Here is a 288,358-nt window from a genome sequence, read left to right on the forward strand (position 1 = left end):
CGTGCTCTCTATAATTAATGCTTCTCTGGTCTCTGGTCAGGTCCCTGCTTACTTAAAGAACGCTGAAATCCACCCGCTTCTTAAAAAACCGAGTATCGACCCCTCTCTCCATAGCAGTTTCAGACCCATCTCTAAACTTCCGTTCATCTCCAAGATCTTGGAAAAGGTTGTGGCTAAACAACTCACAGCTGCTCTTGATGAACATAACATCTATGATAGCTTCCAGTCAGGTTTTCGTAGAGCTCATTCTACTGAAACAGCTCTTCTTAGGGTCTCTAATGACCTTCTGACTCACAGTGATGCAGGGGACTGTTCTGTTCTGGTCCTGCTGGACCTGACTGCAGCTTTTGACACTGTTGACCATCACCTGCTACTGGAGAGGCTGAGAGACTGGGTCGGCCTATCAGGATCTGCTCTGGAGTGGTTCTCCTCTTATCTCTCTGAGCGCCCCTTTTCTGTGGCCGTCTCCAAGTTTAGGTCCTCCACCACCTCCCTTACCCATGGTGTCCCACAGGGTTCTGTGCTGGGGCCTCTGCTCTTCCTCCTCTATCTGCTTTTTCTTCAGCACATCCTGAGCTCCTTCAAAGGAATCTCCTACCATCTTTATGCAGATGACATCCAACTGTACATCTCCTTTAAGCCCCATGAGATGTCTAAGCTGCAGCTGTTACACACCTGCTTAGACTCTATGAAAGCCTGGATGGCTGGGAGCTTTCTTCAGCTGAATGAAGATAAGACTGAGATCCTCATATGTGCCCCAGACAAGCTGGTTCCCAAAGTCAGAGACTCTCTTGGTCAGCTTGCTTCTCACACCAAACCTTCTGTCAGGAATCTTAGCGTGACATTTGACCCAGCTCTCACCCTGGATTCTCATGTCAGTTCTCTTGTTCGCTCTTCCTTCTTCAATCTCAGGAACATTGCTAAGCTGAGTCCCATTCAGTCTCGCTCTGAACTTGAAACAGTTATCCACACCTTCATCTCCTCACGCTTAGACTACTGTAACTCTCTTTTCACGTGTCTGAGCAGAACCTCCCTGAACCGTCTACAGGTGGTTCAGAATGCCTGTGCTCAGCTTCTGACCAAGTCCTCCAAACACACCCACATCACCTCGCTTCTCCTCCAGCTTCACTGGCTGCCAGTAAACTTCAGGGTTCATTTGAAGATCCTGGTTCTGGTCTATAGAGCCTTACATGGACAAGCACCATCTTACATTGGTGATCTTCTTAGTCCCTACACCCCCAGCAGGTCCCTGAGGTCCAGTGATCGAAGCCTACTGGTTGTGCAGCACCAGGCTAAAGACCAAAGGTGACAGATCATCTGTTGCTGTGGCCCCCAGACTCTGGAACTCTCTCCCCCTGAGCCTGAGATCAGTGGACTCAGTGGTCTCCTTTAAAAAGCAGCTGAAAACTCACCTGTTCAAGCTGGCTTTTGTATGACCTTCTTCACCACTCTCTCTTTATTCTGCTCTCCCCACCTATTCCACCTTCCTCAGGATCCACTGATTTCCCTCTTCCCTATTCACTCTCTCTTTCTTTACATTTTTTCTTTTAAATCCCAGTTGCCTATTTTTGCTCATTTTGAATATATTTTGAAACATTTTCTAAATGCTTTTTTATATTTTAACTTTTTTTTTGTTTTGTTTTTGTGAAGCGCCTCGTGATTTTCATCTTGAGAGGCGCTATAGAAATGATACTTTCTTCTTCTTCTTCTTCTTCTTCTTCAAAGGGAAACAAAAATCGGTAAGGGAAATCTTTTATCTTTTAAACACACAAAACTCGAGAACTTGAAAAAACGGCACTTGGAAACTCAGAGTGTGGAATACCAAAGTTGAGCAATCATCCGGCGGAGAGTAGCAGAAACAATCCTCCTTAAATATCAGTGGCAGGTTGATTTGGGAACGTGGTACAGCTGCCCGCTCCTCAGCACCGCCCACCTAGAAACAAAGTTGTAGGTGCATTAGAGAAAACCACTCACCTCAGTCCGTGACATTTAAATTGTTTTCTGAAAGATACCGGGAGCCAATGTAGCTCTGATAGAATGGGATGTCATGTTCTCTGGGAGACTCTGGGGCGAACACACCCGGACACAGGAGAAAGTTTAACAGTTTTATTAAAAGTTCAGCAGGCTCTCGGTGTGGTTGAAGAACTCTGGAGGAGTTCGCAGAGGCGGCTCTGAAGGGGAAACAGAAGGTGAGTCGAGGAGCAAGGAGGCTGTGTTCTGATAATAGAATGAAGGGGAAGAGCTTACTGGTCTGCGTGGCGAGGAGCGTTTTGAGGGGAGGTGAGGTCCAGTGTGGGAGTGTGGCAGGCTGTGGTTGAGATCTCCTTAGAGCACTGGAGGCTCGAGGGTGGACAGGCAGGTGGAGAAGAGGAGGATCCAACAGGACATAGATGACGGAGCTGGAGCACTGCAGCCAGGGTGAAGCAGACATCGCGGTTCAGGGAAGACTCTGGGAGATCCTTAGGTCTGGGAACTCAGAAGGTTGGGACAGCTGTGAGACAAAACATCACTGGTGAGAAGAACACTGGGAAGCACAAGGAAGTACAGAGCTGACCTGATTACTAAGCTGTTTGGCTTAATCACCCGGCATCTGATTTCTTCCTCCGACCTGCTTTTAAGCGATCCACCTTAATAGCCTCTGATTGATGGCACCTGGTGCAGCCTGCCTGTCACACCTGAGGAGAAGAGGAGAGGATACACACACACACAACCTCACATGGGAGTAATGTGGTTCTGCCTCGATGTGTCTGAGAGGAGACGGGCTGCAAAGTTTTGAACCAATCGAAGACGAGCTATGGTGAACTTTGGCAGGCCGACCTATAGGGCATTACATTAGTCAGTACATTCAACCCCCCCCCACCCACCCACACACACACACACACACACACACGCACGATCACACAAACACACACAAATTTTTCCTGCTTTTTTCCCAGAGTCCCACAATCCATGTGACAGGCTGAGCTTCCTGTCACTGTAGGCCCATTGATCATGCACCCTGGCTACTTGGCCACGGGGATATACCTTTGGCTGACTGGATAGCGATCGTGACTCGCACCCGGGAGTCTGGGGATCAAATCTCCCCCGGGCACTCGTTCTTCCACCTTGCCACTCATATCAGTTGTAATAAACCAAAACAGAGATCTAGAAAAGTTCCAATGAATGACAGTTAACAAGCTGACCATCACAGCGACAGCAGTAATTGTCCCCTTCTGGAAGTAAAACTGTGGGCCAATTTTTTTAACGGGAGTCAGACACAAAAAAAGAGAATGTGGCTATCTGACAACAAACATGAACATCAACGCAGCACATTACTATCACCCAGCAGTCACACTGAGCCTGGTCCTGGTGTGACTCACTCAAACTGTAGCCAATGATGAGGCGGCGTCGGGGAGCGGTTGTTTTGTAAGAGGTCGGACTGTGGCGCGATCACGTTCTTTTTATAAAGGATTACGCGATGGTGGTGGTATGGGGGTGGCCTCTGTGCTGCCACAGACTTCCGTTTAACTTGGACATAACTTGCTATTTACTGCAATCGAAGCCGATCTCATTAATAAACAACTCATAAAGGTGGCTGTGACTCACACTCCCCATGAACTGTCTGGTGATCTGAGCTCCAGCTCTAACGGAGAAAAGCTCCTGGAGCTCTGCATTGCTCCAGCTGCTTCTGTTCAAAAAGCAAAACTTACTGCCTGTGTTTACATTCATTTTTGATATTATAGCCAACCGGCACTCAGCAGTAGCTCCCCACGTGATCGTGACACCACCCTCTGTTGTGCCAAGGCTCATCATGCATTCACAAGTCCGACATTGCAGCCATTTTACAACCAAGCATGGCGGCACAAAAGCCACAAAATTCCTGCATCGCGATGCTGACACAGCATGTTCATAAGACACACCATGGTGGCAGGATTACGCTTATTCGATGGCATTGTGTGTCTTCTAAAGAGGGCTTGTGAGAGAAAATAGAAGACGAACCCATGGTTGTTTATCGCTGGAGGCAGTACAGGCAAGGATTGTTGCCCAGACCCAAGGTCAGAGAGACCATGGCACACTTTTGCACGTGGGCCTAATGGTATGGACCTACTGCCAATAGCTGCCAACACAATCTTGGTATGGAAGTTTGGTACATTTCTTACTTTCAGCACCCCCTTCAAAGTGCACCCCTTGGGAAACACCCATTTATTCTGTTGTTTGGATTTCTTGCTCAACAGCTTCTTTGGATTTGTTATGTTTGTTTATGTCCGCTGATCTAATGAGCGATAAAATTTAGGTCCTCGTTTTCCAATATTTCACCCAGTTGACAACAGCACCTTGGATCAGTTCGACCATCAGAACCGGCATCCAGACATGAAGATAATGAACTCCTGGTGAGGATTTGTCAGCAACTTTATCAGCAGAGGGAAATTGTTACAAAGACACACATAAAAGAGGTCATGACTTCACTTGTTTGTCGTTGCTCTTCTGAGAAAGGGTCTCATCTGCGCTCAAACTGCTGGTGAGTAAGGATCAGGAGCAGCGTGGGCCAATCGCGTCGTGCAGGGCCAGCTGTAAATGAGCGTGGTTCACAGCCGAGGTAACGTAAACACTTAAATGTGGGGAAGCTGCTGCTGACTAACTTGTCATTAACACACATGTGGGCAGTTTACGCTCCTAGTGCTGTTTTAAAATACAAATTGCACTTTTTGCATGGCTCGTATGAAACAGTGAAGAAGGGGTTGTTTTGTGGTTTCCACAGTGGAGGCAATCTTCAGTCCAGGAGTGTGAATCACTCACTTAATTAGAGAACCACATGTAAACAGTTAGCCCTGAGGATAACAGGGTTTTGTGTGAGTGTGTGTGTGTGTGTGTGTGTGTGTGTGTGTGTGTGTGTGTGTGTGTGTGTGTGCGTGCGTGCGTGCGTGCGTGCGTGCGTGCGTGCGTGCGTGTGTGTGTGTGTGTGTGTGTGTGTGTGTGTGTGTGTGTGTGTGTGTGTGTGTGTGTGTGTGTGTGTGTGTGACCATTCACATTCCCAAACCATCCAAAGAAGAGGTAGAACAGAGAAAGTTAAAAGAAACTGAAAAGGGTGGGGGAGAACCGAGGAAACACACTCACAACATGACTACTACTATAAAAGTTAGGTTTTTTTCATACCGTCTACCCGTACAGACTGAAAACATGACATAAAATGTTATGGTTGGCAGAATTCTGTTTTTATGGTACCAAGAGTCAAACGTGAAGCAGCACAGATTGAAACCAGAATAAATAAATAATTAAATAACTTTTATTCCAATTAATAAAACTCAGCATCATCAAATTCCTCAAGAGGAACAACAAGCTCAACACTTCACAGTAAATTGTGTCGGAGGCCAAGAGAAACTGGCTTAAAAAGGTCTGTCACTAATAACCGAGTGTGTGTGTGTGTGTGTGCGTGCGTGCGTGCGTGCGTGTGTGTGTGTGTGTGTGTGTGTGTGTGTGTGTGTGTGTGTGTGTGTGTGTGTGTGTGTGTGTGTGTGTGTGTGTGTGTGTGTGTGTGTGGTTAGAAGTGCTGTTCTAAGATAACCCTAAAGAAACAAACATCCCAATCAGCAACAAAGGTTGACTTTAGCTGGTCCAAAACCAAATCAGGCTTCTGAAGAGAACTTGGCTGTAAGTAGAAACATATTTACTCTCCCTCTCTCTCTCTCTCTCTCTCTCTCTCTCTCTCTCTCTCTCTCTCTCTCTCTCTCTCTCTCTCTCTCTCTCTCTCTCTCTCTCTCTCTCTCTCCCTCTCTCTCTCTCTCTCTCTCTCCGTCTCAGCCAGGACCGGGATTATCGGAACGATTTGTGTCTCTAAATGCAAAGAACTTCACGAAAGGACATCCAAATTATACAACTTGCCTCCACCAAATAGCTGATTCTCTCTTTTTTAGGATAAAGTTTAGAGCTGACTGAAAGATTGCCCTTAGTGGCATTTCTTTTCAATGTGGCTCTAACAAATTCTCAGGAAATCATTATTATCATTATTATATTTATTATTATGAATAGGGGGATCGTCCCATGTGCCAAGACATGTGGCTTCGACCACACAGCCTTTCCCGTGTTATCTCTGAGTGCACTCGGTTCTGTTTCTGCAGCCTCTTCCTAACATTAACACGTTCATTTTACTGAAACCCAGCGGATGGGTTGAAGCACAGTTCGATTTCATTATTTTGCTTTACTATTGTTTTGTGTTGTGGATAAATTACGTCTTGACTTCCAGGGTAAACCGATTTTTTTCCTCTCAACCCCAACAGGAAACGCGTGTCACACTTGTTAAAACTGAAGCGTGTCCCTTTTTGGTGGGTTGCATCTGCTTCTCCGATTTCCACATTTTCCCTGACCAGGAAAAGTAAATCAGACTACAAACTGGTCAAGTACGGATGTGGTCAAAAGCACTTTTACCTTTGGATCTCTGTAACAGGATTGATGGATGATTTTAAATTCATTGTAGGAGTGAGTGGGTGTTACCTCACTGGCCTTACTCAGGGTGTACTGCCTCTCAGCCAATGACAGAGCGGCTCCCGCCAACCACAACCGCCAACAGAACTCTGACACCACTTGCATGACGCTCCACAGGTCCGTTTCTGGTCTATCTTGGCAACAAAGTGGGACAAGTTGGGGTTTGCTTTTGGCACATCAGTACATTGGGTTGTGGGTTGGGTCCTCTGTGTACTAGGGTAGCTCAGTAATCAGTTTACAAGTCAAAACGTTGTAGCTGCACAGCTAAAACAGTACACGATCAAGAGGGTTTTGTCTTTTTATCTCCAAACTCACTGAGTCTTCATCTAAGGTTAAATACAATAAGATATCAGATGATGCATCTAGATTTGACCCAATGCATTCTACTCTATCAGTCCCTTGGAAGGGTTTGTTTTGGTCTTGGTCATTCTTTTACATTCCTTGAAACATTAAAACAGCATACAGTCTGAGTGAAGTTATGGGAAAATGTTTAAATGTTCTATAAATGATTAAAAGTGTCTTCAATAACTTTAATGTTTGATTTAATGCGATTTGGCTCGTATTTATTGCAAAAACTGACTTTAAAGAAAGTTTTGAAAAGCCAGTTTTTTAGACATTTGATTTTATTTTATTTTTCTAAAAAAAATGTATTTAACATTCCCCAATGTGATCCAAATATTCTTGCTTTGAGTAAAAAATCTAATATAAGCTAAGCAAAAGTTACTTGGCTAGAAATTGTATTAATAATCTAATCTTAGTTTTAAGATTTCTATCCAAGAAACATTTGCTTTCCCCGCTGGCAGAATATTTTCCTCCAAATAAGAAAATATGGATGATATTCAAGAATATTTACCTTATTTTAAGTATTTATATTTTCTAGAGAAAAATCTATTTTCTATTTATTTTTCTTAGAAATAATTTTTTGCAGTGAGGGTAAGGACACGCGGAGGAATGTGGTTGTCTGCTATGTGTTGTTTACATTTTGACAAGTCACTGATAAGATTTGCAACACAAGTGTGTGTGTGTGTGTGTGTGTGTGTGTGTGTGTGTGTGTGTGTGTGTGTGTGTGTGTGTGTGTGTGTGTGTGTGTGTGTGTGTGTGTTTCTCTCTCCTATACACCAAAGAGCAGGTTTCTTCTCAGACTTTCTGCAGTGATGCTGTGTTTTATGCTGGACTCCATCCTGCCTCTGCATGGCAACTGCCTGCTAAAACAAACCAATAGATCAGGATTGTCGTCAGCTCCCTGCGGTGGTTTGGGGATGTCTAAGAAGTTGATGCTCTGTGTGTTTTTGGCCATGTTCAGATGCATTTTTGCATCTACAGAAGTTTGTACCAACTCCCTCCTACCAGGAGCAAAAGGTAGGCCAGAACACAGCTCTAATTACTTCTGCTTTATAAGAGCATTTGGTCCTACGTCTGAGTTTTAAGTGTATGTGAGTAAAACGTTCTGAGGAGATACCCTGGTATGTTTTATGGTCCACAGAGCTGATGAGAAAGCCACAAAGCATTAAAAATCCTGTATTTTACAAGCTAGCTGTCTGTCCTCTCAGCGGCTGTGGAAGGGAAATCTGTGTGTGTGTGTGTGTGTGTGTGTGTGTGTGTGTGTGTGTGTGTGTGTGTGTGTGTGTGTGTGTGTGTGTGTTCTTTTTACAACATCCAGTAGTTTGCTTCCCTGCTGGTTCAGACAGACAGACCTAATAAAATAGAAAGTTGAGCTTCACTTCATTTTCTCTTCTCTTCAGCTTCTTTAGCACCAACTAGGAAGGAAAATGGAGGTTATTTCAAGTAAAAGTCAGCAAGATGTTTCTGGAGGAGCTGGACAGTTTCAAACCGTCTAAAGGCCGTCAGCCAGCTGGCGCTGTTCTTTCTCTGCAGCAGAGAGAAAAAGGAAACTCGAAAAGTAAAGTAATGAATAAGAAATAAGGTGGTTGTTGATTTCAAATCTACTTTTAGGACATTTCACCAGAAAGTCCCGTTGTGTTGGTGTGTATTTAGACAGCTGCCACTAGACTGAACTGATTATTTGCACAAGACTCATCCAGATAGCGCCGACCGCAGAGCGAATATTTTGATGGGCGACAGGCGTGCATTTTTCTCTGTTCCATACAAACCAAAAATGTCTTATTTACTTTAAACCTTTTTCAACAAACATTGTTTTATTGCTTTTACTGGTGCTCTGACTGCACTTTTTTTTTCTTTAGTTTTGGTTAAAGAAAAACGAAAAACCTGAAAAGAGCTGCCTCAGATTGGTCTTTTCTGAGTAATGTTTTCTGAGTGTTCAGTTACTGGCAGACTAACTTTGACTTGACAGATCTACATCTGATGTGACGCTTTAACTACACAAATGAGGCATGTTAGTGATTTCTTGGTCTCCGTAGAGAAATGAGCACATGTTTGCAGGCAGCACTGTGGATTTGGTGCACTTAGCTTTTTAAAAAACCTGATCAGACAACAAATGTTCAGTCTGCTACAACCGTTCATGTCAGCGTGTGACTGATGTGATTTTATAAAGCAACAGAAACAAAAAAAGCCTCTTAGAAAAGATCTCCAACCAGGACCATCGCTAACCTGCCGGTTGTGGTTTTCACTTTAAGAGAAGGCTGTGTTGTCAGAACGCTGATAGCGCAGCTCTTATAAAAGCTTGTTGGTTTGGAAGAAAAATGTGAAAATGGAACGCAGAAGTCCGACCAAGTCCAAGAAAAACTTCCATACAGTCTCTGCTGTGCATTCAAACCCAAACCGGACCTGAACTGGAACATATACACAGACATAACTCATGCAGCGACCACACTGACCCACAGTTAAGTAACTATGGTGGGATCAGAGGCTGCCAGGTTGTGTGATGAACACAAAAACTAGATCAAATATTTGTAATAATCCTAACCTGGACAGAAGTAAAGGAGTGATTTTCATTTTCTTTTAAACTTAGGAGACCAAGGTGAGACCGGAGAGATGGGCGAGCAGGGGAAACAAGGGAAGGATGGACCACCAGGACTTCCAGGTAATAAAAATATATACGTTTTTGTTTTCAGGACTTGTTTTTGCTGCTGTGAATAATAGAGGTTTAAAAAATAAACCAGTTTAATTTAACACACACACTTTTAAAGGAATCGTTTTTCCCAGCTGTGGCACGACACCTTCTCCAAAAATAGCTCTTGGAAACTCTCCTCCCTTAGAACAGACTTCATTTTGGATAAATGCAAATGTGACCGTGTAAGGAAGTAAACCCTTTTTTCTCTGTCCATTAGCGTGTTTCCAACATCCAGCAAAGACTTCTGACAGATGCGAGACAAAATCTTAAATAAAAACCAGGAACTCCACAGAAGCCGCGCTCAGACAGAAAACTAAAGTCCGTCTCCGTCCACAACCAACGCGAACAAACAATAATGTTACCTTCTCTGCTGTGAGCTTCACACTTTGACCTTTTGGTCGTTTTGCATTGATACGCGGTGGGTTCTGCTGTGACAGACAGACAAAACAAACGGACGACGATAGGTTTGTTCGCTGGTGCTGAGGAGAGCAGGGGCATCCCGCTTCACTGCGCCGTTTCCATATAATCTAGATGGACGATCTGAACAGGAAGCGTGCTGAGGTCACACCAGAAATGCCCTCTTTTCTGACACGAATGTTTCATTCAGTTGCTTCACACTGAGCACCATTCTCTCGTTGAGTCTGAAACAAACACTGGGACCGTCATCGTTATCCAAACAGAGCAGGCATGAACGGTAGATGTAAACCTCCTTCCGCTCTTCAAGTCTGACAAAGCCGGTCATTATGAGGTTGGTTTTTTCCTGTCTGTGTTCTGACTGAGAGGCAGGCATGGACGCAGATCCCTACAATGACTTCGTTACCGTCGTGTGTCGGCAGCACCACGTATGACGCACGTGTTCCCAGCCCTAATTCCCACAGCGTTACAGGAAGCAGTTGTTTGGTATTTGAAATCTTAACGGGGGGGGTGTATATTTTTTTCACCAAACGTATTAACTCATTCACTGCCAGCCGTTTCCTGGTTAGGGCTGACTGCCAGCGTTTTTGAGTGTTTCACTGTTTTTTGAAGAGTCACAGAACATTGTGCTCTGTGATCATGTAAACGCCAAAACTACCAAAAGAAAGAGTAGACTCCCTTCTTACGTCAGAAATAATCAGCATGTTTCTGGCGTTATCCGTTCTTTCACAATCTGTTGTGGAATTGTGAGCTGCAGAAGCTTTTCTGGTCTGGCCTCGCTTTTTTCGCAGCAGCGACCCAAAACTATCTCCTAATTCGTGGAGTTTCTGCTTCCTGATCACGTGACGTGTGAAATATGTGGATGAAGATCAGCTTTAGAGATGTGATGTTTATTCTCACGGTGCAAGGGTTCATTCCGACGCTTGCCCCGTGAAGCTACGGAATTGACGACTTTAGTCTTCAAAAGTTATTTTTTGCTCTTTTGGTCAAGAAAATAATTCCTAATTCCCTCATGATCAAATTAAAGTTTCTTTCAGTATTGCTTCTTTTTATTACATGCATTATGGTTGTTTGAATGTGTTTGAGGCAAAAGAATTCAGTGCAAAATGGGATTTTATCCTCCAGCAGCTGGAGAATCCAGTCGTTAGACCAGCTGGAGAAGGTGGCCACTATAAAGTGGAAAAGCAGTGATATGAAGGACTGTTATCTGGACCCTTAGACAGACCGTTTAACTGGCGGCGAGTGAAAGTACAGGCAAAACAACATTAATCAGCTGTTACACACACACACAGAGAGAGACCAATAAAATGTGTGTGTGTGTGTGCCTGTGCGCGCGTGCATGTGTGTGTGTGCCTGTGCGTGTGCGTGCGTGCGTGTGGGGGGGGGAAAGAAAATCCCTCTAATAGTGATCGGCCCCTTCAGCGTGTCACTTCAGATTTGAAACTCCATCATTTTCCAGCCGAATAGTTTCCTGAGGAAATACTAGTTCAAGAGCTGGTGGGAGACCTCCTTTTGCTCTGTTGTTTACACACACACACACACACACACACACACACACACACACACACACACACACACAGTACAAGATTCTCCCTCGAACGTTTTCTTTGTAACATCCAAAACCATCTGACTTTATTAAACGCCAAACTAAGCAACAGAGGTCATCAATCAGATTGCTGAGGAGCTAATCGTTTTCTACTTGTGTGATGACAAGAATCAGAAATATGAGCATATAATATCGGACAAATATGTGTTTTTATTAAAACATGTCCAACAGTCTCCTTTCTTTGCTCTTTAGCCTTTAAGTTCCACACCTGGAAGAAAACTAAGCACAAAAATAGCTTTTTTACAATTTTGACAAATAGTGAGAATACATTTTAATTTTAAATACATTTTTTATTTTATTCCATTGTGTTTCGGGTTCATTGATCCTTTTTGCTTGTTGATTTTACTCCTCAAATGAACTAAAATGCTCTAAGCAATGGTTGACCGGAACATCACAGGAAGTAGGTCGGTCCGTCATCTCACAGCTGGTTGTAGAGGGTTTGATGCATGCTCTCAGCACAGATTTCGTGTGACTTGTTGTGTAAATTAAAACCCTCCCTATGCTTAGACTGCAGAGATAAGTGATGATGAGATTGAAGGCGTACATCAGGTAGACATGGAAAGTAGATGGTTAGGATGTAATTACCAACTATTAAGCGCACGGCAGCATCACTGAGGGTTTTTTTCAAATTTTCCTCCATCCAACCATGTTCTAATAGATCATGAAGAGCAGAGTCGAGTCATTATTTAGGAACGGAGATGGCAATAATGTTTCTAATGTTCCTTAAATGGATATTCCACCCAAAAATGAATGTCTGACATATTTCCCAGAGTTAGACAAGTGGGAAAAACTATTTTTAAACAATCCAGTCAATCTCCTGATCTGGCTGTACTCATTTAGCTTTAGCTTAGCGTAAAACACAGTAAGTGAATGGATCCAACTAGCATTGTGGTTAAAAACGTCCCAGTAGTGATCCCGGTTCTACATGGTGACCTAAATTATCCGACTGACTGCAAGTGAAAATAATTAGTAACATAAAGGAACTAATTTAGACTTGGGACTACTTTATGACAAAGCACAGCTGTAAGCCTCCCGCTTAGTTTTTACTCGCAATGCTAGTTGGATCCATTCATTTCCTGTGATTGATGCTAAGCTAAAGCTAAAGAGAACAGTCGGATCAAGAGAATGAAAGGGCTGGTTAAAAAGTGTTATCTAACTCTGGGAAATAAACGTCAACGGACAAAATTTCAATTTTGGGTGGAATATCCCTTTAAATATTCTGAACTGTCCTTCCTCAGGTGAGGCTGGAGAAGCAGGACTCAAAGGAGAACTTGGTCTCACAGGAAAGATGGGACCCATTGGAGAGAGAGGTGAATGAAAAAACTACATTTTTATTCCAATTAGAGGTTCGTGTCTCTAATTCTGGTTTAACGTCCACCCTTCTGTCCCTCCCCTTATTGACTTAATTATCATTCAAAATGAGCATTTACAGTCATCAGTCCTGGAACACTTCTGCGAGGAGATAATGAGTCAACATGATATCCATTCTTGCTTTCGAATGTTCTAAAAACTGCCAGATACACATTAAAGCGGTGAACAGCTTTCTCCACATCTCCTAAGGAGCTTCGCAGTTACAGGAGACTCGGAATATTGATTAAATAAATCAGACAGGTACATTTAATGAGTCCAAAGACTAAAACATGAGCAGAAAATTTGTTCAAAATTAATTTGAGAACAGCAGCATTCAATTAGCGGACAAAGCCTGTTTTTAGGAGAAAATTTCACCACAAATCAGACAAAATAAAGCATAACACCAAACCAAACCATGATGTCATGCAGTAGATTCACAGGGGGAATCTTTATTTTAGCTTTTATGAGCAGGCATGTTCCCTTGGCTCTCTGGACACTCACTGTTCTCAGTGTTCATTATGTTTAATATGCTTGCGGGAAAGTGGCAGTGCATCAGCCATCTCAGAAAAGGAGTGAGGTCACAGAGGTGGATTTACCTCCTGGAAACCTGGAGCTCATAAAACACCTGGGGGCAAACCAGAAAAACAAAAACAAGTTTATTCAGGGCAAACAAAAACACAGCATGTGAGCTAACTCGACATGTTCGAATGCTTTTACTCAGAATATCAGAAAAAATAAAACAATCTCACCAAAAACAAATTTAAAAGGTTGTGGGGTTCGTGACCCCCCAAGGGGCACCCCACAGGAGTGTCTGTGCTGAGGTTGTGAGGTTCACAAGATTATTTTTGCCCAACTGACATTTATAAAATGACACACCCACTAGTATAATCAAAACTCTATAAGAGTTGTAACTTGGTATGTGGGTAGGAGCTGGGGCTCCGGGCTTGTCTCAGACACAGGCACGGGGCTGATCTGAAGCGCTGATCTAACAGGTGGGTCTGGCTCTTACTCCTCTGGGTCCTCTGGGTGTGTGCCTCTCAGCATTTCCCCAAAACCTGCAACTGATAATCGGCTGAATTTCAAGCTCAAATAAAAGGTAAAAATGTTTTGTTGCATGCTGGATTATGGAAAAAGCAACACCTTTACTATGTGTTACCCTGCTAGGGTCAGTTTGAAACCATCACAAATAACTGGACAGAATTAAATCTGCATGGTTCTGCAGACACGTTAAGTTATTGCAAGTGTGACACCGCCATCTGTTGGAAAACATTTGTAACTTCCTCTAAAACTGTCATAAGGAGCTGTTACAGTGATGGTTTGGCTCTTTTGAAGCGTGTTCCCACAACCTCAGCTCAAAAATAAACTGCAAAGCGGTTCATGCAAATGATATTTAATAAACATTTCCATCATCTTAAATTGTTCTCCATATGATTTTTTTTATTCTGCATTTGATTTGTTGCATATCTGCTGCTGAACCTGGCTTTAGCACATCTGGATGGAACTTTGATGTAGCTCTGTCATCATAACATCTGAAATCTATTGCAATGTAAAGGTTATAAAAAAACATTTCCCACTACAACATCAGAGATTTCAGTGGTTTTAAAACAAGTTTCATCGATCCATTTTCAGCTGCTTATTCAGGGTTGGGTCGTGGCAGCGGCAGCATAAGCAGGGACGACCCGACTTCCCTTTCTTTCCCTGGCCAGCTGAGTCCCTCCAGCGTGTTCTGGGTCTTCCTTAAGGTCTTCTCCCGGTTGGCGGTCGAACGCCTTCTACAAATCCACAAAACACGTGTAGATTGGTCAGGCAAACTCCCACCCTTCAGGATCCCCCTAAGGGTGTAGAGCTGGTTCAGTGTTCCACGGCCAGGACGAAAACCACATTGTTCCCCTTGAATTCGAGGTTCTACAATCTGACGAACCCTCCTCTCCAGAACCCCTGAGTAGACCTTACCAGGGAGGCTCAGGAGTGTGATCCCTCTGTATTTGGAACACACCCTGTGCTCCCCCTTTTCAAATAGGGGGCCCCCAGTCTGTCAATCCGGTGGAACTGCCCCCAATGTCCACGCAGTATTGCAGAGCCGCATCAGCCAACACAACCCTAAAACCCCTAGAACCGTAACGATCTCTGGGAGGATCTCGTCCACCCCGGAGCCTTTCCACCAAGGAGCTTTTTGACACCCTTAGTGACCTCAGAACCAGAGATTGGAGAGCCCAACCCAAACTCCTTGGACTTTGCTTCCTCGCTGGAGTTGTAACTGTCCCTGTTGTGACTAGTTTTCACCTCATCTGTTTAAGCATCACTAATCTCTATGTATTTAAACGGAGGTTGTTCAGAGCTCTCTATTGGGCCATTCCCATCTGTACCGGGTCGGCCCGTGCCGGGTAGCGTAGGTTGTTTAAGCCCCATTCCCACCTGTACCGGGTCGGCCCGGGCCGGGTAGCATAGGTTGTTTACATATCTGGGTGGCCTGGAATTTTCCCGGGCCAACCAAGGCTCATTCTCGGCCCTCTTCCTGAGGGGTACTGCTTCAGGCCGACCAGGGCCAACACGCCCACTGCTGACAGCAAATTCACACCTTCCATTAGAGCAAGCCTCTGATTGGTGGGTAGAATCAGCCCATTCACACCTTCCATTAGAGCAAGCCTCTGATTGGTGGGTAGAGTCAGCCCACATGGGCTTAAGGCAAGGATGTGTGGAATCAACCGGGCCAGGCTGGGGCTGACTGGGGCTACCCGGCCCGGGCCGACCCGGTACAGATGGGAATGGCCCATACCAGACAAGATCATTTTGCAAGCTTTCCACACAGACCTACTATAAATATCTCTAATTTTATAAAAGGCTGTGAGTAATTTAGTGTAATTTTGGTTGTAGGTGACAAAGGACAAAGGGGTCTTACAGGACCAGTCGGTCTCAAAGGGAAAGCTGGTAAGAAAATAATTAGATTTAATGCTTTTGTAAATCACTTCCTGTTATTATCCAGTAAGTTCTTCTCTAATGAATGCACTTTTATTTTGTTAGTTTTGTTAGTTACACTTCCAAACAAACAAGCGGGGCTTTAAATAATAGATGCTAGAACTGATTTTTTTCAGTGGTTTATTACAATAAATACATAAAGCAGAAGCCATTTTATTTTTGTTGGATCTTTTTAGATTTGTTTATAATAGTAAAATTATAATCAGGTTTCTTGGTGGCCTAGTGGTAGAGTGTCCGCCCTGAGACTGGGAAGATCAGGGGTTCGATTCCTGCTCGGGTCAGACCAAAGACTTTGAAAAAATGGGACCCAGTGCCTCCCTGCTTGACACTCAGCATTAAAGGGTTGGATTGGGGGGTTAAACCACCAAATGGTTCCCGAGCGCGGCTGTGTCTGCAGCTCACCGCTCCCCCAGGGGATGGGTCAAATGCGGAGAACAAATTTCACACACACACCTGTGTGTGTGTGACAACTAATGGGACTTTAACTTTAAAATGTCCTGACTAATTATTCTTTCCAATAGATGTACAAACTTTTACTCTAGTTGTGACAGTGCAGAAGGCCTGTTTTCTCTTTAAATGAGCTTGGTGTTTAATTCATCAGGTGCGACATGTGACTGTGGGAGGTACAGAAAGGTGGTTGGACAGCTGGACGTCAACGTAGAGAAGCTCAGGAAAACTGTCAGGTTCGTGAAGAACGGTGAGTCACGTGTAACTTCATAAGTCATGTTTTAATGCAAATAAAATGACTTAAATGTAATCCCATGAATTATATTCTCAATTTTAATGATACTTTTGGCTTTAACTTGAGTTTCTTTCTAATAGCAGCTGGAAAGTATTGGGTAATATTTTCACCAGAGGTGTCAAAAGTATTCACATTCATTACTCACGCAGAAGTAGACTAGTTTTAAAAGACCTGTGCTTGTGCTTGTGTTGACAAACAAACTCAAGCTTTTTACTTGAGTAAAAGTAAAAAGTACTGATTTCAAAACTAACTAAAGTGTAAAAGTAATGTAAGAAATGAAGTTTTGGACAAGAGATTAAACTGCACCAAAGCACCACCACACCTCCCCAAAAACATTTTACCAAAGGCTATATGAATGACTATATTCTTATATAAACATGCTGAAAATTTCAACATACAGCACACCTTTTTCCACCCAATGAAAATGAATGTATTTTAGTGCAATGCAAAAACCCAAACTTTCTACTTAAAGGGGTACTTTGTAACTTTTTCATATTTTTAAATTATGTTCTTAAGCCAGTATGTGCTAAAAATGACCCTTTATAAGGTTAATGAAATATCACTCAGACCCCCACCAACCTCTGTGGCCAGAATTCCGTGTTTGCAACTTCAGAGTTTCCAGTTCAGTCTTTTAAACTTAGAAAAAATTGAGCTTATTGCTGGTGCAGTCTACTTCCAGCCCATTTCCTGCAGCTGATTTGTTTAATTTAGTGAAGAACCGCTCCTGTAGACACTAATGAAGGCTGGGGAAACATTGCTTTCGGTTCTACTAAACAGACAGTAGGCGGTGCTAAAAGCAAGCCAAACTTCCTAGTCTCCCAGATGTAATTCATTACTGGACATATTTGCTTGCTCATGTTGGACATAGACCTGAGCATTGTTGCTCTAATCTGTTGTCATCCATTTGCTGTGCAGTTGTCTTGGGCTTGAGGGAGACGGAGGAAAGGTTCTACCTCCTTGTGAAAGAATCCAGGAAGTACCGAGATGCATCGCTGAACTGCAGGCTCAGAGGAGGCACCCTGGCCATGCCGAAAACCAGCAGCCTTAACAGCCTCCTGCTGGACTACATCAGCCAGGCAGGACTGACGGGGGTTTATGTGGGGGTGCAGGTGCAAAGCAAAGACTTAGTAAGTGTTAAAAGGCTGAAGTATACCTACAGCATGCATTGCTCTTTTGTGATCAGTGAGCTGAGTCACAGAGAAAGAAGGTGACTAAAGTGGTTCATCTTTCTTAAAGATTTTTCTGGTCTTGGCTTCTCATCTTCAGAATGGAACCAGCAGTTATGTGTATGCAGACTCCAGCCCTCTGCAGGAGTTTGCTGCTTGGAGCCAAGAGGAGAAGCTGCATCCCAGATTATTTCCAACCACAAACTCCAGCTGTGTGGAGCTGCTCAGCACTGGGACGTGGGGTCATGTGGAGTGTGAAACCGCCTTATTTTTCATCTGTGAATTCCCAAAGAGCAGGAGAAGAGGAGGAGGGGGAGGAGGAAGGGGGTCGCTTGTTTCACTATCATAAACTGAATCAAAACCAAACATGGAAATAAACGTCATGTAACCAGACCAATGGGGCGTTTGCGTCCATTTACAGATTTATTCTGGGTGGGTGACGGGTTTGGATGATGTCATGTTACTTTATTCTGTAGTGACAGAAACACTGACACTGTCGTGTATTTCCTCTGATGTGATCAATTATTAAACATTTTCAAATGCTTGCTTTTAGATTTTTGGAGAGTCTTTTCTGGGACAATTTTCTGAATCTCAAAGCAACCCTCTGGTCCAGGAAATGTAGGTGTTATGAGCCTGGTCTCCAAGGCTTTTCTATTTATAGTAATTCAAGTGCCGAGGACAATTGAGAGTCGGGTTTTACTTGCCCCACAGCCTCAGGGAAATTATTTTTTCCTCCGCCTTGACTGTCAAGGCTTTGAACATCCTAAACCTCCAATGATGATTCTTTGTAACAGTTCAAATCAAACTGAGTCTCCTCTTTAAGATCTGTGTACCATTTTGCCTGAATTACATTAGGTGTCAATATTAATAATAATAATAGTCTGAATCCATCCATTGTCTTCTGCTTATTCAGGGTTGGGTTGCGAGGGCAGTAGCCTAAGTAGGGAGGCCCAGACTTCCCTCTCCTCAGCTACTTGGGCCAGCTCCTCCGGGGGAACCCTAAGGCATTCCCTGGCCAGCTGAGAAACATAGTCCCTCCAGTCCATCTGTCCTGGGGGTCTTCGTTTGGCTCTCCTCCCAATTTGACTTGCCCAGATAACTTCACCAGGGAGGCATCCTAACCAGATGCCCGAGCTACCTCAACTGGCTCCTCTCGATGTGGAGGAGCAACGGGTCTACTCCGAGCCCCTCCCGGATGGGGAACGAGCTCAGCAATGTGGATCTGTCTCTGGCACCAGTTATACAGCATGTATCAAGGGCCTACCCCCTACTCCTGGAGTGCACGGTCAAACGCTTTCTCCAGATCCACTAAACACATGTAGATTGGTGGTTGGACAAACCCCCACGCACCCTCCAGGACTGTACAGAGATGGTCCAGTGTTCCATGGCCAAAAGAAAGAGCGTAAAAGACACAGAGAAATTGTGGGGGAGATTCACAAAGAGGACTGCAGCTGGAGTTAGTGCTTCAAGAACCATCACACACAGACGTTTGCAAGGCATGGGTCAAGCCACTCTTGAACAAGAGACAGCGTCAGAAGCTTCTAGCCTTAAGACAAAAAGGACTGGGCTGCTGCTGCTATGGTCCAAAGTTGTGTTCTCTGATGAAAGTAAGTTCGTCAACGCAGCCGTCTATCAGGAAGTTAGGTGAAGTGAGGCTGGAGAAAAATGTCTCGAGCCTGTGGACCATCAGCCTCGATTCCCTTCAGGGTTGTGTTCTCTCCCCTCTGCTCTTCTCCCTGTACACCAACAGCTGCACCTCCAACCACGAGCCTGAAGCATATCAAGTTTGCAGATGACACCACCGTCATTGGACTCATCTCTGACGGGGATGAGTCTGCCTACAGAATGGAGGTTGAAAAGGCTGGTGTCCTGGTGCAGCCACAACAACCTGGTGCTAAATGCACACGAGACGGAGGAGGTTGTTGTGGACTTTGGGAAGCACACATCACCACCACCATCACCCAGGACCTCAAATGAGAGTCCACCATCACCTCCATCATAAAAACTCCCAGCAAAGGATGAACTTCGTGAGCCTGCTGAGGAAATTGAACCTATCAGTGCAGTTGATGAGGCAGTTCTACACCGCAGTCATCGAGTCCATCCTCACCTCTTCGATCACAGTGTGGTATGCTGGAGCCACCATCAGGGACATGAAAAGACTGTAGCGTGTTGTACGCTCTGCTGAGAAGGCCATTGGCTGCAAACTCCCCTCCACACAGGACCTGTACACCTCCAGGACATTGAGGCGTGCAGGTCGGATCACAGCAGACCCGTCTCACCCTGGACACAGTCTCTTCCGCTCGCTCCCACCTGGCAGGAGGCTCCGATCTATTCGGACTGGAACCTCTTGCCTCAAGAACAGTTTCTTCCCCTCTGTGGTCAACAGTCATAGACCTGCCCACTCCAGCTGCTTGTTCCAGTCACATGACCCTGTGTTTTGTTTGCACCTGAACTGACCCGCTCTGACTAGTACCTATACTGACTTGTACAAAGTAGCTGCTTCTCTAATTATTGATTCCCTATAGTACAGGGTAATTTATTATTATCATTTCATTGTGTTTATTTCCTAATTCTAATTTTGCTAATCATTTATTTTTTTCTTGCACCAAGTACCGCAGCAATTTCCTAATGTTGTGATTCTCACACGTATGGCAATAAAACCTTTCTGATGTAAAGTGATGAAGGAGCTATTCCTCGAAGGTTATTTACCTTCTCTCCACAGATGCCTCTGACACAGTGCTCGAGTGCATGAGACTGCCTCAAGGTCATGCATTTGCTTCTAAAACTGTTTACTTTCATGTGTGTTGAAATTAGTTTTTACAGTTATTGCACATTAAACATGTTATTAAACAAATGTCCCGGTTTGCGGGACAACCAAGGATTTCTGATTCTGATTGTCTTGTTCACAGAAATGTAATGTACAGCTTACCTCTGCACCCAGCTGCTGCTGTTCCCTGCATGGCAACGTTAGCTCTGCTCCCTAGCATGGCTAGCTTCACCGTGTTGTTGTCCATGTGTGCCCGGGATGACTCGTGTTTCTTCCCCTTCTCAGAAAAATGTTTCATGTCTGTAACTCCTGACTCATCCATGCCTTATCTGTCCCAGCCGTTTTGAATAACAAACACGGAAAGCAAAATAACGCATTAGCGTGATTGCATCCAGCTAGCCAAGCCTTCTTGGTGTACCAATTTCGAGAGAAGCCTAGTGTGTACAGTTTACCTCTCTCCTTCTCCTGCTGGCTTATATGTCGGGCTGATCTGGTCCAAGCTCTTTGACATTAAGTTTTTCCACCATAGTTCTCCTCTCGAACGGATAGTGGAGAAGAGACCGAAATGAATTCAGTGGCTGCTGAGATCCGGTATCCATGCTGGTTGTAGTCACCGGCGGTGTCCATGTTACATCTGCGTCACGACCAAAAACGACTCTGCCGAGTTCTACCGAACACCAACGAATCCTTTGGCGGTAGCTCCATCGCCCATCATGCTAGTGAAACGTTCTGAAACAACGTTGACGCTGATTGGATACATTCCCATTCCTACCCTTTGATATTCTTGTCAGCAATTGGACAGCTGGTCTCGTCCTGTTTGGGCGATTGAAAAAAAGCACACACAGCCTCCACCGCTCGGCAGAGATCGGCAGAGACCAATATATATATATATATATATATATATATATATATATATATATATATATGATTTATTTTTGTTACAAAACACACAATTAACTTAGAATATGTGATTATTGTTAATTTTATTTATTTATTTTTTTAATAAAAATTAAAAACACGGAAAAACTGGGAGGGCGGCGCCCTATCGCCCTCTACTGGCCAGCCGCCACTGACAAAATCCCTACAATTAAAAGTTCCAATCTTCTGATTAAAAAACCCAGCGGTCCGTAAGATTGATTCCATACTCGATATGGAATCTTAACGTCTCACGGTCCTTAATTAGATGTAAATTAACTTCTTTACACTGATTCTGATTCTGATCTGATTCTGACGTTTTAGAGCACTTCATGCTTCCTGCTGCTGACCAGCTTTATGGAGATGCAGATTTCATTTTCCAAAAGGACTTGACACTTGCACACAGTGCCAAAGCTACCAGTACCTGGTTTAAGGACCTGAGTTTCCCTGTTCTTGACTGGCCAGCAAACTCGTCTGACCTTTAACCCCATGGAAAATCTATGGAATCTATGGGGTATTGTGAAGAGGAAGATGCAATACATCAGACCCAACAATTCAGAAGAGCTGAAGGCCTATCAGAGCAACATGGCAAACCTGAGCAGTGCCACAGACCGATCGACTCCATGCCGCGCTGCATTGCTGCAGATATTCAGGCTAACAGAGCCCCAACATTGAGGGTTGTACATGCTCATACTTTTCATGTTCATACTTTTCATGTTCATACTTTTCAGTTGGCCAACATTTCTATAATTCCTCTTTTACCCATTTGTCATAACTGATGTTATAATATTCTGAGATCCTGAATATTGGATTTTCATTTGTTGTCAGGTATACCGCCAATCATCAAAATTAAAGAAATAAACATTTGAAATATGTCATGGAACTACTGAAATAAATCAACTTTATCATAATCTTCTAATTTTTTGACCAGCACCTGTAAGTGAGTCGGGGAGCAGGGAGGGTGTGGTGCTGTGAGGGATTGATAGTTGGGAGTGAAGTGATGGCTCCCCCAAAGGGGTGCCTAGGGGGAAATTGCTGGCTGCCCCAGGAAAAACCAGTGTTAAAAAGTCCTATTAATGGTCACTCAAACCATAAATTGACCTTGTTTATTCAAAACATAATTGTAAAACAAAATAACAATAATACAATTAACGAGCAATCAGAATTTTAAAAATACATGTTTCTGCTGCTCACCATTTAAAAAGGTTTTCATTTTCAAAGTTTTTGTGAACAGGTGATTTAAACAAAAATAAATACATTTTAAAATAAATTTGGAAATAACACTTTAAATAACTGAAATGTAGGTCTCTGAAATGTTAGTGTTTGTAAAATTTGAGTTCATTATTTTGGATACGTACTGTTTTTTTTTTTTTCAAATAAAAACAAATAAAGTAGCAATGCAATACATTGCCACAGGCTAGACTCTCCTAGAGTTACCACAATGACCAATTTGGTGTGCCACCTCAAAAATGTCTTTGGCCCCGCATCTGACCACTCCTATCAAAATTTTCTGGAGGCGTCCCTGGAGTGAGCCTTGCCTGCCAGAATCCTCCTCTGTTTAATTCTGCACAGAGAAAGAGTCTGGGAACTCTCCTATTCAAATAACCCCACCCCCTGAGAATTCTAACCGAGCAAATCAGCGCTGAGTAGCGTACGTCACAAACCACAACGCCGAGTTTGTCATAAACATGGCGACTGAAGCGGAATTCGCTGCAGCTCTTTCCTCTATTCTAAATGACTTGGACATGTCTTTAAAACAACAAGTAGAAGCGCTAAAAGCCTTTCTTCTAAAGAAAGATGTTTGCGCTGTCGCAAGACGCCATTTTTGACTACAGCGTCACGCGGTACACTCGACATTTCCGTCTTTTTTCTGATTGATTATTTTTGAGCTGCCTTGTCCCACCCCTCAAGTGCCTTCCCACCTGTGAGTTACCAGACCCTTTCTCTGTGCAGAATTCAAATGAGGAAGAGTCTGGCAGGCCAGGCTAGGGGTGAAGGTGTGTTGTGAATTTAGGGTGTATGGGGAGAGGTGGTTGGGGGATGGTGGTGGTGCCTGTTTCAGACTTGGGTTGAAGTCAAACCTGTTCTGATCCCGTCATTGGTCCCACTGCCACTCCCTCCACTGTGTTCACTGATGTTTCTGAGGCCTGTGAGTAAATGGTTAATAATTTATTACTGTGCTGGTTTTGAACTATAAATTCTGTAGCTAGTCAGTGTCCACATTTTTTCATGCTCCTTTTTTTTCTCTTTTGAAAATAAGTGAATGAACTCAACCCTTCCTCCTTCCTTCCTCTTGTTAATTTTTCCAAAGTCCCGCCTTAAGCACACAATATAAAAATGGGCATTTGCCGAGTTAGCTAGATAAAAGAAAATCCCAAGTTTGGACAAGCAGTACAGCGGAACCATTTATCAATAACATGGAGTGGAAATAAATAAAGGTTAAGAAACAGAAAATCTGCACAAATAAAATAAAATTTCTGAAAAACTCTGTGTTGCTCAGTAACATTTTCTCTGCTTCTCTTCCCATTCAGATTTATTTCATATCCGAGCAAATTTCAGGATCTTGAAAAAAAATTCATATTTAAATCAACAATTTAGATTATTAGATTGATTTTTTTAAAGAATGTCTGCTGTGTTCTCTTGACCAGACAGTCACTGGTGTTTTAAGTGCATGTTAGATCCCCTCAGAGATGTTTCCTCAGGAACTTGAGAGTTGACATTCTCTTTACGTTTTCTCCGTTTACTCATAGAAGCTGATATTTTCCTTTTTTTTCTCCTGAAATGCACAACGATTTCTTTAATCTTCTGAAGTCTTCAAATGGTTTCCCACACACCAGTCTGCTAAAAAGTGGACCTCATTCCTGTTTGCAGTCCTATCCACAGCGCTAATTGGTTCAATCACTGAAGTGTAATCTGTACATTTAACATTAGTCGTTAGGGTTAGGATTAGGTAAACAATTTTATGTTTACAGGGAATACAGAAACGGGCTCAGGACACAGCCCTGTGGGGCTCCCATAAGAGACAGAGGTGTGGGCCTGTTTTCACAACCTGTGGTCAGTTAAGTCAGAAATTTCTGTGTCTAGCTGCAGATGTTAAGGTGACCACAACCAACCATAGCGTCTTATGGAACACTCTAGGTGGCAAAACAATGAAAATAATGTAATCTATAAAAAGCATCCTCACATAATCAAGGGCGCCCCCAAGGAGTGGCCAGGGGTGGACATGGCCACCCTTAGAAAATTGCTGGCGCCGCCAGGAAAAGCCAGTGTTAACAAATTATATTAATGTTCAGTCAAACCATATATTGATCTTGTATATTCAAGACATAATTGTAAAACAAAATAAAAATTATACAATTAACGAGTAAAGAAATAATCAGAATAAAAAAGTCACGTTTCTGCTACTCACTATTTAAAAAAAGTTTTTATCTCCATAGTTTTTTTTTGTGAACACAGCAACAGTTGAATAAACAAAAAAAAATTTTTAAATAAAATTTGGGATAAATGTTTTGGATACGTACGTTACTTTAATAAAAATGAACAAAGGTGCAATTCAGTACATTGCCACAGGCTAAATTCTCCCAGAGTTACCACAAGGACCAATTTGGTGTGCTACCCCAAAAATTTCTTTGGCCCCATCTGGCCACCCCTATTGAATTTTCTGGAGGCGCCCCTGCACATAATCCTGAGTTATCCAGATGGACCAGCACACTGTGAAGGGCCGTGGACATGATGTCACCTGTTGATCTATTTGATCACTTGTGGGGATCCAGAGTATGGGGGAACACATGTTTACCAGCCTCTCCAGGAACTTTATCACAATGGGTATCTATGCACTGGGCCAGCAGTAATTTACTGCTGTCTGTTTGGGTACATTTCTTATTAAATAGATGCCTTCTTTTTTAGTTGCTTGACTTTTTTCTCACATCATGGCTGAAATTTGGTTTGCTTCATAATATGTGATGATTTAACATGTGTGGCAATGTGGAGAAACGAGGGCCCAGGCTGAATTTGATCCCCGGACTCCCGGGTGAGAGTCACGCACGCTAACCAGTCAGCCAAAGGGACATCTCTTGCCTCACATGGAACACCTCATGTTGATTGTGTACAAAGCAGCTCGTCAGCATTGTTTCATATTGTTGAAATTGGTCTGTCACACGTTTCGAAGAAGACTAAAAGCCTAGGAGACAAGTGTTTTTTCCTTTTCTGCCTCTTTCCACAGTCTTTTCAGCTACTTTCATGCTATACCTGCCCCGTCTAAACGTTTATGTATTAAAAACTAGAGAGACACTTCGAGGAGAGACTGTTTGCCCCACTAGCAGGAACACTGCCCTCTTAGAGGTTATATCAACATTGACTCACATAACCAAAATCCAAGCTAATCATTAACATTGACTACCGTCTACTGAAACGGCTGCTCTCGACCCTCGTTACAGTTTTCAGCTACCGGTAAATTAAAATGATTAGTAAAATTTAAATAGATTGTAAACCAATGAATGCAGCAAATCTCTTCTCCTATCTTCCCAATGAGCTAATATTTACCTGTTAATACATCATTACTTTAGTGCTCCTGCACACTGAGATGCACACATATTTGTTGTTCATTCTACTCTCTAATCTGATTTTGTGTCTCGTTGTGTGGCGTCTCTTGGTAGCTGCGAGGGTTCACACAGAGGAGGCCAAGTTTTCTGATAAAGGCTCAGTGTGAAGGACAGCTGCGACATTCACGTGGTGTCGGACAAAAGAACACCAAGCGAAGGCCGCAGCAAGCAAAACAACTTGTGAAAATCCTAAATACGTGATTTTGAATATTTTATTGTTTTGATAACTCTTTTGTGTTATGTGTGGCATTTAAATACAAACGATCCTACTTCAAAAACCTACTTGTTAACTCGACTCTGTTGCGTTTATGCACGTAATGCAGAGGTTTCCGAGACGTCCTTGAACACAGCGGCGCTTGCCAGGGAGTGGCCGCTGCACCTGTCCGACCTGTTCGGGGGACACATGACTCCGGAGGAATTTCTCTCCCCTTCTTGCTCCTGTCTTTTGTTTAGCGGCTTGTTTCTGAGGGAGGCGAGCGGGTGAGAGCCAGAGGCGGGGGGGAGACAGGCAGAAGGAAGAGAGAGATGTCGGAACCAGCCGCTAATCCCGCCGCCACCTCCTTCCCAGCGCCCACCATATCTTTACCTTTGGGACTGGAGGTGCTGAGGACCTACTCAGGAGCACTCGTCTGCTTAGAAATAGTAAGTGTCCTTTTACATGAGGTTATTTGTTCTCACATAGCCTTCTGATTACAATTCACTTACTATCCTAATTAACGCATATTACCTTTTTTGTAGACGAACACGTGTTTCTGCTTTGATGCATTAATTGCGTTGATCGGTGCTGCCGTGATTGCTCTTTGTTTCAACCTTTAGACGTGTCTGCAGGGATCAGCACGTGTTTTGTATTAATAATGGTCACAGTCCGCAAAACACATGAAATGATTACCTATTTTTTTATATTAATGAGGACATCTCATACATGTTGTTTTTGCCCCTCAAGGTGACCTCTGTCTCCACACAACCTCTAATCTTCTGATAATTTTGTTATCAGATGAGAGCCTTTACAGGCCCTCGGGTGGAAACTTTGGCACTAAAGGCAGATCTGATCTGTTATCAACAAGGCCTACAAGGTTTTAAAGCCAGTTGTTGGGCACTGTGTCATTAGGGACAGCACACAGCCTCAAATTGGGTTTATTGATCACACTGTGGTTTGACTTTATGTGATGTGATTTGTGCAGAAGCAGATCTCTAATATTTCAAAATATAATTTATGTGATCTGTTTGTTTTTATTGAAGAAAATGTGTTCTGTAATTCATATTCAAAGGCATTAACAGAAATACGTTTTTATTTTCACAACAGCCAAAAGTGACTCAAACAAAATAACTAAGAAATCCAACTGCTTTTTTACCACTGCCACCCACAGGTGTTTCCCCCGAGCCCAGGGGTCTGTAACCTTTGTGACTGAAACAAAATACACATTCAAAATCTAATTAATGCAGCCACTAAATTCGTACCCTTAAGCCTGATTCATGCTTCTCCATCAGCTCCAAAAGGGAGAGACACGCACGGATGGAGACACTTTGCTCTCATACTTCTCCGTCTCCTGGGGAGTGTTGCGAAGCAATTCCCCACCAGGACAACAGAGGGCGTAGCGCTGTTCTGTGGTATCCTGTCATGTATCGGTCCAAGATAGTGTGTTTATATTGTGTATTTTTGTATATAAGAGACTTTTTTTAACACGGACAAATTGGTCTCTCATCCTCCTCCACCTCTTCATGCGCTCGCCACCTCTAAACCCACATTCCCTGTCATTTCCATCCACAAATAAAACGCCTGCTGTGCATCTTTTCACTCCTCCATTCACGGGGAATAAAACATTCATATTTTAGAGGTTTTTCGAGAGGTATCCTTCAAGCTTCTCCGTGTCTGCCGCTAGTTATTCTCGGCTCTCTATGTTTTTGAGGGCGCAATGGCGGCGGTGTAGACGACAGCGGTGCCCTGACTAATCACAAGCTTGCGTTCTCCATCTTGACGGACGGATGTTTAGAAAAGAGAGCTCGACTCCATACGTCCTTGCGGGGCTCTCCAGCAGGCCTGCAAGGACGGATAATGGCGTTGTGTGTCTCCGCACTGACGCAGACGCAGAAGCATGAATCAGGCTTTAGAATGAAGAAAACAGACATCTTCATATATGGCTGCTTATACTGAGCCAGGATTCCTGTTAAAAGGGAGTTTTCCTCTCCACTGTCGCTACATGCTTGCTTATTGTAAGGATTGCTGGAAAGACTGACACTAGTCAGTGACTCTATGCAATTTGCTGGGTTCTTTATTACTTTTTACTGAATGGCTTAATGAACTGATCTGTACTGGATTGTTTACTTTGTGAAGTGCCTTGACACGACTCTTATCATGGTTTGGCGCCTTATAAATTAAACTTCTGCTGCAGGCAGGTCCCTTAATTAAACATATGAAATATGAGGACATTTGTGTTTAGATGAACTTTGTTTGGTGTCATTTATTGGACTGGATGATTGAAGAAACAAGAAGTCATATTGGTAATGAGTCCATAGGGTCTAATCTGCAGCACCAATAGAGAATCACCTTTTGGCGGAGTCAGTGTTATGGGCTCGACACACGGGAGGCGACATCGCCTCTCCATTCATTTTCAATGAGACATGCGCGACAAAGCGATAATCGCGGGTCTCCCTTCTACCAAGCGAAAGGCGAAAAACGTGCGTGGGACGTGTCGTGCACAGGCGACCCAGCGACGCGATCCCAGAAAGTTGAAAATTTTCAACTTTTCATCGCTGTCACTCGGACGAGGACCAATCAACAGAGGTTTCATTCACTGACCAATGAGCAGACAGGATGCTCCACACATCTCCGAGCAAACATGGAGAAGTTGATTATTATTATGTTTTATATAGTAAAATCAGAAGTAAGATTTCACATAACTCTAGCAGCACCTTGTGAAACATCATATCTACCACTTTATTAACTCTGAACCGCTTAAATAACCTTAATTCCCTCCAACCGGACACAGCCAAGCAAAACAACGGAAGTTTCGATGTCGCCATGTAACAGAACGTGTAGACGGCTTTGCCGCTGGCCGCTGCCACGGATCGTCTCCCGTGTGTCAGGTAATAAAAGCGACAGCGACAAATTTCGCTGATTGTGGTCGTTTGCCGCCTCCCGTGTGTCGAGCCCATTATGGTGTGTGTGGGGGGTATCTTCCTCACTGAAAAAACAAGTCTCGTCACCACTAGAGGCAATATCAATGAAAAAAGAATTCAGGACTAGATTTCCTTACTAATGTATCTCTGTTTACGGGGAAATTAACAACCAATTCAAGGTGCGTTGCCTAAGAGTATCGCACAGCAAAGTATCAACCAGGGTTAGGATTTTCTAATTTTGCCAAATACATTGGGATAGAAAAATACAAAACAGATGACTCAAGTGGTCTGTCATTAAGACAAAAAGCACCAATCCAGTTCAGTCAGGAAGCCAAACTACTTCTGTTATTAACACCAAACATTGTATGGAGACTCGAGTGAAAACAAATGTTTGGAAAAGCTGCTAAAACTACCCTTCCCTGTTGGGACTATAAACATTACTCAGGCTCACGTTATTTTCAGAGTTCCAAGAATTCGCTTCAGAGCCGCATGTGGTTCCAGATCTGCAGGATGGGGACCTCTGTCCTACCATGCTGCATCTCTTCTTCTGTTTTGTTTATATTTGCACACTTTTAATCTTAAGTTCTGCTGATGGCCTCCCCCAGCTGAACTCTTTATCTTTTCCACCATAACAAGCCATTACCTCTATCAACTATCATATTACCTTCAAATTTGCATTTCAAATAAACTTGCCTTATCTTTCAGCTCTCATTTTCAGAAGTTGCAACACTCACATAACCTCTGCAAATACTGTAATTCATCTGGATGCTTTTGTCAGCATGTAATTGTACCTCACATTTAAAGGTCTCGTTCACTGAGAAACCGGATAATATATGTTGTTTTTGAAATATGATCAGTCAATTTGAGGCAGGCTTATTGTAAAAATAGTCTTCTACCCTGTCCCTTGCATTAGCCAGCCAAAGGAAGTAGATGGGGAAATGATCGGGTTCTATGTGACAAAAATAAGCATAAAACATTTTAAATAAAGCATGCACTCGTCCACCTTGGCTTGTGACTGTGAAGGCTGTGTTGAGTTTGCATCCAGGAAAGAGCAGAACGTGTCTCAGCCAGTTTTAAAGAGGTCCTTCACTCATATGTTTAATACACTTGCAGGGGTCTCTAGTAAGTTTTACTCTGGAGAAAGAAAGTTCCGGTGCACCAGTTTCAGCACGTAGAATTTAGCTGAAGCAGAAAGTGGCTTCAGACGACAGGAATCTTATTTCCTGATATTTGGACATCTCTCCTCTGATTGGATAAAATCACCATGACTACATAGTCTGCATTGCACAAGTTCTGCTGTGTGATAGAGTTGCTAATGCTAATGGTTAGCTTCTACTAGTTGAGACGTTCTCTGCTGATTCTTGGACACGTCATTTGGAATCCTAGGATGTCCAAGGAAGGTCCCTACTTTCTTGCCTCTGATTGGATGATAGGGCTCTCCTACGATTGGCAGTTTCATGTAAGAGGAACCTGTTTTCACCCGCTGCAGGTTTTTTTGTTTACAGCCAGATCTTGAGGACTTTTCTGAAGAAAATGTGAAGAAATTTGTTTTCAAGCTGATTATGATTTAGACATATTTTTCACCAGTTTTCATTATTCTAGAAAAAAGTCATACCCAGGTAAGGCACATACAGGTCCTTCTAAAAAAAATTAGCATATTGTGACAAAGTTCATTATTGTCTGTAATGTACTGATAAACATTAGACTTTCATATATATTAGATTCGTTACACACAACTGAAGTAGTTCAAGCCTTTTATTGTTTCTAATATTGATGTTAATCTGGCATACAGCTCATGAAAACCCAAAATTCCTATCTAAAAAAATTTGCATATTTCATCCGACCAATAAAATAAGTGTTTTTAATACAAAAAAATGTCGACCTTCAAATAATTATGTTCAGTTATGCACTCAATACTTGGTCGGGAATTCTTTTGCAGAAATGACTGCTTCAATGCGGCGTGGCATGGAGGCAATCAGCCTGTGGCACTGCTGAGGTGTTATGGAGGCCCAGGATGCTTCGATAGCGGCTTTAAGCTCATTCAGAGTGTTGGGTCTTGCGTCTCTCAACTTTCTCTTCACAATATCCCACAGATTCTCTACGGGGTTCAGGTCAGGAGAGTTGGCAGGCCAGTTGAGCACAGTAATACCATGGTCAGTAAACCATTCAGCAGTGGTTTTGGCACTGTGAGCAGGTGCCAGGTCGTACTGAAAAATGAAATCTTCATCTCCATAAAGCTTTTCAGCAGATGGAAGCATCTCCTGATAGCTAGCTGCACTGACCCTGCCCTTGATAAAACACAGTGGACCAACACCAGCAGCTGACATGGCACCCCAGACCATCACTGACTGTGGGTACTTGACACTGGACTTCAGGCATTTTGGCATTTCCCTCTGCCCAGTCTTCCTCCAGACTCTGGCACCTTGATTTCTGAATGACATGCAAAATTTGCTTTCATCCGAAAAAAGTACTTTGGACCACTGAGCAACAGTCCAGTGCTGCTTCTCTGTAGCCCAGGTCAGGCGCTTCTGACGCTGTTTCTGGATCAGAAGTGGCTTGACCTGGGGAGTGCGGCACCTGTAGCCCATTTCCTGCACACGCCTGTACACGGTGGATCTGGATGTTTCTACTCCAGACTCAGTCCACTGCTTCCGCAGGTCCCCCAAGGTCTGGAATCGGTCCTTCTCCACAATCTTCCTCAGGGTCCGGTCACCTCTTCTCATTGTGCAGCGTTTTCTGCCACACTTTTTCCTTCCCACAGACTTCCCACTGAGGTGCCTTGATACAGCACTCTGGGAACAGCCTATTCGTTCAGAAATGTCTTTCTGTGTCTTTCCCTCTTGCTTGAGGGTGTCAATGATGGCCTTCTGGACAGCAGTCAGGTCGGCAGTCTTACCCATGATTGCTGTTTTGAGTAATGAACCAGACAGGGAGTTTTTAAAAGCCTCAGGAATCTTTTGCAGGTGTTTAAAGTTAATTAGTTGATTCAGATGATTAGGTTAAAAGCTCATTTAGAGAACCTTTTCATGATATGCTAATTTTTTGAGATAGGAATTTTGGGTTTTCATGAGCTGTATGCCAAAATCATCAATATTAGAAACAAAAGGCTTGAACTACTTCAGTTGTGTGTAATTAATCTAATATATATGAAAGTCTGATGTTTATCAGTACATTACAGAAAATAATGAACTTTATCACAATATGCTAATTTTTTGAGAAGGACCTATATATTTATCCTATGTATTCTAATGCTTGAGAGCCAAGAAATATAAAGTAAGTCCAACAATTTGATAAATGCAACAAGATTAGAAATTCACATTTTACGTTTTTCAGTTTTTTATGAAACATAAAACATAAAATTTTTCGCAAAACAGGACATAATGGTTATTATGATAAATGACCCGTACTTGTATAGTGCCTCTCAGAGTAAGGACTCCAAAGCGCTTTACAGCGCTAGCCAATCAGAGGCAAGAAAGGCGGGATCTTCCTTGGATATCCTGGAATTCCAAATGACGCTTCCTGTACCCTAAACCAACAACAGCCTTCCCTGTCGTGGGTTAAGATGGGTGAGTCCATGAATGTTAAGCGACAGTGTGACGTAGATCTGTCAGGCTTTTCAAATCCTAGAGTTTCACCATCTATTTTCTATCAGAAGCTAATGCAGGAGATAGGTGTAGGAGACTATTTTCTTGTTCAGCCTGCACGAAAAACTCAGTGACCGATCATTTTCAGAAATATTGAGTAAAAAATGTTTTCTCAGCAAAGGACCTCTTTAAACTCAAATGGGTTAACTTTTAAAGAACTCTACAGGTATCAATAATTCTGATTTCAGCTGGGAAGTCTGCAGCTGTCTTAGTCTGAAATAACATCGGTAATGAGTAAACACAGAGGTTTCACAATGGACTCAATAGTCAAATTTGGGTTGTTTACAGGAGAAGAAAAGGGCAAAATGTATTATCCCAATTTTGAGATTAATGTGTAAATGTCAAAGGTAATGTCAAAATGTTGAAATAAAGCTGAAATGGCAAAAATATCCACACATCAAGGGGATTTCAAACGGGTATAGGGACATGTACAGTGAGTGTAACTCCGAAATGACCACACTGGCTCGGCTTCCTGACGACAGGCGCTTCTCTTGTTTATTAAACGCCTGTCGTCAGGAAGCCGAGCCAGTGTGGTCATTTCGGAGTTACAGTGAAAACTCGTGGCCGCGTGCCACTTCGGAGGTCCAAATTCAGTACAATCAGTCTTCCTGTTTCTGAGTAATTGGCAGCGCAGGTGCTGCAGATGGCTCAGACAAAGCGGTTTCCCTGTTTCTCGAGTAATTGGCTGCGCAGGTGCTGCGGATGGCTCAGACAAAGCGGTTCTCGTGCTTCCTCATACACATACAAGTCACATCTCACATCTCACATCACTTCTCGCGGTAACTCGGTGAGGAAGATACCACTTGTTCCAAAATAAAAGACACAGATTTACGATACAAACAAATATTATATATTCTAACTTCTGGAACCAAATTTGAGTAATTTTATGACACTTACACTCCCACCAAATCACCCCTTACTTTCTTAAGGTGATTTTCTAAGTAGTGTCATTGTTAGAGTCTGTTTTAGTATACTCGTCAGTCTCAAGTAAGGTCACGACTTTGTGAATAGGTCTTTCTAGATAGATTATCCTTGTCAGTGGTTTTCCTTTGTCAAAAGTAGTTTCACTAGTCTTTAGTTTCACCTTTCGAACCTTGTCATCTGGGCTCTTCAGAGCTTCTACTACTAGGGCAAGCTTCCATTTACATCTTGGAGCGTTGTCATCCTGTAGTATCACAATGTCATTCATTTGTAGGTTTCGTGTAACTGTATGCCACTTCTGCCGCTGTTGAAGATTTAATAGATATTCTTTCCTCCATCTCTGCCAAAATTCATTTGCCAGATATTGTACTCTTCTCCATCTTTTCTTCAAGTACAAATCCTCTCTGCAAAATGTTCCTGGAGGGGGGAGAATAACTGAAGACTTCATTGTTAATATGTGATTGGGAGTTAACGGCTCCGGACCTGAGGGATCATTGAGATGTTCCACACTTAAGGGTCGGCTGTTAATGATGGCCATTGTTTCATAAAAGAGTGTTCTTAGACTAGTTGTATCAAGCCTGCTGGAGGACTTGTCCAACATTGCTGTTAGTATGCTCCGTACTGTGCGGATTTGACGCTCCCAGATGCCTCCCATGTGACTGGCTGATGGGACATTCATCACAAATTCGCATCTAATGGCTCTGTGGGGTTCTTGGTCCATATGTTTCATGAGTTTCAGAAACTCATTTTTGGCGCCAACAAAATTTGTGCCTTGGTCACATCTTATTTGGCGGACAGGACCTCTTATGGCTATTAGAACCCGAAGAGCATTCATAAAAGCATCAGTTGATAGATCCTCGAGTGTTTCGATGTGCACAGCTCGTGAACATAAGCATGTGAACAATAATCCATATCTTTTGACTTCCTTCCTTCCTTCCTTTACTATGAACGGACCGAAACAATCAACACCGCAGTACGTAAAAGGAGGAGCTGTTTGTGTTCTTACTTCTGGCAAATCTGCCATCTGTTGAACGTTTGTTGCCTTTCGGTATCTTCTACACTTAACACAACGGTAAATGTGTGAAGAGACTAAACTTCCAGATCCTAAGATCCAGATCCCATTTGCACGCAGTTCATTGATAGTCATGCCTCTTCCTTGATGATGTACACGTTCATGATAGTGTTTGACGAGTAGAGCTGACAAATGGGACTCCTTTGGAAGAATTGCAGGGTGTTTTACATCAGGATGCAAGGACGTTTGGGATAATCTACCCCCTACCCTGAGAACTTCTGATTTATCAAGAAAAGCGTTCAACTGCTTTAGTTTACTTTGCTTGTGCAACGAATTTCCATGTTGAGATTTGATTTTCTTTATTTCCTCAGAAAAAACATCGTTTTGCACTAGCTTGATCATGAATAGCTCAGTGTCTTTTCTCTCTTCAAGATCAGTCTCTTTGTTTGTCTTTTGTTGAATACCTCTGTACTCTTTGATGAATCGTTTTAGTCTGGCTATAGCTCTTACAGCTTTCATCCAACTGGAGAACTTCTTTAGACGCTCTAGCCGTGGGTTTGCTTCCTTTGAACACACTGAATGTGTATGACCTCTTCGGAGTTCTGGATCTGTTTCCTCAACTTCTCCCACCATTTCCTCTTTGACTGGAAGATCTTGTCTCCAAAGGAAATCGGGGCCCTTTAACCAGCTTAATTCTTTCAGCTGAGCAGCACTCAAACCTCGTGAGGCTTGATCAGCAGGATTTTCTTCTGAGCTTACATGGCGCCATTTTTCAGAACTTGTACTTTGTCTTATTCGCTGGATTCGATTAGCAACGAATGTATGAAATCTTTTAGCGTCATTGCTTATATAAGCCAATACGACTTGCGAATCTGTCCAGTAATATTCCTGTAGAGTTTCAATTTCCAGTTCTCGCTTGATTACATCCGCGTTGCGAACTGAAGTCACAGCCGATGCCAATTCAAGCCTGGGGATGGTCATTTGTTTAATGGGCGTGACTCTTGCCTTACCCATAACAAATGAGCAACTGATCTGTCCATCTTTGCTTTGTTTTATACCTTTGGTCACCTTTGACATGAACAAAAGGTCTTCCTGAGAGACTGGATTGTCGTCCGTTGCATGCTCGGAGAAATCAGATTCCAAAGCCCTTATTACTTTAGCTGGACTAACTTCCTTTACTTGAGTTTTGCATACTTGTTGCTGGAGGTTCACTGTGGGTTGTGGCGCAGGAGTTACTTCACAAACAATGATCCTGTGACTTGTGCCAATGACATCACTGTCATTTTCAATCTGAGACGAGCAGCCAACTATGCTCCAGCCGAGATCAGTTAACTGTGCGTATGGTTGGTTGTCCTTGCCCGCAATAACCTTTCGTGGTAGGAGGGCTTGTTGACAATTGTATCCAATAAGTAGACCAACTTTACATTCAAGCAAAGGAGGTAGTTTATCTACTAGGCTTTCTAGATGAGCCCACTTTAAGGCGGTTTTAGATGTTGGGATATGTGATCTGTTCACAGGAATAAACTCCCTTGTATAAACTGGTGGTAAGGTGATTCTCTTTTCATGTGTATACCCCCTCACTTGAAGGTTTACCAGCTTCTCAAATGGTATAACTGTTGATTTTGCAGACATGGTGGATAGTTGCAGATTGGTTTTACTTTTATCTGTGTCAAGATCTTGAGCTATTTCATCTAAAATAAAGGATGTATCACTCTGAGAATTGAGCAGTGCATACACCAACACTTCCCTGTCAGGGTCGTTTCTAGATGAAACCCAGACAGGTAGTATAGAGGATGTTAACGTATTTGAGGTGGCTTGAGTTGCTCTGTTAGAGATTGCCGTGGCTGGTTCATCTCCTTCTTTGGCGTTTTCTTCGTGTTTGTCTTGAGGGTTATCATCAGTTGCAGGTATTACTCTTTTACATTCAACAAACTTGTCGTCGTGAAGACACGTTGGATGCCTCCTTTGACATTTTTCACATGTGCTTCTTTTATCACACCTTTTCGAAAGATGTCCACCTTTCAAACATCCAAAACACAGCCTTTCCGCTTGTACAAATTTGACGCGTTCTTGGACAGTTTTTTCTCTGAACTTGAAACATTTATCAAGTGAGTGACCCCTTTTCTTACAGAAAAAGCAAATTACAGCATTCACGTGACCTGAGGGGGTTGAATGATTCGAATTTACTGTTAATTTTTTTGCTTGAATGACTTGGTTACGTAACTGTTTTGGTTTACTTGTTTCCAAATCCTTCAGGGCTTGCATTGAAGCTATGGGATCGCATGCTAAGTCAGCTTCAGTGGATACAAAATCCACAAATGAGTAAAATGGTGGATACTGTCCACTAATATTTTTTCTCATTTCCATGGCTGCACGATTCCATCTTGTCGTCAACCAGTCTGGAAGTTTCAGCAAGAGTTTCTGAATTTCCATACAGTCATTGAGAACATGTAAGGACTGTATCTGTGACATTGCAGCTTCACAACTTTTAAGGAAATCTGCAAAATCTCTAAGCTCATTTCCATCCTTTGAGCTTATTTTAGGCCAACTGTGAAGCTTGTCTCTAAAACATTTTCCCATGATGAACAGGTCTCCAAAGCGCTTTTCCAACACTTCCCAAGCTGCATCGTATGCTGCATCTGTGCCCACTAGGAGAAATCCTTCAACTGCTCTCTTTGCGGGTCCACCAAGGTACTTCCTGAGATAGTAGAGTCTTTCATTCTTTGGAATGTTTTTCCTGTCAATCAAGGTTTCAAATGACAACTGCCAGTCTTTGAATTTTAGAGGATCACCAGTAAATAGTGTAGGTTCTGGAGTTGGCAGACGGTTAGCGCTTATTGCTTCAGCTAGAACGCCAACTAGATCCAGATTAGACTGTGGCTGATTTGCAGCAGCAGAAACTTGTATGGCTTGAGGGATAAATGGTGGACTTGATGCTTTGAGTGGTTGGCTAATGGTCACCTGAGGTGGTACACCAGGATTTCGTTGAGATTGGTTTATGACTGTAGGAACGTTTGGAACAAATGCAGGGCTTGTGGCATCTTGGAGATGAGCTGCAGTTTGAACTTGAGGGGGGACGTTTAATGGGATGCATATAGCTTGGGTTACACTCTCTGCTTTAATGCTCTGTGATGAGCTCTGACTTCCAGAAACACTCTCAGCTTCATCATAAACCTTTACTCGAGCCTTTGCAGCATTTAACCTTTTAACTTCATCCAAACGTTTAATCTTTCTACGCTGCTCTTCTATTTCTTGCAGCCTTTCAAAGTGCTCACGTTCCAATTTCTGTAGCTTGGCTGCTTCCCTCTCCTGTTCTTCCATTACAGCTAATATCTCCTGAGATGCAGCTGCCTCTGCTTCAGCTTCCATTCTTTTGATAGGTTGTGAGCCTGAGTGATCTGAACCACGTTTAGACCGATGGGATTTTGACCCTGATTTAGTCCTTTCAGACCCTAAGCATGACCCAAAGTCTGGCCATGGCTCTTCATCACCTTCTGTGAATTCCTCCCGTAGCTGCTTTTCAGCTCTTTCCAAAATGAATGCAGAAAGTGATGTGCATGCATCTACTTTGCGTCGTACATCTGCATCTGGAGTTGTTATGTGCCTTATTTGTTCATAAATGGTTTGAACATCTTTGCAGGTAGCACTTATGTTGTTAATCAGCTCCTGTAATTCACTCTCTGGAGCTTCTTTCCTTAATAACACTTTGCTCAATCTCGCTTCATATCTCCACTTTTCAAAAACAACTGCGTATTTGTGTTTGAGACCTTTAAGCTTCTCCTCTTGAAGCTCTTTACCCTTTTCAGTGAGTGTTCTTACTCTTTCACCCCTGCGAACAGTCTGCCTTTCTGCAGCTTGCTGAGTACCATCTTCTCCTTCAGTAAATGCTCCAGCTTCATCTTCATGATCTTTGTCGGCCATCTTGTGAGTCGAGTCAAATGTCAGTCAATTCTGTATCTGAATTTCAAAATACTCTTTAACAATATAACCTTTAAGTAACAATGACCTTCACTCAACACAGATGCACTCCTACTTAAACCATGTAAGCGTAATTCCGTTTGACCTTAAACAGATTGCACAAGGCACTTTAACAACAATGTTTTCCTTTTGAGATATTGTAGAAATTACAAAACCATTGACAAATGTGCTATAGAAGCTTAATGTGGTTCTTTAAACTTGACTTAATTACCACCCTTCTTTCACTTTTAGCACTGTCCTTTGTTAATTTCCACCATACAACAATTAAGTAACATTATTGCTATGGTCGGCAGCGGTGAGCTTAGGTAATGGCGCCCTCTTGTGGCAAGCCGCGGTACCGTCATTTACTGCCGTTCCCGTCGTCTTCTTCTGCCGTTGGCTTCTCACCGGCTCAAGCTGGATGAGTTTTCACTGTAACTCCGAAATGACCACACTGGCTCGGCTTCCTGACGACAGGCGTTTAATAAACAAGAGAAGCGCCTGTCGTCAGGAAAATTTGAGTAATTTTATGACACTTACAGTGAGAATATGTTTTCGGACTAAATTGGTAATAAAAACTCAACCAGCACAGACCCAACTGGGTAGTTTTCCAGTTTTGAGAATAAAGAAATGAACTCTCCAGTGATTTATAGATGATGGCGGCATTCTTCCAAATCTAGTAGTGTTGCAAACCAAATAATTTGGTGAGGAGTTTAAAACCTTTAAAAAGAAAAATCAGGCAGAGCAGACACATGTGGCATTAATCAGGGTCCATTATTTATTATTAATTCAGATTTGCAGAGGATGTTTATCTTCTGGATCAAAAACCTATTTTGGATAGTAAACATTATGGCCGTGTTCACTGTTTTTCCCAGTTATTTGGATGTCTCGTATGGATCCTGGTGGCGTCCTCCAATGTGCCCGTGCCACTGCTGCAGGGCTGGGTGATGTTTGTGTCCGTCACCACCTTCCTCCTCTCTTCTTTCTACCTCACCCTCCTCATCACGGGTTTGGCTGACCGCATTAACACGGACTGGAACTTCTTGGTAAGTTTTAGACAAACGTCTCAGCTCATCAGTATTTTGTAAACCCTCCTGTTCACTGGCTAAAGTTTATTATACTGTTTTCACATTTCCAGTGACAGACAGAGAAAGCTCTGTATCCTTGTGATGTTGATGGAGGAAATGTTTTTTTTTAAACTGTAATAAAAAGATTCTACACTAAATTTTTTATTCTACCAGAAATGGTTTGTTAAAGCAGCCCCTTAAAGGGGATGTATTATGCAAAACCTACTTTTTGCATCTCCACACTCCAAACTATTAATTATTTTTATTATGTATTCTTATTGTTGACCGTGCTTATCTGCTTTGTTGTGTGTTTTTATTACTGTGTTTTTGTTTTTATGTTGTGTTTTACTTTTTATCTGTACAAAGGCCTGGGACAGTAATCAATAAAACAATTAATTGTACTATAGATGAAAATAGGGCTGCTCAATTAATCAAATTTTAATCCCAATTACAATCTGAGTTTTGAACAATTATAAAAAAAAACAAGCTGATTATTTGCTCCTCCCTCTTGCGCTGCCCCAAGTTGAAAATGAAGCGCTCTTCTCACAGTGTTGCCAACTTAGTGACTTTGTCGCTATTTTTAACAGCTTTTCAGACCCCCTTCTTGACTTTTTAAATCTTAAAAGTACCTAGCAAACACCTCAGAAACATCTCTGGCAACCCTTAACTACTTTCTGGATAACTGTCGTTGACATTTCCTGCAGGTTAGCTAAACACTCCGCCTGCGCTCCGGATCGTCCTTCAGGACATTAGGAAAGGGAATGATGTAGTGATGTGTCGGTCACTAAATAAACGGCTCTCAGAGCCGGCTCCCTGTTGGATTAACCAGAGTGAGTGACACACACCATACCTGCGGGCTCCTGAGCCACTAAAAACGGCTAAATGTGCGCGTGTGGTGCACTAAACACATGTGCAGCTTGCCCCTGATTGCTGTGAGACCGGGTTGGAGGGTGGGGGGTGCAGCTGTAGCGTCATGAATGTCCTGTTTTTGACCTAAAGGTCATGATCTGCTGTGTCTGCTCGAGCAGAGACATAAAGTCTCTGACAGGCTCATCTACATGAGATTGTGGCCAAGGTCTTTCATGCACTCTGCTCATCTGAACTGCTTCAACTCTCTTACAGCGAAGACGAAGAACTATTTTGATAAATACATAATCAACAACTTTGTTAATTACCAATAATAATGTTCAATATTCAATCAATCTGTGAAATGACAATGTTATTACTTGATATTATAATCTTGTGATCAGTAGTATTTTACAAGTTATTATAATCCTGGACATTTGCATTAGACACTGATTACTCGTAATGCTAAAGTCACACGACACATTTCCCTTTGTCTGACCCAATCATAACCTTCGTTTCGGGCTAGGCGTGGTTATCCGTGGTGTTTGTATAAACCCTCTTTTGCACGTCAAATTCTGATTCGTCAGTAAACCAAAATATGACAATTATAAAAACTATCCCACGCCACCTTTTCTTTAGTTCAAAGCGTTCTAGAGAAGTCTCGGACAGGCCATCCAGACTTCCTCTTCAGCCATAAAGAACCTCGACAAGCTGGATAAAATCTGTTGCAAGTTACATCTGACCGCAACGGTTCCTTCAGAATAAAAGCTGAACCTCACGACCCCTTCAGGGTCTCGGAGAAGCCAGTGATAACCTGTCGTGGCCTGGAAGCATTCCAAGACTAGTTTGGTCGGCACCACTGCTTTTCTACCGGCTTCTGTACTAAAGAGGGTTCACGAGGACCTCGGCATTCTGGATCTGACAGGGGCTTCCCCCGGGGTACGTAGACCGACAGATGGCGTTTCATGTGTGTTTATAAATCTCCTACTAAAGTCTAGAGCGAAACATTCACTCCCACTCAGAACTAACTGCTTCTCCGGATCCGCTGGTTCTGAATAACATTCCACACACACACACACACACACACACACACACACACACACACACACACACACACACACACACACACACACACACACACACACACACACACACACACACACACACACACACACACACACCATCATTCATCTCATGTCTCACTCCACCTTAGTTCCATCAGTACACAGTGTTTAAGTTAGTCTTGTTTAATCTGTGTAGAAATAAATTTCTTAACTATTTTAAACCTGACTCTCTCTCTTTCCTTGGAGTTGATACGAAGTGTTGCTTAATCCCTGCAAAAAAAGTTCCAATCTTCTGGTTAAAATAGTCAAAGGTCCATCAGATTGATATTTCATATTTCTATGGAACCTCATATTTTATGGTTCATAAGTAAGATGTAAACGACCCGATCTTTACACAGCTGTGGTTGGGACAATTATTACATTAACTGATGGACCTGTAAATAAATAGTTTATAAATAAGGTAGAAATAGATAGAAATAAGTTCCTCACGCTGATGAATAATAACTAATCTCTCTGAGGACACGGTGCTAGTGCACTCTCCTACAGCACCTTGACATAACTAAATACATATTACGCAAAATTTTGTAATCATCAATTTATTTGCATTTATTTGTTATAAATGCCACTGTATAATTCTTGCTGCCAGTATGTTGGTATTTGGGTCTGTACTGGTAAGACTCAAAGACCAAGTCGCTCCATATCAACATTTTTTGCTGATAAACTATATAAATGAGTGTCTGATTGTGCTGTAGACAAATGTATTCAATAATTTGATATTTTAGTGCATGTAGAAGTCAAGTCCATTACTCGAACTTCTGAGGCTGCTAGACCGGGACCTGGTTGATGCCCTGTGTTGATCCGATGTTGACTAATTAAACTACTATTTGCTTAAAAAAACAACCTTAAGTGTGGAATTGTTTTGATAATGCTTCTTGTTTAATGTTGATTGCATTCCAGGTGAAACAATGATAGGAGTAATTTGCTTACTTTCCCATTCAAACTTCCTCACGCCACAGCGGTCAATAACCTGTTTGCCCTTCCGGAATAGTGCCTGACGCCAACAATGACATCACTACCTTTATTCCGACCAGTAATAATGACACGCCCACATATCAATTAAAACATCAAGACCAAAGAAAAGGAAACAACATATTTGGCTCCTACAGTGCATCTTAGTTAAAATTTTAATATTCTGCCTAAAACTGTCGGTGATGCACCGTCGTCAGGCAAAACTCAGCCCTGCATTTGAATTTAAATCTGCCATCGCTACTGGCTAAGAGGTACACAATGATGTTGGATGGTACATTATGATGTCACAATGCCATGAGTGTGTGTATTTGTTTGCAGCTTCACCCCCTTGGTCTGCTAGGCAATGGCATTTGTTGCATTTTCAAACAGGAAGTAGGAGTCGAGTAAGAATCTGGTCATGGATGACTTGCTCTTTAAATGAGCTAAACCAAGGTCTATAGCCCTTGGGTCATAAACTATAAGTATATTGGTCTTTTTATACTAGGAATCAGGAGTTATTTTTGTGATCATCTTGTTTCTTATTTATTTTTGTCCTGATTTTGCCCTGAGCAATTTTATGACCGAATAAAAACAAATAAAATCAACATTAATAGAAAAATCGTCTTAAATAATCGAGATCTCAATTTCAGTCACAATAATCGTGATTATTATTTTTGTCATTATCGAGCAGCCCTAGATGAAAATGAACTCAATACTTTTTCCAGCCTCAATACGTCAAGGTTAAGAAATGTACAACTCTATTATTCTTACTTATTATCATTATTGAAGTGCAAATGCGCTTGTTGACACTGGATAGATTCCGGAGGTCTTTCCTCCCCACTGCTGTCAGACTCTACAACAAATCTGTTGGATGAAGTGTACTCTGTATTTCTAAGCTGTAGATAGTATGGTTATTTTTTACCCCATTCTTAAGGTATAAATTATCAATTGTATTGAGTTTATTTCATCTCATTACGATCGAACTTATTGTATTTTAGTGTTTTCTCCCTCTGCTGCATAACTTTTACTTTTACTTTTACTTTGGCTGTAAACGAAACAAATTTCCCACTTGTGGGACTAATAAAGGTTATCTTATCTTCTAGGCCACTGTATTTATTGTTTTGAAGAGACAGTCTATTGTATTGATTTGATTCAATATTTTCCAACAGCATGAAAGTCATTTTTTATTTATTCAAAATTAAATAAAGTTAAGTTAGTTTTAAAGTTTAAAGTTAAATAAAGGTTTAATTGTTGCATTTTAAAGGGTGTACTTGCATTATGACATATTGACGTTACATAAGTGGTTATTTTGGTCTCAATAATGTCGACAATAATATTGTTTATCGTCAATAATTTGTTGGACAATATATCATCCAGCTAGATTTTATTATCGTCCCAGGCCTATCTGTACGGCACTTTGATTGGCTACCATGCCTTTTTTAAATGTTCTTTATAAATAAAGGTAGTATGGTATGGTAACTTAAATCTCAATGTTTCCTGTCAGGGTTTAGTTTTAGAAAGTATGTGCCTAAAACAAACTGTTTCAAAAAGCCTCCATTTGTGATGTCACGAATGGGAAAAGTAGAATATAACCACCTCTCATGTGCAAGAGAGACCTGCTGCTGGAGAAGTGGCTCTACTACAAGCCCGTCCCGGATATCCGAGAAGCTCTGAGCTTCTCAGCTTATTGACCCTTTGCACGTGACGTCACACCAATCATGTGACCGCCCCTTCGCCATGATGGACGGCAAAAAGACCGTTTACACCCGTAGAAACTCCAGTGAAGCTAGTCTAAACAAGCCAGTTTGTAGCCTTTTATGTCTTTTATTTAGTTGATTTGACAGTAAAATGGTTTTAGCTTGCTGCGTGGTCGGCTGCACTAAGAGACAAGGACGTAAACTCAACTCGTTTTTTCTTTTTAATAACTTTGATGGAGACTGAGGATGGGCATGAACTGCAGCGATCAATCAAACGGACTAGCAGGCCTCAGATTTGCAGCAAACATGTTTTTAGCGGGTAAGATTAACGTTCATTTATTTCATGAGGAAGACAGGGACAAGGATAAATGATGTGTTTATACTAGTTATTGATAATCCTGATGGGTGGGTATTTCACCATGGAGGCTGCGCTCCGTCCACTGTAGTGTAAAGCGAGACAATTATTAGCAATATTAAAGCTCCGATGTATGATTACGTGTGTTAAAATTACGTTAGTTATTTATTTATATGAGCGGCGGTGTTCAGAGATCTTCTCATTCCGGTGTGAGAGCAGCAGCTGGACCCGGTAACACCACCAGCAACAGAAGCTGGTAGGGATCCGGACTTTTTAAAAATCAGCTTTGGTGTAAAGTGAAAAGCAGTTTACAACATAAAGCTATAAATCCAGAGGAGTGAATTTAGGCAAAGTCAGCAACATGTTTACATCGGTGAACAGCTGCAGAGAGACGTTAGCTAACGTTGGTAAGCTAGTTAACATACCGCTCTCTATGAACCCCGGCTAGATGCGGTACTTCTTCTGATAACTGAACAGGGCATGAACTAGTTGAAGGAATGCTGGAGGAGTTTTGTTTTTGTTTTGATCTCAAAAACAATTTCAGGCTCTACTTTTCCCCTTTGTTTAGTAATCGTGTTGCTCACTATTTACATGCTTTTGCCATCCACCATGGTGGACCCACGTGATAAGGGGATGTCGGTGCAAAGGGTCAATAGTAGCCTTAGTGGGGGTTGGGTGGGCGTGGCCAACTCTAGCTTGTTTCTTAAAATGACAGAGCCGTGAAACAGCTCATTCTAGAAGGTACTAAAACTGTCCACAATAAAACTGCTCAAATGGCTTCATGTGAGAGGGATTTAGTGCATGAATTTTTTCCATCGACCATAGAACTATTGTAACTTAAAAAAATGAATTCTTAAGTATTCTTTTATGCCTGGGCCACACTGCGTTTTTTCGGCCGTCCTAGACAAATCACCCGTCGTGGGAAAAATATAGCTGACTTACTCTTTGGCTGAGTAGGCAGATATGAGATAACCATAGAAGGTCCGGTCATACAGCCATAAGGAAAGGATGACTGAATGGGTAACGGCGTTGGTGGAGTTCCAGGTTGGGGTATGCTAGAAGCTGGAGTTCTAGGTGGAGGAGCTGTGACTGGAGGATGGTGGTGAGGTGGGATCCATGACACTTTGACATTTGTCTTTGGAACTTTGTCTGACGTTAGGTTTTCACAAATTTATAGTTGGAATTTTGGGAAGTAGTTCCATTATTCCAAAGTTTTAGAGGAGTTTTCTGGTTTGAGACGCTGATGTAATTGTGGTTGGTTTTCTGTTCCAAGTGTCAGATAAAGGGATGGCGTTAATCTGAAAAGAGAGCTATAACAGAGGTAGCCTATAAAGCACTGTGTCATTTCCTTGCAGATTACATTAGATGTACTTTGTAAAACTGCTTGATTTATATTGGGGTAGTAAAATGACGCGGTCCTGTCTTATCTCCATGTAGTGGGCTCAGTCTCTCAGACAGAGCCGGCTTCTCCTCAGGATCTGCGCCCTAGAGTAGCCGGGCCTGAGGGCTTGTTTGTTTTCAGGCAAACAATGAGTGACAAGGATGATGAGCTCACACAGAAATCCCACAAAGGGCTGCTTGTAGCCCAACCAGGCTTACAGTCAGCTACACAAAGTCTTATTAACCTTCCTGGTTCTCAGACACACCCCGTCTTTAGCTTTAATATCCTGCTCTGTGTCTGTTTGTTTGTTTTTAATTATAATATTCAGTCACATAAACATTTCCACTCTCCTGTCTTTATGTGGACTCGTAATCTGTTGTCCTTTGTTTGGCAGATGTTAGAGCTGGTTGTGGCCATATTTATTTATTTATAACATAACTCTCCCTTTTTTTTTACTCCTCAGGATGTGTTTTACCATTTCATAGCTTTGCTGTTCTACTTCGCGGCTTTTGTGTTGGAAGCAGCGACTACAGCAGCGAATGGAGGTGCTCACATCAAGCCGCTAAACACCATCAATGAATCTGTCCTTTGTATAACTTACCCTCGGGGCAACATCTTCACCATGCTGACTTACAGGCAATACAGCATCAATGTGGTAGCCACGGTGAGTCCAGCATGCCTCCTCCTCAGATTACACGTTTGTAGATTTTTGTTGGAAATTGGTTAAATGAGCCCACATGTGTCAGGATTAGTGCTTTGCTCAAAAACCCAAATCCTGTACATGTCTTCTGCCCTCTGGTGGACGACGTCCATCTTTTTTATAATAAATATTAGCAAATTATAAAATATAAGATATTAGCATGTAACTTTTATCAATATTGGTCTATTTTAATATAAAAATACAAATTAAATAAATTAATACACATAAAATATATAGAAAATAAATAAAAGTTAATAAAACATTTAAAAATTTTCTGTAGAAACTAATTAAGCTGTTATTCTATTAGCCTCTGAGTTGTTACATTTTTAATTGTTAAAGGTTGCATATTAAATAATGTAATAAAAAGGCAAGGTAGCTTTATTTATATAGCACATTTCATTCAAAGAGGGCAATTAAGTGTGCTTTCCATTAGCAAGAACATTAAAATCAACATGACAGAAAAGACTATTTAAAAATGTAAAAGAATAAAGTGTAAGGGTTAGCATTTTCAGTGCAGAATGTGCAGCATAAGGACATTCATTCAAAGGCTGAGGAATTCATGAAGGTTTTCAATTTTGATTTAAACGTTTCTAGAGTTGGGGCACATCAGAGGTCATGAGGAAGCTGATTCCATCTGTGTGCAGCATGGTAGCTAAAAGCACCCTGTTTGGTTCTGACCCGGGGTTCTGCAAGCTGACTGTTTCCTAAGGATCTCAGAGCCGGGCTGGGCGTATGTACCTAAAGGAGATCTGACGTGTTCTGGCCCCATTCCATTGAGTGATTTATAAACTAGTAGAAGTACTTTGAAATCGATTCTGTAGTTTACTGGTAACCATTGCAGAGATTTAAGAACAGGAGTGATGTGCCCGGTTCTCTTGTTAAGACTCCAGCAGCAACATTCTGAATAAGCTGCAGTTGCTTAAAAACATTTTTGAGAAGAACATTCAAAAGACCATTGCAATAGTCCCAACCTACTGGAGATGAACGCGTGAATGAGTTTCTCCAGATCTTGTGTGAACATGAGCCTCCTGAGCTGTGCTATTTGATGAAGATGATAAAATGCTGATCTAGTTATAGCCTTAATGTGACCAGTGAAGCTCAGGTCTGAAACAGTTATGACACCAAGATTTCTAACCTGAGTCTTTGTCTTTATTCCTCTGGAGCCAAGTTGGGCAGTAACCTCCATACTTTGTTTAACTGGAGGAATTTTGACTGCATTCAGTCATTAACTTGCCTCAAACACTGACCGAGGGAGCCTAGGGGACCACAGTCACTAGGTGATAGAGCTAGGTAGAGCTGGGTGTCATCTGCATAATTATGATATGTAATGTTATTATGGTTCATAACCTGACCCAGGAGGAGCATGTAGAGATTGAAAAGTAGTGGCCCAAGAATTGAGCCTTGGGGGACCCCACATGTCATGATCAGCTTTGATTTATGATCGCCAATAGAAACAACATAACCCCTGTCTTCAAGATACGATTGGAACCAACTATGGACTGTGCCTGAAAGTCCCACCCAGGTTATGAACCTATCAAGAAGGATGTTTTGATCCACAGTATCAAAAGCTGCAGTGAGATCAAGCATCATCAGGACAGATGTTTTGCCTGAATTTGCATTTGGGGACACCTGAGCACTACTGTTTGCTTGTTTAAAACGCTCCAAGATTCATGGCATTTTCGTCACACAGCTTTTTGACACTGACGAACGTTAGCAACGTTGAGGATTTACACGACAGTGAGAGAGCACCAGAAGAGAAGGAGGAAGAAAACAGCCAGAAAGGCGCAACTTTCTGCAGTTTTACTTTTATTTATCATTTTTGGACTCACCTCTGGACTCACAGAACTTAAACTCCTCAAGGTTCAACAGGAAATAAGCAGTAGAAATCTTCTAGTTTTGCTGTGGTTTGTTTGAGCACCAGCCATCAGGCCTGGTTACCATGCCCGATCCAGCCCTCGGCACCAGCTACTAGGCATGGCTCAGCCTCTGGCTTCTATACCAGCTATCAGGCCTGGAAAATAGGCTGCTGCATCGACTGCTGGGGCCATTTTCAGCAAAATTTACGGACATATACATATTCATCAGCCATCAGGCCCAGTTGCTACGTCTGATCCAGCCTTCTGCATTTGACACCAGGCTTGGCCCAGCCTCTGGCTTCTACACCAGCTATTCAGGTCCAGGAAACAGGCTTCCTGCATCGGCTGCTGGGGCTACTTTCAGCAAAGTTTGTGTTGCTATTTGAAGCTACTCAAACTTCATCAAGTTTTTTTTCTGTTACTGAAGGATGTTTGACTAATTTACAGGTTGGTTGGGGATTTTCCTGCCATCTTAGGTTTGTGTAGCTTACAGACATATACCTAGTTATTGCATTCATCAAGAGTTGTAGAAAATGGCTTTTTTCATAGTTTAATTTCTCCTTTTGGTTGTGGGGGACTTTGGGAAATTTAGTTTTTTTAGAACAACTACATTTAGTAGTGAGCTCAGTCTGCAAGACTTGGTTCCCAGCTCCACCTGTATTACTTATGCTGCACATCCTGTACAAGTACCAATTCATTTGACATGACATGAACCTGTCGTCTGACTTACCTGTAGTTTCACTCAAACTTCGAAATTTTCTTGCTTTGTCTGATTTTCTCTCAAGCTATGGATCATTGTGCTCAGTCTTAACATTCTTAAAAACAAAGTAAGCATGCAATGTCACTAAACAGAGACTTTTGGTTATTTGATTGTTGCTCATATCTGGTAATGTGGAACCAAACCCAGGTCCTGAGCTTCAGTGTATTCAAACTCCATCTGAATTTAGATCCTCACCCGGACTGAAGGTTATTCATCTTAATGTGCGTAGTCTGTTCTCTAAGATAGATACAGTGGGGCAAAAAAGTATTTAGTCAGCCACCGATTGTGCAAGTTCTCCCACTTAAAATGATGACAGAGGTCAGTAATTTTCATCATAGGTACACTTCAACTGTGAGAGACAGAATGTGAAAAAATTCCATGAATTCACATGGCTGGATTTTTAAAGAATTTATTTGTAAATCAGGGTGGAAAATAAGTATTTGGTCAATAACAAAAATTCAACTCAATACTTTGTAACATAACCTTTGTTGGCAATAACAGAAGTCAAACGATTACTATAGTTCTTTACCAGGTTTGCACACAATGTAGCTGGTATTTTGGCCCATTCCTCCATGCAGATCTTCTCAAGAGCAATGATGCTTTGGGGCTGTCGCCGAGCAACACGGACTTTCAACTCCCTCCACAGATTTTCTATGGGGTTGAGGTCTGGAGACTGGCTAGGCCACTCCAGGACTTTCAAATGCTTCTTAGGGAGCCACTCCTTTGTTGCCCAGGCGGTGTGTTTGGGATCATTGTCGTGTTGGAAGACCCAGCCACGTTTCATCTTCAAAGCTCTCACTGATGGAAGGAGGTTTTGGCTCGGAATCTCACGATATATGGCCCCATTCATTCTTTCCTCAACACGGATCAGTCGTCCTGTCCCCTTAGCAGAAAAACAGCCCCAAAGCATGATGTTCCCACCCCCATGCTTCACAGTAGGTATGGTGTTCTTGGGATGCAACTCAGTATTCTTCTTCCTCCAAACACAACGAGTTGAGTTTATACCAAAAAGTTCTACTTTGGTTTCATCTGACCACATGACATTCTCCCAATCCTCTGCTGTATCATCCATGTGCTCTCTGGCAAACTTCAGACGGGCCTGGACATGCACTGGCTTCAGCAGCGGAACACGTCTGGCACTGCAGAATTTGATTCCCTGCCGTTGTAGTGTGTTACTGATGGTGACCTTTGTTACTGTGGTCCCAGCTCTCTGCAGGTCATTCACCAGGTCCCCCCGTGTGGTTCTGGGATTCTTGCTCACCGTTCTCATGGTCATTTTGACCCCACGGGATGAGATCTTGCGTGGAGCCCCAGATCGAGGGAGATTATCAGTGGTCTTGTATGTCTTCCATTTTCTGATAATTGATCCCACAGTTGATTTTTATCTCACCAAGCTGCTTGCCTATTGTAGATTCACTCTTCCCAGTCTGGTGCAGGTCTACAATTCTTTTCCTGGTGTCCTTCGAAAGCTCTTTGGTCTTGACCATAGTGGAGTTTGGAGTCTGACTGTTTGAGGCTGTGGACAGGTGTCTTTTATACAGATAATGAGTTCAAGCAGGTGCCATTAATACAGGTAAGGAGTGGAGGACAGAAAAGCTTCTTAAAGAAGATGTTACAGGTCTGTGAGAGCCAGAGATTTTCCTAGTTTGAAGTGACCAAATACTTATTTTCCACCCTGATTTACAAATAAATTCTTTAAAAATCCTGCCATGTGAATTCATGGATTTTTTTTCACATTCTGTCTCTCACAGTTGAAGCGTACCTATGATGTAAATTCCTGACCTCTGTCATCATTTTAAGTGGGAGAACTTGCACAATCGGTGGCTGACTAAATACTTTTTTGCCCCACTGTATGGTTCGGGTTTGGACAAAGTCAACAGATGCAGATATTATTATGATATCTGAAACTTGGTTGTCCAATTCTGTGCCTGATGATCATATTAACATGTCTGGTTATAACATCTATCGTACCGATAGGCTTAAGAAGGGGGGTGGTGTTGCCACCAATGTTAAGTCAAAGTTTGATGCCACAATAGTTCTATCGGAATCAATTTGTAAACAAATGGAAATTCTGGCTCTGGATGTAAATATCTCAAAAAGTATTTGTGTAACAGTGGTTTGTTGCTATAGACCTCCCTCTGCCTCAAAGGAAGCACTGCATACTTTAAAGGATTTCCTGTCCAGACTGAACTATAGTGAGCTTGTGTTAGCAGGTGACTTAAACTGGGATTGGCTCAAATCTGTTTCAGACGAGTTTAAGTTGTTCTGCAACTCTGTTAATCTAACCCAGATGATTAATTTGCCCATTCTGCTGAGTCATAAAAGCCTTGAAAAGTCCACCTTAATCGATCTGGTTCTGACAAATGCTCCTTATAAATTTTCATCTAAGGGTGTCTTTTGCAATGACCTAAGTGATCATTGTGTTGTTGCTGTTATTAGGAACACTAAGGTGCCCAAGACAAAACATCGTGTTCTTTTTAGAAGGATTCTCAAGCATTTTAATGAACAACCATTTTATCTTGACTTGTCAAACTTTGACTGGAAGAAAATAGCCTTGTTTCCAGATGTTGAATTAGCGTGGTCATATTTTAAGGATGGTTTTATGCAAATTGTGAATAAGCATGCTCCATTAAGAAGGTTCAGGATAAAAGGCCATGAAAATCCCTGGTTCTAACCAGAGCTGGCAGATAATATTCATGAGCGAAACCTAGCTTGGGCTAAAGCTAGGAAATCAGGGTCTTCCACTAATTGGCTCCTTTTCAGACAACCAAGAAACAAATGCACTTCCTATATAAAGAAAGCTAAATCAGAATTTTACTTTTCTGTCGCCACTGAGAACTTAAACATTCCACAAAGGTTTTGGAAAATTATTAAGTCTCTTTCAGTGAGTGAAAGTTCTAGTGTCCTACCCACCTTCATAAACAAGGATTATGTTCATGTCCATGATAAAATGGAGATTGTGAATTGTTTTAATAAGCATTTCATATCTTCTGGCTCATTGTTTGATTCCCTGAATCCAGCCTCTGTGGATTCTTGTGCTGACCTTCCATTGCACATTGACCATCAATTTAACATTGCCCCTTTTTCCGTGTGGGAGGTGCATAAAGCTCCTAAAGCATTGGATCACAGAAAAACTTCAGGTCCTGACTTAATTGATCCATATTTCGTGGCAGAGCCCCTCACAAGTCTTTTTAACCTCACATTAGATACAAATGAAATTCCCTCATTGTGGAAATCAGCTTTTGTTACCCCTTTGTTAAAAGGAGGAGATCCAACAGAATTATCTAAATATATAGGCCAATATCAAACTTATCTGTATTGGCCAAAGTTCTTGAGGCTCTGGTGAGCGAACAGTTAAATGAGTGTTTAAACACTAATGCTATTTTATCTGAATATCAATCAGATTTTAGGAAAACACACAGTACCATCACGGCTGCACTAAAAGTGGTAAATGACATTGTTGTTGCTCTGGACAAAAAGCAGCATTGTGCATCCCTTTTTATAGATTTGTCAAAAGCATTTGACACTGTTGACCATGGTATTCTAAAACTTGGACTCCTCCAGTCAGGACTATCTAAAAAAGCAGTGGGATGGTTCTCAAATTATCTTAAAAACAGGTCTCAGTGTATTAAATCAGATGGACTTTGTTCAGATTTTGCCATAGTCCACAAGGGGGTGCCACAGGGCTCTGTGTTGGGCCCTCTTTTATTTATCATTTACATTAATTACTTTAAACTCTAAAGAAAAATTTAAACAGGACATAGCAGAGAAACGACAGACTCTAAATGATGAGAAGAAACGTTTAAAAGCTGAAAACATTCATCTGGAGAACCAGAAATCAGAGTTTGAGCAGAAAAAGATAGATACAGATACAGCATGAGATTATAGATAGACAATTTCTGCTCAGAGAGGAATTAAACATTCAACTTTGCATAGAGAATCTGCAGGAAGAGACAAGGGAGTTTACTAAAGCAGTAGAAGAAGCTAAAAGTGATTTCAATGAAAGTCTAAAGGATTTAAATGAGAGTTTAAAATGTCTGATCATTCTGATCATTGCGAGTCTGTGTGTGTATGTGTTTGTGGGGGGTGCAGTGTGTGTGTGCATGTGGCAAGGACAGGGAGCGCCAAGGGTTAATCAAGCCTGGGACACCAAATTGGGTAGAGTCAGCCCTGGTGTTACCTGACATCTGATGATAGGCCCTGTCAGCGTAGGTAAGTGGCCTTGGGGATCGACCCAGCGGCATGATGACTGAACTTTCTGGAACTGCGCAGCTCTGGGTGGCTGCATGTTGGAGTAGCTTTGTTGACGATATGTAAGTTTTGTCTTTTCTTGGACATTTTTTCTTGTTTCTCAAGAAAAACTGTATTTTTTGGACATTTTACTTTTATGTTTCTGGTGCTGTGAAGCTTGGAGGATTTTTACTGCAATTTTTTTGCTTTTTTCACTTTTTGAGCATTTGTTATGATGCGTAACCATGGCAACAGGCTGGTTTACAATCGGGAGCAGCAGATTAACATTGGAAAGGCTGAAATAATACCTCAACTGAAGCCACCAGAGGTGGAAAGTAACGAATTACATTTACTCACGTTACTGTAATTGAGTAGCTTTTTTTGTTTATTTATACTTTTTAAGTCGTTTTTAAAATATGTACTTTTCCTTGAGTACGTTTTTAGAAAAGAATTGTAATTCGATACATTTTAAATCATATCCGTTACTGAGTAAAAATAAATTGTAGGCTTAATAAATTAAAAATATTACATGTAGCAGCATCGGAACAGAAAGAGACACATGCATGAGGGTACACTTATAATAATGAGGACTAACAGCCATTTTTACCGCAGTTTTGCTCAAAAACATCAGTCCATGTGATCCACTCGCGGTTTACCTCTTTCCCTCAGCTGTGCGAGCTCTGTGAAGCTGACCCCCATCAGCTTCAAAAGTGCAGGCAAATAGGCTGCTCGGTTATAACTAGAGGGGTGAGGAGGACTAATGCAAACAAATGGGAATTACAAGAGAGTGACTAGGAGGAAAACATGAGGAAAGCCTAGAGGGAGCTGGGGAACACAAGAAGACTCATGAGGAGAACCTGAGGGAGAACAGGAGGGAGCTGGGGACCAAGGGGACACAGAACATGACGCATATTAAATCATATCCGTTACCCACATATTTATCATTTAAATTAATTGGTCTAAATGTGACAGATGCAAACCTGCACTTTTATGCCGATGATGCAGTTATTTACAGCTGTGGAAACACTCTTACTCAAGCTGTAGATTCAGTACAGAAAGCTTTTGTTGCTGTCCAACATTCATTACTTCAGCTTAAACTTGTTCTCACCGCAAACAAAACCAAGCTCATGTTGTTTACAAACTCGAGAAGACAGGCTCAAGTGGTTCCTTCAGTGACCACTCTTGATGGTGAAGAAATATTGTTGGTTTACTCTAGTGTCAAAAAAATCGATACCTAGATATAAATCGATGCTAAAAGTAGTATCTAAATTAGATATTCCATCCCTGTGGTATCGATATTATGGACTATTATACACAGCCTTCTTCAAGTACACCGACACGCACGACAGCCAGATGCTGTAAAGCAGCCTCCGCCTCCCAGACAAACAGAAGAAGACGCTGCATGGCTACATTACAATTTCCCACGCGAGTTGTCTCCGATCCAAGTTTTGTCTGCCAAATAAATAAACAAAAACGTATACAGCGAATTTGGGAGGCGCTTCACAGCCCAACTTAATTTGCATACCAAGTCCAACATGTAGTTGTATATTCACGCTTATGTGCTTATGTGCTTTGTTTTCTCCCTTTATTGACCAACAGAGTTGTTCAAAAGTACAGAACAAAACATATGGCATTACATTTTATGACAAAAATGCACCTTAAAGGCCCCGTGTGTGAAATTCACAGAAATCATAGTAAAAAGATCCGACTCTTTAGCACCACGCAGTTTAGAGTCGGTATTGCAGCTATTGGAGCCCCCGAGGATCAAAAAGGGTTTTTGTAATCATTATTTAAAACTTTATTAACAAATATAACAAATACAATACAAAATCGTGTTGCTGTAAACGGCAGCATGTCATCATCTAATTCCAGCTTTCAAGTCAGCGAACAGGTTAGTTGTTTTCATCTAACTTATTTTATTAATTTAATCTAAATAGGTTTTGAATAAGAAAAACTTTTTAATGTCAGTTATGTTTGCTAATAGCAAACGGCAGCTAGTTAGTGATGACTTCTGACTACAAAAATGACAATATTTTGTTCATTTTATTTGAGAAATGTTATATTTCTATTTGCCATTTTGGAAATATACAAGGTAGTGTAGTCTGTAATTGTTTTCTCTCCGTAAACAGAGTCAGATATCATCCGATGGTTCATCAGTGAAGACAGACAGAGGACGAGGGAGAGGAAGAGGGCGAGGAAGAGGGAGAGGAAGAGGACAGACGTGTGCCAGCGCACAGAGAGGCAGAGGTGTTAGACATGCGACAGAAGCAGGGCAAGCATCCCAAGATGAAGGAGCCGAATTTGCTCAAACCAGCCGCAACGTTCCACGCACAAGAGGAAGAGGCAGAGCTGCAATAAAGTCTAGAAGATCGGCGCTTTCAAGCGCTTTCAAACTATCCCGTTTCTCAAGTTTGCTTGTAGAATATGTGTGATCCTCCATCGCTAGAAGTACGGTGTGGCTAGTTTCTTCTTCTTCTTAGTTACTTTGTCAGACTGCATGCTTACAAGGCGCACTTCTGCCCCCTGCTGTTTCTTTGAGGTTACATCATTTAAAAACGCAAACATCAAATGCGAAGCTTAATATGTTGTATGTCCCTAAAAGGTCACTGTATTTTAAGATGGCGCATGCCATATGGAGCACCGGTCTGCTTCTTTTGTCTAAAATATTAAAATATAAAGCTAATAATAATGCTTAGAATAAATGCTTGTTTGAATTATCATTAAAAAAAAAACAAATTTTAGAATGTGATACAAGAAATTTGATAACTTATAAGATGAAATATCACACATTGGGCCTTTAAACAGAGTTTAAGCAGCAAAACATCACTCTGTAAATAGTGTATATATAGTGAGACAATTCATGATTTAAAGTGTTAACTTTCGCCAGTTTTTGTATGCACGTTTTAAAAAATGCTGATACTTGAAAGGTTTAAGCACTTTATACACGTAATTCTCAACATTTAATTTTTGCAATATAAATTGAGGAATGTTATTTTTTTAATAAACTTGTTCAATAAATTGGTGTTTTTAAATGGTATCGAAATAGATTATCGAGTTTTTTTTCCCCAGTATCGAATCGAGTTTGAAATTTTAGTATCGTGACAACCCTAGTTCACTCGTATAAATATCTGGGTTTCTTGATTAATGACTCACTCACCTTCAAACCTCATGTGGAGAATCAGGTGAAGAAGCAGAAGTCAAGACTGCGTTTTTACATCGTTATCTGCATTTTGCTGTTTTGGTGGTGGGCTAAATCTGTTTGTAATTCACAGATTACAAACAAAATCAATCACATTTCTCAAATGGAAGTGCTTGGAAGCTGGTTTCAGATGTAGCGATTGTGTGAAAATTCTGCATGTTCAGAGTTTTGTGGATGAGAGACGGAGGCTGTGCAGCTGTAAAGCCTCCAGACATTTTTCAAGCTCTCTTGTGAATGCCATTTGTTATTTGTCCCCAACTGTTGCAGCCCAGTGAGAAGCCGGCTTTAGCAAACACAGTTTGTCCTTAACGTGCTGTAATAGCTGAATAAAAACGTGCTGGATGGTGCAGGTACAAAACTGCATTTGTTTTATTTCTCCATACCAAAAAGATTTGTTCTCATTTGTTAATTTGCTTTCTTCTTTTTTCCAGATATTTGCATTTTTTGTGACACTTTGCTACGGCTGCAGTTTGGCGATGGGTTTCAAGAGATGGAGGAAGTAACCGGCAGCATAGACATGAACTGATATCCCCGGCTTCATGACGTCTGCCCTAAAGCGTCAGCCTCACCACGTGATGATGCTGTGGCGGTCACAGAGCAGTCACCACTTCAAACACAGAAAACAACACACTATGTACTTTTTAATTATTATTTTTACCCACAAAAATCTGTGGTGCTGAGAAGATCAGCTCCAGAAAGGATCAGCCTGCTGTTGGCAAGAGTTCTTAAGGGACAACTAACTGAGCTTTATCCTGGAGATTTTGGAGACTTTAAAAAGTTGTTTTGCAAAATGAAAACAAGTTTTCTGTCATATGTAATAATAATCCCATTTGTTGATTCATAAATTCATCAAAATAAGCCTTTAATTATTACTGAATAAAGTGTGTGCTGCAGATGGATTTGATAGCCATGTTTGTTTTATAAGGCCGTCTGACGAGCTGAGGAGTGACATCACACCATCTCACTGTTTATACTGTTGAAGGTTCTGGTTTTATTAAGAATTAACCATTTTTTACAGTATTATAACTGTTTTACACATTTATTCACTATTCCTAATATTCACATTTCTACTGAAACCTGTAGTCTAGTAATCTGGTAATTTTGATGAGTTACACTAACCGTTTATTTAATCTGATCAATTAAAAAGCAAAATGGTTCTAAAATCTTTTTCCACTGACCGTATCGTTTAGTTGTTTTATTAGTGTTTGTTGTTTATATTTAACTGTTGATTCATTATTTAACAGCTTTATTGATTATTTTGGTTAATCAATTTGACTGTTGCTGGCATTATTGGATCATAATGATTATTAACAGTCGCTACTTTTTCTGTAAACCTCAAATGATTTTGAAATAAAAAAATATTGCTAATATAAAATTGTGTGTGATCATTAACGCTGTCCTCACTGTGAGCTGTGTTTTAATCTGTAATCAAGAGATGCGAAGGACTTTTCATTGAGGCGTTAACCCTCTCGGGCTCAAAATAAGCTTTGATAAAAGGATGAACAACTAAGTCCTTCAGTGGTACTTCTGAGTTAAAAAATGCTCATGAAATACGTATGTGGAGTAACCACGTAGGTTTTAACATTGCAAATCTGGAACGCCTGCCTCCAGACGGTTATAAGAAACAATATCTGGACAATTGAAGGTAATAATTTTCCTTAATACCAAATTATGATTCGAAGTGAACACAAGTCCTTCTGGCAGGACAAAACCACCCAGACTCCAGGTCCAGGGAATAATAACGACCTGAAAACTCACTATATCATGTTAATTAGACTGTAAATCTTGTTAACTTTCATAAATGCATGAGCAGCGAGTTTTCTCCCATCATGCTGTCTGTTTCCTAACCCAACAGCAGAGCTCTTTTACGTCAGGACACAACAACCTTTGCAATCATAGCCACAAAGTTCACTTCAAGTTGTAATAAAGGAAACCCATTTAGTGCTCTATTAAAGATAACAATTATTGTTTATCAGGCTATGAAATAAAAACGTATTGGTATTTTTATTAGGCCAAAGGAAACGTTCATTCCATCTTTGATCAAATTTGCAAACACATTTTGAGTTTAATTTGAGGAAAATAATATATCATAAAGGTAAAATGAAAAATCCTGGTGTATCATTTAGGCACAGCTGCATATTATTTCCCCTCTGCACAGCTCGATGATGGTTAAATAAACTGTGTGTGTGTGTGTGTGTGTGTGTGTGTGTGTGTGTGTGTGTGTCTTTGGCATCATTCAGGGTAAATGGTTAAAACTGGCCTCTGTTGTGGCAATGAAAACTTTGGTCAGACAGTAGCCTAAACCCTAACCCTTTAGAAGTGGAAAACCTTTCAGTTTGTTGTTCCCTGAATGAAGGCATTTGTCCCTTTGGAAAGGCAAGCAGTATGCAGGCAGCTGTGGGCCTTTTGTTGTTGTTTATATAGGCAAAGAAAACTGAAATCTTCAAATATCTAATACATTTTCCCAACAAAGGCAAAAAAATAAGATGGGAGAAAACTTTATACTGTAATTTTTATTTTGTCCACTAGGTGTCAGCCTTTATTCGTAATAGAATGAAAGTTTTGTCGTTCATATTCAGCTTGTTTTGCAATATTTACTCGGCACGTTCCTACTTTCTTCCAGACCAGTCATAGTAATGGTTTTAGCTGAAACCGTTTTAATGCTATTTATCTGTTTCTGCTTTTGCAGCCATTCGCTGAAATAAAACGGATATAAAAAGGACAGTAACTTAATAAGTTTATGTGTTCATAACAAGACAATCTCACTTGTAAATCCCCAAAATAAAAAGCGACTTTCACAATAAAACATAACCTCGCATCAACATGACAGGTATCAGTTCTACATTTATTATTAATTGCATAAAGTACTTTCAGGTTAATCCTATGTACAATTGTACTGTTTTAGTGTGGGACAACTCATTTAATAGCACTAAAATGAGCCTAGCTCAGCTCTTATTTTGACAGAAACCCGTAACCGGAAATATATTTTCTTTTATGATTTTGGCAAATTTGACGCTTCCTTTGCGTCTTTCCCCTTTCCCCCTTTTCCATCAGTAGTACTAGGCAGCAACGGTGTAACGTAGTGTCTGTGGTAACGTACCTGTCAGCGGACGGAGTATCGTTCCCAAAACAAACAGCTTGGATACGTTTTCGTTCTCTGTCAGACTGCTACAGACCACAGTCTAGTTAGTCATGGATGTGAGCGGGACGACGCGGAGGGAAGAGGGGGATTTAAATTTCTCTTTTCGTCTCAGCAGCTTTTGATTTCAAACGCCGCACCAGAGCAGGACCGGACTGCGATAAAAGTTATTTCTCTATTTCCGGCCTTTACACATCATTGGGGCTCCGTTTGCGCGTCTGCGTTGATACTCTTCTGGAAGTTTTGGCTCTTCCGAACAGCGGGAAAACGGCTCGCCGTGTCGGGACTGACTTCAGGAGTGGGTCCTGAAAAATGGAGGCTGTTATCGAGAAGGAATGCAGCGCGCTCGGAGGACTCTTCCAGACAGTTATCGGAGACATGAAAGTAAGTTTAAGTGTGTTCACTCAGAGGGAAACAAGCCACTCAACCTGGCTCGTTAACAGCAGCGTAGCTAACGAGAGACCACCTACACGGGTTAACCAAGCCAACTCAAACACCCATCAATTGTTATTCAGACATAGAACAGAGGACGTTTTCATTTTAGACTGCACTGCTTTTTCCAACGTTTAAACCCATCATTTGATCCAGTTTAAAGCAGCAGCAGCCGTAAAAGTCCAGCTAGGGCAATAATTCAAAACTGGGACATCTTATTTTCAAGGTATTCTTGGATAATTAGCAGATTAACCCCACAGCTGTCGTCCTTGCCTAAAGGAATGTCGCTGTCAGGGCAGAAAATTACCCACAGGGCATGAAGACTTTGACATGTGGAGGTCAAATGTCCAGCCATCGGGTCTACTGGAGTCTAAAAGTTTGTTATGAATACTGCTGAGGCATTCAGCACCTCTCAGCGTGTCTGTCTTCACTCCACTGGATGTTGCCCCAGGTATCTCAAGATGGTCTGTAAAAATATGCAAACAATTAAAATATTTGTGTTCTTCTATGAGATATTCAAATTTCTAATGATGGAGGGAGTCTTTATGGCTCAGCTGATTGGTGTGTGTGTGTGTGCACCCTGGTTGCAAATTTTCTGGAGGACAAAAGTTGTACAGTAAACATTTGTAGTTATGCATTTATTTGAATTTAACAAAATGACACCAGGTCAAAATTACACATATATACCAAATTAATCATCACTTCTATAGCTTACACTTGTTGCTGCTGGAGTGGACATTCGTGGAAAAGCCATTCAAGCAAGGCACGTTTTGGGAAAAACAACAAAAATATAATTCAAAGGTGTAGTCACCTTTCTTCAAGCTCTTTTCCAAGAGTCACAGAATTTGATGGTTGCAGAAAATGGTACAACACTGGATGCAACAGATATTGTCTAACAGTCCTACCTTTTTGACCCTTTCTTTTGGCACCTTCTCTGCCATAATTACTGTAATAAATGCATGTAAGTAACCGTGTAATAATTTGGTGTGCCAGCATATATATTTTAGTGCTTTAGGGTGAAAAATAAGGCGGTTTTTAGCTTTCTTGGTTTATTCTTGTTTTAAATCACAGCAGCTCAGAGCCACCACCAGTCTGGGAAAACTACAAACAGGTCAAAGTCACAGAAACTCACCCCAAACCTCTCACTCACTCTCTCTGCCATGCCAGCCCCTGACACACACACACACACACACACACACACACACACACTGCCAAAGCAACTGGCCGACAGCTCTACCCGTTGAAACAGGAGAGGCTGTGTTCACAGACAACAGGTCCGTCACCTAAACGTTTCCCAAAAAGAACAGAACCAGATTCTGACCAGAACATGCAAAACAACTCCTTAAATTTTCTGTCCGCTCCCGCGTGGCTCTGACCTCACCTCCTGTTCAGCTCCTCCAAGTCGAGATCATGCGATTTGTGAGCACAGAGGGGTATGTGCAGAGGTTTAAAGCAGTAGGTAAAGGTTTCTGTGGAAAGGAAAAAGCATTTGTCCATTGACTGAATAAATGTTTATAAGCCATCTTGTGAGGTCAAGGTCAGTTGACCTGAACTGTGTTTAGGTCAGATCTCTACTAAGGCAGATCAAGAAAGAATGATGAGTGAGACTAAGATGACCCATGGTGATGTAATGCCTAGAGAATTTTGGGCTGTGTGGGATGAGTTCAGTTGGTTGTTTGGTGCCATGTTTGACATGAAAACATGAGATTCCTTAGGCTCCTAGTAGTAGTGCCACACTAGTGGCAAAATCTACTCATTCTTTGGTCACCATCTTTTTCATACAGTGTCTCTTAGCCAACTCTTTATGCATTATACCACTTGTTCTGTGTACGGAGCTCTGAGTTCAGGAATTTGGATAAATCTGAGGCCCATCTGGAACCGGGCTCATTAGACCGTAGTATTAGTGCTCTCTTTGTGTTGGAAACTTTCCAAAGGAGGCCCATGACCCATTTTACAACCTAACACATAGAGGACAGGATGGTAATCTTCATTTGTCAATTAAATTTGGGAGTTACAGAAAATATGAGTTTAATTGCAGCAAATGAAAGCCATTTGGATAAAACCTGGTATGATTACACATTCCCTGTGTTTTGTAAACTAAGGTTTGATGTCAAGTGGGTTAAAACATATATGTATGGGTGACTGCTTAAAAATTGGTTCAGCAGTTCATCACTGATGCTAAAGATAAGTTACGTGCATATTTGTAAAAATTGTGATATTTGTCTGGATAATGGGATGGCATCAGTCATTGTTTGCCTTCTTTTCCCACAGAGCAGCTACCCTATTTGGGAGGATTTTATCACCAAGGCAGGAAAGCTGCAGTCACAGCTTCGGTGAGTACTTCATATCCCCTCTGCCTATTTCATAAATCATTTTCCTGATATTTGCAGCTTTCTTTAACTGACAAAGTCAAATGTTTACATCTCAAATTTTCTGCTTTGTTAATATTTCCCATCAGATGTCTGCAGTGGTGTCCTTCCTTAAAGGAGGTTGACCAGGCCATTTAATGAGCAGCCATTTTAATGTTTATCTTAAAGCCTTATCTGTCATCACTACTATTTAGATTTAATTAGACAGCCTTCCTACACTCTAGTTCCCTCTGATTTCATATGTCTTTAGTGTACTGTAAATCTCCTGCCAAAATAATTCCAAACATTCTTGGAACAATAGATGCCAATCCCAGCCACCTCTCCTAGTTAGTTTTTACCCGTTTTCATAAGACTCGGCACGCTGGCAAATCAGCATAATACTGTTGTCACAGTGTGTCTTATGAAAGCGGCATGGCGATGCTGGAATTGTGTGGCTTTAGTTGCTCCAAGCTTGGTAGTAATGTTATCGCAACACCAGACTTGTGAATGAGGATTACGCCTTGGCGCAACAGAGGGTTATGTCACGATCCCATGTAGAAGGTCCGCCAAGCCCCAGCTAGCAACTACACTGAAAATAAAAGTAAACATGAGCAATGAGTTTTGCTTTTGTGAACAGAATGCTCTGAGATGGCAAACTGGAGCGATGCAGAGCTCCGGGAGCTTCTCTCCGTTAGAGCTGAAACTCAGATCACCAGACAGTTCACGGGAACTGTGAAGGACAGACACCCAGTGTTTCTCCCACATAGCGCCACGGCTACGAAATCACCCCCCCAACCCACTCCCTCTCACGGAAAAGCAAAGTGTTCCGCAAGATATTACCCCTTCCCCGCTTTCACAGTAACAAGACGATTCGTGAATGTAAACACCTCACCCCCGTACGGCAGCGAAACGGTCCTGAGCGCCCCCGCTCTCACGGCCGATGCATAGGCACAGAAACAATCCGCAATTGTAACAGCCCAACCCCGCGCGCCACGGCTGGAAATATTCCTAGAGGAAACACTGGACAACTTTAGGAGTGGCTTGTCAAAAAACCGTAAGGGGTGCAGCTTCAATCGCAATGGGGAGCCTGAGTCTCCTCCCTTTCCTGTCGACTCATGGGTCCCTGGAAGAACGAAAAAATGAATGCATGTCAACGGGACAAAAAATGCTATTTTCTAATCCGCTTAGCCTTACGCCCTGGATCACACATATGTTGTACTGCAATTTAAAGGAAAAATAATGATGGGTGTTTTGAAAACACCAGTCACGTACTTTGAGATTTTTTAGCTTGTAAAAGTTTGTATTTAGCATGACTACACACCAGAAATCGTCAGGTCGCATATGTGACGTCACCAGATAATCTCCTCTCACCAAAGTAGCTGCTACTTACCAAATGGGCAGATTTTATGGTGGTTCTTTCCTTCTGTGGGAAGTTTGCTGAACTTACAGGGAGTTTCCTTCAGTTTTCTCCGTGTCTGGTTCGATGATGTCACTTTCGTGAAGCACATTTGTAGTCCTGGACTTATTTTTACACAAAACCTAAAATAGCGTTTCCCCCGTTCGAAAAGAAGCACGTTCTTGGTATCTTTATTCATCTTTAAAATTCACCGACATCATGTGTGAAATCCATGTCACAAAACAAAAAGTTAGAAAATAGCATTTTTAGCCCCATTGACTTGCCAGGGTTTTTCCTGCATTCAAATTTGCGTGGCAGCCGCCTCCAGCTAGTTTTGTGCCGCCCCAGCCTGATTTCACTCTGCCCCCAGCTATACAGATGTTTTTTAACTGCAGTTGCAGCGTTGCGCCACTACAGGAGGGCTGTATCAGCAGCGGTGCACCAAAGTGCGCTAAAACCGCTGCAGACAAAGAAGATCAAAAATTGCTTTTCTCGCTAGTTTGCACATATCTGCGGTTGGTGCTATTGACGTCCGGGCTCTTCCATATCAGAGCAGGGCTGTACAGCGCGACAAAAATAACTGTCTTAGTGTCTGTCAACTGGTGCAACATCTTTGAATTACTATTTTCCCCATAACTTTATTGAACAAAGGTAAGTTACGTGTAAGAAAAATGCTTTTTACTGGCGCAGTGTGGTCATCTGGATGCAGTGGAGGAAAATAAAGGAACCAGTAAAAGCAGAACCGGTCCAAAGTTTGGGATCAAAAGTGCAGCTACACGCTGATTGGCTAATGCTAAAGCTAACGGGTAGCAGTCTCACGATCAAGTGGCGCACAGAAACATATGAATAAGGATGAAACTAAGAAAGACTAAATTCTACAAGTGGATGAAAAGTCCCCACCGTCCTGTTTATTCTGCATCCTGCAGCGCTACGGATCAGAACCGCTGCAGATACGAGTCACAGTACTGCTGGCGTAGGAAGTACGACAAGCCGTTGTAGTATATAATTCACAAACTCTTCTATCTTTGAACATAATTTAAACTGGATTATTGCCAACCCGTACATAGGGATGGGTACCTTTGACATTTGAATCGATCCGGTACTAATTCCCAGTACCTACGAATCGATACCGGTACTTAACGGTACCAATTTTCGATACTTTTGAGTGTTTATTATTTTAATTATCTTTTATAATATATATTTTTCTCAATATATAACAATATTTGATAAATATCACGATAAATAACATTCAACTGTTTGTACTAACATCGTCCTTGTAGTTTTATAAGCTGATAATTAAACTGAAGCAAACATCTTTATTGTGAACTCAATTTACTGCGTATCTTCATTCCTTTTGCCGTCTTTTTTCATTTGATTTTTCCTACTGGGAAGTTAGAATTTCCGAAGAGAAAGCGAACGCACCATTAGCTGATAACAATGGTGGCAATGGAAGCTAACATATCAAGCTAACGTTATCTTTAACAGTTTATTTAACTGCTGGAGCAGATTAAAACGATGATGCCTCACACTTAGATCGTTGTCGCTGGTTTCATCTTCACCCAATCACCCGTCACATTTAGTAAAGTGAAGCCAAACTTTAGAGCGCGTTCATGTTCTAGTCGGAAAGCCAGAGTTCCGAGGAGAAAGCGAACGCACCATTAGCGAAACGGAAGCTAACTTATCAAGCTAACGTTATGTTAAACATTTTATTTACCTACCGGAGCAGATTAAGATGAGGATGTCTCACTTAGATCGGTGTCGCTGGTTTCATCATCACCCAGTTACCCATCACATTTAGTGAAGTGGACCCAAGCTTTAGCGTGCATTCTTTCTACCATGCTGCTCTGTTTACAACTGGCTCGCAGCGACCGACGACATAACGCTCTTGCGCATGTGCAGCTGTCTTGGCAAGTTCTCGTTATGAAGGACGGGTACCGAAACGAGGCACCGTTTGAAACGACGTGAATCGGTGCTCAGTCGGTACTATGGAATTCGGTCGGTACCTTAAAAAGTACCGAATTCGGTACCCATCCCTACCCGTATATAATAGACATGCCACCATTACACTGTTAGCAGCAGAAATTAAATATTATTACCATTTCCAGTACAAATGCATGTTAATGAAAAGCATTATATTTTACTGGATATATTTATGTGTTATTTTGACTAAGATGAGTGTTATTAATACAAACCTAAAATGTTACTGATATATAGGTCAAATATTATAAATATCAGATGGGAAAAAGGGAACTAAACACCAATCTAATGCATATTATTGAGCCTTTTATAATATTTGCCTTTAAAAAGGTGAGGCAGTTGAATGCACAGAGTATGCATGTGCTGGCACATGGTCAGGATGGTACCACCTCTACCTCAATTTGAGCCAGGAAAAACCCTGCTTGCATACATTTTTTCATTCTTCCGGCGACCCATGGTCCGGAAGTGGATGGGCGTGACTTAGGCTTCCTATAAAAAGCTAATTGTGTCCAAACTAAAAAAGGAAATCCGTGACAGCCCAGAGACCGCCCCACAGCTACTTTATACCAGCATCGCGTACTCTTTAGTGAAAAGCACATGATCGCACAACATTACCGCTACAGTCACTTATGAACGACAAAGGTTCACTGATGTCGCCCCAATTTTGCAGCTAATTGGCAGCATTATTTTATGAAAGCGGCTTCTAAGTGGCCTTGTTTCAAATAACAAACCGCTCATGACAGCTGAAATAAAAGCTCTTTGTGCCCCAAATACAGACGTCCCGTGGTCTAAATTATTCTTTGATGGACAATGCATAGCATTTCCTCAGCCATCTAAGTGTCCACGTGTCTTCACGTAGACCATTACTGATACTGACATCTGTAAAAAAAAGTGCGGTGACGTTAGGTTCCCTACCAGGGGCTGCCCTGTCCCCTTGGTCCATTTGCCCTGTATTAACTCTTATTATAGCTGATGTGTGATTTGAGTGTCTCCGTCATTCAGAGGTTAAATATGTGACCCCGCCTTGATAAACCTCCAGGGAGCATTTGTTACCTTGTTACTAATGGCTGATGGTTTGACTGTAAAATGTTTCAGTCTGAGTATCATTCAAGTGTTAAAGGAACAAATTATTGTACAAATATGAGTGATGGGTACAATCTGCTTATCATTCTCAATAGTTTAGTGGCTGTTTGAATCATTTACTGGTTTAAGCAGTGTGGCCACCATAACATACGCAAGACATTCTGGAAATTTCCCTACATGTACACAAACGTCAGCACAATTTGTTTTTGACTTTATGTGGAAATCAACTTGACATCATCAGATTATTACAGGTTAGATTATCTGCTACTTCTTATTTATTTGAGGTGATACTAAGTGAAAATGTAGATGGGTATAGTCACTAGGGCGCCCTTTTTGGGGGGGTTTATAAGCAAAGCACTATGACTTTAATTATTATATAAGAGTGCTTCTCCACAGAGTAGTGTTCCTTACATTTTCATGTTCTACCAGAACATCGATTACAGCTGCTAGAAAAGATCTCTTTGACCTTCATTTTGATCTTCATTTATGTCACGTTCTGGTATATTTACTTTTTTCATTCAGATTAAGCATGGTTTCCGCCCCACTACAAGTTGCTTTGGTTGTGACATATGGCTGCCTGTAAACATGGCCTTGCTTATAAGGGGGTGTTATCTGGGGCTGTTCATTGTGATGCAGATGTTGGACTTTTTCTGTCTGCTTTAAAGCCCATCTCCAGTCATTACAGATGCAAATATGACCCTTTACCCTCCACGGTAACCCAACCTCCCCCAAGACATCTGTCATCTGTTTGAAAACTGGACTATTTAAAGACACACACACATGTGTGTGTGCGCGCGTGTGTGTGTGTGTGTGTGTGTGTGTGTGTGTGTGTGTGTGTGTACTCCAACCAAAAGCAGTCTACTCTGTAATTTAGCCCCCCATCTTCCCTCTCACAAAGCAAACAGGATATCAACCAATCACAGCGTTCTGAAAGTTCTGTGTTCATTAGATTTTTGTTTCAGAACATTCACACATGTTTGTGAATTGTATACTGATATAACTGATTTCTAGTCATCTTCTCTAAACTTGTTGATATTTTGCTCGTTAGTTAGTGCAACTAGGTCTACAGACATTTTCTTTCTGGTTGAAAGTTTTTTGTTTAAATTTTACACTTAAAATAATTTAAAACTGTTGTAGCAAAATTGGAAAACAAATTAGCTTAAAGTTGTGGGAAACTTGTTTAATCAATAGTGGTCTCAGGTAGGAAGGAATGCCTTGCAAGCAGTACTCGGGGCAAAAAAAGCCCAGAATTGTTTGGATCAGCATGGACAAGTCTGCTGTCACCGCGGCAGCAGACAGCAGGATTTGGATTCTAATTTCCTGATTTTTGGACATCTCTTCTCAGATTGGATAACAGCAACGTGACTCTACCACTAACTTGCAACGTGGATGTCTTATCTCCACAAATAAAACAAGCCTAGAAGAGTTTTTCTGTGTGGTGGTGTTGCTAATGCTAACAGTTAGTTTTTACTAGTCAGGACGTTGTTTGCTGATTCCTGGACGTTAGCAACAGCTTTCTCCATCACAAGTCAAGATGGGCGAGTCCATGAATGTATATGGATAAAAAAAATTTCAAAAAGTTTTATCAATTTCCCACACCTTTAAAAAGTTGTTTCATCTCTCTTAACAATGTTCTAACATAGAATAGAGCTCCGGGAGTTGACGTCACGTTTCCCGGCATGCAACAGTTCAAATCGAAACGGCGCCATTTGGCATGCAGAAGCCGGCAGCTGGACTATTTGTTATTGTCAGAAAACTCAATCAAACGGGAAGTATGGTAGATTCCTGTTGTGCCCCAGGATGCAGAACAGACGCGGACGACATAAGGAATGAGTCATCTACAGGATTCCCCAAGATCCGGAGCGCCGCAAACGTTGGATCATTGTAATAAAACGCGCTAGTGACCGGGCGAAAATGAAGCTGTGGGATCCCGAGAGTAAAGGTTTTCGCTTATGCAGCGACCACTTCATATCAGGTACTTAAACCAACGTTTCCTCAACTGTGTATGGTATTTATTTTAAATGCTTTCATTATGATTCTTAGTGGGCTTCCTAAACTTATTTTGGCGTGGCTTTTTCTGTCTTATTACTCACAGCAGCAAGTAAACATCACGTAAAACGTTGCCTCGTGAGTTCTGCGTGCTGCCGTTTCCGTGTTTTATGATGACAGCAATTAACCGGCTAAGCTGTATTTTATTTTTAAGCAATGGTTGATCATTTGTCAGATCACACATAAAAGCACTTTGGATTGCTATTATCTGTCTCACCGAGACTATTTACGTGTAAATCTGTTATTTGTCCGTCCATCCATCCATTTTCATCCGCGTATCTGGAATCGGGTTGCGGGGGCAGTAGCGTGACTTCCCTCTCCCCAGCCGCCGGAGCCAGCTCCTCCGGGTAAATCCCAAGGGGTTCCCCGGTCAGGTCCGGTGTTGTGCCGGTAAGAAGCCCGCTCCGACAGCTTCTGGCGTTTTTAAAAAGTATCCCAGGGGCACGGTAAGGGTCGGAGATGTTTAGTCTATTTAATTTCTGACTATATAAAACGATTTCTTCGGTTTTAAAGTGTGAAGTAAACTCCGACGAAGTAAAATCCAAGCGGATCCCGTTCATGTTCATGGTTACATCCGTGTTTGTTTACCTTTTTTGCATGCCAAAATGGCGTCCACTAACTGAGAGTCACATGGGGTCCGGAGCTCTATAGCTATAAATATATAGGGAACAAACCCCCGAAGATAACCAATAAAGCGGTTCTCTCACATTTGTCTAAAAACCTCCTCCAATAGCACATTTTGGACCGAAAGCAACTATTGGACCATCTAGTTGTCAGCCTCAGTGCACGTATTTATAACAGAACACCACTGTATGACGTACATTCTTGTAAGTCTTTAGGTTGTATGTAGGGATGCTCCGATCAGGTTTTAATCAGCCGATCACCGATACTGATCAGCCAAGAGGCCCATCAGCCGATTACAGATACCAATTACATAGATTGGCTGTAAATTGTTCATTTAGCTATGGTGAGTTCTAATGCATGTATTACATAATAATTCAGAAAAAACATGGTTTTACTTCACTTCAAATTATGTAATATCAGTAACAATTAGAAGAAATTGAAAACATTAAGGCTCTCTTTAGGCTACAAATAGTGAAAAAAAATCAATATCTCACATCACCGCCTAAATGAAATTAAGTAACCAAGGATACATTCAGATTCAAATGGAGCATGTATTCATATTAACTATAACTTACAAAATCAAAAATACCTGAGGCCATGAATTATCAAACTCTGTTTATTGTTATACCAAAAATGAAAGCGCTTACCATTCTTATAATGTATCAAATAAACATGACTCTGTTTCTCAAGGTACCGGTAAAAAAATAGCACATTTGTCACTTTCTTATAAAGTATAAAATAAATATGACTGTTTCACAAGGTAAATAAAATAGCCCATTTGTCACTCGAACAACATACATATGGTCCTAAAGACCCTGAAACGGAAAACTGGCACAACTTAAAGTGCAGCTGCTTTAAACAGGGAAACGTGTTAAACAGCATTTGTGTACTCTAAATATTAATGACTTGTTTGACTTGTTGAGAAGCATCATGGGAAGATTCTTTTTAATAAAAAGGAGCATCTCTGCTTTTTCAGTCATGAGCCTATTCCTGTGTTCACCTACAATGTTGGATGCAGCACTGAATAATCGCTCACTCTACACTTGTGCAGGGTGCAGACAGGTAGGCTTGAGCTACTTTAGAAAGGTCTGGAAATCTCTCCTTATTAGTTTTCCAGAATGCCAAAGGTGATGCACTCCGAGGGATGGGTGGCTCTGAGATAGGCAATCATCTCTGATGGTGCTGGTCGTGGGGTTTCTTTTGCCAGGATTTCACCAAACATGGAAGAAAAGGATCCTGGTCGTGGCACTTTCTCTGCTGGTGGTCCTGTGTTGCTGGCTTCGGCTTCTTGGTTTGGGTCCCTCTGAGAGGCCTTTGTGATCAGACGAAGAAGCTGTCTGTGTGTCTCGATCTTGACTGCGTCTTCAGGGTAGAATTTGTCTTTGTACCTAGAATAGGGGTGGGGGATGGGGAGACATCACATTCAGTTCTTATTAAACTTGTAGTTTCTGGCAACTTGAAAACAAAATAATTAACTATGGATAAGTAAATGCTTACATTTCTGCATTATTTATTTTATAATTTTCTCACCTTGGATCTATGATGTGGCCAAACTGTAGAGAGGCTCCTTTTCGATGTCAGCAAATCTTTTGGAGACAGCTTCCAGCAAAGTGGCCTTAGTTGTCTTCACACCATGATCTGCTGCAGCATCTTTGGCAAGTAGGCGCTTTAAAACCAGCATAGAGGGTATGACATCAGCAGCAGATGCAGTTGATGAGCATATTTCTTTAGTCAGCTCTTCAAAGGGTTCCAGGAGTAGTGTTGTGTTTTCAGTCAGGTCCCACTGGGAAGATGTAAAGGTAGCAGGTAGCTCAAAGTCAGCAGCATAAACGCCCAAAGCTCGTTTTTGCTCCAAGAGGCTGCGGAGCGTATAATAGGTGCTGTTCCACCTCGTGCTGACATCTTGTTGCAGTCTTTTGGTGGGCTGTCCCAGTTGTTTTTGTTCACTCTGAAGTCTTGCATATGCTAAAGGAGAGTGCCTGAAGTGTCCCACAATGCGTCTCCCTTTGGCAACAATGTCACTTATGCTGGGCTGTGACAGCACAGCATCATGGATGGCCAACTGCAGGGTGTGTGCCATACACCCCAAACTTGGTAACCCAGCATCTGCCATAGCTTTCGTCATGTTTCTGGCATTGTCTCTTAGTATCACATGTACCCTATCTTTTGGAATATGCCATGTGTGAAACATTTGTTCAAATGCAGCTGCTAAAGCTAGGGCAGTATGGGAACCGGAAAACTCCTGGGCATGCAGAACAGCTCTTTGAAGTTGAAAGCCTGCATCTATCCAGTGAGCTGTTAAACTCAGCGTTGACACAGGACTGACATCTGAGATCCAAATATCACTTGTGAAACACAGAGGATGAGACGCTTTCTTTAAGGAGTCCCTCGATGAAAGAATACACTGTCTGGTGGAGCTCTGGAAGGGCTACGTTGGCAAAAATATTTACGTCCCGGTAGCATGTAGCGGGGTTCCAAGTGAGTTAGTAGTCTGCGGAATCGGGCGTCTTCCACAACTGAAAAAGGCTGGTCGTCTAGTCCAATAAACTCGATGTTCCAGGTAATTTGCTTAGCCTTTTGACTGTCACGCTCATATGAGCGAGTGTTTCCAAGCGTCAGCTGCGTTAGCTGCCGTCTGACTGTGGCTGCATTAGCATTAGCTGGCTTCTTTTCATTGTCTGCGGTGAGCCTCAAAAACTCACCATGCTCCGCCAAGTGTTTAGTCTTTAAACGTCGGATCAAATTAGTTGTGTTGAATTTTTTTTACGTGCTTCCTCCGCGGGGTATGTTTTCGTTGCAAGTGTTGCAACGCAAACTTAATATCACTCTCGCACACCGTAAAGAAGTTCCACTCAGCGGACATGTTTTTCTTTGTGGGTCTGCCGCCACACGCATACGCACTAAGCGGGGGGAAGTGGAAGGGTGAACTACAGCGCCTCTACCGGCGGGGAAGAGTAAGTGCTTCAAAGTCAGCACTATGAACTACAAAAATAAAGTCAGTGCCAGATCGGGAATGAAAGGCAGTGATCGACGATCACAGATCACACACTTTTGCACGAAAATCGGCCAATAATTATCGGTGGCCGATCAGTCGGAGCACCCCTAGTTGTATGTGTGAGCATGTGACTGTGTTTGTGTGTGAATGCATATGTCAGGTAGGGTCTTCAAATCCTGGGACATCTTGTGGTGTTACAACATTTTCGCCTACCCTCCTCCTGCCACTTTTTCTGCCGGTGGGTGGTGCCTCGGTCTGCCTGCATATCCGCAACTCCCGTGTTGGGGGCGGAAAGTTTTTGGGATCTGTCAGGTCGTTACCGGTTGCTGCCTGGTGGTGTCTGGATCCTTGGGCTCTGTCGGGTCCCCGGCGGGGTTGGTCGCCCTTGGGTCCTGGGCCGCTGTGTTCCGAGCTCGTCCAGCTTGGGGGTGGGCGGCTATGGGCGTGCCTGGGGGCTTGCCATTGTTATCTGCCAGGGCTCTGGCGGCGGCTGGTTTCGGCCCCCGGGGTAATCCTCTGCGGCCCTCGGGAGGGGGATTGGGGCTTCTCTGGCAACTGTCTCCCTGGGCTTCCTGGTCTCCAGGGAGACCCTTGGATCTCTAGGACTTGGAAATTCTCCATCTTCTGTACGTCAGATCTGTGGCCCCTCCCACTCACTATTGGACACTCCTATAGAGAAACTTTACAAATACAAGCGTGCACACATTCTGGTGCTCACATGGTGCTCTCACAAGTATGGATTTGGGCATTTTCAACACATCACCTGTGTGGTGGCTGTTGATCGTACCAAATGCACTATGAATTACTACCGCGTGTTTCTCCGCAAACATTTTTCTTTTATATATCCTCATGTTGTTGGCACAGTGATATTTTGGTCTTGTATTTTTGTGTGTCTCCATTTTCTCTCTCTCTCTCTCTCTCTCTTTCTACAGGTCTAGAAGCAGATTCTTGTTCATCATTTATTGTTTATTTTTGTGAGCCCATTAGATGTTTGAATCTAATTTAAACACTAAAAGGGGCACAAAAGGATGTGGAAAGTTGACTGATTTAACATTATATTGATGGTTGAGTCAGTCTAAAAGTACTGTAGTAAAACTAATTTCTAAGTTCCTATTTTGCAATGATTTGAATAGATTTTGTTCCTGAAAGAAGCTCTGTTATCCCAAAGTTTCTGCTGAACTAAGAATAGAGAGAGCAGCAGGACTCAATGCATGGTTGTATTAGAGTGCTCTTCTGTACCATGGCATTCTGTGGGGAGTTCAGACGGCCTGGCTATGGATATGTTAAAGTCATTTGTCTTGCATTTGTAGCGGGTGTGTGCTCACTTTAAGGCTCGTGGTAGCAGTTGGGTCATTTTTGGAGGACTACACCAAGCTGAACCTTTATAGTAAAATAAAAGACTTCATCTCATAGGTCTTATAAATTATAGGACTTTTAGCTAAATGCTGGTTCTCTTAACTAATCCTTGTTTTTCCTCTTTTTTCTTTTTTTTGTATTTATTAACAACAAAACTTTCCCAATGTCCCTGTTGTTCCAGCTAAAGCCTGATTAAAGTCAGATAAAAAGCTAAAAGACTAAATATGGTGACCGAGATAATCCATTTGGTATCAACACTTTCCCTAAATTAAAGCTGTAGATTAAGCAACTAATCGCTGACTAGAATCATCGTGTTCTGCCCCCAGTGACACTAAAAGCAGGCTTCAAACCACTTGTCACGCAAACCCACTTTGCATCAAGGATTTAAATGGGAGGGAATGTGATTTAACTGCAACTACTTATAAAAATGATCCACAGCCCAATGAGTGCATGTAATACATTAGTGGAGGCCAATATGAGTTAGAGGTTGTTATGGCGCTGGGCTTGAAATAGAAAGGCATCTGTGTGTGCCTGTGTGTATGTGTCTTTTTCCATTTGCAGGACACACCCATGGATCTGCCGGTCAGCTCTGCAACAACACAGCACTTGTTAACCAATACTACTGCATTGAGTATCTGAATGATGAAGAAAAAGATTCTTCTGAACAAAGAATACCAAGGAGTATGCCTGACCTTTTGCTCTGGGGCATTTTAACTATTGGACCTATTTTAACTTTCTTTACGGGTGTAAAAGGTGGCTTTGTAAGACCCTGAAACAACACTGATGCTATTGAAAAGCTGAGAAAGGTTTTAACAGGAGCTCCTTTCCCAAAAACTGTTCTGTTTAGATGCGAATTACTGCCAAATTCGTTGACTTTTACAATATTCATGTACTAAGGAAATATTGTAACTTTAGTTCTTCCAGTGTTGTGAAACCACAACACTTAAGTTTGTTCTGCAGTTTTAACCTAATATTTGGCCTTGTTGATGGAAACCCCAAAGTTGTGTTGTAAAATATTTTCAGTTTAAAACTCAGAGAAGTTTTATTCCACGAGTCGTCCCACTCGTAGTCTGAACAAATAAGCTTTTGTGGGTGAAAACGCTTCGGAGAAATTCTTGGCTAATCTCTTTCTCTGTAGCATGACTGACAAGTAGCATAGTCATCTTGTAGAGGAGATCAGATATTACACACACACACACACACACACACACACACACACACACACACACACACACACACACACACACACACACACAACCTCTAGATTCCTTTCATCTTCATTACCTGTGATCTAATCTTGTGACGTTTCTGAACTTGGCCAGTTACCTGTTGACTAACAGAATAATAACTTCCATACTAGTAAAGGTTTCAGTAATAATAATAATAATAATAATAATAATAATAATAATAATAATAATAATAATAATAATAAATCTAGATGATGAAAAAGCAGGTTTGTTGAACACCCACTTTAGGCCCCATTTTGTCATTTCAAGACTCAACAGGTTTACTCCCACTGATCCTTCCATTGACCTGGAAGTAAAGCCAACTCAACGTAATTACTTTCACATTCCTCACTCAGCAGGTCAGGTTCAGGATGGAACATAATCAGTTCAAGCTGAATATTAGCGCTGAATTCAGTGTATGATTACGCTTTTAAAATGAGTTGTTTATAAATGAGAGGTAAGAAGATATCGATACATTGAAATATTGTGATATTTCTTGTTATGTTTAAAAGCTTTGTATTGATTTTTTTAAATTGAGTATGTGCATGCAAACATTTATTGTATTTCTTTTGTGTGGTGCAATTCAAACCCTGACTTCTAGGTGGCAGCAGTTTTAATCACTTTATTCAGAGTTTTCCAATTCAATTCAGTCTTAAATCATAAATATCAATTGACTTAATCACAATATATCGTATCCTCATGTATCTTGGTGTGTATCACCAGATTATTGTCAATACACACCCATATTTCGAAAGGAAGTAAAAAAAAATAGCATGACAAGTTTTTTCTGATCACATTGTTTTTGGCTTCATTGTGCCACTATTATAGCTACATGATGTTCTTGTATATCTGCAAGCAATTTTATTCTCTTTATGAATAAACTTGTTCCTTGTTTGTCTCAGGGCAACAGCGGTGGCTGTGACTGCGTTCCTGGACGCGTTCCAGAAAGTGGCTGACCTGGCCACCAACTCTAAAGGTGAGATTAGTAACTTAGTAATAGTGCTGCAGGAGTTAAATAGTGGAGAGGGTGTCTTTGCACCAATACTGTAGCATTCCTTTATTCATGTCACTGAGAGGAGTTCTGCGGGTTGCTGGCTAATCTTTTATGGGTAATAAATCCATCCAAATGGTTGTTTGAGGGTCTTTTGTTAGCTTTGTCTTTGACCTCTCCCCTCTTTTCTCTGCTTTCCTTTGCTCGCCCCCACCATTGCCTCCACCTCTGCTACATCTGGCCTCACTACTAGTTTGCTTTAATCTTGTATGTATTAGAGTAAAGAATAGAAAGAGTGAGAGATCTCATCTCTCCCCAGCTTGGACACTTCTAGCCATGCACTGTCCTATTAATAGTAACCGAAACAGACGCACACATTCATCACCTCCCTCGCAGGAGTGAGAATGAGAAGGGAGAGAATGGAGCTAAAGGGAGGTGGTGAGTTCAGGGAGTCATCGTTCTCCCTCTTTCTCTCTGGGAGTATATCAGTTTTCTGTGAGAGTGTCACATTCAGTTTGCTGAAGAGCTCTGTGTTGCTTTTCTTCTCCTCTTTTTTCACTTTCTCTCCCTGTTCTCTCAGCGTTTTGTAATTTAGGTTAACCTGATCACATAACACTATTTAGTGCTGTGTTGCTCAGAATAGCAAGTACAGACAACGGTTTCCATTATAAAACACTTATTTAGGGTTGCAGTGACTCTTTTTACTAATTCTAATACTATATTTAAGTTTTTGTACAGATACAAAGATTTAGAGTTGTGTTTTAGTTTATGTTCTCCTTTCAGTTACATCAAACACATTAACTCCATGGAAACACTGTTGCAGCAAAACGAGTTGTTGGGCTTTTTTTCTCAGGATTGTTTTATAACAGTTTTTCAGTTTCTGACCTGTACAATAATAATTGCAAAGACTCCACTATCCCTGGATGGACTATATAGACATTACAAAGCAGCAAAAGAAACTGAAACATGACATTCAACCAGTAACTAGCTTCCTATGACCACAGTGTTTTATTTTTGTAACAATTATAGTAGAAATACAACTCTAGGAATTGACATGTAGTTGTATTCGGCTTCTGGAGATCTTTTCAAGACCCCCGACCTAGTGACCACCAGTGGGGCCCTGACTCTGGAAACAGCCGCTTTAACAGTTCAGACTTTGTTGGTTAAGTCCGTCCTGGAGATGCCATTGTTTTTTTTTGGGGGGGGGGGGGGGGGGGGTGTAAATTTCATTACTCTGGTAGACTTTCAAGACTTTTCACCACTCTGTGTGTGTCAGAAAACTGGAAATACTGATAAATTTCCAAACAAAAGGATAAACAGAGTTTGTCAAGTTTTTTTCATCTTCTTGTTAGACTGTATTAGATTTATGACACATACAAAAATACATTATTATGGAATTATTTATTTGAGAGATTTGTATTGACAATGCTTGATTTCCCATTTATTGACTTGCCCATCATTGGTTGCATGGGCCCACCATGACTCTGTTTCCATACTAACATTTTTATTTTTTACAAATGCATTTTTCATTCCTCCCTTTTTAATCTTCTAAGTCTTGATCCAGTGTTTAGTTTTTTACTCAGCTTTATTCTTTACTGTTTACTTTACCACTTTAGCTTTTGGCTAATATATCTGTTTTCAAAATGGATTAGACATTTTTTTAAAGAAAAGTCTAAATCCCCGTTGGCCAGCCTTGTCCATCAGTAGTGAGAATTTTCTAGAAGAAACCTGAGCTTACCTTTCAGCCGCCATTCCTTTTAGGCAAGTTTACAAAACATTAGCTTAAAAACGTCTACATGGTTTTTGTGCAGATAAGTGTAGAAGCCAAAACCAGTGTGGAATAAACCCAGAACCTTAAAAATACGTTGAAAGGGAAGGAAAATTAGTTTTCTGTATTTTGTGCCTTTTACTGTTCTTTATGCATTTGAAGATTCAACGTCCCACACAGATCGTCTTCACGCTGTCAAAAACAGAGAAAATTAAAACAAATGTTATTATAATGCGTAAAATACACACACGAATGCCATCTCAACAGTTTGTTTTTATTTTTTGCTAATCCAAATCCACAACAGGGCAACATATCGTCCACCTGTTGTGCTGCTGCAGCCTCTGCAGTGTGACGGGGTTTGCTCTGATTGGTCTTATTGGTTTATTTGATTTAAACTCCTGTGAAATGGTTTAATGTATTTTTTGCCTGGCTTGTTTTTGGTGCTTTAGGTGAAGGGCACATGTCACAGTCCAGCTTGTTGTCTGTGAGACAAACTGCTGTCAACATGTACACATGTCAACATGTGTGTGGGTGTTTAAATCAATTAGAAAGCAGTTAAAACCGCTATGATTCATTACATTCAGTGTTTCCCTTACGTAGGCGTAGCCGTGGCGCCCCGCCACGGCAGAAATCCCAGCGCCACGCCTACAAGATCCCAAGTTGTATTGATTTATTTATTTTTTTACAATTTTTTTTTTTTGTGTCGTTTCCCGAAGAAGCAGCGGGAACAACTCGGTTGTTGCTTGTGATTAAAGCTGGCAGGCAGCGAGGAGGAGGAGGAGGAGGAGGCAGGGCAGGGTGGTTACAGCTAGGGATGAGCCGGATACTCATTTCAGGCGGGTATCCGGTACGGATAAAGCGCTTTTCACGAATACGAGCATGAAACGAGTAAAACTCGTAAATATCTGTAATCGTGCTGAAGGAAAATCCTCATTGGGTAACTGACTGTCCACGCTCTGTGATTGGCCAGTCACATAGAGCGCCCGCCCCTCCCTACACACAAAACTCTCTAGCCGGCCGGGAGCTCAGTCTGTCTGGCCCATCCATGCACACTCACACACAGACACACACACACACACACACACACACACACACACACACACACACACACACACACACACACACACACACACACACACACACACACTAACGGATCTCTCTGTGCTTGCTTCACTGTTGCTCACGTTTCTCCACAACTCCCTAGGTTTTCTTCAGCTCGCCTCTTTTTCGGTTGAATATTTAAAGGGACTTTACGGAGTTTTGAATTTTTATGCTCGCTATTGCCCCCTCTGGCCAAAAGCATAACAGCAGCTTCAATAGGAGGCTCGTGCACGAGGCGCGCATGCTGTACGTGCACACTCCTTAACGAAAATAACAGCTGAGACGAAGCTCTGTGAAGCTGACAGGGGTCAGCTCTCTCTCTCTCTCTCTCTCTCTCTCTCTCTCTCTCTCTCTCTCTCTCTCTCTCTCACTCACTCACTCACTCACTCACTCACTCACTCACTCACTCACTCACACACACACACACACGAACCTCAATCAACATTGTTTTGTTTAACTGTGTGTGGGAAAAATGCCAACAACGTTAGGAAAAAATCAGTTTAATCAAATAAAAATAAAATGGTTCTAGTATTTCATATTTCCTCGTTCCTACTGCATGAGTTCAGATGTATTAATCCATGCACTCAAATATTAATGTTCTGATTTTACTGAAAAACTTGTTCTGTAATAGTTCCTTTACTATTGTGATCAAAAATATTTAATCTCAATTCTGAGGCTGCTCTGTAAATAGTTTTCAAATAAACAATACACATATCAACTTCTGATCAATCCATATCAATTTCAGACTTAAAATAATGTATTGATGTAAACCAAACCCACTAATTTCCAAATAATAAATAAGAGGTGCATTCATCTGTGTATCTCCTTTGATCCGCATTAGTGATGTTTTCAGCACCAGAACAATGAAGCAAAGAAACAGATTCCTGAGTTCATGTTAGTTATTTTATTTATTAGGTGCGTCTGACCTGTTCTATTTTTCGCTGAAATGAGATCAAATCAGTGCTTCTATGGGTTGTCTCCTCTCTGCACTAGAAATATTTACTTTATTATAATATTCACTGTAATTAGGGATGCACCGATACCAGTATCGGTATTGGTAAATGTTAACCGATACCAGGAACCGATACCAATGCAGTTGCTTGAAAATGGCTTCACTGTAACTTGTCATTTCTGTTCACCTAATATTTTAGTTTTGTGATGATTTCTATTCATATATTTTACTTTTTATCTACCTCACAGTCTTTTCTTGTTGAAAGCAGAGAAGAAAATAAAATTTGTATTCCAGTGGTAGAAGTATCGGTATTGGTAATCGGTATCTGCGAGTATTCAGATCTAAGTATCGGTATCGTATCGGTTTGGAAAATGTGGTATCGTTGCACCCCTAACTGTAATGCATCTTGATGTTCTTAACAAATAAATTAAATCAAAGATATTGGTCAATAATGCCAAATATGTAAATTTGTGTTTCAGTCATTTTTATACTGGCTTAAAAATACTTCATTAAGTCTACTAAGCAGGGGTGTAGAAGGTTTTTATTAGGGCCAGCCCAGTAATGATCTTGGACCAAAATAAAGGGGGCAGAGAGTCAAATAAAGGGGGGCAACAGGAGATGTTTTTCCATACGCCAAGAAAAATTAAATGCCAACCCCCCCCTGTAAAGTGTGTCACTGAGAGTTTTAAACAAAAATTATTTTTGTGCAAATATTGGTGTATTTATCTTTAATACTAGTTATTAAAATGCAGCAGTTGCTGGATTGGTGCAGTTCAAAGTGGAGTGCATCAAATAAAACAATATTAACATAAAGGTGAGACGTGTCATAATCCCCCCCCCCCCACCCACACACACACACACACACACACACACACTCACACACAGCTGGAAAATTTCCAAGGGGAAACACTGATTACATTGCTATTTTGCATACAGACAGTTGATAAAATTGTTGATAATCTTTTATTAAATAAAGATAAACGTACAATAATCACTCAGAAACATGACATTAACAAATAAAACATGGTCATAAAAAACAAGACTAGATTTTGACAAGCCACAGTGCCTTTTAGACTTGTAGCCAGTGTCTGTTGGACCAATGAGACAAATCTGGAGGCTTTTGGCAAATGACACTAGCTCTGTTAACAGAGACCAAATAAAAAATATTCTTTCGAACAATAGTTCAAAAGGAATGTCTGATTTTAGAAAAGTACCAACAAGTCCGTCCACATCTGTAGCTATTTATCGATCAATCTATCAAAGTGTTACTGAAAATAAGACATTGCTTTTGAATTCTTGTAAGGTTAATTCAGCTAATTAAACAAGTGGAATGACATCAGATTGATTTTATTCACTTCCTCTAAAAGTTGACTTGAGTAGAAACTGTCCATGTGGTCCACTCTAAAAAAAAAAAGTTGAACGAACTTAAAAAAGTAAGGCAACCAGCTGCACAGCTTTTTTGAGTTGACTCAACAAACGTTTTTTTTTGTTGTGTGAACAAGAACTAAACTGTAAACTGAACTATCAATCTTAAGTTAAACAAATTTAAAATAGCTCTTCAGCTTTCCTTTCGTTTTTAAGTTGAAGCAACCCATGTTTTTTAGTTAAATGTACTGAAGAAAAAGTTGAGACAACATGTTTACATTTGTTGCCTTAACTTACTTATATGAGTACATTTGACATAAAGTTTTAAATTGGTCAAACTTAAGGCTTCAACTCATATATACTCATTCAAGTAAGTTGAGACAACATATGTAAACATGTTGTCTCAAATTTTTCTTCAGTACTTTTAACTAAAAACATGGGTTGCTTCAACTTAAAAACAGAAGTAGAGCTGAAGAGCAATTTTAAATTTGTTCAACTTCAGAATGACAGTTCAATTAACAATTTAGTTCTTGTTCACACAACAAAAAACCCTTTGTTGAGTCTACTCAAAAAAGCTGTGCAGCTGGTTGCCTTACTTTTCTAAGTTTACTCGACTGCCTAACCTTTTAAGTTTATTCAACTGCCCATTCTTTAAATAGAAACTTGGAAGTAACATACCACATCAAAAGCATCTTGTGTATAGGGAAACATTTATTTGTAACATTGCAACATCAAAATAAAAGTTATTCTTTTTATCAATCTTCCAATGGTAGTTAATTTCCTCTGTGGACAATGTAATAAAATAAAAAAATGGAAAATAAAATTCCATAAGAGATTACAGAAAAAATAAAACATGAAATGCACATGAAAGGCACTTCATGGAAGATATATATATATATATCCTTACCATAAACGAAAATATGCCACAACAATGACACTGAAAAATATTCATCTCATCCTGGATATTGTACTCTGAAGTACAAAGAAAAATAATTGATAACAGTGTTAAAAACTTCTGTAGAGCTCAGTATAGTGGCTACCTTGTAATATTGTTTTGGATAACTTTGGCATGTAAAAAAGTATTAGAAAAAGCTGTAAAATTCTGTACAACAGTAATCCCTGAAGAAGCCATTTTAACATTCAGAAAATCTTCACTTAAAAGCATTTAAAATACTGCTTTTGAAACATTTAACATTTGTTAAACAACTTACACACAAAAAAACATAATAAAAAAAAGACTGCTTGGCACCTGCCAGTCTTTAGAATCTGTATGGCTGGTGGAGATTAAGAAACTCGTAGAGGAGAGAACACTTATTATATACAAATAACCACCCCTGAACAAGCCATTTCAACATTCATTAAATTTTTATATGAAAACATTCTAAACAATGCTTTAGCAACGTTTAACATTGAAGAACAACTTGCCGTCTCTTACCTTCTCAGCACTCACCAGAGTAGGAGAAAACACCATCTTTATTTCAGCAAACTATTCTTTAGGGCCTGGACTCTGGCTGAGCAGTCGGTTCCCAGACTGAGGAAAACCTTTTGAATGGCCTCAAAAGTGTACCTCAAGTTCTTATGATAGTCCAGGTTAAGAGCATATATGAGGCCGAAGAGAAGTGCAAATGCAGTTGGGAAACTGCTGATGTCATCAAGGACAATCTGCTCCTCAACAATCAGGGCGATGCTTCTTGTTGTTGGAAATGAGTTAACTGTTCCAACATCATCTTCGACAACCGTGAGAATACCAAGTTCCATGCCTTGGACAGCCACATCCACTGGGTCAGTATCCTACAGAAAAACAAAGAAATAGGAAAAAAAAAGACATTAATTTCTTTTAATTTTAAAATAAAGGAACATCAACCATTATTTTTGGATAAAAATACCTAAAAATAAAAAACTAAACATTCCACAAAATAAATCAGGCAGATTTCTGTCATGAAATTCTGAATGTAGTATATAAAAGAGGCAGATTTGGAAAGATTCATAACTTTTTAGTTTGGCTTTGGGTTGGCAGCGAAGGACAAAGTCACCCTCTATTGCTGTCTAGGCAAGTTCTCGTTGTGAAGGATGGGTACCGAAACGAGGCACCGTTTCAAATGAAGTGAATCGGTGCTCGGTCGGTACTGTGGAATTCGGTCGGTGCCTTAAAAAGTACCAAATTCTGTACCCATCCCTACATCACACATAGCGACGCGCAGTTTCTCATACCGGCAGCTCTTTCCTCTGTTCTAAATGACTTGAATGTCTTTAAAACCACAAGTAGAAGCGCTGAAAGCATTTCTTCTAAAAAAAAAAAAAAGATTTAAAAGATGTTTACGCCGTTGTCAGATGCCTTTAATTTTTTTTTTTTTTTACTACAGCTAAAAAATTACAGCGTCGTGCAGGGGCGGCGTTAGGCCCGGCTACTTGGGCTGAAGCCCCGGATCTTTCATGATAAGCCCCGGATCTAAATCGCGGAAGTAACATGCAGTACCAAAGTCCAACAGAGAGGGAGCAGCTGGCAGTAGTTTGTATACAGCCTGCCTGAGCCTCCACCACTGAAGAAGAAGCCCTTCAGCAGCCGGCTTCTTCTACTCTCTCTGCCTGAAACGCATGAGTGAAGATGGACATAAGGACGTTTTTTAGACCAAAAGTACGACAGAACCCCAGCTTTGATGAGACTGGTGTTGACTCAGGTTTGTGAGTCTTATTAGAAAATATTTGTTGTGCTGCTGGTTTGCCTAAAGTTAGCTTACTATCAGGTAAAGTTGTTGGAGAAAGAAAGGGAATATTTATCATCTCACACTAAACACTAACAGGAACAATACTCTGCCCTGAATATGCTTAATGTGTAGCTTCAGATTAAAAATTATGTGGTACAAGACATATATATATATGATGTTGACTAGTGCGTGTCACGCGTGTGCGCGCACGTGCGTGTGTGTGTTAAGCCCCGGATCTTCTTCAGTCCTACATCCGCCCCTGGCGTCGTGCAGTACAGTTGGCATTTATGTCTTTTTTCTGATTGGTTATTTTTGAGCTGCCTAGTCCCGCCCCTCATGTGCCTCTCTGCCTGTGAGTTACCAAACTCTTTCTCTGTGCAGAATTAAACAGAGGATGAGTATGGCAGGCCAGGCTAATGGATTGCTGATATTTCCGCACAAATTTCGGAGACCATCTATATGCTCAGTAATGTACGCCTTCCGAAGGATGTGTGTGTAATCAACTCGGCCAGGCTGGGTATAGTGGAGAGCGATGGAGCCCATGCTAATATGCAAGCCCCAATTGGCATTAGCAAGGAGGGTGTGGGCAGCAGAGGGCAACATCGTCCTCCGCTGCCCACAGATAAATTAAGGAAGTGACACCAGTCAGAGGAAGGCTATAGTGTTAGCTAAAACTTGTCAGCAAAAACGGTAAAAGCAAATCTTTATTATGATGTGTTCAGAAAACAACCTAACAATGGGTGGTGTGTGTGCGTGTGTGCAATATAGACAAGAGCCGAACGCCTGGTTTATACTCAGCTCCACGAGGAAGAGACACGCACGCACGGACAGAGATATTTTGCCCCTAAACTTCTCCCTCTCCTAGGGAATGTTGCAAAGCTATTCCTCGCCAAGACAACAGAGGGCTTAGCACTGTTCTGTGGTATCCTGTGATGTATCCGGCCCAAAGTAGTGCAGTTACTATTGTGTTTTTTGTATTTCTGAGACTTTTTAACACAGACAAATTTGGATCTTATTCTCCTCCACCTCTATACTCACATTTCCCATTGTTTCCGTTCACAAATCAAACGTTTGCTGCACATATTTTCACTCCTCCAGTCACAGGTGTATAAAACATTCATATTTGCAGAGTTTTACCATGAGGGATTTTTCAAGCTAGATATGTTAGGCTCTCTTTTTGTTTTTGAGGGGATAATGACGGCGCTAATGATGACAGTGGTGTCCTGACCAATCACAAGCTTGCGTTCTGTCTTGTCAGACAGATGTTTAGAAAAAGAGAGCTCAACTTTGTCCTTGTGAGCTGAGAGCCCTCAAAAGGTCGGATAATGGCATTGCATGCATCTGTCCCGACGCAGACGAAAAAGTATAAATTAGGCTTAAGTCATTTACACATCATGGCTCACCAGAAGAATGAAAAAATGAATGCAAGTCAACGGGACTAAAAATGCTTTTTTCTAATTCCACTTGTTTTGTGCCATGGATTTCACATATGATGTCAGTGAATTTTAAAGACACATTTTGATGCCAAGAATAGGGCTGAAACGAATCTTCAAATGATTCCTTTCGTTAAATTCCTTGATTATTTATTTACTTATTCGAAGCTTCGTTAAATGTGCGCACTGCAGTCTGAACACATTTTACTGGTGCACTATGTGGTAATCTAGGTGCTGTGGAGGAAAACAAAGAAACCTGAAAAGATGACCCATTGCTGAAATGGTTTTCCAACTGTGTTGAAGGACTACCTCTTGAAGCTCATCAAGAGAATGCCAAGAGTTTGCCAAGCAGTAATCAGAGCAAAGGATGGCTATTTGAAAGAAAATAAATTATAAAACATGTTTTTTTAGGTTTTGCACTTTTTTGGTTAAGTACATAACTCCACATGTGTTCATTTATAGTTTTGATGCCTTCAGTGAGAATCTCCTAATGTAAATGGTCATGAACATAGAGACAAGACAGTGACTTAGGCTTTTCTTAAGGATATCTAAACAGCAATAGCACTATACCTTACCAGACACGTTTTTAGAAACCCATCAGACTGTTCCTTCAAATATAGAGGCAGACCTCGAAGAGCTGTAGACTTTCTGTATTCAAGCACATCGGTCTTCTGAAAGACAGTTACATGAGAAAATTAAATTAGTAATTAGAAAAATCTCATGTTAGAGCTGGTCTCCCACAGTATGTTTATCAGAAATAACAGTTCATACACATCTTTACCTTCTCATCAAATATATCTAGAAGGTTCTTGAGCTCCTTCTCAAGTTTTCCAGAGCGCGATCTGTACAGCTTTATGAGTTGTGCAGAGTGTTCATCCAGAAATGACAAGAAGGTCTTCATCAGCTCCACCCGGGTAACTCGAAAAAACTCAGCACATATCTTTGAGGTAATAGTGCTCATTAAAACATTATCACATAAAATATGCTAAATGTACCACAATTTTTGCACTTAAACAGAAAACATAATTAAAGGTGCATTATGTAAGAATAACATAAGACAAACATCTAGTGGTAAAATGTGGTTACTGCAGGACCTTTTTCTAAGCAAATTTTTAACTATCTCATTGTTGTTCTGAATTTCATGGCTGTTACAAATCAGCACCAGATTTTAAATAATAGACGTACATTATTATATCAGGTGTTACCACGCTTGGGTGTTTTACGGTGTAGAGCATTTACTGTAATATTTATCCAGCATTAAAGTAAGTGTTGTTTTTCCTTCTTCTTGCTGTTAGCTGGCTTTAATGAACGACTCATTAAAGGATGTAAAACGCCATAATTGAATTATTTTTGTTTTTACTCTGGACTCAGTGCGCTAATAAACTTTGACTGATTAACTGATTAATTTGACACACATTTCACTGTAATATCCAGTTGTCTGTCATTTAAAAAGTAGCTTGAAATATTTTTAGCGCATAACAGTTGCTTATTATATACTATTAGCATTGTTACCTCAACGTTAGCCTCTAGCCTGCTTCTGGGTCACTCCTTGCTTTTGTTTAAAAAAAAAAACTTTGTAGCTTTTGACTGTACCAAATTACAAATGTCTGTTCTGCAGCGTTAGCTCGCCAGAGGCACAGCAACATTACAAACTTCTACTAAATATTTACTACATCTCCCTTTTTGTTTTGAAAGAAAAGGTCTGACAACCTTCCAGCTGGCTTTAAAGGAAATCTGTTTCCACCATGATTAAGGCACTAGACTGTTTTGTGATTATTAGACAGTAGAATTCTTACATAGTGCTCCTTCAAAATATCAAATACAACACATTGGAAAATGCAAACCTGTTCTTCAAAGAACAGCGCAAGCCATCGATTCATCACATCAGAGACAAAGGGTTGTTTTCCCACTATTTCCTTCCTCCTCATGGAAAAAGTATTTTCCATTCCACTGTCTCGCTGTGTAAGATGTAGGGTTGAACTCCGACTTGTGCTGGTTGATGGAAGTAAGTCATTTAAAGATGGCGTGGAAGAAATTGAGGATGCAGATTCATCTCTTTGTTGGATTGCTCCTTGATACAGAATCTTCAGTACTGCTTTGTCTTTAGGAAGTTCTTTAATGTCTGTTAAATTGCACAGTTCATTCCCAAAATCAGGATCCTCAAACTGAATCAAAATATCACCTGCAAGTTCAAGGCGTTCTTGAAGAATGTTCTTTAAATGTTCTACTGAACACAGGCTCTCTGAAATATCCACCCTTCTGATGTTGTCTGGTGACACAATGACACGAAACAGCATGATCTGCAACGCAAAAAAAAGAAGAAAAAAAAAAAGTAAATTATAACAAAATACGTCACAAAAAAAATCATGAAGGTTTGCAAGAGGAGTACCAGTAAAGAGTTATGCTCAATAGACGACAACTGGTCATGTAACTCTGCTTTAATACAAACAATATAATATTTCGGGGGTAATGTGTGCACAAGTGAATTTCTCTGGAAGCCATTAAACAAATATAAGTCAATTAGCATTTCACCATCTCAAACAATCAATTACTACATTTTTGTTCCCTATTATTATTATTATTATTATTATTACCTTAAAGGTGGAGGAGGAACTTCTTCAGGGAGACAACAGCTTTTCCCTGAATAACATAAGACGTAAGAGGATGGATATCATTAAGATCTTCTTCCTCAAGAATTTCAATGTCAGTTGTTTCAGATACTTCATAGCATCTGGAATGTTCAATGTACCATGACATGAGTTTTCTGCACAAGAAAGACACCTTGGCTGAAGAATGAACAAGAATACTGATGATTCTGAAAAACGGTACCGTCTAGACGCGCGACGGAGCGCTTCAGTGATTCCTTTAACCATTGAGCTTCATCATCCAGGTCTCTTATGCGTCTTCGTGTGCGCAGAATTATGCTTAAGCGCCTCGTGATTTTTATCTTGAGAGGCGCTATAGAAATGATATTTTCTTGTTCTTCTTAACATGAGTCCGATTCTCTCTCCCCCCACCCCCACCCCCTGCCGCCGTCAGACATCTGGAACTTTTCCCTGCTGTGTGAACGCAGCCGAAAGGACAAGTTCAAGTACAAAAGTGGTGTGTCTGAAAACACAGTTCCGGTTAAAAACCGGATTGAATTGTCCACAAATGTTCCAGAATGTCTATCTGAAAAGGGCTCTAGACACTTTTATGTCCGTGTTCCACAAAAACGTGTGGCGCCATCCACTAGGGAAAATGAGCGCGCACAACGGTTAATCTCGACAGATGGCGACATAAAACGAAATATATGAGGATAAATACCAGTGAAGTTGGACGCTGGGGACTAAAAAAATTAAATAAAAGCATTTCCCAGTCAAAAAAATAGAGTAGACTTAGATGGTAGAATGCCAGAGCAAGCACACACTTTCACTTACACAAGAATTAGCCTTTGCTAGCTTGGCCTCGACCAGTACGAAAGTCCAATTCTGTCAATATACCAATGTGTTTAAATACTTAAGGCATTTGAGCGGCAACCAGCAAAATAACGTTTATATCATAAAGAGGCTTACCTGATCAAACAGCATACATGCGGAACATTCAGACCAACGGTGCTGTGCTTCTCGTCCAAATTCCGCTCTGGTACCGACACCGGCTCTGTCCCGCGCTAACCCGGCTTCCGGAAATGACGACTGTCTCTAAATTCTTGAATTTCTCGAACTGTCTGCCACCTATCGATCGGGCGTCCGAATCGCATTTCGTTTCTCTCTAAAACGAAACTGTTTCCGTTGTTTTTTATTGATTTATTTCAAAACCATAATGTAACAAAGTACGAATAGATTAAACAACGTTAAAACAAACAAAATATGCAATTCAGTGGAGTACATTTATGTGAACAATCATTAAGGGGGATTAATTATACAAATACACATAAAGCTATACAAAAATCAAATGTTTTGAGAGCGCTTTGTGAGAAGATAATTATTTTAGGTGCAGATTCACATCATTAAGAAAATGAGTAAAATTATACATAGTTTAACTCTAAGAAATAACACATTTATCATTAAAATACATTTATGCTTTATTTTTTAAAAGTAAGAAGTTAAAAATTGGTATGAGTGTAAGTTACAAAAACTTTCAAAAACTTTGAAGTACTTTAGTTAATGTTACTAAGATTTATTAAAAACAAATTTCTGCCAATGTTTGAAACATGACTTTTTTTTAAGATGAATTATTGTTTATTAGATTACTTTACACAGTCAGTTTAACATTAATGGCACCAGATTGGCATGTTAAACTAAAATGTTTACAAACACATAAAAACACAAATATATACAAATGCAAAGATATAAATGTAAGTATTCATTGTATTCCCATGGATAAATTACATGATTTCCAATACTTCAACAAAGTTTACCATGTGTGGGGCCCTTAGTTGCTTCTCTGGATGCACCACTCATTACCTAAAGTTGTCTCAACTGAAAAATTGAGTTTAAATGGACAACTAATTTGTGAACTTAATATTTTAATTCAGTTAAACTATTTTAGAAAAAAAATGCTCAGTTAACTTAGAAATATGTGTTATAATGACAAAACTGTAGTTGAGGTTTTTAGAGTGCATCAGCTTTTTAAATGATACAGCTGAGTAACACTAGAAAACAATACAGCTGAGATAAACAGACTATACAGGCTACAACCTGTGCAGGTAGAGCATTATTCTGTACTGCAGTCAGTCTAGTGGCCATTTACTTCCTTAGCTGTTTACCTGTCCTCATACACAAGTCTGGTTTATATCTGCACATAAACGCTTGGGGTCGAGAAAGTATTAAAGTACTTGCAGAACAAAAGACTAAATCGTTATTTTTAAGAACTCAGGTGCACGTGTTTCCAAACTGCAGACAAAACTAAGTTTTATAATGTTCTCTCTAAAACCTCAAGACTACTGGTTGTATCAGACAAAGCTCTATTGAGTCCATGAAAGAGTGAAAATGGGCATGAGAACAGATATGCTAGAAAATAATCCTCTCTTGTTTCAACAGCAGTGGATCTTTTTTCTATGTGGGTCTTTCTTTGTGTCCATTATAGATGCGTCATAGTTTCCTTCGTTGCATAATTGACTTGCGTCTGTTTCTGTGAGCCTGTTTTCTGATTTTTAGCTCGACCCTGTTCTTGTGCATGTTCATGCAACCACTTTTACTATTTGTTGGACTAAAACTACATTTTAGCAGTGTGTCAAAAAGGCTACAGAGAGCCAGTTTTACCAGTTTGAAGAGCTAATTAAGTGTTTGAGTCTGACCACCGAGTAAAAAGACATGGAGCTGAGATCTTTCTACAGGTTGTTTTTTTTACTCGTCACACTTCACATCTAGTAGCCCACCAGTTTGATTAGCATCTGAAATACTTCATATAAATTCTGACCAGTGCAAGGATTAGCAGTGTCTTGATTTTTGGCACCATCTGGCATTGAGATGTTCAAAAAGCTATTTACACTCACACACAAACGGAACTTAATTACTCACACCACCCAAAGGATAATAGTTTATTATCAGTCATAAAAGGGGCTTTTGTCATGTGTGGTTTGGCTGGTGTTAGAAAACCGTGTGTGTGTGTGTGTGTGTGTGTGTGTGTGTGTGTGTGTGTGTGTGTGTGTGTGTGTGTGTGTGTGTGTGTGGCTCTGTCAGCAGCTGGAGTGATGGTGACTCTTTAAACAAGTCTGAGTTTGTAGTGATGAAATTTACACCTGCCACAGAGCCAGCATGCAGAAGCCTGTCGGATCTGTTTGGACCTTAAAGTCCTCCAGTTGTTAATTTCAAATCTCGTTTACTTCAGTGTTGTGATGAGATTCACTCACATCGTTTGTCCTTGCACCTGAGATTAAGGTATTTTACTGTCCTGGTGCAGTTAGTGAGTATTAAAACAGCGTTTCCTCATTTCCACTCTGTTCTTCAGAAGCTGGCTGAAAATGTGTTTGTTTATAGTTTTCACCTCCTGCAGCTATAATTTTATTTCGTCCTCCTGCCTCTTAGCTGACTTGATCTGTTTTCAATTATGCTTGAGTTAGGAAGTACAGGAACAGTAAAGTTTTCACTGAACCAGTGGTGACAAAACAACCAACAACCTGTGAGTGGAGGCAGCTCTTTACTGCCTGAGAAGGTGATGAAACATAATATTGCCTCTTCCTTTGGAGAACCAGAGGGTTAGTTGTGCTCAAGCACTGGCTTGTTGCCGTAAACCTCAGATCAGCTTAAGCTATAAATCTCTCGTGCTGCTAATGCTGGGAATATTACTGTTAGCTCAGTGTTTTTCGCCATGAAATCACCATAAGGTGTTCCCTCCAGTTTGTCTTGGTTCCTTCTGAGCAGCTAGCCTCTGTTCATCACTAACGACCTCTTCCGTCTGTCCGACCTGTATATTCTGCCCAGCTACAACCTCTCCCATCAACAGCAGAGCCTCCCAAAGGAGCCCGGCTCCTCTCAGACTCTACAATGAGTTCAGAGCTCAGAATAACAGTCAGTCAAGAGAAGTGAATGTATGTCATTTGTTCACTTAAAATAGTGACTTTCAGCAGCATTTACCAGCTGTGACAGCAAGACTGGCATATATTATTATTTATTTATTTATTTGGATGTTTGTGGGTGTCATGATGGCAAAATTCACCCCAAGAACCAAATATTGTTGTGGTGACTACCACAAAGGTGGCAATGAGAGCTTTAATAATAGGGCTGCACAATGTTAGGAAAACCTGCGATAACCGTGAGTAATATTGCGATGACAATATGACTTGCATTAAACTAACGAACAAACAAACAAATAAATCAAAACAAAGAAATTCAAAAACAGGGCCTGAAATTCACTTCTAAAAACAGGGGGGAATTCCCCCTTCACATATGTCTGTACAGGGGGAATTTATATATATGGGGGGGGGGGGGGTGATTACCAAATGTGCAGTCTTATGTTGTACTAATCATACCTTACATCACGTTTATAAGCAGCTTTCATTGGACTCCTGCAGCATTCTCATCTTCGTTGCTCTTGTCCCTTTCTTTGTTTCATCTCCTCTGCCTGATTTCTTTCCTCACACAGAAGTTAAAAAAATAAATATAAACTTTCCAGGAACTACTTGTGGGATTAACAACAGGCCTTAACATTGTTGTATTCTTACCTCAGATTGATGCATTTATTAACTTTTTTTAATCTTGCTTAGTGGTCCTCATAGCTGCATCTGTGGCCTTCTTTTCTTTTGTCCGAATGTTGTCTTTTTCTTGGCCTCTAACACTGCATCTTTCTCCATTGTAATAACTTTGAAGTATAAAAATCAAATAAAAATGCTCCTTTTTGCTGCACTGGTATTAGAAATTATCTTAACAATTTTCATTGCTGAAGTTTGTTGTCCAACTCTCTGGGCTGCATCTTTGCTCTTGTTTGTGCTTCTTTATCTGTTGTCTCCATCTTCGCTTCTTACTCTGATTTCTTTCTCTGAATTCCTCTATCTCAAACTGATGAATTTTCATTAACTTAACTTTTAACACAAACAGTTTCGTTGATGTGGCATCAAACACGATTGCAACTATGTACATTAATGTATCTGTTAGCTCACAGTACTAATTAGTTTTGGAGCGGGGTTCTCCCACGCTCCGCTTGGTCCTCTGTCCTCTCTGTCTTCTGTCTCCTCTGCTTCATCTCTTTCCATTTGATGAAAGCTCTGTTGAAATCAAACTGCTCTTGCGGAGGGCCAAGCTCTGAAATCAGCATCAGATTGGTGAGGTTTGCGTTATTCAGAGAATTTCTGAATCTTGTTTTTATCCTGTTTTGTGTGCTGAATCCGCGTTCACATGACACACTGGCAATTGGGATGACTAAAGCGATCTTAATGAGCTTCTCCATTTCAGTGAACACACCCCGATGGTCACTCAAAACAGCCTCTGCAAACTGCTGGAAGGTCAATGAGGCGTACGAGTCACTGGAAACCATAGTTTGCTTCAGCAAGGCAAACTCCGAGCGTCCATCCACTGCACTTACATAGTTTGAGAAGTGTGCAAGAAGGTTGTCGAGTTTTTCAAGGCCATAATGAGAAAAGTTATCGGACTTTTTTGCCATAATGGCTTTTTTTGGCTCCAAAATCGTTAAACCATGACAGAACATCCAGTGTCTCACAGGGGAATCTTCTCTCAATCTCTGTTATTAAAGTTCCCACGTACCTGCTCTTCATGTCATCAAAGGCTGGTTTTTGGGTGTGGCAGTCAAAAATTTTGTCTCCTTTAAACTTGTTTCCATCAAGAGATCTGAAGAATTCAGTTTCTGCAGGGCCAGGGTGGACGATTATTTCCTTCAGGGCTTCTTTGGTACTTTCAACCATTGGCTGTGCTGTGGAGAAGTCCAGATCTTCTCTTTGAAAATGTTTTGAGAGAAGGACTACATGCATCAGTACGTCCTTCATCATGTGACAAAGAGCCACAAAGTTAAACTGTCTCACAGCTAGTAGCAGACCTTTAGCTTTGTCAGCATCTTGTGCATTAGAGGAAGCCATGTGCTCCAGGACATCTCTCAGGGATTTCAGTGATCTACACACTACCGACACTGCATTGTGAATTGACAGCCACCTTACTGCATGCGGCTGGGTGAACTTCAGTTGGGGTTCATCCAGCTGTTTCTGCAATTCATGCAGCTTGTTGCTTCTGACAGCAGAATTACTGAAAAAAATAAAAATTGATCTCAAATCCTGCTGAAACCGTTTCACCTGTGGCACAGAGTTGGCTGCATCACTGGCAGCAAGTGCGAGACGATGAGCCGTACAGTGGATTCCTACCAGGTCTGGGTTGTATAGCTCTCTGAGCTTTTTAATAACTCCTTGTCTGCATCCTGTCATTACAGCAGCTCCATCAGTGCAAACTGCAGCAAGTTTTTTTCCATCCAGTTTTTTTTCTGTCAATAGCTGTTTTACATCTTCAACAATAGTGTCTGCTCTTCCATCAGCAATTTCAGAATTCCTTATCAGTTTTGTTTTGACGTTGTTGTCATCTATGAACCTGACATAGATAATCAGTCGTTTGGTGTTACTAATGTCAGTAGATTCATCCAATATTAATGAAAACACGGGACTTCTTTCAACAGCTTTGTCAATATCTTCCACAAGTGTACTTGCAATAGCTTGCTGCATTTCTGACAGTCCTTTTTCATTGATGTAGCTACCATAGCTTGATGTTTCTGTAAGTTTTTTGAAAGCAGGACACTCCATTTCTTTCAGGAATTTAACCACATGGCAAAATTTAGCTTTTGCCATTTCATTTTTTGCAATAAAATATGCAGTTTTCAGGAGCCCCTTCATTTCTGCAGCAGACTGTAAATGTGCATCTTCGATAGCTTTGGTCATTACACTTTTAGCTGAATCCGCCTCACGTTTTCTTTTTATTGCTGCAGTGTGAGACACACCATCAGCGTGACGACGTAAAGTTGATGTTTTGTAGCATCGACTTGCAAAAGGCACAGCGCCGTACATCTTACAAATGGAGCAGTTCATTTCACCATTGTTATTTTCAAGCCAGGGATACAGTCTGAGCCAGTTAGCCTGAAACTTATCTTTAGGCTGCTTGCTAACGTTACGTTCAGTGGCACTACCTTTTTGAAAGTCCGGAGGATCCGTCTCATTCACAGCATCGCTGGAATCGGCGCTGCCACCCGCCCTGCCTCCAACGCCTCCTCCCTCGCTGCCTTCCGTGCTGGGGATTTCTTGTACAGTTTTTTTGGGAGCAGGTTCCCCTTCGTTGTTAGATTTCCGTTTTAACCAGCGGTCCATGTCTGCATGCAGGCGTTAAATCCGACAATCGAAGCACTGCTTTGCTGCTAGCAAGGGACTGAGCTCGTATTTTGATAAGTGGAGAGAAAAAAAAAATCCAGCGCGCCGCCAATCACCAAGATGAAGAACGGGTTCGATGTTGTGGGATTTTAATGGTTCCGATACAAACGTCCACATTCGCTGCAGGCTGTGCGGGACTTTCCCGCATTATAAAACTGGATTTGCGAGAAGCAACTATATAACGCGCAATACCCGCAATCCCGCAGTGAATTTCAGGCCCTGAAAAATATCATAAAAATGGGAAAAATTGTGATCAGTGAATCCTGGGAAAAGCAGAATCGACTGAAAGAGCAGAAAGACGCTAACTTTGGTGTTTCCTAGCCACCCAGATTAGGTTCCGTCGCCTAGGGGGCGGCCATCTAACCTATATGAACCCACCCTATTGGCCAAATGGGTGAAGCTCTCTTTTTGATTTGTCAAAAGCTTCATGCTTCCATTTGACTGGAAAAATACATTATGTGTAGCAAACATTTGAGCTGACCATTTGTTGCGTTTTCTTCTGTTCTTTGCGATATGCGTATTTGCGTTTGCAAGATTATACCAACATCAGAGATTGGTGTCCACGTGGGAAGCTACAAGTTAAAATGACAGGTACAATATATTGCACAAGTTCAGATTCTTAATTTCTGATTATCCAGTAATAACTAAGGTTATACAGATTTACCTTCTATCATTTCCAAGTCTGGATCAGCTCGAATTGCCTCTGTTTCAGAGCAGAGACGGCTCACAGCTGCTCTCAGTTATCTTAGCCTCTGACTCACCCAGGTTTATGTAACTTATTTACATTTTATCTGCGTTTGCTTTAACCCTCTGGAGGCAGGCGTTGCAGATTTGCAATGTTAAAACCTACCTACCTGGTTACTCCACATACGTATTTCATGAGCATTTTTTAACTCAGAAGCACCCCTGAAGGACTTAGCTGTTCGTCCTTTTATCTAAACCTATTTTGAGCCTGAGAGGGTTACGGTTAGTTTTAGTGTTCTGCATTTTTAGAATGAATGAATTCAAATGTTTACAAAGAAGTTTTAAAACCTAAACTCTGCTGAACACAAAATCCTTTATGGAGCAGAATTTAGTGGAATCCTAGAAGGTTTGGATTATTTCTCTAAGTGCGGTTTGTGTGCTGAACTATAGACAGAGCTCCATACATCACCACGTAACAGAAAAAACAAATCTGGGTCTTTCCTCTCTCAGTTCGTCCTCTGGAGTCCGTTACAGAGCAGCCTCAGTCTGAAGAGCCCTCTGTGAGACACCTCTGTTCTCTTTTCCAGCTTCACCCAACTCCAGCCATGGCTGCCCACATTTCCTGTCTTCAGTCCAGTCCAGGCAGGCTCTGTGCCTCTCAGCTGCCGTTCACCTCTGATCCCCTCTGAGTGTCTCACAGATCATTATGGTCACAGACTGATTTAGTTAGTGGGTCAATTGCACATCCAGGTGTACACTTGTACATAATGCTTGCATTTGTGGTTAATTATTGAACAGAAAACTCATAGAAAATACACAATATATTTATAACAATTAGCAACTGGTTATTTATACTGGATCCATGTTTTAATGGTACTTTGTTCATAGGCATCCTCCTATTGGTCATGATATGTGGGTGTTTCAAAATATGTGTGGGAGAACAAAATTAAAACTTTGGAATCTCTCAGCTGAGCGGTGGCATGCTTTAGAGAAATAGGGAGTACGTATTTTTGTGTTTGAATTCCAGCAAACCCTCTGTACACTTGTGTACGCATGGGTTTGTGGGTGTTAATTCTGATTGCGTTCTGTTTTTGTTTAAACACAAACCCGGTTAGGCAAGTAAGCTTTGGAACTGAGATGTCTGAGGCGCATGCAAAGCCAAATTCAAAACACATTTCTCTGGCAAATGAACTTCAGTCTCTGAGCTGCTGAATAGAAAGTCCTCACCAACAGAGAAACGCGTCATTGGAAAGGGGTGCCTTGTTTGTGTTTTATTATTTTTTTCTAAATGTTACACTGCAGACGTTGAAAAGTAGAAAAATAACTGAGATGAAGGAACAAATGTAACTAATCTAAGACTGGGTTCACGTCTGTAGAGGGTAAATATAGTTGCTTTTAAGCTTAATATATTACCTTTACTTATGACCAATAAGATGTGATCTTCTATATAAATATAGACTATCAACCTGCTTGGTCTTTGAATGTTTAATCAGAAGATTCTAGGATGCTTTGCTTTTTCAGGGATCAAACACACTTCGTATCAATTCAGACAGAGTCAGGTTTATAAAAGCAAGAAATTTATTTTCTAAACAAATTAAAACGAGACAAGTTAAATAGGACGACTGTGATGGATGAATCTAAATGGATGGAAGGTGAGATGTATGGTGATTGAATGGTGTGTGTTCATCAGAACCTTGCATCTAGAAGAACTGAGTTCTGGGTGAAAAGAATTTGGTCTGCATTAAGCTATGAAGTTGGTTCCTATCAAAACGGCATCAGACGCAATCATGCTGTGTTCTACGTACCCCTGAAGAGACTCCCTTTCGGATCCGAGATGTCGGGGGGTCGGCTGACCCCAAGGTACCGAAGTTCGTAGAAAAGACCGCAGTACGACCAGGTCGGTCCAGAGTCGTCTCCCGGATCACAACAGATAGATGAAATCGTTTGCGTCTAGAACAGCTGTTTCTGAATAGCTGAAGGAACCGTTTGCTGTGTCAGCTGTAGAAAGCTTTTAGCTTGTCGAAAGCTTGCCAAGAGATGCGATGGTTATAGAGTTTATTAAAAATGAATCTTTTAAATCTTGAAGTGTCCTTCGTCTTGCAGATGGAACAGCAGTCAGATAAAAGATGGTTTACAGCAGACTTTGTGTCTCCTGTGATGGATACCGTAAATCCTCTAATACAGGCCGGTATTCAATTAAAGGCCGGGTCTCCAATTTTGGCCGGTGTCGGAGTCAGCGGAGGTAAATAATGGCCGGTCTCTTATTGTGGCCGGATGGAATGTGGTAACAAGCAAGTACAAGCGTCCCAGCGGCAGGGTTATAGTCCCTAAATCAACCAGCAGGGGCAGTAGGGATTCACGCAGACATTTATTAGGCTTTTTCTTCAAGCTTTATAACGCTTCAGACACGATCCTCTATCACGCTCCTACCACACAGAGTCACGGTGTCAGTTAACCATGCTAATTCAACCCGCTCCACAGAACACACATCACCTTCCCTGTGGCTTACATAACACTCACACAACACGCAAATCAGCACATAGGAACTAGCAGAACGATAGGAAACACATATAACACAATACCCAGAATGCACCTGGCTTACAACCCCAGCCAGGTCATTACACTATCAAGTTCAAAGAGAACGTGCTGATTATGCTGCAGAACACTCTGGGGAGCAGCAGTAGGGTGTGTATGAACTACAGTAATCCCTCGTTTATTGCGGTAGATGCGTTCCAGACCTGGCCGCGATAGGTGAAAATCCGCGAAGTAGGGACTCCCAGCATGCCCCTCGCAGGGATTCCCTTCACGTCGCACCTACGTCACAAACCGCGGCTATAAACGGAAGTCGCCTTTACAGCTCAGTCATCGTTTCTTCAGATTCATGATCAGAGTTTCCAACCTACCGATCAATCCAACGAACTATCAGCTCATAGTAAGTTATCTTACTTACTTCTGGAAAGCCCGGCATTTCCGTGTCACTTCGTTGGCGCTCGAACGCTCGGGGGTTTCCTAGAGCAGCCGGCGTTTCACCGACGCTATCACTTCCGCGTCTGTGAAACCACGCTCCCTATTGAATTATCGTATGATCACATTCTCTGTGATCAGCAATGCGCTGTGCCAGACCGTAGGTACTGACACGCGATCGTTCATGTCGGTTCATTTCCTTTAATGTTTTCTGTCTTTTATTTGCGCCTGATGCGTTTCGCTGCATGCTGTGGAGCGGGGCGGTGCGCGCATCAACTTGTCCTCCGACGCACTGATCACTGATACAGCTGCCAAACAGCAAGCGCTCCGCTGTTTTAGCGGTCGGTAGATCTTTTAGAACTGCAGTTCAAAGGTAACTCATGAGGTGAATATATATGAAGCCAGGCAGCAGTTTTTCTTTAGGATTGAGAGGAGATGCAGGAAGATAATAAACAGAAGGGACAGAAAAATAGTCAAATAAAAACAAGTTAGTTTTTGTACCTGCTGTTGCAACATACAGACACCATTGAAGGTAATCAGAAGTGAGGAACAGAAAATGAAATAATTATTTTAATGTTTAGAGCAGCAGGAACTCCGAGAGGCTGCAGGCGCATCAGTGAGTTTGCGGCTGCTGCGCGGGGGGAGGGGGGAGAGGGCTGAAGCAGAAACTACCGTTGTTAAAAGAAATGTGTTTAACTTTGAAAATGTGGGCACAATTTTAATTGTCAAAAACTCCAGCAAACCATTAGTTCATTTTGCTCAAATAGAAATAGATGCCTGCCTCTAATACTGGCCCTCCTTCCAATAAAGGCCTGGAGCTTGATGAGCTTGAGTCAAATACAGGCCCGGGCCTGTATTAGAGGATTTACGGTAATCTGTGAATAGAAGTACAGCTTGACCCAGCTGGGGAAGTGTGACCTTTGGGTCACAAATGAGGCCATTCATGTCGCTACATATATAATTCACAAACGCTTCTATCTTTGAACACAATTTGAACTAGATTATTGCCAACCCATACATAATAGAAATGCCACCATTACACTGTTCGCAGCAGAAATTAAATGTTATTACCATTTCCAGTACAAATGCATGTTAATGAAATGCATTATATGTTACTGGATATATTTATGTGTTATTTTGACTAAGATGAGTGTTATTAATACAAACCTAAAATGTTACTGAAATGTAGGTCAAATATTATAAATATCAGATGGAAAAAAGGGAACTAAACACCAATCTAATGCATATTATTGAGCCTTTTATAATATTTTGCCTTTAAAAGGTGAGGCAGTTGAAGTGAGTATGCATGTGCTGGCGCATGGTCAGGATGGTATCACCTCTGCCTCAATTTGAGCCAGGAAAAACCCTGATCAGACATATTCTGACAGCCTCAGAAGTCAGTGGCATGTTGCATCATGAAAGACGATATTGAACCAAGTGACCGTGTATGCTGTAAATCCACTGATAAAGCCCACTAATAAAGCTGTAACCATGGCAACTATAAGTGATCATGATTACTAACTTTTTTACCACTTTAACAAGCATCAAAGTCTTTTAAAGACTTATGTTCATTTTCCTACTTGCCGTTATGCCTATCTTTGGTTTTTTAAATGTATTTTTTCCTCCTCCTCTTCTTTTTTTTTACCTTGACAACACACACACACACACACACACACACACACACACACACACACACACACACACACACACACACACACACACACGTGTCTCCATTCTGTGAAAACCAGCTGTGTACACAGTCAGTCTGACAGCAGCTCCAAGTCAGACTTTCATAAGTTCCTCAAGGACACAAAAGTACTTTAAAATGGTCAATAGGAAGATGCAGCAAGTACAACGTTTAAAACACTATTAGTATTCATGGTCACATAGTCATAAAAACACATTTCAGGTCATTTAGACCAGTACAAAGCAACCACACAATTGCATAAAGACACATGCATGGTGGACCGACGTCATCAGCTCATTATTGTCCCTGAGCTGCTGAACATTCTGCTGCTGCTTGGACATTAAAGGTGAACTTGGACTTCATTTGCATTTCTATTGAAGTTTATATGGGGTTTTTTTATTCAGAGAGAAATAAGAATGTTTTTGGTGATGGACCATAAATCTATTTGTGATCAAAGAAAGAACGTACTTTTGCAAAGCAGCAATAAAAGCCAACATCTCCTGAAGAAAGTCATATTTCTTTAAAAATATGAATAAAAATGGAATACTGTTAATTAACTAAATTAATTAATTTTTTATTAAAATACATGTAAAAAGACTATAATCTTTTACACATGTATAAAAGACTACAGTCCTCATGACTGTTGTTGGATGTTAAATGTTCAGTGTTTTTGATGATGGATGGATGAAGTTAAATTCACTCAGTGGGCTGATTTGGTGAGCTTTTTGGAGTCTGAATTGTTCCCATAGATACGATGTAACCTGCTGCATGAATAATGCATTTGGATGAAGTGTGTGCACTCAGGCGTGCAGATGGATGTGGGGTGACATTGGGGAGGAGAAAGTCCCCTCACTAACTCTTTGACTTTATGTGGGGCCCTCTTAAACAAGTACACACACACACACACACACACACACACACAATCACACACACACATTACCACACTAATACAGGCAGAGGTTCACACATCCTCATGGTAGATGTAATCTGGTGGTCATTATTGCAAACAAGGCTGTGTTGTGTTGCACCGACAAACAGTTCAGTCTCTCTGGAGTGCCTCTGGTTTAAATTATCACCACTGTTCAATGGATCCATAGACCTCAGTCTCTGTGGGGAAAAGGAAGGTCACAGGAATATTCACGCTGTGAGCGCAAAAGGTTAAGAAACAGAGCTAGTACATTTTCGTGCCCGTTTTTGTTAAAGTCCGTTTTTTAGAACTAGCTGTTAATGCTTTTATGTTATGTTTTAAACATAATTGCACTGTTTTTGTCTCTAATCGGTGGATAAAGTGATAACCAAAGTTTAATTACTTAGGCCACAAAGATTCTTAAGGCAGAGAAACATCCCTGATAGTTATAGACCAGAGCTGTCCAGCCCTGGAGGGGCGTTCCCGCTGGAAATCGACATGCCACAGAGCTCACAGGGGAAACACATCTATACCTTGCGCGCTGCTTACGCATCCGGTGGAAAGCCTGGGAAAATCAAACAGATTAAAGTCAGGTGTGTTGAAGTAGAGAAACCTCTAACGTGTGCTGGATCGGCGCCCTCAAGGACCAGGGTCGGACTTCTCTGTTGTAGAGTATTAACAGAGTACAGCCACTGTCTTTCTACTCTATTCTGTTCTTTAATCCATTGACAATTTTGAGCGTATATTTGATTAGAGAATCCAAGCTGCAGTTGTTTTTGTCTCTTGGTGTCTTACCTCCTGTCATCAGGACATCATTAGGAGGAGTGCCTTCATGGGAGCATTGTGAAACATGTTTTATGGTTTAGCAACACATTCTGGATTGTTGTTTGACTTTCGTCTCGTCAGACCACATTCAGCTCTAATAAGTCACTTTTGGCCGTGTTCTACTGGTGAAAGGCTAGCTAGGGGTATATGTACATTTTAAATGTACTTTTTTATTGAACCATATTTTGCACTCTCATCATCACCCAAAGGACTGGGTGAGAGGAGGAACAAAAAGCTGTTCTCTGTGAACACCAAATGAAAAATGAACCACTGGTTGCTCAAGTGCCTGATCCTTTTTAAATGCATGCGTTCACAATGTTGTAAAATACGGTGAGATTAACTTCACCTTCTTAACATGAGTTACCTGTTTGTTTTGCTTCAGCAGGATTAACGCATGTTGAAAATAATGTTTTTATTTTTGTTTGAATTGATTATCGTTGTTAGTGGATATTCAGTCTAAGGTAACTTGAGACAAAAATCTTGTTTACATTCATTTTTCTGCAAACGGTTGCTGATTTCTACTCTAAACTTGACTTACTGCCTCGTAAGACCAGCACTTCATCCAGAGATGGTGGTGGATTTGGAAACGTCTATCCTTCTCTCTGTAAATGATTAACGGTGGTTCTGGACTTTTAGCATGTCTTAACCACATGCTCACATCAGCGAGTGCTCTCAGGTCTGTGTACCATAAATAACCATGTCAGCACAAGAATAACCAACCCATTTAGTCCACCCTGCCTCTCTGTGTGCAGTATGTGTGTCAGACCCGAAAAGGAAGATTAGATAGGAAGTGGGGCACCACAGCCTAGAAAAGAGCAAAGAGAGGTCTCAGGGGTAATCTGTTTTATTCTCTCTCCTCTCCTCCATCTCTCTGGTCATCTCATGACACGCCTAAATCCCCTCACTGGTGTCTTTCACTGGTCACATTCTGAGCACATCTTTGAGCGCACATCAGAAAAATCTCATTTTACCTGTTTTATTTCATAATTTTGTGTTTTTACTGATTACATTTTAAATGTCATCATTTGTTTAATGTTTGCTCAAGCATTCCCTGTGTGTACAGTTGGGGTTTGCATGTGTTGATTTTGCTCAAATACACAGTTTCTGTTTGGTTTTATAATGGGAATTATTTACGTTTTAAGATCAGCAGGAGGGTTTTAGCCATGACGAGTAAAGTTAGCATATGTGTATCGATAAGTTTTATTGTCTGGAAAGGACAAAGATACCAACCCTGTTCTCATTGTGAACTTTCCCATGAGATATACTCTGGGGTTTATTTTGGTTGTGACTGACCGCTTATTGAACCAGCCAACTGCTTATTGGCTGGATTAACTCTGGCTCTATGAAAACATTATGGAGCTACTTTCACACATGAATGAATTGAGAAGGATTAGAAGCTTTATTCTAAATGGGTAAAAAGGAATTCACGCTAGCACAAGATCACAAGCAAAACAGTGACATGGCTTTAAAGTTTACATTACCTGTGTATTTTTTCACAATAAAGAGTTGCTGTGTGTGCAATAGAGCAGGGCCAAGTAGTTGGTGCAAACGATTGGTCCTACGCAGATTTTATGGAATGCAAAACAGGTAAAGATGTTCCCTCTGCTGTCCTTTATGAACTTTAGAAGTCTAGATCTGTCATAATTATTTTGATTGCTTCCACCACTTTAATGTCTGTTCTTTCCAGAAAAGTACATTATCAGCTCCAGTATCTGCATAACTAAACCCTCCTGAGGTACTTTAGCCACAACACAGGATCGTAAAACAGTCACATTCCACCTCATCGCCTGCTTCTCTCTCTCTTCTCGTCTTTGCGTGACGGCTGTGTGTAACTGTAGTCTGGACTCGTCACACTACAGCAGGTGTGTGTGTGTGTGTGGGGAGAAGAGCTGACTTTCTGTCAGCAGCTACTGATGAATGAAGGGATAAGGTTGGTTTTCAAGGAGGCCGGGCCACCCAGCTGAACAGATTACCATCTCACTCACACACGACCGGAGCAAACTCCTCTTCATGATAGGAATAGTACCAATGTTCAGTTTTCAGAGTTAAAATCCCCTCAAATTACATAATCTTTAAATCCTTCTCAACCGGCGACTTAATTTGTTGTCAATTTCAAAATAAGTGTCATTTAATACAGAAACAACCTGCCAGGCTGACAGAAAAGACTAATGAAGTCAATGAAAAGCCAGCCTGGATCTGCGCTGTGTGGGTGGACCAATCTGGACATGCCAACTGCACAGCTAGAATGCGGTGTTTGTGTGTGTCATGCATTTTCTTTTCTGCTAACAACTAAACTGAAAAAGCAGTATAAAAGTAGCCTGGCATCATGTCCTATATATGACTATATAGTCTGGCCATGACCCATAGAAAGAGCTCAGTCGTGGGACGGAATCTACAGTTGTCTTTCAAACTGTCTCCACGTGATATTGCACAACAAACCATGCGACATACTCACCGCTACGTTTTTCAGTCTACCGTATGTTGTCAAAGAAGATGCAAATACATCATTTTTTCCAAATAAACTTAAGTACCTCTATCTGCTTTTGACTCAATAAAAATTCTAAGTCTAAATAGTGAAAAGCTGATGCCAAAGCCAAAGGTGCCGTCGCCATCTTTGTTTTTTCACCCTGTGGCAGCAACATCCATCTTCACCAAACCGATGGAGTGCTGCGATTGGCAAGACACAAAACTGCTCAGGCCGATGGCAGACCTGCTGAGGCTACGATGTATTGTGGCAAGACCGACCGGTGTCGGTACAAGATCTGCTCGGGTGCAAGATCGGCTCGGGTCGGTCGACTGCCGATGACGTCTAAGTAGTTGATTGGCTGAACATGAACCTTACGGAATTACGTAATCACGTAACGTTATCACGTGACGTTGGTCCAGGCAAATTTTTTCTATTGGAAAGATGGACAACTTTTACAAAGAAATCCATCATTACCTCTTTGAAAATACACTTTTAGCATAGAGCTGCAAGTATATTAGGGCTGAACGATTAACTGCATGTGCAATTAAATTGCGATGTGACAAAAGGAGATTTTCTAATCGCAAAGGCTGCAATTTGGCAGCGAGTGGTTAGGGCAATGCTAATATACATGGAAAAACCCATAGGAATGCTAATGCTAATATCGCCGATTACATTATTACAAATTATGAATTAGAAACGTGCCAAATGATTACATTTGGAGTCTAATAGAAAGTAAAACTACCATCAATCAAATAAGTACAGACAGGTATTTTAGTAAAGCCAGAAAACTGTTAACTCCAGAGCTTTGGCTAGCAGCTATGAGCGTAACTGAACTACGCATGGACAAGACGTCAAAAACTCAACACAAATACTTCAATAAACGGGACACACTTCTTTCCTGCAAATACAATTTCACAGGTGTTGCTAATACCTATGATCCTTCAAGGGATGTGCTCAAAGAGGAGTTCAACATGAATCAAATATAGTGTTTTATTTTACAAATACTATTATAAATACAAACTTACGTCTTAAGAAACATTATTTTAATAACGAAACTGCTAAATTCTTTCCAACAGTATAGATGTGTAGTGTATTTTGTCCGAGTGGGTTTGCCGTACTTTGACGTCATCGGCAGTCGAAGGACCCCGAGCCGATCTTGCACCCGAGCAGATACTGTACCGACACCGGCATAGCAAAACCTTTTTGCTACTGCAGCAGTCTGTCTGTATTTCTAGGCTAGCATACATAGTGATGCACTGGGACTTTCGACTGATTTTCCTAACTGAATTTTTGCATTCCTCAACAAGGCACCTTGCACTTAACTTCAAATGAATGCTTTAATAATTTTTTTCATTATTTTTGATTCATTAGATTAAAATTGTGTTGTTGAAATTGACAGTAAAAAGAAAGACATTTTATTGGCATTAATGAGAACAAATTTTATGTGGCTTGGATTTATGCAGTTTACTTGGCTGTAATATTTGCTCTTTGACCCTTTGCACGTGACTATGCATGGGAATGCCTCTTTCACCATGCTAAATGTGAAAGGAACTGTTTACACTCATTAAAACTGTCCCAAACAAGCTCGTTTTTAGCCTTATATAACTTTGATTGGGTTTACTGTTAAATGGCAAAAGCTAGTTTTGCAGTAGGCTGCGCTAACAAACAAGGGTGTAACCCAACTTGACTTTATACTGAAACTCCTTGTTATGTCCTTTCTGTGTTTCTTTTCCATTTCCATTGGTTTGATGTTCTTATCTAACAGAGTAGCAAAGTTTTTACCTTATGCTCAACACACAGAAAATGGAACACAGAAAGAAATTGTCACGTTGTGCGGAAGTTTAGGACCCAAATATGCAGATTACCCAGGATGACTCGAGTCAGTCAGGAGTTGGTAAAAGTAAAAATCCTTTTATGTAGGAATGTAGTGATGGGTCCAGCCACACAGGCACACCGGCGCATGTGTCAAGCTCATGGAGAGAAACCTGTGTCGATGCGTGTGTTGCTTTAAGAAAAAGTCACGTGACCAACACTGCTGCTGTGTCGCTCATTGCCAAGGCGCCAAACTGTGTTTATAAGGTATCGACTCTGCATCTGTCAGCGGGATGAGTCGCCGTGAAAAAATTACCATTTCAAAGATAAAACAGACATTCCTCTTTACATCAAGAAAATGGAGCCAGAGAGAAAAAGATAAGTTTCTGCTGTGTGGGATCATTTTGATCTTTTAACTGCAAATAAGGTACGTGTTTGTCTTTCCTTGTTTCTGCGCATCTGTCAGAGTTGAAAACAGCAATGTGACTGACTCTGTGTAAATTATTTATTTAATTTTATTTGGGTTAAATGTCGGATCTGCTCAGCGGAGTTGTCTTATACAAATAAGAGCACTTCCTCAATGCTGAGACATTACAGTCAAGCATGAAAAAGAAGAGGAAGCAAAGAACAAACACAGGTAGACCTATATAGACACTGGACGTGCTTTGTCACAGTTGTTTTACTAATATATGTTTTATTATTTTGAAATCTAGAATCTAGGAAGATTGCTCTGGACCAAGCAGTCCTGAATTTTATTATAAAGGACCGCCAACCCCTGAGCATTGTGGAGCTTGACGGGTTCAGGGGGTTGATTCAGATCCTTGGTCCATCTTACGTTTTGCCAACCAGAAAGGTTTGTATACACAATGTCTCAGATAGCTGCTGTTACTCATGTAATACATACAGTGCTTAACAAATGTTTTAGACCATCGTCTGATTTAAGGTTTATGACACAGCAAACAAAAATAAACACTTGTTGTGATTCAAATATCATGCATGCTTGAATAATTTCCGTCCAGTGTGTCAGCTCACATTTGGGTATAAAACTGGATTCAGTTTTAAATTCCTACCTTCTATTCAACAGGGCAAAACACAGAGAACTTCATAGCTGGATGTTTTTCTTGCTTTAATGACAGGTGGTCTAATTAATGTGTTAAGTACTAAACTGATTTGATTTTGATTCATTTTCAGACGGTTAAGGAAATAATGGCCAAAAGCATGCGGAGGAACTCGAACGAGTAAAAAGGGAAGTACAGCAAGCTGTGGCAGTGAGTATAACAGCTGACATGTGGACCTCCTTGAACATGGAGGCTTACTTAGCTCTTACTCACTACATCAATGATAATATGCAGTTGTGTACATCTGTGTTGGGAGTCAAACACTTTCCACAAAGTCACACTGCTGACAATCTGGCCCAAGTCAAAAGGGGCATGATGGATGACAGCGCCATAACAAATAAGGTAAGGTGTCTTGTGACCGACGCAGCACCAAACATGATAGCAGCAACACAAACTCTTCAAATTCGACATTCAATCTGCATTGCACACAAACTAAATTTAATAGTCAAAAAATCCTGTGATCAGATCCCTGAACTTTCATCCATAAGACACAAATCTAGGCAAATTTTATCATTCTTCAGATCCAGCACCACAACAAAAGAGAAGCTTGCTCAAGTGCAGCAACAGATGGGACGGCCCACCTTGAAACTTGTCAATGAGGTACCAGCACGTTGGAACAGCACATATCAGATGCTGTCACGGCTACATGATGAGAAAGAACCAGTGTAGGTATCTCTTGACTCGCTCCAAACAGATTTAAATCCACTCACAGCTGATGAGTTCAACATCTTAACCCTTTGATGTATAATGGTCACTACAGTGGACAGGTACTCAAAATTGTTATTTATTTATTTTTGCTATTAAGCACAGCTGTTGAAGACTTTATTGCATTTGAGCCCCTCCATTTGAGCTTCAGCAAGTCAAGCCAACATATTTCATGTTAATAATGCGCGCTGTCCACTGAGATGGACATGTAATAAATTATTTGTAAATTAACAAAATGTTACAAAAATATTTGTTGAAATTTGTGTCATTCACACCTAAAGATGAATGAAAAAAATTGTTTAAAAAATCATGGTTGAAGATTTCATAATTCATGCATCAAAGGGTTAAGGGAAGCACTTCTTGTGCTGGCCCCTTTCCATCAGGCCACAGTGGAGTTGTCTGAGGAGAGGAGAGTTTCAGGATGATGAAAATGCTAAATTGTGCACTTGAGCGGAACTCTTTACATCTACACACACAAGCAGCCACACATCTCCATGACCAACTTAGACGTCGCGTCACAGACACTGCTTCCAATCTGGAGTCATCAAGTGTGTTGACCCTATCAACACTTGTAGACCCCAGATTTAAAACACTCGGATTTCATAGTTCCTCTAAGTGTAGTGAGGCTGTCAATCGCCTGAAAATGGAGTGTGCTGCAGTAATTGGTCACACAACATCTGAGCCACAGCCTGGACCTTCATCAGAGCAGTTACCCACTTCAGGCAAGTTGTTCAGTATTATCAGTTTATTTTCACATTTGTTTTGTTGCTAATGTGTATTAATACAGAGTAGAAGACAAAAATTAAAACTTCTATGTATTTTTTATTATTTCAGATCATCTGTGGCAGCAGCTTGATCAAGAGGTTGGCAGACAAACCACCAATGCAACAGCTGACTCGATCATTGAGGTCCAGCGCTACTTAGCAGAGGGAAACATTTCAAGACAAGAAAATCCATTAACATACTGGGGGAACCGGAAGACATCCTACCCACACCTTTTCCACCTGGCTTTACAGTTTTTGTGTACTCCAGCTTCTTCTGTGCCCTGTGAACGCGTGTTTTCGAAAGCTGGTGAAATAGTGTCCAAAAAACGTAATATACTAAATGCCAAAACATTGGATAAACTTATTTTTCTGAATAAAAATGTATTAAAAAAATACTTTTGAGTCAATGACACTGAAATGGGTAATATCACATTCACAACACTGTCACTTTAATTGTCACTTGGTATCATTCACAGAATATTTAGAGGTGTATATATTTTAAATTTAGAAGTTTAAAGTAATACCATATGAAGTAGGCCTACAATAGCTTACAGTGTATACAAGTATGATTAGGTCATTGAATCAGAGTCTGTTGTGTCTCCAGTATGTTGCCTGCAATGATATTTAAAGTCCAGTAGGTGTCATTGTAGAGCAAAACAGCAGCACTGTGTCGACACAGTATCAATACTATTTGGGGAATGTGCTGAAACGCTTCATGAGGCTTCATCTACCCATCACTATAGGAATGAAAGAACAAAAATTTATCCAAGGCAGCGAGCCAAAAGTCCAAAAGTCCTGGAGCACAGGACACCCAAAGCTCTCTTATAGCACCTAAAACCTAGAGACAAAAAGCTCACAAAGAGCACGAAGACCTGGAGACAAGAAACTCAGACAGAGCACGAACAAACTGACAACAATACAATGGACCGACACCAAACAGAGACAAGACAGGGCTTAAATACACAGGGAGAACAATTAAGGAAACAAGAAGCAGGTGTGTGGAGTGAGGGCTGGAGGGAAGGCAGGTGACAATGATTACCTAAATGGGGAAACAGAACCAAAGGAGGACACCTAAACCTAAAACTATAAACACAAAACTAAACCTAAAGACTGAGGGAAGGACTCTCACACACACACATACACTCACACACATACACTGAGCTGGGGAGTGGACACACACACACACACATACACTAACACACACATACACTCACACACACATACACTGAGCTCGGGAATGACACACACACACCGAGCTGGGGACAAAGAGGCTGGAGCTACAACTGGAGGGGCTGAGGATGACTAAATGAACACCGGACCTGATGGAATGATATGAAGGCCTACAAACAGAAGACACATAAACGAGACGCAGACAAAGGACACATGAGGGCGCTATGAGACACAAAAGGGAATCTAGAGAGGGATGGAGAGACATCAGGAGACACATGAAGGAAGACGCAGACCATGACAGAAATGTGAAAAAGTAACAAGCTGAAGACATAAGAGCAGCCAAACTAGAAGCAGGTAGCACAATAAAATTAATCGGCAATAACAGACCACAGCCATAGAGAAAACCACATTATGGACTGGGAAAACACATGGGTTGATCTACGTTCCTACCCTCACCTATGGTCATGAGCTTTGGGTAGTGATCGAAAGAACGAGATCGCGGATATAAGCGACCAAAATGAGTTGCCTCCGCAGGGTGGCTGGGCTCTCCCTTAGAGATAAGCTGAGAAGCTCGATCATCCGGGAGGTGCTCCTCCACATGGAGAGGAGGCAGTTGAGGTGGTTCAGTCATCTGATTAGGGTACCTCCTGGAAGCCTCCCTGGTGAGGTTTTCTGGGCACGTCCAACTGGGAGGAGGCCTAAAGGGAGATCCAGGACATGTTGAAGGGACTCAACGACCTCAAGGTACCAAGGTTCGTAGAAAAGACAGCAGTACGACCAGGTCGGTCCAGAGTCGTCTCCCGGATCACAACAGATAGATGAAATCGTTTGCATCCAGAACAGCTGTTTCTGAAAAGCTGAAGGAACCGTTTTGCTGTGTCAGCGGTAGGCAGCTTTTAGCAGGGTTTTTGACAGCTTGTCAAAAATGCTCTGGGTTAAAGAGGGTTTGCTATGGATGACCTGTCCGTAGCTTTCTCTAGAACTGACTCACTGTCAAGTGAGCTCTGTTTTAATATTCTCATATTATGATTTCTTGGCCAACCGGGACGGGCCAAGTTGTTGGGTGTTAACAAGCAAACCTCAGAAAACACGCCTTCTTTCAGATACAGGATGCTCTGATTTGTGGCTAAGAAAATATCTATGTGTCATGACGTTTAACTTAACTTTAATTTATCTCTAATGAACCTTGTGTCTGAGTGTAGATAATGATTAACTTGTCATTTCAAATTTCAGTCATTCAAGCACAGATTAATCAACCTTATTAATTTAAGCACATATTAATCAAAACATTATTATTATTCATATAACCTTCGTTCATTTCATTTCACGATTGATTAACTCGTATGAGCTGAAAATAGTCACTTTATTCAGAGAGTGAGCAATCCTGCAGTGTTATCAAAAGAAGGCTTTGTTTGGGAACACAGCCTGACATCTTGTTCCTCCTGAAATGTCAACAAGGCTGCAGTATCCTTCTGGGTTTGTTGGAAGCTAGGATGTAAAATCCACTTTAGAGAATGGAATTCATGTCTGCAGATGACCGGTGGCATGTCGGTCAATCTGTAGGTGAAAACTGACCATTGCTGGACGTTGCAGACGACAAGGATAGATGGCAGAGCTTAATCAAACGGACTAAGCCCTTAATGTATTTACAAACGTTTTACCAAATAAGTTTATTGTGCGACAATTATGTTATTTATTTAGCACGATGAGCTTCGCCATTATGAGATCTTTATCTCCCCACACCCTGGTGTGAGAGTAGCAGCTGAACCCGAGATCCAGCCAGTGACAAAACACTGGTGGGGATCCAGACTCTTTTAGGCTTTTAAAATCAGCTCCAGTGAAAAGTGAGGATACCATTCATATAATGTTATAAATCTAGCAAGGTGAATTCTGGCAAAGTTGACAACTTTATCAAATCAATCAATCAACATAACAGCAGGGAGAACATAAGGTAAGGGTCATCATCTAGCTAACACAAACATTTTGTAAGCACAGCTCTCTGTGAGCCCCACATGAGCCTGATTAATGCTTCTCCATCAGCTCAGAGACGTTTTCTCTTCGGACTTCTCCGTCATCCCGCCAGGACAAAAGAGGGCGTAGCGCTTTTCTGGGGTATCCTACCACCATTATGAATGTATTCAGTCCATGATCGTGCATTTACTAGTGTGCTTATATTGTGTTTTTTGTATTTCAGAGACATTAACATGAACAAATTTGTCCCTCATTCTCCACCACCTATAAATCCACCTTTCCACATCTACAAATAAAACGCTTGCTATGTATCTCTATACTCCTTCAGTCATGAGTGAATAAACTTTCATATTTTCAGAGTTTTTCTACAAGGTATTCTTCAAGCTGCTAGACATTTTCGGCTCTCTTTTTATTTTCTTAAGGGGTTAATGGTGGTGTTATTGACAAATTTAAAGAAAGCAGCATCCTAGCCAATCACTAGCTTGCATTCTCTGTCTCATTCGATGGATGTTTCGAAAAGTGGGCTTAACTTTGTCTGTCCTTGTGTGCCTGTTGGAGAAACCTCACAATGACGGATAATCAAATTTTGGTTTGGTAAATTCAGTGATCCTTGACCTCCATATACAGGTGAATCCAATTATGAGAAAGAATATTTAAGGGGGCCAATTGTAAGTTTCCCTCCTCTTTGAATATTCTCTGAAGATCAGCAACATGGGGGTCACAAAACAACTCTCACGTGACAAAAAACAAAGATTGTCCACCATCATGGTTTAGGGGAAGGGTACAGAAAGCTGTCCACTTCCACAGTTAGGGACATACTGAGGAAATGGAAGACCGCAGGCACAGTTCAAGTTAAGGCTCTGAATGGCAGACCAAAAAAAATATATGATAAAATCTGAGATAAACAGAAGCAAAGAATAATGAGAACAGTCAGAATCACCACAGACCAGCACCAAAGACCTACAACACAATCTTACTGCAGATGGAGTCACTGTGCATCGTTCAGTTATTTGGCACACTTTACACAAGGAGATGCTGTATGTGAGAGTGATGCAGAGGAAGCCTTCCAGCCTGAATGAACTAGAGATGTTCTGTAAAGAAAAATGGTCCAAAATACCTTCAACCTCAGTGGAAGCTATAGGAAGCATTTATAGGCTGTAATTTCTTTTTGTGGTGCCTAGGGTTGTCACGGTAACCGGTATAGCGGTAAACCCCGGTAAAAAAGTTGACAATAAAAATAACCGTCCAGTTTTTAAAAAACTATATTATCTCGGTGGGTTTACCGTGGCCGCGGTTTCGGCGCGATGACCCTTACCAGCCACCGTCGCTTCAGCTGAAGTTCCCGCTGCGCGCACACGCACTTTTTAATTTGCAACGGCACCAAAACTTTGAAGCTGAAATAATGGCCGAAGGAGGCGACGGCAGCGCCCAGGACATCCATCAGCCCTCAAAGAAGACTAAATCGGAAGTATGGGCATATTTGGGATTTCTGAAAAATGCTGAGGGACAGTTAATAGAAGACGGCTATCCCGTTTGCAGAACGTGCAGGAAACAAGTGTCTGCAGAAGGCAGCAACACTTCAAATCTCATGGCACATCTGCGTGACGATCACCCACGTCTCCACAGCCGGTGCAAGGTAAGTTAACATTAGCATTTTAGCTGAAATGCATGACGCGAGGACTTTTGGTTGAGGGAGAATGCAACGAGTCACTATATGCTGCAGCCGCAGCGTCCTCTGCCAGCATTTAAACCGTGTCACGGACACCCTGTTGCTGGATGAAGCATCTTATTTGTTGATGATGAAGAGAAATATACAATTAGTTCCTTGTCATGGATTTGTTTACTTATTCAATGCCATTTATACTTGAACATTTGGATTTGATTACATAGTGTAGTAGTTATTTTAGTAATTTGTTTAAAGTGGATATTTATTTTAAATACATATTTTTAAGGTTGACTTGTACAGCGCTCAAGTCAAGTGTGGACTGGAGTTTTAGATTTTCATTTTGATAATGAAGAAAACAAGTATATGAGAAAACAAGTGGTGTTTCTTTGATTTGTTTACATATTGTTTATGTTTTGAATGTTTGGATTTGTATAATTTAAACCTGCACTGACTACTGTAACATGTTCCAGAAAAATAAGCTGTTTGTTCCTTTACTTGTGAAAAGTTGCACTTTTGCTAAGGCTTTGTGTTATTTTAGGTTTAATAAACACTGTTAAACCTTTTCAGAACTATTTCAGTTTGTGTAGAACAGGACTATCAATGCTTTCTGAACATATGCAACACCGTTTAAAAAATACCGCGATAATACCGAAAACCGTGATAATTTTGGTCACAATAACCGTGAGGTTAAATTTTCATACCGTGACAACCCTAGTGGTGCCCACATGTATGCACCTGCCTAATGTAGTTAAAAAAATTATTGCACGCTTTCTGTAAATCCTAAAAACGTTGTTCCGCTTCTCAAATATCACTCTGTGTGTGTCTCTACTATATAATATATTTAGCTGAAATTTTTTTTATCGTAACAACCAACGATTTATACAGGAAAATCATAAAGATTAACGAGGATGCCCAAACATTTGCATCACACTGTAGGTGATAAACGTGTTAGAAAGAGTAGATAACACACTTTTGACTCACAGCAATAAAGTCTTTGAAAGTGAAAGCAAAAGATGTTTGACGTTGCTCCGCTATAGTACAAAGGTGTTTAGATGGTCTGAGTCATTTTCTGTTGAGTTTTCAGTGGCGGACACAACCCTTATGTGGCTGTAGACTCGGGATGAGAGGAAAAAATAAATGAAGGTGGTCTATTGAAGAGAGGTTTTTTTCCTTTCGTCCAGCTCTATAATTAACTGCTAAAGGGACCGTCGTACCTCTGTGCAGCTGTGTGTGTGAACCTCAGTCTCTTATCAGTGTAACCACTGGTCCATGGTTAACAGCAGCCATCTGTTGCCCATGCCCAGCTCCTCTGATCTACACGTGAAGTTTTAAAAAGTCTTCCAGCCACACTTTCTCTTTTTTCTTCTCCATCCCTCTTTGCTTATTTTTCTCTAAATCTTTTTTATAAGATGCACTTCTCTCCTCTTCCTTTATTATGTCTCTTATTGCCTCAGATTTCCCTCCATCTTTTAACTACAAAAACAGTTTTTGTATTTACACACAATCTCATCAAAAAGGCCAAATCTATCATCTTTGTTGAAATGAATAGTGTACTGTTTTTGTTTTGCTGTTGTCCTACCTGCTGCTGAGTCAATATACCGGAGGTATTCTGTTGTAGTTTTCCTGTAAGGTTACCCTCCTCCCTTTCAACAGAGTCTTTGTCTGAATGAAATTGCTTCCTGATAAATTAAGGTCTTTATTATTAATGGTTTCAAATAGCATCAGATTGTATATCTGTTTACAAACCACCCGAAACTGGGACTTGTTTTGTAAATAAAAAGAAAGGAAGTTTGTGCTTTATCTTTTAATATTGTTGGATGAAGAATGATATGACAGATGAAGGATGAGGATTCACCAAGGCTTGTCAGGAATAAGATAGCATTCACTGAAAAAGCAACCAAACCGAGGTGCAGAAACACTCCATGCGTCAGCAGAACAGCGTGACATTCCTGTGAACAGTCTGGATGGGGGTTGATAGAAGAGATAAACTCAGCAACTTGACGTCACATTGTCGTCTTTCTTTCTCTTTCTCACTCACACTGAGAGGGAACTATCACTTTCATCAGCGATGTCCCTTCTGCTCTATAGACAATGGCTCAAACACAAGGTGTAAACATCAGAATCCATGACGAAAACACTTCCTATTAATAATTAAGACCGTGAACACCCAGTATGTGCATAATATGTATTGTTTTACTCTGTTTCCTGTCTGGAAACAACTCAGTCATACAGCAGCCACATTACTGAGTCACCAACAGGTTTGTGGAAAATGTTTTTGGAAAACAACTGGAGCTGAAAAGTTGCTCACTAGCTTCATAAAGGAAGAAAGTTTGGCATCATTCAAACAGTCTTTTCTTCTAGGGCGTGTGTTTGTAGGCAGTTGTAAGCCGTCTCTGCTGGCGGGCAGCTATGCCTCTGCCCACACAAACACTCACGTGGTCAGTCCTGTTCACCTGGCTCGCTTTTGTGTGGATTTGTTTCTTTTTAGCCACAGGAAGCTGCAGCCATTTTTATCTACAGGCCGCTTGTATCTAGACAAAATAATGTGTTAAATGTAAATCATGAGTTATTTGCGTTCATAATAAGCAACGTACTTTAAATCTGATTTGTCCAAATAAAATATTTGCTAAATATCACACCTGAATATTAAATTACACGTTTATTTATACAAATGTTACCCTGTGGCTTTGTCATACATTACCCAAACCATCACAAATAAAGCTTCAGTCCAGGTTGGCTGCTGGAGTCTGCCAGATTGTTGCAGGTAAAGACAAAACACAAAGATGTTGTATACGGTTTCCATGGTAACCAGCAGACAAAAGCAGAGGCCACATCTGCTGCCTGCGAGAGTGAAAAACATTAGTGAAAAGAGGAGATGAGTGGTTTATTTCATTGCAGAGATTAATTATTTTGAGTTTAATTTAATTGTTTGAGAGCCTTTACACCCAACTCCTAATGAGGAGAGTACTTCCTGTTTCCGACCACGGTGAAGCGTTCTGTGCTTTGATTGATACTAACATCTGAAGTTCCAGAACCATGATTAGAGGTGTTGTGACTTAACAAGGTGAAGAGAAACTTTCACAGGTGAGTTAGACGTTTTGAGTAACTTTTTGACTCAATGCTAACGCTCCAGGTGAGTTTCGTCCCTTCAGGAGCTTGACGTGGCTAGGCCACACCTTTTAGAGTAACAAGTAATGGAGGCATAGTCAGATGGATGGATATGATCACTAAACAGGATGACGGGAATGAATCAGCATGGTGGTGTTACGTAACAGCAAGGTTGCTCTGATAGAGAAACAGGAAATGGAAGAATTAATTAATAGGAAAAGATCAAATGTGCGCCGTTGTTTTACAATAATCCATCAAATATTGAGTTAACAAGTTCACAGCTCAATCAGAAGGGATCATAGCTTCTTTTGTGTGCCTCTGCATGTTTTGACCTGTCTGTGTGTGTGTTGTGGTTAGGCGTGGCTGTGGCTGAGTGACAGCTCCCATGTGGGCGTGGCTGTGGGTGAGTGACAGCTCTGTGTGTGTCTCTGCGTGTGGTGAGGACTTTCCTGACAGCAGAATGGTTTGCTCTGTTGGGGGAGGTTTTACACTTCATTAGATCATCACAGAGCATCTCTGTGCCTCTGATGCACAGAGCGGGATGGCAGAATAACTCCATGCAGGTTTTAACTCCAGATCCCTTCAGTTTGCCCTCTATCGCTGGAACATGAACCACACTCACAGAAACAAGCGACAATAGCTGTGTCAGCTTCACGTCACTGCCACCAGATAACGGGTTATTTTTTTGTAGAACTTGACCCCGCTCCTGTTATTGACTAGCCACATGAAGTGTTTCTGATGGGTTTTGACACAGCTGAAAGTTTGTCAAGTTTGTTTATTTTTAACTCTTTACCAGGTCCGTGTGTGTGTGTGTGTGTTTTTTTTCTTTGATTTATAAATATAATTACAGATAGTAGACACTAATGCAGCTGCCTCACTCTTCCACTAACTGTTTGGATGACTGGTAATTGGAAAGAATGGATCTAAAAGCGGACTTGCTGGTGAAGATGTCACTTCAGGATGTATTCATCTACTTTTGTGGTGTTTTTATATAATTGGGAAAGTTTTTTTATCGGACTCTCCTGTTGCTTTAGTGCTTCCACACTCTTCACACAACACGACGGACTTGCTAAAATAGTCAGCTCGTCATGGAATTTCTCTTTAAGATTTGACCATAAATAAGAATGCAGATCTTTATAACAGCATTTGATGTTTAACATTTTTCGTGTGTGTGTGCGTGTGTGTGTGTGTGTGTGTGTGTGTGTGTGTGTGTGTGCGTGCGTGCGTGCGTGCGTGCGTGCGTGTGTGCGTGCGTGCGTGCGTGTGTGTGTGTGTGTGTGTGTGTGTGTGTGTGTGTGTGTGTGTGTGTGTGTGTGTGTGTGTGTGTGTGTCTGTCTTTTAGGTGGCACTAGAGACATCGGATCAGCGTTGACCCGGATGTGTCTGAGACATCGCAGCATAGAGGCTAAACTCAAACAGTTCTCCATGTAAGGCGTGTTCAGCATCCTTGTACCAGCTCACATTCTCTTACACCCGAGGTCAACCTTATTAAAGAAGGAGGGTTTTTTATGTAGGGGGTTGTGTGTTATTTACCTCATCTGGCCCTCTACGTTTAGACATTTTGGGGGTTGTGGGTGACGATGAGCCTTGTTGTGGCATGCAGCAACAGAGACGGTTTGTCTGGCAGCAAAAGTGTCTAAAATGTCTTTGTGAAGACCAACACACACACACACACACACACACACACACACACACACACACACACACACACACACACACACACATTGTAGACAAGAGGCTCTTTAATTTTAGTTGGCATTTCAGTTGAGATTCCTTCTGGATCTCCATAGCAGTGGCTGTACACTTAGGGGTGCTGCGATCAACAGCCACCCACGAACACACACACACACACACACAGAGTGGAGAAGGCCAATTTTAGTTTCACACACTACGGCTGCAGCTGCCCACCTCTCACACTCTGAAACTCATTTACAAATGTGTCTGGGAAGATGCTACATGCTTGTGTAATGATTGACGGCCAGAACTGCCCTGGCTTCGTACTTCCTCCTCCTGTGACACACAATCAGACTCTCGCAGACCCTTTTCTCACTGTCTGTGTTTTTCTTCCTCTGTCTGTCTAGTAATGATTGACGTACGATTAATGTGACATGCGAACCAACCAGACTTGATGTTTTAGGAGTTTGGCAAGTCTGAAAGTCCGCCCTCTGCGTGCCTCGGTGCTCTGTGTGAAAACAGTTCATCTATCTCTCACTTCATTCACTCGTTATGTAAAGAAGAAATTCTGTGTTTGAATGGTGGACTGACCTGAAATCAGAGGTGACTGGCCTGCTGTTTGTGCAGGTGCTTCCTGGAGGGTTTGATCAACCCTCTGCAGGAACAGATGGAGGACTGGAAAAAAGGCGTCAACACTTTAGACAAGGACCACGCCAAAGGTGAAGTAAACAAGTGCAACCACACAGAAAAACTGTCAAATAATGACAATCAAGGACTTTATTCATTAGCTCTTTAAAAAAAGTATTGGATTAAAATAACTGTGAGTTAAACACAATTTAGTTATTCCTTGTTTTGTTTTTTTTGTCTGATTAAAACAGAGTACAAAAGAGCTCGACAGGAAATCAAGAAGAAATCCTCAGACACGTTGAAACTTCAGAAAAAAGCAAAGAAAGGTAGAAAAACATTTTTATTTTCAATGTATTTAATCTGTTGCTGTAAACAAAACAATCCCACCATAAAAATCATTTTATCTGTCATTGAGTAAAGGTTTAGCTAGTCTACATGAACTTCACACAACACTGCTGCTTATCTTTATTATACAGGCATTAAAACGGCCACCTATGACAGCTTCCATTCAGCCCAAACTGAAAGATAGTTGTTGAAACTGTTTCTGTCGTGGGTGTATTATTATTCTTGCTCTTAGCCAGACCGTTTGGCTCTTAGTGAGTTTTAAATATTTTGTCTGGCGGCTGTTGTGAGGTTAGGAGAGAAAAACGGTGGCTCATCTGCTGATTTCAGTCCACCGCTGTTGGTAGTTTTATTTTAACATCTAGAAGAGTGCTGATGTGGTTCGTCTAATATCCTTCCAAAGTGTGTTTAATTTGAATCAGTAACACGTCTCAACTGTGCTTTTTCTGGCCGTGAGTCTAGAACAAGTTTCTTCTGACTGATTTAGTTGTGCGGATCTTGCAAAGCTAAACATGACCTTACTTGGTAAACACTCCGAGTGGACAGGAGCTTAATCCCTCTGCTGTTCTCTTGGCTTGGGTTTTGCTTACACATTCACCTAACTAGGTAATACCACTACGCACACACACACACACACACACACACACACACACACACACACACACACTTAAAGCATTTTGTGGGACGTTGCTGGTCTCGGTTGTAATCGGTGTCAAACTTTGATTTAAAAAATTTTATTTCTGCAAACTAGATTTGACAAAGACATAATTAGGGTTGATGTTAAAAAGATCATTCTGGTTCCCGTTACCTTTTTCCCACTCCGAGATTCTGTAAGCAAGTAAATAAAATAACCCAATACTTGTTTGACTATAATTAATAATCAATATAGAAGAAGAAACAATCTTTTCTATAGCGCCTCTGAAGATAAAAATGACGAGGCGCTTCACAAAAATAAAAATTTAAAATATTAAAAAGAATTTAGAAAATGATAAAAAATATGTTTCAAATAAGCAAAAATAGACAATTGTGATAAAAAAAATGTAAAGAAAGAGAGAAGAGTTGATAAGAAAGAGGGAAATCCGTGGATCCCGAGGAAGATGAGGTAGGTGGGGAGAGCAGAATGAGAGTGGTGAAGAAGGTCATACAAAAGCCAGCCTGAACAGGTGAGTCTTCAGCTGCTATATAACATAGAACATCCCATAATAGCTTTAGTTTAAAACATGTAAATGAACATTATTGTTCTCGGTTTCTTTTGTTCATCTGGATGTTTATTGTGCGTTTAGGAACCTAGAAAGCTGTGACAGGTTTAGTTCTGGCTGTTCTTAGGCTAACGGGGATGTTTTCCTCTCCCTGTCTCCATGTGGCTCTGGTGCCATCCTTCCCTTAATGCTGCTCTGCAGCTGATAATCTGGGTAAGTCTGTTTGCTGAGGAGACACTGTCCTTGTTGCTGCTTCTGCTGCGATGCCTAACCAAGCTCCCTGGTAGCGTTGTCAGATGTGCCATGTGAGGGTGAATGTATTATTATTTAGAAGTTTTGCTGGAATGCGCGCTCAGTTTTCTGTCCACAGTCAGTCTTTGTTGTGTGTGAGTCCTGTTTCTCCTTTTGGTCATTATTATCTGTGTTTTTGAGCTATGAACAAAATCATTTAGCTTTCCTAAAAGTGACTTGGAACAAGAGTGAAACAAAGGCACCATCAGACCACATTCTGTCTCTTCTCACTAGAATTATGTTACAGGAGCTGGAGCCAACAGCTCCAGGAGTATTCTGGTCACTGACCACTTCAGCGGGGAAAGGTCCCCCACTTCAAAGCCTCCGTATCAGGCCCTCTCTCTTTCGAATCCATGCGTGAAGTTATTTTTTAAGTTGTTGTTTCACCACAGTTACACATCCCAGGACTTGTCTCTGCGGACAGAGACGAGACAAAATATCCGTCAGTTCATTAATCCGATGTCACGTTCTGCTCCATCCTGTTCAAGAAAACCCAAACGATCCTGGGAGAACATCAGAACGACACACAGAAATGTTAAAAACAGGAAAAAGAAACTGAATTTTTAACTGTTAGAACCACTGAAAATGGCCCAGCTGTCAAAAACACACACACACACCAGAAAATGAGTTAAGCCTGGCGGCTTCGGCTGTCGGATGGGGGGATCGCGCGCTTCGTCCAGCTGCGCACCTCCTCCGTGAGAGGGGGGAGGGGGTGGGGGGGTTGCACACGTTCCGCTGCTGTTTCTCACCAGAATCAGCTGATGGAGGGCTCTAGTTTCGCTGCGCCGTTCGTGTCAGCGGACACGGTAGGGTCGGGGAGGGGGGCGGGGCATGACGCTTAGCCTGGCGTGTGGGCAAGCAAAGCCTGGCGGGCCGCCAGGCTGATAAAGCGTTGGGGGAAACCCTGCACACACACACACACACACACGTGTGTAAAGGATGAGGGCCAATTCAACCCCATTTAGTCAAATATCCATGAACTAGAATAAAACACGAACATCTTCTAAATGTTGGTTGCTTGTAGGATTTTCTCTGTAGTAGCACGTGCGGAGCAGTAATGCTAATAGTGCGGTCAGTGGGAAGAGTGTTTGTCTGCGTTTGAAAGCAGCAAAAGTAGAAGTTATATTTTTGGCTTTCACATAGTTGAACAGATGCACAAGTTTACTGCACAAAAACCAGAGATGTGGTCAAACCATGAAGGAGTTGGCAGGAACTTCAGCTCAGCACCAACTGTAGAAACTTCATACCACATTCTACCTACGTCGTCTGCTTTTCCTCATACCAGATTTAAACTTTTGTGCCTAATTTAAACACATAAAGCCTCAAACTGCTCGTGGACATTATAAAAGTGGCACCAACAAACGTGTTTTCTTTCTATCTATCAGACGAAGCACCTCAGTTTACAGTCATGCCTTTCCAAACCACTCTGGCTTTGTTGGGAAAACGGTTTTCACCACAGCATCTTTAGGCCAACTTGGGCTTGAAGTTTGAAACACATTGTGTGTGTTTTGTTGAATCTGCCCGACTTTTACAGCTCAGGGCGTTTGCGTTGTCTTGACAGACTCGTTGTCTTTAATTGAACCTGCTAGTAATTTGTCTTTGAGTCCAATTTGACAGAAGAGCTGTTCATATTTAGTCATTACAGAATTATTTGTAACACTTTGGCTGGAGTTCAAGGCAGCTTTCAGGGTAAACTGGATAATCCTCCAAGCAGCACCTCATTTGTGAAGGTTTGACACGTCAAACCTGTAGGAGGAGGTACTTTTATAGCGTCACATGACGTGTAGCTGGGTGTGGGAAGGTGTGGCCCATTTTTTTCCTAAATTTACTTATGTCATCATTTCTCTTTGTGACTGAAGCGTGTGTAGGAAAATAGCCCAGTAGACACATGGCTGTTTCATTTAGTTTTGAAATGACATCACATTCTCAGTGTGACTCTGGCATAAACCGAACGTGTCACACTGGTAGTAAATAGGAAGTACCAATTCAGAGTGATTCCAAAGGAAAATGAGTGGATTTTCTTGCATTTGCACAATTTGCTGAGTCTATTTGAGAGTGACAAATACCAACAACAGACAGAGACCATGGGGACATTCTCTGTTCCCAGCCTTCATAAGTTCAGGTTAAAGCTCTGCATGTTGGTGTGTAGTCCCTGAGAGAGAGGCCGACTTTATACCATACAGTAATGACCGGTCGCCAGCCTTCCTGCCTCCACAGAGAACTCAAGTGGGTTTAATTTGGCTTAAGGGCATCCTCTCCTAAAACCTCATACACAGAAAACACACATTTCTGCTCAGGAAAAACACACAAAGCCAAAGAGAAAGGAAACAACCTCCCTTGTATTTATACACATATATTAAACTACAATGTAGAGCCTGATGGACCTGTTGGTGCCTTGAATTCTGGATCAAATACATCTTAAAAGCTGACACAACACACACACATACACACACAAACACACACAGTGTTTAGGAGTGGTGTGTAGAAACCTGCAGAAATGTGTTTGATAAAGAGAAAGATTGACAAATACAGATCAGTCTGAAGTAGAAAACAAGAGCCACGAGTGTCTCGGTGTGCGAAGGTGACTAAATTAATAAACATCTAAATTCTAACATTTGGGACATCGGAGGCGGTTCAAGCACAAAAACTGAGATATCATTGTTGTGTATTGTTGGTGACCTCACAATTCCGTTTTTGTGATCATTTTGTTTTATATTTGTAGAGAATCGGGTCATATTTCTGTTTGATTTCAGTCTGTTTTTGTTTCTAAGTGGTGACTGTTTTAATTTCCTACGGGTGTGTTGTGTTTGTGTGTGTTTTGTCCGGAAGGCCGTGGTGATATCCAGCCCCAGTTAAGCAGTGCCATGCAGGATGTCAGTGATAAGTACATTCTTCTGGAAGAAACGGAGAAACACGCTCTGAGGAGGGCTCTGATCGAGGAGAGACAGCGGTTTTGCTGTTTTGTAGCCATGCTGCGACCTGTAGTGGTGAGTATGACGGGAACGCTCCGTCTTCTCCATCCCCAGTGAGTCGTGGCAGGATCCTCTGGAGGTTTCTTCCTGTTAAAAGGGAGTTTTGCTCTCCACTGTCGCTGCATGCTTGCTTAGTGTGAGGATTGCTGTAATTTGCTGGGTTCCTTATGTAGGAAACATTATTTCTGATTGGCTTAATGAACTGACCTGAATTGGAATGTTTACTATGTGAAGTGCCTTGAGACGACTCTTGTCGTGATTTGACGCTTTATAAATAAACTTGAATTGAAAGAAATGAGTAACTACTTCTTTTTATTTAGATAATTTGTCTCTTTTTTTATGTTTGTTCAAACTTTTAAACTGAAAATCACTGCAGCTCAATCAGTTGTCTTCTTTATTTCTGCAGGACGAGGAGATTTCCATGCTGGCAGAGGTTACCCATCTCCAGACGATCTCTGAAGACCTTAAAGCTCTGACCTCTGACCCTCACAAGCTCCCCCCAGCTAGTGAACAAGTGAGGAAAATCCTCAGAAATGTTACTGTCGTGCTTCTTTAACACATCCCTCTGAAACACACGTGTTGTCTTTTCTCTTAGGTGATCTTGGACCTGAAGAGCTCAGACTATGGTTGGTCGTATCAAACACCACCCTCATCCCCGAGCACCACCATGTCCAGGAAGTCAAGTATGTGCAGGTAAGATGGCAACCTTTACTGAAAGTATGCATTCACCTTCTGCACCTTAAAACATTATAAATCCCATTAAAATGAATAAATCAGTCCTAAAAAAACAAGTTCTGCTTTTTCTTAACTCTTGTCTGCCACCTAGTGGTGGATCATAGCCGCTGTACCAGACTCGGCTCTAGTTTTTAGCTGCTCAGACTTACAACCTCGCTGTTTGTTCCTGCCTTAAGTGTCGTTCCGTAATCTCGTTTTCAGAGCTGCTTTGTTTTAAATCGGCTGGTTCAAATGTAGCATCTGGACTCTTTATTGCTTTGCACCTGTTCTGTTAAAAGAAGAGGAAATGATTTTCCACGTTGGATTCCAGCAGCATACGTTGGGAACGTTGGGATCTGGGAGCTTTATTTTGACTAGTGTTTCACTCCTGCAGAAACGTTCCTTCTGGTGTTGAGAGTGTTGCGTGTTTCTTTCCATGATTGTCCTAAGATGCTTATTTTAAAGCTGGTGAATAGCTTTTATGCACCTTTAATGTATTTGAAGAACTCTGATCCTACTTTTGTTTTTTTATGAGCCTTTTGTCTGAACTGGTGAGGTCAGTGTGGTTTTAATGGGATCGGCTCCGGTCACCGCTCGCTGCATCTTGATGTGTTGTGTTAACTGTCTCCCACCCTCTCTCTCTCTCTCTCTGTCCTCCCTGTTTCACCCCCTCTGTACTGCATTGGTGGACGTGATTCTCTGTACCCCCCCCCCCCCAGTAGTCTGAACAGCGTTAACAGTAGTGACTCCAGGGGATCCAGTGGCTCTCACTCTCATTCTCCTTCCTCCTCTTCTTCCTCCTCTTCCTCCCATCATCACCCCACCCGCCATCGGTACCGCAGCTCCACATTGTCCCAGCAGGCCCCAGCCCGGCTCTCCAGCATCTCTTCCCATGACTCTGGCTTCATTTCATCATCCCTGGACCAGAGCGCTTCATCCAAATCCTCGTCCCCGAAGTCGGCTGAAACTAAGGTAAGGGGTGCCGCCTGCACGAGGAGCCCGTCTCTCTAGAGAGACGTGATCTGGCAGGAATGGGAGCGTGATCGCGGTGACGTCGTTCTCCGTTATTATTGTTGCATAAACCTGCAGGAAACGAGTCTGCCTCCACTCTAGCTCAGCTCGGGGCAGAGCGGGTCAGACCCGTCCACTGCTGTGACAGACTGTGGTTTGGCTCAACCTGTATTTGTATTAAATAAATCACATTTAAATGGCACGTTGCAGCGGCGGCGTGATGTTCGACATGCATTAAAGAGCACATCTCTATCAGTCACTCGGGGTGGTGAGATAATTACCTATGAAGAGCCCAGGGATCGTCTGTGGGGGCGTTGAGGGTTGCAGTCAGCTGTGAGAGCAGCTCCGGTGGTTGCTGTTGTTTTACGCGGAGGTGACTAGAGCCCCCTGGCTCCGAACCATGTTGGTTTAGTCGGCTCCAGGTTTTTATGATGCCCTGAGGGCTGCTTGGCACGGAGACGCATGACCCGTTCGCAGCGCGGGCCCGGGAATCTGCTCTCCTCTCTCTGGGCGTCGTAACGGTGTCTGACGTTTCAACCACAGCCGTCTGGTTTCCAGAACTTTGAGCTTCTCTTTAGCAGCAAGTCTAGCCTGTTGCTTTTGCGGGCTGCGTGTTTATTACTAACATGTATTCTAGATTCACACTAACGGCTGATGAAAAGTCGCTTCTGTTTAACAAACTGATTCCCGCTGCTTCTCTCCATCTGCCTGCTGATTTTCTCTCTATTCTTCCCACTGTCCCTCCCTCACTGTCCTCCCACTTCCTGTCCACTGGTCTCTGTCCTTCCTGTCCCAGCCTGGTCCTACTTCCAGCTCCTCTGAGATGTCAGAGACTGGGCAGCTCCACAGTGACTGCAGCTCCCCCTCCTCTCTTGCTGCTGCCGCACTTCAGCACACCGCTGCAAAGGTGAAAAGCTCATGTGCACCTGACGCACAGCGGGGTGGTTGTAGACCCGTTAGAAGGGACCGAGCGGCCACCGAACCGTCCTGCGTGCATCGCGTTCTCTCGTTTAGTTCCGTTTGTGACCGGCTCCTGTCTTCTGTGTTCATGTTCTCATCTATATGGATTGTTTTGGTTTGCACTGAGGTTTGTTTTCATTCATTGTTTGTTTCTTCATGTTGTTTGTCTCTGTCGTCACCCCTCCCCACCCCCACCATCAGCTGTACAATGGTTTCGAGCACTACAGTCCAGCCAGCTCCCCCTACCTGCAAGGTCTGGGCTCAACCGCCTTCCCCTTCTTCCCTCCATCCTCCCCCACATCCTCCACCTCTGGTCCCGCTCGCTCATGGTCACGCCCCGCCTCGACCTTGCTGCCAGACTTCCCCAGCTGCTGTGTCCTGGGTTCCCCCATGGTGCCTTCATCACGAGTCCCCAGCTGGAAGGTCTGTTCATGCCATCCGACTCGTTGACCTTCGTGTTGTTCTCCTCGTTTTTACGCATCTCGTTTGGTGAAATCGCCAAGATCTGAAACAAAAACAGGAAGTGTTTTTCTCTAACAAGCCCGGTTGTTTTCAGGACTGGGCGAAGCCGGGACCTTACGACCAGCCCATGGTGAACACGCTGAGGAGGAGGAAGGACAAGAGCGCTCCAGCTGTGGAGTCTAGTATCAACAGCGGGAACAGCCCCCCCTCGGGCTCAGCACCAGCTCCTGCTGTGACACAAACACCAAGCTTGTTGGAAGAGAGGAACCGGATCCTGTTGGCTCCTTTAAAGGTCCAGTTTAGCCTCCGTCTTCTTCTGGTTGTTGCATTTTAAATGGGACCATCTGTGTACAGCAGACGTGTTCTCTTTAGTTTTTATTCAATCAATCAATCAATCAAAGCTTTATTTATAAAGCGCCTTCCGCAACCCTGTCAGGAAGCCCAAAGCGCTGAACATGGTACAGTTGTAAGTAATTATACTGAATAAATCAACAATAAAAGAAATTCAAATAACAAAATACAAATTACAAAATACAAAATGGAAATAACAAGATAGATGAAACATTCCGGTAAAATACAAATGTGTGAAACACAATTGGATTGAGTGGATGGATTGAGTGTACCAATGAAAACTGTGGAATGGATTCAACATAATAGAGGGCCATAATCAAACATGTTCTGGAAACGCCAAGCAGAGGAGGTGTGTTTTTAGGTGACTCAAAGACTGGCAGAGAAGGGGACAGCCTAACTGAAGGTGGCAACTGGTTCCAGAGTGACGGTGCTAGGACTGAGAAAGCCCGGTCCCCACGGGTACGACACCTAGACCGAGGGACAGCGAGCAGGCCTTGGTCAGAGGAGCGCAGAGCGCGTGATGGGGAATGTCTGTTCAGGAGTGTGGCCAGATAGGGGGGAGCACCACCCTGGAAGAAATGATAAACAAAGACGAGTATTTTGAATTGTGAGCGATAGGAAATCGGAAGCCAGTGCAGGGAGGCCAGAACTGGACTGATGTGGTCCCGTTTCCTGGTCCCAGTCAGGAACCTGGCAGCGCTGTTCTGCAAAACCTGTAGGCGACGCAGTGATGACTGACACAACCCTGCATAGAGAGAGCTGCAGTAGTCAAGCCGAGAAATTACAAAGGCATGCAGTACCCGCTCCAGGTGGGCTCTCGACAGCATATGCTTGATTTTAGCAAGGCGTCTCAGGTGAAAGAAACTGGACCGGATCACAGAATTGATGTGAGCATCAAATTTAAGTCCTACATCAAGTTTCACCCCCAAACTGGTAACAACTGGTTTTGAGTATGGAGAAAGAGGGCCAAGATCAGCATAACGATCCACATTCCTGCTGTTGGGGTGAAAAACAATGAGCTATTCATGCTAAACATCCATTTAAACCACCCCTACTTTGTTTCACTCAGATGTTTTATCTATACCCCTAAATGTTGCTCCACGGTAAACGAAGAAGCTCGTTAAAAAAGGCCGTCTGATGAGCGCAGATCTCATTTTCAGTTTCTGCATAATAAAAAAAAAACATTAATGTCCCCGCTGAATGAGTTTAGTGACCTGTACTTAGCTCCACTCTGGCCTTTTGTGTCTAATATGTGAATATTTGGTTCTTTTTGCTGATTGTACGTCTGATCATGTCCAGGCTGATGATATTGAGGCCCATGAGGAGCTGACCCTGGTCTTATCGAGGAGTCTGGAGCTGGACACCCAGAGGTCCAGTAGAGACTCCATCCAGTGCTCCAGTGGCTACAGCACGCAGAGCAACACCCCGTGCTGCTCTGAAGACACCATACCCTCACAAGGTAGAGGAAACTCCTCTCCATCATGCGTTTAGTGGAAACTCTGCTGTTGCTTCATAGATTTGAACCTTTTCTTTCCTCATCTAGTGTCAGATTATGATTATTTCTCCATGGCTGGAGACCAAGAACCCGAGCAGCAGCCGGACTTTGACAAGTCCTCCACCATCCCTAGGAACAGCGACATCAGTCAGTCTTACCGGCGCATGTTTCAGACCAAACGGCCCGCCTCCACAGCCGGCCTCCCCAGCACCCAGGGGCTTCCCCCCTCCACACCAAACCACACAGGAGCCTACTCCCCTGCTCCCGCTGGGCAGTATCCTCCTGCTCCTACAGGTACACCTAGAACAGGAAATATTGTAAAGCTGCTGGATCTTCATACAGATGATTTATTTAATGAAAACTAGACTTCATTCTGTTTAAAATCAGTCAGAACAGAACAGGTCTGTTTCCCTTCTCTACAGGCCATGGTCCGATTATCGTTACCCCAGGTGTTGCTACAATTCGCCGCACCCCCTCTTCCAAACCCTCAGCCCGGCGCTCCGGATCCGTGTGTGCAGGACCCATCCCTATCCGTACGCCCGTGGTGCCGGTGAAAATCCCCACGGTGCCCGATGCGCCAGGAGCACTGAACGGGAGCAGGAGCGCAGAGGAGATGGAGGGAGGTGAGGAGGAGCTTCTGTTTGCAGGGCAGGAGAATGTGGGTGTGCTTCCTGTGATCTCCTGGAGTGGTCAGGCTTCCACCAACCCACCGGCCCTACCGCCATCCAGCCAGGGAGGGAGAGAGGAGATCGGAGAGCAAGAGGGAGAAAACATGCTGGTGGCCATCCGCAAAGGGGTCAAGCTGAAGAGGACCCTGACCAACGACCGCTCTGCTCCGCGCATCGCATGATGACATCATCTGACGGGCAGTCTAGTGTCACAGGAGCTGGTGACCCTTCTGGGTGGATTTGGCGAAAAGCTTTAGAAATAAGGGTGCTCATAGCTGGAGGAAGTTCTCACCATGGTCGTGATTCAGCGGACTAAACCTACAGGGATGTGATATCCAGCTGTACATATTCATATTTGACATGATCTGTGACGTTAAGTCCAGCTTTAGTGGGCCTGAGGCCTCCTGGTGGTTGTTTTAGAAATATGAGCAATAAGAGAGCAGAGACTGATCTTGCACAGGCCCTCGGGCCTAGCCAAAGCTCTAAACGGGCCCGCGGCTCGTAGCGGCAGTTAGGAACTTTAGGATGTAAATAAAAAATAAAATCATACAGCAGCATCGTGGATTAGAGACGCTAAGCAGATGCTAGTGCACACACACTGACCAGGTTGGACTCTTCTGGGAGTAAAATAACCACTGTGCTGCTCACTGGTTATGGGGACCATGGGTAACCAACGGTAACCATCCTGAGCACCAATAAGGAGCAGTGACCAGGTACTAAAGGCACTAATGTCTGCAGACTGCATCTTGTGGAACGTGTTTTGTGAACTCATGGCTGAAGCAGAACCCACACACACACACACACACACACACACACACAGACCGGCGTAACCAATCCAGATGTCACAGGACACGACCCACCCCCACCCATTTTACCCACGCCTGAGCATCTGGAGGTGTTACTTAAGAATGGCAGCTTTGCTAGCTTTAGCATTTAGACCAACTGAACATAATCTGCACATCTCATTTCTAGAGGCACACATTTTTTATGCTTCTGATTCTTTGCCATGTTCCACAACCCTACCTGCTCCTTCGGAAAACCAGATTTACTTCCACGTCTCCTAACGAGCCACAGAGATAATCCTGCTTATTGCTTATATTTCCATTTTTGTCCCAGCGAAACTCGATAATTCTGGTTTTATTTCTGTATAAACCCTTTGTTATAGACTGACAGATTATTTGTTATAGCATTACTAAAGGTATAAACGCGTGTCACATCCAAACACGTCATAATTAAAGTGTCTATGTTTATATATAATTCAACATTTTGTAGAAGATATTGAGACAAACTGTTTTTGAGGTTGTGGAGGTTCTCGGTTAAAAGCTGTACGCTCTGCCTTGCTTCACATGTTTTTTATTAAGGAAACTTTTATTTCCAAACTTGTGCAAAAACCAACAGAGGTTCCATGTGTACAGATACCCGTAAAACCAGGAAGGTGTACCAGAATGTTTAGATTCAGATCATTTTTGTTGCATTTCATTTTTTTTTATCTGGATTTGGGGATAAGAAATTATATGTGAGGCAGCAGCGTTAGACTATAAGCTAAAGTAGAGTCTGAATTTAATCTGCGTTTCAGTTCTAACACTGTGAGACTGTGGCTACTACAACTTCTATGAAAGTGTAAATATTTATAAGTTACTCCAGAAACTCACGCATTTTTAATTTATTTTATTTTTTAAATTGTTTAATTTCAGTTGTTTTTCCTCAGCTTTTCTGTTTTTACACCAAACATACATTTGGCACAATAAGAGAAAAGTTCCTTGTTTCACACACAGGCTGACATAAATATCAGGACAGGTTTTGTTTTAACTAAAAATGCTCTGCTTGTACATTTATTTTGGAAAGTGGACAAATAACCAAAAAACGAGCTAAAATTTGAATTGAACAACTGTGTCCAAAAGCTGATTACATTGAAAATATTTTTGTCCACTTGTGTAAATCGTAATATTGATTTGTATTTCACATATTTAAAAGGCTAGCTTCAAATATATATGTGTGTGTGTGTGTGTGTGTATATATATATATATATATATATATATATATATATATATATATGATATAAATGTATTGCCAGATTATCAGTATATGGTATAAATGAGATGTTTATAGTTTGTGACGTTTGACAGTAAACCCTGTTTTAGTTCACTTTATAGTTCTATAATTGACCCAGAAGAGAGTTGACTTCTCTGTTAGTCCAGGCTTTGTTGCTGCTTGTCTCACAAGATAAAAGTACATTTTTGTGTGATGACAACTTTAGCAATTCAATAAAAATGTTCACTTTGCTTTGGCTTCCTGTTATTCTTTGTAACATAACCATTAGAGCAGCAGATATCAGACAAAACAACCTTAACTAACATCATTTTGTTTAATTATTACGTCTCAATAACAGGAATGGTAAGAGATGTAGTGGACCATTTAGAAACTATAAATTAGATTATTACACACCAGAGTTAAATAACTAAAATAATCTTTTAATCTCGGGCTTAAATCTGCCGTTCCTTACATATGTTTTGCAAACACACAAACATTTGGTTCTTGAGGTTTTCTCATTTTTTTATGAATCCAGATGAACCAGAAAAGCATTAAAGTTCATACATGCTGTTGCTCGATGTGGCCACAAGTGAGCGCTATAGGCGACACTTAATCTGAAGTCTGAGTCTAAAACCTATTTAAACTTTTAGAAACTTGTTATCGAACGTGAATTTCTGCTCGTTTCCTGCAGCTGCAGACAGGCCGAGTTCGTTGGTTTTTCCTAAAAAAAAGCAACGTGAGGACAAGTTTGCTGGCATTCTGTTATTTAAACCTCGCCGCTAGGATAATAAAGCACAGAAAACACATTAATACTGCAAAAGACACAAGACGTAAACAACGCTGACCGTTCACAGTTCTGCGTGCGTCTGACCGTGACGTCAGAGCGACGCACGGATGAGGGCAGCGCACCCTTTGGAAAATATTTCCGAGGTTACTGTCCGCTAGAAGCGCCCTCCTCCTCCCTCAGCATCCAGAGGTTACGCCGCCCGGGAACATGCTCGCAAGAATGTGATTTGGTACAAATGTATCATCCAGCCAGGAGCTCAAGTGTCGCCCGCGGCGGTCAGTGAGGTCACCGAGCCGGCGAGGAAGCGTGTATGCCCGCGGAGAGGCTCCGTGTTCTCGAGGCTTCAGGTGGAGGTAGTCGGACGGGACAGCGGAGCGTCGACTGAGGTGCGTCCGGTGAGTCAAGTTACAGTTTCATTGTTTCCGTCCGTCTTTGTGTCCAGTAGGACCTGGTCATGCGTTCGGACAGGAACTACATTCATCATTTACCACGGATCATCCATCAAAAATAGCCGTAGTGTCACGTGGGTTAGTGATGCTAACCGGGTCTGCTGCCTCCGCTCTTCTCCTCCAGCTTCGGGACTCTTTTCTCTGCTAAACAAACCGAGATGCTACCCAGCCTCCGAAGAGTCCTGCGGCCTGCCTTCTCCCTGGCAGCCGGGAGAGGGCTAGCCAGAGCCGGACTCCGAGTCCAACAAACGCCCGCTGCGACAGGCTCCTCCTCGGGGCTGTCCGTTCTGGTGCAGCGGCGTTACCTGGGCACGCACCCCCTGAAGGAGCCCGTGGAGCCTCTCAACTCGCCCCAGGGAGCCAAGGAGTTCATCTACAGCCTCCATCCGTCGGAGCGAACCTGCCTGCTGAGGGAGCTGCACAGGTTCGAGTCCATAGCCATCGCTCAGGGTAGGTGGTGGTGTGCAGGATATACATGCAGGACATCCTGTCTAGATATTGATAACCTATAACTCATGGCGTCTGCAGCCTAGGAACCATGGAGACCTCCCTCATAGGTTCTGGTCCATTTTGACATGACAGCATCATACCGTTTCATCCATGATGAATGACATCCCAAAAGTTCTGAACTGGATTGAGGTCAGGTGACTAGAGGTCCTGTGAACTTGAGGATTTGAGCTCAGTTGGTCCAAAATGGTCCAAATTTCCCCCGCACCATTATACCTCCACCAGCAGCAACCTGCCTTCATCATGCAGCTATGGTGGAGGAGTTAAGACCCGTCCTGTAGCTGGAGGGTTGCAGGTTCAAGCGCTGCTCAGTCTGTTGAAGTTGTGTCCTTGGGCGAGACACTGCCTGCTGGTGTGGGTCAGAGGGACAGCAGCCTCCCTCAGGGTGGCAGTAGCAACAATGTAGCTCAATGTCACAAGTGTGTGAATAGGTGTTGTAAAGCACTGTTTTTTGTAAAGCACCTTGGGGGGTTAGAGAACTCTGTAAGGCACTATAAAAATACAGGCTGTTTACCGTTAATTCTGACCCGATCTTCTGAAAGATCCAGCTGACAAACAAAACAACGCTGACAACGTCAATGGACCGACAACATAGAGACACAGACAGGGTTATACACGCAGGAGCTAGTTGATTGGAGATGAGGGGCAGGTGCATGGGGAATTGGGCACAGATGAAAACAATGAACCGAGGAGAAGCAGAAATAAGCAGGGGAAGGTGTCAGCCTGCGAGTCGTGAAAGTCCTGTAGATCTTTGTTGGAACTAGTGGTTATTTGAGCTCCTCGTCTGACCAGTATTCCCCGACATCAACGCAGCATTTTCATCTGATGCAGATGGACACGTTCGCTTTCTGTCAGGTGATGTATAGGCAAGTCCTATGTATGTGTGTGTGTATATATATATATATATATATATATATATATAACATCAAGTGACACGGGAGATAACATTATATTTTATATGTATTAGTTTCAATATAAATATATAACGAGCCTTTTCCTTTATATATATATATATATATATATATATATATAAAATTTAAGTATTCAGGTTTAAATGATAAAGCATATTAATTGATCAGAGTAAATAAAAAAACAGTCCTTCTGTTGTATCATGCTATTAAAGTTTTATGACACATTTAAAATCAGAAGACATTTAAAACTACGTTGAATTGTGATTATAAAAGCAGCAGAAATAATCATTTACATCATTGTTTGGGTCAACGTTATAAAGAGCCTCGTGTGGCCCCAGAACCAGAGATTATAGACCCCTAAAAGCCAGATTAGCATTAGAATGAGCTACAATTGCAGACCGGAGCAGCCTGCTGGGGTTAGTGGTGCTGATGCTGTTTTATCAGCACTTTTGTTTTGACCTCTTGAGGATCAGCTGAAACAGGCGCTAAATTTACCCAGATTTTTTAAATAAATAACAACTACGTAATAAAGAGAAATGCTTATCTCCAAGTGCTTCTGATTTAGAGGGATCGATGCATCAAACATGTAAATAACCCCAGAGTGTGGATTACTGACCCAGCCTCTCTGTCATAGTGTCTTTGAGCAAGGCACCAAACCTCAATTTTCCATTCATCTTGTCATTTTTATTTATCAGTAGGGTGGAAAAGTTCTGGGTTCAAATATTCCCATCAGTTTAGGGATCTTTTATGGATACAGATTTTATTCCAGAAGCTCAGGGTGCTGAAGGGTTTCTCCCTACAGACACTGAGCTAGTTAATGTGTTTCTGAACTGGCCTCAGGTTCCTTCCATTTGTGGTGATTTGTGTCTTCACAGTCCGGTGACGTTACAGTGTGGTTTATTAGATGGGCTGGGGTATGTGTGAGTGGGAACCTTGGCCCCTGGTGGACCGATTATTTCTCATCTCTGCGGGGGGGGGGGGGGGGGGGGGGGGGAATCAAGATTTAATGGATTTCGTTCAACTAAGTCAGAAAAATAATGAATTAATTTGGTCTGCAAAACAGAACAGGTGCAATAGACAGGTGTGTTTTAGATTTCCTGTTTTCTCTTTGGCTTGTAGATAATCAGTTCATTAAGCAGGTAATAGAATATCATTGTGTTTTAGTTGTTCTCATAAACGCTGAAACCTTTGTATCATTTTAGGTTCTTTTTGGTGTTTTAGGCCTTTCTGTCCTCTCAGAGGAGGGTCTGACTGATTGTCGAACCTCAGATTCAGGAGGAGCAGTGTTGTTTTCGTCCTGGTCATGGAACGCTGGACCAGCTCTATACCCTTAGGGGGGTCCTGGAGGGTGCTTGGGAGTTCGCCCAACCAATCTAGATGTGTTTGTGGATTTGGAGAAGGCATTTGACAGCATTCCTTAGGAGTATGGGGTACCAGGCCCTCTGATACGGGCTGTTAGATTCCTGTATGACTGGTGCCAGAGCTTGGTCCGCATTGCCCGCAGAGAGTCTGGCTTGTTTCTGGCAAATTAGTGCTGCATCTGCAGTGATGTGGGCGTTGTACTGATCCGATGTGGTGAAGAGAGAGCTGAGCCAGAATGCAAAGCTCTCTATTTCCCGGTTGATCTAGGTTCCTACCCTCACCCATGGTTACAAGCTTTGGGTAGTGACCAAAAGAATGAGATTGCAGATACAAGCGGCCAAAATGAGTTTTCTCCGCCAGGTGGCTGGGCTCTCGTTTAGAGATAGGGTAAGAAGCTCAGTCATCCGGGAGTAGACTCACTGCTCCTCCACGTCGAGAGCAGCCAGTTGAGATGGCTCTGGTATCTGATCAGGATGCCTCCTTGGTGGGGTTTTCTGGGCACGTCCAACTGGGAGGAGTCCCAAAGGGAAGACCCAGGATGCACTGAAGGGACTAAGTCTCCCGGTTGGCCAGGTAACACCTTGGGATTCCCCTGGAGGAGCTGGCCCAAGTGGCTGGGGAGAGGGAAGTCTGGGCATCCCTGTGTAGGCTGCTGCCTCGCGACCCGACCCTGGATAAGTGGCCGAAAATGAATGGATGAATTTCTTCTCAGGACAGGTTTAAATGACCAGTTTGTGGTGCAGCTCTGTTACTGGTTAGATGGGTTTTCAGTCTATTCCTCTACACATTCAGAAATGTGATATATTACTGCAGTTCTATGAAATCCAAGAATGAAATTATGAGTGTACCAGGAATATCAATACAGAGGAGGTGTTTCTTAATGTCAAGGCGCCTTGCCTTGCGAGGCCAGGCGCCTTGCTTACGAGGACACTGTCCTTCCTTGGTCAAAGAAAACGGTTAAATGGAACAGACTTGCATCACGTGACCGCTGCTTCCACGGCGGTCACGTAACATCACGTGACACAGGAGATAACATTATATTTTATATGTATTAGTTTCAATATAAATATGTAACGAGCCTTTTCCTTTATAAATTGTGTATATATTTGTTAAATTAAATATATAAGTGAGTTACTACCCACTCGCCACCGAAGCCGCAACTACTAAGCACCTAACCAACAATAGACAACTTCTTTGGATCTAAAAAAACATTTTAAATTAGTTGACTTACTTTTAAACTTGAAAACTGTCCCGAAGTAGCTGCCGGCTTCTAATCCGCCGTCCTTCTGAAAATATGGTAAAATGGGTCATTTTCGTCCAAGGCTAGGCTACAAGACACCTCCCGTGTGTCCTTGCTCAGCTAGCTAAACGGCTAACAAACGGAGAACACATGCCTCGGTAGAACATGAACATTGGAACCGACTGGAACACGTCTTGGCGGCTTCTGATGACGTATCTCCTAGGCAACTGGGGCTTTCAGTATGTGGTGGTGATGATGCCTCATAGCATATGGACCCAACTAGACCGATTCTTTGTTTTCCTCCACAGGACACACTTTACATTCAGTTCTTATTCATAGTCTTTGAGTTTATGTCCAACTGGGTAAAACCGGAATTGGATGCTAAACGCTGGAAAGTGTCGTCATTGGGCAGGTCAGTCTACGTAATGATTTCACATTGACGTTGAGATAATGAGCGAATTTCCATGGAATGTATGTGAGCATAAAGTGTCTTTAAAGCACACAGTAGCAGCCACTATTTTGAATTAGCTTTGGGTTGGTTGAACTCTGCGCTGCTTCATGTCACATCAGGGCACATTAGGCTTTCAGAGAAAGTCTTAATATATTCTGAAATTTACACGAGGTCTCGTTCAATGAGAAAATGTGTAACGTTATTTTGAAATACGATCGTTTCACACGCATTCTGAACGTGACAGATTTCTTCACCCCGTCGCCTGTACATCACAGGGTAAAGTAGCATTCAGGGCCTTGTACACCCTAGCTCGGGTCTGCCCGTAGATAGGCTGCATTGATTTAGCGGTTAGCAGAGAGCAGAGCAGATCTCAACTAGCGAAAGCTAACCATTTCCAACTGTTCCTTACAAGTTCACGCTTTGTGACAATCTCCTCAAACGTTCTGCTCTTTCAGAAGAAAATGTAAGTTTACCTGCAAATGTCACCATTCCTAAATGTTCTTTACCGAATGATCAGGAATTGGTTCTCTTCTATTTTTCCTTCCTCCTCGAACTCAGGATCAACATTACAGTTTTCTAAGTTTTGTTTTCAAACGGCATCATCCAAGCTTTCCACCAGATGCGTAAGCAGCATATAATGCAATGGACACCTTTTCCCCACAACCTCAGTGGCACGTACGTCCCTGTCCACTGGGAACATTTCACACACAAACTGGAATCGAATGCATTCTGTGCAGCTGGTCACAAAATCACCAGAGAATAACAAGACTGATGTCGCCGTTTTACACGATAAACAAGAAGAAAGATGGCAGGATGTATCCAAAAGGTCAGTGGTTTATGTTCTGTTATTTTTACATCAGCCACAGAGATTTCACAGCTAAAGATGTAATCTCTTTTACCAGTTAAGCCGCAGGTAACCTGCATCTTTTATGTTGATATGTTGCTGGATGCATTGCACTGCTCCAGTGTCTTGCCTGATCTGAACTGCTGAGTTCAACGCATTTTAAAAAATGAGACTCGAAGCGTAAATGCTTCCAAAACGTAACACTTCCAATATCATGGCAGCTAAATGCTGCGTACTACATTGCGCAGATGTTTCACAAATGTTACACGTCCAGTGGAAACACAACTATAGACCGTAATGATAGCTATTGGCTGCATATGATGCTTCATGGACATTATGATGTGAATATGCAAAACGTTGAGTGGTCCAATCAGAAACCATCCAGATTTGTTGCTAGGAAGACAAGGAGACCTTGTCAGCTCTGTAATTGGTTAGCCCTCTGTAAAAGTCATAATGGGAAGTAGAATAGTAAGTCAAAGAGACATGAGGAAAAAAGCTAAGTTGTTCTGTTCCCCGCTCTCTCTGGATTAATACAATAAAATAGGATTTACAGTAAATAACATTTAGTGGAAATATGGGAAAAATTACTGGGCTACTTCCTTACTGATGAAGAATCGTGATCAAACATTGGTTTAATTTACTAAAATCCCCTTTGATGGGTTCGGTTCAGAAGTTAGACGATGGACCGGTAGTAGTTATTTTAAAACTCTTAAAAGTAGCAATAATAAGGATAAATCACAACCCTGACATCTGATCTGTTGCTGCTCTCAATCTAACGACGTGCTGGTTTTGCTATGAAGCAAGACGCGTGGATGCAAATGTAACAGACACACTCGGAGATTTATTTTCCCCACAAACTATGTTCTGAGGGTGAAGACGATAACTTGGAGAGCTGAAGACAAGCAGGCGTTTAGAGTGATGGCAGAACATAACTAGGGTCGTGTTTTGGGTGAAGTTGAGTGCTGAGCAGGGAGTGTGGATGATGAGGATGGATGAGAGAAAGCTGGCTGGGGTGTCAGGAGGTCTGAGACAGAAAATCATGTCCTAGTACAGGAAGAGTCAATTAAAAAAAAAGTACAAAGTTAAGTTACCACTGTAGGTAGTAGGATGGTTGTTTATTGTGGTTACCAATAAAGGATGGTGCTACGTTGGTTTTAATTTACCAAACAGCAAAGCACTAGAGCACAGCAGCTAATCATCTGTTATAATTATGGAGGGAAATTAGTTTATTATGCTGGATGTGTCTGTACAAGGCTCTTTAACCCTCCCACTGTCTTTATGGGTGACCCCGCGAGGAAAGTTGACCATTGAGCAGGGTTGATGGTTTATCCCTTGGGTCCACGTGGCAGGGGTGAGGAGTGAGCACCACCACCTCACCCAGTGGATATAATGCATTTTGGTTTACATGTTTCAATAGCATTAAGATAAATGAGTGTTGACGATCTTGACAGGGTTTCCTCCAGTGCTTACTAGGCCAGGTTTTCCTCCCCCCACCAGGCTAAGCATCACTTATTCATGTAAAATGTATTTATTTTTTCATGTCTGACTTTAACCGCATCTAATACTGTATTACGGCGTGAGCGCAACAGCGACAACTTAAGATCGATGCGTGAGCAGCGTGAGAGGTCGGGTGTTTTCATCTGAACCCTTTGTAATGGAATAGAGTGATATAACTATCTAGAGTTGTATTTTAATACACTGTAAGTAGATCACTTTTTATAATCAGAAGAATAGGCTGTTTTTATCATCAGGGAGTTTAGTTAAACACTCTGTATTGACTTTGAGACAAGAAAAGAGAGAGAGTTGGGATCGTTTAAGAATCTTTAATTTCTTAATTATAAATTCTCAACAATCTACCAGGACTAACTCTGTGATGGATGAAAATGTATTTGGATGTTGTGTTGGTGCGTGTGTGTGTGTGTGTGTGTGTGTGGTTGGTTCAGACTCCTTAGGCTGACGTCATTGAATCTGGTGGTCTTTGTTATGACTAGATATCACGAGGCTTATAAAGTGATGACATGAGCTGCTCTTTTGCCGTGTACGTACCCAGTGGGGGGCCTCCCAGGTAGATCAGGAAATGCCAGGTCCAAGAACCTCGGATGTGTACTGGAGCTGTCGGAGCAGCGGTCGCAGCACGTCAAAGCCCGTCTGAAGGGTCGACCCCGGTACCAATCGGCAGCGTCAGCAGGTGCTCTTATTTTGAAAGGATGTCGTCTGGTTGTTAAACGACGAAAATCTCCAACTTCACAGTTCTTAGTTTAAAGAAGAAAACACATCTGGCCAGGCTGTGCTTTTCTTTAGGATGACGGTGAATAGAACTGAAGTCAAAATGGAACTGAGCTTAAAATGGCGTTGCCTTGTTTTATATCTCTGAATTGTTTTAAGTTTCAGTAAACGGGATTGGACACTTTAAGTCAACACCAGATTCTCTTGCGGCAGCCGAAGGCTCTGATTGGTTGGAGCAATGTGTCATGCGTTTCTATGGAGATGAGGGTCAGTCTGTCTGTGCAGTAGTCCTGTTTTCATTAAACATAAATCATGACATATTTATTTCACAGATCATTCACTTGATTATTATTGATCAGCATCTGTTTTGCTTAATTTTTTTAATCACAAATAAAGTACTTCGATTAAGTAAAAGCGTTCTTCTCCTTCGGACTCTTCTCCTGGAATGTAAACAGTCTGAGGAACACCCGACCTTGGCGTTTTCAACACGGGTGTTACTGTGCACAGGGGCAGCTGTGTGGAGCTGAAAATAATGAACTTCATAACCTTACATATCCCCCCTTTTCAAGGTCAATGTGGTCCTTCAAGAGACCACTTGGTCGTTGAAAAAACCCAAGTTATGAAGAATTTCGACAACAGAACCGGATGCGATCCCAAGGGAACAGCCATCTGTGGTGAGGCACGAACCCCACGCCGGAGAACAGTCTCGCATACTCCTCAGGAAGAACACAAGTCAGCAGGTTATTAATTATTCCCCATGGAAGCCATAAACGAAGCAACAGCAACTTCATATCCTCACGGGCAATAAAGCAAAGCAGGAGCAAATCTTGAACGTATCCACGAACAGGGTAGTATTCCAATTAAAAATCGATTGTTGTATCCGCAGGCAGGGTAATATTCCAAATAAAAATTGAACTTTGAAAGAGTACTTATCGTAATCCACAAAAAGGGAAGAGCAGTTGACAGTAATCCCAACGAATGAGGTGTCCCAGCAGCCATGCCGGAACCACAGTCGTCCCAGGCCAACGAGCCGGAGTACCCTCAGGAGTAGTCGATGCAGATGACGAGTCACGGATCCACCCCCAGGAAGCAGGATCCTCACAAGCCCAGCAGAGGAGAGAGAGCACAGTGTAGGCACTTCAATGTAGACACGACAAAAGTGCATTTCATGTCATCAAAGAAATAAAAAATAATAAAAACCTAACTCTGAGTGCCTTTTGTACTATGTGTTAGTTTTATGTGTAATTACCCATGAAGTGAAGAAATGGATGCAGCCCTGTCTGTGTTAGATGCCAAAAAGGGATGATGCGAGAAGCAGAAAAATGAAAGAAACCCTAACTGGTATCAGTGAATCCTCACTGTAAATACACGCTGTCAGGACAGGGGCAAAATTGGTTATAGCCCCATAGGATAAATCAAAGAATTGATAATCACAAACTGTTAAAATCAACTGGTCAAAGGTACCATAAAAAACAGAAATGTAAATCAGTACTAAGATGTAAATCAGTGGTTAGTAATCATGTTCATGTTTATGTACCCCTAAGGAATTGTGATTAGTAAAGATTAAAAAAAACAAAATTTTGGACAACAGTACTATGTGGCCTAACCCACTCACTGTTACCTGGCCGTTCACCTGACTCCAGGAGCCCACAGCACGTCCGTCTCAACAACACCTTAAGTCTGCACGTGACGTATAACAGGAAGACAACCATGCACACTCACAAACAAACAAATTTGTGTCATCAGAGATAGAAATCTGTGGAACCAACGGGACGTATTTATCACCCCCCTTTTGAAGTCGGTGGATTGTTGTTGTTGGTATCGGCCAAATTTGTGGGACCCTTGTGCAGTTTGATATGGTCCCTGTGTACCCATTTGTAGACGGGCGCCTTGTTTTTGTCGGCGATCTTGATCTGATACACGACCGGAGAGATCTTATCTGTAATCAAGTATGGACCCGACCATTTGGGCAAAAGTTTCTTAGCCAGCTTCCCCGATGTCGCATTATTGTTACCCGTTTTGGGAGCGAAAATGTAGTACCAGGCCTGATCACCTACATCGAGTTCGGAATGTGAGGCTTTCTTATCGTAATAAGTTTTTCTGCCTTCAGCTGACTTTTCCAGAGATGCCTGTGCGAACGAGAACGCTGCAAGCAGGTGAGTTCTCAGGTCCTGCAAGTATTGGCCGCTCGTACAAGCCGGGGCTGTGTCGGACCGAACCGGTCGTTGATACAGCAGGTGAAGCGGTAGGGTCATTTGTCGGCCCGTCATCATTTCAAACGGGGAGACACCTGTAGACTCATGGGGGGTAGCCCTTATGGCCATGAGGACCAACGGAAGTTTCACACCCCAATCTCGGTGGTCGTGGTTTACAAGAGCCTGAGGGGTCCTGGCTGGCGGGATTGACGAGATGGCGTCGTCCGAGCAGTGTTGGCACGCAGCCAAACCCATGCCAAGAGGGCTACGTCGGTTCTGGGCGTAGCGCACCTCGATGTCAAAGCTTTGAAGAGCCAGCAGCCACGAAGCGATTCGTGAATTGGTCACCACACCATCTCTGATGCGCTGACTGTTAAGGAAGGTCACCGGCTGGTGCTGTGTCTCAATGATGATTTTCTGTCCGCCAATGTAGTTCGCAAAGTACTTAACTGCCCACATGGTGGAAAGCAAAGCCTTTTCACACACCGAGTATTTCAACACAGGTCCAGTCAAGAGCTTATTGCATAGGCAACGACACGCCTGTCGCAGTCATGAATCTGGTAGAGACCAGCACTCAAACAGTGAGCTGAGAAACCAACCTCAAGGTGGAACTCCTTGTCACAGTCGGGGAGCGCCAAGCACGGAGCCGAGCACATCGCGGCCTTCAGGTCATCCATGGCCTGCTGGTGCTGCTCCGCCCACTCGAACGCCACATCCTTCTTCAACAGATTAGTCAGAGGTCGTGCCAACTCAGCGTAATGTTCCACGAACTGACGCGAGTAGTTGCAGACCCCCAAGAAGCTGCGAAGTTCGGAGACGTTCGTCGGAGGTGTGATGGTGGCAACACCCTGAATCCTGCCAAGCTGAGGCTGCACTCCCTGTGGTCCCACAAGGAGGCCAACGTACTGAACTTGCGACTTGCACCACTGTCCTTTGGCGAGAGAGATCTTTGCACCTGCCGCCGCGAGTTGACCCATGACATGGTCCAGCTCGGCCAGGTGGTCATCCAATGTACGCCGACGAATAAGAATGTCGTCGACATAGATGAGGGTCCCACGCTCTTGAGCATCGGGGCAGACCTTGTTCAAGAAGATGTTGAACTCAGCTGGCGAGTTGGAATAACCAAAAGGACACCGGGTGAAGGTGTACTGCCGGTTGGCAAAGGAGAAAGCAAGTTTGTGTTGGTCTGATTCGTGGACGGGAATCGTCCAAAATCCAGACGCAATGTCAAGGGTGGAAAAGTACTTAGCATCCTTCACTTTTGGAAGCTCCTGCTCCAGGCGTGCCATAGGCCACCTAGACAAGGGGGCCTGTTTGTTGAGTTGCCGGTAGTCAATGGTAAGTCGCCACTCACCATTAGGCTTCAGTACTGGCCACAACGGAGCCGAGTAGGTGCTGTTGCAGGGTGGAATGACCCCGTTAGCCAAGAGGCTGTCAATGATTTCCTGGACCGGTTCTATGGACGCCAGGGGAATCTTGTATTGCCGCACAAAGGACGGCGGTGCATCTGGCCTGGTAGGAATCCGGACTTCATGGATAGAGGTCAGACCACAGTCCAAGGAGTCAAGTGAAAGAAAATCCTGGTACTTTAGCAAAAGTTTTCGTAGCTTGTCTCGCTCTACCTCGTTTGTGAGAGCATCTGCTTGGTCTACTACCTTCTCAATCTGTGACAGAAGTTCCGGGGGTCTACCCGGTGGCTTCGAGAGTGGTGGTGAGGTCGAAATCGCATCCCCCGCGAAAGACTTGCCACCGAAAGGCGTCCGCCTGTGTCAGGCCGCGGTTTGTACGGCCTTGGCTTCCTCACACGTGCCAACAGTTGTCCGGACGCGCAGTTGATTCTAGCGTCAAGGCGTTGGAGACAGTCCAACCCTATGAGCATGGGCATCCGCATCTCCTCGCTGATGTACACGAGGTGTTTAAAGGACATGCCTCCTATCGAGATGTTGACCTCAGTCGTCGCAGCCGCGGACGATGAAGCGCCATAGAAATCGTCAAAATCCTTTGGGCCTGAAATGAGTGTGGGGGGTGAGATATCCTCTCCCCTATGTTCGCACATGCTGCTGTAAAGAGCTCCGCTGATGAGCGAGATGTCCGCTCCTGTGTCTAACAATGTGACACAGCGATGTCTCTGATTTACAGTGACCTCCACTGCGGGCCTATTCGATCCCTTTCTCACAACCAGAGGTGCAAGCAAAATTTTTTCAGTTACGGCGGTGGTAGTAGTGGTACTGCGGTCGTCATCTGCGGGTTCATCGCCTAACATCGCCATGGATGGAACGACCGGAGAGGTGTTGTCGCTTTCCTTTGAGGTGTTGTTGTTTTCCTGTGAGTCAGAACCTGTGAAAACATCAGCCTGCAGCATTTCAGTCTCCTTTTGTGGCTTCTCAGGCAAACACGGAGCTGCTGCCCGTGTCGCCTGAAAATCACGCATAAACTGTTTGACGTCCTCGCCGTCTTTCTGAAGAGCGCAGATCATGTTCATCATGTTCCTCATCTCAGTCATCATTGGTAGGAAAGCGCTTTGCATCGCCGCCTGAAGTTGTGATGGAAATTGCATTGTTTCCTCCGAGCTCATCTTCCAAATTAGTAATGTGTTCTTTAATTTACTAATTTACTCTTTGATTTTGTTTCTATTTAGATGTTTATTTAGAAACAACCTTACCTGTAGACTTATGAAAGAATTAGTTACAGGGAAGCTTGGCTGTTGAATGAATATTTTGGGCAAAATTGTTCAATAATGCCAAAAATATCATTCTCTTGTGACCTACCCAAGATGGCGGGTCGAGCTACGTGTCGGGCACCTAAGATGGCGGATTGTTGCGCATGCGCAGTCCGACAACCGGCTTTGATCCCCGTAGCAATGTCACGATTCTAAACACCGGAGCGTTTATTAGAACCGCCGCTAACGTTACCCAAAAGTACTGTCAAGTCTTGCCTTAACTTGTGTAGAATCCCCGCTTGAAAGGGATGGCAGAGTCTTTGCAGCTTTATATGACTGGGCTTTACTCAAGGACCACACAATTATTCCTTGTCATCTTCATTTTATTTTGTTGTTTGTAGAAGCCTTAGGATTGTGGTTGGTCTTGTGCAGGTAAAAACCTCAAACAATTCAAACAAGAAACATGTAAATGCAAATGGTTACGACAAACCCATACTATACATTTTACTAAATTCAAATTGCACAAATACTTAACTGAGAACCAACAAAATAGTACATCACTTCAAGATCATTGTTTTTTATTGTAACTATTTAAATAGTCAAATGTTTCTCTAATCCATGCAGTGCAAATATCTTAAACATGTTTATTTATTTTTTAAACTAATCAATGGTTTTAAACTTTTAGCTCAATCCATCTAAAATTTACAAAAGCAGATGACAAAGTCTATCAAATGTTGCTAACAAAGTCTTAAAACACAGTGCTTTGCAGTGCAAACTATTGATGTCAAACAATATGGCCATGCCACATCACCATGCTAGTAGGCCGGTGGCTAAGCTACAGCCAACCAGAAAACAACTCCAGCAATAAAGTTTCTTAAGTGTCTCTCTTACCAGCTGCCTTCCTGCTGCTTGAATCAAGGCTCTGTCAGCTCCACACAGGCTTGCCACATAAGCAAAAGTGCTTCACATGGACCAAGGTTTGGTACCTGTGATTGTCTGATTACTAAAACTGGGCGTCGGCTGGTGCATCACCTTTTATAGTCCTGATCCTACCACCGCCAAACACAGTTCCGCCATAATTGTTTCCAACTAATTTACATTTAAGCAAACATTACTTTCCCATTTATCTTATTTTATTAGACTTTAAAAGCATACATATTATATATATATATATATATATATATATATATATATATATATATATATATACATATATATTTATTTATTTATTTATTATTATTATTTTTTTTAAACAAAACAAGTGCTCCGTACTCCAGAAGGTTTAGCGGATTAAAGGAAGCAGAATCGCTGCGTCGGAACGGCTTGAAAGCTTCGCGGGACGCGTTCTCGAGCCTTTCACCGAGAGTGGCTAGTTAGCTCTTCGGCTAATGCTAGCGAACACCCTGGAGCGACCAGGGTCTTAAAATTGCCCGATCAACCAACGGGCATCTCGCTCCGTGGTTAAAAGGGTTTCAACAGCGTACGCAATCTGGATGCAGTATCGCTCTACGGTAATAACCCGACTTACAGCGTTTACCTAGCAAGTTAAGCTACGGTAGGTGCTAACGAGTATTCCGGCAAGGAACAGCGTGGATCAGGCGCTTATTGAACGGAAATAAATTTCCGACGGAGTCTTCCGTCTCCGATTACACAAATGGATGCACACAGTGTCACAAACACCGCGACAAAAAATAAACAGACGGTTCCAACGTATTAAACAGGAGAAAATGTTTACCCTCAGATGTAGGCCCAAAATGGCCGTCAGCACACGTCAGCACTTAAGGTGTTTTGATGAAACAGCGCCTCCTGTTGGAGGGTGATGAATGTGCACCTCCTGGCTGGCTCGCCATATGTAACGGAATAGAGTGATATAACTATCTAGTTGTATTTTAATACACTGTAAGTAGATCACTTTTTATAATCAGAAGAATAGGCTGTTTTTATCATCAGGGAGTTTAGTTAAACACTCTGTATTGACTTTGAGACAAGAAAAGAGAGAGAGTTGGGATCGTTTAAGAATCTTTAATTTCTTAATTATAAATTCTTAACAATCTACCAGGACTAACTCTGTGATGGATGAAAATGGATTTGGATGTTGTGTTGGTGCGTGTGTGTGTGTATGGTTGGTTCAGACTCCTTAGGCTGACGTCATTGAATCTGGTGGTCTTTGTTATGACTAGATATCACGAGGCTTATAAAGTGATGACATGAGCTGCTCCTTTGCCGTGTACGTACCCAGTGGGGGGCCTCCCAGGTAGATCAGGAAATGCCAGGTCCAAGAACCTCGGATGTGTACTGGAGCTGTCGGAGCAGCGGTCGCAGCACGTCAAAGCCCGTCTGAAGGGTCGACCCCGGTACCAATCGGCAGCGTCAGCAGGTGCTCTTATTTTGAAAGGATGTCGTCTGGTTGTTAAACGACGAAAATCTCCAACTTCACAGTTCTTAGTTTAAAGAAGAAAACACATCTGGCCAGGCTGTGCTTTTCTTTAGGATGACGGTGACTAGAACTGAAGTCAAAATGGAACTGGGCTTAAAATGGCGTTGCCTTGTTTTATATCTCTGAATTGTTTTAAGTTTCAGTAAACGGGATTGGACACTTTAAGTCAACACCAGATTCTCTTGCGGCAGCCGAAGGCTCTGATTGGTTGGAGCAATGTGTCATGCGTTTCTATGGAGATGAGGGTCAGTCTGTCTGTGCAGTAGTCCTGTTTTCATTAAACATAAATCATGACATATTTATTTCACAGATCATTCACTTGATTATTATTGATCAGCATCTGTTTTGCTTAATTTTTTTAATCACAAATAAAGTACTTCGATTAAGTAAAAGCGTTCTTCTTCTCCTTCGGACTCTTCTCCTGGAATGTAAACAGTCTGAGGAACACCCGACCTTGGCGTTTTCAACACGGGTGTTACTGTGCACAGGGGCAGCTGTGTGGAGCTGAAAATAATGAACTACATAACCTTACACTTTAAAACCTCCAGCAGGCTACGCTGCACTATTGACGTGTTAGCGCGCGGCGCTAACAACTTAGCGACGTGACATGTCTCGGAGAAAGTGTAAAAACACGTTGGACGCTTCTTCTGAAGCAGGAAAATAACACCTCTTCTTAAGCAGAGCACGACGTCACCTCGGCTCGTTCAGGCCGAGCCAGACTGAGCTTGATAACATTGACCCAGCACAGCCACTGGGTCGTTGGAGCTGCCCCGTGACTGCCTGATGGAAAACCAGCAGGTTTCATCAGACTCGTAGTTTCTTGTTTTTGCTGGGGGACCCCTGTATTTTACCGCTCCCTCCTTCAGTCTTCCCCTATTAAAATTGAAAATGATTCTGTAAATTCTGTGTATCAATAGAAAAAATCTCTGCCTCTGCCAGCTGCAGTAAATGTAGTTTCCAAATAATAAATAAGAGGTGCATTCATCTGTGTATCTCCTTTGATCCGCATTAGTGATATTCTCAGCACCAGAACAGTGAAGCAAAGAAAGATTCCTGAGTTTGTTAGTAAATTTATTTATTAGGTGCATCTGACCTGTGCTATTTTTCTCTGAAATGAGATCAAATCAGTGCTTCTATGGGTTGTCTCCAATCTGCACTAGAAAATTTTACTTTATTTAGAGACTTGTCATAATTTCTCCCCAAGCCCCCCCCCCCCCCCCCCCCACTGCTGGAAAAATTCCTAGGGGAAACACTGCGATGGGTCAGTTTTTGAATGTCTGGCTCTTATTGAATGTAGTTTGTTACAAGCTGAAATGATTCTTTTTAACTATTGTTGTTTATTTTCTGCATCACTGCTGGAAATATTGTATTGTTGTGGAATTTCTTTTAGAGACTTAATAAAATAATGAGAAAGCAGTCCATGACTCAATCAAAAGGGTTTAATTTCAATATTGCAATATCGAAATGAGGAGACAGTCACAGAGGCGCTTCCCAAAGCAGCCTCAGAAGTGAGTCCTGCTCAGCAGAGGCCCCCACAATGTCCCTCCTGAATCCCCCCTCACCCAATGGGGGAGAACAATGGAAGGCTCTACAGTGAGTGCGTTTACATGCAGCCAGTAACCCTTTTAAAACCCGAATATTCACAATATCCTGGTTCCGCAGGTCCTTGTAAACACTGCCAAAAACCCGGATATGCTCATAACCGGGTTTTTAAAAACCCGGTTACTACACCTGAGGTAACCCTTTTCTAACCTGAATGTTTGGTCGTGTAAACGCATATCGGGATATCCCCATCAAAGCGTGTGTGCTGCGCATGCTCTGTTTGCAAGGAATCTTGGTCTTTTGAGTAGTGAGACATCTTGTATGCGCCAGAACACCGGAAGTAAACAACAAGTTGGGAGCAACATGGCGAGTCGCGGCACAGCACCACACTTTTGGAGTGACGAGGAAACTAAAGCGCAGACAAACGTGGTCGCTATCTCTTCCGAACTGGGAAACATGTTGTTGTTTTCATGGATACCGGAACAAGAAGAACCGGAAATGATGCATATTGCGTCTGGACATAGTCCACACGTCCTGACGCTACCCCAACGTCCGCATTTAAATTGGGTTATGCAAGTTAGGGGTAACTCTTTCTATTTATGCTTGTGGGTTATTCTGATCAACTCAGAAACCCGAATACCGACCTTAACCCGATCATAACCCGGATATTGGCTGCATGTAAACATAGTCAGTGTTATCTGTAGGTGTGATCTGGACCCATACCTTGGGGCCGTGCTCACAAGAGACGGGTGTAAATGATGATTCTCCTGCCCTTTGAAGCAGAACTCTCAGGAAACTTTAGCTAAAAAGAAAAACTTTTATGGCTGTCATATAACCAACTTGTCTGGCCCCACTGTAAGCTTGTAAGGGTCAAATAAATAAGGGAGATCAAATTTATCCATTACAGTATTTATTTTATTAAAGGGATACTTTGCAACTTGTTTATACTTTTAACCCTCCCACTGTCCTAATGGGTGTGACCCCACGAGGAAAGTTGCCCATTGAGCAGGGTTGATGGTTTATCCCTTGAGGTCCATGTGGCAGGGGTGAGGTGGTGCTCACTCCTCACCCCTGCCACATGGACCCAAGGGATAAACCATCAACCCTGCTCAATGGTCAACTTTCCTCGCGGGGTCACCCATAAAGACAGTGGGAGGGTTAAATACTTTTTTGAGCCAGTGTTTGCTAAAAATGACCATTTACAGTGTTAATGAAATGTCACTCAGACCCCTAACGCCTTCTGTGGCTAGAATACCACTTTTGCAACTTCAGAGTGGCAGGCTGCCACCTGTTGGACTTATAAAAAAATTAAGCTGACATGCCTGCTTCCAGCATGTTTTCTGCATGTTTTAGAGGATGAACACAGCTGATTTGTTTCGTTTAGTGATGAACCGCGCCTGTAGACACTAATGAAGGCTGAGGAGACATTTCAGCTGTTAGATTAAGGTGTTGAAATAACAAACACACAGTGACGAGATAAGTTTCACTTTCAGTTTGACCACAGAAAAGAAACAACGGACACTAGGGAGTGCTAAAAGCAAGCAAAACTGCCAAGTGTGCCTTTAATATTTGAGTTGCGGCAGGAGTCTGGTTCAAGAGGGTAGAAGCTTACTGCTGCCGCTACACACAATGGCACTATTTGGGTCAGTCATGACTGATTACAGATTTAATCCCTATAGAAATCATTCTGGTTGTAATTTTGATTCTAGAACAATGACCAGAACGCCCAGTAAGCAAACCTGTTGTCCTAAAGTTATCCAGAATTTGCGCCCTCACATGTTTCTGATTGTTTGTGTGCATTCAGTAAAATAGTATATTTATATCTGTATAATTAGCCATTTTAAAGAAACATGAACAAATAATGTATTTTGTACAATTTCATTAAATTTAGTGGCAACAGTTTGTTAAGCTAATTGATTGTGGTGTCCCACAGGGGTCAATGTTGGGCTCTTTTTTTCTCATAGATAAATAATTAATGTAAAGTATGCAAATAGTAAATACATGAAACAGTCCAGAGGTATGAATATATTCTTTGTTATGACTAAAAGGTTGTTCCATTCAGAGAAAAAATAGTTTCAACATTCTTTTTGATCTAACAGATTCATTCTTTAATCCCAGTATATTTATTATCTAATTTGTATTTCTCTCTGCTCCCCCCTCTGTTGGTGCTGTTGAATTTTTTTTTTCAGATTGCATAATTATTGGATCACTTTATGTTTGTGAACTCAGACAGTTAAATCCACAAACCAGCCTCCCCATCACCTCAGGGCTTCACCGCACCCTGAGTGGTACGTGTTTGTTTCCCTGCAGAATGCGGCTGATTGCTTTCTCTTTGCATGCTCCAAGCTGTCATCTGCTAGACACAATTTTTCTGCAAGATTAATGCCAAACAAATACCAATTAGTCCTTTGTGAGCCTCATAAAATAGACAGCTGCCTAAAGCAAAAATCTATAACTGCCGGAATAAGGGTTAGAAAGGCAGGCTCTATTTCCTCTGTTACTGACATAATAATTTGGTATTAAAACATCAGATTATTACATAGAGACTTCTGTGAAATGACACACACAAAGAGGACATCTACTGTCTGATTTAGGCTTGCGGACGTCCTCACCTACTGTAAAAGCTTTCCAGGATCCCCTTACCTGCAGGCTGCAGACCAGCTGAATCAGTCATCGCTCCACTGGCTGACCCACTGCGATTGCTCTACTGACAGAAATGTTTTTTTGTTTTTGTTTTTTTTGACACACTCATCAACATCCATCATCCTCCAACCCAAAGGCTACAGGACACCTGAAGCTGAACCCTTATTTTGCCCCACATTCGTGCAAGATTGCAGCATTTCTGGATGTCTGCCTGTTATTGAACCGCAGCACTGTGCTGTTTGTTAATGCACAGCAGAAGATTCATGATGGTGCCGGGCAGGTTTAATACTATCAATATATTCTGTTCTGGAGAGGTTAAAGCCAGAGTACACATTTTAGACTGTGACTGCTTCAAAAACCAAGTACTGAATTAGAAGTATGAAATTTTAATTGATGTTTGATCCATTTGGGGGCAGCGTGTTCACATTTCTCTGTGATTGAGGTCTTAATGGTTGTAGTTTCCTTATTAACTTTTACATTTTACAGACTAAATAAAACAGGGCTGCAGCCTGCTTGATAAAAGAAAATATCATAATCATGAAAATTGTTCTGGTCATTTAAAAAATCATGTTTTATTTGTGATTATTTACTTGTTAAGTATAAAATTCCTTCATTTATTTGTCTTTTTTAGGTAAAAAAAAACCTGTGGTGTGGCTTTTCTGAATAAGAGCATCGTTATTCCTTAATCACCAGTTGGCAGTCTTCTGATGATGTAAAACCTAAATAATGAGACAAAAATAATTACTTACTCTAGAATCAATATAACTGCCATAGAAATGCCAAAAGTTGAAGCCTGTTTAGGATAAAATTCAAATAAATTTGTAACATTCAGGCATTACTTAAAAAAACATTTAGACACCAAATAATTCAAACTCAAATCTAGAGCTGCAGCTGTCGAATATTTTTGTAATCGAACACTCTATCGAATCTTTCATCGATTAATCGCGTACTCTAATAAATTACTCTTTTGCATTTTTACACCTTTATATCAAATAGCATGTTATAAAATATGAAAGACCTCTTGAAATGAGAAAGCAATTACCAGTTATTCTTCAAGTTTTATTCAAAATTAGTTTTCAAAACTTCAGCACTTCAACTTCACTTCACAGTAAACAAATGCGAGCGGCTGCGGCCCAAACAGCACCAGAACCGCTCACGGCGCATGTGCAAACATGGCTCGCCAGCTGTTTCCCTATTAACACACGTCCGTTTTAATTTCTACACTTTTTTTCTCACACTAACAAGGATTGTCAAAAGCATGTTTGCTGTGGTTATGTCAAATTATACTGATCACAAAACATTTATTTACTTCCTTTCGTTTTCCTCCGCCACTCATAAATACCTGTGTCCTCCTGCAGCAATCCCGAGGGACAACGGACATCAATAACAACACAGTAAAAAGTCCAACGTGTTGTAAAAACTGCTATTTTTAGCACATTTTAAGTCCGACGTGTTGCTACCAGATGTACAGTGTGAGCTGAAACTGAGTGCTACAAATGAAAAAGTCGCACAGTGTCTGCAGAACATATAGAAATACAGGCTAAAATGCATTATCTTGTAGAGGCTCAGAGTCCGCTTGCAGAAGTGACATTTACATGTGGATGTTTCCTGGTCAGGTGCTGCAGCACCGAGGATGTGGTGTTGTGGTAGGCTAAATCCATTTTACAGTATTTACACTGGACTACGTTTTCTGCCTTACGACGTGAAAAATGGTCCCACACCTTTGGCATTTTGTGTGTTTTTCGCACTCCACCGGGGTCCACGTTGTCCACCATGGCTTAAAAGAAGGTTAAGTTGCGTTCGCTACTCACGTGTGCATTCAGTGCAGTGTGTATGTGCGTCACTTATTTCGGTCCGGGTGAAACATGACCACGGGCGATTGCAAAGCTATGAATTAATTAAACATGAATTAAACGAAGCTTCGAGGCAGAGAATTTGACTCAAGGCTTTTTTGTACTCGAATTATTCGAGGTACTCGAGGAATTGTTTCAGCCCTACTCAAATCACAACCAAGAGAAGAGCTGCTACAGGCCATCAGGGCACAAACATTTGTTCATTCAGAAACAGAGTTGTTGTGAAGCCCCTGGATGTTTGGGGGTCAAAACAGCAGCAAATAAATGTTGACTTACATCTTATGCTGCCGGTGTGTTTGGCCCTTGTTCTGCCATTACTACTTGCTGTACACCACAATACACACCTGAGACCATAAGTTGTGCTAGAAAACAAACTTTATATTAAAATGGAAATTTAATTAATTAATTAATTATTTCTGTTAAAAGTTACCTTCTCATATATGTTTTCTGCTATTTTTAGCTGTGAAAAGTAACAGCCAAGGTGGTCCTGGTGAGTGCTTCAGCTGAGAGAGATGAAGAGGGAGCTATATACAGTAAAGGTCACTTGGAGAGAGGAGGATCTCACAGGTTCATGTTTCTGTTCAAAATGACCGACGACATTTAAACAGTGACAATAAAAAGTATCATAATAAAGCTGGATGCTGATCCTGAGGGTGGATGAACGTAGAACTATTTAAAGGAGAGAAAACAGCAAAGGAGCTGGAGTGTAATATCCTGGAGCAAGGTGACTGACTTTTCTCACAATATCACTGCAATATTAAATAATAGAGGCAGCAAATCCACACGGGTTTAACTTAATTTTTATTTTTAGATGTGACTTTATAACATCCTCCTGTACTCAGCCCTCACTCCATGCAGACTGACCAATCAGACAGTTCTCCTTTTTTTAATTGGTCCTGATTTACAGAGATAAGGGGCTTTTATACAGAGAACAGTTGCTCTCTAAGATCTTCATTTTACACACTTGCTATTATTTTCTCATTTTTTAATTGTGGCTCGATGTAACTGTATGTAAAAAATGAACAACTTTCCTTTCCTCAGCCGCCTCTGTACAAAAAAGATTTAATGTCCAACAGAACCTATGAGTTAATGGCTGGTCCAAATGTGCCCAAGATGTCCATACAGCGTTTTTTCATGTCTATTTCACTGCTGTTTGGTTAAAGCAGCTTTCCGGAGTTTTCTTCTTTCAGAAATAATGTATGATCTGTCAGAAATCCGTAAAAGTGATAATCTTATCATGTACTGTGATATAATATAAGCAATACGTCTTTGTTTTTTTTTTTGCTAAGCACGCCCCCTGCCCGGTGTCGGTACAAGATCTGCTCGGGTGCAAGATCGGCTTGGGGTCCTTCGACTGTCGATGACGTCAAAGTACGGCAAACCCACTCGGACAAAATACACTACACATCTATACTGTTGGAAAGAATTTAGCAGTTTCGTTATTAAAATAATGTTTCTTAAGACGTAAGTTTGTGTTTATAATGGTATTTGTAAAATAAAACACTATATTGTATTCATAATGTTGAACTCCTCTTTGAGCACATCCCTTGAAGGATCATAGGTATTAGCAACACCTGTGAAATTGTATTTGCAGGAAACAAGTGTGTCCCGTTTATTGAAGTATTTTGTGTTTAGAGTTTTTGACGTCTTGTCCATGCGTAGTTCAGTTACGCTCATAGCTGCTAGCCAAAACTCTGGAGTTAAAAGTTTTCTGGCTTTACTAAAATACCTGTCTGTACTTATTTGATTGATGGTAGTTTTACTTTCTATTAGACTCCAAATGTAATAATTTGGTACGTTTCTAATTCATAATTTGTAAGAATGTAATCGGTGATATTAGCATTAGCATTCCTATGGGTTTTTCCACGTATATTAGCATTGCGCTAACCACTCGCTGCCAAATTGCAGCCTTTGCAATTAGAAAATCTCCTTCTGTCACATCGCAATTTAATTGCACATGCAGTTAATCGTTCAGCCCTAATATACATGCAGCTCTATGCTAAAAGTGTATTTTCAAAGAGGTAATGATGGATTTCTTTGTAAAAGTTGTCCATCTTTCCAACAGAAAAATTTGCCTGGACCAACGTAATGTGATAACAACGTAACGTGATTACGTAACTCCCATAAGGTTCATGTTCAGCCAATCAACTGCTTTGACGTCATCGGCAGTCGACAGACCCCGAGCTGATCTTGCACCCGAGCAGATCTTGTACCGACACCGGCAGAGCTCCGTGCAATAGGAAACTGAGCGCCGACCAGAACTAATCAATAGCATTAGACTACCGCTTACTGGCTTCAAATTTAAGGAATACCTCGGCTGATGCAGAGTTGATGAACTTTTCACGGACAAGAAAGTCTCTAAAATATAAATATATGAGAACACAGCATGACATGAGAATGATACTCGTAAAACAGCGTCTTTTAGCTGTTCGTCGGCTACAGAAGCACATTAATAAACAGAAACATGGAGTCTCCATCTTAAAAAAACAGAGGAACAGCGGTTTTGTGTGATACGCTTGTCAGCCGCTAGATGGTGCCATTGGATAAGAGAAATTCTCTGGAAAGAAGCTTTAAATGGTATGCATCAATATCACAAACAACAAGATGTAAATATTTCTGGTGCGTCCAGGTTTCAGGTCCAGCTGGAATGGCCTCATACAGTAGTACACACACATGAAAACACACCAGAATGGCTGTTTTTTAACAGTTTTATCACCGGCATGTGTGCATAGGCGAACAGCATTATTTGCACACACTCACTCCAGCGTTTCAGTCTCTCGTCGTCACGTTGTAGAGACTTGTGTCCTCCTCTTGTATGTTAAGATGCTCCAGCCATGGCACAGCACGCTCCCGCTGACAAAGCCGCTCTCCTCCTCGGACATGCTCGTCTCAGCACACCGCCACTTACACTTTTCTCATCAATCAATCAATCAAAGCTTTATTTATAAAGCGCCTTCCGCAACCCTGTCAGGAAGCCCAAGGCGCTGAACATGGTACAGTACAAAGTTAAAGAAAGTGAATAAATCAGAAAATAAAAGCAATTCAAATTACAGATTACAAATTACAAAAAAGGTGAAACATTCTAGTAGAAGACAAATGTGTAAAACAAGGGAAAAAGTGAACCAATGAAAACTGTGAGATAAAATCAACATAAAGGAGGGCCAAATTCAAACATGTTCAGGAAACGCCAAGCGGAGGAGGTGGGTTTTTAGGCGGCTCTTGAAGACTGGCAGAGATGGGGACAGCCTAACTGAGGGTGGCAACTGGTTCCAGAGTGACGGTGCTAGGACTGAGAAAGCCCGGTCCCCGCGAGTACGACACCTAGAACGAGGGACAATGAGCAGGCCTTGGTCAGAGGAGCGCAGAGCGCGTGATGGGGAATGTCTGTTCAGGAGCGTGGCTCGATAGGGGGGAGCACCACCCTGGAAGAAATTAAAAACAGAGACGAGGAGTCTGAAGTGTGAACGATAGCAAACCCGAAGCCAGTGTAGGGAGGCCAGAACCTCATATAGGCATTAGTATTTTCACACTTTTTGTCTAGTTTAAAAACTCTCAAAGTGCTAACATTGGACACAGAACACAATGAGCTGTTGAAAAAATACTTAAAATTGCACACAAAGAGGCCACAAAAGGTGAACTACATTATAGTGAGTGGCCACTGTATTTGCACAAAAATCACCACACAATGGAAAACCAATGTCTGTAACAGTTTATAGGATGGCATTTGCATGTGAAATGTAGAAGATTGGAGATGTTCTAGGACAGCAGCAACTTTGGTCTTGGGTGCACTCAAACTATCCCTGACGTCATCAGCCCTGAAGGATGTAAAAGCTGTTTCTGTGAGCAGAGGTTTTACCCTATAGTGATGGATTATCACTTTTACACAGAAACACTTCAAATGGACAAAATGTCTCTTTAAAATTGAGAACATTAACTTGGGGCAAAAGTATTAAACATTATTGTAAGGCAAAGGGGATTTGAAAATAGTGTTTTTAGCCCCGTTGACTTGCATTCATTTTTTCGTTCTTCCGGGGACCCGTGGTGCGGAAGTGACTTAGGCTCCCTATTGTGAGATCTCGTTCTATCAAAATGAAGGCGGTAAAAACTGCTGCCACCTTTTGCACCGCATAAAAAAAAACTGTAAATGTTTGCGTAAAAAACATTACTCTGCTTTAAATATTGATTCAGTATTATAACACAAAATAGTGCTATATTTCAGTGTATTGTTATTTTCTTACATGCCTAATTGCAATAGATTGTGTCCTCTCCCCTTTTTTGTGATTCACCAGCTCCTTTCCAATACACACCCCTTCTCAGCTGTAGAGTAAAGTTTTCCAAACAATAATCCAAGGACAGAGAGGACGGATAAGAAGAAGAAGAATAAACACGAGTGAATAAAGGACCAGAGATCCAGCGCCTGTCAGCTTTTAACAGGGCTGCTGATGAAAGGAAAGCCTGAGACCAGATGAGATAAAGGTGATTTTCCATCATGGTTCAGGGGCTGAACTTAATTGAAGATGCAAAAGACAACAGGAAGCATCACGAGGAGGGAAGGCATCCAGAAGCTTCCCCTGACTTTGTGCTCTTCATCACCACAGTGATGACTGAGTGCAAAAACAATGATCTAAAACATGTCCTTTTGTCAGATAGGCATTCACTTGTTCTGTGGTTATTAAAAAGATCCCTTTTTAGAAACCTGATAGGTTCTGTAGAAATCAAAGCTTCTTTCATCTTTTGGATTGAATGACAAAGTCACATGATCTCGTCTGTGTTCACGTTCTATTTATGAACGACCTGTTCAGGTATCAGACTGGCCCAGCCCCACGCAGGTATTGTCATGCTAATCCACATGGTGACATGTTCACGAGTCTCACACACTGCTTTATCATCTCTGTGATGTTGGACTCAGAAACACTGTAATTACCTAGAAAATTCACCTCTAATGTTCCTTTTTTACAAGATATGGATCAAATGGCAGGGCTGCTGCTAAAGCCCAGGTTTTATTATTATGCAGAGCGGTAGGGCTGCAACTAACGATTATTTTCATAATCGATTAATCTGTCGATTATTTTTTCGATTAATCGATTAATCAGTTTGTTATTGTTTAGCTATTTAACCTATACAAGTGATGAATACATTTCAGTTAAGAAAAAGAAAAACATAAGAGAATTGTGCAGTTGACTGCAATCTATTTTATTGCACATGACCACAGTCAGCAGTGTAAAATGAGCTAAACAGTGCAAAATATCAGTCCAGAATAATTTTTTGGCATCAAAATATAAGAGGTAAATTCCATAAAAAATAATGTAGAATCTGGAATAGAGTTTGTAAGTGGTATGCATTGCTGGGGGTGAGTGTCTTGTTCCCCATGTAGTTGTCCATCGTTGCTTGTTTTTTTCTGCATAAGAAACACAAATAAACTGAATTAAGTACACATATAAAATAAAGCAGCACACACACTACAACACTAAATCAATATTACATTATTTGAATTAATTAACAATATACAGTGATCATTTATTTTGACAAAAATGTGTTGTGAGGCGTTTTACAGCGTTAGATAGTAAAACAGCCTTTTAATAGTTAAAAAAAGGACTTTCTGAATTTCTCCTGTATTTAAAAATTGAAAGCGTACAACTATGCCGCGTTATATTCACCTGGACACAGCTCGTCTGTATATTGTTCTCTGCGGAGTTGTCCTTTTTTGAATGAGGAACATAGTTATGGGTTTGTGCCGTTTTTCTCTTAACGAGAACATTCTTATAAACAGACGTGCTAAATTTGGCAAGCGCATGATTCACAACACGGAGGAGATTCACGATTGCATCTAGTCAATCAGAAGTAGAACACCGTAAACTGACGCGGCAAAAAAAAAAAACATGTTTAACATCCACTATAACGAACTCAGCTAACACTAAGTCCCAAATGTGATCTGCGTTAGCTTGTTTATTTTCTGTTACTTACCGGACATTCCTCTGCTGCATCAGCCCCCACGTTTTCATCTCAAATGTTCACTTAGGGACGTCGTGCTTCCGTCATGCCATGGTTTTTGCATATTTTGCAGGTCACCGGTCTTTTCAAGGCATCTAGTGAAGTGCTCCCATACTCGTGAGGTTTTTGTCCGGGGTTTCTCTTGTTTAGTCGCTTCTATTTTTCTTCCGTATTTCTTGTTGATCCGCCATCTCTCACAGCAAGATGAGCGTCAGTAACGTGATACGTCATGAAAACCGAGGGCACTTATTGGCTCATTTCTTCTTCTACGGCTCCACTGGTAGATCAGTGGCTCATTACTGCCACACACTGGCGGCAAATTTAACAGATTGTAACCGATGTCAGATTGTGGTAAAAAATAGACTTTATGTGGTAAAATATGATTATTAAACAACTAATTGATGACAAAAAAAGTTGTTAACTATTTTAATAATTGATTATAATCGATTAAATCGATTAGTTGTTTCAGCTCTACAGAGCGGGTTTCTGCTTGATATTCAAGGTGATGTTTGTTTTGAGTAAGTCATGAGGTCATGGGAGGTTGATGAATCATTTTGGGTTTTTTGTTGAACAACTTGACCTCCAAAAGCAACGCACATCCACTTGTCTTCTAAAAAAGTTGCAGTGTCAAATGATTAAAGGGATACTTTGCAACTTTTTCATATTTTTAAATCATTTTCTGGAGCCAGTGTGTGATAAAAAAGACCCTTTACAGGGTTAATGATTGTGGCCAGGATATTCCACTTGCAACTTTTGACTGGCTCTGTTTGGACTGACGTACCTGGCGCTGCAGTCTGCTTCCAGCACGTTTCCTGCATGATTTAAATCATGAACACAGCTGATTTGTTTAATTTAGTGATTAATCACTCCTGTAGACTAATGAAGGCTGGAGATGTTTCAGCTTTGACTCCCATGAACCAATGTTTAGAGAAACATAATAGAAACTCGTTTTAAAGGTTTCTTCACACATACATAAATTATTTAGGCTTTAAGGGTCATTTTTGTGAGAAAAATGTTATTTATTTCCTAACCAAGTGACGTCAGCTGATGGAGAAAAATATGGATTCTAATTCCTCTGATACTGAGGAAACTTTAAATGTTTACAATTCTACTTCTGATGGACCAAAACCATAAAGTTATGAGTTTGCTGCACGCCTCAGAGAGCCAAACCAGAGGGAGAAACGATCGCTAAAGCAGAGATTGTGCTGCGATGTGAGGAGAAGCAGCGGGGGAGCAGCAGGTGTCTTGTGAGTTAACGCTAGCGTAAACTCGTATGCTGACATCACAATATTGTACAGATTACTATCATGTACCAGACAATTAAAATAGTATCGGTCAGTTAATATAAAATAATACTAATGAGCGTCTGTCAGCTGTTTCATACTCGTTGATATCCGTTCACGTAACGTAGTTTAGCGTTTAGATAGAGACGCCTGTCATCAGATTCTGGAGCCCATGTGGGCTTCTGTGAGCTGGATCCGACCCAGACATCAGCGAGCCAGTGGAGATAGTATTTTTAAAAGCTGTGCATCATCCTCTCCTGGAGGTCTGCGGTGGTTCTGATCTGATTTCGACCCAGAAACCAGCTGAGCCGCGTGTCTCTTCTGGTGGTCGGCTCTGACCTGGTTCTGATGGTAATCTAAGTTCCAGAAATCCACATTTAATTTTTTAAACCCCACCACGGGTCTCCAGAGCCCAGCACGGACCTCCCTGTCCCGGTACGGACCGATGTGGGCGACAGAAGTCCGTCTTTTCAGCTGCACAAAACGCCCTCAGGCACGGAGATAGAGGCGTTGTTTCTCTTATCTGGAAACCTGCGAACTCCATGTCTGCGCAGGCTGGAGTTGGTACAGCCTTCACACACTACAGTTTATCAAAATAAACAATCCATAACTAGTAAACACACACGCTGACTGGATAACATGTCATAACCCTAAAACTAGCCACTCTCCACACTGAGCTGAGGCAGCGCCAAGCTTCTAACTCCCTTTGGTTATGTCAGAGGTTCAGATTTAGAAAAAAGAGCCTTTTTAGAAGCTTTGTTGAGAAAGGCCACTTTTTACTCGAAAGACTCTGCTGTTATGTTTTTTTTTAATATCCACAATAAGCATTTCAAATATATTTTTGGACAGCATTTTATATGAATTAGAAAAAAAATTTAACCTGCAATTTTCTCTAAATTCCGGAACCATGGCAACAAGCTGGTTTACAATCAGGAGCAGCTGAATAACATTGGAAAGGCTGAAATAATACCTCAACCGAAGCCACAAATCCCAAATTAGCTAAAACGCAAGAAGCGTGGGTGCCGAGCGGGAGCAAAATGGAGACAGAGAAAGAGGAAATTCAAACCATCTCTTCCATGGATCATAATGGGCAACGTGAGATCACTGGCCAAAGAGATGGATGAACTCCAAGCCAGTGTATCGGCAATGCAGTGTTATGTGTTTCACTGGGACGTGGCTGCAGGACCATGTACCCGATTTTGGTGTCTCCCTGCCAGGATTCCTGACTGTACTAGCAGACAGAGATGAGTGGGAAAAGAAAAGGAGGTGGAGTGGCAGTGCTTGTCAACAACAGATGGTGCCATCCAGGTCATGTTTCAGTGAAATGTCTCTGCAGCCGAGATGTTGAACTGTTGGCAGTAAGTTGTCGCCCATATTATTTGCCAAGAGAGTTCACCAGTGTTGTCTTGGCAACCATTTATATTCCACCTTCAGCCATTGCTGAAAATGCATGTGATGCCATCAGTTCCGTTGTCGCTAAGCTACAAACCCAGCACCCCAATGCATTTGTGGCTATATCTGGTGATTTTGATTATGCCTCGCTCTCTGCTACACTTCCAACATTTCATCAGTGTGTCAGCTGCTCCACCAGAGAAAACAAGACATTGGATTTCTGTAATGCAAATGTAAAGAATACATACATGTCCAAAACTAGACCTCCTCTGGGACAATCAGATCACAATCTTGTTTTTCTCTGCTCAGAATACAAACCACTTGTTCAGAGACAACCTGTGACAAGAAGAACAGTGAGAAAATGGTCACAGGATGCTGAGGAAGAAGCCCTGCAGGGTTGTTTTGAGACCACAGATTGGATGACTCTGCCAAGAATATGAAGAGGACATCTATGCCATGACTGGATGTGTCACTGACTATATAAACTTCTGTGTGGACAACATCATACCCACCAGAACAGTGAGATGCTTCGCTAATAACAAACCCTGAATCACCAGTGAACTGAAGAATCTGCTAAATGAGAAAAAAGAGCCTTCAAGGAGGGGGGTAGAGAATTATTGAGGAGTATACGGAAGCAACTGAAGATCAAGATCAGAGACAGCAAGGAGGCATACAGGAAGAAGCTAGAGAAAAAAACTACAGAGGAACAATATCAGAGATGTCTGGTCAGGGATGAAGAAGATCACAGGCTTCAAGAAGAGGAAGGATCGCACAGATGGCAGCCTGGACACAGCCAATGAACTGAACAAGTTCTTCAATAGGTTCAGTTCAGGAACAAACTCAGCATCTTCCTCGCCTGTCCCCAGCCAGTCAGATATCCCATCCTCCTCTGATCCAACATTTTCCTGTCACACGCCAGCTCTTTTGTCCTGTAACACAGTCATGAACTGTTCTGGTTCTATATATCTGTCTTCAACCAAATCAGGAGATGCTGCTGCCCCATTTACCTCCCCCTCCCACCTGTTTGTCTCCAGAAGTCAGGTTAAGAGGCAGCTAGAGAGACTGAACAGGAACAAGGCTGCAGGTCCAGATGGTGTCAGCCCCAGAGTACTGAAGGCCTGCACAGAGCAGCTCTGTGGTATTCTGCAGCACCTCTTCAACCTAAGCCTGACCCAGGAGAAGGTTCTAGTCCTGTGGAAGACATCCTGCCTTGTTCCAGCTCCAAAGAAAACTCGCCCATCTGTCAGTGACGACTACAGACCGGTTGCCCTTTCATCCCACATCATGAAGGTCCTGGAGAGACTCCTGTTGGTCCACCTGAATAAGCAAACTAGGACATATCAGGATCCGCTGCAGTTTGCTTATGACCATGGAGTTGGAGTTGAAGATACCATCATCCAGCTGCTTCAACCAATCCACTGTCATCTGGAAAAAGCAGGCAGCACTGTGAGGGTCATGTTCTTTGATTCCTCCAGTGCATTTAACACAATTCAGCCTGATGTACTTTGCCAGAAACTCCAGAAGACACAGGTGGGGACCTCAACTATCGCCTGGACAATAGACTAGACTGGAGAAAGAACAGCGACGCCATTTACAAGAAGGGACACAGCAGACTGCACTTCTTGAGGAAGCTTAGGTCCTTCAATGTCTGTAGCAAGATGCTGCAGATCTTCTACAAGTCTGTTGTTGAGAGTGTAATCTCTTCAGCCATTGTCTATTGGGGTAGCAGCATCAGAAGCAGGGACCTGAAAAGGCTCTACAGCCTAATAAAAAAGGCTGGTTCTGTTCTGGGGACGACTGTGGAACCACTGGATGAGATAATGCAAAGAAGGATTCTCCAGAGAATCAAGAAAATGATGGACAACCCTGAGCATTCTCTTCACAAGACTGTCCGACAACGGAAGAGTGTCTTCAGTCAGAGGCTTCTTCAGTTTCGCTGCAACACTGACCGCTACTGGAGATCCTTCCTGCCAACAGCCATTGTAATATACAACAACTCTTTGATGACTTGATTATTGTTATTATTCTGAGCTACTACAGCAATCAATTTCCCTCTGGGATTAATAAAGTATTTTTGAATTGAATTGAATTGAATTGAATTTAAGGTGTTAAAAAGACGAACACACAGCGAGGAGATAATTTTTGTTTTTGGTTCTACAAACAAACACTAGGGGGTGCTAAAAGCCAGCCAAAACTGCCTAGTCTCCCCTTAAGGTGGAAAAGATCAATTGCCAGAGTAAAGGAGGACTAGATGTGTTCTAATCCTGAAAATAAATAAGGTGACAATTTTTTTCACACATTTGGCTTTCCATATAGCAGAAATCTGTCACTGTTAGAAGAAATAAGTAAATATTAAGTAATAATCAGCTGTTTCTCCTCTGATATTACTGAGCCAAGAACCTCTCACACCAGTAGCGTTAATAATGCGAAATACGTGAGTGCGTACTGAATGGACGACCCAGGGAGGTGCTGCGAGACCGACAACCAGATGGTTGCTTTTGGTCAGAGCCGAGATATTGGTGGTTTTTGGATAAATTTAAAGAGAAACTATTTTTTTCCACATATATTTATCGCTATACTTTGTTAGAATGTTGTTAAGAAGCATGAAAACAGTTTTAAGCTAATTTTATTTTCCAAACTAGCTTTAGCTTTAACAATATTTGGCTTTTTCTCAAAACTGGAACAACAAAGTTTGTTGTGCTTAAGTATAATTTGTAGTTCAGTGCTTTTGTAGTTCAGTCTCACAGGAAAATGGTTTTTGGGTTTCACTGTGAAACTCCTCATTAATCTTTCAGCGGACAAAGACTTGTTTAGTTGTGAGAGTGGTTGGTCTGAGCCAGCAGGCTTCCAACAAATGTGTTGAAATGAGAGCCTTATAAGAAAATACAAGATGTTTGTCAGACACAGCCAGTGTCCATCTGGACATTTGTTCAGTTAGATTGTTGACATTAATGTTAAATTCATATTTTTATTCATTTTGATACTTTTAAACAAGTCTGTGTTTTTAGTGAATTTGTTCTAATATTCTGTAAGCTAAGGAACGCTTCATCCAGTCTGTTCTGTCCGTTTTTCTATTTCATACATCACAGAGGGATAGCAGCATGCTGAAGAGCTGATGAATGGTTTAATCCTGCTATTGTTCCTCTTCTTTTGAACCCTGAGACAGACACACACACACACACACACACACACATACCAGGTCTCACACACCTCCATTTTTGCGTCTCTGTAATTTAAATCATGTGGCACAAAATCCTACAACACATATTTATAGACTCCCTCAGAATGTGCCTTCACAGAGCAGCCTCTCAGATAATGAGACTTCAAATCAATAAACTCCTGAAGGAAAACACAGAGGTTTCTTTTCCAGTTTCAAGCCAAGATCTGTGCGCACACGCACACACACACACACACACACACACACACACACACACACCTTAACTAAAACTTAATTCACACTATAACTCTGTAACTGGTATAGTAACCTTTGGTATGCTTCTAAAAAAGTGAGGACCAAAAAAATGTCCTCACTTTGTAGGGAAAAGGGTCAAAATGGTCCTCAGTATGTAGTATGTTCAAGAACACACACACACCTTAACTTAAACTTAATTCACACTATTCAATTAAATTTTATTTATATAGCGCCAAATCACGACAAGAGTCGTCTCAAGGCACTTCACATAATAAACATTCCAATTCAGGTCAGTTCATTAAGCCAATCAGAAATAATGTTTCCTAGATAAGGAACCCAGCAAATTGCATCAAGTCACTGACTAGTGTCAGTGACTTTACAGCAATCCTCATACTAAGCAAGCATAAAGGAAAACTCCCCTTTAACAGGAAGAAACCTCCAGAGAATCCTGGCTCAGTATAAGCAGCCATCCTCCACGACTCACTGGGGATCGAGAAGACAGAGCAGGCGTGCACACACACACACACACACACACACACACACACACACACACACACACACACACACACACACACACAAAGTAATGTGAATATAGTTATATTGTGATTTCTTAGTAAGTATTCTATTTGGTGAGATATAAACTTTATTGTATTTATCCTAGTGGATCTATAATTAAACGGATAAACTAGTAGTAGCACATCCAACGTCAAGGAAAGCAAAAAGTTATTATCAGGAGAGGGAGAATGTTTTAGTGGTTAGCAGCGGTGTGCTAGATGACAGCCCCCTCCATGAGGCCACCACAGCTCTGCAGAACATCATTGTAGCTTCTTCTGGGGAGAAAAACACTTAGAGAGAAAATAAAGTTAACAGCTGAAATTGCAGAAAATAATACAGTTAAAGAGCAGATTGTAGAAGAAAGTAGTAGAGTGTGAAAAGTGGTCAGTGTGTCCTCCAGCAGTCTAAGCCTATAGCAGCATAACTACAGAGATAACTCTGGATAATCTTTCCTATTTAGATGGAGGCATGTTGGAGTCAGGGCAAGGGAGAACCGTCTTTACCGACTGTACACTCCACCTCCCTCTACTCCCCCACTTGTCTAGATTTAGGCTAACATCAGATTTTAACCATAGGCCCTATCAAATAAAAATGTTTTGAGCCTAGTCTTAAAAGTAGACAAAGTGTCTGCCTCACGGACTAAATCTGGGAGTTGTTTCCACAAGAGAGGAGCCTGATAACTAAAAGATCTGCCTCCCATCCTAATTTTAGATATTCTGGGAACCACCAGTAGACCTGCAGTCTGAGAGCCTATAACTCTAACTGGTATAGTAAGCTTCTGGTATATTTCTAAAAGAAGTGAGGACCAAAAAAATGTCCTCACTTTGAAAAATGTCCTCACTTTGTAGGGAAAAGGGTCAAAATGGTCCTCAGTATATAGTATGTACAAGAACACACACACACACATATTTATTGTGCTGCCACATTCAATCCTGTTATAAAACACACTTCTGGTTTCTACCTTTATGATGCCAATACCTGAATGTGCAGAAGATCTCACCACCTGTCTTTTCTTGGTGCGGTGAGGGGAACTCTGAGAGAGCCGCTGCTGTTTTCTTCATTAAAGAGAACATTTTCTATGGTTTTTCTGTTTTCTCCCCTCGGAGCGATCTCCCGTTGGCAAAACTTCACACTTCAGTTTCATGCTGTCCCAGCACCGAGAAGCCGAGCCATTTGTCAGGGCCAAACAAAGACAACAAAGTGTGACTTTTTCTTTTTTTGTTTAACAATAAAAAAGTTTGGTGGCTTTCTGACATGTCTTATACCAGAGCAGCTGGCAGCTGAACACACAGTTAAAACAAAGTGCAGAAAATAAGCAGTTAGTACGATCCACGTCGCTGTTAATCCAAAAGAGATGCTTAACTTCTGTGTCCAAGTTGATCAGCAGATGTTTGTGGCTCCTCAGCGGGATGAAAACTCAGCTCCCTTCTGTATTTCTTCATGCTTGTGGTTTGCAGCTCTTCACAGCCCATTACATCTTTTCTCTGGTTGAAATTGGAATCGCTCAGGACAGCAACTCTTGGGGATTTAAACCTTGAATTCAATCTATGCTGAGACAACCGGAGTAGATCTGGGGCAGCGTACGGCTGTGTCAGTTGGCTCTGCTCTAATGAACGGTTGGATGAAGCTCAGCAGGCGGGTGCAGAAACCTCCAGAACAGACTCTGTATCACATTTATGTTTTTCCCCAACAGATTATTAAGAATACAGTGCCTTGCCTCCATCTGTATGTGGCCTCATTGTTTTCAGATGATGAAACAAAGTAGCAGTGGGATTGGGGTGGATGATGCATTTTACTTCTCTTATGAAGTCATTAAGAATTTGGCCAATCAGTTCCCTCTACGGTCTCTAAAAAAGGACAGAAAACAATACTACAACTCACTGGGTCCGCCCCTTACCTGACTCTCATCATCTCTGCAGATTTAAATCGCCTGCATGCGTTTGTTTAGGAGATTAGGTTTGGGAGCCCATCCCCTTGCATTCAGAATTATATCAGGCAATAGTAGCCAAGCCAAGCCAACTTTATTTATAATGCACTTTAAAAACAGCCCTCGCTGACCAAAGTGCTGAACATAAAACCATAAAATGGAATAACATAGAATACCATGGATGTAATTTTCACTTTAGAAGTGGGGAAGATGGGGGGGGGGGGGGGGGGGGGGGGGGCTGGTGCTTGTCTTTACAGTATGCTCTAATGGGAGACAGGCTTCAACACAAACAGTTGTTTTCCGCTTGGTCCTAGAGCTCAACCAGTGTCAATTTAATATAGCGTAATATTGTTTTTGGATGGTAAAAAGTGCAGAGGTTGAAACTTGACTTTGGAAAAAATGGGGGGGACATCTGATGTCGCCCCCCCAAAAATTACGTTCATGTAGAATACAGTATAAAATTAAAAGCACGCTAAGACAAAAACACTAAAATCAAATAGAAATCCAAACTTTATACTGTGTTAAAAGCCAAGCTAATAAGGTGGGTCTTTCAAGATGATTTAAAAGTTTCCAGTGAAGAGGTCTTTCTAACGTGCCGCAAAGAGTTCCATTGATCTCCGGGAGTTGACGTCACTTCTCCCGGCATGCAACAGTTCAAATCGAAACGGCGCCATATTGGCATGCAGAAGCCCGCAGCTGGACTATTTGTTATTGTCAGAAAACTCAATCAAACGGGAAATATAGTAGATTCCTGTTGTGCCCCAGGATGCCGAACAGACGCGGACGACATAAAGAATGAGCCATCTACAGGATTCCCCAAGATTCGGAGCGCCGCAAACGTTGGATCATTGTAATAAAACGCGCTAGTGACCGGGCTAAAATGAAGCTGTGGGATCCCGAGAGTAAATGTTTTCGCTTATGCAGCGACCACTTCATATCAGGTACTTAAACCAACGTTTCCTCAACTGTATATGGCATTTATTTTAAATGTTTTTATTACGATTCTTACTGGGCTTCCTAAACTTATTTTGGCGTGGCTTTTTCCGTCTTATTACTCACAGCAGCAAGTAAACATCACGTAAAACGTTGCCTCGTGATTTCTGCGTGCTGCCGTTTACGTATTTTATGATCCCAGCAATTAACCGGCTAAGCTGTATTTAATTTTTAAGCAATGGTTGATCAATTGTCAGATCACACATAAAAAGCGAGACAGATCTCAGACAGATCCTGAGACGCTCCTGCCTGACATATTTATTTTATTCATGGAAAACAGTCAAACTAGTGATTTCTCTTGGCGTTCAGTTTATACATTCAAACAGCACAGCACTCTATTTAAACTACTTACGTGTAAATCTATGTTATTTGTCCATCCATCCATCCATTTTCATCCGCTTATCCGGAGTCGGGTCGCGGGGGCAGTAGCCTAAGTCGAGAGGCCCAGACTTCCCTCTCCCCAGCCACTTGGGCCAGCTCCTTCGGGGAAATTTCAAGGGGTTCCCCGGCCAGGTCCGGTAAGAAGTCCGCTCCGACAGCTTCTGGCGGTAAGGGTCGGAGATGTTTAGTCTATTTAATTTCTGACTATATAAAACAATTTCTTTGGTTTTAAAGTGTGAAGTAAACTCCGACGAAGTAAAATCCAAGCCGATCCCGTTCATGTTCATGTTTACGATCCGTGTTTGTTTACCTTTTTTTCCTGCCAATATGGCGTCTACTAACTGAGAGTCACGTGGGGTCCGGAGCTCTATAGTCTGGGAGCAGCAACAGCGAAGGCCCTATCCTCTCTGAGCTTGCGCTGTGTCCTTGGAACGTCCAGGAACAACTGATTAGATGACCTGGGCGACTGAGAGGAGGAGTGAACGTGCAATAGCTCAGAGAGGTAGGGTGGGGCAAGACCGTTTAAAGACTTAAAAACAAATAAAAGAAGTTTAAAATGAACCCTAAAATGGACAGGAAGCCAGTGCAGTGATGATAAAGCAGGAGTGATGTAGTCACTCCTTCCTGTACCAGTTAAAAGTTGAGCAGCAGCATTTTGCACACGCTGAAGTCGAGACAGTGAGGACTGACTCATACCAAAATACAAAGAGTTACAGTAATCCAGACGAGTTGTAATAAAAGCATGGATTACAGTTTTAAATTCCTCTTTAGTCAAAATATGCCTTACCAATAGTAGTTTTAACCTAACTGTAAATAAACGTTTTTACATCTTTTCTTGCAAAGTAATTTCTGGTTTTGGGTGCATGGGGTGTAAATGAAGCCAATAAGGAAGTGGCAAAAACTGCAGTTCCACTTTCATGGCTGGCACCAAAAGTGAGCAAATCTTTATTGACTCCCTTTGTTGAAAAAGCCAATTTCACAGCAGAAACAAACATGTTTACTGCCTGGTTCAAAATACATTTTAGGTTTAATAGATCTAGTTTACATTCATGACAACTCATGTAGGGGTGAATTTTTTTTATAACTTTTCTATTTAAGTGCAACTAAATGCTTAAAAATCAGAATAATTAATGAGCATCAGAGCCACGCGACTTCAGAACTAGGTCCGGGGAAAGGCTTCAGCCTCGATCTCGTGTTAATAGATGTTCGGCCATTTTGACGCTCAGAACTTTAGTTTTGTCAGTGTGTTTGTGTTCGTGTTTGGATATTAATCATGGAATTAGTTGGACACAGAGGACACGCTGGTTATTGACTGGACTAACAGATGTTCCAAGCGGTTTCTGCTTCTTTTCATCAGTAAGTAAAATTATATTTCTGTACTTATTTTGCTGGTTGAGTGGAGGGAAATGCTGAGTCATTTAACTGCTTGGTCAAACAGCCGGGACCATTGACAACGGCGAACTCGCTGATCTTTGACCACGGTGGACTAGCGAAGCCCTCAGTCAGCTTACCTAGTTATGATTTTGTCACTAAGCAAGTCGGAGGTACCTTCACTTTGGAGTCGCTCTACCGTATTTTTCTTGCTAAAATCACGGGCTGTATCCACATTTTATTACCGTCTAGCTTCCTCCACATTTTACCAAGGAGTCTGTATCGCGTCATACCCCTGTCAAAACCCGTGCACGCGCATTGGGTCCACAGCGCGCGTGTGAACGGGACTCGCGAGCGAAAATATACATGGCAGCGCGCGTGTGAACGGGACTCGCGAGCGGAAATATACATGGCGAGAGGTCATTTGTGCACTGAGAGGGAGCAAACTGTGTCTGTGAGCGCACAAGGATGTGCACAAGTGACAAACCTGCGTGCGCGCGTGGTCAACGAGCACACGGCAGAGGAAAACGTGCGCGCGCGGCAGCCTCTGTGCGCGCTCGGCAGCCTCTCTGCGCGCTCGGTTTCTGACTCCTGCTCGCTCGGCTGTAAGGGTTTTGGCACTCTGGAGGCGTGGCCTGTGGCAGATCTTCTCTGTCCTCTGATTGGTTAGTGTACCCCGCACTTTACCCTCTACCTATCTATATAAAAAAGTCTGCTAGTCAAGTAGTCGCTGGCATAGCTCAGTTGGAAGAGCGGGTGACTCTCGCCCCGGAGGATCCAGGTTCGAGGCCGGGCAAGGAAAATGCAGTAGATGTCATGTTAATTTTTCTTAATTTCAGGTATTTTACAGTTGTGACCGTTCAACTGTCATTAAACGTCCGAATGTTTGCTGGGCAGTGTTTTAAAAAGTGCACATAAGCTAGATGGTTTTAACCATATAAAATTACATTTTTTGTGATACTGGAAAAATACATACTGAAATAAAACTACTGATTGAAAACTTTATGACTGTGGTTGTACAATATATGACTCACTAATACACTGCAAACTCCCTTAGAGTGGGGCTTCCAGAGAGAGAGAGAGAGAGAGAGAGAGAGAGAGAAAAGTTCTTGCCTCATTAATGAATTGTTTATTTTTTTCAGTATTTAATTGACAAATTATCCTTTCAAATAATTAATTGATGAGTTACATAATTGTCCATTTAGAATTGTTGAATGGACTGAGTCAAGTTTGGTGCACTTTATATATTTCAAAACATGTTTTTTTTTTTTTTTAATGATGCATATAAATAATTTAAATGTTAATTTAATGAAATATTTCTATTTTTTCATTACCTCACCCTTGTTTTGACAAAAACGGGACCTTGCTGGATAATATCATGGAGAAACTATTTGTTCACAGTACATGGCTCAGTGAGGATCTGTGTAAAGGAGGAGATACTCAGAAATCTGTCTGCAGATTGTTACAACCCAGACTGGAAGTGGCGGGCTGTAATAAGAAAGGAGACCAAACAGAGGAGTGGGGGTTCAACAACTGATTTATTTAACAAAAGTAAGGATTTACTAAAGCAAGTTAGTGAACAGAAAATGGCCAGTGAGGACTCTCCACCACACAGGAGAGACCCAGTGAAAGCAGAAAAACAGTAGGCTTTGTAGGCAGCACCACACCCTGAGCCCAGGTGCCTCCAAGGCTGCTTAACCAGCTGCCTACAACAGAAGAAAAACACAATTAAACACAAATGAAAACCCAATGAGACGGTGGGGGCATCACAACACGTTCAGGACTACCCAAACACCAGTAATTCTTGACTGCACTGATCTGAGGTGTCAATGGCCATATTCCCCTCTCTTCCAGAGTCATATATTTTCCTCAAGTTCAACTGCACTCTGAAGAGGCTCATTTGGATTGTGCCACATAGGCCAGTGACCTTTGTCTCAGCACTGTATGCTGGAACTATCAGCGACCAACCTGGGAATCTGGTGTGTTGAAAATGCTACAACTAGAGATGGTCATCTTGGTAGACAGGGGTTTCTGCATTGATGACATTGTGCCCTGCAAAGTGTACAGGCCAGCTTTCCTTTCTGGCAAACCTCAAATGTCTGCATGTAAAGTTATAGAAACAGAAGCCATAACATCTCTGAGTGCATGTGGAGCGCTCCATTCATCTGGTCCAAGAACACAAGCATTTTGATTGTTATTCCCCTCCTTGCATTTGTAAACAATCAGCTATATGCTGTGGTTTTTCTCCTTACCAACTTTTAAAATAGCCCACTAGTGAAGGCCTGGGCAAAGAAGCCTGATGTCTGAGAACCTCAACATATGTACGGCAACCATACTGTATATTTACACACTTTCATAAAGAAACTGCATATCAAGCTTTCATTCAGATGACCTTCAACAGTGCTGCACCCTGCTGAGGGACATCCGAGTAAAACCTTGAGATGGCCATTTTCTGTTCACTAACTTGCTTTAGTAAATCCTTACTTTTGTTAAATAAATCAGTTGTTGAACCCCCACTCCTCTGTTTGGTCTCCTTTCTTATTACAGCCCGCCACTTCCAGTCTGGGTTGTAACAATCTGCAGACAGATTTCTGAGTATCTCCTCCTTTACACAGATCCTCACTGAGCCATGTACTGTGAACAAATAGTTTCTCCATGATATTATCCAGCAAGGTCCCGTTTTTGTCAAAACAAGGGTGAGGTAATGAAAAAATAGAAATATTTCATTAAATTAACATTTAAATTATTTATATGCATCATTAAAATTAAAAAAAAACATGTTTTGAAATATATAAAGTGCACCAAACTTGACTCAGTCCATTCAACAATTCTAAATGGACAATTATGTAACTCATCAATTAATTATTTGAAAGGACAATTTGTCAATTAAATACTGAAAAAAATAAACAATTCATTAATGAGGCAAGAACTTTTCTCTCTCTGTCTCTCTCTCTGTCTCTCTCTCTCTCTCTCTCTCTCTCTCTCTCTCTCTGGAAGCCCCACTCTAAGGGAGTTTGCAGTGTATTAGTGAGTCATATATTGTACAACCACAGTCATAAAGTTTTCAATCAGTAGTTTTATTTCAGTATGTATTTTTCCAGTATCACAAAAAATGTAATTTTATATGGTTAAAACCATCTAGCTTATGTGCACTTTTTAAAACACTGCCCAGCAAACATTCGGACGTTTAATGACAGTTGAACGGTCACAACTGTAAAATACCTGAAATTAAGAAAAATTAACATGACATCTACTGCATTTTCCTTGCCCGGCCTCGAACCTGGATCCTCCAGGGCGAGAGTCACCCGCTCTTCCAACTGAGCTATGCCAGCGACTACTTGACTAGCAGACTTTTTTATATAGATAGGTAGAGGGTAAAGTGCGGGGTACACTAACCAATCAGAGGACAGAGAAGATCTGCCACAGGCCACGCCTCCAGAGTGCCAAAACCCTTACAGCCGAGCGAGCAGGAGTCAGAAACCGAGCGCGCAGAGAGGCTGCCGCGCGCGCACGTTTTCCTCTGCCGTGTGCTCGTTGACCACGCGCGCACGCAGGTTTCTCACTTGTGCACATCCTTGTGCGCTCACAGACACAGTTTGCTCCCTCTCAGTGCACAAATGACCTCTCGCCATGTATATTTCCGCTCGTGAGTCCCGTTCACACGCGCGCTGTGGACCCAATGCGCGTGCACGGGTTGTGGCACGCTTTAAACGCCATAAGTCTGGTATTACTGAGACTAATTTAAAAATGAAGACGTAAGCCTCAAGTGGCATTACCAAGCTGTTTGTTTGGACCATCTCCATTCAGAAACTGGATAACAAACACTATAACTAAAACAATAACAACACACGTAATATTAACAAGTTTTAAAAACACAGCTTATAAAAAGATGTTTTGTCTGAAAACCCAGCATATTTACCTTTTCAACCTCAATGCTTCAACCTCCAACTGCAGAAAAGCCGCTTTGATGAGCTTGTGGCACCAACATGGGTACTTTGATGCTAGTCGCGACGTCTGGGGAATGCTCTGCTGCTCCGACAGAGCGTGCATCTTTCGCTGTCAGCTTTTGTTTGCACAGATTACCTCATTAGTGGCTCTCCATTTAAGTTATCTTCGAACCAGAAATGCTCCCAAACTGCAGAACTTGTATTGTTTTTAGACACCAAGTCAGCTGGTGCGCGAGCTGCCATTGTTCTCTTGGCGCTACGTCCTCCACGCTGTCACGTGATTACATCACATTCATAAACCTTATGGAAAGTCTCCAAAAGTTGGACAAAGCATTTTAAACTATCTAAGTAAAACTGAAAATTCAACCACGCTTCTTTTTTTTACATTAAATAACTTTTTAAAAATCTTTTTTATTAATTTTTTGCTATTAGTTTTTTTATCCTTGCCTCTTACGTGCACTGGTTTTTGGGTTTTTTTTTTTTTTTTGTCATGATGGTATTGGAACTGATACCATTGCTTTCTTTTAACACCGACTGTATACGGTAATGCCATAATAACGCCCAAGCCTAGTCCATACCGAGGGGGAGAGCACAGCAGTTTTGTTTTTACAATAGTGGTTTCAATGACTAGGGAGTGCTAAAAGAAAACCAAAACTGCTGTGTTCCTTTAACCGACTGCCAGTACCGGAGTGTTTCTCCTACCATCTGAAGATTCACCGTAAAGGATTTTTTTACGGATCCAACCATCCTCCATACAATGCATGAGACCAAGTCAGTGCAGTCTGCTTTGTTGGAGCAGCGTATAGGTGGTGGGTAGGTCTGTGCAGGAAAGAACCTGGTTGTTGGGGACTTGGTCTTTACAGCTGATGCCAAGAATGTGGTGAAGAAAACGCATGTGTAAGATGTCCAGTTCCAGCTCTTGCTTGGCATAGATTGTCCAGGATTAGCTGCCATACAAGAGGGTGCTGCTCGTTCGGGTGTTGTACACCTCCATCTTGTTTGGAATGGTGAGTTTTTAGTGTTCCCCTAGACTCAATCTTCCTAGGGTTGTTGTAGTTGACTATCCCATGTGACGGCTGATGTCATCATCTATGGACAGAGTGTTGTTGAACCGAGGTATAGTTATTATGTGTGTAATAATGCATTTGTTGATTTACTTAATAATTCGACAACAGGTACGTAGCTTCAGTGAGTAAGTTGTGGAGATGATAAAACTAGCGACATAACTGATAGAACAGGTGGATAGCTGTTCATTTAATGCTCTAACCATCCCAGAATGAGCAGTAACAGGCTGAAGATGGTTTCTGTTTCCTCTGTGTGGAAATTATCTTCATTCCGGCCTGTATGGCCCTCTCTTCTAGTGGGATAATTGATGCTCGTGGAGCTGTGAGAATTTTCCAAATCACATAGCAGAAGATAATAGCTGTAAAACTGCTCAAAAGAGAACATGAATGAACAAGGCATCGAGAGATGAGTTTTGCCACCTGAACAGATGATGATGAATGCACTGAAGCATGTTCAGTAAAAGGGTTTTCAGTTTTCTGGGATGGGTGGGCAACACAAGGTTCGTAATCTGACTCCTGAGTCTGGAGAGGAGAGGAAGCAGAGGAGATGGAAGTAAGAAGAAGGCAGATCTAGGGCAGCTGCTGCAGTCACTGAAAGGATTTGTGCCATCAGATCTCTAGCTGCTCAGGTAATGACCTCACACCTGATGGTATTTCCTGTAATTGGCCACCTGTGTGTCACATTTCCCAGAGTCAGTAGCAATAGTTTACCTACTATTTACTTTCGTTAAATTATATATGAAGGTGTGTGTGTGCGCGTGCATGCGTGTGTGTTTTATTAGTTTTTGACGACTCCACTGGGAGTCAATTAACCTTCATCAGATGAAATCTCCAGCAGGCTGACTTTATCCTGCGGGGGTGAAATAACACCTGGAGTTGAGTGAACAGACTCCATCATGTGGATTTCCTCTGACCTTGGGCTCCTGCAGTCTAATTTAATAGAACCTGTGAAGGAAACCCCACCTTGTGTCTTCAGAGCTAGATAATAGGACTTCATCTTCAGTTTATATTAAATGCTGTCCCACCCTACGAAAACTATATTAGATGTCAGTCATCTGAAGAGAAGTGTCTCTCTTCTCCTCACGTCTCTGTTTGCCACCACAGACGCTCTGCAGATGATCGTTGTGCCAACATGTCTCCTCTGAGGTCCTGCTGGAAGCACAATTAGTATTTTCCGAAGCCACTTTTATTCTCATCCATGATTCTTTTTGGCAGAAATGCCCAAAAAGAACAAGCTGTTTCCCCGTCTTCCTCTCAGCCTACTGGTTTGCCATCTAAGCAGGTCATATTTAATGTGCTTTGTCATTTTATAAATGTGTCTGTTTTTCTCCATCATAGAGAAAACTTTTACTGATCCTTCTCTTTTTGTTTTCCAGGGCAGCTGGAAGTTGCGCCTCCCACTGCAGCCCAGTTAAGATATGGTAAGACGTTCACTTCTCTTTCATTCCCTGTGGATGGTGCAGAATGGGTACATGGAGTTATGGCTCAACATCTTTTACGTAGCTGATAAAATGTAATTACTGAGCCACATAATTCTCAGTTGATCTACTGGTAACATGTCTTTAAATAGCCATTATTGTAACTTGATTTGTGAGATCTGGTTCTGCATGTAAAGACAACAGATCAGTACCAGACAATCAGATGGTTTCATTTATTAAGCGGTTAGTTCTAGTTCCTCCTCATTTCCTATACTGGTTCATACGCCCACAGAGGAGATCTGTGTTACAATTACAGACTGTAGAGCAGTGGCGGCTTGTCCATAGGGGGCGCTAGGGCACCACACTCTCTGACTTGAAGGAAGGAAAAAAAAAGGAATAAAACTACAACATATATTCATATATCACCATATATGTGCTAGTTTTGCTTAATTGTGTGTGCCTACATGCAATCTAAATGATTTACTCATCATTTTAAATTTGAATTTTCCCCAACAGACTGACTGGTTTCACTCCTGGGGTGCTGGAAAATGTGCCCCTGAGCTGCAGCTAAACAGCCAATCACATTTGATTGCTATGGAGAAATGGTGAATTTTAAGCCAATCAGCATCAATAAATGTAATGCCTGTGGGGTGCTGGCTGACAGACCCCTGCTACTGGTGTATCTGAGTATTGCGCTGTAAGGTGTGCATGTTTTGATTGAGCAGATGATTAATTGAGAAACAAGCTGCTTGAGACTGAAAACTCAAGCTGGAACACATTCGCTGTGGCGTTGTTTCGATGAGCTTCGGCAACATCACCAGTTGTTTCCATCCAGTGTTGCATTAAACATTGATGATGGTAGTCTGACCGCTGCACAAAGCCTTCTCCAGCACGTCCCAAAGATTCTCAACGAGGTTAAGGTCTGGACTCTGTGGTGGCCGATCCATGTGTGAAGATGGTGTTTCATGCTCCCTGAACCACTCTTACTATTTGAGCCTGATGAATACTGGCATTGTCATCTTGGAATATGCCCATGCCATCAAGGAAGATGGAATAACCTGGTGGGGTATGACCACTTCACAAAGCTGGTCAGTCTTTGAGCAGTCTGGCGCTGATCCAGTCAGAACCTGCAGCTTTCACGCTATTAAATCTCACCTGGTCTCGAAACTGTTAAAGAACAGGTTAAACTAATTGGCCCAGTTCAGCAAGCTCCCTGGCACCACTCCCATTGTGTCCGGTGAAGAACTCTTCTATGTCTGTAGTAAATAAGGTGCAGCAATATTTTAAATTAGAGATGCATTTCACACTTCTTCTCCAGATCCTGATTTTTATTTCTCATCAGACAATCTTCTGAACTAACACCTTGGGGTTATTTCTGGGCTCTGCTCACAGCCGCAGCTCTCTTGTTCCATTTCACCTGACAGTTTTAGATCTAAACCATCACAAGGGTTGAAGCTGAACTGGAGCTGTGCAGGTTCATGATTTCTGCAGGTGACTGAATCCACTTTTAACTGAGCTATGATGACAGATAAAGGAAACAGAACTGCAGCAGGAATATTCATCATGACAGTTACTTCTTTTATAACAGAACAAACTGATAATACATTTAGGACCCTCATAGAAAGCTACTTCAGTCAGCTGTTGCCTGTTTTTCTAATGTTTTGTTTTTGTTTACAGTTCTGCTGCACAATGCGATCCCTTTTGTTGGATTTGGGTTCCTGGACAACTGCATCATGATTGTTGCTGTAAGTGTCAGCTTCAGAAAGAGCATTCAGGAAATGCGTAACAGAGTTATTGGATTTACAAAAATAGCAGTCAGAGGATAAAGAACTTTAATTATACCAGCTGCACTATAACAGCTAGTTCCGACCGAGTGATTTGATTGGTCAAGAGACTTTCCAAGAGTGCTGATATTGGATTATAACAGCACTGGGACTGTTTACAAACAGTATCACTCCTCTGTGCACAGGCGTTCTAACTGGTATTGTAGAAAATGTTTGTGTTGCCTAGCAACAGCCTTGTCTGTGTCTCCGTTTCGTGTTGGGACTATTTGTGTTGGCGGAGCCTAATAAATGATTAAATAAATGAACAAGTCATCTGTTGTTGCTTATTGTTGTTATAAAAATTAAATGAGCAGGTGGAACTGTTGTATACAAGCAATATGACACAAGAGGGAGTGCGTTGTTGCTGAATATCAGCACTGGTGTGATTCGGTCGTAGGCATGAGGCCACACCTTGGTACTACTCTGAACATAAACGATGAATTGCAGCTGTGCACAGATGTTCATAAAAATGTACATTTTAAGCAAGGTGTGTGTGTGTGTGTGTGTTTTCCAGGGCACGCAGATCGAGTTGTCCATCGGCGTGGTTCTCGGTATTTCCACTATGGCAGGTGAGAAGAGATAATCTCAGGTATTGTTATTCCTGTTGTAGTTTTCCTTGGATTATCTTGGTTACAGACTCATATTGTAAAATTCTCTCAGAATATTGTCCAAACAAGACCCCATATTTTAGTGCTCCCCGATTGGCTCATTCTGGTCACATGACACGGCTGTAAAAAGACAGAGAACACGGATGTATCTCTGAATGTCGTGGCGCTGCCGTTCTGCATTACAGACTGTTTCTGTGCACACCACACTTTTCCAACACAGCTCTAAACACATATCACACGTTTACAAGCAGCGTAAGAAAACCAGACTATTGCCTTCGTTTCAGTGAAGTTGGACTTTTAAAATGCATGGAAACGCATTAGCCTGGCTGCTTCTAATCGAGCTGAAGGTGCCAGATAATGCGGTTGGAAACTACATTTCTCTGCATGTAAACGGCTCAGTCAAGCTGTGACTGGCTGGGCACTCCCCTTTTGGAAGTGACAAGCAGTCTTCTGATATCGTCAACCACAATAGTAACACCATCAAACAGTAAGTACCTACCAAATCAGCTGTGCTGCAGCGTTGTTGTTGTGCATATCCTGTTTTTACACATCTGCTTCACTCCCGCCAGCATTTGTTTACTGTTTGGCCCAATCTCTATTCTCGCACTTGAAGTCCCTGGGGACTTCAGCAAAGTGCACTTGGAGAAAGTGCGCTGTAAGGCTTCGAGTGCGTAGTACACAACTGTGCAAATAATTGCAGGATTGAGACAGGGAGCATTGCGTCATTGATCGCAACGTATGCCGGAATGCTGGTTGCTGATATTTTCTCAAAAACCTTTACAACAGCCTAACAGTTATTTGAAATAAATTTACGTTTATTGCTGCTTTGTCTAAAAGTTTTAGAGCATCAACTAATCGTCCCAAAATGAACTAATTTCATTAGAAAATACATATTTTCAAAACAGAAACTTGAGCCTTTTCTCATGTAGCAATGACTTGTGACTTGCCCGAGGTCCGCATCGCTGCGGACTTGGGTGAAGTGCAGATTAATGGCGCAATGGGGGCGTGGTCAACTTTCACACTTGAGAATCGGGACACCCTACACACTCGTAGTCCTAGCCGGGAACGCGCAATTGAAGAGTGCAAGTGCGAGTATTGAGATTGGGCCATTTTGTTGCTGTAGGCTAACCGGCAGAATACCGAGAGGAAAGGGCGCATGTCGCCACCTACTGTAGGGGAGTGGAACAAACTTCATTTGAGAGTTCAGTTTTCTAACATACATGTAAACTAGGATAAAGGCTCCCACTCTGATTATTGTTGCAGATCGACTCAGCTGTGCATGTAAACACACTGACTGACAGAGGCACTCCCACCAACATTCATGTCGCTCCATTTTAAGCTAATTCTGCAGCTGCTTGAGATTTAGATTTATGTTATTTTCACTCATTCATTTTCTGAATAGCTCATCCTTTTTGTTAGGGTTGTGGAGAACTGGTAAGTAGCTCCAGCAGTCATCAGGTGAGAGGAGAGGGCCACCCTGGACAGGTCGCCATTCCACCACAGAAACTAAAGACACAAACTCAATAGGGACCATTGAGGGGCACCAGATAGCCTGACACGCATGTTTTTGGTCTGTGGGAGGAAACATGCTAAGTACATGCAGCTTGGAGTCTAAACTGTAACCTTTTTGCTTCAACGTAACATTACCAACCACACCATTGTGCAGACCTGCAGGGGCGGATTTAGGACTGAAGAAGATCCGGGGCTTAACACACACGCGCGCGCACACACACGCATGCGCGCACACACGTGACACGCACTAGTCAACATCATATATATATATATCTTGTACCACATAATGTTTAATCTGAAGCTACATATTCAGCATATTCAGGGCAGAGTATTGTTCCTGTTAGTGTTTAGTGTGAGATGATAGTGAATATTCCCTTTCTTTCTCCAACAACTTTACCTGATAGTAAGCTAACTTTAGGCAAACCAGCAGCACAACAAATATTTTCAAATAAGACTCACAAACCTGAGTCAACACCAGTCTCATCAGAGCTGGGGTTCTGTCGTTGTACTTTTGGTCTAAAAAAACGTCCTTATATCCATCTTCACTCATGCGTTTCAGACAGAGACTGCAGAAGCCAGCTGCTGAAGGGCTTCTCTTCAGTCTCAGGTAAACTGTATACTGACTAAGTAGCCTAGTGGTAGAGTGTCTGCCCTGAGATCGGGAGATCAGGGGTTCGACTCCTGGTCGGGTCATACCAAAGATTTTGAGAAAAATGGGACCCAATGCCTCCCTGCTTGACACTCAGCATTGGATTGGGGGGTTAAACCACCAAATAGTTCCCGAGCGCGGCGTGTCTGCAACTCAGGGGATGGGTCAAAATCGGAGAATAAATTTCACCACACACCTGTGTGTGTGACGACTAAATGGGACTTTACAAACTACTGCCAGCTGCGCCCTCTCTGTGTGACTTTGGTACTGCATGTTACTTCCGCGATTTAGATCCGGGGCTTATCATGAAAGATCCGGGGCTTCAGCCCAAGTAGCCGGGCCTAACGCCGCCCCTGCAGACCTGTGATATTTTTGCCAAGTTATTTTGCTTCTGTTGTATTATTGTCCATTTAAAAGCCTTTCTAATAAACCTGCACACAAATTATCAGCGAAAGCGAAATGGTCCAGAACACACAAAGGCTTTCACAGGTTTCAGTAGAATCTGCTGAGACCAAGTTTAGCATCATTAACACATTCTGCTTGCCCACAGTCAAACCGTGAAGCTCCAATCAAAAAGCTCACAATGATTCCACAGTTTTTTCTTTAAAATACACACTTTGATGTGATGTCACATTAGAAATCTAGTGGTGAAGGAAATATCCTCGTCGTAGCTCATACCAACGTAATCCCATACAACCCAATTAATCCTGCTTTTCCTTGAAATTACCCCAAACATATTCCCTGTAATTTACGTTAAATTATTTCATATTTACAGTTTTTCATTACCTCGCCTGTTCCATAGGTCCACTCCAGACACTGTTGTGTTGTTGTTTGAGGAATCAGCCAGTTTGAACATATCAGCAGAGAAAACTGATTTTAGCAGGGTTGCTCTTGAAGACATTCCCATTTTCACTTTTACACACATAAGTATTGTGAGTGCATCCTGCCAAAGCGGACAATAAATGAATTAAAACAATGAATGTGGCAATAAAACTGTAAAAAAAAAAAAAAAGGTGCAGGCTTTTTAAGGTTTGTGGGAATTTCCTGGGAGCTGATTGGTTAACACAGATTCTCATGGTTGACCGATCATTATTTAAACCAACGGTAGAAGCACAGTCTCATTACCATACACTTGAGGGGAAAATGTGAGGAAAATTCTAAATAAATCCATCGATAGACAGCTGGAAATAAATACATGCGGGAATAATTTCAATACTTATTTATTTACAAAATTGTTTACTTTCCTTATATATATTTGATATTTTTCCAAAACATTTTTACTTATTTGGTAATTTCCTAATTTTTTTTTCCATATATTAAAATGAGTAAATAAATAAATTGTAAATCATTGTGAGCTTTTTGGTTAATTATTTTATTTTCCTCATTAGTCTGTTGTAGTTTTAGTATTACCAGCTTTGAATGGAGCAGTTTAATTAGCAGCCATTAAAAATGCACAACCCTACAATCCAACAGGAAAAGGTCATACCTGAAAGAGAGCAGATATTTAACCCGGTGCAGAGTGATTTATCACACGTGTCAGTCTCTGCTGAAAACCACTAATCACTTAGTTGAATAGAAAATGCGTCTCAGGCAGTTTGATGAAGATTGAAGCTGGAACTTTAACGGTTTGTTGTTCATTTGCTCTAATTTACTCTGACGCAGTGGTGTAAAAACTTCAAAACAAGACTTAATCTGTTAAAGAAGTGAGCGGTTTCTGATGAAAGCAGCCATTATTAAAGATGCATGTTTCTCCTGAGGCCCCACAAGTCGGAGTATTAGATTCATTCATGTTTTATCACCTTCCTAACAGAAACAAAGGCATTGGAGAGTCAAAGATGCTGTTTTGTTTTGAAACAACTAAAAGCTGCTTTTAGGGCCACCTCATGTTGGATTAGAACTTCTCCATGATCCCTGTGACCTGTTAAAATCTGGCTGGATTTACAGGTGAAGCTGGAACAATTAGAATATCGTTCATCTAAAGGCTTAGGAACCCTTTGCAGGTGTTATGGAGTCAGTTGATTAGAGTGTGATACTTTGAGTCTAGAAGATTGAACCTTTTCACAATATTCTAATATTCTGAGATTTAGTGGGGTTTTCATCAGTAAGTCATAATCATCACAATTATAACAAATAAAGGTTTGAAATATCTGGCTTTGCGTGGAATATATTATATAGGTGGATTACTGAAATGAATTAACTCATGCCCCACACTCTAATTTTCCAATTTCACCTGAATATTTGTGAAACCTCAACATGTAAATTAAATTAAATAAATTTTTTTTATTGCCAAATTATGACAAGACTCGTCTCAAGGCACTTCACAAAGTAAACGTTCCAATTGAGTTCAGTTCATTATCCCAATTCGTTAAAAGTTTCCTATGTGAGGAAACTCAGCAGATTGCATCGAGTCACTGACTTGTGTCTGTGACTTTACAGCAGTCCCCTTACTAAGCAAGCATGAAGCAACAGTGGAGAGGAAAACTCCCTTTTAGAAGGGAGAAACCGCCAACATAATCTGGTAAAGGTTATCATTATGCTGCTACCTGACTGCTACCTCAATTTTCTAGACTGCAGCCTTTGACACTGTTGACCATCACCTGCTACTGGAGGTGGAGAGGCTGGGTAGGCCTATCAGGATCTGCTCTGGAGTGGTTCTCCTCTTATCTTTCTGAGCGCTCCTTTTCTGTGGCCGTCTCCAAGTTTAGGTCCTCCACCACCTCTCTTACCCATGGTGTCCCACAAGGTTCTGTGCTGGGGCCTCTGCTCTTCCTCCTCTATCTGCTTCCTCTTCAGCGCATCCTGAGCTCCTTCAAAGGAATCTCCTACCATCTTTATGCAGATGACATCCAACTGTACATCTCCTTTAAGCCCCATGAGATGTCTAAGCTGCAGCTGTTTCACACCTGCTTAGACTCTATCAAAACCTGGATGGTGGGAGCTTTCTTCAGCTGAATGAAGATAAGACTGAGATCCTCATCTGTGCCCCAGACAAGCTGGTTCCCAAAGTCAGAGACTCTCTTGGTCAGCTTGCTTCTCACACCAAACCATCTGTCAGGAATCTTGGTGTGACCTTTGACCCAGCTCTCACCCTGGATTCTCATGTCAGTTCTCTTGTTCGCTCTTCCTTCTTCCATCTCAGGAACATTGTTAAGCTGAGTCCCATTCTGTCCCGCTCTGAACTTGAGACAGTTCTCCACACCTTCATCTCCTCACGCTTAGACTACTGTAACTCTCTTTTCACGTGTCTGAGCAGAACCTCCCTGAACCGTCTACAGGTGGTTCAGAATGCCTGTGCTCGGCTTCTGACCAAGTCCTCCAAACACACCCACATCACCCTGCTTCTCCTCCAGCTTCACTGGCTGCCAGTCAACTTCAGGGTTCATTTGAAGATCCTGGTTCTGGTCTATAGGGCCTTACATGGACAAGCACCATCTTACATTGGTGATCTTCTTAGTCCCTACACCCCCAGCAGGTCCCTGAGGTCCAGTGATCAAAGCCTACTGGTTGTGCAGCACCAGGCTAAAGACCAAAGGTGACAGATCATTTGCTGCTGTGGCCCCCAGACTCTGGAACTCTCTCCCCCTGAGCCCGAGATCAGTGGACTCAGTAGTCTCCTTTAAAAAGCAGCTGAAGACTCACTTGTTCAAGCTGGCTTTTGTGTGACCTTCTTCACCACTCTCTCTTTATTCTGCTCTCCCCACCTATTCCACCTTCCTCAGGATCCACTGATTTCCCTCTTTCTTAGTCACTCTCTCTTTCTTAATATTTTTTTAATCACAATTGCCTATTTTTGCTCATTTTAAATATATTTTTAAACTTTTTCTAAATGCTTTTTTATATTTTTATATTTTTTGTTTTTGTGAAGCGCCTCGTGATTTTTATCTTGAGAGGTGCTATAGAAATGATATTTTCTTCTTCTTCTTCTTCTTCTTCTTCTACATCCTAAGGTTAAAGTAACAATAAGCAGTTTCCTGCTCCTCTGCCCTACTAGTTGCAAGTGGAATAGCAACTGTGTTAAATAACCTTGCTGTAGCTAACGCTAACAATGAGTTAACACTAACACGAGCCAGCTAATACTAAAATAAACCACAAAGTAATAAGATCCACACTGTTGTACAAAAAAATATTATTACTTACAAGTCCTGCAGCAACAAAGCCAGGTCACCATCAGTCTGTGATTTTATAGCCTGTGTTTGCTCCCTCAAACTAGTGTAGGGTGCACCGTTGTTCACTCCGATTTTGGCTCTTTGCTTCGCCTCCAAAGACATTACTATCTTACTTTAACGTCTCCGCCATGATGCCAACACAAAAAGCAAACTCCTTCCTTTTCTTAATCGTGTGATTTTGATTGATGATCGGCAGACGGATCACAACGCACAGTCTATTCGGTGGTCTGATTATTGTTGGCTGTGGTCAGTAACCCCGGCTTTCCTTGCGTTACCATACTTGTCTCATCTGGACTCAGCCTAATATAATTTTTACTTGTGTGTGTGTGTGTGTGAGTCTGTGTGTGTGTGCGTGTGATTGCATATGTTTGTTAATGTTTTTAACCTGTTATGGGAATCTGGGGTCATTTTGTAAAGCACTTTGAATAACACTTTGTTTGAAAAGCGCTTTAGAAATAAAATTTGATTGATTGATTGACTGTGTGAATACATTTTGGGTGTATTTCATACTGTTGCTAAAGTGGCTCAAAGATCAGATGGAAGTACTAAAGACCGTGTGCTGAAGTCTGATGGAAGAGCTTCTCTGTAGCAGTGACTGATCTGTTATTTTCGTCTAAGACTTTCTGTTCGGCTGCTGTGACTGCTTCAGTAACCCCGGCTTTCCACGGGAGCCGTCAGCAGCACGTTACTGCAGCAGCACGTCATAGCTGCTGATAGGAACCGCTGTGGTCAACAGAACCTTTTCCACTGGAGCCGTCAGCAGAGCGAGTCGGCCGCGTCTCAGGAGAAGCATGTCGCGGCCTTTACGCGCCGGTTCTATTTTCTACGCACGACGCCTCTGAAACGGGTCAAGTTCGACATTTTTGGGGAAGGAAAGACAGTAAATCGGACGCGGAAATGGAGAGAAGCTCCCGAGATTTTCAGAATAAAGAAAGTACTGCCTTCCGGTTGCTTTACTTTTTAAAAAAGGTTACTAACTGCGGCCCCGTGAGAAGTCATCACCTAGCTAGCGGTCTCCTTTGTGTTTCAGGTCCGTATTGGCGATTATAAAACGGACAGAACATAAAACACAAACCATGTTGTAGTTTTCTCCTGCTTGTTGTTTTGTTTACTGACGAAGTCACTCGTGTGACTTCGTGCTCGGCCGGTGACAGCTGCTCCCCTGCTGCTTCACGTCTCGTGGGAAGGGCCAAGCAGCAGTTTACGTGAGCAAGACGTGCTGCTGCAGTAACGTGCTGCTGCAGTAACGTGCTGCTGACGGCTCCCGTGGAAACCCGGGGTTAGACTGTTTTCAGGTTCATGGACGCTAATAATTATTACTTAGCTTAGGTTATTCATGTAAAATGTACTACATCTGCCTGATTAATGAATTCATTTTCACATTCTGGGTGATTTTTAGATATTTAAACCGTCTTTAAGGTTTCCAGTTTAAATTTTACTCATTAGCAAGTGGCTGCTTGAGTGGCATGCTCCAAGACAAGGTAGTAAAAAATAAAGGAAGTGCAGGTGAGAATAAATGAAAGGCTAGTTTATTTGCATTTCCTAATAAAAATATTTGACTGTCCATAGAAGAGTCAGACGTTCTGGCAAGTTTGTGAATCCTCCTCTCTTCTCACATTTTCTGCAGCTGCTGCACTTGGCAACCTGGTATCAGATCTGGCAGGACTGGGGTAAGAATCACATGCATGCATGCACGCACACACACACACACACACACACACACACACACACACACACACACACACACACACACAAGCATGCATGCACACACATACACACAATGCAGAAACAAGAATAAATAAAGTCTACATGAGTTTGACATCTTTTACACCTGTATGTTGCCATGCAAGGTGCATAGGGAGCGTTGGTGCTCTATAGGAGCATTTTTGGCCAAAGGTCTCAAATGCTAATACCAGAATGATTCTGCTTGTATATTTTCACAAACACTGGAAGAATTCATTCATTCACTGCTGGAAGAAACATTAACTTGGTGTCATGATGCATTAGAATAGCAAGTAAAGCAATGGTTTATGGTAGTTTTGAAGCACTACTTTCCCAAATTTCCTGTCATGTAGAAGAAGAAGAAATGTTTTTTATATAACCCCTCGAGATAAAAATTACAAGGCTCTTCACGTTAAAAATCTCTAAAAATATAATAATAATAAAATGTGGAAGAAAAAAAATATTTTTTTTTAATTGAAAATTGGAATAAAATGAAAAAAGGTAAAGATGAGAGCCTGAAAAATACATAACCGACAGAAATACCTGCATGGAAAGAAGAAGAAAATGCTTTTTAAGCTGCTTCAGCGAATTTACTGAACAAGCTGGGTTTCAAACGCAAACACGGTCACTGAACACTCACCCCTCTCCTCGGGTATCTTCCCTGAGACGCTTCTGCCGGAACCGGAAACCCGCTAGAGAGAACAAGATAGCTCTAAGCACCAGTCGCCATTTTCTAGGTCCAAACGTCTTTTGTTGTCCATGACTCCAGATGGTGTTTTTCCTTTTGGGACTCTGGTAGTTTGTCCTAAAGTTGGAATGGTGGCAGCCGGCTGTTTCTCCTTCTCTGTCATAATTGAGTGGAGAAACTCTCACAACAGTGGTGCTCTGTGGCTAAGTGTGTAATGAATGGATGACCCGCAGAAGTATGGCAGTTCGGCCAGACTGAACACTCAATGGTCCGATCATTGCTTTTGTGTTGTTGGCGTAGGGTTTTAGACAAATGCGAGTGAACCTCATTTTTTTATTTTCACAATATATTTATAGCTATATGTTTGTTAGAATGTTGTTAGGAGGCATGAAAAAATGTTTTAAGCTCATTTGTTTTCCAAATTTGCCATTGTAGATTTATTATAATTCTTATTATAATTCACTTTACACCGGGAGGAGACCTAAAGGAGGACACGCTGGAGGGACAATGTTTCTCGGCTGGCCAGGGAACGCCTTGAGATTCCCCCGGAGGAGCTGGCCACAGCAGCAAATGATCTGTCAGCTTTGGTCTTTAGCCTGGTGCTGCACAACCAGTAGGCTTTCGTCACTGGACCTCAGGGACCTGCTGGGGATGTAGGGACTGAGAAGATCACCAATGTGTGATGGTGCTTGTCCATGTAAGGCCCTATAGACCAGAACCAGGATCTTGAATTGAACCCTGAAGTTAACCAGCAGCCATTGAAGCTGGAATAAGAGCGGGGTGATTTGGGTGAGCTTAGAGGACTTGGTCAGAAGACAAGCATCTGCTGTTAAGCTAATACTAGCTTAACATGAGTAATATGTAGGAATTCAGTTTCACCATTTATACTTCTGACTTTCTCTAAACAGTACCACTGCATTCTTGTTAACATCTCTGCCTAATAAAATATGATGTTGATGCTGCCGTTTGTGTAATGTTACTGTTGAGTTAGGTTGCATTATGCTTAGTTATCCTCAACAGTCTGCAGCAGAGAAACATTCAGAAAACATCTCCTATCAGATTGATTGATAAGTCATTTTGTTGTAACAATCTCAATTTTTCTGTCATTCATATGAAAAATAGGTCCTTGTGGTCAGGTAGTCAAGGCGAGCTGTTATGGAAACACATCAGGTTTTCATTTTGATGGATTCATGTCAATGCGTGTGAAGGATTTTTGTCTCCGCAGAGATCCCCGGTGTCCTTCACTGCTCCGTTTGCTTTTGTTTTTATTCAAAACAACCTAAAATATGTTCTCTAAGACCTGTTGGTGGATTATTTTACAATCAAGGGCTCTGATGGTAGAAACAAAAGTACTCTGATCTTTGCTAAATCAGTTTAGAGTTACTGTTTCAACAAGTCAAACAATTATTTAATTGAATATTGAAATAATAATAGCCTTGAATATAATAATCATTTAATAATATTGATAAATGTGTGATTTTTTGCATCCTTTTTATAGTGTTAGGCAAGCACTTCCATCTGTAATTCAGCCCCTGACTCGTTCTGACCACACAGCCAGCTTTCACTGATGCATCAGCCCCCCCTCAGCTTTATTATATTACTTTGGGCACAATGGATGGATTTCTGGGGCAGCCTTAAAACACTCAGCCAAGTTGGCACAAACAGGGCAAAAACTTGGAGGCCACATTAGCGAGCTCCTGGGAAACAGAGGCCTGAATTCCATTTCCAGAGATGCGTCCCCCACCTCCCGGTGTATCATGGATGATATTCATACATCCCAGCTACTCTAACAGAGACATTTAGATTTCCTGATTATTTAGCTGTTAAATCCTAAAAACGAGACACAATCTGACTTATTAAGATTAAACAAAATCAAGTATTGAGCGGCAGCAGGCCATATGGGAGCAACAGCCCTTAATTATATCTAATAACTCATTCAACATTATGGTACAGCATAGGTTTTGTTGCTTTTATGGCACAAATTTTAAGAAGGAGAGTAATTTTTGAAGGTAGCTACGTAATTCTCTGGTGGTGGTAGAGAACATACTGCTTTTATTGGGTTCTCTTCACTTTCTGCTGCTTTCTGTGTCTCAAAGTGAAACATTTCTCACCTGCTGAGTGAGGATTCTGAGCCGAGGCTTCCGGGGCGTTTCCTCATGTTACGCTCAGTGTGGTTATTACTGTAGCATGTCAGCTGACTCTCTTCCTGCAGGTTGTATATTGGTTTGAATTTCATTCATTTTCCCTTCTTGGATAAATCTGTCTAACCCGATGAAACCCACACACAGTTTTCTCATACATGTTCTACTGTGGCCCGTCTAAACCCGACGACTGCAGCTGCAGCTTATTTGTGTGTGCAGTGGACCGAGAATCCATTAGTGCTGCTGACTGAACCAGACTATATGAGGGTGGGTCAAAATGTACTCTCATCTTTCTTCTTTCACTCATGATTTGCTTCCCTTGCAATATTCTCAATATTTTTGGCAGCTTAGGGGAGCCAGTGTCATCGCCCACGTCAGATCCTCGTCACTTTGGTCATAATGTTGATGGTGTGTACATATTAGTGCCTCTAGGTTTTGAACAGAGAATGTATTTTTATCAAACTGTAAGATAATGGCCATGTCCCACAAAGGCCAGAGACCTACGTGATACTAGTTTTTTATTTATTTCAGTTATTTTGGTCTTTGTGTGTTAACATCCAGCAGTGGTCACTGGAACTCAAAAACAATTACCGTAATTTCTGGACTATAGAGCGCACCTCGATATAAGCCGCACCAACAAAAAAAAAAGGTTTTCTACACACACACCGCACTCAAATACAAGCCGTGGCGCAGCAGCCACATGCAGGTCTCCGGCACACAGCGCATGTATGGCCATAACATTAGATAATTAGACAGAAAGACGCTACACGGAGGTTTTTCGTTGTTGTTTTAATTCAACAAAACGAATTTTAAACACGGGTGAACGTGCCTGCAGGTTTAGAAAAGAAAACAGCACTGAAAGCATTCATATTTCTGGATGGTTATGAAATAAAAACAGAACTGACACGTTATTCCCGGTAATTTGCATGTTTAGAAGAAAAGAACAGCGCTGACACAGCATTAATAAGCCCTGGATGATTAGAAAATAAAAACTGCAGACAAAACAAGCCTGGTTGGCAAATAAAACACACTTGCCTACCAGAAAAAGTCATTCGCTCTCATCTTCCTCTTGCGCACTAAAGCCATTAAAGTCTTCTTCTTCAGTGTCGGAGTTGAACAGCTTCAGAAGAGCTTCGTCACACGCCTTTTCTGTGCCGATGTCAGTGTCCCTGTTCGTGTCGCTGTCATCATCCCCGGGTGAAGCTGGCTTGAATGAGTTCTTCCCGCTGCCGTCGTCGGTGCAGGATCTGCTCGGGGTCCTTCGACTGCCGATGACGTCAAAGTAGTTGATTGGCTGAACATGAAGCTTACGGAAGTGACGTTATCACGTTATGATTTTGATTGGTCAGAACAAATTTGTGGTCATAGTCTTAGCGGTTGTCGTCCTGTAGTCCAAAAATCAACACTTTTTGGAGAAAATATGTTTGAATTTCTAAAGGAAATGTAAAATATAAGCAAATGATAAACAGTGACCCTCAAAAGCTCTTGATGTTGATGAAACGGGGCAAAATAAAATATAAGAACTTTATTGAAAGACACCAAGCAATATTTTGAGTCAAAGAATGTATTTAGATAACAACTAAGGAAATATACAGACGAACTCCACATTAATACACACAGATATGGCTTCACATATAAGAACTGTTCTATTTTTTGTCAGTCCGATGTTGGTTTTATGCAGTTTCACATTCTTTACAAAACAAAGATAATTTGGTGTTTTATTAACAAATTACAATTATAAAGAAAACATTTAGGTGTTAACAAACAAGAATTTATTAACAAAATTGCTGATGTCTTTCCAAAACGTATGTGTGAAAGCTGAGTAGATTTGCAGTAATGTGACGTCATCAGCAGTCGAAGGACCCTGAGCCGATCCTGCACCCGAGCAGATCCTGTACCGCCACCAGCTCCAGCGCCGAACCATGGATTCATTCATTCATGCCAAGCTTACGTGCAGCAGCACTATTTCCCTCCTTTACTGCCAGATCGATGCCTTCAACTTAAATGCGGCAACATATGAACTCATACGTGTAGTTACCATGATGAGGGGGTATGGACTTGAAAAAAATTATTCGTGGTGCCGGCTGCTTGCATGTGCTAAATTAAAATGAGCACTTTCTTCGATTTCCACTTTTGACTTCCACCTGTTTCACTTTCTGCTAAAGCGCCCCCTGCAGGTGAAGGAAAATCTTCAGTAAAGCCCCACCTCATTATAAGCCGCACGGTTCAAAGCGTGGGGAAAAAGTAGCGGCTTATAGTCCGGAAAATACGGTACATTTTGAGTCCCAAATAGGCCTCAGCTGAATTCAGAGCAGCTTCTCAACACATTTGAAGGGTAATTAAATCAAACATGAGACCCTAGAAATCAGAATACAAGAAACATTTAGGTGTTGTTAGATATAAATTATTTTAAAAGACAGCCACACAATTAGGGGTTTAACTGTTTTCTGTGGGTCTGACTTTTGTTTTTTTACAACAATCAACATTATCAGTTTAGCTCGGTCTAGCTTAGCGTAGCTTAAGCCTAGTTTACGCGTCTGCGTCAGCTCCACGAGGGAGAGACGCATGGACAGAGACGTTTTGCTCTAGGGCTTCTCCGTCTCCTGGGTGTGTTGCAAAGCAGTTCCCCTCCAGGACAACAGAAGGTGTAGCGCGATTCTGAGGTATCCTGTCGGAGTTAGTGCATTTACTATTGTGTTTTTTTGTCCCTCATTCTCCTCCACCTCTTCATGCGCTCGCCACCTCTAAACCCACGTTTCCCGTCATTTTCATTCACAAATAAAACGCTCGCTGTGTACCTTTTCACTCCTCAAGTCACGGGTAAATATAACGTTGATATTTTTAGAGTTTTTTCACAAGGTATTCTTCAAGCTGCTCTGTGTCTGCTACTAGATATTTTTGGCTCTCTTTATGTTTTTTGAGGGCGCAATGGCAGCGCTGTTGGCGAAAGCACCAATCTGACCAATCACAAGCTTGCATTCTCCGTCTCGTTGGACGGATGTTTAGATAAGTGGGCTGGACTTCGAACGTCCTTGTGAGCCTGCTGGAGACAGTGTTGCCAACTTAGCTACTTTGTCGCCATTTCTAACGACTTTTCAGACCCCCTTAACGACTCTTTTTTTTTTAGCGCCTAGCGACAAATCTGGCAACATTTCTGACCTCCCTCAGCTACTTTGACTACAACTTTGTAGCCAACTTTACCTGCAGATTTGCGGTGCATCTGAAACGACAGGACCGTCCTTCCTTCCAGAGGTTCAGAAAGAAAATGATCTGCGCATGTGCGTGCAGCATGATCACCCTGCCCCCATTGACCAATCAAACCTTTTGTGGGGTTTTCACAAGTCCATTATTTGAGATAGCCACCAGAGCTACATAAAGGGCGACCGCTCCTTCCGCCATCCTGCCGCATTTCGGCAGCTGAGCTCGGCTGGCACTGGCTGGCAGCGTCGCACTCACACATGGCTTCTCGCACCACTTGTGGTGCATTCAAGGAACATTGGAACTCTATGATGAGTTCAATAATGTAGCACATTTAAAACTTTTATAAAAAACAGAATAATACTGTAAGACAAACACCTCATTGGCAGTTTGCATGTAACGTTTCTGAATACTAAATACGGCCTACTTCGTTTTACACAAAAGTACTAAAAACAACAAAACCAAACAAAAATAAAAAATATATATATTATCTTTTAGGTCAATATATAGCACTGAATCACAACAGAAGAATACATCTCAAGGCACTTAAACTACAAGAGAAAATTCATTTTAATTCAATCATACATACATTCCTATCATTTTAATATTTTTGTGTTTACGAGTTCCATTCTCTTCAGACAAAATAGAAATATTCCTTCCATTTATTTGTGCCATCTTTCCTTGATGTTTTAAAGGCTGCTGTTTTGTATTCTATGGGGTTTTAATTTTAATAAAATATAAAAAATAAATTTAATAATTTTAAAAATAAAATCACGTGGGTTTTATTTGATTTACTCTACAAGACCGGTGATGTCATGACGCAAACGTGGTGACGTCATCACGCAAACCAGATGATGTCATTGCGTCGTATGCAAATTAGCACGTGACGTCATCTGGCGACATCTAGCAACTTTTGGGGGGAACTTCAGCTACTTTCAGTCAAAAACAGTTGGTACCACTGCCTAGAGCCCTGCATTGAAGCCCTAGGCCCTCGGGTCGGGTCGGCCCGACGGTCCGAGGACTTAGGGCTTCGGGCCAACGACTGTGTAATTACCTCGGTCACGGGCCGGGCCGGGCGCCTTTATTTTTAATCGAATTCTTAAAAAAAAAACTGAAACACTTAAACGCAGCAGCACCTGCCTGCTTCTCACACACCGTTAGCTCAGTTAAGGTCTGTGTGGTTTATAAATGCGCCTATATAAACGAATTCTCAAACTGCTGATTGAAACATGTGCCCCTATTCTAATATGCCATTTTATGTCCACTTTGATCCGTCAGAAACCATTCGTTTATTCTCATGAAAACAGCAGCATTCTATTTTGCTATGAATAAATTCGCTCTGCAGTTAAAAAAAATACAGCATTCATTGCTGGGTTGTTTTCTAACTGGAGAGCGCATTTTCAGAGCGGCAGATTAAATTTAAAAACTCTTTGATAATTGGGGGCGTTTATTTAATCTGTCGCTCTGAAAATGCGCTCTGCAGTTAGAAATTAGAATGCTGCTTTTTTTTCTAATTGCACAAGAGCACATTTTCAGAGCAGCAGATTAAATTTACAAACGCATCCAATTAATATAGTGTTCGTAAATTTCATCTGCGCTCGAAAAATACACTCTGTTAGAAAAAAAAATCTGCATTGATGCTGTTTTTCTCTTTTCTTTTTTAATAATTTTTTTTTTTTTTTACTACAGAACGCTTCTCACAGATAATTAGAATGCTGAGCATTCTATCAGGCTAAAACATTGTGAAAGGTTAAAAAAAAAGTCGGGCTCGGGCCGGGCCAGAGAATCCTGAAAACCTTTTCGGACCGGGTCGGGCGGGGGCTCCACCCCCTCGGGCCGGGCCGGACACGGGCTCAGATTTTAGGCCCGTGCAGGGCTCTACCACTGCCTGGAGAGCCCTCGCAAGGACAGATAATGGCACTGCATATCTCTGCACCAACGCAGATGCAGAAGCATAAACTAGGCTTTAGTGTAACTTGGCATGGTTTATTTTAGCTTAGCATAGTTTAGCTTAGCATGATATAGTTTAATTTTGTTTAACTTATTTTATTTAGCTTATGTTTCTTTATTGATTCTTAGTTTAGTTTGTCTTAGCTCCGCATGGGGTTGTGCAGCTTGACCAGTAGCCCGGGTTAATTCAGCTTTATTTATTTTAGATTAGGTTTGTGTGTTTAAGCCATCGACATAAATATAGCTTAGCCTAGCTTAGGCTGGCTCCCAGTACGTTACAGGATCCAGTTTAAGTAGATTTTTTAATTTATGTTTTATTTATAAGTAGCACTCATCACAGAACGAGAATCACAAAGTGCTTCACAGAGAATAACAAAACAAATCATAAAGACATCAAATCAAAATGCTTAAAATCAATAAAACAACAAATCAATTCAAGTCAGAAAAACAAAGCCGTAAATTTATAAAAGTATCCTAAATACCATAAAACAAATGAACGATGATTATAAATTTGAGTTAAAAAAGAAGAAAACATAAAAGATTTAGATAAATGCTGCTTTAAATAAATGGGTCTTGTTTAAAGTAGTGCTTTGATTTTAAATCTCTCCATGGCTAGATCAGCAATACGTAGACGATCTCCTGACCATCTACACTCCTGGCAGGGACATGAGGTCCAGCTCCCAGTCCCTGTTAGCGGTCCAACCGACCCGTAGTGAAATAGCTTTTTCTGTGGCTGGTCCTCGGCTCTGGAACAGCCATCTCATATATCTGAGGACCTCGTTACTTAAAACGTACGTCTTTGACCTGGCTTTTAGTATCCGTTCATCTGCATAGCTATTCTTTTAGCTCTTCTAGTTTTACTGGGGTTTTTGTACTTGTAGTTATTGTTTTTACTCTTAACCTGTTATTTTTGTTTAATTATTTCATGTGTCACTTTCTGGTGCGTTTTCATGTGGCTGCATTGTCACGTACAGCACTTTCGGTTGTGTAACAGGAAATATGCTCTATAAATAAAGGTGAGTTGAATATTAATTCAACTCAGTTTATTTCCATAGCGCCAGATCACAACAAGAGTCGTTTCAAGGCACCTTACTAAGTAAACACTCTGGTTGCACCTACTTATCAGTTCATTAAGCCAGTTAGTTAAAAGATTTTGGTAACTCTGTAGAGCACATATGTCAGACTCAAGGCCCGCGGGCCAGATGCGGCCCGCGGAGCATTTTTATGTGGCCCGCGAGATAAATATCAAAAATATATTAAAACTGGCCCGCTGGCCAATTTTACCGCAAATACTTCAACTCCCATGATGCTTTGCGGCGTCAGCGTGGAGCCGACGCGCCACCTCCTTTGTGTTTTTTCCAGCGCCTGCTGCCGGTGTCTGCAGCCCCGCTGTCTCGGACAAACTAAACACTCCTCTCACTCAGCGCCGAGTTCACTCAGCTATTTTCTGACGTTGAAGCCCAGAAACGGAGATTCTAGCCGCTCAGTAATGTGTTCACGACTGAAAGAGGAAGTTTTCCAACTAACGTCCGGACAGAGCTGATATAACTCCAGCGAGCAGCGACACGCTCAAACCAGCAAGACTCTGTGGTTATGTTTCCTCCCCGACACACAACAACGCGGTCAAGCTGCTCAGACATGTTCATCAGCACAAACCTATGTGAGCACCTGTTGTCATCTAATGTTGTCATTATTATGATGAAGATGAACAAAACAACAGGAGTCTCCTCCTCAGCTCAGATCAACCCCATGATGCAGGTATCTGGCTGGAACAGGTGAGCATCACAGTAAACCAGTGGAGCACACTGAGCTTTAAATATGTTGGTTTTATGCTCTTTTTCTGCTCCAAAACATGAAAGTTAACAGGTGAGATGTTGCATTTTCATTTAAGATAACATTATATTTTTATTTTGTTGTTGGCCCATGAGAAAAGATTTAAAGATTTAAAAGATTTTAAAAATGCTGATTATACCACAAGTATCGAATACCACTGATGCCTTTTATTTAAAACTGACTTGCTCGTGTGTAATTTAGTTATTCCACATTCAGTGTTAATGCAGAAATAAGTTTGTTTCCACATTTAAAGGTTCAAAATTGCATATATGTTGATAAAGAAAATGTGCAAATTTGCTGTCACTTTTTCAATAAATATTAAGTTTGGCCCTCGACTCTATCCCAGAGTCTCATTTCGGCCCCGTGTGAGTTTGAGTTTGACACCCCTGATGTACAATAAGGATCTCGTCATAAACATTATTTTATTATTAAGCATTAATCAACGAGGGGTCCCTTTATTAATGCTGCCATTACTGTTAACTATTAAGTGTCCTTTAGATTGAGGGGGTGCTCGCTGCAGAACCACAAAGGCGGAGCTGCACCCGAGTCAACCCCGCCCATTCACGCAAACTCAGCCTAGCCCACTGACTTCTTCTGTATTTGTTTTTCAACTTTATCGCAAACTAACCTGACCCACATGAATTACGGCTGTTACTAGTTTACAGTCGTTAATGCTATGTTCTATGCTGCAATTAAACAAGATAAATATAACTTGGTACATGACAACGCCTGAATATATCCCAAAACGAAAATGTTTCTGTCAGTAAATATCTGCCCACAGCCGCTCCAACAAAAGCTGCTTACAACAGCATTTAAGGTTATTGTGTGGGTTCTGGTAGTCCAGTGGCAAGATCGTCTGACTAAAATTTTGCTTTCCCCTCAGCTGATGCTGGTTCGACTCTCAGTGGGCTCGGCAACAATCTATTTAGCCAGCTGAAACATTTAATTTGTTTATATTTTAGTTGTAATGTTTGTTTTCTGCAAACTATTTATGTTTCTAGAAGTTCTTAGAATTTGGTCGTTCCTAAACAGCATTTTAGTTGAAACTCTGCTCACAAATGGACTCGCACTGGCTAAATAAACGAATAAATAAAAAAAAACACATTAGCCATATTTTAAACGGTATGCCAATAAATTGTTGTAAACATGGTACTGGCAAGTGTAGCTATAAAAGAAGAAAAAGGATTATAAACTACCTTTGTTCTGCCGCTACTGGGAGGCAAACCTGCACTAAACTGCATGTCAATCTGACTCCATAACCACTTCACCATTACATCTGATAAAAAGCGAGTGGCGTTACATGTAATTGTGCCGTCCAGTGTGTCTTTGTGGATGGGATGTATGGTTTTTTCGGTGGTGTCTCAGTAGAAGTCATTTCAGAAATAATCTTCTTAGTAATGCATCACCTAATATGGCAGTTGTTAATAGTTTAATAATGATTATTAAGTAATGTCAATAAAGTGTTAGCAATTTTCCTGTGTAAGAAAACCCAGCAGATCACATCGAGTCACTGACTTGTGTCAGAGTCTTTACAGCGATCGTTATACTAAGCAAGCATGCCGCGCCAGTGGGGAGGAAAACTCCCTTTTAACAGGAGGAAGTATCCAATAGAACCTGGACCACGATGAGCAGCCAGCTGCTGCGGTAAAGAGTTAACATCAGGAGAGAGACGAGGGAGGGAATTGCGGCTATTAGAATTTTGTTTTATATCAAACTTATTTTCAATCCTTTTTAGGACCGAGTCTCCTCCCACATCTGTTTGCTGCTTGTTCTCCACTTTTGTGATGAATTTTGTTTATTTTTACCAGATGCAATCAACACCTTTATAAAGATGGGTTTTGTTTTTGTTATCATTTTGTTTGGTTGCTTTTATCATTTTATCATTATTATTGTTATCCGTTTTAGTCGATTTTTAGTTTCTTTTTAAACATTTTAACTCTGCTTTAATGAGTTTTTGAGGTAAAACTGGAGACCGCCAACACGATCGCGCTTCTACCATCTAAAGTTTGGGAGCATTAATCTGCAATGACAGATGGCAGCAGCAGGGAAAAGAGTGGAGCTTTAATCAGCTGATTCTGTTGTGATCATTGTGCTCCCTCGTACTGGCTGTGAAACTGTTGAGTTTAACGGTTCGTGACATGTAGCTCAAACGTCAACAGGAGACAACAGGAGAGCTCAAAAGCAAAATGATTGTTTGTGTTAGTTTACGCTTGGTCGTAAAGCGTATCCAAATGATGTCTTTCTTCACCCTGCTTTGTTTCTTTAGGCTGGCGGGTTACGTGGAGGCCTTGGCGTTTCGGTTGGGGATGCAGATTCCTGATCTGAGTCCGAAACAGGCGGATATGTGGCAGACCAGAGTCAGCTGTCACACGGTTTGTACCGCTCTCCACGTTTCACTCACACTCACCTCTGACAGTATGTGAACGAAGCAGCTGTTGCAAACGTTAGGTAACCGTGTAATCCTGTTGTAAACACCAAACTGAGCACGTCTTTGTTCACTCACAGCTGAAATGCATTTTTTATCTAACGTGTCTTTTTCCACCACTCTACCACACTGAGAGGAAAAAAATCTGACCTGAGTGATTTTTAATTTGCTCCAGCTGATGAAGTGTGAAATGCAATTAGTTTGGGTGATTATGGTGAGAACTGAAAGGCACCTGGCTGAGCCCACTGATTAGCTTGTTAGGAGAAACAGGTTATGGGAAACAGCAGTGTGAAAAATACTCAAATGATGAGTTCAAATGTTTATTAGACCCAATATTTCAAGCTTTGATAAGCTCATTCCCTCTTTAACAGGACTAGTACGTTCCTACAAAAGCCCTGCTGTAGAAAATCACATACCAGTCTTCTGCCCCCTGGTGAAATATCTAAGTACTGCATGTGGCAGGTGCCAATTTTATTTATTTATTGTTCGTCGCAATCAATTATCCCCATCATCCAATGAGAAAGATACAGTGGTCTGTCTTATTTCATGTGTCTTCGTTCTGTACCGTCTGCAGGGTAAAGCCATCGGCGTGGGCATCGGCTGCCTCCTTGGGATGTTTCCCCTTCTCTTCTTCTCAGACGACAAGGAGAAGAAAGAAGGCCAGCCGGAGACCAAGGAGGAGAAACAGCCACCGCCTGCTCCGAAGAACTGAAACTAACTTAGTGAAGACTGTTGGGAATCCTGACTTCACCGACAGGAGTGTTTGGAAAACAGGCAAATCTACGGCTTCCTAATACAGATGTAACTATGGAAGTATTCCGAGGAGCCTTGTAGATTTAGGACTCTGGACTCAAGCACTGATCAAACCTTGAAGTAATGAGACTGAACTGATGCTAAGGGTTATATTGTCACCTAACTGGCCGACACACACACGCACACACACACATACACACACACACACACACACACACACACACACACACACACGAGAACGTAGGATGTCTGAGGATTTCCTAAAGGGTCCCAAATGCAAACCTCTGAAACTTTTTAAGGCAAAACTAAAAATAAAATAATATCTATATGAACACAGATGATGTGAACAAACAATGAATTTATTTTAAGTGTTTAATGTATAATTTAATCTTCTGTTTTTGCTCATTTAGTTGAAGACATGCCGTCATTTCCCTGGTTTGGACTTTATTTTTATCCCAGATGAATCTCATGTTTGTACGAATACAGGAACTTTTAGGGAGAAACCTTTGATCTCTGGTTTAATATCAAACACTTGGTTTATCTCATCCTTTAGCTACATGGGGAAACAAACTACAATCATGGCAGAGAAACATCTGATCTTTTGTCTAAAAACTACAGAGCTTCACGAAAATCCAAACTGTGTTTAAAACCTTCTGTTTTTCATTTTTGGAGATGACTGTTGCTGCTTCTACTGAGACAATGTTCTTTCTGATATTTGTGAAATCTTGTTTGATCTACTGCCCCCTGCTGGTTGGCACTTGTCTTGTTTGATTCAAATCTTATTTTATTTACAGTAAATCATCTGTAGTTACTACATTTCTCCTGGATATAATCATACTTTTCTATTTTTTGTTGATTTGCAGACTGACATGAGTGTGTTTTCAGATTTTAATATGTTTCATAAACTAATTTAATGTGTTTTGTGGCAGCACTGGAGTTAAACCGGTTTTATTTGTGACTTCTGATATTTAGTGGCATGTATTATTTTACCTCAAAAGACATTGTGAAGATGGGATGTTTGTTTCAGTGTTTATTTCTCCGATCTGGAAGGACTGTACAACACATTTATGTTAACGTTATGCGTGTGTGTGTGTGTGTGTGTGAGAGAGAGAGAGAGAGAGAGAGAGAGAGAGAGAGAGAGAGAGATGCAACTATGTTTTCTTGGAAACAAATCCTAATTAGAAAAATGTACAAATGAATTAAAATATCCATCTAGTCCGGATTCTTTGTTTTTTATTTACAACTTGCATGCACTATAATAAATAATAGCATTAACATTAATAAGGTGTGTTTGGATTTGAACTATTAAAGAACAAAGCTTTTAAGCAGGATTAGCAGACGTTAAATGTATTTTTCACCCTCACACTTTGGGTTTTATGACTCTAATAAATCACAAGAGTGTTACTCGTGTTTGATGGGATTTGTTTTTGCCTCTTTGTGCTGAGGAGTTGCAGAAATGTAACAGAGCCTTCAGTTACTTCTTGGGAAACTATATGTGCATACAGCTGAATAAGAGTTCACCCCTTTTCTTTACTGGAAATCTCTGAAGAAAGATGAAAAATGATATGTGGTGCCCTAAAACTGAACTAAACATTTAGACTTTTGGGAAATTTGATGGAGCTGATCTAAAATTCTAGACCAGCCAATAGTAGCAAAGATTTTGCTCTGCAGGTTGGTCTAGCCTTGCTCCTTTGAAGCTTCAGCAGGTTGACCGTTAGCCTGAGCAGTTTTGTGTCTAGGCAATCACAGTGGTCTGTTTGTTGGGCGGGCTTCGCATCAGAAAAAAAATGACATCTGTTCAGGAACAGCGCTCGTTTGAAACGGCTTTGGCGCCAACTTTGGAAGATTTTTAGACTCAAGCTTTTTCTTTGAGACATGAGCAGATAGAGGAACTTTAGACTTTTACTTTGAAAAAAGATGTACCGTATTTGCTTCTTCAACAGTGTATGCTGGACTGGCCAGCTGACAGAAATCCGTAGCACTGAGTATGTCACTTTCATTGCTCTGACTGTCAGATTACATACAGTCTGAAAAACAACCGTTGTTCCCCCCACGACTGAGTTAAATACTGGTCCTTCTCAAAAAATTAGCATATTGTGATAAAGTTTATTATTGTCTGTAATGTACTGATAAACATTAGACTTTCATATATATTAGATTCATTACACACAACTGGAGTAGTTCAAGCCTTTTATTGTTTCTAATATTGATGATTTTGGCATACAGCCAATGAAAACTCAAAATTCCTATCTAACAAAATTTGCATATTTCATCCGACCAATAAAAGAAAAGTGTTTTTAATACAAAAAAGCCAACAATTATGTTCAGTTATGCACTCAGTACTTGGTCGGGAATTCTTTTGCAGAAATGACTGCTTCAATGCGGCGTGGCATGGAGGCAATCAGCCTGTGGCACTGCTGAGGTGTTATGGAGGCCCAGGATGCTTCGATAGCGGCCTTAAGCTCATCCAGAGTGTTGGGTCTTGCATCTCTCAACTTTCTCTTCACAATATCCCACAGATTCTCTACGGGGTTCAGGTCAGGAGAGTTGGCAGGCCGATTGAGCACAGTAATACCATGGTCAGTGAACCATTTAGCAGTGGTGTTGGCACTGTGAGCAGGTGCCAGGTCGTGCTGAAAAATGAAATCTTCATCTCCATAAAGCTTTTCAGCAGATGGAAGCATCTCCTGATAGCTAGCTGCATTGACCCTGCCCTTGATAAAACACAGTGGACCAACACCAGCAGCTGACATGGCACCCCAGACCATCACTGACTGTGGGTACTTGACACTGGACTTCAGGCATTTTGGCATTTCCCTCTGCCCAGTCTTCCTCCAGACTCTGGCACCTTGATTTCCGAATGACGTGCAAAATTTGCTTTCATCCTAAAAAAGTACTTTGGACCACTGAGCAACAGTCCAGTGCTGCTTCTCTGTAGCCCAGGTCAGGCGCTTCTGCTGCTGTTTCTGGTTCAAAAGTGGCTTGACCTGCGGAATGCGGCACCTGTAGCCCATTTCCTGCACACGCCTGTACACGGTGGCTCTGGATGTTTCTACTCCAGACTCAGTCCACTGCTTCCGCAGGTCCCCCAAGGTCTGGAATCGGTCCTTCTCCACAATCTTCCTCAGGGTCGGGTCACCTCTTCTCGTTGTGCAGCGTTTTCTGCCACACTTTTTCCTTCCCACAGACTTCCCACTGAGGTACCTTGATACAGCACTCTGGGAACAGCCTATTCGTTCAGAAAGTTCTTTCTGTGTCTTACCCTCTTGCTTGAGGGTGTCAATGATGGCCTTCGGGACAGCAGTCAGGTCGTCAGTCTTAACCATGATTGCGGTTTTGAGTAATGAACCAGGCTGGGAGTTTTTAAAAGCCTCAGGAATCTTTTGCAGGTGTTTAGAGTTAATTAGTTGATTCAGATGATTAGGTTAATAGCTCGTTTAGAGAACCTTTTCATGATATGCAAATTTTTTGAGATAGGAATTTTGGGTTTTCATGAGCTGTATGCCAAAATCATCAATATTAGAAACAAAAGGCTTGAACTACTTCAGTTGTGTGTAATTAATCTAATATATATGAAAGTCTAATGTTTATCAGTTCAATACAGAAAATAATGAACTTTATCACAATATGCAAATTTTTTTAGAAGGACCTGTACAACAGCAGCAGTTCCAGTCAATTGTTGAGTTTCATTCACGTGACCCTGCAGTTGCACGACACTCAAATGGGGGACAGGAAGTGTTTTGCTCCACTGTATAACAGCGCGATGGATGAAAGCGATTTTACTATGGCTTTAAATGAGCTGGCACAGACGCGATATCATGAATAAATACATCTTCCTCACATTAAACTACAAAGCAAATGAAACACCGCCAAGGCACTTTACAACACATTCACCCATGCACACACACATTAACACGCTGCGCCACCGTCGGTCAGCTGTAGACTCCTTCAATAATTAAACTCAACTGTTTTACCCATCATTCGATGGTGACGTCCACCATTCTGAACAATTGGAGGAAAAGCTGAATGGGTGCAGGAGGATGGTGGCATTTACAGAACATTTCCATAGAAATTGTTTCATCAATTTTAAGAGACATTCTGGAAACGACTGAGGAACATGAGAGGTCAAATGTAGTAGCTTCCAAATCTAATGCTCATAGTTCCCTATCTCACTGATTCCCAAAATCTACACACACCTAAAGGATTATTAGGAACACCTGTTCAACTCCTCCTTAATGCAATTATCTAATCAACCAATCACATGGCAGTTGCTTCAGTGCATTTAGGGGTGTGGTCCTGGTCAAGACAATCTCCTGAACTCCAAACTGAAGGTCAGAATGAGAAAGAAAGGTGATTTAAGCAAGTTTGAGCGTGGCATGGTTGTTGGTGCCAGATGGGCCGGTCTGAGTATTTCACAATCTGCTCAGTTACTGGGATTTTCACCCACAACTATTTCTAGGGTTTACAAAAAATTGTGTGAAAATGCAAAAACATCCAGTATGCGGCAATCCTGTGGGCAAAAATGCCTTGTTGATGCCAGATGTCAGAGGAGGGCCGGATTATCATTGCAGGGGCCCCTGGGCACTATGTGCTTAGTACTTGATTCCTGTCTCCTTACTCCTCTTTTTGTCTCCTCTTGTTGGTCTCCTCTCTTGCCTTCAGAAAAACTGCTTTCTGGCCTTTCTATTAGTAAATTCATTTACAACGTCATCAAAGTCCAGATTCCTGACAAACTGAGATTCAATAGCCATCAGTGACAGTGCACTGAGGCGCTGTTGAGTTTGTGTTGTTCTCAGTTCATCTTTTATTCTTGCCATTTGTGAAAATGATCGTTTCCCTTCACAGTTTGTAACTGGTAGACTTAGAAAAATTCACAGGGCCACAAACACATTAGGGAAGATGGACTGTAGACTATTTTTAGCCCGAAAACGATCCTGGTACTGCTTACATTAAATTATCTATGTGGACTCTGCTGGGATTATTTAGAGCTGAGAGGCGCAGAGCTCTGATGGTTGACGCGCTCCAGACAGCTTCGTCCTGAGCATGGCCGCAGTAACATTATCAAAGTCTCGCCAACTCAAAAACAAATTTAGCACGCAATCGTTCATGTCAGCTCATATTTATGCTTTCTGTCTTTTATTTGTGTTTCGCTGCTGCCGACTGAGCGCGTCACCATCCTCCGGTGACTTCACTGCACCGGTGTGGCCGGCGGCAGCGCCCACTCCGCTATTTTTGTGGTCGGTAGATCTTTTAGAACTGCAGTTCAAAGGTAACTCATGAGGTGAATATACAGGTGCTGGCCAGTAAATTAGAATATCATCAAAAGGTTGAAAATATTTCAGTAATTCCATTCAAAACGTGAAACTTGTACATTATATTCATGCAATGACACAGACCAATGTATTTCCAATGTTCATTACATTTAAATTTGATATTCATAAGTGACAACTAATGAAAACTCCAAATTTGGTATCTCAAAAAATTAGAATATTCTGAAAAGGCTGAATATAGAAGACACCTGCTGCCACTCTAATCAGCTGATTTACTCAAAACACCTGCAAAGGCCTTTAAAAGGTCCCTCAGTCTTGTTTTGAAGGCACCACAATCATGGGGAAGACTTCTGACTTAACAGCTGTCCAAAAGACAATCATTGACACCTTGCACAAGGAGGGCAAGACACAAAAGGTGATTGCTAAAGAAGCTGGCTGTTCGCAGAGCTCTGTGTCCAAGCACATTAACAGACAGGCGAAGGGACGGAAAAAATGTGGTAGAAAAAAGTGTACAAGCTCTAGGGATAACCGCACCCTGCAGAGAATTGTGACGACAAACCCATTCAAAAATGTGGGGGAGATCCACAAAGAGTGGACTGCAGCTGGAGTCAGCGCTTCAAGAACCACCACGAGGAGACTCATGAAAGACATGGGATTCAGGTGTCGCATTCCGTGTGTCAAGCCACTCTTGAACAAGAAACAGCGCAAGAAGCGTCTCGCCTGGGCCAAGGACAAAAAGGACTGGACTGATGCTGAGTGGTCCAAAGTTATGTTTTCTGATGAAAGCAAGTTCTGCATTTCCTTTGGAAATCAAGGACCCAGAGTCTGGAGGAAGAGCGGAGAAGCACAGAATCCACGTTGCATGAGGTCCAGTGTAAAGTTTCCACCGTCAGTGATGGTGTGGGGTGCCATGTCATCTGCCGGTGTTGGCCCACTCTGTTTCCTGAGGTCCAGGGTCAATGCAGCCGTCTACCAGGAAGTTTTAGAGCACTTCATGCTTCCTGCTGCTGACCAACTTTATGGGGATGCAGACTTCACCTTTCAACAGGACTTGGCACCTGCACACAGTGCCAAAACCACCAGCACCTGGTTCAAGGACCATGGTATCCCTGTCCTTGATTGGCCAGCAAACTCGCCTGACCTTAACCCCATAGAAAATCTATGGGGTATTGTGAAGCGGAGGATGCAATACGCTAGACCCAACAATGCAGAGGAGCTGAAGACGACTATCAGAGCAACCTGGGCTCTCATAACACCTGAGCAGTGCCACAGACTGATCGAGTCCATGCCACGCCGCATTACTGCAGTTATTGAGGCAAAAGGAGCCCCGACTAAGTATTGAGTGCTATACATGCACATTCTTTTCATGTTCATTCTTTTCAGTTGGCCAACATTAGAGAAACAAACATTTTTTCATTGGCCTTTAGAATATTCTAATTTTCTGAGATACCAGATTTGATGTTTTCATTGGTTGTCACCTATAAATATCAAAATTAAACGTAATAAACATCGGAAATACATTGGTCTGTGTGCATTGCATGAATATAATGTACAAGTTTCACGTTTTGAATGGAATTACTGAAATATTTTCAACCTTTTGATGATATTCTAATTTACTGGCCAGCACCTGTATATGAACCCAGGTAGCAGTTTTTCTTCAGGACTGAGAGGAGATGCAGGAAGATAATAAACAGAGACAGGACAGAAAAATAGTCGAATAAAAAACAAGTTAGTTTTTGTACCTGGTGGTTGCAACAAACAGACACCACTGAAGGTAATCAGAAGTGAGGAACAGAAAATTAAATTATTCTTTCAATGTTTAGATCAGCAGGAACCCTGAGAGGCTGCAGGCGCATCAGTGAGTTTGCGGCCGCTGCGCAGGGGGAGGGGGGAGAGGGCTGAAGCAGGCAGTAAAGATGCAAAAACTACCGTTGTTAAAAGAAATGTGTGTTAACTTAGAAAATGCAGGCGCAAGTTGAATTACTTGTTAACTTTTTTCTCCAACGTTAAGACTGCTGCACAAAAAAAAAAAAAAAAAAGACTGCTGCTGGCATGGGCCCCCTTGTGGCTGTGGGTCCCTGGGCCTGTGCCCAGTTTGCCCATATTATAATCCAGCCCATTATGGGCCGACTGATTCAAGCTGATAGAAGAGCAGCTTTGATTGAAATAACCACTCGTTACAACCGAGGAATGCAGCAAAGCCTTTGTGAAGCCACAACACGCACAACCTTGAGGCGGATAGGCTACAGCAGCAGACGACCCCACCGGGTACCACTCATCTCCACTACAAATAGGAACAAGAGGCTACAATTTACACCAGCTCACCAAAATTGGACAGTTGAAGACTGGAAAAATGTCACCTGGTCTAATGAGTCTCGATTTCTGTCAAGACATTCAAATGGTAGAGTCAGAATTTGGCGTAAACAGAATGAGAACATGGATCCATCATGCCTTGTTACCACTGTGCAGGCTGGTGGCGGAGGTGTCATGGTGTGGGGGATGTTTTCTAGGCACACTTTAGGCCCCTTAGTGCCAACTGGGCATGGTTTACATGCCACAGGCTACCTGAGCATTGTTTCTGACCATGTCCTTCCCTTCATGACCACCGTGTACCCATCCTCTGATGGCTACTTCCAGCAGGATAATGCACCATGTCATAAAGCTCCAATCATTTCAAACTGGTTTCCTGAACATGACAATGAGTTCACTGTACTACAACGGCCCCCACAGGCACCATATCTCAACCCGATAGAGCATCTTTGGGATGTGGTGGAACGGGAGCTTCGTGCCCTGGACGTGCATCCCACACATCTCCATCAGCTGCAAGACGCTATCGTGTCAGTATGGGACAACATTCGTAAAGAATGCTTTCAGCACCTCGTTGAATCAACGCCACGTAGAACTAAGGCAGTTCTGAAGGTGAAAGGGGGTCAAACACTGTATTAGTATGGTGTTCCTAATAATCCTTTAGTGTAGTTCGGTTCAGGCAGAATAAAAACAGAAGTGTCGGGAGCCGGAAAGATGAGTGACTCAAGCGGGTCGAAAATCCTCAGAGGTTAAACAGCTTGGGAGAGGCTTTGCATAGAGAGCGCTCGAGAGAGAGAGCCAGTGACATCTACTTGATTTAGTCAAATAAAGTTTGAGTTTGTGTTTCAGTGAATCTTTATTTCATTTTAAGAATTATTTGATACAAATCATTCGGTTCTCCATGCAAACAAATACTAAAGCAGCAGTGGTACAAGAACATGCCACATTCTTACCGTGGGTACAGTAAATCTTCATTATCAGTGTTAAACCACTCAAATAGCTGCTTTTATTCACACACACACACACACACACACACACACACACACACACACACACACACACACACACACACACACACACACACACACACACACACACACACACACACACACACACACACACACACACACACACACACACACACACACACACACACACACACACCTTTAAAAACACAAACATCCAGGTGCCACCGACATGTTACAGACTTCAACACTGATGAGTAAAAAAAACAGACACTCTAATGCTTCATTAGCTGTGTGAGAGGTATTATTGTGTTTTTAAATGTCAATGATTCAACAGAAGAACTGTAGTGTTTCCAAAGTAGAAAACAGAAGGGTTTCACGCCAATAAATCCTTAAAATAACTTAATTTACATCTTATATATTATCTCTGTTAAAACTGATTTTCCCCATCATGGAGATCAGATTTGAGTCTTTAGACTTAAAGGTGATTCGCAGTTTCGCACAAGTTAAAAACATTTAATAACGGGTTGAAAAAACAATCAAGATGGTCTCTCAGAGATATGTCTCGACATAAAGCACAAATCTATTTTAAGTTTGTTGAGAATCTGTTTTTCCTCCCCAAAAAACTTCTATTTTAGAATGAAGATTTCATATCATAGAAAATGGAAATCTAACAGACAAAAAAAGTAATTCCTCAAAAAAAAAATGTTCTAAATAAAACAGATTTTAACAGATTTCACCGGCCTCTGATGAAGTAACCGACCACACCTGTGGTTAAACGCCATCAGCCTACAGGTTAAAATCCAACCACACGCCAGCAACACACATGACAAAATGTAAAAGCATCCATCTTGGTTTACTTTTCTTATCTGTGATTTAAAAAAACACAAAAATCTAGTTTTATCAGCTTTAACTGTGCAAAAGCAGAAGCTAGTTTGGGCGTCTTGTTGGAGGTTGAGAGGTCACAGGCTCCTGAGAGGCTGAACTGTGATTGGTTCCCTTCACAGCTCTGGTTGGACGTATCAAACAACCACCACCAGGTGTCTCTGTTCAGTCAACCCCCACCCACTCCAGAACCAGAACAGAACAGCTCGCAGTGACACCAGAACTCATGCAGAGATCTGAGGCATTTGTCTCAGATGTCCTTCATCTGGTTTCCATCCCGTGTTTCTGTGATGGTGACTGGTCCCCAGCACCACACACACGAGCATACGGGGAACAGTGACTCTTAACTTCGTCTAAGTTAGCCGTGATCCAGCTGCAGCTCCCGATTCCCGATCCAAACTCCTCAATCGGGGAAGCAACACGTTATTCTGACATAGGGATAATACTGAGAGTCCGCGCGGTTTCTGATGGAGAGGTGTAGGAGTCTCACGCACACACGCACACATGCACACACGCACGCGTCTCTGGGTAAAGTAGAGAGCAGCCTTCGTGAGGAGTCCCTTTATGAAGGAGCATCCTGGTATTTGTGTCCTCTCCCACTGGATTGGATCCCAGCGGTCACTGGGACTGCATGTCAAGATGGAGGCAGAGGGGTCCTGAGGGAGGGACAGTGGTGCTGCCTGAACTTTACCTTGAGCTAATTAGCTCCTCTTCAGGCTGCAACGCTCCTCGGAGCTCTCACTGCGAACAGCCAACGCCAGAGTGTCGTATCTGATAATCGTCGCTTCCTTTTTTCTGTTCTTAATTTTATAATCTAAGGAAAATAAATAAAGTTCTCACTAGGCAGAGTGTTCTCTGATGACACTTTGCGTCTGTCTCTGAGAGAGGACTGAATGCAGGTTAAAGAACTTTTTTGTTATTGTTGGAGTGAACAGGCTGGCACTGGGATGAGGAGGGAGCAGAGGAGGAGGAGGAGGAGGCTGATTTCGAGTCTTCTGTTGGTTTATGTTTCCTATGCAGGGCGACTGCAGCCAGAACGCTGATAATGTGCACATGGAAATACATAGATCTAGAAAAAAACAAGACAAGAGTTAAAATGCTCTGAGGTTTTAACTCACGAGACAGAAAACTTCAGAAGTCCTGACTGACCACTGATCAAAACCGCTGCGAAAACAATTAAAGACCGTCTGTCTTCACAAGTAAATTATAAATCCAACAACAGAAGCAACAGCAAAACAACAGATCAGCTAAAGAGTCGGTTGTTTTAAATAGCCCACCATCAGCCATGCTGCTGTCTGGACTCAGCAGAAGCTGAATAAGGCCGTGCAGGACCTACCTGTAATAAGTTATGGTGTGGTCAACTGAGAGGAGAAGAAAAGGCATGACGGTGTAGCAGATGGTCAGCTGGGTGGCCATCCAAGTTACCACGTCGTAACCCAGCTTCAAGCCTCTGGAGCCCAGGAAGTGGTGTCGAATAGACCTCCGTAACTAGTGAGCACAGAGAGATACGTTCAAGTTTCTCCCCCAGCAAACGTACATATTTTATTATTTAGTCTAAGATCAGATGGCCCCAATCTGACGGATCCGAGGAATCCTCGTTTCCTTTCTGGTTTTCTCCGTGTTCCGAGAACTCACAGCTCGAGCCGCCATGGTGATAGGGATGGCGGTGATGAAGGTGAAGTAGTACCCAGGATAAACGCCGTGCCACAGGGCAGACAGGATGAAGGTCAGCGCTAACCGGTGCCTGGGGGCTCGGTCATAACACACCCTGAACAGAAGAAAGGGAACATTAGATCCATCCACGGTTTGAGAGTGTGTGTCCGGGTTTGTTGTCTTCACACTCACGCTTTGAGCCAAACCCCAGTCTGAATATTCCAGTTGTCTATGAAAGTCTTAAAGCTGGTCGCGGTCTGAAAGGAGGCAGGACGTACTTTAGCTCTGCTGTAATACCTAATCCATTATTATATTTAAAGGTGAATATACGAGCGTGAAAGTCTACCTCAATCCCAATGATGTTGACATTAGAGATGAGGTCCCAGCAGGGTTTCCCACTTCCATCCATCCCCCGAAACCCAAAACCCGCAGCGTTGTTAACCGCATCAGCTGACAGATGACAACATGAACAGGTACTAAGACCAAAGAATTAAAAATCATCCATCCTTTAATTCAGTTCAGTTTATTTACACGGCACCAAATCACGACAAGAGTCATCTGAAGGCACTTTACGTGGTAACTGAACACTAATCAGTTCACTGAGTTCACTTATTTATTCCAATTAGTTAAAAGTTTCCTATGTAAAAAAAACTGCTGATTTTAATCCAGTCACTGACTTGTTGTGTCAGAGACTTTAAAGCAGCTCTCATACTTAGCAAGCATGTAGCGACAGTGGAGAGGAAAACTCTCTTAACAGGAAGAAACCTCTTCTTGTGTCTCATTGTGGAACAACTGGTTCACAACCATTGATATGTGGGAAAAAATTTTGCTAGCCACATATTCTAACAAAATTCTCGATATAACTGCATTTGCTGTCATTTCAAACGTGAAGCCCCACTTCGTCAAATTTCAACCTAAAGTTGAAAAAACAACAAGCTGCTCATGTGCACGGTGCTCACCGAGTGTCCAGGCAAAGTAGAACTTGGGTCTCGCTGCTTGTATGGAGAAGAAGGCGTAGGTGAGCCTGCTGAGGAAGGGGGCGTGGCTCACAAAGTCGGGGTTGACGTTAAAGGTTATCGGCAGTGAGCGGGTCACCACGAAGAAGAAGAGCAAACAGCAGCAGCAGACCACGAGCTTTCGACACACTGCTTTCTGAAAGAGAGAAACTCAGATCTCATCCAAACTGGACCGACAAGAAGAAACCAGCGGGAAAAACAAAAAGAGTCTCTTCATGTCGCTAAAAGCAACGTCACATAGATGGATGCCATCTAATGGGCTCGACACACGGGAGGCAACAAACGACCGCGATCAGCGAAATTTGTCGCTGTCGCTTTTATTACCTGACACACGGGAGGCGACCCGCGGCAGCGGCCAGCGGCAAAGGTGTCTAAGCGTTCTGATCCTTGGCGAAATCGAAACTTCCGTTGTTTTGTTTGGCCGTGTCAGGTTGGAGGTAATTAAGGTTATTAAACGGTTCAGAATTAATAAAGCGGTAGATATGATGTTTCACAAGGTGCTGCTAGAGTTATGTGAAATCTTACTTCTGATTTTACTATAAAACATATTAATAATCAACTTCTCCTCCATGTTTGCTCGGAGGTGTACGGAGCATCATGTCCGCTCATTGGTCAGTGAATGAAACCTCCGTTGATTGGTCCTCGTCCGAGCGACAGCGATGAAAAGTTGAAAATGTTTCAACTTTCTGGGATCGCGTCGCTGGGTCGTCCGTGCACGACATGTGCTCGAGTGCAAAATTTCACACGCACGTTTTTCGCGTTTCGCTTGGCAGGAGAGAGACCCGCGATTATCGCTTTGTCGCGCATGTCTCATTGAAAATGAATGGAGGAGAGGCGATGTCGCCTCCCGTGTGTCAAGCCCATTACTCTCACTGGAGAAAACGGGCTCTTTCCTCCACACTACAGCAAAATGACATTTCAGAACATTTATGCTTTAGATGATTAATTCTCCTTTCATGTCAAAAAAGCAAATGCTGCTATGTTATAAAAAAATAACCATTTTAATAAAAAGAATAGTGGATATTTCTTGAATTATTCTCTGTGATTTGGGGCTAAAATGTGATTTCAGAATGCAAAAGCATGATTTAGTTATTAGCCTTTGGTGTGTGGAGCATCGGTCGGCAGTAAACACTTCCTTTATTTACCCAATGGAAACATCGTTAGGAGATAAACAAGTTACTGTCGTATTTACTTTAATTACAGCTACCTTTAGACGAGATAATTAAACGACAGAGAAAGACAAAATCAATGGAACAAGAGTGTAAGGAGGATCCTGTTTTACTTCAACTCAGACTTTGTCCCAGTTGGGTGTCCCAGCAGGCCACTGGTTTCTGACTGGACACAGCTTCTGGAATGCTCTTCTCAAACATCTGGTCTTTGGTAAAAAGCTGAGTCTGTTTTCAGGAAACCAACCAGTTTGAATGAACTCTATTATTTCTGCCAAGGAGAGCTGTCCGATAGCAGCGAGCTTACTGATGCTGCATTGCTACATCTGAGGTTATAAATAAGATCGTACGACATTCTGGCCCATTTAAAGCTGCACCAGTCAGAGCTTTAACACATATATCAGAGGTTTTGTGCATCCTTCACAGAAACAAACTCTTCCAGCGGACCAGGAGGTCAAAATGTCAGCCCTTAAATGTTACATTAGTCTGGCAAGTAATCCTGTATATACATATGTCTGGCCACGCCCCAGAGACAGAGGTCCGTAGTGGGAGCAGAATCTACGGTTGTCTTTCAATCCATCTCTGCATGCATTTGGAAAGCGCTAGGACCAATCAGACAACGTGACACATTCATCGCTATGGAAATCAGCCAACAGCCCCGCCTAAACTTAGCTGCTGGGGTTTGTTAGACTCCATTGTAATTTAAAAAATAACTAAAAGTATCATAATAAACTCAACAGAAGCAGCAAGCACACACGAACTTACCAGAGGCGATACATCCGGTGTCCTATCGTAGCCATTGTGCCCATTTCTCGCAGCAGCAGCAGCGTGCTGCTTTAGCCTCTGGCTGATGTGTCTGCCCTCGATAAAGTCTATGTGGTCTTTATAGTTGCTGCAGGGCCCCACCAGGACACTCAGGAAGTTCAGGTTATAGCTCAGGTACTCGATGAGAGAAGGCCTCGCTCTAGGCAGAACAGGAGTAATGAGTGAGCACCGAGCAGACAAACCTTTAATGTCTAGTCAAGTGTAAACAAACGTGTGTGTGTGTGTGTGTGTGTGTGTGTGTGTGTGTGTGTGTGTGTGTGTGTGTGTGTGTGTGTGTGTGTGTGTGTGTGTGTTATTCCTTAGAGGATTAGTTCAGATTACTGTTAATTTAAGAAAAACGGCTTTGATTTGACTGATTTGACTCTCTAATTACATAAAACACAAATGGGTCCAAAAATGAAAAAGTACATCTCAAACTACTGATTTTTCTCTGATGATCGACTAATCAGGCCTGTCAGCGAATGAGTATAAAGAAGACAGCACATCCTGAGTGGATACAGACGGTGTATTTTAAAATAACATGCATGATGTGTTGACAAATCGGATTTTGTGGTTTTACATGCAGCAAAAAGCTAAATGTTTCATGCAAAATGACCGGCCAGCCGCATGCTTCCTTATAGATCTCTGTGCAGAATTAAACTGAGGACAAGTCTGGCAGGCCAGGCTAGCAAAACTATGCCTCTTCTAACTTTCTCAGCATGTCTTTTCTTCATAAACACACTATTCACCATAATTGCAAATCCATGTCACTGTCCATCGTAGCTAAAGGAGAAGAAAAAGGTTTTTATTCCTTTAAATGGGAAACACAATCCTCTGAGGTTTAATAACCTTATCGTGAAAGTGTCCCGAGTTGTTTTCATCAAAGTTAACCGTTTGTTTTTCCCGTAAAAACTTACGTTATCGCCAAAAGCCTCTGATCCGAGGCCAGCTGCTCACTTTTCTTACACGTACCTAAAGAAAAGTAGAAAGTTAAGTAAAAGTGGCTTTATAGTGTGTGTGTGTGCGTGTGTGTGTGTGTGTGTGTGTGTGTGTGTGTGTGTGTGTGTGTGTGTGTGTGTGCGTGTGTGCTTCATAAGAATACACTCATTCGTCTCACCATCATGGAGCTGGAAGGCCAGTGTTGTTATCTTCTGAGTCACTATCATCAACGGCCTGGGGGGAAACAAAAGATGAGGGAAGTCCATAACAAGTAGTTGAGTGAGTTTCTCTTCCCTCAAGGTAATATTTATAAGAGCTCCTGTTGCATCTGCCCAAATCAACGGACCTACCGATCCAGATGTTTTCAAATCATTGCTAGAGAGGTGAAAGCAAATCAAAACCATTCCACCATCGATGTGTGCCGCCCCATTTTGAAATCCTGATCGCAGTAAAATCAGAGACATTAAAGGTTGTAAAACTAGAGATGTCCCGATGCGACTTTTTCACTTCTGATACGATACCGATATTGCAGCCTTCAGTATTGACCGATACTGATATCAACCTGACACGATATCAGCACAAATCATAAACACTTTAACCTGTTTCGTAGTGTGGAATGTATGAAAGGCTTGATCGAGTGATATTTCTCAACTGGACGACAAGAATAACAGCAAGTATAAAAAGAATGACAATTTCTTCTTAACCATTGGTTGCAAAAATGTGAACCTTAACAGACTGCTTATATCAGAGATCTTTGTTGCCGTCCGATATAATCCAATACACTGTTTTTGGGCCGATATCGAATTACTTCCGACATCAGAATGGGACATCCCTACGTAAAATGTAAAAATCCTTAGAAATTTTAAGTCAGGAAATGAGTTAAAACATCAGAGTCCTTTTAGTTGGGTTACTGTGTGACAGCTAACGGATGTCAGCTAATTCTGGCACACGTGACTGAAAACATGCAGCAAAAGCCATTAAAACAAAGGAAAGTACTTCAGAAAAATAACACCGACTTTGAGGGAAAAGACAACAACTTAGTAAACTTGCAGATAAAAGCAAACAAAATATCTTCCTGGTTGGAGCCTTCAGAGAGAATCACTCCATTCTCCCCCAGTAAAGGCACATCGGGTCACTTATTAATCCAGTGCATTTGAATCTCCAGGGTCATCATCTATTTGAAATCTGCACCACCAAGTTCATGTTTATGTCCTAAAGTTGAAATGGCCGACTGAAATTTTCCACATGCATTGTTAGTGTAATAAAGATAAAGTTATTTTGGTGTTCAGAATAAAAAGTCTTTTGTACCGACACCTTCTCTGGATTTAATCCACATACTGAACTCTCTGCCCCAGGAATGTGTGTGTGTGTCACATAAACTGCATCTCTGTCCCTCTCACAAACACTCACTCTCATTCTTCTCTGTGAGTGGGCTGAATTGTGTGCACAGCATGGAAAACTGTGGAAGAGCGAAGCAGGCTGCTCGGCTAGCGGTGCCAGCTCTCAGATGAGCTGGCACCGAGCTTTAGGGAATCTTTATCGGAGCGCCGTCCAGCATCCACCGCTGTAGACTGCGGGATGCGTGATGGCCAACGTTCTGTGTGATTTCCCCAGATATTAAAGTGAGACACGAAGCAAAGTCTCTAATTCAATATATGGCCATGACACAAGCTGGCTCTGTGGCCTGGGAGCACCCCGAGTCACGTGGAGGAGAAGCTGCCAACTAACTCGTCCACGGGGAAGCAGAGCAGAGACGGGGTGGAGGGGGCAAATAGCTGTCCTCATTTCATTACATGACCACACGTATGATTTCATCACCCATTCTAAAGGTTCTCTATAGAACTACCCACATGGTACCAACGATACCCGCACAGAACACCCTATTAAAGACTTATCTGCGTTATGCAGCGACTCACCATGTTTCTATTAAATCTCCGTGTCAGGAAGTAAATATTCAGAGTTTAAGAATAAAATCGTATTTGATTGAATATTTATGTAAGCAATCAACATGGGTCGTCTTTCACACCGTTGCATCACTCTGTCAGATCCCTCACAGCTCAACATCTGCAAATTTGACTAAATCTGAGACCAAGGTCTTGAGTCGGAAAAGGGTAGGATGCCTTCACCAGGTCAGGGACGAGGTCCTGCACCACGTTGAGGAGTGTAAGTATCTCGGACTCTTGTTCGTGAATAAGGGAAAGATGGAGAGGGATATCGCTAATTGGTGCTACATCTACAGCGATGCCCAGACGATACCGTTGTCCAGAATTCCTCAGATGTGCACTCCATCCAAACATGTCTACATGACAGTAAAAAGTAGCCATCATCAAACATCCTCTCCTTGGATGAGGCAAAAACTGAGTTTATACTTTCTGGTGCTTCGATGCAACAAATGCATCTTCTGATCTTGTATATGATAAATGATAAATGATAAATGACCCGCACTTGTATAGCGCCTATCAGAGTAAGGACTCCAAAGCACTTTACACTACAGTGTATCATTCATCCATTCACACACTGATGGTGATGAGCTACGATGTGGCCACAGCTGCCCTGGGGCGCACTGACAGAGGCGAGGCTGCCGAACACTGGCGCCACCGGTCCCTCCGACCACCACCGGTCCCTCCGACCACCACCAGCAGGCAAGTTGGGTTAAGTGTCTTGCCCAAGGACACAACAGCAGAATTCTCTGTCCGGAGCCGAGATCGAAACTGCAACCTTCCAATTACTGGACAACCCGCTCAACCTGTTGAGTTACTGCTGCCGGACCCACCTTGATCTGATGACCCACCTCGTACATGCGGTGAGGTATCTAGGAGGGACACTGGACAGTACCGTAAGGCCCAATCCCAATTCTCACACTGCACCCTATGGTCTTCAGTGAAGTGCACTTGGAGGAAGTGTGCTGCGAGTGAGCAATACACAACTGTCCAGATAACTGCCGAATTGGGACAGGGAGCATCAACCGCAACGCATGCCAGGATGTTGGTCGCTGTTTGTGCTACTTAAAGAGCAAGTCACCCCCAAATAAACTTTTTTTGCTGATAAACTAAATAAACGAGTGTCTAATCGTGCTGCAGACACGTGTCGTCAATAATTTGGCACTTCAGTGCATCTTAGTTAAAATTTAAATATTCTGCCTAAAACTGGCAGTGTTGTGCCGTTGTCAGGTAAAAACTCTGCACTGTATTTTAATTTAAATCTGCCATCGCTATTGGCTAAGAAGTATGCTATGATGTAAACTGGTACATTATGATGTCACAATGCTGTCGTGAGCCTGAGTGTGTGTGTATTTGTTAGCGGCTCCGCCCTCTCGGTCTGCCAGGCAACAGCATGTGTTGCATTTTTCAAACATGAAGTGGGAGTGGAGTTAGACTCTGGTAGGGGTTGACTTGCTCTTTAAAAAAAACCTTTATTATCAACTTTCAAACAAACAATTTCTTGACAAAATTTACATTAATTGCTGTCCACAATAAATCTTAGTCTAAATCCTTCAGAGCATGAATAAATATCATTAATCATCTTAAAATGGACTTCTTTCGTTAAAAAATACATATTTTCAGAAAAGGCACTTGAGCCATTGTTCCCACTTCTTCTCAAAATTCCCACGCAGCAATGGATTGAGGGTGATAACTTTCCCCAAGTGAAGCTTCTGCAATTGAGGATCGGGACACCCTATGCACTCGCATCCTTGGACTGGAACGTGCAATTAAAGGGTGCAAGGCTGGAAGTGAAGTATTGGGATTGGGCCTAAAACTTAAGGAACAGAGTCATGAACAGTTTTTCCAGCTCTGCCTGTTGGCTAACGTAAAAAGTTTCTTTAGCCATAGTGACTTTTCCCCCCTATACTTTACATCAGGCCACTCTGCACAGTCTACAACTTGTGCAAAATGCAGCTTCCTGACACCTCACCAATACCCGTAGATCTAACCGTATCACTCCTGCACTCTTCGCACCGACTCCCCGTTCTGTTCAGAATCCAGTTTAAAAATGTACTGTCCATATCTGATTCCATTCATGGCCTTGCACCTCTTTAATTGTGTGCCATCTTGACCCCTCATTGGCCTACCAGAGCTTAACACTCTGAACAACACCTACTGGTGGTCCCACAGTCAAGGTGCAAACAGTGGTGGGACCAAGCTTTGGATCTGTCTGGCTTTGGAATTGAGCTCCATCATGGGCCTATCTATGTTTAAAGCCAAGCATAAGCAGCATTTATTCAGATTGGGCTTTCACACTTGAGTTGGTATCACATATAAAATAACTTGATTTGCAGTTCTTTTTTATTTCCTGTTTCTAATTTTAACGCTTTATTTTACTGTGTTTTTACTGTTGTCCATCTCTTTGGGCACCTGCAATTGTTGCAAAGCATGTTTATAAATAAATGTGGGCATTGTACTGGTCTGTCGTCGTGCAGAGAGAGCTGAGCCAGACAGAGGCGGAGCTAGCCTAAATGGCGCCCTGTGCGAGAACCCCCTGTTACGTCCCCACCCCCACCCCCACACACGAAAAAAAAAAAATTATACCTACAAATTTGTTTCAAATTGCATGGAGTGTATTATATATAATAAAGTTATTGTATTGCAAGATTTAACCCCCACATACACACTGCACTGAAACTTTTCAAATATATACATTTAGAAACAAATAAATAAAATAAAAATAAAAACAGGCAGCAGCAACAAAGGATGTATACAAATAAATACAATTATTACAATTCCAAACAGAATTAAAAACACAAGTCTTGAAAAACCAACAAATGAAAACAAAAACTAGAGAAACAAAGTTGCAACAATTTGGGCTTTTTAAGCATTGTGTGTTCTTTTGGGTTTTTTTTTTGTGTGTGACAGGATTTGATTGGATTAGAGGTGACAGTTGAGTGATTTGAAAAGTGTTGCTTTCTGGCTTTCCTTGAAGCAAATTCGTCAATGATATCATCATATGATATCTCCTCCCAACTTGGAAGTTAATGCTGATGATGCTGAGGCCAGCTAAACGCTCCTGGGACATGGTTGACCTCAGGTAGTTTTTTATTAGCTTAAAGGAGCATGGGGCAGGAATTGTCCAAAAACAAAAAGTACATGTTCATTCTTGAGAAGCTTATGGGTGATGAAGCATTTTAAACTAAAAAGAATGATGAAACCAGTTTATCATTCCATTTTGTTAATCAGGCTTTGTGCTGCAAAATGCAAAACATTCCTGATCCGAATTTCCCGCGCTGTTTTACGGATATGACGTTAATTGACGCTTCAAGCGCGTTCTCGACAAGGTTCAAACCCGGAAAAACATTTGGAAGCTTGCTAGGTGGCGGTAACGTATCGCGTCAGACCCGTGTCACAACCCGTGCACGCGCATTGGGTCCACAGCGCGCGTGTGAACGGGACTCGCGAGCGAAAATATACATGGCAGCGCGCGCGTGAACGGGACTCGCGAGCGAAAATATACATGGCGAGAGGTCATTTGTGCACTGAGAGGGAGCAAACTGTGTCTGTGAGCGCACAAGCATGTGCACAAGTGACAAACCTGCGTGCGCGCGTTGCCAACGAGCACACGGCAGAGGAAAACGTGCGCGCGCGGCAGCCTCTCTGCGCGCTCGGCAGCCTCTCTGCGCGCTCGGTTCCTAATTACGCTCGCTGGGCTGTGAGGAGTTTTGGCACTCTGGAGGCGTGGCCTGTGGCAGATCTTCCCTATCCTCTGATTGGTTAGTTTACCCCGCACTTTACTCTCTAGCTATCTATATAAAAAAATCTGATATTCAGCAGTTGCTGGCATAGCTCAGCTGGGAGAGCGGGTGACTCTCACTCTGGAGGATCCAGGTTCGAGTCCGGCCAAGGAACATAGAATTGATGTCATATTATTCTTTCCTAATTCCTGTGATATTATTTTACAGTTGTGACCGTTCAACTGTCATTACATGTCCGAATGTTTGCTGGGCAGTGTTTTAAAAAGTGCACATAAGCTAGATGGTTTAAACCAGGTAAAATAGACTTGTGGGTGTAGGTATGTTCAAGTTTAAAAAGTTCTCTCTCTCTCTCTCTCTCTCTCTCTCTCTCTCTCTCTCTCTCTCTCTCTCTCTCTCTCTCTAAGCCCCACTCTAAGGGAGTTTGCAGTGTATTAGTGAGTCATATATTGTACAACCACAGTCATAAAGTTTTCAATCAGTAGTTTTATTTCAGTATGTATTTTTCAAGTATCACCAAAAATGTAATTTTATATGGTTAAAACCATCTAGCTTATGTGCACTTTTTAAAACACTGCCCAGCAAACATTCGGACGTTTAATGACAGTTGAACGGTCACAACTGTAAAATACCTGAAATTAAGAAAAATTAACATGACATCTACTGCATTTTCCTTGCCCGGACTCGAACCTGGATCCTCCGGGCCGAGAGTCACCCCCTCTCCCAGCTGAGCTATGCCAGCAACTACTGAATATCAGACTTTTTTATATAGATAGAGGGTAAAGTGAGGGGTAAACTAACCAATCAGAGGACAGAGAAGATCTGCCACAGGCCACGCCTCCAGAGTGCCAAAAGCCCTTACAGCCGAGCGAGCAGGAGTCAGAAACCGAGCGCGCAGAGAGGCTGCCGAGCGCGCACAGAGGCTGCCGCGCGCGCACGTTCTCCTCTGCCGTGTGCTCGTTGACAACGCGCGCACGCAGGTTTGTCACTTGTGCACATCCTTGTGTGCTCACAGACACAGTTTGCTCCCTCTCAGTGCACAAATGACCTCCCGCCATGTATATTTCCGCTCGCGAGTCCCGTTCACACGCGCGCTGTGGACCCAATGCGCGTGCATGGGTTGTGGCACGCTTTAAACGCCATAGTAACGAGTCTTTCACTACTAGCCACGTTAAAACCCCAAACAGAAGAGGAAGAACCCTGGAAATGGATTCTACAACTAGCAAACGACCAAGCGCAACTCAAAGCCTACTAAAGTGGCACAAAGAAGAAGGTTTTATCAGCGGCATCTCGAGAGTCAAAAAGAAAATATGATAAAAGTCGGTCAGGGACCCGAATATCTATTGGTTACGCTCTGGAAAAATGGAGGCTGCTTCAACTGGATTTGGGCCTGAAAAAGGATGCGGACATGGTATATTTTCTAGTGACCAGGTAAGTGTTGTATTAGCTGGTCTCCTCATTTCTGCTGTAGGTTTCAGTAACGAGTAGGTAAACATATCAGAGCTGTATCTGCACAATTTGAGAAAATAAAATAAAACTTATGGATTTAGATAATGCTGATTTAGGTAATCTAACAAATCTTTGTGCAGATGAACAAGAAACTTATCTAAGCTAACGGTGTTTAGCATATGGCCTCCTGATCAGTTTGAAAAAGCTAAAAGCAACCAAGGAGTTACCGGATCACTTCTACGTTTTGTGGACGACACGCCGCATGTGTTTGGAGATAAATGGATGCTCCGTTTATTCTGACGAGAAAAGTAAACAGAGCTTGATTTGATTATATGACGTCACCGCTCAGCCGGAGAGAGCTAGCGTGCGTTAGCATGTTAGCTGCGATCACGCTTCAGTTTGTAGAAGAGAACGGACATTTTCCAAACCAAAGATGAGTCTTTAGAATTATGTCATATTTGATCTACAGTCCAACCTCTAAGCAGGACTGTTACTTCAGTAGATAATGTTATTCGTGGGGTAGGGCTGCTCAATTAATCGAATTTTAATCACGATTACGATCTGAGTTTTGAACGATTATAAAAAACATAACAAGCCGATTATTTGCTCCTCCCGCTTGCGCTGCCCTGAGTTGCAAATGAAGCGCTCCTCCACAGTGTTGCTAATTTAGCGACTTTGACGCTATTTCTAGCAGCTTTTCAGACCCTCTTCTTGACTTTTTAATCCTAAAAGTACTTAGCGAACACCTGAGAAACATCTCTGGTGACCCTTAGCTACTTTCTGGATAACTGTCGTCGACATTTCCTGGGGGGTGCAGCTGTGGTCGGGACAATTATTACATTAACTGATGGGCCTGTAAATAAATAGTTTATAAATAAGGTAGAAATAAGTTCCTCACGCTGATAACTAATCTCTCTGAGGACACAGTCCTACAGCACCTTGACACGACTCAAATGTTATGCAACATTTTGTGAACATCAATTTATTTGCATTTATTTGTTATAAATGCCACTGTATAATTCTTGCTGTCAGTATTTGCAAGATATTGGTATTTGGTTCTGTACTGGTTAGACTCAAGGTCTATAGCCCTTGGGTCATAGACTATGAGCTATAAGTATATTGGTCTTTCTATACTGGGAATCAGGAGTTCTTTTAGTGATCATCTTGTTTCTTATTTTTGTCCTGATTGTGCCCTGAGCAGTTTTATGACTGAATAAAAACAAATAAAATCAACATAAATTGAAAAATCGTCCTAAATAATCGTGATCTCAATTTCAGTCACCATAATCGTGATTATTATTTTTGCCATAATCGAGCAGCCCTATCGTGGGGTTTGTGTAACAGAACCCCATCGGAATATATTTCCCTAGCGCTATTGCTGAGAATAAATAAAATTAGGATTCATAAGAATAAATAATAAGTCAGCCATAACAACACGTTTGACTAAAAGTAAAGTTGTGCAGAAGTTTGTGTTTATTTTTCTAAATTTGTCCAGTTGAATGTAGGTCAGAATAAAATATGTTTGTGAAAATGATAAATAAATTTTTTTTATGACTGACATGCATTTTCATATTACTAGTTGTGCCACAGGTAAAGAAGCTTAGCCATTATTGATCTATGTAAACAGAAGGTGTAGAGTCTCAACCAACTTGTTGACATTTTTGTTTAAAAATGTGTTTTCCAGCTACCGGAAGAAGCAGGCTCCTGAAACTGCAATTCAGGGAGGTTATGTGAAGGCAACCTCGACAGAACAGCAGCTAAAATGTCGCATCGATTATCTCCAACTGAACCTGTGTCTGAGGGGTTAGTATCTTTTCTGTAAAACAAATATTCACGTTTTTGTGCTATGATATTTCATACATTAAATTACACCTTGCATATCCACACTTGGTTCAGAACTAACATCACACCACCAAACACTTCTGACATTATCTTTACAGGGAAGATTTTCTAATGGCTGGTGTTGAGGCCTTAGCTGATGACCAAAATTTGGATCCTTTTGAAGAAAGGTAAATTTGTTCATGAGAAGTCTTGCCATATACGCAGGAAATTACTGCTGTGCAAAAAAGATAAAAACACAATAGATAAGCAAATATAGGTCATTATATATATTTATTTATGTTGTGAAGTGTCAATTCACAGCAGATTGTTGTTATTTGCAGAAATAATTAATGACAGATGTATTAGGCTCCACATTTATCTCTTTAGAATCAGTACCATTTCAGGTAAGTTCCAGTATTTATCTTTACGTACAACAAATATTATTGTGTTGTCTGTAGTTTCAAATCCATGGATCTAGCTACGGATGCAGTCCAAATTGATGAGGACCAAGCAAACAACTTACTCAACAGTGTGTGAGTTGCAATGTCTTCTTATCTAGGGGTGGGCAATATAAACGATATAAGGTAGAAATGATATAAAATTGGGTAATGATAGTTTTTGGCTATATCGCAATACGGCGATATTGTGATAACACATGACGTCACTAAGATGTGCACCCTGCTGACAATGGGACAACAGAATGGCGGTGACTGCAAGCATGGAGTGGGCGGAGGAGGAGGCCTATATGCCTCAAGTGGCATATATTTGCCACATGAGGATATCTAAAAGCATGTCAATTTGACATCTATAAACAGATGAAAAAATATATCGCAATTTATATCGTTACTGCACATGCTTCAGATTATATCACAATATAGATTTGAGGCCATATTGCCCAGCCCTATTCTTAGCTACACTCTTTTTTTAAACTCCAAAGTCTTAAAACAATATATTAATTCTACTTTTATTTATTGTTTTCATAACAGAATAGAACTGTTATGAAAACTTTGTCAGGCTGACGAAGTTTGAAGCCGCAAACAAAACGTTGCAGGTAAATAAAAACCTTCTATGTTTTAAAAAGAACTAAAAGATGGAATTGTTGTTTTATCCTTGTTCACAGGCTGGGATCCTAAAGGGAATTTCCATCCTACTTGTGTGGCTGAATGACATCTTCAACCAATTTTGGTACATTTGCCAGAAAGCACAACATCGTGATATGTTTAATGTAAGTATTGTGACATCTTTTGGACAACAAGACAACAATGCACATTGACATAATTACCTTTCTTTTCATAATAGTGCCAGCTCTCGTTTCTGTTGGTGAGCGCTTCTGTCACATGTAAAATTTTCAAATAAAACTTATTTTTTCTGTTGGGACATGTGGGTGGGTGTGCTTCACCATGTCACAGGGAAGCATGAATGGACCCGTGGCAAATGTGACCATGGACCACTTGATGCAACGACCAGTGATAAAGAGCTCATGGTGCCAGGATCTCCACCACACGAGGCTCTTCAACGAATCATGTTCAACAGACGCTTGTTGAAGGATGCCACCAATCTGACCTTTAGGTATATTAATAACATTTTCATAAGCAAAAAAGCTAAAGTGTCAATATCAAAGCTGACAATTTACATATAGAAATGACAATTGTGGGTGAAAAGGCAATCAAAAGTGTGATTCCTAATAATTATAAAGTTGTAGCTTTTGTTTTTTTTACAGGTCAACTTCAGAACTGCATTCTCATGTAATCTATGTATGATCTAATGCTGCTGTTCTCTCTCCATAAAGGCCCCAGCTACGTGAAGCATCAAAAGACAGGAATGACTTCTTTCATGCACACAGATTTATTAGAAATTAAGAAAAAATACTATGTACAAATGCAAATAACAGAACTTTTTTGTACATAAATAAAAATAAATATATTGCACAAACTGTTTATTTTTGGGTGAAAATGCTGTCTTCAGCTAAAGTTATTTTGAGGTATTGTGCTGTTTTGGAACTACTGTAGTTGTAGATAAACGGTTAGGATTTTTGGGTTAGGGTGCCCTCGGTCAGGAAGACGGTGTCCTGGCGTCTCTTGCCGAAACTCCAGGATATCCAGCATCACCCCTGGAAGACGGGTCACCACTCTCTCGAGAATATAATCTCTCTCCTCCTGGCTCAGGTGTTGTAAAGCTGTCTAGAAATTAAAGAGCATATGTTTACATGACTAGATTCATATCTCCAGTGAGTGACGTTTTCGTTTTTGGCATCTATTATTTTATTTTATTTTTTTACACAAATGGCTACAACCAACCTGCATCTCAGCTATACTGGCAGCTCTCAGCTGTGCAAGCCGGTCTCGATCCTCTTCTCTGAAAGCTGCTCGCTGCCTACCCCGGCGCCCTGGTCCTCTTGAAGAAGCTCTGGACCTCAACCTACTGCCCTCACCCCTTGAGCGTGTCCTTCCCCGACCCTCGGAACGACCTTTTCCTCTCCCCTTTCCTTTAGCCCCTGGTCTCAAACTTTCCCACGACACATCAAAGTCTGGCAGGCTCGGGCACACTCCATCTGAACTGTCTTCCATCACTCCTTCCAATATGAATTCCTGAAAATCAATGACAGTAATGATAAAAATGACTGTATTACCCTGTAGGTCTTGTTGATATTATGATTTTATTTTGATGCATTTTTGAACTAAACATTGATATTTATGTTCTTATTTACATTGTTGTGATGCCTGTCCTGTAATGAAATTGGTTTCACAAATGATGTCAGTGACTTGAAATTGGATGTTCTTACATGATGCATAAACAATAACATTAGCTTGTTAGTAAGCTTAGTGCAAAATAATAACTGTAATTGGTCTAAAAACATCAGAAATCACCTGCAGCCACAAAGCCTTATGCTGATAAAGTAGCATCATGTTACTGTCTTGCTAACCAGTCACAAAACTGGCTTATGAATATTTCATAGGAAGGAGCACTTGCTTTACATCACGAGTGTCATGGCTAAATTAAAATGCTAATGTTGTCATGGAATTTTACAAATATTAGACTAAAGTAACAATGTTACTTACTTCATCGCTCGACACGGTGCCTTGTTCGAGCCGCGCTCTGGCCATACATCACTGTAACTTTTTTTTTTCTAGTGAAGAGTTTGTGCGCGCTCTCGTGCCGGGCTGCAGTTACTCACAGCGCCGAGTGCGTCGCTAATGAGTTTCGTTTCTTCATCCTGCCCCATGCTCCTTTAAGTTTTGAAAAGCTCCTCTCTGCTTCAGCCACTGTCATGGGAACTGTAAGTGCAATTCTGAGACCAGTCCAGAGGTTGGGGTAGATCTCTTAATTTTACTCTCCCACCTTGTGTCGGACCACATCTTCAAGGTGAGATTCACATGGCTTTTAAGAATAGCCCATCTTTGTGTGGAGGTGGAAAAGAGGTTGTAGATCTTTTGAAGGATGCCAAAGTAGCTCATGGCATCAACTGAATCGTTGGCAGCATCTGAAACCACCAAATTTGGAGTGTGCACTACACATGGCATAAAAAGAGCTCTGGGGTTTTCTTGTAAGAGCCGAGCTTGTACTTTTTTTGTTTTTTCCACGCATGTTGGATCCGTTGTCGTACGACTGCTCTCTGCGGTCCTCAAAAGGAATGTCTAGTTCTTTCAGTTTGTCCAAAGTCGTGGAAGCCAAATGACTGCCTGTGGACTCAACTGCCTCAAAAATCCCCAGGAAACGTTCTTTCACAAGAGGTGTCTCTTTTACCTCCACAAACCGAATCACAACTGACAGCTGCTCCAATGTTGCTGTTGTCAGGAGTGCAGTCAGTGATGATGGAAAAGAACTTTGCCTGCTTTATCTCACTTACTATTGTTGAGATGATCTTGTTGCTCAACAACTCAATCAGCTCATTCTGGATTTGATGACCCAGGTAACTAGTGTGACTGGAGGTTCCTCTTTGAATGCGGTTAATGTGTTCCTTCACGACCGGGTCAAACCTGGCCATAAGTTCAACCTCTTTTAAAATATTTCCATTTGATCGTGTGAAAAGCGCTTCTGTGTGCCCCCTGAGTGCCAAGTTCCAAACTGCCAGTGACTATGTATAGTTTCGCCCTTCATTAACCTAACTGTAAATTCTTTCCAGGTTTTCATACAGTTAATGTGGTCGGGGCTTTTCTCATGTGAGTTCAGTAAAGAACTTGCATGTGTCCAATCTGCCAGGCCCGAGGTGGTTAACTGGACACTTCTTTTCGAAAACAACTTACAACAGAAACAAACAAGGCTATTGTTGCTAACTGAGTACAACATCCAGCTCCTGGTCACCTTCTCACCACTTGTCCAAGTTCTACTGAAATAGTGATGATGGCAACATCTGCCATTGCCTTCACTCCTGGGAAATATAAAACTAGTTGGCACCTTAGTAGGTCCTCTTCGAACTAGCTCTGTGCGTATGCTGTCAGTAATTGGTGATGGCCACTTGGCTGGGTCTGAAGAAAGAGGCTCATCATCACCTTCAATGGGACTCATTGGTTGATTGGTTTCAGGCTTTTCTGCTGACAGAAAACAGAAGCATAACTCAACACATTGCTATGTGGACCATTTCACATATTCTATTAAAATACAATATGTGACATTCAAATTACTCTAATGTTTGCAGGACACACGCACACACACACACACACACTTGTGCAAAACTTACTTGACGTATCTTGTTGGGGAGACGTGGCAGCTGGCTGTCCCTCATCAAGTTCACATATACTGGTAGGTCTCTCTATTGACAGAAAATAGAAGCATAACTCACCACATTGCTATATGGAACAATTCCCATATTCTGTGAAAATACTATTTAAATGTCTTTAGCTAAATGTTTGCTGGACACACACACATGTGCAAAACCCACCTAAAGTATCTTCCTGGGGAGATGTGGTGCCAGCAGACTGTCCCTCCTCGAGTTCAAATACTGGCCTACTGGTATGAGCAGTGGAGGTAGATGGCTGTTCGTCAGTGGCAGCTGATGTCATCCCAAAATATCTGCGTAGGGCTCCTGATGTTGCATAAAACAAACAATACAATCTTCATGTCACGTCTGTTGCTTAAGCATTTTAATTAACATGTTACAATGAGCATTTACAGTTTTCAGCAGTGGTGGAAAGAATTCTGAAAATCTGTACTCAAGTACAAGTACAGTTACATTGCTAAAATATTGTTCATTTACAAGTAAAAGTACTGGTGTTAGAGAAATACTCAAGTAAAAGTACAAATTATTCATAAAAACCTCTGATGTCACCATCACTTCTCCAGACTGGGGCTGCCTGGAAATTGTGTGTTTTCCTTTACCAAAAGTTAAAACACCAACAATCTATTAATCATTAATAATTGATAAGATACAAAACAAGCGATTTTCCCTAATTTTTTTGTCATTTTAAGTTTTTATTTCCTTATTCAGCAAATGTCTCCGGCAGACAAAAAACTAAATGACAAGCGGAGCCACGGCAATTGATTAAATATCCATGAATCCATTTTAACTGGTTAAATTCTTCAACTCTCCTGCGCTGCTTCTTGGTCACTGTGAGTTTTTAACATAGCCGCAGCGTGCAGCACGCTTAACGCAACATGATGACATCATCGACTTGTACAGTACAGATGTGCTGAAAGGCGAGAGTCTTAACTTTCAGCTAAAAAAAGACCGCTCTAGCTATTATAGATTTTATTTTATGGCAGTTTACAGTTTAAATGGGATCTTACTGGCAGGGCACCTCCAGCGGCCCGCTGCCACTTCGTTTTTCATGGGGTAAATAATAGCTCATTTCCCGATTCCAAAAAGAAAGGCGAATGGCGCGAAAAAGCGGGACAACCTGCCATGGCGGCGATCAATACTAATATCAATGTATTTCAGCAAAATTCTCAAAGACTCATTTTTATTTGATAGCGTTTAGTTATCAGCCTTTCGGTTTTCCCACTCTTAGCTTTTCATAAAAGCTCATTTGACAAAGAAAAAGCTAGCGGTTGGAAGTCGTTCTAAATAGGTGCAACGTAAGAAGCTAGCAAAAGACATTTGAAAGGATCATCATAGCACCATGCAAAACGTACAGATTAGAGAGGTTAGCTAATCAATAAGTTGGGGGACAGGCGGGAAAAATACCAACTAAATAATAAAGACATTCATACCTGCATCTTTTCCTCGTTTCTCCTCCTCTTCTTTTCTTTTTTTTCAAAATTGGGCACCAGATGGCTTCGACCGTTTCGTCTCCATTATGTTTGTGAGCGGTGATATGTCAAACGGTACCTGTATCCCTCCATCATCATTCTCCGAGATCCCTCCGCCCCCACCTGATGAAGGGCGCTATAGAGCGCACTATACCACCCTGCATCCACAGAGGTGCGGCGGACACAAGGGGGCGCAATAAACCCACAATATGAACGCAAACAATGACTTTGTTGTGCTTTTATTACAGAAATATTTTATTATCATCACTCATCACTATTATTATTATGAAGAACATGCGATTTCTATGTTTTGTTTATGTATTGGTTGATGAATAAAAAAAAAAGGAAATTAAATGCTGCCCCCTCCAGACTGCCGCCCTGTTCGGCCGCACATTGCACATATCAAGCTCCGCCCCTGGAGCCAGAAGGTGAAGCTCTCGATTTATCGGTCCATCTACGTTCCTACCCTCACCTATGGCCACGAGCTTTGGGTAGTGACCAAAAGAAGGAGATCGAGGATACAAGCGGCCGAAATGAGTTTATTCCGCAGGGTGTCTGGGATCTTCCTTCGAAATAGGGTGAGAAGCTCAGTCATCTGGGAGGGGCTCAGAGTAGATCTGCTGCTCTGCCGGGATTCGCCCAGCAGAGCTGGCCCAAAAGGCTGGGGAGAGGGAAGTCCGGGTCTTTCTGCTTAGGCTGCTACCCCTGCAACCTGACGGAGGTTCTTGTTTTTTTGTGTCCTTCTTATAAAATTTCCCTCTAGTTTGGCCTAACAAGACCTAAGCCTAGCTACGAACCCCTCTTGATGGCCCATCCAGGCTCCAAACTAAGGTAAACTCCAGGTGCCGGTAAGCACCCTTACCCCGCCTGGCTTTGCAGAGTCAAAACTGTGAGCAGCAACTTCCTGCCACCTCTGAAGTCAGAGGTGTTGTGTTTACACAAGGCTGTGGCCACAGAGTCAGTACACAGCCTGGAAATGTTAACCGGCAACAAAAGAGCTGCTCCACAACTCAAATGCCAACCACGCCATCATCACCAGGGAGTGGTGACAGATAAGACGAGAGGCAACAACGTGATTCAGCTTACCCAGAGAAGTCGGTGGAAAGTATTCCGTAGTTATAGATGAAGACCCGGCTGACGTGACACGCTGTCAGATAGCCCATAGCCGTCACCATGGTGTACCTGGGTGTGGAGGAGTGAACAGGGAGTGAAGCAGACGATTACAGGCACTGCAAGCAGGTTTACCCCCTACTGATGGTGTATCATTAGATGAGTCATGAGTTTTAAAAATGAACTTCGAGGAACTAACTAACTAATAAAGCCGTATATAAAAAAACCACAAAAACCAGAAATGTTAGCTTGAGCTTTCAGCTTAGGTACATTTTTGATCTTTCCAGCATATTTTAGCCTTAATAAATATTTAGAGCATAAATGAAAGCCACTTCTGCAGCAGTTACCAAACGTAGTCAGGTGCCATGTCCTGATACCATTACACAGCTGTAGATCTCTGAGCAAGAGCCTAGTTAAAAAATAAAAGGAGCTCTCCCTCCTCACGACAAATTCATTAAAAGGCAGAAATCAACATTAGACTAAGCTCATATATTCCTCCGACGCCGAGTAGGTTTACAACAGGACACAGTCTGGGTTTCACTGTGTCTCCTCACAACACAAACTCTGATGTTTATCTGGCTCTGCCGGCAGGTTTTACCAGCACGTGTGACTGCCGCGGCTCCCTAATGATCATGTGGCTTCATTCATACAGAAAAACACCTGAGAAATGTTGTGTCTCACTAAAACAATCGTGTGACATTAAATGTCTTGAGACCTAACGCATGTGTACTGTAGACAGGCAGGCAGGAAGACACGCAGGTTGTCTTAGTTAGTCAAAGAGACTCGTCTGGCTGGATTATCCAGCTGCCTTCACACCCGCAACGGCTCAGGGCAGGCCATGATGAAACCGACACTTTAACCTCAGTCTCGCCTCCAAAATAAAAGCACGAGAAGAGAGAGTGTAGATACTTCTCCGTACCACCTCATCTAAACCATCCATCAACCAAACCATCACCCACTAACCACCAGCAGTGTGAGGAGATTCCTGTCAGACAGGATCAAACTGAAAACAGTAAATCACGTATTGGAATAGGCACAGTCACCATGTGTCAGCATGCTGGAACAGGTGTGTTTGTCTGGGCTAAAAAGCAGCAGGACAGGTGGATCTTCAAGACAAACACTCACCTGTGCACATTGTTGATGTCACCTTTAACGATGATGAAGTAGCTTGCGACCACCACGGCCAGGATGTGAGCCGAGTACCTGCACACAGATCACACACCCAAACGATGCTTTTGTTCATTTTAACCCCATGGCGTTCCTGTTGCAGACCCGGCCGACGGACGAGTGGAAAATCCCTCAGCTTGAAACCGATGACAGCACGATTTTTACCATCGGTGTTTTGCAGCCGACTTGAGTCAGCCGTGATTTCATCACATTTGGATGAGAAGAAGCCTGACTATCTTGTTACTCACCGTCAGTCCGGTTTCTCCTTCTGTTTGTTGACCTTAACTGTGACCCGTAAATCTTCCTTAACTCAAGGGATGAGCCGGTGTAACACTTTGGCAAAGAAGCGGATTTAAAGTTTATCTTAAGGGATAATATTTCTACCAGCAGCCTGTAAAAAGCTGCTGAATCAGTAAAAATTGCCAAACAGTTAGACAAACAAATGAATACTAGTGCATCTGCAGGGTTTTGATGCTGTTTTTGGAAATGTATTGTTTGCTGTGAACAGCTGTGTTCAGGGGCGTGTCCACAGGGAGTGGCCTGGGGTAGCACATGCCACCCTTGGAATCTGATTGGCCCCCAGGTGTCACCACACTGAATTCCCTTTAAATAGGCTCTTCGTTGTCCACAAAAGGCTTGAGGTGAAACAAAAAAGCATAACCACTATGCACAAAGTAGTGCCTCACCTGGGCCACCCCATTTTAAAAGATCTGGACACGCCACTGGCTGTGTTAGGGTCAGACACATGCTCTGGACACCTATTGATCAAACGATTTCAAACATCTCTGGAGGTAAAACACAAACAAATTCAGAGTGTAAAGTGTGTGTGTGTATGAACATATGCTGCATTACAGAAGCAGTGACACTTCTAATTTCCATCAGAGACAGAGATCACCTGTAAAAGATAATTAAAAAGTTTCCTTCGCCACACGCAGGTAATGAAGTCCTTTCACTGGGTTGGTGTAACAGATGTTTGTGGTGTGGACTGATGGGGAAAAGAAGAAAGACTGGAGCTCTGTGTGGGCGAGATACCTACCACCCGAAGCAGAAGATCAGGATACCAATCCCGAGGAGCGTGGCGAAGGTGTGTCTGACCAGAGGGCTGGCATGGCCGGGACTGAGGTAGAGACGAAACCAGAAGGCAGCAGCCAGGGCAAACAGCTGGCAGGACATAAAGTTCACCTGAAAGGAGTCGAACGTAAGGATGGATGACGTCCCTTATTGGAACACCTGTTCCATCGTTCTGGCTGGAGTTCAGCGGCTCTTTGTATTACTCAACGACTGAACATTAACATGTCACACGCCACGTGCAGTAATGACAGCCCATTCATTATGAAATGAAAGGATGAATTATAGATTTTATTTTTCTTGCTAAACACGAGCGTACTGCTTAGTTCTGGCTCGTGGGAGGTGAGTTGGCCCTACCTGGTCAATAGGTAATCCCAGAAGTCGCCCGACAGGTAGCAGCCACTTGGATCCTGTGGTTTTAAACAGCAAATCCTCCGCGCGCTCGCCCATCCTGCCTATGTCGGTGTTTTCTGGTTTCTTCTCCTTTCTCTGTGAAGGAATTCTTCTCAGTGACGCGAGCTCATAGTCGCCCAGAGAGGGCGTGTGACAAGCCGAACCAGTCCGGTGTGCGGCGCAGGCACGGTCCTCCTCCCGAGTGTCCCACTTCGTGTGGGCTCCCACTTCCTCTCCTCCGCTTTCATCAAGCCAGACCGGTAAAAACAGGTATTTTCCGTTTAGAACTTAAAAAATAAAAGCATGCTAAAGTTACTTCCGGTTTGTTCAGCATCTCGATAAATAACATTTTCCGTCTACCCCCTCGTCCTGTGGAAGAGCCTTTAGAGGAACACAAGAGTTTAGACGAGAAAACTAAGCATTATTGTTTGTATAAATACAGACTTGTTACTGCACTCCGATTGTGAAGGCAGATTTCATTTTTCAGAGGTGAAATTGCCATGAAAAAAATACATTGTTAATTAATTATTGTTATATTTTTTATGTACGTATGTACAGTCTATGTTATGTACTTAAATTTGGGATTTATTTTCACTACAGAACATCTATGCCACATTATGTCTTTTAAATTACTAAGCTTATAGCATCTAGGTGGCCAATTCTTGCAGAACATATTTCTAAGATTAAATTAAGAGTTAAAAGTTGTCCATATTTATGTTAGACTGCTCTAACATAAATACATAATCGAATGGAAGGTTATTAAAGCTTTATTTGAGAGTGATTTGGAAACTGTGTTTCTTCTACTTCATTTTGTTATTTTAAAATCAAGCAATTACATTTTACATCAATTTTGCCCTTTAAACCACATCATTTAATTCAAATAATTGAAAATTTTCATTTATCTGATTAAAAAATTTCATCAAAAGAAAAATTCAGCTGTTGAGATCATTTAGTCTGTATTTCAGTGGACTTTTTTAACAAAATTTTATTTTTTTGCATTTGTTTTTATCATATTTGTTTCAGTATTTTATAAATTCATTGTGGAATCAAAAAACATTCATGCTTTTTCTGTTAAAAAAGGACATTTTGCTTAAAATCAGCATCTGCATTAATGTCTAAGTGTGTTTATTAGATATAATTGGGTATGTATTGGTGTTTGAACTTATATTTTTGACTGACATGCTTGAATAGACGCTATTAACCTATGCTGGCTAAAATGTAAATGACCATATTCATTTTGCATTACCTATTATTAATTTAATTAAGAGTAAAATCCCTCTAACTGTGGATGTAGTTGCGCCTTGTTGCCACCAGAGGGGGTATGGTCTGATATGTTTGTGGTGATGTTAGCTAGCTGCTAATAGCTCCTGTTTTAGCTCACTGATTTAATCTTGTTGAACACAGATAATTAACATAGATTTATTGAGTTTTAGTAGTTAAGTAGTTTGTATAATTGAAACCATTCTGGTTTGTTTGTTATTTAGACTAACTACGCTGTTAACATTAACTGAAGCCCCAATGTATTTTAGATGTTATGTTTTATTTTGAAAGATTCAACAGGAAGTGATAATGAGTAGTGTTTTGTTTAGCTTGATGAACATTCCCTGTAGTAACAGCTTTGTCCACTAGAGGGTAAGAAACCCATCTCCAAAACCAGATTTCTCCTGTTTCCATCCTAGTCACGTGATCCCAGGAACTCTATAGGCTCAATATGTGGCTATCAATCAAAAAAAAAATTTAAACTTGAACACAAGTATTTAAATTAAAAGTTTGTTTTTTAAAAAGTAAACACTTTTCTTCACGTCTGGCTTTTTCAATTTTGTCCTTTTGTTGTATTTGGTTTAATTTTAGTTAGTTGATGTTTACACATTTATTGTGAAATCCAAACAAATTAGTGCTTTTCCTGTTCATTACAAAATACGGACCTTTAAAAATAAATTTTAAAAAAATCTGTATCAATTTCTGTTTATTAGATGCCGTTGGGTTTTTATTGGTCTTTACCAATAACTTTACCAGCATACGTTTTATAGTTTCTGATCAAACATATCAGATATAAAACTGTTAGTTTTTCGTTTAACTAAATATATTAAAGTTATATTACCTATTAATTTTATTTTATTTATTAAAAGTAAAATCCCTCTGTCGTGGATGTAGTGTCGCCCTGTGGCCGCCAGAAGGCGTATGATCTGATATGTTTGTTGTGCTGGTAGCTAGCTCCTAATAGTTTCTGCTTTAGCTCCTCGATTTGATCTTGTTGAAAAGATTTTAGTTTTAGTAGGTACGTAGTTTGTATAAGTGATGACGTTCTGTCTTCCCCGTTATTTAGACGAACTATGCTGTTAACGCAAATTTGAAAAGTGTAGTAATTTTTAATGATACGTTTTATTTTGAAGGAATCTACAAGAAGTGTTAATGTCTAATGTTTTGTTTAGCTTTATGAACAATACCTGTAGTGACGGTTTACGTCCGCTAGAGGGCGGAAAATTCTTAATCTCGAAATCCAGACATAAAGGATTGCTTTAACTTTGCGTCCCAATCATCGACATACATATATCCCAATCCCAATGCTCCCGTTGTTCCTGTTCACCACTGCACACAACAGTTGTGTTTAACACTAATACATGAATATGTTTTAACAGTTTTTTAGCTAAATGAAAAGCGTAAAAAGACCCTGTTGCTAACGGCAACACACATTTTATTTTTGAACGAATTTACAGGAAGTGTTTCTACTAACTATTGTAAGTTTGGTTGAACAGTTCTATGTTAATCCCTAAAATTCACAAAATGATTATAAAAAACTAGGAGCTTTTACAGCTTCAATGACATAAGGAGGGTAACAACTATTGTCTTAGACCATTTGACATTTTCATACCTGCCACTGAGACACACCAGCGTTTTAATGTTGTTCAGAAAGCTGTGTTTTACTATTCATTTAGGCTCTTGGGTCGTGCCCTCCATCTTTTCCACGATGTCATTATTTGTAGGGGGAGCTGGTTGTGTCTTACTTATACAGTATTTGTTCTGTTTTGAATTGAACCAAATCATGAAGTAGTTCGGTCTTTCGTTAGTTTATTAGTATATTTGTTTCCTGCTTCATTGATTAATCTGAAATGATTTAATTATCATATATGTCGAATTTCTTCTTAACTAATCTTCAGTGAAAGCAGTTAAGATTTCAGTGAAACAGCATTTATTAAACCTTTGTCACCTGGAATAATTTTGTTTTTTGCTGTTCATGAAGGCTTTTAGTTGCATTTTTCTCTATAACTTGATAACTTCCGCCACCTGGCGTTCTTTCCGGAAACACGCAGCCTGTGAAGAGTGACGTTGCCTGTTTACAACTGCCAATGAGCACGTGTCGAACTGTTTCCTGATCTGCCATTGGTCAGTACGCATCAACTAAGGGCGGGGGCTCATGTTTGAAGACCCAATAGCGTCTAACATGTATATTCCGTTTGAAATTTCCCCGGGAAATCTGAGTTTCGCGGGAGGGCTCTTGAGCGCGTAAACCGTATCCCTTCATTCATCAGGCCGTTTCCTGAAGCCATTTCTAGACGGCAGATACGAGAGTTGCGCTACTTTTAAATCCGTTGCATCTGCCTAAATGCACTTTCTTAATGAAAAATACCTTTTAAAAGCCGATCATTCAGACTTTAATCTTCACTTCAGTCTGATTATTGTTGTAGTCACGACGACGGATTAGCAGCCACGAAGCCTCGAAAGTTCAGAGACAAGAAAGGGGTTACCCCGAGAACGCAAGATGAGAAGAGGGATCTCCTCGGCTCCGGACAAAGTGATTTTAGCGGGCGTCGGGGGCTCTTCTCTGGACAATAACATCATTTTAACAGCCCTCTCGGATCGTTTAAACCCCGGTCAATCCAGTACTACGTATATTCAGATAATAACCACACCACCGCCTTGTAACGTTACACAGACATCAAATGTGTGTTTATCCGAGCCTCAGCTCAGTAACATTTACTCAACTCCCCAACAAGCTGCAGCAAACGGAACAGGACAGCGACCCGCTCTGGGAAGACCTCCGGTAAAAACCCACACGGCAATAATTCACACATTTAGTCCGACAACATGTTAGCCTGCTAAGTTAGCCGAGCTTGTTGTTCGGGCTGCTAACGCTAGCTACTTAGCCAGGGCATTCCCACACGACTCAACCCACTGAAGCTGACTAAAATGGGTTGGTTACCCGGGTAGTTAACTGCGGGGAAGGCAGCGAACTGGTTAAAGTGTAATTTAAGCGTTATAGACATACAGACGTCCCGTTTACTAGCGAGCTAGGCAACTTCGTGGTGCTTTAAGGTTCGCTTCACCTTTGCAGCCAGATGGAAATATCGGTAAGGGATGAGTAACGTTAGCGTTGGCCTAGTAGCTGATGTTCTTTATTTGGGGTTGGTGGGGTTGTTCCCTCGCCTGCCCCCTTTAATGGCTCGTTTTTAGGCTTTCTAGCGAGATGAGAGCCGAGCCTGCATAAAACACGGGTTTGTGCGTAGATGCAACTTCTCCTCAGTTCAGAAAGTTCTCGGTGGATCAAGTCGTCCCTGAAGATGCAACTTGCATCTAGCGTAAAAGTGTTTTAGCATCTAAGGCTTACTAATGTGGAGCAACTAAACCCATCCAGGTTTATGTTCTGCAGAGTTGTCGCTGCTTTACGTGCTTCTCTTTGTTTATAAAGTCACGTTTCTCTGCCAACTAAAGTGAAACTCAAGGTGCTTGCTCTGGAGGTGATTGCACGTTTCCTGTGTTCTCTACATGCACAAACCACATTGTGCATTAAGGTTCGAGCTGCATGTGATTCTTTCTTTTATGAACTAAACCAGTTTGTGTCAGGCTGTGGCCATGGCCAGCAGAGAGGGGGTGAGGGGATCTGCCTGCTGAGAGAAAATGGCTGACACTGGCTCTCCCTCCTCCCAGTCTTCTGCTAAATATGACTAAAATGTTAATGTGAGGAGATGTTGATGTTTTCTGAAGGCAAAATGATTTGTGACTGCATACCAACAGATTTATTTCACTCTGATTGCACGTGGTTGCTTTAAGACACAACTGTGTGGGTTGTTGCAGTAGCAGCACACCTTCATTCTAAGGTTATGAATTTAATTGGGATCAGATGTGGGAGACGTGCAGGAGAAAGGGCTCCTCTGCAGCCCAGCTGCATGTGAAGATGAAGTGGAAGAGGGCAGATATTACAAAGCTGATCCTGCTGGGGAATGTGAATACTTCTGCCATTGGGCCACTTTAAGAGTTGAATGCTGCAGGTTTAGTTCCTGCTATGTGGCAATAACCTGGATTGCTTTTTTTTTTTTACCATTTTGATCCACTTAAAGAAGAAAGATGAATTCCGAATAATACTTTGTCATTCATACATAGATGACATCACTTGACCATATGGAAAACCTCCTATAAAGCTTAACATGTCTGTAGAAGGCACAGTCCATGTTTGGGATATTTAACTTTACATTTAAGAGTTAACATTCATGGACTCGCCCACCTTTACTCACGACGGGGAAGGCTGTTGGTTTAGCGTCCAGGAAACGGCATAGAACGTCTCAATTAGTAGAAGCTAACCATTAGTTGCTCCACCACGCAGCAGAACTCCTCCAGGCTTGAGTTATTTGTGGAGATTAAAGGTTGGTTTATGCTTGACGCATCCGCGAGGTCCGCACGGCTCTGCGCGGAAAAGTTGCGTCATTTTAACAACCACGGCCTTCCACAGCGCCTCCGCACGGCCCAGAATTTCCGCAACGCGCACCTCGGAAAATTTCTAACCACGCGGACGGACGGATGCGGAAAAACATGGCGGACCGGCAAGAACTAGTATGGCAGAGGTTCGTAAATACAGACATTTGTATGATTCAGCTCTCCGAGATCACCGTGATCAACATGTAGTTAATAATTCTTGGAGAGAAATAGCTCGCACTGTCGGAAAAGACGAGGACGCTGTTAAAAATGCTGAAATGCCATGTTGTAAACAGTAATTTCTACTTCTACTATGGTGTAGTGTTGGATGCATGCCGTAGAGCTCCATGCTGCCCCCTACAGTTTGGGAGAATATTGGCTCACCACAGAGACAAGCCGCACAAACCATAAACGCTGCGAGTTGTGAAACGCGTTCCATCCGCGAGCCGCATCACCGCGCGGAAAGTGAATGCGTCAAGTATAAACCAAGCTTAAGCATCAGCGTTCCTACTAGAGACCACTGTCAGTATTAAAACTATGAGTAAATTCCTGTTGGTGTGCTTCTTATAAGGCAAAAAGGCGGTTGGCTCTTGATGATTCGGACCACCAGTACCAGCCAGAACCAGCCAAAACTCCACGAGGAAGAGGAGCAGCAGCCAACGGGACACGGATAAAGACGCCAAGAAGTAAGGCTCGGGCACTTGGAGCTATTTGTCACTATAGAGGTTGTTGTGGCTGTTTAGGGGATTGTGAAAACTCAACTAATCAGTAATTTTCCATTTATTTAATAAACCAGATCAAAAGCGATGCGCCCTCCAAACAGCATTTCTGGTTTTGCTGGACCTCCTGTGGGCGCTTTAACGCACACATCTGTTAATTTTATCCCAGGGTTTCAGCTACAGGGTAGACCCTGTACACGCGTAGCTGGGTGTCTCGCCAAACAAAGGTACTTTTCTACGTTTTGGCCCATTGTCCACACAAAAGTGAAGATGAACACAACCAAACGCGATAAAAAAAAAAAAACTCCCACCAAAGTGGAGATTTGTGAATTTTGGGATTTGCTCTGATGTGCTTGCACCCACTCACTTGTTTTTGCAAGCTCAGTTTCTGCTCTAGAAGACCACAGGTGAAAGACCACGTTGAGGACGGTTATTGCGGTATAGACGGATGTTGAACTTTTTACTACGGGCCAACCGGTCGCGCTTGCTGGCGAGGAGCGAGACAGTTTAGAGCTTCACCCACTTTAGCGTTAACGTTGTCAATCTGTGTCAGCTCTATGGTATTTGATATAGCGCCTTCTAGCATCCTGGAACCCCCCAAGGCGCTTTACATCACTATCATTCACACACACACATTCACACCGGTGAGGATGAGCTATGATGTAGCCACAGCTGCCCTGGGGGCAAATGACAGGCGAGGCTGCCGAGCACAGGCGCCACCGGTCCCTCCGACCACCACCAGCAGGCAGTGGGGGTTAAGTGTCTTGCCCAAGGACACAACGTCAGCGTCAGACTGACAGCTCAAACCTGCAACCTTCCGGTTACGGGGCGAGCACCTAACTCCTGTGCCACCGTCACGCGTGGATGAAACGTGCTCGTAAACAACTCTGAGTAATGTCGGTTACACGCACCTGGTCAGTAAAATATGCCAGGTGAGAGTGAAGTCTTATCAGCGTTAAAAGCTCGTTAACGCCAAATCTCTTAAATGCCGTTTGTTTTTTGACATGATGAACACTTAAGGCTTTGTTGACATCTCCTGTGATTTTCACCCACAGTCCTCCCTAATTTTAGCTGTTTGTCCCTTTGGGTCAGGGATGGGGAACCCGGGTCCATCGAGGGCCGCTATCCAGCTGGAGCAAAGACATGCAGGACACCGGCCCTCGAGGACCAGGGTTCCCCACGCCTGCGTTGGTAAGATAGATCTAGTCTCCGCTCTGAGCTGGTGCGCACCACGGTGGGTCAGACCGGCATGGATAAGCTGATCTGAGCGCAGCTTAACAAAAGCGAAAGAAATTGGATAAACCTCCTAGATTATTGTGATATTGACAAAAAAAAAAATGCAGCAGAGCATTCAGTTATTCAAACTCCTGAAGTAAAAATAACTGCACTGTTGGTTCTTTTTTTTTAAACACAGAAAAGTTTTCTTTTTACCTTGCTGACGGTTTCGTTCGCGGCTGCAAACGCAACATATTCTCACACCCAAAGCGTCAAAATATGACGCGCCTGACCAAGCCTCAATATATGACGATTCGGGATGCCCTAGCGCATCAAGGTCACAGTTACTGACCTTAAGGTTAGGATTGGGGTGAGGGGAAAGTTAAAATAATGTCCGTGTGACCGCGGGCGTCAAACAGTGACGCCAGCGGAGCCACGTGTCCCTGATCGTCGTGTCCCTGATCGTCGTCTCCTGACGCGCTGGGGCGTCCCGAATCGTCATATATTGATGCTTGGTCAGACGCGTCATATTTTGACGCTTTGGTTGTGAGAATGTGTTGGCAAACGTCCTCAGAGCGTCAGCTGCAAACGAAACTGTCAGCAAGGTAAAAAGAAACCTTTTCTGTGTTTTAAAAAAGAAGCAACAATGCAGTTAGAAAAGCAACACAGCAAGAACGTACCAAAGATATAAAAATAACTTCTATGGGCAAAAAACATGAAAAATGAATCAGGAAATCAGAAAGAAATGTTTGTGTTTTTACGTTTTTCACTTGAGTTCACACCATTTAGAATGTTGTTTTCTTCGCATTTAGCTTGTATTTTATTTAAAATATCTTCATCTTTATTAATTTATGATAATTTTTGATGCGTAGTTTGAAAAAAGAACCTAAACATTTTTATTTATTTCAATAAGTTATGAAATTTAAATGTAGTTTATAATTATTTATACAGATTTTTATTCTGTACTCTTTAGGATTATTTGCTCTGCTATTCATCTGGTACGTGAGATTGTTCAAAAACATTGTTGCATGTATAAACAGAAGAAAATATATGGCGGTATTTGTTATCGCATGTGCTTCAGAATTTATCACGATATAGATTTTAGGCCATATTCCTACCTCCTAGCTGTTCCACATCCAAGCAATGTCTTTCGTCAAGGACGATTCCAAAGATTTGGGGAGCTGGTGCCACCTACAGGCTTGGCAGGGCAATGAACGTGCCGAAAACAAGATGGCAAGGGTGGAGATTCAGTTTTACAAAAACCCAGCTCCACGTGGACACGACCAAGTTGAAACAGTTTAAGTGAAGAAGAGGTGTTGTTAGTCAAACTGGCTCCTGCCTCAGCTCTTTCACATGCCCATTCCTAGTGCATGGCTGTTGGGAACGCCCAGGAGACAGAAAGGTTGAGTGCTCCCCTGCCACCCTGAAAGTTACGGCCCCCAGGAGGGGAGAAAGGCCCCAAAAAACCACCCTGGTTCCTGGAAAAGGTTCATCAAGTGGAAGTGCTAGCTTTCATCCAACACCCGCCGCTAGGACCGTCGTGTTTTTAGTTGGGTGCCCATCCTGTGATGTAAAGGTCATTTCTCAGGAGCAATCGAGTGTCATGAATAAAATCTGATTGGCTTTTATCGCCTTGTCTTACGTCTGGTCCGCCTCAGCACCCAAGTCTCCCCCTGAGAAGACACGATACGACACCTCCCTGGGGCTGCTAACGAAGAAGTTCGTGGATCTTCTTGCTCAGTCTTCTGATGGAGTTCTGGACCTCAACATTGCAGCAGAAACTTTACAGGTGAGATTTGAATCCTGCTAGTTGACTCACGGCAGTGTTGTTATCTCCAGCAGAGCTTTCAATCAGTCATCCTGATAAAATACGAAGTTTAAACCCACCGGGGTTGTCTTTGAAGTCCTTTTGTTTTTAATTGTGTGTGTGTGTGTGTGTCTTTTGGGGGGATCTTCCTTTTTTTGGCATCATCTGCTGGTTCTTTAGTCACACCATCCACAAAATTACTGCAACAAGTACAGCAAGGATCTTGCAGGTTCAACACATGACCACAGTCTTTCTACACAGAGTTAGCGTGTCGTTCACATGCATGCATGCGCTTTCTCAAAGGTTCCTCCCACACACTGACAATGTGCCGGGCAGGTTAACCGGCTATTTTAAGCAGCCACTAGGTGTGATCAGTTGCCTCGTGTGTCTCTTGTGTGGTCCTGTGATGGCCTGATAACTTGTCAGGGTGGGAGCCAGTGATGATCCCTGAAGAGAATTAAAGTAAACGAATGAACTTTGTAATACAGAGAATCCTATGACTTGTGTAGCTAATGAAAGTTAACCTGGTTACTAGCACAACAGCCCTTTATGGGTGTGAGTTGTTACAGTCGTGTAAGAAAACCGTGATGGACATTAATGCAAAAGTAGTGACCGATTTTAATTAACAGGGTGGGAATTTTTTTACCGGTTTATTTAAAAACTCATCTTTTACTGCGGGTTGACTTGTATTTTCTTGTTTTAGGTCCAAAAAAGGCGTCTGTATGACATCACCAATGTGCTAGAAGGCATTCATCTCATCAAGAAGAAATCTAAGAACAACATTCAGTGGATGTGAGTTATTGTTACCTGTGATCTTGTGCAGGGTGTGAGTGAAGCTAACTGTTAAGACTGTTTACTGCTCAAAGTCTAGTTTTTAAAGGGTTCTGTAAGTGGAATCTGTTTTATATTCCACGTGGAACAGTAGCTGCCACTAGATCAATTACGGAAAATGTGTGGGAGGTGGGAAGGTGTTAAGGAAAATAAATGTATTTAATATAGTGACTTCTAGAGTCCTAGAACCCCTCAAGGTGCTTTACAACACAATCAGTGATTCACCCATGCATGCACACATTCACGCCCTGGTGGTGTTGAGCTACGATGTAGCCACAGCTGCCCTGGGGTGCACTGACAGAGGTGAGGCTGCCGAGCACTGGTGCCACCAGTCCCTCCGACCACCACCAGCAGGCAAGGTGGGTTACCTTGTGGGTCACCAGAGTCTTGCCCAAGGACTCAACTGCTGTATTCTTTGCTGGGAGCTTGGATCGATCCTACAACCCTCTGATTACTGGACAACCCTGATGCTAGCCATACATCCATTTTCAGGCAAGCTGAGAAACAGTCCCTCCAGCATGTCCTGGATCTTCCTTTAGGCGTCCTCTCAGTTGGACCTGCCCGGAAAGCCTCACCAGCTGGCTCCCATCGATGACCATCTCTTAGGGAGAGCCCAGAAACCCTGTAAAAAAAAAAAAACATTTTGGTCGCTTGTATCTGCAATCTCATTCATTCGGTCACTACCCAAAGCCCGTGACCATAAATGTCAGAAGGTCTGCCGGCTTAGCTCTCTCTTCACCACGACTGACCGGTACAACGCCAGCATCACTGCAAACGCAGCATCAATCTGCCTGTTGATCTCCTGCTCCATCTTTCCCTCACTCGTGAACAAGACCCCAAGATACTTAAACTCCTCCACTCAGGGCAGAACATCGTCCCTGACCTGGAGAAGGCATTCTACCCTTTTCTGACTCAAGACCATGGTTTTGGATTTAGAGGAGTTGATTCTCATCCCAGCTGCTTCACACTATGCTGTGAACCGCTCCAGCGAAAGCCAGAGATCATGTTCTGATGCAGCCTTGGTGGGGTCCAACTCACTGGGAGCAAGTCCGACTTCCTGTCAGCAATGCAGACCTAACAGCCCATATCAAAGGGCCCGGTACCCCTTACTCCCGAAGTACCCCCCAGAGGGCCAGATGGAGTATACCATCAAACGCCTTCTACAAATCCACAAAACACATGTAGATTGGTTGGGCGAACTCCCACGCACCCTCCAGGGCCCCCCTAAGGGTGTAGAGCTCCAGTGGCCAGTGTTCCACGGCCAGGATGAAAAGGACGGACATTAACCATGTTAAAAGAAGTTTTATTCCATCAAAGTGCGCTGTAATTTAATCCATTCAGACGACGGGGAGAGTGGCTGTGGGATGTAAAAACCTGCATCCAGTGACCAGATAAATCTAATTTTTTACATAGCTCTTTAGGAAACCACAAAGCAGAGTAGATGATTGTGATGTGGAAGGATTTCCGCTTCATTTTACAACATTTAGAGTTTATAAAGAGACATTTTATAACTGCTTATTTTCACATCCTTCAATTCTGCTTCATCAGTAAATCTTCCAATTTTACAAGTGCCGGTTGTTTGGTGACATCTTCTGATTTTCTCTTTTGTATCTACTTTGGTTGTAACGCACGGTGGCGCAGTGGTTAGCACTGTTGCCTCGCAGCACGAAGGTTGCAGGTTCGAAACTCGGCTGCGGCCTTTCTGCGTGGAGTTGCGTGTTCTCCCCATGCATGCGTGGGTTTCCTCCGGGTACTCCGGTTTCCCCCACAGATCACAACATGCCCTATATGTTTTAAATTGTAAGTCGCGTTGGATTAAAGCGCCTGCTAAATAAATAAACACAAATAAATGAACACAGTAACTCACAAGAAAATGAATTACAATCAACACAAGTTAAGCACAAGTCCAATTCCTTCGACTCCACCGAGTACAAGGAACAGTCACCCCTTGGACTCTAGGGAGTTGATCCTTTAGAAAAGTCTCGACAACCACCAGGAGACAACCAGCTGCAGATCACTTCATCAGACCCTCTGACTTCAGGGAGTTGGTAGAAATGGTGCCGCAACGCCGAACTTGTGAAAGCATCTTTCGTTTTGGCGCAACAGAGGGAGGTGTCATGATCGCGTGGGGAGTTACTGCCGAGCTCCAGCCGGAAACTGTATTGAACATGAAAGTAAACACATGCAGTAAGTTTTGTTTTTGTAAACCGAACCAGCTAGGATATAAACTAGTGATGTAGAGCTTCTCTCCATTAGAGCTGAAGCTCAGATCTCCCGAGACTGCAGGGGGACTGTGGAGGAAAGACACCTTTAGAAGAGGATTGTTGAAAAAAACTTAAGGAGCGCAGCTTCAGTCGCAATAAAAAGCAAGTTGTCCAAGAAAGGGCTGGGCAACGTGGCCTAAAATCAATATCCTGATATATTGAGGATTTCACCTCGATAACGATAAGTGGACGATAACTACAGGTATGCACAGAAACAAAAGTCCAATAGATGGGGCTGTCACGTGTAGTACGTTGAGTCACAATTTTACGTGACTCAAGGTGGTACAGCTTCTTGAAGGGACGTGAACGTTGCCAACCTACACACACCTTTTCTTTTTTATTATCAAATTTATTGACATGGAAGAAATTATCTCATCAGTCAGAAATTTCAATGCCCAGCCCTAGTCCAAGATAAACAGAAGTCTGTGGCAGCGCAGAGACCGCCCCCATACCCCCTTTATACCGCCATTGCATAATCTTTTGTAAAAAGGACACAATTGCCCCACATTACCTCCACGGTCTGACCACTTCTAAACGATCTAAGGCTCCCAGACGAAGGCTCGGCATTGCGGCAAATTAACGGCATTGTGAAATAAAAAGCAACTGCAGGTCTATTCTTTGAGTGACTCGATCGTTTGCTCACAGGGGCTGCAGTCTGCTGGAGGTGGAGGGGGCTCTGGGCCAAAGACAAGAGCTGACGGCGGAAGTTTCTGCTCTGGGTGAAGAAGAGCAGCGGCTGGAGCAGCTCATCCAGAGATGCAGCCTCGACATGAGACACATGAGCGACCTGCCCTGCAACCAGAAATATCCTTTTATTTGTGCATCTGATCGTCCATGAACTTAAAATCACTTGTAGCTACTTTTAGTTAGCATAAAATTAGCCCCCACAGTGCATCAGAGGACACTATTTGGAGTTTGTTCAGCAGTTCCACAACTTCTGTTGTGATTTGGAGAAGACAAAAAGCCTGTCCTGAGTGTTCTTAATGGTTTTCTTTGTTAAAATGTTTTTTTCTTTAACACTTTTGCTTTTACGTATGCTTATATAACATATCAAGACATCAAACAGGTGGAGAGCCTCAGAGACCAGACTGTTATCGTGGTCAAAGCACCCACAGACACCAAACTGGAAGTACCAGATCCTGACGAGGTTTGTTCAAGACGAGATCTTCCCAGAGAAACACACCAGTGCTTGCACCACATCTAATGAAACCGTTAACCACGGGATCGTTTATTTTACTCCTAATATTCTCACTGAGGTTTTTTTTAAGGCATTTTGGTCTCTGATTGTACTGAAGCTTGGTTTTAAATTGCTGTATTGGTGCTTTAATTGGAACATTTTTGTTCCAGAGTTTATCCATTCACCTAACCAGCACCAAGGGCCCAATAGAAGTTCTGCTGTGCCCGGATGAGACGGACATGAGAAGTCCCATAAAGAACGGCAGCACGGACATCAACGGGAACTCGCCTTTCCTCAAAGTGATTCAAGGTGTGTTCAGACTCGTGTCAGGGTTCCGTTATGATCCCTGAGATCTCTGTTTTACTCTTTTTGTCACGTCAGTCGGCCTCTAATCGTTATCGCCTGGTACATGTGAACATTTTGATTGGCGTATTACATCGTATTCCAGCGTAGCGTCTCCCTCACCGCTTCACAACCGCGCAGCGGCAAAACATAAACATGTCTGCCGTATGGAAAGTTTATTCAGTGAAAGTGATGTAAAGTTTTCATCCTGCAACGAAAAGTAAACGCGTGGGGTGAGGACGTTAAAACGCTTCAATGCAACAGATTTAATTTGGCTTTTAAGAACAAACTTTTTGGCGTATTGAGATGCATTTTCAAAGCTTTCTGCAGAAATGAAGCTGGAGCAGAAACTCTCACCGACACTAACCGTAGTAATCATCGTAACTAAATTGAACTGATCTTTGTAATCGACAGCAAAAAACCCTGAGCCGAGTATCTTCACTCCTTCGTATCCCTACTCTTTAGTATCCCTACTCTTTAGTGTCCCTACTCTTTAGTGTACCTACTCTTTAGTGTCCCTACTCTTTAGTGTACCTACTCCTTAGTGTACCTACTCTTTAGTGTACCTACTCTTTAGTGTACCTACTCTTTAGTGTCCCTACTCTTTAGTGTACCTACTCTTTAGTATCCCTACTCTTAAGTATCCCTACTCTTTAGTATCCCTACTCTTTAGTGTCCCTACTCTTTAGTATGTCTACTCTTTAGAGTCCCTACTCTTTAGTGTACCTACTCTTTAGTGTACCTACTCTTTAGTGTACCTACTCTTTAGTGTACCTACTCTTTAGTATCCCTACTCTTAAGTATCCCTACTCTTTAGTATCCCTACTCTTTAGTGTCCCTACTCTTTAGTATGTCTACTCTTTAGTGTACCTACTCTTTAGTGTACCTACTCTTTAGTGTACCTACTCTTTAGTATCCCTACTCTTTAGAGTCCCTACTCTTTAGTGTCCCTACTATTTACAGGGGTGGACATTAACTTCAAAACCAACCGGCCAGCCGGGCCGGTAACTCTGAATATTTACCGGCCCCGCCAAGAATCTACCGGCCCCGCTGGTCAGCTGCCAAAATGAGTCAAAATAACAACTGAACCGTTTTAAATGTAATAAACCTTTATTTTGTACACATTCACAAACATAATAACGTATTCAAGTTTGAATTTGTTTGTTCCCTCAACAAAACTCGATTTTGTCGTCACATACTTACGGCATACAACGCAATGCATCACCAACTCCGCTTTGCTGTACTCGAGCCATTGGCTGTGTTCGAGATGAGCCAGTTCTGCGCAGATTAGACCAGCGGTGATCGGCGAGCAGTGCATGCCGGTTAGATTTGTGTCCGACTTGACGCCGACTTGCTCTGACGTCATGCATACGTAGGCAACGATAACCTCGTGAGATCAAGGAGGCCGCAGATTTTGGAGCAAGGCACTGCAGTTGTTCTCCACCGGCTGCAAAACCTAGAGGATGACGGGAAACGCCTGGCTCTCACCTGATCTAAGATCTGATTGGTTCGTATTTTGATCCAAACATGGTAGAACATGAAATGTTAGTTGGTCACATGTATTCTGTAAATCACGTTATGTTGATGATGTCAACAATATAGGCCATAAAGAGAAATGTGTTTTGTTTTCTTTTGTCACGTTTCCTATGAGCACACTGAAGCTACAGCTGATAACATGACTGTAGGTTTTCATATAGAATATATGATATCCACAAGCACGTGAGGATGTGTTTCAGCTGCTAACAGGCACCAGAATTAAAATTGAAAATTGAACTAGTGTGAATGCTAACGCGATATCTTCAGCCATCGTCACCCCCGAGCTACACATGTAAGGAAATCTGTCCGACTTACGCCGGGGACACGCCGGCCGCGGAAGCGCCGCGAAACTGGGACCGCCTTCATTCGGCGCCTTTGTTAAGCTATTCTATAGACCACATGGGCCGCCGAAGCCCCGCGAATCGCCTTGCGCCAGCGCTCCAGCCCGCGCCATGCAGCGATCATTTCGGCATCTGCTCTTTTTTTCGCGAGCCGCGGATGAATCGCGTCAATTCTGGCAGGAAGGCCGGTAAATTTAACAAAATAAAGCATTTAAAAAAAAATCCGCAATAGTCAAATGTGTTTGTAATCAGACACTGCAGAAAAACCACACGAACACACACACACACACATCGAACTTGTGTGCGTGTGTGATCACGTGAAGGGGTGTGTGGTTTTGGGTGTCTTTTTACCAGAGCAAACAGGATAGAGAGGCAGAAAGTCTGAGGCAAGCAGTTTAGATGGATGACTTTAAATTAATTATGGAAGTTGAGAAAAACAAGGAGCTGTACGACCCCCGAAAAACATGGTTATTTACGTACCCATGTCGGAAGAAACTGCTAGGATACAGCTACAGAATTGGAGCGGGTTCCAAGAGATTCAACTGGCAGAAATAACTGGTTCATACCATAGGTTCTCACACACACACACGCACGCACGCACACACACACCCACACACATTCAATCAAACGTAGAGGAAAAGAGCTGAGAAAAGGCAGAGGGGAAACTGAGGACACCAAGTAGTTAAAAGAAAAACTACAGCTGAGCCGAGGCGCGCCTCGACTGGGGCGCGTCTGATCTGAACTGAGGAGCGGCGAGCAGCGGCCGAATTTCGTGAGCGATTCGCTTCTCGGTGCTTCCGCGGCCGGTGTGTCCCCGGCGTTAAACGCCGGCTTTCAGCCACTCCCCCTGCTGCTTCCGTCTGCTCTCGTCTGTGTTCCAGGCGAGGCGCTGCTCAACTCGAACACAGCCATTCTCTGTGCCTCCCATCTTCTTTAAACCGCCAAGAATCATTCTACCTATGCACACGCTTCTCTGCTTCATACCGTTTCGGACTGTCTCGCTTCTCCTCACCAGTTTTAAAGCGTTTTGCCGGAGATTTCATCAAGAAATCCCATCCCTGTGGTGGCGCTATCTTCCTGCATGCTTGTGTGTTTCTAGCGTGGTTCCACTTTGCCTTTAATAGTGAACTTATAGTTCACGTGACTATAACTAGAATCGTGCAGTACGTGCACGAATCGTACAAGTGCAGTACGTGGCTAGAGGCGCGCAGGTTTACGCGCGCGAAACGAAAACTGCTGCTTCCTACAGGGCGGGGCCATGATGTAGGTGAAAGCCGGTGTGTAAATGACAAACAAGGCTTGGGCGCCACCCGGGCGGTAACTCGTCAAGTATTTACCGCCCGGCGAGAAAATTTAGCGCCACTGTCGCTCGGGCGCTTTAACGGTCCACCCCTGTATTTAGAGTCCCTACTCTTTAGTGTCCCTACTCTTTAGTGTCCCTACTCTTTAGTATCCCTACTCTTTAGTGTCCCTACTCTTTAGTGTCCCTACTCTTTAGTGTCCCTACTCTTAAGTATCCCTACTCTTTAGTATCCCTACTCTTAAGTATCCCTAATCTTTAGAATCCCTACTCTTTAGTATCCCTACTCTTTAGTATCCCTACTCTTAAGTATCCCTACTCTTTAGTATCCCTACTCTTTAGTATCCCTACTCTTAAGTATCCCTACTCTTAAGTATCCCTACTCTTAAGTATCCCTACTCTTAAGTATCCCTACTCTTAAGCATCCCTACTCTTTAGTATCCCTACTCTTTAGTATCCCTACTCTTTAGTATCCCTACTCTTAAGTATCCCTACTCTTAAGTATCCCTACTCTTAAGTATCCCTACTCTTAAGTATCCCTACTCTTAAGTGTCCCTACTCTTAAGTGTCCCTACTCTTTAGTGTCCCTACTCTTTAGTGTCCCTACTCTTAAGTATCCCTACTCTTAAGTATCCCTACTCTTAAGTATCCCTACTCTTTAGTGTCCCTACTCTTTAGTATCCCTACTCTTTAGAATTATTAACAAAATGCTGAAGTCTAGATTTTCCAGAAGGTTCTCTGAAAACGAGCCTCGTGTTTTCATCTACGGGTTTGTTTTCCTTCATTCACAGATTCCAGCTGCACATCCTCACCTCTCAGCTCCTTCCTGTCTCCACCCGCCATCACCACGGCCGTCTCTGTCACCACTCTGTCCCCGATCTCATCTACTTACACCAGTCTGCTCCAGCAGACAGAAGACCAGATGCAGTCGTCCCAGGGGCCTTTCCTAAACCTCGTACCTCCCATTCTGGATGACGACTACCTTTTAGGTTTGGGAGACGACCAGGGAATTAGTGACCTGTTTGACGCCTGTGACTTTGATAAAATTCCCTCGCTGGGTCTAGACGATCTGTTGTGCAGCTAGCACTAGCTACAAAAAACAAACACAAAAAAAGAAAACTGATGAGGGCGAAACACTGAGGGCTGTTCTTTCTCACAGAGGGTCTGACTCCATGTTTGTCGTGGTTTGGATGATTAATGGACCTCGGTGGGAAGTCATCTTTTGTTTGTCAGTGGATAGTTTATTTTTTAACAGCTGGTGTGAAGAAGTGCAAGGTCCCACTTCACCTGGCATTATCACCCCTGGTATCACCTGGTAGGCTGGGTCTAGTTAAGCTGCTTAAATCCAATCGACGAACCACAAAAGGAAGGTCGATTTCAGCGGATCAAAGTTCTCGGTGATGTGTCTAGTCACCAGATGCAACGAGTTATCTAGGATGCACTTAATGCTTAAGTGCCAAGTGTTGTGGGGAGGACATCTGATGAGGTTTTAATGTTTGGTTATGTTTGTTTACACCCGTGATGCGGTTGCCCACTTTGTGTGCAAACGAAGAACAATTTAAAAGTGTAAGACCATGAAAAGAAAAGGGTCGTTGTAGGTGGACGGCATTTGGGACGGCAGGTGAACAAGCTTTAGGTGAATGTTTGTTGAGAGTGTTCAACAGGGCAGTGTCCAATAGAGACCAAGTGGGACACTGCAGATTTTAACTGTGCAATGGTCTAAATAAACATGAAGATAATAATGAAATGAAAAGCCATAACCAGTCAGTAAGAAGAGGTTTTACAGGAATCACCCCTTTACACCATTTTTCATCACATCCAAATTCCCAGTCATCACTTTTATAAAACTACAAATAAAAAAAAATCAACACAAATTTCAAAAATACCAAATAACAAAAAAAACCTGTTATTCAGACTTCATGCAGCCAATCCTGTGTGTGTTTTGAGTCCGTAAGTTCTTAAGAATTCCAATAAAAAGGTCTGAAATGGAAGCTCAGCTTTTAGTGATCACAGCGTCGACTTTTTCTCCACTGACGTTTTCTCGAGTGTGTACCGCATGAATGAGTCCCATCCAGCTCGCTGTGTAAATGAATGTACAGTTTGCTATGTTTTCAATGTACAAAGGTACTGTAGGCTACCTCTCACTAAATGTTGAACTGTAGTTGTAGCAAAGAGGCTACACCATGGTGTGTGTCTTAAAATTCCCTTCTGTCATAGAGATGATTTAGAAGTGATGCTGGATTTTACAATCCAAACAGAAAGGTTGAACGTTTGCTCATAGCAAGTTTTAGATTATGTTGAATTTAATTTATAGGCTGCACATCTGATACTGAATTGGACATATGTATCACAATATATAAATATATTTTTGTCAACTTTTCAGTAAGTTATTTATCTTGTTACTCGTCTCGACGCAAAACCCCGACAGTGGAACGACCCACACACACGCAGTATTTCATCTGTATTTACTAGTCTTTAGGAGACTGTGAGTGTGTTTATACACGCTACTGTATCACTATGGATGATTAGGATGTCCTTGACCCAAGCGTGTGGAGAGCTTTGGTTTTAAGACACGGCTTCAGTTTTTCAATAATATCAGGGAGACTGTTGCAGTTTGAAAAACTACCAATACGTCTGCCGTCGTCGCGCCACCATAATCCATGGAAGTGAAAATTGTTAGTGTGCCACAGTCCGAAATAAATACAATTGCCTTGAATGCATCATGATGTCCCTTTTAGGGGGAAAAAAAATCTTTTTTTTGTGTATTTGATATAATTTTTTCCCAGTTTGGTTCTCAGATCACCAACAGCTCATGCAGATGATCTAATTCTATAATATATTTCAAGCACCTAACTATTTTTTATGAGGTGGAAACACTTGGAAAAATTCTACTTTTCCAGATTTCCAACAAAAGTAAAGATTTTAAATGAACCACTGAAGGGGTGTTTTTGTATTTTGGGTGACTTGTTTTTTTTCTTTTGTATGACTAATGTGTGATTAGATCTTATCTATAAAAAATAAACATATTAGGCTTAATATGAGCATAATCCAAGCTGTTACCAAATACAATACTCTTAAATGTGCTGCAGAAATTGTGGTAACTGATGGGAAAAAGCTCGACAAAAACAACATTGCTGCCTGGTTTCATGAACAGAGAAACGGATATTTTGCAGTGTGAATGCATGGGTGTTGAATGTTATCTGAACTAATTGGATGTGTTTGATGTGAGTTACAGATCGTTTCTACATTAAATTGATGAATTTGAGTTGTGTGTCGTGGGTGGGGGTAAAGAGGAGTCCAGATTTTTTGTATTGTGGAGATTTGCAATAAAAAAAAATAAAGGAAATTTAAAAAAGGAAATTTATAGTTTTTAATTGTTTTTTTTCCAGTTGCAGTTTAGTGAAAGTCAAACATTTAAAAGTAAAGCTATTGAATTATTTATTGAGTTTCTTTGCAGTTCTGTGCGACTTTTTTTTGTTGCTAAATTTGCGTTTGGGCTGTTTGTCCCTCGTCCCGTTCCGTAGAGAAGGAACTACGGCTCCTTTCCAATCCTGACATGTTTTTGTTGTGTGAACTACCAAAGTTTTGAGTTTCAAATAAGTTATTTCGCAGGACTTGGATTCATCGAACTTATTAACGACATAGCATCTCAGGTAACAAACGTTTGTTAACATTTAAAGCGCGCGTTTGTATAAAGTTAGGGGCACGTGGGTAGTAGCTAGCTATTAGCATTTAGCTTGTTTATATTCAGCTTAATGTGGCTAGACTTGGATAACTGTAAGAAATCACTAAACCGTATTTTATCGGTTTGTCGATGCTACTGATTGCTAATGATGCCACTGAGTGTACGTGTGTTAAACTTGCATAGATAACGGAAAGATAACGCTGCTGCTTGAAAGAGAAGAACTGCTTATTTGATGTGTATCTATGGGATGTTTATGTCCACGTGGTACCGTTTACTGTCAGTATGTAAACATATAGATTTGTGTGTGCATGTAGAAATACTTGCAGATAAGTTTTAACTCGGCTGCATCGTAAATTCAATGTCTGGAAGCATTTACAAGTAAATGTCAAATAAGTTTTTTCCCATAAAGTATAAACCTAGAGGAAATGGTCACTGGCATTAGGACTTGGCGATCTCCAGCTGCAACAATAGCTCAGCTAAAGTAAACTGGGAGCCTGCTGCTGGTTTCTGAAAGGACTTGTGGGAGGGACAAAAAGTCTAATTGAATCTCAGGTAAACAAGGTGTGCATCAAAGTTTTTATCTACATTTAAGTCTTAACCTAGATGATCGGCTATCATGGATAAAGCAAAGAGTGGACTTTTTATTTTTCCAGTTTGGGTTTTTATTTGTTTATAGTTAAAAACTCAATCGTCATGAGTCCTCTTCCCATAAAAAAGGGGAACTGCTCTGATCACAACATCTGTGAAGCCAAATCCTCATCTCTCCACCATAAATAAGTATAAAGACAAAAGATTAATCTTAAATTTGAAAACTTATAAGGAATAAGACATTTGCCTGCTAAATACCCTTGGTGTTTTGTAGTAATGGGTACTTTATGTTAAACAGACACATCCCAGGCTTGTGAAGACTACAAAATATATCACACAAATTTTTATAATCTAGTTTAAAAAAATCTAACTTTATTTATGAAGCACTTCATACAGCGAGTACAGCTCAAAGTGCTGTGAAGACTAAACATATACCCCACAGTGGTCAGTTTCCCACCCACACCACAGATTAAAACGCAAGATCCTTTCCATACTGACCGTTTAAGCCTGGACCAGCCACATTCGGCACATTTAAAACATGCATTAGAAAGAGGAAACTTGCAAGCTACATAAACCACTACGAGAATTTTAACAGTACACATTTAAGTCCCATAGTCATCATCACACACTGGGGACATTTATCTCTGCATTTGACCCATCTCTGGGGGGAAAGAATAGTGGTGAGCTGCAGCTGCACTTCTATTTGGAGGTTTAACCCTCCCCACCAGTCCAACCCCTGTCAAGCAGGGTCCCACTTTTAAAGACTTTGGTATGATCCGACCCGGATTCGAACCCCAATCTCCCAGTCTCAGGGTGGACACTCTACCCCTAGGCTTCTGAGGTGGTGTGATTTGTGTTGTATTAAAGTCTGTCGGCTCTGACGTTGGCCACAGCAGACCAATAAAAGGCACTGTTAAAACATACGTGGATGATTCCAAAGTAAAAAAAATGTTGTCCCGTTTTTGGCTCGGGGGGTCACAAATTCACGTAAGTCGCAAGAAAAGTGGTGTTTGATTGAAATGTGATTTTCAGATCATCATGCCATCTGCCTCTGATTCTCTGATTGAGGACATCGAGGACATGGTGTCTTCTGGTGACCCCACTCCTCATGAAAGACAATCTGCTAGAAAGAATATTATGCCGAGGTCCAGGAAGAGGAAAGAGCTTCCGAGCAACGAGGAGCTCCAAGCTGAAAGGTAGTTTGTCTTTTTATGGATGTATGTAATAGAATCAATGTGAAGGCCCACCCTGAGCAGGCCTCTTCTCTGAAACATGTAGAGTTGGTGCTTTATCAACCAAAAATGCCGCCTTTAACAAAATGCCTATTTCCAAAGAATCGTCAATGACTGTAGAGTTGTGTTTATCACAGTAAGTCTCAGTACGCTTGTTTATTTGCCTTTTCTGTGCAGTTTGATCCCAGGTACCCAAAAGGTGTGGATGAAAACATGGGGGTGCAGTCATAACAGCTCAGACGGAGAGTACATGGCTGGACAGCTCGCTGCCAGCGGCTACAAGATGACAGGTGAGAGAGAGATTCGAATCAGGAGCCTTTTAGTTTCATGATTTAATATTCGGTAAACAACTGAATTACATAATTTAAATTAAACTGTGGAAAGAATGTAACTTTTTAATTAAATTTTGCTGATTGTTTGAAGGGGGCTGCCCCATGGCGCAGTGGCTAGCGCTGTTGCCTGGGGTCTTTCTGCAAGGAGCTGGCATGTTCTCCTTGTGCAGGCGCGGGTTCTCTCCGGGCACACCGGCTTCTTTCCACGGTCCAAAAACCTGACTGGTTCTTTCCTAAATTGTCTTTAGGTGTGAGTGTGCCCATGGTTGTTTGTCCTGTGTGTCTCAGTGTTGCCTGGCAACTTGTCCAGGGTGTACCCTGCATGCTTGCCCAGAGACTGCTGGAGATGGGCACCAGCCCCCGCGACCCTGCATGGATAAGTGGGTACAGGCAATGGGTGGATGATTGAAGAATTCTTGTTAATGATGTTATTGAACACAAGGGGGCAGTGTTGTGCTGTAAATAAGTTGTGTCCCCACTTATTCTATTGGGACAATACAAACAAAACCAAACGACCAGAAGGAGGTGTTTTTGATTAAAAAAATGGAGTTTGTTTATTCATTTTATTATTTAATTTCTGATTTTTAAACAGACAGGATTAGTTTTAGCCTTTGTCTCTTAAATAAAATAATTGCTGTTAATAAACAAATGTGATGACAGAGGGATGAAAAAGAGGATAAACTTTACAGGTGATGGGATGCAGATTGTGGAAAAATTTTTTCTTTTACAGTTTAGTATGAAGGCCAGACATCTTTAATCAATCCAGGTGTTTTTCTGTGTGTGGTTAGTCGTGAGAGTCGTGCTTTTGTGTGTTTCCTTGCATTCAGGTGTGTGTGTGTGTGTGTGTGTGTGTGTGTGTGTGTGTGTGTGTGTGTGCGTGCGTGCGTGCGTGCGTGCGTGCGTGCGTGCGTGTGTGTTTCTGTAGTCAGACCGAGACAAAAGGTGGAGTCGGAGTTAATCCCTTAGGCGTTTCCCTCTACATGGGGTCTCCACAGCCACGCAGGGACATTAATCACACATTTCAAAAATGCTAATTCTCTCTCTCTTTCGTGCACGCACAGTTAGTTAACACAATGTTCTCCTCCGCACGAGCCAGCGGTTTCTCCTGATCTCTGGATCCCTGTCACCTCTCTTTGTTCTGTACTTTTTAAGGTCCATCCACTTTCCGCCTCTACTCACCTGCCCCTCTGTTTATTAGTTTGTTTAATTCAAGCAGCTCCTGAGGCTGATATTTAATGCAGCATGAAGTCACTCTACTCGTGGTTAGAAAAATACGAAATCAGTGTTTTTATTGCACTTGTAATTGTTTATAGTTAAAATGTAGAACAGAATCAAACCTGGAGCAGATAAACATGGGAGGAGGTTAAATGTCTCTCTCTTCCTTATATTAAAGGGAAAAAAAGTAAAAACATTAAGTTTTTTAATCTTTAAATTTGTTTCTTTTCCTCAGTGGTTTGTTTGAAGTAGGTTTGTGCATCAAAACACAATTATTATGAATATATGAAGCAGCTTTATTTGATTTGAGCTCAGAATTATCCCCAGTTTGCACGCCAGAAAACGACATTTCCTTCTGTTTGTGTTGTGAAATAATGTAATTTTATAGTGTGCAAACAGCTGGATTTTAACTGTTTTACTCAGTAACACATGGTGTTTTCAAAGTTTCACAAAATAATCATTTAGATAAATAATTTGAGACTAAAGTAAAAATGGTTTAAGTGAAGTTACAAGTGTTGTTTTTTATTTTTTTATTTTTTTAAAGAGCTTTCTGATTTTGAAGGTAAACATTTTTTCCAAAGCCTCATCTGAAATGGTCTCCGTGGATGCGTTTGTGTGTGTGTGTGTGTGTGTGTGTGTGTGTGTGTGTGGGGGGGGGGGGGGGGGGGGGGGGAATAATCCTGATGAACGAAGGGACACGAGGAAAATGCAACAGCTCGAGCTGGGGTCTGCAGCATTTACAGTCCACCTAAATAAAACTGGTTTAGAGCTGCCGCCGTTACAGGACCTTGTGAAAAACGATTTATAATTTCTGAGAAACATCTACGATTCGGGCCGATGACAAAAAGAGTTTAATCTCTGAAAATACTAAAAATCGTGATTTTAATCTCAGAATTCTGAGGTTAAAATCAGAATTTTTCCCACTCTTCCTTAAAATATCCACTCTACGATGTTTGTTTTCACTTTAGAATGACCACAGTTTAGTTTTTATAATTCAGTTTTAAAAATAAGAAAAAAAAACTTTTGCATTAACAGTGTGGATCTTTTCTAATGGGACATTAACATTCATGGACAATTGTGTAGAAAAACATAAATACATCTAAAAGTATTACTGGTACTTCTGGTGTGTGTGTTCAGTACCCACATTCCATAAAAACAGTATTTTTAAAAGCGTGTCAATATTTACGTTGTTTTTATGAATAAATCCAAATATGAATATCAGTCATGGACCCCGTTTGTGATAGGTCTGGATTATTATGTATGTTTGCTGTTAGCGGTGTCTGGGATTGGGCTGCATGGTGGTGCCGTTGGTAGCATCGTTGCCTCACAGCGAGGAAGTTGAGGGTTCAAATCCCTGTGGCCTTTTTACACCGAGCTATGCTCTCATCATGCATGCTTGGGTTTTCCTTAGTTGCTTTGGCAAGACATGGCTGGTGGTTTGTCTTTGTGTGTCCCTGTGATGGACCAGAGACGTGTCCCGCATGTCTCCCGTCTCTCCCGTCTCTCGCCCAGTGACTGCAGGAGTTGGACCCCAGCTCCCCACGATCCTAGTCAGAGAAAGTGGTTCAGAAAATGAGCAAATATGAAGCAAATAAATAACTTTAAGGTTTTATTCACCCTTTGAAAAGGATCCGATCTGTAGGAGGACCTCATTCAGTCGGCAAAACCCCGGGAATCTACCAAAAAGATGAATTTGATCGTGTTTTACACTACAGTTTATCACACAGAGAAGATTTGCTTCAGTCTGATGATGTCACTTTTGTTCGAAGCAAAATGCATTTAGCTCGAAGTCTTTTGTGTTTTTATGAATCTGCAGCTAAATTAAACTTTTCAGTGATGGTTAAAGGATCTTCTCAGGCTTTAGTTGCAACTCAAAGTGGAATGAATAAAGGAATGAATCATAATTTATTGTGTAGTCAGGAGAGAGAAAAGGTGCATTATTGTAACCTTAAAGGTGGAGAGAAGAGGAGGTAAGGAGTGAGGCACAGCGCTGAGGCAGAACCTGAGTCTGCATAACTCTATAACAAGTCATTGTTACATAGAAACATCTTTGTAATCATTACTGATCCTGTGAGAAAATCTAAATCATTCAAACAATCACAACAAGCCAAAAGCACGAGCTAAGGCAGTATTTTACTTCCGATCCAGTCTGGTTTCTGAAAAGGCGTGAAGAGAGAACCAGCTTCCACACCGCACCAGCATGATGTCACCTCTGTTCTCTCTCCTTCACGTTCTTACCCTCCCTCGTCGTTGCTCTTTCAAACCCTTCTCTAACTCTTTCTTTCCAAAACTATGACATCACTTGTTGTGAAGCGTAGTAGCAATTCTGCTCTCGGCCTTTAGGGGGCAGCCTTCACCCATAGAAGAACTTTGATTCAAAGAAGACATCTCTGCAAAATCTCGATGAGGTCATCCTTCTGGAAAGAAATGATAAATCTCCATTCTTATTCATAGTTTTACATTCTTAACTTTCCGTCCTTAAAGGGAACACGGTCTTCCGCGATGAACCGTTACATCACCAGGTTTAATAAGCCGACTCAGAGCGAGAATGTTATTATTAAAGAATTATATGTGTTGTTTTCTATTTGCTGTTTTAGTTTAAATGATGAAATTCTTGCATTTTTCATTGTAATTTTATTTTGATCTATTCTTTACCAAAGTGAAATTCATCTGAAACAATCATACAGCTTCTTTTTTTCTCTATATTTATATAAATGTGTCGTCTTCTTTTCTGTGCTGAATTTTTATTCAGAGAAAACCAGATTCATGATGATTTTCATCAAACCTTTATTGTGTCAACACCACCATCATCCACCTGCTGCTGTTCCTGCCCTCAGCTACGGGGGGCAGTATTTACCCGTGACTCTGCACCAACACGTCCCAGTAGCAAAGCAATGTGCCAAGCAGTGACCTCATAGTAACACACACACACACACACACCCTTCATAGAAAGTCACACCAGGATATTTTGATTGTTTTTGGCCGGACTTCTCCCCTCCCCATCTCCTCTGCACAGCCAGCAGTACACACACACACACAGCTCTTCAGTTAGGATTTTACATACCGGTTAGGCAAAATGACTCCCTGGTAAACAATGTCAGCCAAATGAGGTGTTCTCAGTTCCTGATTTGGACACCGACGGTTAGAGGGTTTGGGTTTCCGAGAGGGTGTGGACGGCTGACATAAAACCATTGATCTGCAAGTATCAGAAAACCTGGGGAGTTCTAACGCTTACCGTAACATTTATGACAAAAACTTGTTTTAAATTGATCTAAAATGATTATTTTCTTGAGGTAAATTAGCATAAATTTAGTTTAAAAACTAAATAAAAAGAAAGCAACAGAATGTCGAGGTTATTGACATTTAAGCCGAGTTCTGTCGGAGCCGCAGAGCGAGATCGTGGTGCTGCTGCTTCAAGCGCTGCTGCTCTGTGTAATTGTGTGACATCACTGTGGAGTATTTTCACTCCGAGTGTGTGTTCCTCGCATACACACCGTCTCATTCATAAAACCAGTGTTTGAGGACGGTCTGATTGGACGTCTGCACACTACGCTGCAGCACACGCCGCAATGCTATAGCCAATGAAGGCGTACGATGTTGTGTCTGACTCCACCTCTCGCACATCCTCACACATCGACTCACGCTGCTGGATCTCACACACAGGCGTAGACGACGTAGTGGGTATTGTGAAAAGGAAGTTGTGTGAGAGTTTGGTTTCTGACAGCCATCATTCTTAGATTACACACATCGCCTGGTGTCTTCACTCCTGAGGAAGACGCTCGGTGTCTTTGTGCTGTGTTTAAAGACGTTTGGGTTTGCAGACTTGGAGAGAAGTATGAGAGGACAGATAGGAGGAAGAAGCAGAGGGAAAACGGAGGAGGGTGTGTGATTAAGGGCGGCAGTAGACTGAGACGGATAAACTTAGAAAGCCCGAATTAGACAGAGTGGTGACTGGGAGGACGATTATTCATGACATGAGAATAAAAACACAATAAAATGTTCCAGTTTTGTATAAAACTACAATCGGCATCAAACACGGACAGCAGCAGCGCAGATCTGTGTGAAAATGGATGATCTGAGCGACACAAAGGAAATTAAAAAATCTGTGCAAGGCAAAAGAAGACGGAGCAAACACACATGACTTGCTGCAGGAGAACAGGAACACACACCAGAGCTTAATAAAATAAAAGCCTGAGTTAAATATGCATGAGCTGAGAAACTGAAGAAAGCATTTTATCTTATTTTATCAGATTAGATTGATCCCAAGACTTGTGCTTGTAGACGTGTGTGTACTCGCTGATCCTTAAAGGTGACTCGTGTTTAGGCAGCAAACAGGAACCATTTATCAGACACCCCATCCATCCTGCTTTAGAATTCCCACCGGGAAGCTATGGATGAAAGGGAAAGAGGAGAACGGCTGGGAAGCTGAGAAAATAAGGAATCTTTTCTCCATATCGATACTTAGTGGAATAAATATGTAACTGTGTTTATTTACAGCTCCCCTCAAGGGAAAACAAACCCCAAATCCAAATGTGGCCAAAATGGTCTGAGGAAATAAATATAGTGTAGGGTCAATTAAGCACACACTCAAACACGCACACACACACACACACACACACACACACACACCATACGGGATCTTAACTTTCTCATAAAGGAGAAGTAAACAAGGCGACTTACATTTTACTTTTTGACAGTAGAGCAGAAGACTAAACAGCTTTCTTGACTTTTGACATCTTATTGTCGCGTTCTCTGTTTTTGAATAATTATCTTGTCTGATGTTTTAAAAGCTGAATACACTTTTTAGTCTCTGTGTTAATTTGTCCTTCCCCTCTTTGATTTTACTGTCATTTTGACCTGGCAAGGAAAACAAATGTAATTTCCATCATGAGGAGAAAATGAAAGCCTAATAGACATTTGTAATTAACGTGGCACACCAGGCCATTTGTGTGGTTGGACAAAGAATGTGAGTAATATAGAATTAAAAGGCAAAGACACTGAGAAAGAAGCATCCAGGGACATGTAGTAAATGACTTTTCAAGGCCGTCTTTGGGGGTTTTTTTGTTTTCACTTTGGCTCTTTTGTGTTGTGGTAGATAACCCTCCACTTTCTGTTTGGGTGTCCAATGTTCAGCCAGCAGTGCCTTTACTGACTGACCGCCTGCTGAAATGGAAAGCAGGGCTGACCTGTATTTCTGAGTGTGAATGTTCCTGTGAGGCCACCTGCTGAAATAAAAGCCTTGGCTACCTGAGTGTGAAAAGTAAAAGCGTGTGAATGAGTTTTCACGTGTGGTTTTCGTACTCATACATTTTATGGGGGTCAGCAGTTGGAGCAAATTATTCATATGAAAGGTGAGAAAATCAGAAGTCCTTACAAACATCTTAATGTTAAAACTAGCTGCTGTAAATGGCTGATTATGCAATCATGACTTTATGCCGTAAAGGCAAAATAATGAAAAACATGATTCATTTATTATCAAAGATAAATAACACGATATTTTAAAGATAGAGATATAATTTCTAACAAAGGAGAGTTACACAGAAGATGGAACGATGTGGAGAAGCTGAAGAAACACTTTTGCATTCAAGAAACAAAGTGGAATACTAGGAAGTAAGAAAATATTGTGTTATGATATTAAGTCAATCTGTGTGTGTTGATGTTTTTATTGAGAATTTACCTGCGAGCATTTACAGTATTTCTTTTGTGTGGTGCAATTCAAGCTGCAACTGCTAGGTGGCAGCAGTTTTTACCTCCTTTATTGTGACAACAAGATCTCATGATAACACTCGACGTGTCTCGGAAAAGTCTGGCCTGAGATTTCAGATTAAACTCAGCCTTAAAAACTATAAACATCATCTGGCTTTTAAAATGACAATATATCGTATCATCAACGCTAGGGCTGGGCGCAGGTATGCGCAGAGTAAAAAGTTGTCCACTAGATGGGGCTGTCACATGTATTACGTTGAGACACAGTTTTACATGACTCAAGGTGGTACACAGCTTCTTAAAGAGACATGAATGTTGCCAACCTACACACATCTTTTCTTTTTTTTATTATCAAATTTATCGACATGGGAAAAATTATCTCGATAAGAGTCCCAAATTTCGATAATGATCAGTTTTAGATTTATCGCCCAGCGCCTGTCAATGCTCTATTGGGATGTATGTCATATAACCAGATTTTTGCCAGTTGATATGTACCAATATAAAACCTAATGTCTGCAGTCTTTCAGTTGCTCAGTCTTGAGGTGGAACAAGGCAGAATGAAAAAGTCATTTTAGTTTTATTCATATTCCAAACAAATCTCAGACTCAGTTTCCCAGCTCACTGCCATGTAAAGCAAATATAAGTAAACTCAATCACAGCAGATGTCCTATATAAGTGTGTGTGTGTGTGTGTGTGTGTGTGTATGTGTGTGTGTGTGTTTATATGGAGAGATTGTTGCTAAGTTGGTGATCAAGAGGAATGTGTATGAGGGAGTCTGCAGCACTTGTTCTGAGTGGAGCCCTTCTGCTCAGGGTTGACTCAAATCCAAGCTGTAAAAGGAATGTTAAGATTATAGTGAGGCTAGATCGTACCTGGCTTGACCGGGTAAAAATTAGGTGCTTTCAGGTGCAAAGCACCACTTCATATTCATAAAATCATATAAGAACCATTTGAAGTCGCTTGTTTCTTTTGTATTTGCACTTTTGCAAACCTTCTAACCACATTGCAGGTCTTTTTGTAGCTCCTGCTTCATTAGGGATTCTAAAGTGACTTAAAAGGTAGAAGTTGACTAATTCATCTGCTTATGTCAATTTTGTTTAGTTGAATTTTCTGCAGGAATCAGTAAAATGAACTGCCCTAGATGTCAGTGCCCAGTTTAGTCGATAGTTGATAGATTCAAAGCACGTTGTGGTCATAAAGGGATGGACATGGTCAGCATCAATACTCAGGTAGGGTGTGGCGTTGCATCGAGGATCAATTAGTACTAAGGGGTCCAAAATGTGCCTAGAAAATGTCCCCCTCACACCATTACACCACCACCACCATCCTCAACCATTGGTACAAGGCAGGATGGATCCATGCTTTCATCTTGTTGACGCCAAATTGTGACCCTACCTTCTGAATGTCGCAGCAGAAATCGAGATTCAGACCAGGCAACATTTTTCCAATCTTCTCTTGTCCAATTTATTGAAGTCTCAGTTTCCTGCTCTTAGCTGACATGAGTGTCACTCGATCTGGTCTTCTGCTGCTGTAGCCCCTCTGCCTCAAGGTTCAACATGTTGCTCATTCAGAGATGCTCTCATGCAAACCTTGGTTGTAACGAGTGGTTATTTGAGTTACTGTTGCTTTTCTATCAGCTCGAACCAGTCTGGTCATTCTCCTCTGACCTCTGGCACCAACAAGGCATTTTCGCCCACAGAACTGGCGCTGACTGGATGCTTTCCCTTTTTCGGACGATTCATTGTAAACACTACAGATGGTTGAGCGTAGCAATCCCAGATGATCAGAAGTTTCTGAAATACTCAGACCAGCCCGTCGGCACCAACTACCATGCCACGTTCAAAGACACGTGAGTCACCTTTCTTCCCCATTCTGAAGCTCAGTTTGAACTGCAGCATATAATCTTGACCATGTCAGCATTAAAATATTTTTAAGTCCATGTCTACTCCTGTCACATCCGGTGTTCCTCAAGATTCTGTCCTTAGGCCTCTTCTATCTATCATCTATCTCCTTCCACTTGGCAAAATTTCCTGTGGGTTTAATTTTCATTGCTATAGAGCTCCGGGAGTTGACGTCTCTTCTCCCGGCATGCAACAGCTCAAATCGAAATGGCGCCATCTTGGCAGGCAGAAGCCCCTAGCTGAGCTATTTGTTATTGTCAGAAAACTCAAACGGGAAATATGGTAGATTCCTGTTGTGCCCCAGGATGCCAGAACAGTCGCGGACGACATAAGGGATGAGCCTTCTACAGGATTCCCCAAGATCCGGAACGCCACAAACCTTGGATCATTGCAGTAAAACACGCTAGTGACTGGGCTAAAATGAAGCTGTGGGATCCCGAGAGCAAAGGTTTTTGCTTATGCAGCGACCACTTCATATCAGATACTTAAACCAACGTTTCCTCAACTGTATATTGTATTTATTTTAAATGCTTTTATTACGATTCTTAGTGGGCTTCCTAAACTTATTTTGGCGTGGTTTTTTTCTGTCTTATTACTCATAGCAACAAGTAAACGTCACATAAAACGTTGCCTCGTGATTTCTGCGTGCTGCCGACTACGTGTCTTATGATCCCAGCAATTAACCGGCTAAGCTGTATTTCATTTTAAGCAATGGTTGATCACTTGCCAGATCACACATAAAAAGCACTTTGGATTGCTATTATCTGTCTCACCGAGACAGATCTCAGACAGATCCTGAGACGCTCCTGCCTGACATATTTATTTTATTCACGGAAAAAAATCAGACTAGTGATTTCTCTTGGAGTTCAGTTTATACATTCAAACAGCACAGCACTCTATTTAAACTTCTTATATGTACATCTGTTATTTGTCCATCCATCCATCCATTTTCATCTGCTTATCCGGAGTCAGGTCACGGGGGCAGTAGCCTATGTCGAGAGGCCCAGACTTCCCTCTCCCCAGCCACTTGGGCCAGCTCCTCAGGGGAAATCCCAAGGCGCTCCCTGGCCAGGTCCGCTCTGACAGCTTCTGGTATTTTTAAAAAGTATCCTAGGGGCATGGTAAGGGTAGGAGATGTTTAGTCATTTTAATTACTGACTATATAAAACTATTTCGTCGGTTTTAAAGTGTGAAGTAAACTCTGACGGAGTAACATCCAAGCCAATCCCGTTCATTTCGTTTACCTTTGTTGCCTGCCAACATGGCGTCTACTCTCTGAGAGTCGTGACGTCCGGAGCTCTATGCAGATGACACCCAGCTCTATTTCTACACAGGTCCCACCTACTCCCTGCCACCTTCTTCCCTCACTGAATGTCATAATGAAATTAAAACGTGGTTGTCTAACAGTTTTCTTCAACTGAACAGTGACAAAACAGAGATACTTCTCATTTGTTCCAAAAATAACTTAAAGTCAGACTGCTCATTTTTTGACCATTGAAAACTCCTCCATCAGTCCCTCGCCAATGGTTAAGAGTCTGGGTGTCATCCTTGATATTAGTAAAATTACTCAGATTGCCTGTTTCCATCTATGTAACATTAATCGCCTCTGACAACCCCTCACATCTCACATTGCTGCTATTCTTGTTTGCACCCTGGTCACTTCTCATATTGTAATTAACTAATTTTTGGTCTCTCAAGAATCTATACACAAACTTCGGTTGGTCCAAAACTTGGCTGCCCGTATCGTCTCCAAAACTCCGCCCTTCAATCACATCACCCCTGCATTGAAAGAGCCACACTATAAAAGTTCGGATCCCCTTTAAAATCCCTTTCCTTGCATTTGTTACGACACTTGGCTACAAAAGAAAGAAAGATGTGGGATGGATTAACTAAAAGACTCAGGGTTATTTCCACACACCTAAAGAAGCTTTCACCTTCTACATAATAATTCAGCAAATTAACCACAAATGACTCTCAAACTAACAGTGGCCTCTGTAGTTCTTTTATCAAGAGAAATTACCACACCCAAAGAGAGACTTAATAAAAGCTGAGGAATTATTTTCTTTCAAGATGTTTGAACTTCTAAAACCCTGAAACCAGCCCACAGGGTGTCTACTTGGTTACAAGTAGCTCCTAGAATGAAAGTTCTTCCAGCCTTTTATCCTTTCCAGATCCAGAGAAAACGATTAGTCCAATTGCTTCCACCTGAAGAACTGTGGAGGGATCCACTGGTGATGAAGCTGCCGGCGCTCATTGTGGTTTCCACGGTTACTGGACAACAGCATTGAGGCAGCCATCTTGTATCTGGGTCTGGTGTTGTCACTCCAAAAGAAAACAAAACAATGGGAAGAAAACTACCAAAACAGGGGAAAAAATTCTGACTAAACAGTAATAATAATACGACCAACCATTGTAAAACCCAAGTGTCTTAACAGCATTCAAGTGTAACGTCATGAATGTCCTGTTTTTGACCTAAAGGTCATGATCTGCTGTGTCTGCTCGAGCAGAGACATAAAGTCTCTGACAGCCTAATCTACATGAGATAGTGGCCAAGGTCTTTCATGCACTCTGCTCATCTGAACTGCTTCACCTCTCTTACAGCGAAGACGAAGAACTATTTTGATAAATACGTAATCAAAAACTTTGTTAATTACCAATAATAATGTGAGCTCAATGTTCAATCAATCTGCGAAATGACAAATGTTATTACTTGATATTCTAATCCTGTGATCAGTAGTATTTTACAAGTTATTATAATCTTGGAAATTTACTCTAGACACTGATGACACGTAATGCTAAAGTCACACGACACATTTCCTTTTGTCTGATCCAATCAGAACCTTCGTTTCTGTCTAGGCGTGATTATCTGTGGTGTTTGTTTAAACCCTCTTTTGCATGTCAAATTCTGATTCGCCAGTTAACCAAAATATGACAATTATAAAAACTATCCCACGCCACCTTTTCTTTAGTTCAAAGCATGCTAGAGAAGTCTCGGACAGGCCATCCAGACTTCCTCTTCAGCCATAAAGAACCTCAGACAAGCTGGATAAAATCTGTTGCAAGTGACACCTGAGCGCAACCATTCTTTACTCAAGGCCATCCTTAACCTCGCCCCTCCATATCTCATTTAACTGTTGCAAATTAATGTCCCCATCTGTAGTCTGAGTTCCTCCTCCTCCATCCATCTCTCAGTGCCCCCTTCCCCTCTGTCTACCATGAGGTCCAGAGCATTATTTATTTCATCAGAAAAGTTCATAGTCACCTCTTTTAATAACGGGCTGTGACATCGGGGCCTGCATTTTTCGCGGTCATCTTTTGTATGTACAAATGACCTCATCAGTGTTTAACAGCTCTCCTTTATCGTTTGCTTCAAACCCGAAATCCCGAACTGCAGACGTGTTTTTTGTAGACACCAAGTCACTTGGTGCACAAGCTGCCATTTTTCTTCCCATCTCTCGGTGCATCTCCTCTGCACTGTCATGTGATGACAACACATTGTAAAACTTTGTGGAACATTTCCAAAAGTTGGACAAAACATTTTAAACCATTTTGTAAAACTAAAAATTCAACCAAGCATCCATTTTATACATAAAAAAACTTTTATTTTTTTGTATTTTTTAAATCCTTTTCTCCTACGTGGACTGCTTTTATTCATGTTGGTATTGGAACTGATACCAATTACTGTACACCGGCTGTATTCGGTATTACCGTAATACAACCCAAGCCTATGTACATACATGACTCACACTATCACCTTCACTCAGAGCGGTCCCATCACCCCTTGGTGCATAGATCTTTAAAACCACTCCACCAGTCGTTGAAAACACCAAATGTAAGTGATACATAGCTTTTTGCTATGTGTTGTCTACACGTTTAAGCTTCAGCCTTCACTTTTTAAAGGTCTTCCTCCATTTACTGCATCCTGGAGCATTTTAGATTTCCTTGAACTTTTCTTGAACCCTGCTTCCCTCTCATCCCATGGTTTTATTGGCAAAATAAATCAATACAGGGTGAAGTAAGCTGAATAAATACAAGGAATGTTTAGCCTGGAAAGTGATCGATTGTTGTGTATTGATTAAGAATCAAATATGACTGCGAGTAATTTGCTGCTCCTGTGTGTTGTGATGGTTTGTGTTTGGCTTCTAAATTGTGTTGCTGTTCTTTTTGCTGTTTGTCAAAGTGACATTGGCACATTTATCTCAGTTTAAACAACAAAATAACTCTCCTAAAGGAACCAACATCAAGTTTTTGGGTCAACTAAAGGGAAGAGTGTTTATTTTAATCACTGTGTTAGTTATTTATCCTGTGCTGCTGTTACAGTTTCAGACCGTCCTCTTTCACACCCAGCAGCTGATGAAACATTTAAGCACACGAATGCATCCGCGCAGAGAGAGGTGTGTGAAGTTTATTGATAATCCGTCGCTTTCCACATGGCAGACAGATGGCTCTTCTAATCTTTCAGACAGATGCTGCCATTTGAGATTTGATGTGATCTGATGATGATGTGTGTATGTGTGTGTGTGTGTGTGTGTGTGTGCGCGCGCGCACATGCGTGTGTATCTGTCTGAGCATGGTTTCAATAGTTGAACTCAATAAATCTATCTTCAGAAGACTCCTGCTGGTGTGTGTGTGTGTGTGTGTGGTCGTTGGCCGATTGATGTTATTTATTTTACAGCTTATATAGGAACGCATCCATATTGTTCTCATTATGCATGGATTGCTGATCATTGGTTGACCAGTAGGGTGATGACATATTAGCTGACATCCTTGCCTTGGTCTTGTGTTTGCAGTGGTTGGATGGTTTGAGGCAATAAAGTGGTGGTTAAATATTTATAGGGTCTTTTCCTGGTCTGTAAACATCGGGAAGTGAAAAAGAGCAGAGTTGAAAAATGGTTCAAATTGCATCTTGAATTTCAGAGTGTGAATATTAGTGCGTTATCAACCCAGCACAGGTTCACTGCTGTTTTTATGTTAAAAAAATGTAAAAATTTTATTCTCTATAGTAATTCAGAATTTATTATCAAACCTTTAAGACATGGTGTGGTTTTAAACATAGAAAAATGTATTAAGTACATTTTACATCCCTTAAAATGATTTTATAACTTTTGCAGAGCTCTGGCTTGTGCGGCGTGGCATGGAGTCGATCAGTGTGTGGCACTGCTAAGGTGTTATGTGAGAGCCCATGCTGCTCTGATATTGGCCTTTAGCTCCTCTGTATTGTTGGGTCTGGCATATTGCATCTTCCTCTTCACAATACCCCATAGACTTTTTATGGGGTTAAGGTCAGGAGAGTTTGCTGGCCAATCAAGAACAGGAAAACCGTGGTCCTTAAACTTGGCACTGTGTGCAGGTGCCAAGTCCTGTTGAGAAATAAAATCTGCAACTACTTAAAATTGGTCAGCAGCAGGAAGCATGAAGTGCTCTAAAACTTCCCGGTAGATGGCTGAATTAACACCAGCAATGACATGGCACCCCAAAACATTACTGACTGTGGAAACTTTGCACTGGACCTCTAGCAACATGGATTCTGTGCCTCGTTGCTCGCCGACCATTTTGCTGCTGTGCATCGCCACGCCTGGGCCTGTGCAGGGGAAACTCAGTCTTGCATACATCTGCGTGATGATTCTTGAAGCACTGACTCCAGCTGCAGTCCTCTCTTTGTGAAAATTCCCTACATTCTGGGTTTTGTGTCGCAATCCTCTCCAGGGTTCGGTTATAATCAATAAATATAACATAAGTTTAACTTTTTTAATAGAATTCCCGAAATATGTGATGATAAATGATATTCTAATGTTATGACGAGCACCTGTAAACCGCCAACCATATTATTGACAAGAAAAATGCAGCAAAGCATAATTTTACCAGTTGCTTCTCACTACTGAGGCAACACTTAACTCATTCGCTGCCAGCTGTTTCCTGATCGGTAAAGCCCTTCGCTGCCAGCGTTTCTCACCATTTCTACTGTTTTTTTAAGAGTCACAGAACGTTGCGCACTAGGATGATGTCGACGCCAAAACAACCAAAACAAAGAAGAGACTCACATCTTACATCAGGAAGAATCCGCACATTTCGAGCGTTATCCGTTCTTTCATAATCCGTTGTTGAATTGTGATCGGCAGAAGCTTTTCCGGTTCGCACCTCACTTTTTTTTTACAGCTGCGGCACAAAACGATCTCCTAACACATGGATTTTCTGCTTCCTGATCACGTGACGTGTGACGTACGTGGATGAAGATCAGCTTTAGAGCTGAGATGTTGTTCTCACGGTGCGGGGGCTCGTTCCGACGCCCACACAGTAAAAAAATGCAAATGACGATTTTAGTCGTTATTGGCAATGAATGAGTTAACTTAAATGAGCAAAAGAACAACATGAGGAAAAATTAAATAAACCAGAAATCAGGAATTTGTTTTCATCGCATTTAACTTGTATTGCATTTGAAATATATTTAGCTTTAATCTGTTTTTTGGAGAATGTTTGTGTTGCGTTGTTTGGAAAAAGAACCGTAACACAACATAAAATAAATTACCTGCAAGGTTTTGTATTTTTGTATAAGTTTTGTACAATTAATGTGTTTAAATGGCATTTTATACTTAAAGTATTTGTTCTGCTACAGTTTGACATTAATAAACAGAAGAAAGAAATATATTGTAATCCATATTTTAGGCCACATCGCTCATTCCTACTTCGTATCATAGCACAAAATCTCATGATATTTCAGTGTATCGATTTTTCTTACACCCCTAGTAGCCGACATAGTCGTTGGGATTGGTTGTTGACCATCATTTGTATTTATTTGAACTCTTATTTCTTTTATTAGTATTGATTTAATTTTAGTTTCTGTCTGAGACTCTCTGGTGATCCCATAAAAAAACTTTAGTCTCCATAAACGAGTGCTTTGTTACTGTGAAAGCGAAGCTGCTGAATTATCCCCAACAGTAACAGGAAGCTTTATTGCGAACTTCCTGGAAGTGTGCAGAAAACAGGATTCCTGCTGCGATAATGTGATCTGAGTGACAGAATTACTGCTAGTAAAAGACGATAATTGAACATTATGCAAATAAAACGTAGGTTGCTCAACATTCAAATATGTTGCATCTTTATCAGTGTAACTGAAATGTCTGAAATGAAAGCACCATCATCCATCTCTTCTAACTTCACATTGAGCCTGAGTCTCATGACATTAAGTGCATTGAAACATTCCTGTGTGACTACCTGTCTCAGTGTGTTGTTGTTCTCTGGCAGCATGACGGCCTCGGCGTGATTCAGTTTCTCTGACCTGAGATCTGATTAAAGAGACTCAGATGCGTGTAGGAGCTGGATTAGCATATAAAAAGACAGTGACAGGACATCAGATAATTCTGATGCCATCTGTTTTTAATGGAATCTGTTAGAGGGAGACAAGTGTGTGTGTGTGTGTGTGTGTGTGTTCCTCCCACACCCCTGCTCTTTATTATTGTCCTTGCAAGTAATCTAATCTTATTTATAATTTTACAGCAGTTTTTCTCACCTCCTGTTCTTTTATTTCTCCTACTGAAGAGCAGACCCATGAATTAAAAATCTCAACAAAAACATGAATCGTTTGTATTGATAAACATTTGAATTGTTCATTTTTAAAAATGATTTATTGATCATGAGGCAAATTGTCTGCAATTTGGCTTTATGTTCCCACCAGCTCGGTAATGGATTATTTTGCAGATGCATGGTGTCACGACACACACGCACTCACGCGCACACACACGCACACACACACGCACACGCACGCACACACACACACACACACACACACACACACACACACACACACACACACACACACACACACACACACACACACACACACTTGCACATAATGTCAAAGGAGGTTTATTGCTATTAAATAGCATCTGCTTCATATGATTATCTATTGAGATGTCAGTTTTAGTTTATCCCAAATCAGCTTTAGATATCTACTACAGCCTTTTGGTTCAGACAAAAACCTGACTTACAATCAGATTTTATTCAGGTAAAGGCATTAAAAAGCTTTGTGAGTGATATGTTATAAGAATAATAAAATAATTAATGATGCACCGATATCACTGTTATGGCCGATAACCAATATTTGCTGATACCGATATAGTGACACTAATCCTTCTAAAATCTGCAGATTTTGTATAGAATAAAAATGATTAAAGCTGAATTTACATTATTATGTACACACACCACACACATCTACGCTTCTGAGATGATTACAATCACTGTCACGTGACTAAACAAATACACATCATCCCCTCACCCTTTGAAACAGATAAACAAAGGGAAACAAGATGGAAAACATATCGTTTGTTAATATCGGTCCAGTTTTATTTATTGGACCGATACCGATATGTTATAAAATGACTAACATTGGCTGATACCGGTATTACGTTCTCGACTCTAGTTAAGGGGAAAAATCAGGGAATGAAACGGGTTGTAAAATAATAATTTATCTTTCCTTGTGTTCAATTATAATTACAAGAATTTACAAACAAAACAAATACCCAGCTGGGACCAGGAAGTTTTACACACAAAACAAACACAATATTTGGCATTTCTTTACCCACAAATTATCTTTAACTGGTACCAACAAAACAACTAAGATCCTAAAGCTAATAACAAAAATACCACCAAGTTTAAAACAGATCCTCTCCACAGTTTGGACCAGAAAAGTGCAGAGATTTACTCTCATTTAAAACAGCACTTTCTCAAGATGTTAGACTAAACCATTTAACAGAGAAAAAGGGAGCGTGGAGTGGAGTCAACCCATGGGTAGGAGTTGCTCCTCGTGTAATGGTTCCAACGATGTTTTATCCTCCTCATGTGGCAACCGCAATCAGTCCCAATCCGCCTCAGCTGCAGCTTCTGCTCTGGAGCGGTCCGTTGATGTTATTTGGGGCAAAGTTCACACAAAGCTGCTGGTCCTTGGCAGAGTCAAAGAGTCCTTGTCCCCAAAGGCTCAGAGGATCCATGTTGTGTGACATGAAAAGTAAAACACAACCATAAACTTCACACAACCTACCGGGGAACGTAACACCACCACCCCTCACACAAGTTTGTTGTTATCCAACAAACTTTAGTAACATCCACCTTCCCTCGTCTTTCATTCACAGGCAGATATGCGAGACAGACAGTCTGCAATAACATTTTCAGAACCTCTCTTGTGTCTGATATCCAAATGATATTCTTGCAACAGCAGAGCCCAACGCATTAACCTTTGGTTCTGGTTAAACATCCTTGACAGAAAAATCAATGGATTATGGTCGGTATAGACCGTTAAAGGTTCACCACCGACGCCTACATATACGTGAAAGTGTTGGAGGGCCATGAGCAGTGCCAGAGTTTCCTTCTCAATTGTAGAATACCGAGACTGGCAAGAAGTAAACTTTTTAGAAAAATACGCAACTGGGTGAACCACACCATCCTCATCATTCTGGAGCAAAACTGCACCTGCACCTACCTGACTCGCATCAACTTCAACAGCAAATGGTTTAGCCAAGTCAGGAGCCTTCAAAACAGGAGCACTGGTCAGAAGAAGGTTGCATGATGCAAATGCTGACTGGGCAGCTTCGCTCCATCTGAAAGGCACCTTTGGGCTCAATAGGTTAGTCAGAGGATGTACCACTGTAGCAAAGTTCTGACAAAAACAACGGTAATAACCCACTACTCCTAGGAACCGTCGTAGCTCCCTTCTGGTCTTAGGGACTGGGAAATCTGAGATGCTTCTCACTTTGTCCTTCAGCATTCGGACACAGCCATGTCCAACCTGCTTGCCTAGATATGACACAGTAGCCTTTACAAACTCACACTTTGCAAGATTTACTGTTAACCGCGCAGCCGCCAAACGTTTAAACAGCTCAGTTAAGGTGGCAATGTGCTCTTTCCATGATGATGTATGAACAACAATATCATCAAGATAGGCACTACAGTTCGTCAGGCCCGCAGTAACTTTATTTATCAGCCTTTGGAACGTCGCGGGTGCATTTCTCATGCCGAATGGCATAACTGTGTATTGAAGAAAGGCATCAGGGGTGACAAAAGCTGAAATTTCAGACGCTGCAGCCGTTAAGGGCACTTGCCAGTAACCTTTCAACAAGTCAATTTTTGTTATAAAATCAGACATCCCAACTCTGTCAATGCAGTCATCAACGCATGGTAATGGATATGAATCTGGAGCTGTTATTGCATTCACTTTTCTGAAATCTGTTATAAATCGTGGTGAGCCATCAGGTTTTTTCTCAACCAAGCACGGAGAACTCCAGGGACCGTAGCTGGGTACAGCTAGACCATTTTGTAGCAAATAGTCTGTCTCCTGCTTCATCAAAGCACGTTTTTCGGGACTCGCTCTGTATGGATGTTGTTTAATTGGCTTATCACTGATCAAAACGACGTCGTGCTGGCACACGTTAGTAACAGTAGGGATATCTGAAAACAAACATAAATGAGCATTAATAAGACCGTAAACGTCATCCTTGTGATCACTCTGTAAATGTGATAGCTGCTCATCTAGCCTCAGCAAAGCCTCAGAATTTTTCAGTCGAGGACTCATGGCACTCAAGGTATTTGTCAGCAGATCTTCCTGTTTTTCAGTTTGTGTGATGAATCCAGCTGCGCATACTGGGACATCACTGGGCATCTCTTCATCTGTAGTGTGAGAAACATAAGATTTTAACAAATTACCGTGACAAACCTGAGTCACTCTCCTGTTTTGATGGCATATGTGTGTTCGCTGACCTTGTGACTGACCTCAAACGGTCCCTGAAAACGTGCCGTTAACGAATCCCCTGCTGTAGGAGTTAACATTAGCACTTTGTCTCCTGGGAGAAATTTGCGTGGTTTAGCTTTCTTGTCAAAAGTAATTTTCATTTTAATTTGTGCCTCTCTCAAATGTTCACGTGCCACTTTATTCGCTGCCTGCAAACGACTTCTGAACATTTTCACATATTTGTTCACGTTCATTTTCTTTGAACTCTGCGTTTCCAAAAAACTCTCCTTTAGTGCCTGCAGAGAGGTCCCGGGGAACGTAACACCGGTACTGATGCCGATATATTGTGCATCCTTAAAAATACTGTTTCCGGTGAGAGGTTTTCATTATTTGTTGTTAACCTGATGCAAAAAGGTGAAAATAATAAAGGGATATACTTTTTTTACTGGTTCAACCCAAGATGGCCACCACAGCTAGTCAACCTTAGCCAATACAAATCCAACTACTTGTGTGCTCTCAGGTCTACAAATGCGTTTTCAACTTTGTTAAAAATCATCTATCATGTTTTATCATTGTCAGTGACTTGATGCAATTTTCTGGGTTCCTTATATAGGAAACTTTTTCTGATTGGCTTAATGAACTGACCTGGATTGGAATGTTTACTATGTGAAGTGCCTTGAGACGACTCTTGTCGTGATTTGGCGCTATGTAAATAAACTTGAATTGAATTGAATTTGTGATACTTGCTATTTGTTTTCATTTGTTTTTCCTTTGAATCTTATTTGCTGCTGTTTTAAGCCTTTCTTTCTACATTGGCTTGTCTAATCTCCCTAAAACCTGTTTCTACACTCATGGTCTCCTCGGCTAACAACATTTTACGGTTTTAGATTTTGAAACCTGTCGTGCCTCCACCCCCCTCGTCTTCTTATCCTCTAACGTCTGAATTCCTTCCTCTGCTGATGAACGCTGAAGAGTGAATATAAAACTGGCACCATGGGATGGCAACATGAGTTGGCTTCAAATCCAACACATCATAGCAGGGTCTACTTGCTGAGGCATCAGAACAACTGTTCTCCATGTTAGAAGAAGTAGAAACTCTGCGTCTGGGCTATTTGCATATCATTTGCACATGAACCCCAACTGGCTGTTTTTGGAATGCCAAGAGGCTAAATTCAGTATTTATTACCAGCGCTATAAAACTAGTTCTCAATTTTCTGGTGGCAATTTGCATCTCATTTGCATATCCCATTGCTTGGTTCTGGGAATAAGGGGCCCGGTGACCTAAATTGTTTCCTTTTTTTTTGTCAAGGTAAAAACACAGAGGAAGTTCTAATTATTACTATTAATCAATTTAGAACGCTTTACATTTATAGCATAAATGCGTATTTGTGTTTAGCTATAACACTAAGCTGTGCAAGCTGCAGCAAATCAGCTCCACAAAGAAACTAAAAACTGCATTTTCACACTATTTTATTAACCTTCACTTCAGTATTGATGAAGCCGGTAAAAATAGTTTGTTTTATTTCTGCTTGGCATGATTTTTATAACCAGTAATCAGTGTTTAAAATGGTCTGCTGCCTACTGAAACATGTGCTTTCTAACTTGTTAATGTTGTGATGCTGCTCCACTCTTTAATATGAACTTTTCTGAAAACATACAGCAAACCACCCCACTAAAAATCTGATTTATCCTTTCAACATGTTAGATGTTTCTCTGGTCCGCAGGGATCAATGCATAATCTAAAGGTCTTTAGAAAGTAAGCCAAGACATTTAGACATGTTGGGAGCATTTGCACAGATCCATTCATTAGGAATAGATTTGATAACATTTACATCCAAGTTTTGAATAATATTTCATCACCCATGGTGCAGGAAACTAATTGAGGCTCTTTTCAGATTAAAAAAATTGGATTTACTTAGAAAACGAATGAACAAATTAATCATGATGTCTGAGTAATGATTATATTAATATTTATAACCTAAATTATCATAGTAATAGCTGGTAAATATCAAGAGTTTTACAGGGATAGCCAGAATAGCTTGTACGGTTAAATGCTGTTAATGGAAAAAATTAATGTAAACTACAGTTTGTGCAGTATAAATGAGATGGGGTTCGTCAGATGACATTGGAGTTGTAAGTGCCATTGGCCCTAATAAGTTTGTGTCTAATTCTGGCTTTCCACCAGATGCGTAACGTAACAGACGTGTTTTCATGGTGCTGTGAGATCACGAAACCCTGAATAATTGCAATGTTACTGGTAATTTACACCAGTTTATACGATAAATAAAAAAAAGATGGCAGCACAAATTCTAAAGGTTTTCTGATTTTATTCTTTTTTTATCCTGCAGAGGTGTCACAGGTAATGACATATTTTTTTATAGTTGAGCCATAGGACATTTGTGTGTGTGTTCTATCATGTACTTTGCCAGATGCCTACACTGCTCCAGTGTTTGATTTCCTGCCTGGCCTGATCTGAACTGCTGAGCTGGATGTGTTCTGGAAGCGTAGCACATAAAATTGGACCCGGCGCATAAATTTAGAGGAGTGACGCAGCACTACCCTTCGGGGTTGTGTCCAAGATGCACGGCTGAACACTCGGTGGGGACAACCCCAGTGAATCTAAGAGCAGCTATTAGTTGTGTATTGCACTTTGCAGAAATGTTACACTGCTTAAAGCAGAAATCTGGATTTATTTTTTTTGGAGGGCACCTTCTAGAGGTGGAAAAATGTATTGCACCTTAAAGCCCCCTTCAGACAGGCCATGAAAAACGGAAATGTTCCGGAATCTGTCCGTAAGACCTTTCTGTCTGAATACAAACATCCGGATAACGTGTTCCGGAATTTATCCGGACGAAGCCCCTAGTAACAGGTCCGGACATGTTACGGACAGGGTGGCTGCTTCAGACTGGTGAGGTAAAGTTCTGGAAAAGAGGGAGGGGGAGGAGGAGGGGACCGGGGGACGCTGTGCGCACCTAGCCCGCTGCTATAGCATGCGGCGAACCATTAGCCTAGTGAACTAGACCAAATTCTTGCTTTGCAAAGTTTGGTCTAGCCATGCTCCATTGGAACCTCCGCAGCTCCTACCAGGACTCTGGCTAACCAATCACAGCTCTCTAGAGGGGTTTCAAACACATAAAGAGCTGTGATTGGTCCACAATGGTGGGCCAATCATAGTGCTCTATCTGCTTAGTGAACAAATCACAGAGCTTTATCCGCTTTGTGGGCCAATCAGGGTATATGCCTGGTGGGTGGGATGATGCAACAGAGTGAAACAAGAGTCACATTCATTGTCCAGTGGAATGCGGAGATCATTTGAAAGACAATGGTAGAACCCGCCCCACAACTGAGAGCCGTCAATGGAGCATGGCCAGACTAAATAATACATTTATTTAGTCTGGCTTGCCAGGCTAGCGAACCATGGCAGCTCGCCTCCTACGGTACCGTCTCCTAGACGCGCAACGGAGCGCTTCACACCGCTTCAGTGATTCCTTTAACCACTGAGCTTCATCATCCAGGTCTCTTATGCGTCTTCGTGTGCGCAGAATTATGCTTAAGCGCCTCGTGATTTCTATCTTGAGAGGCGCTATAGAAATGATATTTTCTTCTTCTTCTTCTTAACATAAGTCCGATTCCCCCCCCACTCCCCCCCCCCCCACCCCCCGCCGCCGTCAGACATCTGGAACTTTGCCCTGCTGTGTGAACGCAGCCGAAAGGACAAGTTCCGGTACAAAAGTGGTGTGTCTGAAAACACAGTTCCAGTTAAAAACCGGATTGAATTGTCCGCAAATGTTCCAGAATGTCTATCTGAAAAGGGCTTTAGTGTTTTTCCCTATTTCTGTGATAATAGCTGGAAGCAACACGTCTCATTAGTTAAGTTGCACCTCTAGCCAACCAATAGAGCTAAAAAATATGGTTTTACAATGATTAATTTTAAGTTATATTAAAATTATTTTAATGTTGCCAACTCTGCGTCAGTCTTAACCTGGCAACCCATCCTATATATGGGAACATTCAGTCTGGTAGAGAGAGCTCCATCATAGGGTGGAATCTATGGTTGTTGTTCAAACTGTATCCACATGCTATTGGACAACAAACAACCTGATATTCTCAATGCTACAGACGTCAGTCAACGGAGACATTTGCCATACGCTGTGGGAGATGACGCAAAGACACATACCAGTGTGTTAATGTGGATGTGAATGAGTGAATGACTGATTGCGTTTTAAAGCGCCTTGGGGCAATGTAGGACTCTAGAAAACGTTATATCAAATACAGGCCATTTACCATTTCTTTAAATAACGGATTTAAGTACCTCTGTCTGTTCTTGTCAAGTCTAAGTAGTCCAGAGTTGATGCCAAAGCCATTTTAAACGAGCTTTTGCCATCTGTGTTTTTTGCTCAGTCACAGTAACATCCCACCCACCAACCCGATACAGCACTGGGATAGGCCCACCAAACCGATAGAGCGCTGCAATTGGCCCACCAAACCGATAGAACGCTGCGATTGGCCCACCAAACCGATGGAGATCTGGGATAGGCCCACCAAACTGATAGAGCGCTGGGTTAGGCCCACCAAAATGATAGAGTCCTGCAATTGGCCCACCAAACCAGTAGAGAGCTGGGATAGGCCCACCAAACCGATAGAGCGCTGGGTTAGGCCCACCAAACCAATAGAGCGCTGCGATAAGTCCACCAAACCGATAGATGCTGTGATTGGCCCACCAAACTGATAGAGATCTAAGAAAGGCCCACCAAACTGATAGAGCGCTGGGTTAGGCCCACCAAGTCAATTTCAAGTTTATTTATAAAGCACATTTAAATACAATACAAAGATTGCCCAAAGTGCTGTATATAAGCAAACAACACAACACAAAGAGTAAAAATACGTATAAATCAAGGTTAAGATCAATTAAAAGCAAGAGTAAAAAAGTGTGTCTTTAAAAGTGCAGGATACGTGCAGGATGGCGCCGCAGATGGCAGCCTCGGTACATTGCTCTCTTTTTGCTTATGGAAATGTGTGTGTGTGTGTGTGTGCGCGTGCGCGTGTGTGTGTGTGTGTGTGTGTGTGTGGGTATGTATATATGTGTGTGTGTGTAAATGAACATGTGTGTGGGTATACATGTTCTTATGTGTTTTTAGGTATTTTTATTCTCATTTATTGTGGTTGTTGTCTGTTTTAGAGAGCGAACATCTACCGAAGATAAATTCCTTGTAAATGTAATTTTACTTGGCCAATAAATCTGAAATCTGAAATCTGAATCTGAAGAGCTTTAAAACTACAAACAGAATTTGCGGTCCGAATTCGCAATGGTAAGCTATTCCACAGTGCTGGATCGTCTATAGAAAATGCTCAATCCCCCTAGGCTTTAGCCTTGACAGCAGAACTCTCAATAGATGTTTAGATGAGGATCTCAAGGCCCTCGAGGGAGCCTGAACAATAAGAAGCTCAGCCAAATGAGACGGCGCCAAACCATGTAAGGCTTTAAAACAATAATAAACCAAACCGATAGAGTGCTGTTATAGGCTCACCAAACTGATAAACTGATAGAGCGCTGTTATAGAGCTCCGGGAGTTGACGTCACTTCTCCCGGCATGCAACAGTTCAAATCGAAACGGCGCCATATTGGCAGGTAGAAGCCGGCAGCTGGACTATTTGTTATTGTCAGAAAACTCAATCAGACAGGAAATATGGTAGATTCCTGTTCAATTCAATTCAATTCAATTCAAGTTTATTTATATAACGCCAAATCACGACAAGAGTCGTCTCAAGGCACTTCACATAATAAACATTCCAATTCACAGTTCATTAAGCCAATCAGAAATAATGTTTCCTATATAAGGAACCCAGCAAATTGCATCAAGTCACTGACTAGTGTCAGTGACTATACAGCAATCCTCATACTAAGCAAGCATGCAGCGACAGTGGAGAGGAAAACTCCCTTTTAACAGGAAGAAACCTCCAGAGAATCCTGGCTCAGTATAAGCAGCCATCCTCCACGACTCACTGGGGATCGAGAAGACAGAGCAGGCACACACACACACACACACACACACACACCCACACACACCCACACCCACCCACACCCACCCACACACACCCACACACACACACCCACACACACCCACACACACACACACACACACACACACACACACACACACACACACACACACACACACACACACACACACACACACACACACACACACACACACACAAGTAATGTGTCTATAGTTATATTGCGATGTCTTAGTAAATATTGTATTTGGTGAAAGATAAACTTTATTGTATTTATCCTAGTGGATCTATAATTAAACGGATAAACTAGTATTAGCACATCAAAAGTCAATGAAAACAAAAAGTTATTATCAGGAGAGAGAGAATGTATTAGTGGTTAGCAGCAGTGTGCTAGTCGATGGCCCCCGCCATGAGGCCACCACAGCTCAGCAGAACATCATTGTAGCTTCTTCTGGGGAGAAAAACACTTAGAGAGAAATTAAAGTTAACAGCCGAAATTGCACAAAATAGTACAGTTAAAGAGCAGACTGTAGAAGAAAGCAGTAGAGTGTGAAAAGTGGTCAGTGTGTCCTCCAGCAGTCTAAGCCTATAGCAGCATAACTACAGAGTTAACTCTGGATAACCTATCCTATTTAGATGTAGGCATGTTGGAGGCAGGGCAAGGGAGAGCCGTCTTTACCGACTGTACACTCCACCTCCCTGTAATCCCCCACTTGTCCAGATTTAGGCTAACATCAGATTTTAACTATAAGCCCTATCAAATAAAAATGTTTTAAGCCTATTCTTAAAAGTAGACAAAGTGTCTGCCTCACGGACTAAAGCTGGGAGCTGGTTCCACAGGAGAGGAGCCTGATAACTAAAAGATCTGCCTCCCATCCTAAGTTTAGATATTCTTGGAACCACCAGTAGACCTGCAGTCTGAGAGCGAAGTGCTCGGTTAGGAACATATGGAACAATCAGATTACTGATGTATGATGGACCTTGATTATTAAGAGCTTTATATGTGAGAAGAAGGATCTTAAAATCTATTCTGAATTTAACAGGTAGCCAATGTAGGGAAGCTAAGACAGGAGAGATATGATCTCTCTTTTTAATTCTCATCAGAACTCTAGCTGCAGCATTTTGGACAAGCTGAAGACTTTTAACTACATTCTGTGGACTTCCTGAGAGTAATGAATTACAGTAATCCAGTCTTGATGTAATAAATGCATGAACTAGTTTTTCAGCATCACTCCTGGAAAGTATGCTTCTAATCTTAGCAATATTCCGAAGGTGGAAAAAGGAAATCCGACAAACTTGTGAAACCTGGGATTTGAATGACATGTCCTGGTCAAAGATAACACCAAGGTTCCTTGCTTTGTTCTCGGAGATTAATGTAATGCCATTAAGGTCAGGCGATTGGCTAAGCAATTTCCTTTTCTGGATTTCTGGTCCAAAGATGAGAACTTCCGTCTTGTCTTGATTTAAAAGCAAGAAGTTAAGAGTCATCCAATTTTTTATGTCCTCATGACAAGCCTGTAATCTACCCAACCGATTAGGTTCATCAGGGTTAATGGATAAATATAACTGAGTATCGTCAGCATAACAGTGGAAGTTTATCCCATGCTGTCTAATGATTTTACCAATTGGGAGCATATATATAGTAAAAAGAATTGGCCCAAGCACTGAACCCTGTGGTACTCCGCAAGTAACCCTGGAGTATGAAGAAGATTTGTCATGTACATTTACAAAATGAAATCTGTCAGACAGGTAGGATTTAAACCAGCCTAATGCTGTTCCTTTGATCCCTACAACATGTTCAAGTCTTTCTAAAAGAACATTGTGATCAACTGTGTCAAAGGCAGCACTGAGATCTAACAAGACTAGAACAGACACAAGATTCTTATCTGAGGCCATAAGAATATCATTTGTAACTCTCACTAATGCGGTTTCAGTGCTGTGATACTCTCTAAAACCAGACTGAAATTCCTCAAACAGATCATTAGTGTTTAAATGCTGACATACTTGGATGGCCACTATTTTCTCCAGGACTTTGGATAAAAATGGAAGGTTGGATATTGGTCTGTAATTCATTGGGTCATCTGGATCCAGAGAAGGCTTCTTAAGTGAAGGTTTGATTACAGCAACCTTAAAATCTTGTGGTACATACCCATTCACTAAGGATAGATTGATTATATCTAGAAAGGGGGCAGTAACCAAAGGAAATGCATCTTTAAATAATTTGGTTGGGATTGGATCCAAAATGCAAGTTGAAGGTTTAGATGAAGCTAATATTTTTGATAACTCTGAAAGCTCAACTGGATCAAAACGGTTCAAGCACAGATGAGGTTCTAGAGTCACCTCTGAAGCTGCCTCACTTACTGAGGAAGAAGAAATCGCATTAGGGAGGATGCTAAAGATTTTGTTTCTAATAGAATTAATTTTACTTGTAAAAAATCCCATGAAGTCATTGCTGCTGAGGGCTAAGGGAATAGATGGCTCAGAGCTACGATTCTGTGTAAGTTTAGCAACTGTACTGAAAAGAAATTTAGGATTATGCTTATTCTCCTCAATTAATGCTGAAAATAAGCAGTTCTAGTTTGTTGAAGCTTATTTTTATAAAGCACAAGACTATTTTTCCAGGACAGGTAGGCCTCCTCATGGTGCGTAGAGCGCCATGTTCTCTCCAATTTCCTAGAGTTTTGTTTTAAGGCTCGTAGATGAGAGTTAAACCAGGGAGCCAACTTCCTGTCCCTAATTACCTTCTTTTTTAACGGGGCAACATCATCTAATGCCACACGTAAAGAGGAATTAAGATGATGAACTAAGGCATCAATTTGTGATGGGCTAGAACTGAAAATATTGCCCTCTGCTACATGCCTCTGAGATGCTGAGGACAGTAAAGATGGAACAGTTGATTTAAAAGACGCAACAGCGTTGTCAGATAGAGACCGACTATAATGAAATTTACTTTCATGTCTCGAGAACTCAGTTATAAAAAACTCAAAGGTTATCAGAAAGTGGTCCGAGAGGACTGGATTATGTGGAAAGATTGTTATTTCCTCACACTCTATGCCATAAGTCAGCACAAGGTCCAATGTATGATGGCAGGAGTGGGTGGAGCTATGTATTCATTGAGTAAAACCAATTGAGTCTAAGATATTACTAAAGGCTACATTGAGGCAATCATTTTCGATGTCCACATGAATGTTGAAATCCCCCACTACAATGACCTTATCAGTATTTAGCACCAAATCAGATAAAAAATCAGAGATCTGATCCAAAAACTCAGAGTAAGGGCCTGGTGGACGATATAAAACTACAAACGAGTGGTTTTACAGTTTTGCAATCTGGATTTGGAAAACTAAGAATAAGATGTTCAAACGAACTGTAGCTATTAATCTGTAAGGGACTGATTAATAAGTCCGAATGAAAAATGGTTGCCACTCCTCCTCCTCGCCCTGTACTTCGAGCAATGTGATGATTTAAATAATTTGAAGGAGTCGACTCGTTTAAGCTAACATAGTCCTCTTGCTGCAGCCAGGATTCTGTGAGAGAGAGCAAAGAGATCTGATTATCACAAATCAACTCATTAACTAAAAAAGTCTTAGAAAAAATGGATCTAATGTTCAACAACCCACATTTAATTTTTCTAGTTTTTTGCTCAGTTGAATTTGTTCTAATATTTATGAGATTTCCATGATTTGCTTTATTAAGCCTGATATTTAATCTGTGTGGTTTTGGCCGTGGGCAGGACACTGTCTCTATGGGGTAGTGGGTGGGTAACAGTACAGAAGCTGCAGAGGGGTGGGTTAAACTACGACTCTGCTTCCTGGTCTGGACCCTGGGTTGTCATGGAGGACTAATAAAACTGGCCATATTCCTAGAAAGAAGAGCTGCACCATCCAAAGAGGGATGGATGCCGTCTCTCTGCATCAGACCAGGTTTTCCCCAAAAAGTTTTCCAATTATCAATGTAGCCCACGTTGTTTTCAGGACACCACCTAGACAACCAGCGGTTGAAGGACAGCATGCGGCTAAACATGTCGTCACTGGTCCGATCAGGCAGGGGGCCAGAGAAAATTACGGAGTCCGACATTGTTTTGGCAAACTTACACACCGAAGCAACATTAATTTTAGTGACCTCCGATTGGCGTAACCGGGTGTCGTTACCGCCAGCGTGAATAACAATCTTACTGTATTTACGCTTATCCTTAGCCAGCAGTTTCAGATAAGATTTAATGTCGCCCACTCTGGCCCCAGGTAAACATTTAACTATGGTTGCTGGAGTCTCTAATGCCACGTTTCTGACTATGGA

At 41.9% G+C, this 288,358-nt stretch overlaps 8 protein-coding genes and 3 long non-coding RNA genes across 23 annotated transcripts in view; 7 read left to right on the forward strand and 4 right to left on the reverse strand.

The window, feature by feature from the left end:
• The first annotated feature begins 7,547 nt into the window (after positions 1-7,547).
• colec10 (collectin sub-family member 10 (C-type lectin)) lies at positions 7,548-18,296 on the forward strand. The gene is made up of 7 exons (XM_015949088.3): positions 7,548-7,818; positions 9,389-9,460; positions 12,749-12,820; positions 15,735-15,788; positions 16,438-16,533; positions 17,494-17,705; positions 17,845-18,296. The coding sequence occupies exons 1-7, from the start codon at positions 7,614-7,616 to the stop codon at positions 18,091-18,093; spliced, it is 960 nt and encodes a 319-aa protein (XP_015804574.1). The 5' UTR covers positions 7,548-7,613; the 3' UTR covers positions 18,094-18,296.
• An 8,122-nt stretch (positions 18,297-26,418) lies between these two features.
• On the forward strand, positions 26,419-58,050 carry mal2 (mal, T cell differentiation protein 2). 3 transcript variants are annotated; one of them, XM_054740424.2, is made up of 5 exons: positions 26,419-26,669; positions 39,554-39,724; positions 46,560-46,760; positions 57,109-57,191; positions 57,273-57,462. In XM_054740424.2, exons 1-4 carry the CDS (start codon positions 26,553-26,555, stop codon positions 57,148-57,150), a joined length of 531 nt encoding a protein of 176 aa, XP_054596399.2. In that variant the 5' UTR covers positions 26,419-26,552; the 3' UTR covers positions 57,151-57,191; positions 57,273-57,462. The 3 variants fall into 3 exon arrangements, with proteins under 3 accessions (XP_054596399.2, XP_015804575.3, XP_070406900.1); XM_015949089.3 differs by lacking the exon at positions 57,109-57,191 and having other exon boundaries at positions 57,273-58,050; XM_070550799.1 differs by lacking the exons at positions 57,109-57,191; positions 57,273-57,462 and adding an exon at positions 55,772-56,299.
• Positions 58,051-60,099: 2,049 nt separating this feature from the next.
• Positions 60,100-130,620, forward strand: LOC107378730 (protein MTSS 1). 9 transcript variants are annotated; one of them, XM_070550789.1, is made up of 16 exons: positions 60,100-60,364; positions 62,684-62,745; positions 76,369-76,442; positions 118,807-118,891; positions 119,766-119,857; positions 120,017-120,091; positions 121,508-121,519; positions 124,427-124,584; positions 124,976-125,083; positions 125,165-125,262; positions 126,003-126,255; positions 127,456-127,677; positions 127,811-128,008; positions 129,367-129,526; positions 129,611-129,856; positions 129,985-130,620. In XM_070550789.1, exons 1-16 carry the CDS (start codon positions 60,293-60,295, stop codon positions 130,410-130,412), a joined length of 2,343 nt encoding a protein of 780 aa, XP_070406890.1. In that variant the 5' UTR covers positions 60,100-60,292; the 3' UTR covers positions 130,413-130,620. The 9 variants fall into 9 exon arrangements, with proteins under 9 accessions (XP_070406890.1, XP_070406891.1, XP_070406894.1 ...); XM_070550790.1 differs by having other exon boundaries at positions 126,006-126,255; XM_070550793.1 differs by having other exon boundaries at positions 126,126-126,255.
• Positions 86,341-88,496, reverse strand: LOC139069822 (uncharacterized). Its single transcript, XM_070550802.1, has 3 exons — positions 88,376-88,496; positions 87,626-88,081; positions 86,341-86,721 (listed from the first exon to the last, which is right to left on the reverse strand). Exons 2-3 carry the CDS (start codon positions 88,076-88,078, stop codon positions 86,533-86,535), a joined length of 642 nt encoding a protein of 213 aa, XP_070406903.1. The 5' UTR covers positions 88,079-88,081; positions 88,376-88,496; the 3' UTR covers positions 86,341-86,532.
• A 2,603-nt stretch (positions 130,621-133,223) lies between the features above and the next one.
• Positions 133,224-201,708, forward strand: LOC139069821 (transmembrane protein 65-like). Of its 2 annotated transcripts, none has more exons than XM_070550800.1 (8): positions 133,224-133,443; positions 133,622-133,947; positions 178,060-178,104; positions 179,779-179,846; positions 180,439-180,493; positions 188,487-188,529; positions 200,658-200,763; positions 201,391-201,708. In XM_070550800.1, exons 2-8 carry the CDS (start codon positions 133,656-133,658, stop codon positions 201,526-201,528), a joined length of 747 nt encoding a protein of 248 aa, XP_070406901.1. In that variant the 5' UTR covers positions 133,224-133,443; positions 133,622-133,655; the 3' UTR covers positions 201,529-201,708. The 2 variants fall into 2 exon arrangements, with proteins under 2 accessions (XP_070406901.1, XP_070406902.1); XM_070550801.1 differs by having other exon boundaries at positions 133,295-133,434.
• On the reverse strand, positions 159,537-160,526 carry LOC139069823 (uncharacterized). Its single transcript, XR_011520490.1, has 2 exons — positions 160,332-160,526; positions 159,537-159,765 (listed from the first exon to the last, which is right to left on the reverse strand). It is a non-coding gene; the product is annotated as an uncharacterized lncRNA (long non-coding RNA).
• Positions 201,709-211,719: 10,011 nt separating the features above from the next.
• Positions 211,720-235,704, reverse strand: mboat1 (membrane bound O-acyltransferase domain containing 1). The gene is made up of 13 exons (XM_070550798.1): positions 235,413-235,704; positions 235,024-235,169; positions 233,946-234,023; positions 232,797-232,892; positions 216,753-216,808; positions 216,553-216,607; positions 215,597-215,795; positions 213,609-213,801; positions 212,996-213,099; positions 212,842-212,906; positions 212,632-212,764; positions 212,333-212,484; positions 211,720-212,065 (listed from the first exon to the last, which is right to left on the reverse strand). The coding sequence occupies exons 1-13, from the start codon at positions 235,503-235,505 to the stop codon at positions 211,897-211,899; spliced, it is 1,539 nt and encodes a 512-aa protein (XP_070406899.1). The 5' UTR covers positions 235,506-235,704; the 3' UTR covers positions 211,720-211,896.
• On the forward strand, positions 225,419-225,712 carry LOC139069825 (uncharacterized). Its single transcript, XR_011520492.1, has 2 exons — positions 225,419-225,506; positions 225,644-225,712. It is a non-coding gene; the product is annotated as an uncharacterized lncRNA (long non-coding RNA).
• Positions 229,942-230,542, reverse strand: LOC139069824 (uncharacterized). The gene is made up of 3 exons (XR_011520491.1): positions 230,404-230,542; positions 230,203-230,274; positions 229,942-230,056 (listed from the first exon to the last, which is right to left on the reverse strand). It is a non-coding gene; the product is annotated as an uncharacterized lncRNA (long non-coding RNA).
• Positions 235,705-239,012: 3,308 nt separating the features above from the next.
• Positions 239,013-253,892, forward strand: LOC107378737 (transcription factor E2F3). Of its 2 annotated transcripts, none has more exons than XM_015949105.3 (8): positions 239,013-239,490; positions 241,708-241,822; positions 244,729-244,859; positions 245,581-245,669; positions 248,618-248,776; positions 249,005-249,119; positions 249,320-249,458; positions 253,460-253,892. In XM_015949105.3, the coding sequence occupies exons 1-8, from the start codon at positions 239,209-239,211 to the stop codon at positions 253,750-253,752; spliced, it is 1,323 nt and encodes a 440-aa protein (XP_015804591.1). In that variant the 5' UTR covers positions 239,013-239,208; the 3' UTR covers positions 253,753-253,892. The 2 variants fall into 2 exon arrangements, with proteins under 2 accessions (XP_015804591.1, XP_015804592.1); XM_015949106.3 differs by lacking the exon at positions 239,013-239,490 and adding an exon at positions 239,603-239,797.
• Positions 253,893-256,183: 2,291 nt separating this feature from the next.
• The window catches only part of cdkal1 (CDK5 regulatory subunit associated protein 1-like 1), a 355,999-nt gene continuing 323,824 nt past the window's right edge, over positions 256,184-288,358 (forward strand). The window contains exons 1-3 of the mRNA XM_015949107.3: positions 256,184-256,321; positions 257,974-258,137; positions 258,351-258,463. Of these exons, the coding sequence (XP_015804593.1) occupies positions 257,980-258,137; positions 258,351-258,463 (271 nt within the window). The 5' untranslated portion in view covers positions 256,184-256,321; positions 257,974-257,979. The remainder of the gene's footprint in view (positions 256,322-257,973; positions 258,138-258,350; positions 258,464-288,358) is intronic.

The sequence above is a fragment of the Nothobranchius furzeri genome, chromosome 5 (genome assembly GCF_043380555.1).
Source record: "Nothobranchius furzeri strain GRZ-AD chromosome 5, NfurGRZ-RIMD1, whole genome shotgun sequence".
Classification (NCBI taxonomy): Eukaryota; Metazoa; Chordata; class Actinopteri; order Cyprinodontiformes; family Nothobranchiidae; genus Nothobranchius; species Nothobranchius furzeri.

Bases quoted from the DNA above. Each gene is read 5' to 3' on its own strand.
- colec10 (XM_015949088.3), top strand. From the start codon at position 7,614: ATGCTGTGTTTTATGCTGGACTCCATCCTGCCTCTGCATGGCAACTGC. The intron at 9,461-12,748 runs GTAATAAAAATA...GTCCTTCCTCAG, and splicing joins TGGACCACCAGGACTTCCAG to GTGAGGCTGGAGAAGCAGGA. The intron at 15,789-16,437 runs GTAAGAAAATAA...TTAATTCATCAG, and splicing joins CGGTCTCAAAGGGAAAGCTG to GTGCGACATGTGACTGTGGG.
- mal2 (XM_070550799.1), top strand. From the start codon at position 26,553: ATGTCGGAACCAGCCGCTAATCCCGCCGCCACCTCCTTCCCAGCGCCC. The intron at 26,670-39,553 runs GTAAGTGTCCTT...TGTTTTTCCCAG, and splicing joins CACTCGTCTGCTTAGAAATA to TTATTTGGATGTCTCGTATG. The intron at 46,761-55,771 runs GTGAGTCCAGCA...CTCCGTAAACAG, and splicing joins GCATCAATGTGGTAGCCACG to AGTCAGATATCATCCGATGG.
- LOC107378730 (XM_070550789.1), top strand. From the start codon at position 60,293: ATGGAGGCTGTTATCGAGAAGGAATGCAGCGCGCTCGGAGGACTCTTC. The intron at 125,263-126,002 runs GTAAGATGGCAA...CCCCCCCCCCAG, and splicing joins AGGAAGTCAAGTATGTGCAG to TAGTCTGAACAGCGTTAACA. The intron at 129,527-129,610 runs GTAGAGGAAACT...TTCCTCATCTAG, and splicing joins AGACACCATACCCTCACAAG to TGTCAGATTATGATTATTTC.
- LOC139069822 (XM_070550802.1), bottom strand. From the start codon at position 88,078: ATGCTGTTTCGTGTCATTGTGTCACCAGACAACATCAGAAGGGTGGAT. The intron at 86,722-87,625 runs GTTTGCATTTTC...ATTACCTCAAAG, and splicing joins CGCTGTTCTTTGAAGAACAG to ATATGTGCTGAGTTTTTTCG.
- LOC139069821 (XM_070550800.1), top strand. From the start codon at position 133,656: ATGCTACCCAGCCTCCGAAGAGTCCTGCGGCCTGCCTTCTCCCTGGCA. The intron at 180,494-188,486 runs GTGAGAAGAGAT...CATTTTCTGCAG, and splicing joins CGGTATTTCCACTATGGCAG to CTGCTGCACTTGGCAACCTG. The intron at 200,764-201,390 runs GTTTGTACCGCT...TACCGTCTGCAG, and splicing joins CCAGAGTCAGCTGTCACACG to GGTAAAGCCATCGGCGTGGG.
- mboat1 (XM_070550798.1), bottom strand. From the start codon at position 235,505: ATGGGCGAGCGCGCGGAGGATTTGCTGTTTAAAACCACAGGATCCAAG. The intron at 216,809-232,796 runs GTAAGCTGAATC...GTTTCCCCCCAG, and splicing joins CTTTCCACCGACTTCTCTGG to GCCGTTGATGATAGTGACTC. The intron at 212,066-212,332 runs GTAGGTCCTGCA...GTTTTTTTCTAG, and splicing joins CACACCATAACTTATTACAG to ATCTATGTATTTCCATGTGC.
- LOC107378737 (XM_015949105.3), top strand. From the start codon at position 239,209: ATGAGAAGAGGGATCTCCTCGGCTCCGGACAAAGTGATTTTAGCGGGC. The intron at 239,491-241,707 runs GTAAAAACCCAC...GCTTCTTATAAG, and splicing joins CCGCTCTGGGAAGACCTCCG to GCAAAAAGGCGGTTGGCTCT. The intron at 241,823-244,728 runs GTAAGGCTCGGG...GGTCCGCCTCAG, and splicing joins ACGGATAAAGACGCCAAGAA to CACCCAAGTCTCCCCCTGAG.